The sequence below is a fragment of the Sturnira hondurensis genome, unplaced genomic scaffold (genome assembly GCF_014824575.4).
Source record: "Sturnira hondurensis isolate 20B ecotype Veracruz unplaced genomic scaffold, ASM1482457v3 Scaffold0005563, whole genome shotgun sequence".
Classification (NCBI taxonomy): Eukaryota; Metazoa; Chordata; class Mammalia; order Chiroptera; family Phyllostomidae; genus Sturnira; species Sturnira hondurensis.
In genome coordinates, this window is record NW_028078194.1 from 959,073 (window position 1) to 1,192,139 (window position 233,067).

Genomic DNA, 233,067 nt, shown 5'->3' on the forward strand with positions numbered 1-233,067 from the left:
AATATGGCTGATAAATGTGATAATAAAATTGTTTCATGAAATTAAAAGTGGAAAAATCATATGAATATTTTATATTATATATAATATATATTATATGCCACTGTATGTAATAGTAATTTGGGCATATATATTATAACATTATACATATATATGCCCAAGTTACTGTATATATAATATATATTATAATATTATACATATATATATGCTCAAATTACTATTACATACAGTGGTACCTCCGTACTCGTTAATCCGTTCCCATGAGTAGCAAGCCAGCGATGAGTGATGAAGCATTGTCTCTTGTGGGGTGGCGTCATGGCTCATACAAGTTTTAACAAGTGCATTGAGTGGCAGGCAAGCACCAAGTGCTAAAATATTTTTTCTCATCAAAATGCGACATGTACCAGGTTTGACGAGTTCTGAAGCCGAGTACTGAGGTACCACTGTATTTGACTATCCTATATCCTTAAAGTTTACATGTTTAAGGGGTACATGACCTAATTGCTCACTTGGTTATCTGAAAGAAATTCAGCACTGAACTTGGTTAAATGATTCTGACGTAGAGAGGGATTAAACATTATTAACTTAGCCTATTTATATCACTTTTGAAAAGTGTTTAAACTGTAATGTATTAAAAGATTGAATTTCAGATGAGATATTCATGTAAACATTACAAAATTTTACAAAAATTTTTTTGCATTTTTTCCAGCTCAGAGGCTTGTTGTGTACTTGCAACATGGTTTGCTTACATCTGCCAGCAGCTGGATTTCCAATCTTCCCAACAACAGCCTGGGCTTCATTCTGGCAGATGCTGGTTGTGATGTTTGGATGGGGAACAGCAGGGGAAACACCTGGTCCAGAAAACACTTGTACCTAAAGACAAATTCCAAAGAATTCTGGGCTTTCAGGTACAAATAAAATTAATAAATGTTTCATTTTATTTTATAAATGTATGAAACATTTTTTCCTTTTCAATGAAATTTTTTAAAAAGTCCTTTTTCAACTAAGGGCTTTTAATTGACCTTACAATCAAGAGTGCTTGATTTTAAACTTGTTTCTCATTTTTCAGTGGTGAGCTTTACAGTAGACTACCGATTCCTTCAACTACCCTTTCACCCTGTAACCTACATTTTAGTCTAATCCACTATCCTTGGAACATTCAAATACCCTCTTTGTCAGATTACTTTGGGGCAATTTCATTTCCTGGACGTAGTGCTGTCACAGAAGTCTTTATTTGGTAGATGCATTATACCATGTAACTTCTTGATCATACCCAACAATAGTTGAAAACTTTTTTTACTCATTTACATATTTATTACATTCAAATGTTAATGTAACATTACTATAAATTGCATTTTTCTTTTTCTTTTGTAGTTTTGATGAAATGGCTAAATATGACCTTCCAGCCTCCATTGATTTCATTGTGAAGCAAACCGGACAAAAGGAAATATTTTATATAGGCCACTCACAGGGTACAACTATTGGTACGGCAAGAATGATTGATGCCAGTATTCCTTAGTTACATCTTTAAAATTGGTACATATGCTTTTTAAGGATGTAGATAAGCTTCCAGACCTATAAGTGAAACAAGGCAAAATTGAGACAAGCATTACATAGCAATGCCCTAGGAGCTTATGTCCTGCTTCTATTCCACATAGTCTTCTCTAGCACAAAGAATTGATTGTATAAACAAGGTGGTTTGTTGTTTTGTTTCCAGTTGTATAAAAATTGGACATCCATCTTAGATCAAAGTGAGACCATAACTATCACTTGTTTCACAAACAGGAATTTTATATTTTTTAAAACTATAGCCTAAGGCTTTATGGTTGAGAGACTTGAAAAGGTTGTTTACATTTCAGCATTTAGAACAGATTAAATTTAAGAAATATTGTATACAAAGATGAGAAAAACCTTCCTCTACTTAAACACATCTAGAAGAGAATTCTCATCTCCTGACAACACTCGTGCTTCTATCTAATGAGTAACAACTTACCTTTAAGGAAGCATTTCCTAACATAAGTTCTTACATGAGATTGTAAACCTGCTTATTAAAGTTACTCTTTCTACTTTGGAATGAGATAACTTTATAATAGAAGCTACTATTAAATGAGTCCTTTTGGCTGAAGAGTATCACTTTCTTCAGGAGATTATTTTCCTACGAGAAAAAGTATCTTGAATGACAATCTATTCCCAATTTTCACAGACATTCTCTCTGACATTTATTAATCATGCACGTGACTTTTAGTTCAAATTTTCATCAGCTCTTCAGTTCTGTGGAACTAAGAATCTTAGAAAATTATTAAATTTAAAAAAGTGTGATATGTCATCCAGAGCTTATTGGCTCATAATAAAATATATATTTTTTTGGTTATTTGACTTCTTAGACCCCAGGGAGAAAAAAAAACAATACAAGTAGATACCTGCAGGTAGATTGCTTAAAGTTACTATTGTAACAAATAGAAGTTCTTCCCTAAAGGGAATAATGACTTTAAACTATCAGCACTATATAAAGTATTTAGTATTTTCTGTACTGGAAGGCAAGAGAGTTTTTAAATATAATAACAGTAAACATTAAAACAACTTGACATTTATTGAATTTTTCACCTAAAGTGTAAGATTCATTTACCTGAAAAATTCACTAACCACATTTTTACCATTGTCATTTACACAAGTATTCAATATTTTCTCTGATTTATAAATTATGATATTACAAGACTGATTTATCAATGAACTATCATCATTTATGGTCTGTACATATTTTTAATCCTAATAATAAGCATTATGTTGTGACCAATATGTATCTCTCATGCTGGATTATCAGGAAATATTTAATAAGTAAATAAAAAATTAGTAAATTAATTGTTTCAAACCTACTGAACTTTTATTCACCACAGTGTCTTTTCTTGCATGCTAGTAATTACGTAAGAATAGTTCATTTATATCTTTTTTTTCAGGTTTCATAGCATTTTCCACAATACCAAAGATAGCTGAAAGAATCAAAATATTTTTTGCCCTAGCACCAGTTTTTTCTATTAAATATGCAAAAAGCCCTTTAATTAAAATGGCATACAAGTGGAAGTCAGTGATCAAGGTGTGTTACTTTTTTCTTTTATGTTGTTGTTCACCCCAAAAGACAATGATTCTTACTTTCGAAACAGAAAGTCTTAACTGTGCTTGCAGAGGTACATGCATGAACTGCTTTTTTTGTTGTTTAATTCACACTGGATTCTTGCCTTTGTTTCTAAAAAAGAATAGGATACTTATTGTGGTACTTTAGAGCATCTCAGTGTGAATGAAAATCTAGCAGTCAAATCATATCTCCTCAGTTTTGTCCTTAATTTAAATGCTTTAACCTACTGTAAGATACTGCATTAAGTTATAAACATAGTGAACCCACCAAATCATTTCTTGATACATTATTTTCCTCTTCTAAATATGAGTAAAGTAAATTTATTTTACAGGTATTTTGGGGCAACAAAGACTTCTTACCTCATACTTCATTTAAAAGAATTGTTGGTTCAAAACTATGTCCACTAAAGATTTTTGATAAGATTTGCCATGATATCTTGTTCATGATGTATGGATATGACCTGAAGAACTTAAATATGGTAAGAACAAGTTGTATATATTTAAAACACATTGTTGATTTTTAGAAAGCTGCTCTTAATAGAGTTTATTTTATGCTTTGTGTGTCATTTCATGATTTATCCACATATACTAGTACTTAGGTTCCTTGCTCTTCTGATTCTGTGTTCATGCCAATATTGTGACACTGATTTGATTTGTATATTGGGATTGTTTTGCTTTCATTTTTGTAAAGAACAGAGAGCAGCTGTTGTGATGGGCATCTTCATTAACTTTTGCTATTAAATGTTAGTTTCCTGTGGTTTATTGAATTTAGGTTGCCTTCTTTTTACTTCTTGCCCATTTCTCCTCCTCTTATATCCTGGTTCCAAACATGTTGTCTTCCTTGTTGATCCTTTTGTAATTAGAAGTGGTGCCTGTCCGTTACTTACATACTTCTGGCATTCATCAAAACCCTGGAGTGGGAAACTGGTATTCAAGCTATTACTACCGAGTCCATTTGTATTCATTGTCTGTGGATTCTCTTAAAGATGTAGGTATTCATTCTAAAATTTTTCATTAAATTAAAAATCCAGAGTTGGCAGAAGCAATTATGGCATTTGAATTAGTGGTTTGTTCTTTTACCTGGACCTTTTAAGAACTTTTCAATGAAAACCAATTTTTTTTGTTTTTTTTTCTGTAATTATACTGTGGTTTCTTTGAAAACTTTTTTTTGTGAATTATAAAGGAAGCTTCTACTCTGATTTCTTAGCTTTCAACTTTCTGGGTCCCCCTCCTGGGACAAAAGTCGACAGTACACAGGTTGTAAAAGGGTTGTGTCCTGAGTTATGCAGTGTTGGGAATGTGTAAAGTGGAACAATTTCACACAGACTGTATATGGGAACAGAAAGAGTGATGGTATATTTCTGTTAGATTCAGTCTTCTTGAGCCTGTCAAAATCTATGGGGGAAGATAGCGTCTGACTTGGAATTTCTTTCCTGTAGTCAGCATGAATAACTGACAGAGAATCTAGTGTTTTGTAACAAGGCAGTGAATGGAATCAGGCCAGTGTCACTCAGGAATAGAAAACCAAATAAGAAAACTGAAGCAAGCTGTCACGCAAGGAAGAACAAGTGGCAAAAACTCTCACCAGAGTAACTAGAAAATGTATCACCAAACAATTCAGAATGTTGACTTTATTCAAGTCCCATGATTCCTTGGTGATGGCTTACAAAAATAAATTCTAACACTTATAAAGAGCCCGAGATATCTGAGTACAGTAGTTGTGCTTATGATTTGAGTCCCTTTAGGGAATAGATTTATTCTCACCTGTTGGTTAAAGTTAATGTAGAGACTTTGTAAACATTTCAGATTACTCATGGATACAGATTAATGAACATTTATAAAATCTACTTATAATCTTCTTTTCCCAGGACAATGAATGAGACAAGGTGTTTTTGGTTGAGTAAATCTTCAGCCCATGCCAGGGTAAATAATAGTGACCATGAATGTTAATATATCCAGAATATGCCATCCAAGACAAGAGTTTATTGGAGCTTTTATTGGAGCTTATTCAAGCACAAGAAAAAATTATGATTAGAGGATACAACAAACCCCTGAGAGTAAAGTAGAGAATGATTGTGTTAAAAAGCTTTATGCAGGACATTTTAAATTTAAACTTTACTCTTGCCATTTCCAACTCCCTTGAGTTTAAATGAAAACAAATTTTCTTTTAAGTCCCCAGGAAGCCAAATGGCAAAGCTTTTAGAGAGGTGACATAAGGAAAATACATAGAGAGTTTTACTTCTGGCCATGAGTGAATAGCTGAGTCTAGAATTATCCTCTGAGCATAAATAACTAGATAATTTGGAACAAATTTAGAAGAAAATATAGAACAAAATATCTCAGGTATGCAAGTCTGGGTCAACATTAAAAAATTAATATGTCCATCATATCAGTGGATGTAAAGGGAAAAATCACATTATTATATACATAGAGGTAGAAAAAGCATTTGACAAAATACAACACTCATTCATGATTAAAAAAAAAAGAAAACCTCTCAGTAAACTAGGAATAGAAGGGCGCTGCCTCAACTTGATAAAGAACTACAAAAAAACTACAACTTGCATTATACTTAGTGGTGAAAAACAGTTTTTCTACTAAGAACAGGTACAAGGCAAGGATTTCTCCTCACTACTTCTCTTCAGCATCATACAGGACGTCTTTGCTAGTGTGGTAAGGCAAGCAAAGAAACAAAAAGGTCTGCATGTTGGGAAGGAAGACACAAAACTGTCTTTGTTTTCAGATAATAGGACATCTGTGTAGAATAGCTGGAGAGCGGACTAAAAGCTCCTGGAAACTAATGAACAATTATGGAAAGGGTTGCAGCATATAAGATCAATCCTCAAGAGTCAGGACGCTTTCTCTTCAATTTAGTCGTAATTCCAGATCGGCTGTGGGAGGAGGTCAGCAGCTTCCAGTCACCACTCCACCATCTTAGAGCTCTCCTTTTAAAAATACGATCTTCCTTTCTTTCTTTTTCTCTCCTTTCTTGCTTTCTTTTGCATTAAAAATTGTCATTCATGTTTTCTTTCTGAATTTTAAATTAGATATTGTATTATTTTCAGTGATTTCCCTAGAAATAAAATATGCACAATTTTAAAGTATAAAGTTAATCAATATTTTTATGCTTCCCATAGATAATTGAGTATCTTGGTCCACTTTAGCTCCTATATATCCTCTTTCTGATTTTTGTTGTTTAATTTTAATTTTATCCTATTTTTAAACATCACCACATATTATTATTTATTAGATGTTCTCTTACTCCCAGATATTTACTGCTTTGTTTTTATTCCTTCTTTCTGAGGTTCATCCTTGAGAATTTTTATTAATGAAGGTCTGTTGATGGCTAATTCAGTCATATTTTGCTTATCTAGAAATAATAGATTTCATAGGGAATAGCTAGAAAATGTTATATACTAATTCACTAAATGCTACATTATAATGTTGTTTAAAATAAGCTGAATCTACACTAATTGTTACTTTGGAGGCAATGAATATGAAAGAATAGCTATTATAATTTTAATTCAAAATCAGATACAAATCAAAACTATCAATCAATAGTTTGTTCTAATTCAGAGTATCCAAACATACCACAGATATAACTTCAGTTTTATTTACACAGCATGAAAGTATGTTAATAAAGATTTTCTATTGCTGTTAACTGTTAATATGTTTATCAATAAATGACAGATATAGCAGCCAAGGTCAAATCTGATTTTGTTAAATTTGATCTTTACATTTTACCTCTGGCTTTCAAACGAGCAAACCACATCAGGTATGAAATTTAGCTAAGGTAGAATAGTATGGAAGAAAAGCATAGACTTTGAGGTAGACAGACTTAGGTTCTAAAAGTTTAAGACTTTTGTTATACTCATACCATTTTTACCAACTGCTTATTAACTCCTCCCTTACTCTAATTATTACATCTTTATTTTATCTTCCCAAATAAAATAAATAATCCTAGGGTCAATATTAGGACTTTTATTTCTTATATACCAAACCCAGAGCTACACATTTTTAAATACAGCATTTTAAAAAATATCTTATTCACTGATTGATGTTCCCAAAGACTGTGTAGGCAAACCTAGATTACAGATTGACATGAGGCTGCTATATTTTTTAATTAGCTTCACTTTCATTCTGTAAAACTTTGGGCCCCCAGTTTATCATGAAAAAAGTTTCTTTTAAAATCTCTAACTGCCTTGGGAGACCCTCAGCTGATTTATATTTTCCTCAACTAGCTAAGATCTCAAAATGAAACTTCAAATTCTCTAAAATAACATTAAGGAAAAAGTGGCTGTAGTACTTTGCTCTTCTCCTTGGGTTCTTAGTTACTTTTTTCATTTGTACGGGTAATTTCCTTCTATCTTTTCTGCTCTTTAGTGTTTTCAAAAGGTGTGTTTGTGTGTGTTCCATCACTTTTGATTGTTTTCAGTGTTGGGTAATAGACCACATAACTTAGAAAATAATAGCTTCTACCTTAATGCAGAAATTCTAAAATTAATAAGTATACTTATGTATTTATTTAAATATAGTTTTATATGTATTTATTTTTCTGAAATTGCTTAATTCAATAAATATCAAAGATTACACTTTCTATGGTTGGACTAAGGATAAAAATAATTTTTTCTTCCCTCAGAGTCGTATGGATATTTATATGTCACAAAACCCAGCGGGAACCTCTGTTCAAAATATACTCCATTGGACTCAGGTATAACTTTTAAAGTACATTTCAGTACAAGTTTATTTATATTATCCATGGGTTATCATATCATTCTAGGGTTCATGCCACTGTTGTAAAATGACAAATTTGGAAGGATAGAAATAATTATTCCATATTTGTAAAACATATAGTTTATAATGTATTAATATAATTTATTAGACCCAATAATGCTAAGAAATGATAAGAAAAAATAATTATTTTCAGTTTCACAGCTGAGAAATTGTTAATTCAGAACAGTAGAATAGGAACCATCTAAGTCATGTCCATTCTTTGACTTGAAGATTCAAAGCCATTCCTTTAAGAAACCAAACAAATAAAAGTAAGACTACTTTTCCACAAGGTTATATTTTCTTCTCCATTAAATTGTGAACTCCGTGAGAACCATTAGCAAGTTTTGTTCATTTTTTAATATTTGCAAGGCTAAGAGTTCTTGGAAAAGAGTAGATACTTAAAAATATTTGTTGAATAAATATTGATGAAGAAAAAAATTCAATGTGAATATCATATTAATACCAAGAATCAGGATAATATCACAGAAAGAACACTATTCTCAGGATCACAGTAGCACTCTTTTCTCTGAACCTTACTGTCAATGGTATTGAGTTAATCTCCTTCAATCTTAGGAACTTTGTTTTGTTTTTTTTTTTAGATTTTATTTATTTATCTTTAGAGAAGAAGGGAAGAAGGAGAGAAATATCAATGTATAGCTGCCTCTCATGAGTCCCCTGCTGGGAACTGGCCTGCAACCCAGGCATGTGCTCTGACTGGGAATCGAACTGCAATCATGTGGTTTGCAGGCCCATGCTCAATCCACTGAGCTACACCAGCCAGGGACAATCTTATGAATTTAAAAAGTAGAATTAATAATAATTTTCTGACCTAACAAAAATATTATGAGATTAAATAGGAGGACAATTATGAATGTTCTTTAAATTTAATAAATACTAGGTAAGTTTAAAATGTCATTGAGATGTTGGTTAAGGACTTCCTCATTTAAAAATGTTTAAATCTATTAAGTGATTGTTTAAGAATAAATTATTAAAATTATTATTTTTATTATTTACCCTTAATTTAGTTTATACCTAGTTATAGCTAGACCAGGAAAATCTGAATAGCCTTTGCATTTATTCATTCAATGAAACTATATTTATTGAGTACTTACTATGCATCCTATACTGTCCTATGCTCATGGTATAAATCAGTGAACAAAAATATATTCATGTCTTCCTTAAACTTAAATCCTAGTAGTAGATATACAGATAGTAAACAATAAAAATAACAAATAACCAGATAATTTAACTGTTAGAATGGACTAGAAGCTATGGAAAAATGAGAGGAAACTGGGAGGAAAAGATTAGGCATACTAGGTAGTAGATTGTACTTTTCAATGGGAATGTTATGCCAAGCCATGATGAGATGGTGACATTGGAGAAAAGATTTAAAGAAGATGAGAAAGTTAGCAATGTGAAAATCTGGGTGAGAGCATTCTAGATAAAGGAAATAGCTAATGCCAAGCCCTGAGTCAGGAGCCTTTCTGAAAGGCACGGATAAAAGGTCTGTAAGACTAACGTGAGTGATTTAAGGGAGTGAGTCATAGGAAAAGGCAGAAACGCAATGGGGCAACAGAAAGGAACTTGTGTGCCATTGCAGGGACTTTGGCATTCAGTATGATGTAGGTAACCCCTGCAGGTTTTTGAGCAGGAAGGTGACATGACAGGATAGTGGGGCAAGGGTAAAGGCAGTGATCATTTTTTAAAATTATTTTTATTCTTGAAACCCAAACAGTAATTAATAATGGCTTGCACTGATGTGTTCCTACTAGAGGTGGTGAAAATGGTTAGATTCTGAATATGTGTATATTGTAAACATAGAGCCAACAAAATTTAATGATGGATTATATAAGATGTGAGAAGGAAGAGTCTTGGATATCTCCACAGTTTTTGACCTAAGCAATGAAATTATAAAATTGCCATTAAAGGAGAAAAAGAGGTCTGATGGTAGAGTGGGCTTGGCGGAGAGCTAAGATGTTCACTTCTGGGGTTGTTAAGTGTTAGACATCCAAGTGATGAATTTGAATAATTTGAATAAGCAGTTTCGTATAAGAGTCCATGATTTAGCAGAAATTTATAAAAGAAGAAAAACATTTAGAATATGAATGACATTTAAAACCAAGAAGCTGTATGAAAACACCGGAATGAACACAGAGAAAAGAAGCAAGGATTGACTGCTAACATATGAGAAGATTAAGAGGTCAGAAAGAAAAGTATAACATAGAAAACTAAAAGGAAACAGTGAATAAGAATGAAGATCAAGAAATAACACTATTCTAGAAGGTAATAAAGAACTCAAAGATAAGCGAGTGAACAGTTGTGTCAAATACTGCTCACGCATGAGAAACTATCTCAGAATTGACCAAAGTTTTAAACATATCTAGGTCATAATTAACCTTGGCCACTTTTGTTAGAAACAAAGAGCTACAAAAAATGTTCTCAGGGAAAATCATATGTTCAACAGAGCAAGGAGATACAGAGGCCTATTAGATAAGAGTTTTAGATCTAGACTGATGAAGGAATTCCAGATGACAGGGAGAGTTTTTGTAGTTGGGGACAATTGGAAAGATAAAATGGGTGTGGGGGGCGTGGTGGTATGAAGATTTACAAGGTTTATAGTATCAGAGAAGAGGGGAACCTGAGACTCTACATTTTCTTGTAATGAAAACATAATCAGGGAAGAAAGTGGACATAATAATATTAGGCCATATAAGCTTGGAGCACATAGTGGCAGTGAGAATGTGAGTGTTAAGGGCGAAGCAAACATATTTAGGGAAGTATCATGTTAATCTTAGATCACTTAGTGTTAGACACTCACTTTTGACATCTGTGAATGAAGCTAAGGATTTCTGGCGAAGCCCAATGTTACCCTAAACACACAGGCTCCCCTATAATAAGATAAAAGGTCTTGGAGTGATGTGCATTTAAATGAAGAAGATAGATTCATATTTTGTAGAGTCCCTGACCCCCAACTGCCACCTCGTCCATCCATAACCCTATGCAAAGGAAGGGAGGGACAATGAAGGTCACCTGCACATATACCAACAGACCCAGTAAAAAGAGGCCATATGTACAATGCATTCCTAATTTGTCTCTACTGCCCCTGTGATGAAAAAAAAATGAATATAGTCTTGCTTTTTTATTTTTCTTTCAGCTTTTCAATTCTAGTTACTTGAAAGCTTTTGACTGGGGTAGTCCTGCTCTGAACTTGGTTCATTTTAATCAGGTACATAATTATGTAAGCTAAAAACTATGTCTGTGATCAATTTAGAATATCTTGCTATAGATAAAGGCTCATCCGTAAAGCCCAAGAGTACAATGACACAGTAAGAAGGAGCAGTAGATAAAGATCAGGTTGCTTTGGATTTGTATTGTCACATCCAATCAAAGTGATTTTTCCGTGTTTTCTTTTCTCTGACACATTATTTTATTTTATTTTATTATTATTTTTTTAAAGATTTTATTTATTTATTTTTAGACACAGGAGAAGGAAAGGAGAAAGAGAGACAGATATGTGCCCCGACTGGGAATCGGACCACAATCTTCTGGTTCACAGGCCCGTGCTCAATCCACTGAGCTACGCCAGCCAGGGCAATTTTTCAATTGAAAAAAAAAATATTGTTGTTCAATTACAGTTGTCCCCTTTCTCCTCCTACTTTCCCCTGCCCTACCTGCTCCCACCTCCCATATTCAATCTTCCCCCCAACCATTGCCTATGTCCATTGGGTCCTTTTTACATGTTCCTTGACTTGTCCTTCTCCTTTTTCCTGTTATCCCCCTTGCTCCCTCTCTTCTGGTTACTGTCAGTTTGTTCTTTATTTCCATATCTCTGGTTGTATTTGCTTGCTTGTTTGTTTTGTTGATTAGGTTCCACTTATAGGTGAGATCATATGGTATTTGTCTTTCACCACTTGGCTTATTTCACTTAGCATAATGCTCTCCAGTTTCATCCATGCTCTCACAAATAATAGAGTTCCTTCTTTCTTTCTGATGCATAATATTCCATTGTGTAAATGTAGCAGTTTTTTGATCCACTCAACTTACTGATAGGCATATAGGCTGTTTCCAGCACTTGGCTATTGTAAATAACACTGCTATGCTTTTCCATGTTTTCTACATATTTTAACAAATATCTTACAGAAACCTAGAGAAGTTGACAGGCAATAGAATGATTGATCATCCTGCAAGAGAAAAAAATATTATGTTTGTAATATACATAGCTCTATGTTTGCTTAAATAAGAAATAAAAAGTGTAATATTGATCTTGACCCTAAAACTATTCTATTGAGGAAGCTAAGATAAATGCATATAATAATTAGGAAAATGTAGAAGTTAAAGCAAAGTTGGTAAAAAAATAGTATGAGTATAACAGAAGTCCTGGACTATTAAAACCCAAGTCTATTTGTTTCAAAATTTATGATTTTCCACTCTGTTTTCATTCATTAGCTAAATTCCATGCCAAATGTGGTTTGCTTATGTTAAGTTTGAAGTAACATAAACATCAAATTCAATAACACCAGATTTGACCTAGGCTACCAGTATTTATGATTTATTGTTAAATATACTGACAGTCACAGAAAATTTTGATTAACACACTTTCATGCTGTGTAAGTAAAACTGAATTTACTTCTATGAAATGTTTGGATACTCTGAATTAGAACCAACTATCTAGTTTTTATTTGTATCTGATTTATTTCTAAGTAAAAATTATAATAGCTATTCTTTCATATTCATTGCTTCCATAGTAGTTACTTAATTCAGGTTATTTTAAAACAGTTTTTTAATTTAACATTTAAAGAATCGGTAAATAACACTTTCTAAGTGTTATCCCTCGTGAAAACACTTATATTTACTCATTTATATTTAGACAACTGCTCCACTGTATAATGTGACAAACATGAATGTGTCAACTGCAACTTGGAACGGTGACAGTGACTTACTGGCTGATCCTGAAGATGTTACCCTTTTACTTTCTGAAATCAGAAACCACATTTACCATAAAACTATTTCTTACTACAATCATATAGACTTTTTGTTTGGATTAGATGCATATCATCAAGTTTATCATGAAATCATTGATATTATCCAAGGCAATCTATAAAAACCATGGTGCTTGTTTTGAAGGATCTACATAATTTTTAATAAAAGCCAATTATTTTCTTTACTATGTATGTATTTCCAGTTATTTAAATAAAATATGAAAATTTTCCCTATATTTTTCATTGCCCTTAGGCCTTCCATTTATCAAATTAGTGGCATTTGTTATGTCAGGGAAAATAACAGATAATAACTCAACCCAAAGAAATCTGTTGTGTTTCTAAGTAGAATGGAAATAAGTAAAAAGAAAAACAATAACCTTGAATATTTTTAACTACAAGAGATAGTGTTTTGAGAAGTATGTGTTTTCTTTAAAGAGTTTATTTATTCATTTTTAGAGAGAGTGGAAGGGAGAAGTAAAGAGGTAGAGAAACATCAATGTATGAGAGAAACATCAATGGTTTGCCTCTCAGCCCACAACCCAGGCATGTTCTCTGACTGGGAATCAAACCAGCGACCCTTTGGTTCACAGGCCAGTGCTTAATCCAGTGAGCCACACTAGCCAGAGTAAAGATGTTTTTCTTTTTAAAGAAATATAAGCATTTATGATATTATAAAAATAGATTTAGGACGAATACTTGCTGATATGAAAGCTAATTTTTTTTCTATTCTGAATGAAGAGTAAATCACTTTCTGAGCTAGATGTAGGAGTTTGGGTGGGGAAGAGAGTAAAGAGAGCCTTGATGCCAGTATCATATTGTTGCCCACCACCACATTTTAGGCTCAATTCTAGAGGCAGAGAGATGGTAGGAGCCATAGAGGGGGTGTGCCTCACTCCTTGGGTGTATAGCCTGGGGAGACTGCATCTGCCTGTCCAGCTTAGTGTGTGTTAAAAGTAGTGGTAGGCATATATTTCTATGTAAATAGATCTGAGGTGGCTTCACAAAATATGTCCAGCAGCTTAGTGCATGAACAATGCAAGAGCCTCTTACAGACCCGAAAAGCGCAGACATGTTCAACAGGGTACAGCAGATGGGGAGATATGGGATTCCTTATGGGAGATAAGGAATACTGTCAGTAATTGCAACATATATTAAAGGAGCCACAGGCTGTGGTAAGACAATGGGTATGTCCAGCAGGTACGGAGCACACTGCAGATTTATGCTTCAGGGGAGGCCAAATTCTCTTCCTTCCAACTCTTAATGTATAAGTTCACAGGCCTTTGGTAATCCCTCGGGAGAGCAATATGGAAAAGGGGAATTCTAGAACTGAGTGTGAATTTACCACATAAAGATTGAGATAAGCAATCTATTATTTACTAAGTGGGAAATTTGAATTTTCTACCTCTGACAAAATGGAGGTTGAAAGCCAAATCAAGTTCAGTTCGTTTTGAAGCTGCAAAATTTGTATTTAACACATGGGTGTGAACTGTAAAAGTTGTTATACAAAAACAAATGGCATGTGGATAGATACTGAGAAAAAACACATGTACATATTATTATTAATATAGCCAGAAGAAGGCAAACAATAACTTTAAAGATAATAATTAAGGCTGAAGGTAAGTTTTTTTCTTTTTTTGGTAACCCTAAGGGTTAAAATAGTAGAGCACTGAGAATAGATGTAATTCTAGTGATCTCTTCAAGAATATTGATATAGCATATATTACTTAAAAGTTTTCAAATGATCCTTCAAAAAAGGCTAGTGTATTAGGATACTTATTCAGAAGAATTGTTCTTTAGACAATAAGTTGAAAATAAAACACATGTAACATACAAAGTGTTGTCTAAAACTAATGGAATATTAATACTTTTAATCTGTTTGACCTACTCAGCATTACATGACACAGCCAAAGAAAACTATTTTTTAGGCTTCTGTCATATATCAGATATTGATTTGGGTGGCAGTATCTGTCTATAAATTGTTAGAACACCCACAAGTTTTCTTCCCAAAGTAGTTTTTCATAATTCTATCCCAATATCTGTGTTCAAAACATCCACACCTCAGCTCTCTACTTGCCTCCACTGTGGTAGGGACTCATAAATTTGCTTTACCCAAGGGGTGGTGACAAAAGAGGAGAAACAAGGACAAACCTCAGCAGGATTAGGGCTGGAACCTGTTGAATCTAAGAGTCAGATCAACACCCTTATCTCCAAACCTACAGGATCAATTTGAGACCAACGGGCCAGGATGAGAGCCAGCATCCAAATTGGCTTTTGACCAGAAATTTTAAACCACACCTGTCTTTGTTTCTTCAAAAGAGTCAACAAAGAAAATCTGGTTTCAACAATCTATTTTACTATTGTCTTAAATATTAGAAAGAGTTATTGTCTCTCTCCTAATCTAGTCTGTGTATAAAAGGTCGCCAAGCTTGCCAAGTATGTTGGACTACTGTCATGTAGACCTTTATATTTTACTAATATGCAAGTGGTCTGTCTACCCAAAACTATGGATTTTAAAGTCAACTCAGTTTCACCAACAATTATAGTATTAATAAAATACACATTCCCTTCTAGTAAAGTATGGTTTTACAAAGACCTAATGTTACTTTTAAGTGTAATTATTTGTGAAAATTCTTTTCTTTCTGTGTATTCAGTTAGCCTATTCCCTCACAGTACCAAGTGACTGACAGACGTACCCCAGTTACTCTGTAGACAGGAAGAGGTCTTACTGGATAACCCTAAGCATGTTAGCAATTTATACTGTCAAATTCCTAACCTCACTCACCCTCTGTCTCTACCATCTACAATCAATTGAATATGATCTGGGGACATGAAGCATTTTGGGGCATTTACTATAAAATCATTGGCATGATAAAAAATCTTCCTACTACATGCAAAGCTCTGGGTGTCATTGTCATTGGAATTGTTTTCCTGAACACTATTAATTTATCTTCTATATTAATGTCATAGTTTCCTTGAGTTTTGCTCAAGAATCTAGTGGAAGTAAAGGAGCTACTCACTTTAGAAATGCACAGACTTAAATACACACAAGTTACGTGGACCCCAGGTTATGAACATCTGTCCTGTATAATTGTCTGTGCTAACTATTCAGAGTGATAAGGGCCAATCTAGGCCTCTAGAGGAATTAGAATGACAATGCAATCTCTCCAAAGAGATAAAGAAACTTTGGAATTTTATGAAGACAGTCAAATGGAGTTATTTCATAAACACCAAGAGTTTTCTCATGAATTTGTGAAATAATGCATTTCTCTTTCATGTAGTCCTCTGTTTCTTCATAGCCCTTTTCACAGTGTATGAAAACTTTGGGGGACAAATGTTAAAAGTCCACAGTATGGTTGGTGACCAAGCACCGTGCAAACTTGTCATATGAAGTTTTCATGTTTTATTCATGGTATTTAAACTGAATAATGCTTTGTTCTAATTTCCTACGACACTTAGCATCTCTTGTTACTTTTGGGGCCAGAACAGTTTCCACAAGAGACATAGCAATATCCTGGATTGGAAATTTCAGATACATGAAATGGGAAGAAAGAAAGAAAAGAGTAGAGGGAAAATATACTATAAAAAACTGACAATAAAGCATTAATTTAAATGTAGTTTGATGAAGACTTCAAAACTCAGAATTAATTTTCTGGTAAGAACTTCAAGTACTGTACATAGAAAATGTGAAAAGTGTTTTAAGCAGGACAAAGAAGAATCTTTAAGTCCTCCCCAAATGGAAATTATTGTAGATGTGTTTCCCCAAAATATATGCAATAGGGCAAGACTTTTCCTTAAACATGGAAGACCTCATTCAAAGGAAACAAAGGAACAGATTTAACTTGACTTATTTTGTCCAGTACATGAAAAACAAAATATGTGCATCATTTTCTGGCTTATGAAATGGCAAACAGCTTTCATGATTCAAAACTAGTTTGCTACTATGTCAAGTGCATTTTTGTTTTTACCAAGATAGAACAGAGACATTTTCCATGCTAACAAGCAGCTTTAATGGTCACACTTACTGATCCCACTCCTAGCTCGAAATGTCAGACACTGGTTATTTACTTCAAGCATAAATTAGATGTCCTTTGACATTCTTGCTGATTACTGGAACTTGCAATAAAGACAGAAAATAATCCAGTAGCTGCAAAATTTGCTCAAATAAAAGATATGTCCCCAACTTAAATTCAGAACCACTTGGCTGGTGACATCAGTTCAAGAATTGTGCAAAATTCATGACATTTCTCTTCCCCCCAAATAAAAAATGTAAACACTGAAGAACTGCTGTTCTTTTCTCTGAAAATTTCAGTGTCCTTAGTTGGTCCAAAGGTTGTGGGTTATTGTTAAGCTGAAAATTACAGTGTCCTCACTTTGGGTTTACTTTCCATTAATGGAATCTGACTGCTTTTAAATATCGCTATTAATGTACATCAAGTTGATTGAGTTTTCCAAGCACCTCTCAAGTGATCTGCTTCCATGTTCACATTCACGCTAGGAGAACAGTCAACAAGAGACTTACTCAAATATCTGCCTCCTTCCCTCTCCCTCCCAAATACACCAGACTCTGTCCCACAGAGAACACAAAGCCGTTAACTAAAGAAGAAGGTGAATAATATACTAGTTAACTTTACTAATTTTAAAGATACTGCAATTGTATACACCTCACTGATTATTCAGTGTTTTGCAGCTATTTGGCTTTGCAGCACAGCAATTCATACACTCTACAGTACAAAATTACCAGCAAAGCTGGAGTGATTTATTAATAGAATGATGCATTAATAGAATCATGCTTGATACATCACTAGAGAACAAAAATACGGTGAGGACAACTTTCACTGTACACAGCTTAGAGAACGGAGAGGGGAGGGGGAGTTTGTTGAGCAGCCAGCCATCCCTGTACTGGAGAGGGCCAGGTAGGAAAACGTGAGATGCGGAGCCACTAAATCTGGTCTAGTTTTTAACGGCAAAGCATTTGAAGTTCTGGACTATGCTTGCAATCTGGTCAAAGCAAGCAGATAAAATACCCTCATTTCTCAAACTCCTCTCTCTTGGAACAAATGATAAAAGATTTTTTTCCCCTGTTGCCTCCTACTGCAGATATCAATGTTAATGTGTTCAGAGTATATAGTAGAGCATTTTGATGCCTGTGTAACAAGTTTCCGTTGGTTTGTATTTTGGGAGGAACTAAGAAAAAATGCAAAATTTCCCTATTGCATTATTTGTGTCTCCAATGTTAATAGGCAGAAATAGTAACACTTAGATGAAATGTACAGGACAGGGTTTTTTTTTTTTATTCAAGGGACCTGAAATCAGTTGGGCATGTCCTTTTAAGAAGATCATTTTGTTGTAAATTGTTTAAGATATGGTATTCTTCAGTCCTTAATTCTCCAGGCCTAGATTTATAAATTAACAAATTGAGTCTCACTTTGAAATTGGGGAAATAATGTCCACGTCAGTTTAACTCAAAATCAAAGATGCCTTTCACATCAAAGAAATGATAAAAAAAAAAAGGCCATGTCACATTCTTAACCTAAGCCCAAATAAATTAACAGGAATGCAAACACCACAAAGAATGTACCACCACCAAGATTTTGCCAACAGGGGGGCCTCAGCGACACTGCCCTGTGAAATGACATTCCATCTGCCTGATTCCTCTTCCAGAGCCATTTTTTTTTTTTGCCATGCTGCCTCTTGGAGGAGGTCCTCTTCCACCCTGGTCACACGTCATCCTATTACCCAGTATTCCATGTGAACCACCAGGACCTCAGTTACTGTGCCTAAAATCCCTCTGGTCATCACCACCATCTCTAGTTTCTCACTCTTGTGGCTCTGTTTTTTTTCTCTTCCACATCTAAATGCACTTCCCCTTTAAATATAATTGGTTTTGCAATTAAGAGTCTCTGAACTGGTTCAGAGTCATCAAAAAACACAAAACCAAAATTTGGAAGCTTTGCTGAACACTCTTGGTATTGATGTGAAATTCCATAATGCTTCCCAAATTCATGAAGAATGCTTTCAGTTAATTTTCATCAGTATCATGTGGCAAATTACCAAAAAAGTTGATGACTGACTGGAAAGCAAATTATTCTATGGTGGTTGTATTTATTCCATTCTGTTTCTACACTGCCTAGTCTTGATTCTCTAGGAGGGAAACCAGGCCATTCTCTAGTTCATTGTTCATTCATGTGAGGTGACTGAGACAGAAGTATTAGTTCAACTCTCAGCTTTGGTGGTTCCTGAGGCAGAAAAACAGGTTTGGCTCTAGTAGAAGCAGACTTCTCCAATTCTTATAAGTTCTTCTCCCTCACTGCTGATTTCAGCTCTTCTGTCTTAGTTTCGGAATCTGGGTGAGGTCTAGGTTCATGAGAGGATGCTTCCAAAAGTTCCCTATGCCACTAGTCAGAGGGTGAGCTTCATAGTATCCACCGTTAATATTTTCTTGTACAGGTTCTGGAGATGGTTGCCTTTTTTCTTGTTCTTCTCCTACTTCATCTTCTGATTCTTCATCAAGTTGTGGTTTAGATTCACCAGATACGTCTTCCTTATAACAGAGCATGTAATTGGGAATGTAAAACTTGTTTGGAACATATGCCTCAGGAGCCAGAACCAAGTTTTGCATAAACTTCCTCTCGGGCTGTCCGCCATTAGACAGCAAACTACTCCATCACTCAACATTGCATGAGCATCCACATGACAAATTTTGGCATGACATTCACCGAAGTATAAAGACAACTCTTTGTGTATATCATTTTGGCCATGGACAGCCTCCTGGTGCTTTCTGCCAGCATCTACTCCACCATGAACATAGGAAGAATTCCTGCCATAAAACCTGTGTAAATATTCTGGAGCTTTATTCAGCAGAGTATAATATTGCCTCACAAACTCCTCATCCTATAAGCAGTCAATCGGGCTTCTCCATAAATATTTCTTTGCTGCACAATGTCAAATGCTCCATACAACAGTACAGTGGCTACTCACATGAAGATCAGCAGGAGAATCTCATAAAATTCAATTTGGATTATTTTTTAAAATATATCTTTTATTGATTATTACTATTACAGTTGTCCCAATTTTACCCCTTTGCTCCCTCCACCCAGTACCCCCATTCCCTCCAGCAAGGCCCCCCCATGCTTAGTTTATGTCCATGGGTCATGCATATAAGTTCTTTGGCTTCTCCATTTCCCATACTATTCATAATATGCCCCTGTCTATTTTATACCTACCAATTATGCTTCTTAATCCCTACACCCTTTCCACCATTCCCCCACTTCTCCCTCCCAGCTGATAACCCTCCAAACGATCTCCATATCTATGATTCTGTTCCTGTTCTGGTTGTTTGCTTAGTTTGCTTTTTTAGATTCAGTTGTTGATTTGTCACTCACTGCCTTCTCCTTCAGACACCTGTAGAGTCTTGGAAGCCAGAAAAGCTCATTGTTCCCTCACAACCAGCTACTCCAGGGCACCAGGCACTGTGGTGAGCAATCAGGAACATAGACATCCCCATACATTTTCAAAGGGCAGGGTTGGGTTTTGTGTATTAACTAGACTATTATCTTCAAGGTTAGAGACCCTGGTCAAAGACAATAATAAAGAACCTTTGCTGATTACATGTATTTGCAGGTGGTTGTCTAACTATCTAGTCCGAACATGTTAAGCATTGTATCTATGCAAGAGAACATTTTTTAAGACTTAGGCCTCTTTATTTGAGCCATACTACATAATAACTTGCATTATGCTTTTAGTTCAACAGTTTTATATGTTTAAGCCATCAAGAATCATTTTTAATATTTTCTAAATCATTCTTAATCATCACAACTTCTTTGGCCAATATTTGTGATTGTTAAAAGTTAAAATTGACAATTCACCCTGGCTGGTGTGTCTCAGTGGATTCAGTGCCGCCCTGTGAACCAAAAGGTCACCAGTTCAGTTCCTAGTCAGGGCATATGCCTGGGTTGCCTGGCCAAGTGCCCAGCTACGGGTGTGGGAGGGGCAACTGATAGACATATCTCTCCCACATCAATGTTTCTCTCCCTCTCTTTCTCTTTTTTCCCTTCTCTCTAAAAATAAATAAATAAAATCTGTTAAAAAATTGACAACTCAATAGTATGTCAAATTGAAGGCAGTATTTGATTTTTAGATGTTCATTTTACATCTTGATTATGTGAGGATATTAAAGACATTATATCAGTTTAATCAGTAGATGAGTAATTTGGCCATTGTTGACTTTTTTATATAAGAAGTAATACAAGATTAATGACAATACTAAACTCCCAGAGAAACATAATCATGTTTCTTAGGGGACCATGAACATAATTTCTGCTGAGGGAAATTGATATTTGAATTATTAGGTTCATTCTTTCTTTAACCCACTGTGCCTTTTTAAACATATTTTTTTAATTTATTTTTAGAGAGAGGGGAAGGGAAGGAGAAAGAGTGGGAGAGAAACATCAATGTGTGGTTGCCTCTCGTGTGTCCCCTGCTGGGAACTGATGTGCAACCCAGGCATGTGCCCTGACTGGGAATCAAACCGGTGACCCTTTGCTTTACAGGCCTGTGCTCAATCCACTGAGCTACACCAGCCAGGGTGCATTTTTAAAGACTGAAATATTTGTTGTGTATTGATCTAAAGTGTATCTACTTGAATTAAGGTTTATTCTTCTGAGATTTGATGTATTTTTCTTCTGTTTTTATAACTACATAAAATTCTTGATTACTAGATGACAAATCTGTTTATCAATTTGGCATTTTGGTCATGGATGTTTAATAGGAAAGTGTTGTATCTTTTATTCTCCCTTTTGAGAAACAATAGATCGGTACTCTAGTGTTGTATGAACTGGCTGTATTGATATGTTATGTTGAATAATTTAATTTCACATGAACTGATAGTTATTGAATTAACCTTTAAGAATACTTGTGTTAAACTTCATAGGCAACTAACATATATCTTCAAATTATAAACACCTCAAATAATGTTTGGATCAAATTAAGTAACTCTCTCTGGGGATATCCCAAGTACTTCCTTATAAATGTTGGCCTAAGCTCATCCTAAAAAACATTTATAGTGGAGAAGACATAGTCTTTACAGATAGACTTCCTAGTGTTGAATATGAGCTCACTTGCTTTCTACACACAGGTTGGGGAAGTCCTCTTTCAGCCTTGGCTTGTTCATCTATAAAATGAGGAGTATAATGCTACTTACCTCATAGGGATAGAATGAGAGTTTAATGAGGTGATACTAATTATAACTGCATTTACCCAGGGTTTACTAGATGCCTAATATGCTGTCAAGAACTTTACTTTTATTATCTTAATGAATTCTCATAATAACTTCAGGACATGCACTATTACTGGCCCTGTTTTATAGAAGAGGAAACCATCTTAGAGAAGGTAACTCACTTGCACATGTAACATGTGGAACGCTGCCCAGCACAGTGTGAGCACTCGGGAAATACTAGTTACTGTTATTATCTTAGAACTTGTCATCCTGCCCCTGAACATCTTCGAGCACATGTATGAGACTGGGTTGTTGGAATGTTTGATAACTCAAACTATTGGTCGGATGCCGTCACTTTACAATAACAAATTACTTAGTGGAGTCAATAGATGTTATAAAATTATGCATTCCTGAAATACTGGATTAAAGCCTTCTGGTTTGAACGTTAAAACACTACTCATTGGTCTGTACATATCGGTTTGTCCCTTCCTAAAATATGATTGTGAAGATGTGGTTTAGTTTTTAAAAATCCATTTTTAAGAGATTCTATTATATCTAACCGTTTGCTAAATAAGAGACCAAACTATTAGGCCAGAGGGTCAGATTTAGGTCTTGAGGGTTCTAGTCTGGGTTTACGGTAAGTCAGGCACTATGCTAAGTACTCTACGTGAATTGGGACAAATGGTTTTATGCCTTTGTTGAAATATCACCAGCAATGGAGAACTCATCACTTTTCAAAGAATCTGACTTGAATCCCATGGTCTAGATCCTATAAGTCTTCACTGTATAGAATTAAAATCTTTTCATGCATGACCTCCAAGTATTGCTTCTAGTATGCAATAGCTTCTTAATAAAATACATTGAATTATTTATTTCTGGCACACTAAAAATGAATTGATATAAAACTGTTCTCCACATGGCATTTCCTCAAATATTTGAAGACAAATATCCTTTCTCCTTGAAACTTTTCCCCCAGCTTAATATCTGAATATTTTCAAACTTGTTGTTTATGATTATAACATAAAGGAATTTTTGATGTGCTGGGTGTAATGTCAAGATTCTTTATGTGCTGAGAAACAAGGGTGATCGCCATTAGAGAGCACAATGGTAGAGTGCTGTCAAAGTGGTCATTTGGAAAAAGAAAGCTTGAAAGTTGTAATTGTATTCAAAACGGAAAAGTTGAAAGGATTACCAGTTCAGGTCTACTGACTTTGAGTGTATGTGAAATCCCTAGTTATTTTTTCACAAAAAATGCTAACCAGTTGCTCCAAGGATCACATGTTAAAAAGCAAGGCTAATAAATTTTAGGTCGGAAAACCCCATTTAAGCTGGAACTTACTAGGTTTTTATGAGAGATTAGATCTAGTAAGTAAGCTCATCAGTTAAGCTACTTTCAACGCAAAACATTTTATTTGTTTCATAACAAATACATCTTGTGACTGTCCTCTTGGCCTGTATTGCTTTATAACCACAAAAAAAACCTAACAATTCTGGTGTTTTATTTTTACTTTTTAAATTATACATTGTCATTTTCATAAATGGTGCTATATATACTATACTATATATACTAAATACATTGAATTCTGTGCCTTGCTACTATAATCCCTCTGGGATAACTTTTTATATAAGCACACACAGATCTACCTTACTGTTTTCCTTTAAACAATATGCATGGTATTCTGTGGTATAGTTGCAAAATAATTTATACAGTTATGTTCTGTACTGATAGGCATTGAATTTGTTACATATCTTTCCTATTATAAACAGTGCTGTGATGAACATAGTAATACATATATGTAGGCATATTTGTAATTATATTTGAGGTTAAATTTCTAAATGTGGATTGGAAGGGATATATATTTTAAATTTTCATGTTTTATAAATTTTTGTAAGTATTGCCACATTCCTCTTAAAGATCTTTCAAATATTTATACTTTCATAAACATTTAAGTGTCTGTTTTATAACTTTACCATTACAATAACTTACCAGACTTTATTTAATAGATGAAAGCTGTTGCAACATTGTAGTTTTAATTTATATTATATTGATGAAAAATGAAATTGAGAATTTTTGCAAGTGTTTTTAAGTCTTAAGCTTTTAAGACACTTTTATTTCTATGAAATGTTTTTACATGTACTATACCAATTCAATTGTTGTTGGTATTTTCTTTTTTACTGATTTGTAAAAGCTAATTAAATATTGACTAAATTAAGCTTTTGTATTAAGAGTTGCAGATATTTTTTTGAGTTTGACATACATTTTCTGACTTTTTAAAATAGCTTGCAAAAGACTGACAATTTTGATAAAACAGTTATGTGAAAGACTGATCATTGAAACAATAGCACTCAGTCAACTTGAAATTACCATTAAATTTTCTAAGAACTAGTTGCTATTTCTTACCTGTAAAATATGAGGGGGTTGAATTGAGAAATTGCTATAATCATTTTCAAATCATGATACTGATGTTCCTTTTAATTGCTAAACACTTGTGAAAAAATTTTATTTTATCATCCAATACACTGTCAATTTATATATGTCAAGGTCTATTTAAGAACTTTCAATAGGTCATCTCATAACAAAAAATTTAAGGAACAAACACTTTCCTAATATTATATTCACATTACTCTAGTTACCATAGCATTTTGAGAAGGTAGAAGTTGCTTTTAAATCCATATAATTACCTCAAATCAATAAATATCTTGGAGACTATTAGTATTAAATAAGAATAAATGATATTAAAAATATCATGATAGCTTTGAATACATATTATATTGAGATTGAGTCTGCAAGAGTCAAATGCTCACACAATGCCTCACCCCCCAAGTTTGAACTCTCAGAATATGTTGGCCAAAGCTTTAACATAAGGCATAATAAGAATATGAAGCCCTGGCTGACGTAGATCAGTGGATTGAGCGTAGGCCTCCAAACCAAAGAGTTGCAGTTTGATTCCCAGTCAGGGCACATGCCTGGGTTGCAGGCCAGGTCCCAGCAGGGGACACATGAGAGGCAACCATATATTGATATTTCTCTCCCTCTCTCCTTCCCTTCCCCTCTAAAGATAAACAAATAAAATCTTTAAAAAAAAGAATATGGTATTCTGCTAGAAAATTAGAATACTTTTTAATTAATTAAGTTTCATTCAATATTACTTCAAAACCAAATAGAAAATATTCTTAAGCAAAATGAATAAAAAAGACAGAAAACATACTAAGCTTTAAAGTGCCTGTACTAGTACCCACATGTCCTAGGCTTTGGCGTAAAATAATATAATAAAACTAAGCATTTCCCTACTTAACATGAAGATAAAATTAACAGAAAATAGGAGTACTATGAAAATGTAATAGGTTAACTATGTCAGAAATTATTCTACTTCAGGTAGATGTGGTTATTACTAACAGTGGCAAATTTAATATCCGCACTTGGAACTACACATGATTTCTTTGCAGGATCAAATCCTGCAAGCCCTAAAATGACTATGAATGCTGCAAGTACTGGAGGATTAAAAAACCTATAAAACCAAGAGATTATCCTCATTTAGAATTATAGTAAATTTAAGCTTTTACATGCTCAGTTAAATATGATAATATCTACTTACTAGATGCATTTAGGAAGTGAGCTAAAAAAGTTTTTGTTTTTCCTCATCAGAGTCAGATGATTTCTTACTGGGAATACCCAAGTGAAGAATATGACGGCATGACTGAAGACGGTTATATTCTTGAGATCTACAGAATTCCTTATGGGAAGAAAAATTCAGAGAATAGAGGTATAGCCTTCTTCCCCCTTTCCTTTTTTCCCCCTTCTATTTATCTCTCTCTTTTCCTCCCTTCATTTCTTCCTTTTTCTTTTCCTTCCCCTTTTTCCTGCCTCCCCCCCCCCACCCACCCAAACACTTAATGAATCTTGCTCACTCTGGAAATGCAACACTGATGAAGTAGTATCTTCAGTCTTCTAGGAGATCATCAAGCAAATAAGATATATAAATAAGCAGTAGAGTTTAATAATATATGATCAGAGCAATGCCAGATTTGTGCACTGCTTTTTGGCATTATAGCCTGCTCTTTGGCATTATAGCAATGCCAAAGAGCAGGCTATACAGGTAAAAGTGCAGTAACTAGAAGTTAAGAAAAGCTTGTTCTTTGAGAAAAAAAAAAAAAACTGCCCTGGCTGCTGTAGCTCAGTGAATTGAGTGCGGGCCTTCGAACCACATGATCGAGGTTCAGTTCCTAGTCAGGGCACATGCCTGGGTTGCAGGCCAGTTCCCAGCAGGGGACTCACGAGAGGCAACCATACATTGATATTTCTCTCCTTCTCTCCTTCCCTTCCTCTCTAAGGGTAAATAAATAAAATGTTTTTTTTTAAAAAACTGATCTCAGTCCTAGAGGATCAAGGAGAGGTAGCCTGGGTTTGTGTTACAGCGGGGGGAAAAATCAAAGCATATTTCCTACACAGATACAAATAATTTTTTGCTAATACTATTAAAAATTTATCCTTTTCAGATTGTAGAAATATTGTGAGGAACAAGAAATATAAAAGTAAGCAAGACCACTTAAATTAACATCAAGCTGAATTTCTTTAAAATATATTTTTAACAGTTTGGGGAGGTGTAATTGGCATACAATAAACTCCACGTACTTAAAGTGTACATTTTAATAAGTTCTATCATCTGAGAAACTATTACCATGATGAAAATAAGATATTCAAAAATAGTGAACTCAATGAAGCAAATCATTTAATTCTTGGGTAGGCCCATAAGTGGGGTGTGATGGAGTCTCTGGGGATCTCCAAAGTGGAGCAAACAGTTTTAGCCATATTGATGGAATCTTAGATATGGTACCGGTCTGCCGGCTTTTTGGCTGTGTTGTGGGAGGGGTCAGAAAAGGGAATCGGTCTCTGCCTGCCTTTCTGTCTGGGAGAAAGCTGTCCCCCAGCTCTCGCCTTCATGCCAGATGACTCACTTTCTCCCTGTTCGTCACGGGTGCCTTTTAAGCTGCTCCCTCAGTGCTGGAACTCAGAGGGAGTGAGTCTGGTTAAGTTTGTATGAGGTTTCTTTGAGAAGAACTACATGGAACTCCAGAAGTTTCTTTCACCGACTCAATCTCTGCTTGTTTTTGCAGACAGAAGATACGGGGACTCATTGGCACTGCAACCCTGGGTTGGGGGACCTGGAATGTGGTTGGGACTCCTCGCTCATGAGAGATCCCTCCTGAATTTTTACTATTTACATGTGGATGTTGGACCAGCCCATTCCACATCTGCGCCTCTCCTACCAGTCTGGATGGATGTGATTTCTTTAATTTTGTAACTGTCAGATTTCTATTAAACTTAATTTCTGATGGTTCTGAGTCATGGTGGTTCAATATTTTAGTTGTAATTTTGATGTGGTTGTGTGAGGAGGTGAGCTGTGTTTGCTTATGCCTCCATCCTGACCAGAAGTCTTCCCCACTTTTCTTTTCAAAAGTTCATTTTGGTTGAGTTGTGAAGAATACAATAGAGAGGGACGAACTTTATATTAAATGCAGTGTAACAGTGCATACAATTGATTATTAAGTCAGACATTGCTTTAGGGATCAAATAATCACCAGCTGCAGGTATTGTTTCATTTTGATTAAATTGCAGCTTTAATGTTGTGCTTCAGAAATGATGTCAACTGATTATAAGGAGCACCCCAAAAAGTACCTGGCAGTCACTAATGGGACTTAGGAATAAGCAGCAACCTTTAGAGAATCTAGTTCTCAATTTCTCAAACAGACCCTTAGGTATAAATATGTTTGACTTTCAGAAATTATAACAAGAAATATGTTGTTTATTTTGTCCTTTTTTCTTGCAACTTTGATGAAATGGCTATATATGGCCTTCCTTCCACAGTTGATTTCATGTTAAAGAAAACTGGACAGGAGAAGCTACATTATGTTGGTTATTCCCAGGGCACCACCATTGGTAGGCAAAAGCAGTTGAAGCAGGTAGTTTAGTTGACGTAGACTTCTTTCTAGTGGTTACACAGGCATGTTGGTCATCATGCTAATCATTATCCACTTATTATATAATGTAATATCAACAACAATGCAAGGATATAGGAACAATTATTATTCCTATTGTACAGATGGTGAAAGAAAACAAGGGGTAAATACTTTGCATAAAGTAACACAGTTATTACAAACAGGGTAGCTCAGATGTAGCCCAGGCAGTCTGACTGCCAACCCATGCTCTAAAACACTGTGTGCTCACAGCCTCTGGACTGAATTGATCTCACTCATTCAACCATATTAATGGAGCACCTAGTATGTGTCCTAGTATGAGCACCTAGAATACAGCAATAAATAAAATAGACTAAACTCTTTGTCTTCCTACTATCAGTGTGATAGTAGGGATACACTAGTGGGTGGAGGCAGAGAAAATACTAAAGATTGAAAAATAAAATTCAAAGTCTGTTAGGTAATGGTAATGCTATGGGGAGAAAAATAAATCAGGGAAAGATATTAAGGGACATCAGAAGGGTACACAACAATTTTACACAGGGAATAGCACCAGTCACTCTCTGAGTAAGAATACAAAGGAGGTCAAGGAGTGAGTCATATACATGGCATATCTGGAAGACTGAGGTTCCAGGAAGAGGGATTGGAAAGTGCAAAAGGTCTGCAGCTGAACTACATTTGCATGTTTAAGGAATGGAATTAAGGCCTATTCACTGTGTAGATGAATAGATTGAGAATGAGAAACAGAGAGAAAAATGAGACTGGGAGAGAAGTTTAGGAGGGCAGACTGCTCAGGGATTTTTGGCTTTTGTAAGGATTTCACTTTACATCAAAGGGGAAATTACAGAAGATTTTTGAACAGAGGAGTTACATGATCTGACCTATTGATCCTCTACAGAATCAGGAGTAATGTGATGCTGTTAACAAGATCCCTCTCATTGCTGAAGGGGGACAGGGCTGGAGCAGAGAAACCAGTTAGAGGACTCTTACAGTAATCCATCTAAGAGATAGTAGTGACCTAGATGAGTGGGTACGGCTACTTGGGAGGTTAATAATAAAGATTAGGCTCTTTATTTTAAATATATTTTGGAGGTGGCATCAAAAGGATTTGCTTATGTGTGGGATGTGTGTATAAGAGAAAGAGGAGTCAAGGATGATGGCAAGATATGGGGCCTAAGCACCTGGAGTAATGGGGATGTCATTATCCAAGATGAAGAAAACTATGAGAAGAGATAATGTGACTAAGGAGAGCAAGAGCTCAGTTTTGGACCTGCTGAATGTTAGGTACCTAATGGAGATTCAAGTGGAGGGGTTGAACTGTCAATTATAATAAAAATTTGGAGTGCACCGGAGAGGACTGGACTGAAGATACAAAATGTGAGTCATCAGTACATGAGACAGGATGCAATAACCAAAGGAGAAGTGCAGACAGAAAAGAGAAGGGGTCCAAGGACTAAGCCCTGGGCCACTTTTAGTTTAGATGAGGAGGAAACAGGAAAAGAAACTGGGAAATAATAATGACTGCTATCAGGAAAACCAGGAGTTTCTGGTATTCTGGAAGTCAAGGGGAGAAAGTGTCTTAAGGAAGATAATGTGGCCAACTGTGGTTGATGCTATTGTTAAGCCGTGTGCAACGAAGTCTGAAATCTGACCATTGGATTGGGCAGCCTAAAAGTTATAGGAGACTTTCACAATGGCACCTTTGAAGGAGTGGTTGAGATGGAAGCAAGTTAGTTTGAAAGAGCATGAGAGAAAGTTGTAAAGGAAAGAAGTAGGGTGGAAAGAAGAGCAAAGGAGGCATCATATGGGAGAAGAAGGGCATGTTTTTATGCTGATGCTCACTCTCAGCTGACTACTTTATCTCCTACTATAATTCGGAGCTGTCAGAATGTCCATATATAGGCACATATGCAGGAAACTGGATGAAATTGTTGGTAGGAGCCTGTAAAAGTTCTCTTCTTATTGTTGGTTTCTTCTAAAGTATGCACCTGTAGAATTTTATTTTATTTTTTAAATATTTTATTTGTTTACTTTTAGAGAGAGGAGAAGGGAGGGAGAAAGAAAGGGAAGCATCTATGTGTGGTTACCTCTCTCACACCCCCCACTGGGGACCTGGCCTGCAACCTAGGCATGTGCCCTCACTGGGAATCCAGCCAGTGGCCCTTTGCTTTGCAGTCCGGCACTCAATCCACTGAGCCACACCAGCCAGGGCTCACTTGTAGAACTTTGGAAGAAAAGATCAGTGAAACACAGCTTCCCAATGTCCTTATCATCATTTAATAGGTCATGTTCCCAAGGAGATGAAGATTAATACTCAGGATCCTATTTTAAAAAAACACTTTTAGGTGAAAAGGCAAAAAGGCAGACTCGGCGATGAGAAGCTGGATTGGGATTCCGTAACAAAAAAGTGACTCAGCCCCCTCTGTATGCCATAGCTCTGCTTGAGCCACTGGGCTTTTTAACCCACCTCGTGGACGAGCCATTAAATGTAGGCTGCCCCAGGAAGGAAGCATGACCTTGGGTTCTCATGGAGAAAAAGACAACTTTGGAGAGGACTCAGCCCTATCCTGCCACCTGAATTGACTAGGCGCCTTAGACTTGAAGGGGCATCTGGGCCAAGCGGCTCAGCAGGACTAACACATGGTAAGCAATCAACTCAAAATCCTCTGTGAAAAAGAGGGAAATTTTCTAGATAACTAAGATTTACTCGTTCAATTTCCAAAACTACACAAAAATTAAACTATTCCGGACGGAACTATGCATGCACTTATGACACACTTTCCTGTCTTTTTAAAAAGCACCTATTGAATATCATTTAACATCTTCTCAATAATCTAAGTTTATAAAATTATTGCATTGAGATGTAACACAGAAATTTCCTTAGTTCTTGAAATGAGTAAAACTGCTTGTCCTAAACCAAATAACTTCAATCTACTACTCTTTTGAGTTATTTGAATTTTGAACGTATCTGTTCTTTCTCATTGGTGAGTAATTTGTCATTGTTTTCAACATACTCATGTATAACTGTAAGTAGTTTCCATCTTCAAAGGTATATATTCCCAACTTCTGTGTGGTGGGAAGTTGGTTAAGTATCCTTGTTAGAACTGGGCCTAAAATAAGATTAAGCTTATTTTGAGCAAGCACTGAGAAGTCACCTGTCTCTTATGTGATTCTTACTCTGGGTGACGTGCTGGCTATAATGTGAAGAGTTAGGCAACCAGATAAGAAAATCTCTTAATAAACTCTGTGCTCCTGGAATAAAAACATTTTTTCTTAAAGAGAATCAGGCTGTATATTATATAGGCAAGACTGTTGGGTAAATCTGAAATCTTTTTGTTTGGGGCCATTTTTGAGTCTCCTCTATAGGCCATTATCAAGAGTGAAAAATAATCATCCAGTATAGTTCGACAGTATGGAATTTAACTGAAAAACCGTTTGATTACATCCTAGCCTACTAATATGCCACTGTTTACAAAACCAATTAATTACACAGTGAGCTGACTGTATTTGCTACATGTAGGTACTTGAATTATCTTGGTTACTCATTTGTCAAGCATTTACTTATCTGCAAAGTATCCTGGTAAATACTTTACATGAGTATTCACCTTATATTATTCCCATACAACTAATGAAGCACTCATTATTATCCCCATAATTCAGCTGAGGAAACTGAGTCTGTTAGGGTTTAGGTGACTTGTCCAAGGTCACAAAGCTAATTAATAAACCACAGAGCCAGTATCCTATTCAAATTCCATTTAATTAAATTGCAAACTAATGCTTTGACCTTTCTGCTTATATAGTCTACCCACTTTCAAAGTTATCTTATTTGATAAAATGGATTCAAACACATCAAATCTTATGTATAGTACAAAAACTTTTTTGTTCTAAAGTTGACCTATTTCTAAAGTCAGATAAAAGAGTTTATTATAACCTTTTTAAACTTATAAACTTTTATGTACTTTATTACATACTTTATTAACTTTATATACTTTATACTTTATTATAACTTTTATACATTTTTAAACCTCATGTCTGCATAGAGAATCTATAAAAATAAAACAAATGTTGAAAAATACTAAAATCTGATTACCTGAACAAGCAGAGATAGTCATTTTCTCAGATTTCTTCATATGGCAATCCTATAAAACCCAAAATAATGTCACAGTTGTAACTTTCACAAACATTTCCTCCACTTCTTATTCTGTTTCAGGTTTTATCACCTTTTTTACTAATCCCAAACTGGCTAAGACAATCAAAGCATTTAACGCATTAGCTCCAGTTGGTATAGTGACATACATCAAGGGCCGGTTAAGAGGAATTTCAAAGACTCCTCTATTCTTCCTCAAGGTATGTGATTCTTTTAAACCTGATGAATAATGATGTTTATATCCAGAATGGAAATGTACACATGTACTGTACTATTTCTTGAAAAGTACTATGTTTGAATCCCCACTACAGGCTGTGAGATCCTTGTATATGTCTTTGCTCTTGATGACTTTGCTTGGTTTAGCAATGCCTCCATAGATACTTCATTGACCAAATGCTCCCCACAGCTATTAAGACTGTGATTCTGCTCCTGAAGCAGCAACAGGAAATAAAAACAAAACAAAATAGGCCAAAAGAACTGAAACTAACTGGTCCAGGACAACTAGGAAGAGGAAGAATGAGTTAGGAAGGGGAGGGGAGCAGAAGGGAGTGGAAGGGAGGAAAGAAAGGGAAGCAAAAAGGAGAAGGAGAAAAATAATGGTTGAGTGAAACCTGGAGTTTGAGACCCCTGTTCAAATACTCTTGGCTTTCTAAGCCTTTTTGTAAGAGCTCCTTTCTCTTTAAATGGGGATTCCATAAGGCGGTGGCATAGATTTCAAAACCATAAATATTAAGTAGGCATATATGGCAGGGAATTAATAATATTTATATTTTCCAAAGCTTAATCACCTATTTCTCACACCCACCAAAACCAACACAGTTTCTTTTAACAGAACAGTTTAGCCTTGACCTATACAATGTTATGATGCCATTTCCTTGTATGATTTTGTACTATTCATTTCTTTTCACTCTTAATAATTAACACATGTGTCTAACACCTAAGAAACTTTACTTAGGGTCAAAGATTTGATTCAAAATGTAAGATTTTGTGATGATCCTGGCTACACTGATGCAAAACTTATTTATTTCCTACTGATACTACATTTTCTCATAATCTACCCTCTCAAAATCATTTTTCTTGTAGTTAGTCATCGAATATTCATTTTTCCTTTCTTATATAGTCAAAATCTTTTTAGACCTTTACTAATATTTGCTCTTTTGCTGTTAATAGTGTGATTGAGGGTGGGGGTCATTATGTGGGAGATGGTTTTGTTTCCTGGGTTATTTTGTTTTGTTTTGGCAGTTCCATACAACAGCATACAAGGTGTGGTGGGCAGAGTGACTCTCAGCCAGCCAGCCAGCCAGAGGAAAGAACCCACCAAAGCATGACCCAACAGCAACCAAAACCCAATTACATAAGAGAACCCACATAAATAGCATAAAGGGCATCCAAAGAGCATACAGCTCAGGAGATGAAGGAGACTGTACCACTGAGTCCCACAGGTCTCCTACCACAGAAATCTTCCCCACGAAGACAGGGAGACAAAGCAGATCAATCAAATATGCAGAAATAAACAAGAGTCACCTAAAATGGGGATACAGATGAATAATCCTCAATTGAAAGGAAAGGAAGAATCCCCAGGAAGAGGGATAAATGAAAATGAGGCAAGCAATGTATTAGATATTGAGTTCAAAATAATAGTTGTAAAGATGCTCAAGTTGCTCTGTAAAAACTACAAGGAACTCTATAGAAGCCACAAGGAACTTACTGGGAACTACATCAGTATGAAAAAGGGCATGTAAACTATCAATAAGAGCCAGGAGGAAATTAAGAATACAATATCTAAAATGAAGAATACACTAGAAAGAATTAAAGGCAGGCTAAATGAAGCAGAAGATCAAATCAGAGAGCTGGAGGACAATGTAGAAAAAAATCTCTCAGAGAAACAAAATGAAAAAAGACTCAAAAAGAATGAAGAGGGTTTCATGGAGCTGGAGGACAACATGAAACATAGTAATATTCATATCATAAGGATACCAGAAGGAGAAGAAGAGAAGCAGGGGATAGAAAACCTGTTTGAAAAAGTAATGATGGAAAACTTCCCTAATTTGATGAAAGAAAAAGTCACGCAAATCCAGGAAACACAGTCAATCAAGAGAGACCCAAAGAGGCCCATCATAATTAAAATGTCAAAGTTTAAAGACAAAGAGAGAATCTTAAGGCAGCAAGGGAGAAACAGGAAGTAACATACAAGGGAGCCCCAATAAGGCTAGCATCTGATTTCTTAATGGAAACACTCCAAGCCAGACAGGAATGGCAAGAAATATTACAAGTGATGAAAACCAAGGACCTGCAACCAAGACTAGTCTACCCAGCAAGGCTCACAATTAAAATGGAAGGTGAAATAAGGAGTTTCCCAGGGGGAAAAAAAAACTAGAACAATGCTTCTCCACCAAACTAGTATTGCAAGAGGTGCAAAAGGTACTGCTTCAAGAAGTTGAAGGAAAAGAGAGAGAGAGGATCACAGGTACAAAGGGAAAAATGACAATGAATAACTACCCATCAATGATAACCTTAAATGTAAATGGATTAAATGCTCCAATCAAAAGACATAGGGTAGTTGAATGAATAAAAAAACATAATCCACATATATGTTGTCTGCAAGAAACTTACCTCACGACAAGATTTATACAGACTGAAGGTGAAGGGATGGAAAAAATATTCCAGGCAAAATGACATTAAAAAAAAGCTAGAGTAGAAATACTTCTATTAGACAAAATAGACTTCAAAGCAAAGGCAATAAAAAGAGACAAATAACATCATCACATAATATTCCAGGGAGTAGTCCATCAAGAAGATATAACCCTTGTAAACATATATGCACCCAACATATGAGCACCTAAATAGGAAAATCTTGGAGGACTTCAAGAAAGATACCAACAGTAACACACTCATCATAGGGGATTTTAATACCCTATTGTCAACAATGGATGGAATTTCCAAGCAAAAAATCAACAAGGATATTGTGGCATTGAGCAACGCTCTAGATCAAATGGACTTGATTGGTATATACAGAACTTTTCACTCCAAGGAAGGAAAATATACATTCTTTTCAAATGCATATGGAACATTTTCAAAGATAGACCACATGGTAAGACACAAAACAAGCCTCAACAACTTCAAGAAAATTGAAATCATATCAAGCAATTCTGGGATCACAATGACTTGAAACTAGAAACCAATGAAAAATACTCAAGGGAAAATACTCAAAAACATTCAAATATATGGTGACTGAATGACATGCTATTAAATAATGAATGGGTTAACAATGAGATCAAGGAAGAAATCAATTTCTGTATATCAACAATAAAATATCAGAAACAGAAGCTAGAGAAAATTCCATTTACTATAGCAACAAGAAAAATAAAGTGCCTAGGAATAAACTTAACTGAGGAGGTAAAAGACCTATACTTGGAAAACTACAGAACACTGAAGAAATTACGAAAGGTACAAACAAATGGAAGCATATACCATGTTCATGCACTGGAAGAATCAACATCATTAAAATGTGCATGCTACCCAAAGTTATCTATAGATTCGATGCAACCCTTATTAAAATACCAATGGCATATTTCACAGATCTAGAACAAATATTTCAAAAATTTACATGAAATGAAAAAGGACCCCAAATAGCCTCAGCAATCTTGAGTAGGAAGAATAAAGTAGGAGGGATCACAATACCTGATATCAAACTATACTACACTGTCACTGTAATCAAAACAGTCTGGTACTGGCATAAAAACAGACACATAGACCAATGGAACAGAATAAAGAGCCTAGAAACAAACCCAAGTAGTTAACTGATTAACTACAATCAGTTAATATTCAACAAAGGGGGGCAAAAGCATAAAAGAGAGTAAAAATAGCTTCTTCAATAAGTGGTGTTGGGAGAACTGGACAGGTACATGTGAAAAATGAGACTAGACCACCAACTTACACCATACACCAGAATAAACTCAAAATGGGTAAAAGATTTAAACATAAGTCATGATACCAAAAAAGTCCCAGAGGAAAACATAGGCAGTAAAATTTCAGATATCCCACATAGCAATATTTTTGCTGATATATTTCTTAGGGCAAAAAAATGAAAGAAAAAGTAAAGAAATGGAACTATATCAAATTAAAAAGCTTCGGCATGGCTAAAGAAAATATCAGCAAAATGAGAAGGGAACTGACCAAATGGGAAAACATATTTGCCAGTGATACTTTGGACAAGGGTTTGATCTCCAAAATATATAAAGAACTCACACAACTCCACTCCAAGAAGACAAATAATCCAATTTTAAAAAATGGGCTAAGGACCTGAATACACATTTCTCCATGGATAACATACAAATTGTCCATAAATATAAGAAAGGATGCTCAACATCACTAGCCATCAGAAAGATGCAAATTAAAACAACAATGAGACACCGCCTCACACTGGTCAGAATGGTTATCACTAATATATCAACAAACAAGTGCTGGCAAGGACCTAGAAAAAAGGGAAACCTAGTGCACTGTTGATGGGAATACAGAATGGCACAGCCAGTGTAGAAAACAGTATGGAATTTCCTCAAAAAGCTAAAAATGGAACCTCCTTTTGACCCAATGATTCCACTGCTGGTATTATACCCTAAGAATCCTGAATCACCAATTCAAAAATAACTTCTGCACCTGAATGTTTATATCAGCATTATTTACAATAGCCAAGTGCTGGAAACAGCCTAAGTGCCTATCAGTAAATGAGTGGATAAAAAAATTTTGGTACATTTACACAATGGAATACTATGAGCAGATAGAAAGAAGGAATTCCTACCCTTCATGACAGTGTGGATGGAACTGGAGAGTATTATACTAAGTGAAATAAGCCAGGTGGTGGAAGACAAACACCATACGATCTCACCTACAAGATGAACCTAATGAACAAAACAAATGAACAAGATAGAATCAGAGGCATGGAAACAAGGAACAGACTAACTGTGGCCAGAGGGGACCAGGTGGAAGATAAGGGTGGAAAGAAAGGGAAGGGACTAGTTAAGGAACATGTATGAATGACACATGAACATGGAAAAAAGGGTGGGGATTGACTGTGGGAGTGGGGAGTGGGCTGGGTGGAGAAGAGCAAAGGAGGAAAATTGGGACAACTGTAACAGAAAAACAATAAAATATTTCATTAAAAAATTTTGAAGTAAAAATTTAGTTTAAAATGACCTATTTCAGATTACACACAGGTCCAGAAACTATGCAATTATTACAGAAATATGCTTTGTGGCTATTTCAAAATTGCTGCAAATCTACCAGAGTTTTGTTTTTATAGTTGTAAAATTTAATTGTTCTATTAAATTAAGTTTATCAGTAGCTGAACATGTACATATAGCTTATTCTTTTTTAAGAAGATTTTATTTATTTATTTTTAGACAGAGGTGCAGGGAGAGAGAAAGAGAGGGAGAGAAACATCAATGTGCAGTTGCCTCCCATGCGTCCCCCCCACCCCGCGCTAGGGACCTGGCCTGCAACAACGCCATGTGTCCTGACTGGGAACCGAACCAGTGACCCTTTGGTTCACAGGCTAGCACTCAATCCACTGAGCCACACTAGCCAGGGCATATAGCTTATTCTTATTAGAAAACCACTTATTGTTATCTTAAAAATATATGTTCATATTCACAACTGATCTAAAAAAATGTTATAGAAACTATGCAGTTACGCAAATTTCCCACTAGATGGTAGACTTGAAGATTTGTCTTAATTTTCTCTTTTAATCTAGGGTTTTTACCTACTCTATCAATAGATGGTACTTGTGTTCATCTTACTTAGCATGTTAAGCCCCTCTATTAAAAATTGTGAAGATTTTATATTTAAAAATATAATTAAGTCTTAAAGAAATTCACAAACAAAAAATAGGGAAAACCAACACTGCTAAGTACTTTAATATGGCATCAGAATTCCTACAAAAATACTACAAAATACGTAACATTATAACAATTTTACAAAGAAAGGATGCTTAAGATATACTGTGTGTGCAAAATCTTATGGCAAACATTGGAATCAGGATTTGAATTCAAGTTTGCCTGACCCCCAAATCCAAGTGTGTCCACTATTTCGCACCAACAAATTAAACCCTAACTACCAATAGATCTTTCGCACGATCCCATGCTACATAATGTCTTTACCTTTGGTACCACTCTTACCTCTTTGCTTTGTATAGTGCGTATGTGTGATGTGTTTTTATCACTGTTCCTACATTTGAGAACATTGTCCATTCAAAGAACGCACACTGCTCCTCACATCGTCTCTATTGCGTGGCACAGGCAGACTCGTGGGAGCTCCTATTTAATTATCAAAGCTTATTCTTATGTTTCTCTACAGTTAACATTTTTACTAATTTTTATTTTAAATCTAGTTTAATGACCATTTGTTTTTCTCTATTCGGCTAATCTGTCCATTTCTTTAGTGTGCTAGATTCTCTTACAATCATGGGTAAACAACAATCATATTTAGGATTAGCTTAATTATTACAAAATATATTCTTAAACTTCATACAAAAACTTATAATTCCCTGAGTTTGATTTGCTTAAACAAATCATTAGTAATTTCTATTTAAAACATTTATTTTGATGTTTCAAACAAAAAATTGAGGAGATAGAATAGCCCCCAAATATCTGTCCTAGATAATTGTTAGTTCATGGTGAATTGTTTTACATCTATAGCCCACTACAACCAGCTCAAACTGTTTTAAAGCACATTTCCAGATATCATATCATTTCATCTAGAAATATTTTTTGTATAGCTTTAAACCATAAGAAAATTAAAAAATATGACTATAATATAAATCTCATGCCTAAAAACCAAATGAATAAAAAATTCCTTAATGCTATCAAATATCCAAGAAATGTTTACATTCCCATTATTGCCTTGTAAATAATGTCTAAATCAGGACATAAACACACCCATACATTACATTAGGTTTATAGGTATCTTAAGTATCTGTCTATACCAGTCCTTTCTTCCTGTTTTCTTATTTCTATCTTGCCATGTATTTATAGATGATATTCTCCAATCTTGAGATAATGTAATTCATCTTTGAGAATATTACATATTGATTTTTTGCCAAGTGCAATCGTTCTCTATTGCCATATGATATACCCCATTAATATCCCCATTTCAGCTTTTAATATTTATCTACTTTCTAGTGTGGCCACATTAAACTCAACCTATACAAATAATATAGTACTAATAAAATTTCACTCCTGAGTCCCGTTATCCCATCATCTCCTCCCATACAATATAAATTCTATAAGGCCCAGATCCTCAACATCACATTGTGTTGGGAACCGCCCTGCCTGGTTTCAGAAGCTGTAACCACCCCCATGGCTAAGGCTGAGTGAGCGACCTCCGGACCATAAACCACTAAGGACACAAAGCTTATCTCCCTGGCAGGAGCACCGCTTCTGCTCCTTTTTCCATAGCTGGCCTCCAGTGCTTGGTCAATTAGCCAGTGACTGGTAAGATTCCTCAAGAGGGGAATGACCTAAGACAGGCAGGATCACATGGAGGCCCCAGGGAAGGACTAGGGGGGCTATGGAGTCAGAGGGTGACAGACTCTCGCCCCTCGGCTTTGATGAAGACTGACTCCCCTGAGTCCTTGCGAAGTCTTCAAAAACTCCTAGGCTATCTGCCTCCTCTGCCTGACTTAAGCCTGGAACAATGACAGAGGGCAGTGCAGCCCTGTGCTGAAAAGGGTGAGTTCTCTGGGTGATCAGACCTAAGAAAGAATGCATAAAATCCTGTGAAGCCTGCTTTGCTAAGAATGCTTTTAGTTAAATGATAAAGGTCCAAGCAGGAAGTGAGTTTGTTTTCCAAAGTCTTGTAGAATAGACCTTTAGCTAATAGACCCTGACTCAAAATAGGACCTCACAGTTCTTTGTACGCTATCTACCATTTGATCCTTACTGCCTGACAGGGATTAATAAACTGTACCTGTATTCCTGCAGAAATTAAACCCAAGATATTAAACCCTGTCTAGGCTAGGATCAGGGTGGGTGGCCAAGCCACGCTGAGGCACTCCCTCCTTGAGGGAGTAGCCGTGCGGTCCCTTTTCCTTCACAGGACTCAGGTGACTTTGTCTCATATCTCATTCATGATGCCGTGGGCACTGGGAGCCAGTGCATGCATCAACATTGCAGCTAAATATCTAAGCCTTAGCTTCGTGACTCCGTATCTCTTGATCTAATCTAACATAAGGAGCCCCTCCTGATTTCTGGCTTTTTATTTAACTAACAGAGGGCTTAATTCCTAAGTCAGAGTCAAGTTTATTTCTGAGTTTCTCTTAAAACACTCTTTTTCCATCATGATAAGTCAGGCCTATAGTATTAATGATTAATTAATAATAATTGATAATGATATTAATAATGATAGATTTCTACCTTTATGTCAAAGTGTCAGGGTATTCCTTTGAGAATAACTATTACGCAATGGGGAGATTTTTCCTCCTGGACTTGTTTGGTTACCCTTTCTGTTTCTGTCAAGTTTTGATTTTATTTACATTACCTGCAAATGAGCTAACTTTACTCATTCACAATTAAAAGCTCTTTCTAGAATCTCTGTTATATCCTATGAATAAATAGCATGGTGGAATCAGACAAATCTGTCTGGAGGAGCTCTGATCATCAGACACAGTAAGGTAGTTGTCATTTATTCCATAAGAAAACATGAGCACAAAGTCACTCTTGTGTTTTTCCAAGTTATTAAGGTACACCTCCTCCTTCAAAAGCATCTCTTGGGCCCTTGTTGTGAATGATCCACAGTATTACTCTTCCTGTATTTGAAAGCTGAACTCAATGCATAGCACAATTAGGGAATTTATTTTAGCTGATTACTGGGCAATTAATTTAGATAACTGCACTTTCAATATGAAGTGGTTAAGATAGTGAAAAATAAGAAATAACACAGCCAAACATGAGCTTTTAATAAAAGAATCTTGATTCTTAAAATAGTTTAAAATACTCATTGATCTTCTAATCTTGGTTAGTCTATATAGAAAATATGAGCTTGGGCTGATGTGAAGATTTTTTTTTTCCTTACTGGTTGTTTCTTGCCCTTTTTTTTCTTCATTGCAAGGCAGAACAGTAGAACATAAACCTAGAACTGGGTCTGAATCTAGATTCTGATTCAGTAGTAATGGTGTTCATTTCAGGTAGGTTTTCTATCATTGAAATATTTGAGAATGTTTTGTACTGATTCTTTCTTGCTATGTGTAAAGTCTTTACTCTAAGATCACAGTCCAATTTAATTTATTTTCCCATTTTAGCCCTTTAACATTTCTTTTTTAACTTATGATATTACCTTTATAACACATTTGTATTATATATCACTTTACAATTGTTTTGGTCTATCTGTTCTGTTTTGTAGATCTTGGTACTATACCACAGGTTTTAATTTTTAATAACCTTAAAGTTTATTTTAAATTATAGTTTGGTATGTCTGTTCTTGTTACTCTTAAATATTCTTAAGTAAATCGTCTTGCCCTTTTATTCTTAGTAAAATTTATATTTTCTACAAGTTTTCAAAAATATTCACTGAGATTTACATTAAAATTGCATTAAACCTTTTTAATAATTCAAATAATTTTTCAAGCAGAATCTCCTTATTCTAAATGTTATATGTCTGGACTTTGACCCAAGTTGTCTTTGATATATTTTAGTATAATTGCATAGTTTCCTGTTTAAGTCTCTTTCACTTTTTATTCAAGTCACTTACAGAAATTTTATGATACTGTGGCTAGACTGTATTCTGGTATATAGATAACTATTTATTGCTGGTATATCAGCTAAAGAGTTAGAAAATCACTTGTGGTTTTTTTTCAAAGTATATTCACTTCATCCTCAGGGATTCTGAAACATCTTCTAGAGTAGAGCCCCCCTTCTACATTACTTGCAATTATGTATGTCATTCCTCAAGACTGGGGATGGGAGACAATGGAAAGTGGCCCTGAAGTAAAACAAAACTATTGGGTTTGTTGTGGGGGTTTTCTTATTTGTTTCTTTTTGCATAAATCACTTTTTTATTTTTCTATTACTTCTCTAAGTTTTTCTTTTGCATTGAGCTATTTGTTTTCTAAAATAAAACTGAAATATTTCCTTTAAGGCAAAAAGAAAAGTGCCTCTATTAATCACCCAGCAGTGAATCTAATACGTGCAAAATACTGTCCTGAATGCTTTGGGAATACACAGCCCTGAAGATCTAAACTTTAATTCAGTCAGTCAAGTCCGGGAAAGAAAAGGCACTTGATAGTCAGTTAATTAAGATAAGCTGAAAACAGAGAAACAGCAATAAAAATGTGTATTCATTAACCTTATTCGTGGTCTGTCTTTCTGCATATAAGCATCATATAATGAAAATATAATTGCTGACGTAGAGTGTTGAAGCAGGTATAAACTTAAATTTTGAAAAAACAGTCAGACTTTAGCATTTCTGCACATCTCTACCCTTTTCTGTCTTCACAAATTGTTCCGTCCTGCGGAACAGTCAACTGGGGTCCCGAGTCTACCTGAAACGGATGAATAGGGATGGGAACAAGAGGTGAGAAGAAAGGCAGCAAGACAAAGGATTCTGATCAAGCTGCAAATTTTATTTTAGGCGGGGCTGTTATATAGGGGGCAGGGGAAAAGGGGAGGTGGTCCTGATAGGTTGTCCTGTGCATGCTCACTGCATGCTCTTGGCGACGGTTGGTGGGTGGGCGCATGATCAGCATCTTGATTGGTAGTTAGTACTCGTGATCAAGGGATGCCCACAAGGGTGGGGGCTACCTGGCTCGGCTGCAGTATCCTGTTTGGAGCTGCCTCAGCCAAGCCCTCCTGGTGCTATCTTCTTGAAAAGATTGCATCCGCCGTCTTTAGGCCCCGACAACAAATCAAGTGCATATGGAATCTTATGTTGACCCAGGATGTACAGATAAATCATTGTCCTGAGGTTGAAAGAGGTGGAAAGAGAAGCTTTATTATCTGATCTGCTCCTTGGAGACAGTGTCAATAACCCTCTTCCTAAAAAAAAAAAGAGAGGGTTGTGTTTTCTCATTTTCATAAAGCCAGCAGTGCCAACACTTAATAATAGTTTGTCTCTGAATGCTAATTTCTAAATTGTTCATTAGAAACTTGCAACACATTTTCCTATGAAAAGGATACTTTACATCAGATCTTCTCAGACCTTACCATATATCACAAATCTCCTGGAGACCTTGCTAAAACAGAGACCCAAATCCCAAAATGCTGGTCAGTAAGTCTGGAATGGGGCCCATTGAAAATGCTATTTTTAATAAGATGGTGGTCCTTGGTCCATAGGAACAGTCCAGTTTGAATAATCGCCAATGAATAGAAACACATATACACTTGTACTCTGCCACATGAAGCCTCTCCTCCCCTCCACACAGCCTCAGGCAGCCACCAAGGGAGGAGGTAGAGACCCTGGCAGTGGAGTTGCTGTTAGTCAGACCAAATGAGGTTTTGGCAGTGGGAAAGGATTGAGCAATACAGATTAGGTGGAGGAGGTGTCAGCAGTTGCCCTACTGAAGGACTAGGTAGGAGAGGCAAGGCTTGCCATTTGGCTCCTTTTGGCAACAACTTTCATCATGGTCTATGAGCATACATCCAGCCATCACAGTGACTTCTGGGCAAATGGAGTGAATTCCGTGGAAAGGAAAAGATGAGATTTAAAAACATTAACTTCCCAGAATGGTTCTTTTCAACTCATAGTGATACCACCTTTTCTGACCATAGTTAAATATGTAATCTAGACCCTTACTAAAGAGGAAAAGGGACTTATATTTATTTAACACCTACAAAATATCAAGCACAGTTCTAGGCGTATTGCATGCATCGTCCCATTTACTTTCTGTCCTCATTTTACCAGCAGGAGCCTAGTTAAAAAGAACAAGTGCATAGCTCCCACCTCTGCCTGGATTAGTGGCCTTAAATACAATATTTCACCTCTTCAAGCAATATTTTTAAATCTATACATGGAAGCAATCATTCATACTTTGTAGGATTATGGTGAGGATTAAAATATATAGGTCAAAAACTTATCCCATAGTTGATGTTCAATAAATAGTAGCTACATCATCATAATTACCATTATTGTCCTCATTACCCCAAAATTTTAAGAAACCACCAGAGGAGCTTATTTATGCACTGATTGGTTGAGTCTTATATGTGCCCTGACCAGAGATCGAACCCATAACCTCTGGCATATCAGTATGGTGCTCTAATCAACTGAGATACCCAGCCAGGGCTTTCTTAAGTCTTTTAGATTTCCGACATTTAAAATTTTGTCACCTGCAAATGGAGACAGTTACGTTCTTCTTCTCTAATTCTGATGCCTTTTTTCTTGTCTGATTACTCTGGGTAGTACTTCCAGTACTATGTTGAACAGGGGTGGTGAGAGTGGGCACCCTAGTCTTATTCCTGATGTTAAAGGAAAAGATTTCAAACTTTCTCCATTGAATACTATGTTAGGTGTCCTATAGTTTTCTAGCAGTATCATTTTCTGGCTTTGGTAGTCAGTAATGCTGTCCTCCTATAAAAATATTAATTCTCAAGTTGTTTATACAGGCAGGCAACATCGCCAATTGGTCTATAGAGGAAATATTTTGTGTAGAGAAGGAATTTTATTTTTGTTTCTTTTCATTTTATAGTATGAACAGGCTTGCATCTTTTCTGTATGTGTAGCTTATTGAATAATAAAAAGATAAATATTGATTTAGAAACCTCATTTGAAATGAATTATAAATGATATTTTTGGAACACATAGACTGTGTCTACAGATGACATTTGAACCACTAGACCTATAATGAAATACCAAATATCTACATAGTCGGGTAATCAGGCACTTGGTGCTATATGAATTAAATGTCTTAATGAGAGGCTAAATGTCATAATATTTACCTTTCACCAGCTAGTTCTTTATACACATTATAACTTCTCTGAACATCAGTTTCCAAAGCTGTACAATGGGCTTTATATTAACTTAATTAAGCAGAGTTTTGGAGACAATTAGAGTTAATAGGTTATTAGTCTTAGGACCTTTTTCCTAATACTGTGGCCTCTTAAAGCACCTACAGAATTTTAAAAAGAGACTTTGGGGGCTTGCAAAATCCTAGGTGATTTCACTTCATCATAAGCCAAAACATGTGAGTGTTTTAATCCATATATAAATCTGAATCACTGAGCAAACTCTGATAAAAATCTTGTGGTCCCTGCATTGGGGACTACATAGAAAACTATATTTCAATAATTTCAAAATGTGTTTTTTACATTTTTATATCTCTTACATATACTTATTATAACTGATGATGTCTTACAAATATGATTGACATTGTTTTCTCTTCCTAGGAATCTATATTGTAAAGAAGAAGACATCTTATGAATGGGGATATCTTAGATTCAAAAAATACTGTAAAACCTTCTGGGTTTGTTTTTTCATTTTTTAATTGAATACCCCATCCCAAGGAAATTACATGCCTCAATAAATTGCTACATTCATTAGCAGGGGGAATAAGTTTTGGTGTTTGTCTTGTCCATGGGTATAGCACAGGAGCTCCAAACCCACACCAGAGAACTGCTTAAGTGTTCATGGTATTAAAAAAAAACCCACGCAGTGCACTAGGTGACAAGGACATGCCGTTTATTACTCATGTTACAGGGGAGTGCACTGGCACAGCGGGCCTGTGCGAGAGAGACCACACCTGCTCCAGTCTGAGGCTCGTTGTTAGGGGTCCCGGACAAAGGAGGTGCATGTTCTGCACGTGACTCTAAACTACACTGTCTAAGTGTGTACAAGGGTCAAGAAGCAGTCACAGGACAAGAAGCTACTCCCAAAAAGAGATAAAGAGGGAGTTACAATCCATTCCCAAAACAACGCATTCTTTCTGGCCAGTGGCCATCTGACCAACTCTCAGTCATGGTAGGGGGAAGGGGCATGTGCATTGACCCACAGTGGGCCTTGTTTTCCTCTGACTCATGATCTCCAGTGTACCCCAGGCATTCAAGACACCAGATGCATAGACACACAAGTACACACAGAAGGTCTTCAGTGCACAGCATTGGAAGATTACATTCCTTAAAATCGAGACCTTAAACCTCGTGCTAGCCTAGTTCCTCACCAATAGGCCCATAAGAAGACAAACCTCAGGGGATAGTACACCAACGCAGTACATCAAAACAAAGAAAGTCAGTAGGCAAACATCAAGGCGTTTCACCTCCTTGATGAAACAATGCCAAATTCCTGGTTCAGACCTAAAGACACAGATTTTTATAAAGACTTAAATTTTTAGAACGGTTTTATGTTTACAGCAAAATGGGAAGGAGGTACAAAAAATTCCCAAATACTCCCTGTTCCCAGACATGCATAGGTCCCCCAATTATCAACATCCCCCACCAGAGTGGTACATTTGTCACAATGTATGAACCTTCAGTGACACATCATAATCACCCAAAGTCCATAGTTTATATTAGGGTTCATGCTTGGTGCTGCATGTTCTATAGGTTTGGACAAATGTATAATGACATGCATCCATCACTATAGTATCATACAGAGTATTTTCTTTACTCTATAAATCCTCAGAAGGCATATATTTTACTTTATTTTATTTTATTTTTAAATTTTTATTTATTGATTTTAGAGAGAAGAAGAGAGAAACATTGATTTATTGTTCCACTTATTTATGCATTCATTGCTGGATTCTTGTATGTGCCCTGACCAGAGATCAACTCCCACCTTGGCACAGTGGTACAACACTCTGCCCAACTGAGCTCCATGACTGGAGCTGAGAGCATAAATTCTAAAATGTGTCCAGACTGGGACCCAGCTGCACTTCATCCCAAATGTTCCCTTGAAGACCTCTGTGGCATTAGTCATCAGTATCAGTATCAGTATCAGCCCACAGCTTGAGTCAAACAGGAGTTAGTCTGTTCTTTCCCATGCTCAGTCCTACAACCCTGGAGATCTTAGAAATCCTGATGAAAGAGGAAGAGGCTGTGCTCTGAAAGAACACCTACTCCTTCAGCATGGTAAAGCGAGGAGGAGGAGCAAAGGAGCAAAGGAGGCTTCATCCCTCAAGGGCCCTAAAGCCACTACTAAGTTAGGGAAAGGAAAAACATCTTTGCCCTGCTATTTTGAGATCTTGGGGTTGAAAAATAAGTTTCAAGAAGACCCCAAAGGCACAAATATGAATGTAAAAGTAAAAATGCAAACAGAAAATGGATTTTGTTCAATTAATTAAATCAGAGATAAGATAAATTTTTAAATGAAAGATTGAGCACTGGCTGACATAGCTCAGTGGATTGAGCACAGGCCTGCAAACCAAAGGATTGCAGTTTGATTCCCAGTCAGGGCACATGCCTGGGTTGCAGGTCAGTTCCCAGCAGGGGATGCACAAGAGGCAACCATACATTGAGATTTCTCTCCTTCTCTTCCCCTCTAAAGATAAATAAAAAAAATCTTAAAAAAAATGAAAGTTGACAGGCATAATTGATACAGGGTGCAGCCAAGGGGGGGCCCAGAAAAGATTTGGAATGGTGTCCAGAACGCAAAGTGTACAGGAATATTGGAGGAAATATTAAGATATCCTCACTCCCCCCCCCCCCCCAGGTGTCAGTTGGGGGAAGGGACGAATGGAGCAGGGCCATTGAGAGCTGTTTTGCATAGCAACAGTTTTGCAGCTAACCTCTGGAGTGGTCATTTAACATATCTATAACCTTTAACTGGTTTCATAGATATGTTAAATAGCTGTGGCCAAGTTTTGGGCCAGGGAGAAGTGAGTGGCTACCCAGGCTAGAATGGGGAGCTGCTTCTCGGAGAGAGTGCCTGCGAGAGAGCCATGTGGCTTTAGCAGAGTGAGGACCCCCTCTTGGCCAGATGAGGGGGAGAGCCACGCTATTTAGAAAGATGTAGACCCCTGTAGCCATTAGGAGGGAGAGCCATGCAGTTTCAGCAGAGTGCAGACCCCCTCTTGGCCAGGTGGAAGAGAAAACCACGCAACTTTGCCAGAATGGAGATCCCTGCGGCCAGGTGAAGAAGAAAGACGCGGCTTTGGTAGAAGAGGCCCACGCAGCTTTGGCGTGCGCCCTTTGGCCGAGTGGCCTGGAAAGCAGGAGAGACTTTGACTAGGACTTGGTGCAAAGAACTCTTGCCGGTGAAAGGTGCCGCATGACTTTGGATTACTTGGAGATCCTGCCTGGACAGGCAGGCGACACAGCTCACGTGCCAGCGGCCTGGGAGAAAAACGGACGTGTGCTCTTTTCCTGATTTACGGTACCCGGAGTTGGGACAGTGGGAGAAGGCAGCTGTGTGTGTGTGTGTGTGTAGGTGTATACCCTTAAAGACTTTAATATTTTAAGGAAGGCATTAGGCCTGAATAGTATTAAATAAACATTTTGTTTCCTTTTCACAAATCTCTGGCATTGAGAGATGTGTTTCCAATTGGCGGCGGACAGAAGAGCCCATTAGATATTAGTGTATCGTCCTTGGGAGGGGCCCCTGTTTTCTGTAGCAGTTTTTGGCATCCCTCGGTGGGCCAAGTATTGCCCCCACCTCGGACCCTTTTGTTCGGTAACATAATTACATCACAATTAGCACAATAAACAGAGAAATGGGTACTCTCAGGCTTGTTGACAAGAGTATACAACTTATTTCAGAACAATCTGTCAACATAGAGTAAAATTGAGCAACCATATATCCTATGACCTAAATGTCTTGTTCCTAGAAATATGTCTCAAAGAAATTATCACGTAATTAATGGAAAGTGTAAATGTTGATGTGTATAAGGGCGGGAAATTTGAAGAAATGAAAGTATCTGTCCCTGAGGGATGGGATACTTAAAAAAAATGGCTATTGTGGAATTCGATGGGACAGTAAGAAAAAAACAAACCACCTGTGCACACGTGCTGTGTTCTCCCAAATGGGGCTGACTCGATAGATGTGTGACGCAGGAAGTAGCACAGGGCACCACACTTTGTTGGATACTTTGCTACTGTCATCGTGAAGTTCTTAACAGTTGCTAACAAGGGGCTCTGAATTTTTACTTTGCACTGGCCTGCTCATTGTACGTAGCCAGACTTATTTATAAGGCTAGTGTAGAGTAAGACATGTAGGAAACAGAATGATATTTATCATAGAATACTATATACTTTACAATGATGTGTTACAATTATTTTTTAGGAAGAAAAGGAGGTTGAATGTATGAGGGTGGGGGTCAGGAACAGGAACAAGGTTAAAATAAACAAGATAAAAATAAACAATAGTAGAGAGTCTATGAATGAGTAACTGATTCCCTGTCAAAGTATGCAAAATATAAGGATTTGGATTTTGGAAGGGTGAAAGATGTATTACAAAAAACTTTTGGTAAAATAGTTCAATATCAACCATGCGATACTTGAAAAATCTACCTTTCCATTTCTCTTGCTCAGGAATATCTGATTTTGTAGCATAGGCTAGATTCCAGTTGTTTATATATTGCCAACACATGAACTGCTTTTCTAGTTGGTTTTGTCTCTTTAGAGGTTCAAAATGGTGTGCTAGTATGATGACTACTTTGTAAGTGGAATTGTCTATTACAAATACAAATACAGGTATGTGTGGACGAAAAGGGACCACATAGTAAACCTGATAAGTTCAAGTGTGGCCTGCATGGGTGGCAGCCTTAGTAGTAGTTCAAAGACCTAAAGGATGGCCTGGAATTGTAACTTACTAAAAGCAGTTTATGGCAGATAGTCACATCCTAGCCTAGAATTTCCCCTGACAAAAGTCAGGTTTACCTTAATTAAACCTGTCTATTGTCTTTTTGCATCTATGATAATATACCTTTGCAATGTCAAAGTAATTTCTTTTTCCCTGACCCCTTCTAAGCAGATACCACACCAGAGCACCAGAGTGGAAACCACAAAACCCCTCATTATTGTTGAGTTAATTAATGACCATCAACTCTCCTGTACCCTCCTATGTAAAAGAAGTATGTGTCTATTATTTTACTTTTTATTCAATTCCAGAAGTTTTCCACCTTTGCTTTCTCCTTCCTTCCTCATCTGTCACCAGTGGATTTTATGTAACCCACTTCCATCCTCTCTTTTGATTGTAATGTGTAAATTAGCAGGGTTCAGAGCTGCCGTTCTCTGGAGCATTTTCTCAGTTCCTTGAGATTTTGTTTCCTGACAATGGTCAGTTTGGCTCAAATAAACTCACAAAAATTCTCTACAGGTTTGACTGTTTCTTATGTTGACATTATATAAAATGCTTCTAATAAAGCAAATAAATCTGTATAAAATGTTAATTAAATTGCTGGAACTATTAAAGTATTGCAAAGAAAACTACAGACCCAAAACGGTGTCAGCGGTGCTAAAGCATTTGATATCACAAGTACATTTTACACCTGACCTAACTGCAGCTTCAACTTTCGTCAGAAATGTGATCCTAATCCGTCCAGAGTTTTCTGGTCAAGTACATGGGTCCTCTCTACTCATCCATCCCCTCAAAGGAAAAAGAGACAGTCTTGCATGGACCCTTGCATAAAACCCTTGCTGGTCCCTTTCCCAAAAAAAGATGGCATAAACATAATCTCTTTTGCTAAAGCTCCCTTGCTCCACCTTTTTTCAAATAAAAGCCTTTCATTGTATACAACACCCCTCCCCACCCCAGAGTGCTTTCCTACGTATTACACGGGGTGACTGATGTCTGATTCATGAATCACTTCCATTTCCAGCTACAAATTAAAGCCAAATCCACCTAAAATTTTGAATCAAATTGCCTTAAGTGTAGTTAAGAATTGACACAATGCAAAAATATTGAAGATATGTAAATCAGCCACATGCCTTTAAATCCTGGCCACCTGACTAAGTAATGCAAGTTGTGAAAAAAGTGTATTTGCCGCCATCATCTCCTCTGCTCTGAGGGGATGTCAACATGACATGCCTATACCAACAGTGAAAATTCAGAAATTCATTCAAGAATACTCTCTCTCTCCTTTAGATGACTTTTAAGCATGTAAAATGTTAGTTTTAAAATCATACTAGAAGTTTGGTTGGGTGAATTCAGCCAGATTAGATTTGCAGCCTCATAATTATAATGAAAATAAAAACAAAAATTTGTATAGTTCTAAAATTCCTCACAGCCTATTTAACACCAAACTTCCACTCAATGCAGATGCAGGAGCTACTTGTGTGGTTGGAAAAGACCAGTTACCAAAAGAAAAAAGGCTGGCGGGGGGTTTTCTTTCTTTCTTTCTTTTTTGTTTGATTGTTTGCCTTTAGCTAGTTGGAAATCTCGAATGATAGACACTGTCTCTCTAGGCTTCAGTTTTAAAAAATGGGTACCTTTTTTTTGCATTTTCTGCCAACCTGAATACCCTATTTACATAACAAGGTAGAGGAAATTAGAAAAACCAAATTAATGAGAGCATTAATTGGAAGTGAATAGCATTATAGGTGTTGTGGTTGGACAAGGTGATTAGGCAGTTTACGGAGATGCCTGGGTGACTGAGTCATTGCATCCAACTCTAGGTGAAAATTATTTTCTGAATCGAGACTCCGCATTCCACTCAGGATCTTCCAATTCATTTCACCCTTGAGGCACATGACTGGCTCGGCATAAGCAGGGACTTTAGTTCACTGCAACTGTTTTTTTTATTACTGCCTAAGAACTCACGTAATGAGGTTGCCTAGATGGCATCTGTTGTATTTGAAGCCATAATTAATCTGTTCCAGTTGAGAAATCACTCATTGCAACATGCGTTGGGCTGTTGAGAAAAGAGCATGCTCCATTGACAGCTGCCTCTGGAAGGGCAGGAATCACCTGAAGCTCCCAAGACTTGGAGACAGATCCCCAGAGACTTCAGGTAATAACTATTGATCTATTTGCAGAGCCTGAGTCATGGTATTTCAGTGAGACATGGGAAATATTTGGAGGTTCAAAACTTTACATGTTGGGAGCACTGGGCCGGGGGCGGGCAGGGCTGGGAATATAAGACAGAAAACTGTACTTGAACAAGAATTAAATAAAAAAAAAAGCTTTACATGTTGGTGAGGAGCACTGTGTTTTGATTCTGTCAAGTTAAGCAAGGGATAACAAAAGAATATAATGTGACCACTCCAGATGGAGAAGACATATGGTGGTGTTTCCAGGCATGTTACAACGAGTTTCCCCTTTCGAAAGCTGGGTAGCACTCACAGAGCAGACATTACTGTATCTGAATCTCAGTGAAAGGTGGCATCGCAGGTCTACACCAGGGAAGTGCTAGTGACAGGTACTTTAAGGATTTAAAAGACCTTTCTTTGGGATTGTGCATTTAAGGGCTTGGGAAGTAATATTTGGATAATGTTTTTACAAATGTTTAGCATTTACAGAAAGCCTTTGATTGTCTCATTCCAATGGCTTTGAGCATGTGTATTCTTTCTTATGAGAAGGGTCATCTGCAGGGAAGCGTGGGACCAAATGATTGACGGGAATCACTGCACTAAGTGACATTCCTGCTTATGGGAATTGTGAACACCCTTCTAAGAGCTTGTGAGGAACACGCCATTTTCCTTTTCTGCTTCTTTGTAATGAAAGTCTTACTGGGTGTAGAGTGAAAAGTGATTCATATGAATGTGAGTGGTTTTTAAGTGTAACATGCTCCACTAACTCTCAGAATTGCAAAACTGCATTCAAATCTGGGAGATGAGGATGAGCTAACCTGATGGACTAATATCCCCTGCTCAGAACTTGAAAGGTGAAATAATTGTCCTTTAATTCTATATATTGAAGCCAAGTGGCTGTTGTTTTGTTTTTTATTCTCAAGAAACAAGAAATGAGTTGTTATGAGACTTTGAAAAAAGAAATTGGTTCAAATGTACAATCTTTTTAGCACACGTAATACTTCAGTCTGGAAATATGAGTGTGGAGCTAAATTTTGGGATGGGAATATGGTGTTAAAGGAGTCGTTTTACTCTAATACAACTTGCTTTAATGTTCCTTCACTGGTCCATGCTAGTCTACTTTCATAAAAAATTAACAAAAAATTATTCCCTCTACAGCTTCTCCTTTGTTATCCATTTTATTTTATTTTATAAACTTTGCAGCTACACATTTTCAGAGTTCAGTTGCTTCATCCTTAATATTGTAGAAGAGCCATGAAAATATTGTCCTCTAGTTGTTCGCTGTATTTTTTTCTCTCTTGAGCATTTTACTCCCCATTCATCCTAAAACACTTCTGCTAACTCTGGGCTTGGAGCATAGAGCTACCGGCCTCTCAATCCTATTTAAAGATCTTGTCAAAGGTGCCCAGTCCTTCATTTGACACAAGGAGGTAAATTTAAATCTGAACTGTGTAGGCCTGGGTATTCTATTGGACGATGATTTCCTTTCATTCACTTGGTAATAGTCTCCTCACTCTTCCTGATTCATTTCCTCTTTCACTCTATGGGTGGAGGAATTTGGAGAGCAGCAAACCAATTTAGATTAGATTCTGATTAACTTTGCTAATAGTTGTGTTACTTGGTGAGTCATCATTCTTTGGTAAGAGAAGAAAATATCAGAGCTTTGTGAAGGAGAACATTGAAGTAACAATTAGGCAGAATCTAAATTTTTATAAACATTCCAATCTGTTCTAATTTGAACACATCAAGGAAAGAGAAAAATGTGGCAGGTGTCAAAATGTTTTCATTGACAGAAAACAGCCTCTGGCAGACATAGTCATGTGTATGTATAACTGACAAAAATTCCATAATAACCAAAAAATTCAGGGAACTTCAGAAATAATTGTTCATTACAGGTGGAAATAATAAAACTTGTGGACTTTGTTTCATAAGATTCTTGGGCCCTTTACTCAAAGGTTTTTGAGTTTAAGTTTATACCTTATTATTTCTAAACATCTTAAGTATATTTTTAATTTTTAAAAAAAAATTTATTTAGTTTTAGGGAGAGGGGAAGGGATGGATAAAGACAGGGAGAGAGACATCAATGGTTGCCTCTCATGTGCCCACTACTAGGGACCTGGCCCACAGCCCAAGCATGTGCCCTGACTGGGAATGAAACCAGCAACCCTTTAGCTTGCAGGCCAGCACTTAATCCACTGAGCCACACCAGCCAGGATTTAAAGTATGTTTGTATTATAACAACATAATCCAGGTAGAATCCTGGTGCAGCAGGTCAGGATCTTGCAAAGCAGTCCTTTGCAGCTTCAGAGTCAGCTAGAGCAGGCACCATCACAGCAGCAGCATCTCCTTTTTTATTAGTCCAGGTCACATGGGCTCCCTCCTCACTATAAACTACATAGCTGCTTGCTTACTTCTTCCTTCTCACTGCTCTCTTTCAAAACACTTGGTCAGCTCTCCTTCTCTTTCCGAAGCCATGTAGCAGAGAGAGAGAGAGAGCAGGAGAGTTTCATGGTGATATATCAGCCCTCCCTCATTGCTCTCCTACTCCCTTTCAAGCCACATGGCAAAAAACCCTCACTACAGACCTCCTCCTCCCTCACTACTACTCCCCACATGGCCTAGAGAGCAAATGGCTGCTGCACCTAGTTTAAATCCCAGCCCAGAGCTTCTGGTGTGACCCCATTTCCAACTCCTCCCACAATGGGCTACCTCTGCCTGTTCCCCATATCTTCTGCATTCTTCAGCTGCCATTGTTAGTCCAGGTGTGCGTGGCCTCATGAGGCAGAGTGAACTACCTCCAAGCTCGCATGTTCCTGGCTCCTTCAGGGGTTAAAGTCACGCCCATCTCCCTGATTCCAGGCACAGCAGGCACAGCTTTTTAACATAACTATTAAGTTGCCATAGATACGCAAAATCTCCCAGCCACTGTGCTCTGCTTCTTCCACCCCCCCAAGCCACATTAGTGGGGAAATATCCTCTGTACCACATTACACTCATCCTTGTGGCTGCCCCTGCAGCTGCTCTGCAAAGAGAAAGCACTGTAAACATTGCGCCTTTAAGCTGTGATTATATGTCCTTGGGTTTGGGAAAGGATAAACTTTCTTTCAAACTAACCAATCTTCCAGGGCTTGAGCAGGGCCCTCCCCCTATCCAGGCCCTTTCCTGGATATTCTGGAGTTCCCGCCTTCATCCCATCCAGTCTTTTCCCCAGATTTTCCCAGGCTAGACTCTTCCCCTCCTCCCCTTACTGTCACCATTTTGGCTCCTACTGCACATACATCAGCAGACAGTTTTTCCTCTCACTGGTTCCCCTACCTTCATGGGCGGAAACTAACTGATGTTCCCCTGGGGTGATTGGAAAGCCAGTCTTTCCTCCCTCTTCAGGGGGACGTTAATCCCCTGGTGGGGAAATGTGGCTATACCCTAGTTAATCTGGTTTAATTAGCTGTCTGTCTGGCTCTCTTCTCTTTCATTAATAACTAACTACCTGCTGATGCTAACACTTAGAAATATTTATACTGACATATAAAAATTTTTATCACAATTTTAAATCGTTATAAAGGATGAACTTTAAGGCGCATTATAAAAATTGACAGATTTAATTAAAATTGTTACACATTTAAAAATATATTCAGTAGAATAATGATTTGATACCTAATATTCTTTGGGGAAAAAAAACCTCATTTAATAGATAGAACATTTATATCTTTGGGTTTTTTTCCTTCAATTCATATTCCCATTCCACTTTCCTAGAGGTGTTTTACATGTTTCTATAAATATACATCCTAATGAAATATATTAGTATGCTGAAAAAGCCTTTTATTGGTCAATTGATCCTTCTCTGTAACTAAAAATTGAAAATGCATTGATATTTTCATTGCTTCTATATCTTGTGATCATAGGTTGCATTTTCTTTCATTTTTTGCAAGACAAAGAGTCTTTAAATGATTATCAGTACACCAAGTAATAATATGTAACAAGCTCTTGAATTCTATCATCTAGTAATTTTGATAAAGAGATACTAAAAGCAGTCTATACAATTACACAAGTATTCATTTTTCCAACCTTTAGCCAGAAAAGGCTATTTTAAGGCTGGTTGCTGCTTTGCACAGGTTACAAACAACTATTTACTACTTTTTCATAGAAAAAGCTCCTAACCTTTGAGAAAGTTTTAGGGAAAAAAACCATATATTTAATTTCTTTCTTAAAAAATGTTTATTACTACATTTAAGAAACTAGATTTGCTGTTCTCCAAAAAGTAAAAGGACCTAATATGTAATATACAGAAATAATTTAATAGCTTTTTCACAAGCTTTGCAAAACTTCATAGTCCATGGAGGCACCTAAAATGCCAGCGCATGGAGCAGCTGCTTCTTTCTCCTTCCTCTATCCGTTTATGCTGTAGTTCTCATGGCTTTCTGGCTGGATGTGGCAGAGGAAGGCCAACAGTCAACCCAGCCCTTCATCCCTGTTCTGCTGGCAGTAAGCCTGGAGGATGATCACTTTCTCCTGGGTGTCCTTCTCCACTTCAGTGCTGCAACTGCCTGGAGTCCCAGACAGAGCCACAGCATCCTTGGCCTTGAACTCCTTCTCCTTCTCCAGGCAGTACTGTACAATTTCAGCCTGAACTTCTTCTTTGGCTTGCTTCAGCCTCTGGTTCTTTCATTTGCCAGCCTTGCATACCTTCTCCATGACCCCATTCTCCAGCTTGTAGTAACAAAGGTTGCCCTGCGACTGACTGGTTATGGTGGTGGTGATTCCAAAGCCCTAGGTAGACCCACAGTTTAGCTCTTCCCTTAATTTTTAATGATTCTTTTTTATAATTTATATTACTATGTAATTATCAAAAGATCATAAGTATATTAAAAGTTTAATGGATGATTATTAAGCATTAAAATAAAACTTTATTAACAAATCTCTTAATGACATAAATGGACTTTTCCATTTAACTTATATATCTAGTGATGATTATTATTTCTTGGTAGAAGAGAGATATTCAACATCAGTTCTTTCCCATTTAGTCAACAAATGTAAGTGCTGAAAAACCATGTTTGCATAATTTTATTCAATTCTTCAAGCTCTTTCTGAAGCTCTGTGCTGCAAATCACATAATAATGCATCTCCAAAAATTATTTTTAATGATTTACTTCCTAACAACTTGGTGAATCCTTTTTCAATTTTTTGAAAGCAAAGGATTATAAACTTAACTGATTTGCAAAGGTTACTTGCCCTTGAAAAAGCTGATCACTTCATTAACAATCTCTTTCCCAGTGCCAATGTCAGTGCTGCCAAGTGTTCCTTTGTTAGGGGCCTTCAACTTCTTTACAGCCTGGGGTTATGACCGGTTCAGGAGAGAGGAGAGGCTTTTCCTCCACTGAGTCAGAAAAGGCAAGCCTGCCTGAAGCTAGAAATTCTCGGGTCCTATCAATTTTAGAAAAGAGTATATGTGGGAGTCAAAGCTCTGTACCTAATTTGATTTTTTAAAAACTGTTTATATACCTATATATTCTTTACAAAGCCATTGCATACCCTAGTAGCAAGACTATTGGTACCTACAATTCTTCCCAACAGCTTTTTCCCGATTTAACATGATATTGTAAGTATGTCTCCATGTTATTAAGTAGTCTTCATAAACATTTTAATAGCTTTGTCCAAAGAATGAGTGGAAACAACACAGACAACAGTATGGCAAATGCTGGAAAGAAAGAGGGTTCGAGGGGGAAGAGGGGAAAGTGGGAATGAATGGTGCCAGAAGGAGACTTGACTTGGGTAGTGAACACACAATACAATATGCAGATGGTATGGTATAGAATTGTACACTTGAAACCTGTATAATTTTATTAACCAATGTCGCCCCAATAAATTTAATTAAAAAAGGGAAAAAATAAATTGTAGTTGTTATAGTGGGTGTGAAGAACTATCACATTGTAGTTTTAAATTTCCATTTCTTCATGACTAAATATACAAAATACTTTTTCATATACTTATTAGTGATTTATATATCTTCTCTAAAGTATTTGTTCACAGCTTTTGACCATTGTATTATTGTCTGTTTGACTTCTATTAAACTGTAAAAGATTTATATATAATCTGGATAAAATTTCTTTGTCAGATCCTTGTTTTACGAATATTTTCTCTAAGTTTACAGCTTCGCTTTAAAAATTTTTAATGGTATCTTTTCTGCAGTACAAGTTTTTAATTTTGATGAGTTTTGTTTTGTTATTTTTCTTTTCTTGTGTGTGTATATGTGTGTCCTAAGATATTTGCCTGCTCCAAAGTTAGAAAGACTTTCTGTGTTTTCTTCCAAACTTTTATAGTTTTAGTTTTTATGTTGAGAACAATGGTTTGCTTTTAACTTTAGTGACTCAGGGGCTGAAATTGATTTTTTTAACATGGCTCTAACACCATTTTTGAAAATAGAATTTTTTCCATTCAATTGCCTTAAAAGCTTTGCTCCAAATCAATTGAGCTTTTGTGTATGTGTTTATTTGTGGATTGGTTATTGCATTTCATTGAACTATAGATTTATCTTTGTGACACTACTGTGCACTCATTTTTGATTACTGTAGAGCTTTATCGTAGGTCTTGAAAGCAGGTAGTGTAAGTCATCCACCTTTGTTTCTTTTGCCATTTAGGTCATTTTAAATGAGATTAGATGGGAAGAATTTCTTCCTTTTCTATTTCTGATGTTTTTTCTTAATTTTAATCATCTTTATTTAATGTTAAATAGAATGTTCATTAATAAAACCACTGGGGCCTAGAATTCTTGTCTGTACATGTATGCACACTTATGATATGATTGCTTTTTTTCCTCCCACTCTCTCCTCCTACATTTGTTTTCTTATTTCCTGAGTTCACTTATTTTCTAGTCAATAAAAGACGGGAAAAAAAGAATATGCCATCACTGTAACAACGGGGAAGGTAAGATTACATAATATTGTCCTTGGCTTTCATATATATACATATATATGTATATATACCTATGTATACACACATACCCATATTTGCTGATATGTACATAATTTTCATCCCAATCATCACATCTCCCTTTGGCTGTGAGAATGTCACACATTTTATTTACATTTTAATATGCATATTCATCCTGGCTTTGTGTTGTGTTATTTATTTTGTTGTTAAGTAAACTTCATACACAAGATAGATTCACATATCTAAGCTCTCTCCCATTTCAAATATTATCACCGATGATAATTTCATACTCAAATCTGTTAAGACAAAACTGCTCAACTGTTTTAATCTTCTACTGAGTTACACTGTGCCCAAACTTTCTAACAGCTATTAATACTTTGAGAAAATTTCATTATAGAATAACTTTATGAGGAAACAAGACTCAGTGAAAAGACCATGGAGTAAAATAGATCTTGTTCAAATCCTCATGTCACCCAGTCGGCCCAGTGCTGGGGACTGGCCCTACTCTGGCACTGCCTGGGACTGGGCCTCCAGGCTCTTGACTCTTGCAAGAAGGAAATCAAGAACAAATGAGAATGAGAGAACAAAAGCAAATTTCACTCAGGGGGAGACAAAAAGGTTCCTGGAGACAGGACCAGAGCTTGAGCCTGACACTGGCAGCCGCCACCTGTTGCCCCTCTGGTTGCAAGTCTCACGGGTTCTGTTGTATAAGAAATGCAAGTACGCATTGGGGTAGATGTGGGTGAACTCGTGAATTAGTGGCACTCTGGGTCAGTCATTTCTAGGAATTTTATACGTTTCCAAGTGTGGGTTGTTTCTGAACTTTGTGGCATCAAATTCTGACTCCGCCTTCTGGTTGGGAGGGGGTCTTGTTCCCAACATGATCCATCCTGGGAAGTGTCATGGTGCTGCTCACCCTCAGTCTCCCTTCTGCTTGTGGTGCCAGTTTTCATTACAATAATGGTGTAAGAAATTTTGGAGTTGGTTCTCTGGTTAATTTTTCCTCTGTCTTGGATTGTTCTGGTTTTAGACAGTCCTTACTGTTGACTTCTGTGACCACCGCAGTTGCAAGTGTTTCCTGCCATAAACTATTTCCCTTTCATTATGTGTGGAGGTGGGGGCTCTAGTGAGAGGACCTAGTGGCCTCTTGGCCTGTGATGTCTGGCCCTACCTCTGTATTCCACTTGTCGTGAGTTTTCCTTAACTTCTTTCTATCTTGAGTCATGGACTTGCTATTTTCTACCTGTGAAAAATAATAATCATGATGATTAAACATATTGATGTTCAATGAATGGTATTATCAATCTAAGAATTATAGATGAAATAAGTAAGGTATTTATATAATAAAAATTAGAATTCTTGACAGAGGTTATAAACAAACAAAAATTCTTAATCACTCGTATGTTATTATTTCAGAAGAGATGTTGGTATAAAATACCTGTGATTTATTTACAATTTAATTCAAGGAGTTGTACCATATCTCGCATGAGCAAGGCTAGACACATCAATGATATACAAATTATACATACAGTCAGAGTATAAAATGTGGTTCTTGCTTTTAAGAAACTCATGGACTAGTTTGACAGCCAAGTGATATGCATCTGAAATAATCACTGAATAATTGAAGGTATGTTATACCAACAACTACCATTTATTGAATGCCAAACATTGTTAGACATCTTATAGACATTATTTATCATCTCAAGCTAACCCAACCAGGTAGATGTTATTATACTCATAATACAGGTTAGGAATCTAAATTTCAGGGAGGTTAAATTAACTAGCAAAAGTCACCCAACTAATAATAATAACAGTGATAGCCAACACTTATGAAGTGTCTACAGTGTTTATTTTCAGTGGAGACACAGTGATGGATTTTTGAGCACAGGAGAGGTGGCCGATGGCTAATTTTGCTCTTTATAGTCAGACGTCTAAGAGGTGTATTCTCACGGCTCCCACATTCTCTAAATTAGGACACAGCCAGACTTTTAACTCAAAGTTTGTGTAGAGCACTCATGGACTTATCCTTTGCTTTACCATCGAGCAGACTGAGATTCATCAGAGAGCCATACCTGGAAACTGGCCTTTATGGGTTTTTAGAACTTATTTAGAACTACCTGTGGGGTCATTGTACCTGCCTATTCTGGCTAATTCTCATCTCTATTTTCACAACATAGTTAAGAATTGAGATGTGGATTCATTGAGAATACTGTCCAAACATCAACATAAGCCTTGGATAAATGTCCACCTGATAAGTCTGATAATAACTATCATGGGGCAATGAGAAAAGCAGAATGAAATTCTGTATCATTTATGAAATTCTTTCATTGAGAAATTGCTACCCCTGATTTATTTCATCATCAGTGTATTTGTAGATAGAAAATGTTTTCCTTATGAAAGCTGCCTATTAATCCACATGCATTTGATATAAAATATTTAAACCAATATGAAACAGAAAATGTAGCAATATTCTTTCAAAATTCTCATATATCCCCCTGGCTGCATTTGCTAGGGGGAAAGACAGAAACTAACCACAGAGAAGGGAGAATTTTGATCAATGGAGGAGAGTCTTGACAAGTGGTCCTGTTTCTGGCATTGTCTTTTCACAACCATACTCAGTCCACAGCAGCTCTCACCACAGGCCTGGAGGGCACCTGCCTGCAGGAAACTCTTCAGAGATGAGCTTCTAATTTTTGGCTGCTTGCATCATTTTAGCTTTCCCTTCATGACACAGATTATTTTTGGTATAGTAAATAGGAAAATCAATAAATATCAAAGCAGCATTTCTCAAGTGTGTTTCTTAGAAAATTTGGGTTATAGTATATTTAATTGGTATGATTCAAATGATAAAAATTCTAAGAGCAAATAAGGCTATGAAAAAGATTGTTTTAAACAAAGTTAAACAGTTGTCTTGAGTGCAGGATTGCATTGAGCCTTTTTTAAAAAATATATTTTATTGATTATACCATTACAGTTGTTCTGTTCCCCCCCCTTCATTCCCCTCCACCCGCACACTCCCTCCCCCACCATTCTCCCCACTTTAGTTTATAACCACGTGTCTCAGGTTCTTTAGATTCTATATTTCCCCCACTATTCTTGCCCTCCCCCCTATCTATTTTCTACCTACTGTCTATGCTATTTTCTGTACCTTCTCCCCCCTTCTCCTCCCACTCCCCTGTTGCTAACCCTCCATGCGTTCTTCATTTCTATGGTTCCACTCCTGATCTAGCTGTCCTCTAGGTTTGCTTTTGTTTTAGGTGTGGTTGTTAATAACTGTGAGTTTGCTGTCCTTTCACTGTTAATATTTTTCATCTTCTTTTTCTTATATAAGTCCCTTTAACATTTCATATAATAAGGGCTTGTTGATGATGAACTCCTTGAACTTGACCTTATCTGAGAAGCACTTTATCTGTCCTTCCATTCTAAATGAAAGTTTTGCTGGATAAAGCAATCTTGGCTGTAGGTCTTTGGATTTCATGACTTAGAATACTTCTTTCCAGCCCCTTCTTGCCTGTAAGGTCTCTTTTGAGAAATCCGCTGACAGTCTGATGGGTACTCCTTTGTAGGTGACTGTCCCCTTATCCCTTGCTGCTTCTAGGATTCTCTCCTTCATTTTAGTCTTGGCTAATGTAATTATGATGTGCCTTGGTGTGTTCCTTCTTGGGTCCAACTTCTTTGGGACTCTCTGAGCTTCCTGGATTTCCTGGAAGTCTATTTCCTTTGCCAGACTGGGGAAGTTCTCCTTTATTATTTGTTCAAATAAGTTTTCCACTCGTGGCTGTTTCTTTCCCCCTTCTGGTACCCCTATAATCCGGATGTTGGAACGTTTAAAGATGTCCTGGAGGTTCCTAAGCCTCTCCTCATTTTTTTGAATTCTCATTTCTTCATTCCTTTCTGGTGGGATGTTTTGTTCTTCCTTCTGGTCCATTCCATTGATTTGAGTCCCAGTTTCCTTTCCATCGCTATTGGTTTCCTGGACATCTCCCTTCATTTCAATTAGTTTAGCCTTAATATGTTCCTCTAATTTGTGACTATAATCTACCAGTTCTGTGAGCATCCTGATAAATAGTGTCTTGAATTGTGCTTCTGAGAGGCTGGCAATTTCTCGGTCGCTTAGAGTTATTGGCTCTGGGACTTTGAGTTCTTCTTGCGCCATCTTTCAGGTTGTTCGTGCCTGTTCCATAGCAGGATCAGAGCCCTAAAGTGTTCACTAGAACAGGGCGACTCAGTCGCTGGGTTGTGACGCTGCATGTGGGGGCGGGGTCAGAGAGGAGCAATGGTGTCCTATCTGCCATTTCCTGCCGCGGCCCCCACAGGTGCAGCAGCTGCCACCGTCACCGGGCCCACGCGTTTCGTCCCACTGCACACGAGTGTGCCACCACTGTCAGCCCTCGCCCCCTGGGGCCTGCGTGGTCTGTCTCACTGTGTGCGAATGTGCTACTGCGGTCAGTCTGCCCCACACCCTGACTGGGTCCGGGCCACTTGCGTGCCTAGGTCTGAGGATCTTTCCTGCCCGACCCTGCTCCGCTGCTGGCTCCGCCCCTCTTACCGTCCAGGTTGAACGGTTAGTGGTTGTCGGACTTCCGTATAACTCAATTTTCTGTTTTGTGGCTGTGTCTTTGTTCTCCAAACCTTGGTTGTATTCAAACTTGGTTATGGGAGAAGGCACAGTGTTTCCACCTATGCCTCCATCTTGGCGGAAGTCCCCTGAGTCTTAATATTATACATAAGTTAAGACTCCCTAAGCAAGTCATGTGTGTAACATTTATAAATATTTATATACTTATATTTGTATATAGTCTATGACTCTCCAGCAAGTCACACACACACACACATGCATATATAAAGTCCACTATTTACCTATCTATTCTAACATATTTCCCCATGAGCTCCTTTTGCAAATAACATGGGAGACATGTATAATCTACATAAATTGTATATGGCTTTGTCAGGGCACTTGAAGCTGAAGGTCTCACTTTTGAGAACTGACAGGCCTCTGGGATTTATGTCTGCTTTTTCTAAGCCTAACATCCTTGTATGCATTAGTTTCAACTAGCAGGATGTCAATCGATGTAGGACACATTCATCAGGGAGCCATCACGGAAACAGGTCAAAGAAATTAGAGGACTGTTGGAGTATCGTTAAGGAGAGATGCCTGAGTCAGGCAGACTTACCCAGCAATTATAGTTAACAATGTGAGGCTCAGATAGGGCAGAGCAGATAAACACACCCCTGGAAAGCACAGGTAAACACGGCCCTGGTGAGAAGTGCCTGGAGAAAGACAGTTTGGTTAGGACCTGACACTGCTTAAAAAAATGACCACAGAGACTCCTGTTGACTGGGTGTGTCACTCTGCCCTACCCAGATCCATTACCCAGAAGAATGAGACTAAGGCAGCTGAATGGGCTTCCCGCCACAGCTGCAAAAGATAACCTGTCAGGACTAGCACATTCTTGTGCCATCTCTTGGGACTAGGCCCAAGTAGCACACGGTGCTAACCACCTAGACCTCCTCCCCCGCACAATTACCAGCTCCACAAGTTCTCATATTTGTCTGGTTTAGAAAAGAGCTGAATCTGTTCTGATGCAGAGGCTCCAGGTTCCTTTGCCAGTGACTATAACTCGGAGGCCTCAAATCCTAATCACTCAGGGTTTGGAACATCTAAATTGTAAATGCCCTACAAGAAAAGGCGAATTTTAAAAAATTGCTGTATTACCTACCCCTAAGGTACATTCCTGAAATGAACTGAGGACATAATCAACTGAAAGCTTCCTGTCACAAAAGACTGCTGGTGGGGTGAGATGAAACCAGGTGAGAAAGATATGATAGAAGATACCAAGTCAATTTGAAACAGTCTTTAAGATTATATAATGGACTCATCCACTCTTTCACTCATTTATTTATTTGGCAAACATTTAGAGGGACCTCCATGCTACGTCTCAGAGAGACAGAAATGGGAATGAAATAGTTTCTCTTCTCATGGGATCATGTCAGTCTAGCTGTTTTTCCCACATTAGAATGCTTGTGAATCAAGCCCTGGCTGGTGTAGCTCAGTGGATTGAGCGCGGGCCTGCGAACCAGAGGATCGCGGTTCAATTCCCAGTCAGGGCACATGCCTGGGTTGCAAGCTGGTTCCCTGCAGGCCAACTCCCAGCAGGGGACTCACGAAAGGCAACCATACATTGATGTTTCTCTCCCTCTCCTTCCCCTCTAAAGATAAATAAATAAATAAAATCTTAAAAAACAAAAAGAATGCTTGTGAATCATTTGGCACACTGGTTTAAAATGCAGATCCCTGCCTACAGAGTTTCATTTGGTTAGGCTGGGGTGGATTCTAAGAGTCTTCATTGTTTTTTAAGGTGATTATGATGCCTGTGGTCTGTGGGCTGCAGGTGAGCACATAGCCGCCAGAGGGTAAGAAGAGTTCAGGAACATTCCTTTAGAGCCAGGCAGGCAACCTCATTTCAGACTCAGGCTCCATCACTGTCTATTTGACCTCAGGCAGATGACTTGGCCTCTTTAATACCCAGTAGCATTTGAAATAAAATGAGAATAATATTTTGTATCCCTTGGGATTACTTTGAGAATAAAATGAGTTAATATATGTCTGGCACATTACATGGCACATAATAGATGCTCAATACCTACCTGTAATAGTAATAATTATTGCTATTGATGATGTTATCACTACCATAATGACTCAGCAGATCTAAGCTATACTAATCAATATTAGATAAATATAAATATATTAATACAAAACTGCATAATTTATGTTATTAATCATATTATATTATTAAGAATGTATGTTATTAATCATATTAATATATTAACTAACATAGTTAACAGGTTATGACTGACAAATTCAAGAAAGGAATTGATACAATTTTCTATAACAGAGCAGTGAAGGCATGCATTTTCTGCAGGGTGAGATTTACCATCTCTCTTACATGTTAATTGGATATAAAAATCCTATTCACAATGTAGAATTGTAATAATTTGACTAAGAAAAACACAGAAATAGGGGAGTGGTGTTGGAGCCACAGAGAAGAGGGAGAAGTGACTCACTCCTCTGCTTAATAGCCCCATAATATATGCTCACATACACTTATAGAATATACACTATATATCTATAGTATATATGTATAGTTTATGTATACTATACATAGAATACTCTTGGCATGGACAAATGCATAATCCTATGATAAGAGCATATGCTTTGGAGCTAAACTTACTTTGGCCTAAATTTTGCCATTGTCTCTTCCTAGAAGAAAAGAGCATATCAGCAGAGAGAGAGTTTTCTGACAGGATTTGAAGAGCTTTATTTTGCAACAATAGTAAATGGGAGGTCTCCTGCAAAATGTCCCCCCCTCTGTTATTTTTGCAGTTGCTACTTATTGTTGTTTTAAACTCAAGTAATTTCAAAGCCAAATAGGAAATGTATGTCATCTTTTTAACCCCCCTAATTTGTTTCCAATATTTTCTATTTGAAAAATATTTTTTCTTATAATAAATACTGGACATAGAACATTTAAAAAGAAGGAAAATCATTTTAAAATGAAAAAAACAATCATCCACCCAAGTATTCACCATTTAGATATCACCATAATAAAATTTGGTGCTTAGTCTCTTTTTCTGCCTTTATAATTTGTTTTCTCATGACTTCAAAATATGTGCACATGCCCAGGCGGCTTGGGTCAGTTGGTTGGAGCATCACTCTGTGCACTGAAAGGTCGCCAGTTCAATTCCAGGTCAGGCCACATGCCAAGGTTGCTGATTCGATCCCTCATTGAGGAGTCTATGGGAGGCAACTAACCAATTTTTTTCTCTCTCTTTCTCTCTCCCCCTCCTTTCCTCCCTCTCTTTCTCTATAAAAATCAATGTTCTCAAGTGAGGATATATATACACAATTTATGTACATTGTTTTCCCTTACTATTATATAATAGGAATTTCACATATCGCATATAAAAATAATACTTGTTATCTAAATAATTTCATTCTTCCTCAGCCATAATTTATTTTGTCAATCTCTTATTTTGGTAAATTTCACTATTCTAAGGTATAATAAATAATTTTATACATGTTACCTACATATATTATATTTCTTTTGGATAGACTCCTGAAAATAGAATGATTGAGTGAAAGTACAAATATTTTTAAATTTTTAAGACATGCTAAAAAATTTCTTTCCATTAAGGCTGTGCCAGTGCTCACTCCCATAATCAAGAGAAAAATATTAATTTATCCATAACTAGAGTTATTAAATCTACTTTGATTAATATATTGGCCATTATATTTCTTTTTCTGCAAATTGTACATTTCCTTCTTTTGTCCAATTACCTACTGGACACTTAATTGACACTTTCTTCTTTCTTTCTACTGAAAAGTTGCTATTTAGATTTTTCATGGGATGAGTCTTGAATAATTAAATATATTACTTGTTAAAGCACAACCAGAAGTATGTTTCTCCTCGCTCCCACAGTACCATTATAGAATATTATACCATACTTCACATTTAGACTTCTCTTTAATGACAAAAATATTAATATTTCCTTCCTAGGCAGACCCCAAATGTGGCAGCTTTTAGCAGCAGCATGTTGGATGCTTCTTCTTGGACCTCTATACGGTTATCACAAAAAAGGCAGCACCACAAATCCTGAAGCTAATATGAATATTGTAAGTCATCCATTAAGGAAAAAATTAAGATAAGGATTTATTCAGTCATCATTATTTTAGACATAATTGATGTGCTTGTCTAGTTTTCAACAATTCTAAATTGATGGAATCTGTGCCTCTTCCCCTGTTCCTTAACGTGACTAACTGATCCAAGGGTTGAAAGACCTGATTCAAGTTGACGGAGTTAATACTCCCTCTCCTGGTAGTTGAGCTACCATCTCACGGTGGCTTACTGAAGAAAATGTCCGTGAGTTCATACTACGGAGTATCCTCAAGTTCGTCCTGAAGTTTTGTTTCTAGAGCAGTTTCTGTGATGTGTGAGCTCTGTCAGTGTACTCTTTTAGTTCAGTAAGCTAGAATTGGCTTTGGTTTGCTCTTAACCAAAAGTATCTTAACACACAGGAATCCATACCAGAAATAGGTATGAATGAAATAGAGTGATAGAATGGAACAGTGGTGCAAGAGAAAGAAGGGAGGAGGGAGGGAGGGAGGGAGGGAGGGAGGGAGGGAGGGGAAAGACAAATGACCAATATCCACTGTAGATTTTGTTCTAACGGGATACTCCATACTCCTGTGGACAATGTACACCATTGATGTGCTCACCTGCACCTGTTTAAATTAGAATTTTAAGAATGGAACTGTCAAAGGTTTAAAAGTAGTGTCTTGTTTCTCACTCCAATGCATCCAGAAAATACCCCTAAACTTCTACCACACTGCTGAACTCACAATCTATAAATATATGTCCTCAATCCAAATTCTCCTTTTCCTCCCATATTCACATACATTTTATTCTTTCTGGTCTGAATGCTTTTTGGCTCTAAATTATTCTATAATGATCATAAGAAAAGTAAACATTAGCCCTGGCTAGTGTGGCTTGTTTGTTTGGAGCATCGGCCCATAGACCAAAAGATCACAGGTTCAGTTCCCAGTCAGGGAGTATGCCTAGGTTGCAGGTTTAGTCTGCTCAGGGTGCTACTAGAAGCGGCCAATCAGCTACTCTCACATAGATGTTTCTCTTCCTCTCTCTCCCTTCCTTCCCCTTTCCCTAAAATTAATAAGTGTGTTCTTGGGTGAGGAGAAAAAAAGAATAATAAACATTATGGATCACTTAGATTCTGCCAGTCACTCTTCTAGACTCTTTATGTATGATCCTCACAACAAATCTGTGAAGAGCTACCCTTGTTATCTTTGTCTTAGAGTTGGGGGAAATGAGGCAAAGAAAGTGAAATCACTTTCCAAAAGTTCCATAGCTAGCAGGAGGAAGAGTTGGCGCTCAGTGTCATACTGTGAGTCGCTAGAGTCTGTGTGCATAACCACTGTTCCATAGGGTCCCATAATGTGTACGTACCTCTTGTGTGCCTGGCATGGTCAAATACATAATCTTGCAGTAAGGGCATGCTTTTGAGCTAAAGTGACTGTGACTTTAATGTTATCTTTATCTTTGTCTACTTGTACAATCTCAGACAGATTGTTAATGTTCCGGCAATTCAGTTTTCTCAGCTGCAAAATGGGTATAATTTTATCTTAAAAACTATTTATTAAGATTGATAAAACAAGAGATATAAACCATCTTCTATGCAATAAACAGTAGGTCCCCTCTTTCTTGTGTATCTGTGGTAGGGATATCTTTAGTTTACCCCTCTAGATCCACCCTGTATTCTTTTATACTGTTTTCTCTGTCCAAGAGACATTCTTTTATACTGTTTTTTCTTACAGGTCTTTCTCTGACCTGTAAGAACTAGGTCAACAAGCTCCCTGGACCTTTGGTTTTCAGTTCAGTTCATCCAATGGAAATCATGAGCAGGAGATCAGAAGGAAGGGGGAAAGTGAAATCATATGAGTTATTGCTTTGGCCCACTGCCTGAGATCACCCTAGACAGGCTGTCTCCCTCTGCTAAAGGTCACAGCTCCTCTCAATGTGGTCCTCTCTACCTGACTGTCTGGTTCTGTTCTGGTAATCTCCTTCTTTCATCTCCTTCATGGTAAAAAGTTCAGTGACATCTCACTTGTTATTAGCCACAGGGTACTGCACAATCATCTGTGGTTTCTCTCATTATGACCATATAATTTTTGTAAAAAAATTTTAAGGATAAACTAGGGTGTGTTAATAATACCAGGCCAAGCAAACCAAAATGTACAGTGACCCAACCTTGCCTTACTCACGCCTTTGCTCTATCTATCCCCCTTAAAAGCCCTCCTCAAGCTATCCTGGTCCTGCTTTGTTTTGTCTCAATACACAGAGGAAGGGTAGGTTGGAACTTAAAGTACTATATTGCAATGCAGGTAGAGAAATCAAGAGATAGTACCATGAACATATATATTTTTCTTTCCTCTTTTCAGAGCCAAATTATTTCTTACTGGGGTTATCCTTATGAAAAGTATGATGTTGTGACAGAAGATGGTTATGTCCTTGGAATTTACAGGATTCCTCATGGAAGAGGGTGTCCAGGAACAGGTAGGATTTATTTTGCTATGAAAGGCATAATGTCTAAGGTAGAGATTCCTGTTTATTTAACCTTTTATTTCTCACTTTGTCCTCTTTCCTAAAAAACACAAAAAAAGAAAACTCAGTCTTACTCTAGAGATACCACTTTCCAGCTTAAAACTAGAAACCTAGGAGTCATTTTGATAATTTCTGATTCCTTATCTACTGAAATGATATAGCCAGTCACCAATATTGGTCTTCTAAATTTTTCTCTTATTTGCAAAATTCTTTTAATTTCAAGATCACTCAATTCTGGGCTTACACATCATTATCATCTTTTGCTTTAACTACTACAATAGCTTTCTAACTGGTATTATGTCAGTTGTAATTAGTCCTCCACTCAAGCCAGTGAGATTTCATTTTTAAAGTAAGTCTGACAGTACTAGTTCTATATTTAAACTGAATGAAAGGGCCATTTCTAGCTCCCTACAATGTAGGCTGGTATCTGTAGAGAGGAGAGAGATTGATTTGGCAAGAACTCTACTTCTTTTCTGACTTTTAGCTCCCTTTGTTCTTTGGAGTATTGTATAACAAACACTGTAACATCAGAAAGGTTAATTATTTAAAGAGAAAATCTCAACTTTTAAAAAGAAGGAGGGATGAAATGGTGATGACAATAGAAACATCCATTCCCCCAAATAAATCTAATTTCTTTATAAATACTCACAAGAACTTTGTTTTACAATCTTTGGGGGGGGTTAGATTTATTTAATTATTGTTCAAATACAGTTTTCTGTCTTATATTCCCAGCCCTGCCCACCGCCCCCCAATGCTCCCCACCTCCCTCCCATTTCCACCCACCACCTTAGTTATTGTCCATGTGTCCTTTATACTTATTCTTGTGAAACCTTCCCCTTTTCCCCTGTGATTCTCTCCCCTCTCCCCTCTGGTCCCTGTCAGCCTGTTCTGTATTTCTGTGTCTTTGGTCATATTTTGCTTGCTTGTTTGTTTTGTTGTTTAGGTTCCTGATAAACGTGAGATCATATGGTATTTGTCTTTCACCACCTGGCTTATTTCACTCAGCATAATGCTTTCCAGTTCCATCCATGATGTTGCAAAGGGTAGGAGCTCCTTCCTTCTTTCTGCTGCATAGAATGCCATTGTGTAAATGTACCATAGTTTTTTGATCCATTAATTTACTGCTGGGCACGTAGGTTGCTTCCAACTCTTGGCTATTGTAAATTGTGCTGCTATGAACATTGGGGTGCATAGGTTCTTTTGGATTGGTGTTTCAGGGTTCTTAGGATACAATCCTAGCAGTGGAATTGCTGGGTAAAAAGGCACATTCATTTTTAGTTTTCTTAGAAAATTCCATACTGTTCTCCATGCTGGTTGTACCAGTCTGCAATCCCACCAACAGTGAACTAGGGGACCCTTTTCCCCACAACCTCTCCAACATTTGTTGTTTGTTCCTTTGTTTATGATGGCCATTCTGACCGATGTAAAGTGGTATCTCATTGTGGTTTAAATTTGCATCTCTCTGATAGCCAGCGATATTGAGCATATTTTCATGTGTCTCTGGATCCTCTGTATTATGTCCTCCTTGGAGAAGTGTCTGTTCAAGGCTTTTGCCCATTTTTTAGTTGGGTTTAGCTTGTCTTAGAGTGGAGTCGTGTAAGTTCTTTGTATATTGGAGATTAAACCTTTGTCTGAGGTATCATCGGCAAATATGTTTTCCCAAACAGTTGCTTCTCTTTTTATCTTAATACTGTTTTCTTTAGCCATGCAGAAGCTTTTAATTTTGATGAGATCCCATTTGTTTATTCTTTTCTTTATGTCCCTTGCTCTAGGGGACATATCAGTAAAAATGTTGCTGCGTGAAATATCTGAGATTTTCCTGCCAATGTTCTCCTCTAGGACTTTAATGGTGTCATGGCTTATATTTAAGTCTTTTATCCACCTTGAATTTATTTTTGTGTATGATGTAAGTCAGTGCTCAAGTTTCATCTTTTTGCACATAGCTGTCCAGTTCTCTCAACACCATGTGTTGAAGAGGCTATCTTTACTCCATTTTATGTTACTGCCCCCTTTGTTGAATATTAATTGACTGTAGAGACTTGGGTTTATTTCTGGGCTCTCTGTTCTGTTCCATTGGTCTATGTGCCTGTTTTTTATGCCAGTACCAGGCTGTTCCACAATCTTTTATCTCATGATCTCTGCCAGGAAGCTGGCAAAATGCTTGATATGGAAAGACGTCTCTACAATGAGAAGCTGCCTGAGGGCTCAGATCAGAGAGGGACTATGACTGCCGTTTGTAGAATTAGTGATACCTCCTCCTTCTGTCTTCTGAAAAGCTGGGTAAATTGACAGAGCTCCTTGCTTTCAGATGGCTGAAGGCCCTCTGAGAGTCCAGTCTAGCCTACCCAATCTCAGAAAGCTGGTATAGCACCAAAAGTGACCTGAGGGACAGTCCTGAGGTAACAACAGCGCATTCCAAACCATTTATTAAAAAAAATTCTGGTCACTTCTCTCTCTTCTTAGAGCTTTCAACACCATTTCCCCACTTCCGTTTTTACTCTTTCTTAGTCAGATTGTTCCAATTTTACATTATGAATAGGATTTTTATGCTAAATTAATGATTTTACATGGCATAGCATTTCATGTAAATCTTTGAATTTTGCTTTCTGAAAGAACAAATTAAATTAAGCAGTATGTATGATATCTAGCATAGTGCCTGGTATTCAACAAATGGCATTTTTATGGTTTTTGTTATTATTTGGAGAAAAGGTTAGTTTTATTATTAGCTACTTCTTGAGAAATAAAATGTCATTAATATAAATAATAATAGAGCAAATATTTATTGTCCTGGACACTCTTTTATGTATTTCATTCTACTTCATTCTTATGATCCTACTATGAAATTACATGTCATTATTACCCATTATGCAGGTGAGCTGAAATAACCACAAAAGGGTTAATACGTAGTGGAATAGATTTTGAACCAGGACAGTCTGACTCCGGCATCTACAGAACAACACAATACATCATATATAATTCAAAATTTACAAAAACAAAAACAAGGCATAGAGAAGATAAATGACTTGCCCAAGTAAGTAGTTCAGAAAGGACTTGAATCTAGGTTTGCCTAGTGCCACAGTTCATCTCTTAACATCTCTTCTATACTACAGGAAGTCAGGAAAGAGAATTCTCTTGTGGACACTGGGGAAGTAGACTTGCAATTCTTGTTGCCTATGTTTTGCAGCTCCAAGGCCTGTCGTTTATTTGCAACATGGCTTAATTGCATCTGCCACTAACTGGATTTGCAACCTGCCCAACAACAGCTTGGCTTTCCTTCTGGCAGACACAGGTTATGACGTGTGGATGGGAAACAGCCGGGGCAATACCTGGTCCAGAAAACACTTGAAATTTTCACCCACATCACCAGAATTCTGGGCCTTCAGGTAAAGAGATACATAGTAATGAATAAAATGTGTACTTGGCTCGTATATATGGATGAACACTTCAATTTTTCCCTTTCTGTCCAAATGCATCCAATGAAATCCACAAGGAGGAAACAAACATTTTCTCCTTTACCTAGGCTGTCTTCACTGGCTCTGAAAAATGTCCTTATTATTGCATTGATGTTTGTTTCCAACACCCCACTTGCTGGTGTGTGGGGGTGGGGGGTGAACAGGTGCATGCATGTTCATATACAAAGTGTATGCAAAAAAATCAAAATGCAAAGGTCAGCCTCAGGAAAAGGTTAATTCCAAGACTACCCCTTCGTCCACGTGGACTCCAAAAGAAGCTGAAATGGTACTCTTATGAAAGAGGAAAAAATGAAACTGATTGAGAACTGGGACCAGAAACAGGTTCTCATTGAAAATCCTGAGAACCAAACATTCATGATACGCCAAGGGTGAGCTTAATCCTGTGTGTAGATGACACTCAAATGTTTACTCACTGACTGGTGAAAAAACTCTGTCTTCCATAGGGGGCAGTATTGAAATCTGCCCCAGGCAGTAGGTTTTGGGGGAAATAAGGAGAAAGCCTGACTGCAAGATGATTAAAGAGCAGAGTGTTGCTACCAGCCCTCCCTGGGGCACTGTTGGCTCTAGAAGCCAGGCCTGCTTGGTCCTTGGGACCAACCCCTGCTCTTGCAGAGCCACTTAGAACCATACCTTGAAGGCCATGAGAGCCGTTTGTTCTCTGACCTCATTTCTGCCTTATTCCCGGAAGCCACTTGGCATTTCCTAATTGCACACCTCAGTGCAACTGTGTCACTGAACTATTGCAAATAACACGATGATTCCCTAAATGAGCGTTTTTCCCTGCTACACATACAAATGCACACACAAAAAGAAGCACCCGAAGTGATTGACAAATATTCAGATTCCCAGGTGTCTTCCCTGATTCAGTCTTTCTGGGCCAAAGACTACTAATCTGTTTCCTTTATTGTTTTTTTTAAATACAGGGTCTGGCACAAATAATGCACCTTTTTTTTTTTTTTTTTTACAAAATCACAAGCATGTAATTCTGTAACATAACAATACCACACTCAAGCATATCATGTGAGATTTTAGGTGAAATGTTCATATTAAAACTATAAATTATTAAACCCATATTATTACCCTACCAACCACACTCAAGCAGGCCTTACTTCTGCAAGATCCTGTATATTGCATTTTAGGTAATTGTTCTTTTTAAAGGGAGTTTGGTAAATCTGACATAGAATTAAGTGAAATATATGACTAGTCTTTCAGGAAAAGCAAAGGCTTTTGTAACTCAGATTTATCTAATTCCAATTTCTTAACAATGTGCAATCAAGGTGACTTCCATCCTCAAAAGTCTCGGAAACCCATAATACCATGTATTGTCTCTACTCTTAGTTCTAACAAAAGCTAAGTATCCATGTCTGCAATGAATGTGTTTGAATATTGCAAGCCTAACAATGATATATTTTCCAATATTTTTTCCTTTGGCAGTTTGGATGAGATGGCTGAGTATGACCTTCCAGCCACAATCAATTTTATTGTAGAGAAAACTGGACAGGAGCGACTCTACTATGTGGGCCACTCCCAGGGCACCACCATCGGTGTGTTTGGGGCAGGTGTGACCTGAGAGTGTCAGAGGATCTTCTTCCCTGTTCATGAAAGGGGTCAGGATTTCTTCCCTCTGTGATGTCTCTAGCTTGGGAACTTGAGTTGGAAAGCCGTTTTTCTCTGTCTGATTTCTGAAGATTAAAAAATAGGAGAACCACAACAAGGATTTTCCCCCGTAGGACTTAATCTGGAGGTTGATAAATAAGCCACAAGGAGAGAGAATTATTCATTTTTATACTCTAGAAACATTTTTCAGACACTGGGTTAGATGCTGGGAAGCAGAGGTAACTATGTTAGACACTTTTCCTTGAAAGAGCTCATAGTCTAGTGAAGACACTGGAAAGAAAACAGAGAATTACAAATCCCACTGGTCATATGTTGTGGTCAGCATGCCGTTCACTTCCCAGGGTGTGCTGGGGCAGGCTGGATACAGATGGGATTCTGTGGACAATACCACGAGGCACTCCACTTCCTTCACTTCTCCTCCTGCCACAGACCTCAGCGATGTCAACAGCATTTCTACCAGTCTCTTTTCTGTATCCTAATCCTAATTAAGCTTCTAGTATAAAGCCAGATTTTATATGCCTGTACTATACCAGGCATCTTACATGCATTCTTGCATTGGAAAGTACAAATGTGTAAGACCATTATCATCCATATTTTACAAATGGCCGAATTTAGAAATCTTTTCTAATGGTGATACTGCCAAATAATACCTTAAGCTTTATACATGTATATTTTAACCTTCAAAAGAATCATCCTAGAAGATTCTTTATCCACATTTACAGATTGCAAAAACTGACATTCACATAGTTAACTTGCCCAGGTCTTCACATAGCTAGTGAATGTAAGCCAAAATTAAAGTCCAGTTTTGTCTGATACCAAAGAGGGTGGTTGTTGAGCAAGGAGCTTACCTCCACGTGCCCCACAAGGGCCATGCAAACCCTCTCTGTAGCTCTTGTACCCTCTAAGGACAGGAAGTGCTTTGTTCTGACTTAGCCCGTTCCATTCTTGAGAAATTTAGAAAATCCTTCTCTACAAATTGTGCTTACTCTGAATTATTTTTCATTTCCATTGCTATTTTTATTACCACTATTTTTCTATGTTTTAAAATGATTTGGAATTGTTTTAAGTCTATAAACTAGTGTTTTCTTCCCTTTCAGCTTTCATAGCATTCTCTACAAATCCAGAACTGGCTAAAAGGATTAAAATATTTTTTGCCTTGGCTCCAGTCACTACAGTGCGATATACCCAAAGTCCTATGAGAAAATTAACAACTCTTTCCAGAAAAGCAGTCAAGGTATGTGACTTCCCAAGTTTAATTCTGTAGATGCTAAAGCTAGCTCTGTTCCCAATGGTTTCAGCAAAAGACAATCAAATGACATTTTACAAACCTCTGAGACTATCACAGGTGCTAGAAGTATCCACATATGTTTGCTGATGATGTGTAATTTTACCAGCAGGGTTCGGGGGCTCACTCTGATGCTATACCACCCTACTGTCTTCATCAATGCCTTCTCTCTCTCATGTATGTCACTCTTCAATTACAGATACAGCAAATGCTGATGGATTAATTGGTTTGTTTAATCTAGGAGGTTAAATCTCTCTTCAGAGGCCCCTAGTATCTCAAACACAGTGGTAGTTGAGATCAGGGCATGAAGCCAGATGGCATGGCTAGCTGGGTAAATCTGGTCAAGACCTTAATTGTTCTGTGAACCATTTTCTTTATTGGTTAAAGTGGGGATAATAATAGTCTCTACTCATAGGGCTGCAGTGATGATTAAGTGAGTTCATTGTTCATGTTAAGTCCCTTAGGTCTTGCACATCATAAGCCTTCAACACATGTCAACTATTGTTATCGCTATCATGCATTTTATATAACATACCTTCTCCCATCTCTACAAGTCCAACTTTCCCCAATCACTCACAGTCCACAGACTCCCCGTTTGTCAACTTCTCAAAACCTAGACAATATCATTCACCTCAGGTTTCTCTGCTAGCTGAAAGTCAGCTAAATTCATCATTTACTCAGTCGAGGATAATTGGTGTATGTGGTGTGTTTTCATGTTGCATATTAATATAGGCTTTTCTCGTGGCTGACAAAAGGTAATCATAGTGTTTAATTGAAATCAATGATTTCAGTCAAGGCAAATACTGACATAATTTTTATAGAAGCCAGGGATTTTGGTTGGTAAGAGAAAAGCAAATTAGCTTACATTGAGTCATTCCATACCTATATAACTCAGAAATACCACCAGGAAAACCACCAAACAACATGGAAAATGCTCACATTTTCCTCATAGTATTTGGGCCTCTCACACCATAAAGATTCAGTCTAGCCTAGCCTCGCTGGACTGCTTGCGAACTTATTTCAGCATTCCCACACAGTTAAGAGACATTTTGATATGACAGATTCTTTCTATTTTTCTCAATTTGCATAGCTTGGCTTCAACCTTTCACATGTTTTGACACGCCTATGGTATGGTGCAGGTCAATGCAATTCTGTGGAGAGATACCTAAGAGCTACTATTTCAAAGGCATAACATCGAAAAAACAACATCTATAAAAATGCATTTCAGCCAATGGATATGACTGAGAATTAGGGTGCAGGTTGAGAGTCATGCGAGACTTGACTAAAGGGAGAGTGTGGCACAGTTCATGGAAAGCAGCTATGTCGTGTTAAGTTTAGATTTTGTTCTGTTGGTAATGGGAAGCCAATGAAGAATGTTAAACAGGGGACTGGCTTGATCAAAGTTGTACTTTTAGAAAGATTGCCCTGAAAGAGCTTTGACTGCAATAGAGGAGCTGCCAGATGTGACCCACTAACTTCTAATAGAAAATCCAGCATTGTAGTGATAGAGTAAAAATAAAAATATAGGCAAACAGAGAAAAGTGAAGATGTTTCTAGTTGTTGGAATTACAGAACTTCTTAGATAATGTGGCATTTGAATTTGAGATTAAAGACCAGAGTTCAATGTATTGGGTGGTGTAGGAAGTCTTTCCAAACCAAAAGGGTAACATTACTACTGAAATAGTAAAATTCAAGCCATGGAAAACCACATGTAACTGACTTTATTGGTGCTTTACATTTGTACAAAAGTGTATGAGAAATAACATTGAAAATGTAAGAATAGAGTTGATTCTGACAGGAATTGAGTGCTAAGTTAATGTTTAGAATTTATTCCATAGGTAATGGGTGTCCATGGAAAGTCCTTGCACATGGGGAAGGGCACACACAATGTTCTTTTTAATGGAGATTCTCCTGGTAACCAAATGGAAGTGCATGGGAGTAAAGGACATCATGAGGGACAAAAGATAGAGTGGTTATGGCATTATTGCTACACTGCAGCTGATAGGTGACAATCTGAGCCAGAGTTGTCCAAAAAGAAAAAAAAATTACAGGGTTTGATAATAAAATAAACATGATATAAACTTTGAGAGGGAGGGGCTTCTTTCTCTTCCTTTCTCATATTAGCCAAAAGTTCTCAGACATAATTGGAGAATGGCTTCCTCTTTCAGTGGAGAGCTGAATTGAGAGAACTTTTTCACTATCTCTGATTAGAGAAATATTTTTATTGATACTATCAGTTATTTTCTATAACTCCTTCACTTTGTTTCGATTCAATTCAATTCACATTACATACTGGCTAAAGGAATTGAGTCAGATAGAACAAAGTTCACATTCTAACTCTGCTTTCTGCCCCTTGGGCAAGCAACTTAACCATTTTAACCTAACTTTTACATTTATAAAGTGGATAGAATTTGAAGTTGTGATGTCAGCAAGATGCAAAGTTTGGAGGTCCCAGCCTGTCTACCCAATAGAAACAACAAAAACAATAAAACAAGTGTAAACTGTTGAAAATAGTTTTGGGGAAGTTCTGGACTATAGTGAAGAAATGGCAGAAACCCTTCAGAGCTCAAATGCCAAGAATGGCTTCATGGAAAATAATAGAAAGCATTTCACCTGCATCACCTTACCAGCTAGTATGGAGCAGCTCATCACTCAAAAGGATCCCCTCACAGGGACTTCATCAAGTGGCTGAAAAAAGGGAAGACCTCCATCAAGCCTCATCATTAACCTGGGAATTTGCAGCCTTTGTTACCAAGAATCCCCACAGTCTTCTCCAGTACTGAACCCAGCTGACAGAGATGCTCTGAGTTCCTGATGCTGCATCTCCTCTCCAAGTCCAGAGTTGTCACTGAGGTGAAACCTGTTTCCAGGAGCCCCAGTTGCAGCTTTGCCCACTTTGAAATCAGGACACCACAGTACCTTGCCATCTATTGGACTGGAATTGTTACTGCTCTGCCCTTCTCATGGTTTTGAACCACCATCACTAGGGCCACACCACTGCTTCTTTGTGCTCTGCCCTTGGTACCCAAGTTGGGGTTTCATCCAAGCATCATTAGGATGGAACAAAGTCCCAACACTGCCCCCCTCTCCTAGGGAGCAGATGTGGGACAGCAGCAGCTTGGCCCTAATGATGCCATCCCCAGGGCATACTGCTGCTACACCCTGCCTCTTGAGCCTAAGCCACCACTGTACCCTATCATCCCTGGGCCCATGCTGCTGTTGAGTTTCCCAATTTCTTCCCCCACCTCTGGGCCTGAGTCACTGCAACAAGCACAAGAGACCCAGACCCTAATTCCACAGGAGGCGTGCACATGCCCACACCTGAGTTAATACCACTACTACAGCAAATACACCTATGCCCCAACCCAGCTGCTGTGGTAGTTCTGTGTGTACCTGAACTCTGGTCTCTGGCTTTGCTGCCACTCACTGAGTTTCAGTGAACTAAACCTGGTGCCAGGAAGTATATCCAAAACTATATCTTCTTCCCATGCAAAAAAAAGAATAGGAGAATACCAGCAGTGTTTGCCACTGAGGACCTTACTAATTCTAGTCACCACTGCTACCAAGACCTCCATAATTTTGGCAACTGAGGATTCCTGCAGTCTTTACCACTGTTGAGCTCAGCTGACAAAGCTTAAAAGAATTAATATTAATACTGCTCAAATTCTTCCAACAAATTGAAAAAGAAGAAACACTTCCATATTTATTTATAAGGCCAGCATTACCCTGATACTAATGTCAGACAAAGATGCTACAGGAAAAGAACATGATACAAAATTCTCCAGAAAATATTAGCAAACTGAATTCAACAGTACATTAAAAGAATTAATCACTGTGATCAAGTGAGATAATTGCATTATTCCTGCAATGCAAGGATGTTTCAATATATATAAATCAATAAATGTGAAACATCACTTAATAGAATGAAGGATAAGAATTTATGATCATCTTAATTGATGTGAAAAGGGCATTTGGCAAAGTTAAATCTCCTTTATGATAAAAATTCTAAACAAATTTGGTATAGAAAAAATATACTTCAATATAACAAAGGTTATATATGACAAGCCCATGGCTAACAACAAAGTCAACAGTGAAAAGTTAAAAACTTTTCCTTTAAGACCAGAAACACTCCTATTCAACATAGCACTGGAAATACTAGCCAGGAAAATTAGGCAAGAAAAGGAAATTAAAGGCATCTAAATTGGAAAGAAAAGGGTAAAATTATCTCTGTTTGCAGATGATATAACCTTATAAAAATACCCTGAAGATTCCACCAAAACAAGTTAGAACTAATGAATGAATTCAATAAAGTTGCAGAATATAAAATCAACATTAAAAAAAACCCAGACGCATTTGTCTACCTTAAACAATGCACTACCTGGAAGAGAAGTTAAGAAAGCAATCTTATGTACAGTAGCATCAAAAATCATAAAATATGTAGAAATAAATTTAACCAAGAAAGTGAAAATATTAAAAATATTAGAAATATTATTTCTAATATTTTTCTAATATTAAAATATTAGAAATAATATTTAACCAAGAAAGTGAAAAACATGTACACTGAATATATAAGACATTGATGAAAGAAATTGAAGAAGATAAAATTAAACAAAAAGGTATTGTGTTCATGGATTGAAAGATTAACATTATTGTTTAAATGGCCTTACTACCCAAAGCTATCTATAATTGAGTGGAATCCCTATCAAATGTTCAAAGGCTTTTAACAAAAATAGAAAAAGAAAAGTACCCTAAAATTTGTATTAAACCACAAAGGTTCTGAAAAACAAACCAATCTTGAAAAAGAACTAAAGGTGAGATTCCAGATGGCAGAAGAGTGAGTAGAAGCTACACTAACCTCCTCCCAGGACCAGGCTGGAATTACAACTAAATTGTAGAGAAATCATCCTGAATAACCAGCTGAACAGTAGCTGGAGAGAAACCTGATAACCACAGACAGACAGAAAAACCACATCCCCACAACAAGATTGTCCAGCAGAGGGAGCCATGTGCTGTAGATCACTGACAGCTCCAAAAATGTGAGTAGGGCCAGTCACCAGCAGTGTCTTTGACAAAGGCCTACACCAGACTCTTTGCAGATCTACCTAATAAAAAGAAACAAATACAAAGAAGCAGCCAAAATGGGAAGACAAAGAAACAGACCCCAAATGAAAGAACAAGAGAATTCTTCAGAAGAAGAGCTATATGAAATGGAGGCAAGCAATTTATCACATAGAGAGTTTAGAGTAATGATAATAAGGATACTCAACAGCATAAAAAAGACATAGAAACCATAAAAAATGACAGTTCAAAAATAAAGAACACAGTATCTGAAATAATACTCTAGAAAGAATAAACAGTAGGTTATATGAATCAGTGATTTGTAAGATAGGGCAGGAAAAAAAACACCCAGAGCAGCAAAAAGGAAAGAGTTTTAAAAAATGAGAAAAACTTAAGAAACATTTTGGACAACATGAGTGTAACAACATTCACATAATGGGAGTACCAGAAGGAGAAGAGAGTGAGCAAGGGATCAAGAACCTATTTGAAGAAATAATAACAGAAAACTTGCCTAATATGGTGGAAGAAAAAGACATACAAGTCCAGGAAGCTTAGAGAACCCCAAACAAGTTGGGCCCAAACAGAGACTTATCATAATCAAAATGATAATGCTTAAAGAACAGTAGGTAGTTACCTACAAGGGAGCACCCATGAGTCTGTCATCAGATTTTTCAGCCGAAACATTTTAGGCCAGAGGGGCAGGGCATGAAATATTCAAGGTAATGAAAAGCAAGGATCCACAAGCAAGGCTACTTTACCCAATATAGCTATCATTTAAAATCAAAGGAGAAATAAAAAACTTTTCAGACAAGAAAAAGCTAAAGAGTTTGTTTACACCAAATCAGTACTGCAACAAATGATAAAGGGCTTGCTTTAAGAAGACAAAGAAGAATAGAAAAATAGTCTGACAATAAGTGGCACTAAATAGAAATCTTTCAATAATCACCTTAAATGTAAATGACTTATGCTCCAAACAAAAGACTTAGGGTAACTGAGTGAATAAGAAAACAAGATCAAAAGATACACACTAAAAGTAAAAGGATGGAAAAAGATATTTCATACAAATGGAAAGGAAAAAAAGCTGGGGTACCAAAACTTATAATTGACAAAATAAACTTTAAGAACAAGGCTATAGTAAGAGACACAGAAGGACACTATGTAACAATAAAGGGATATAATAATCCAACAAGAGGATATAACCTTAGTAAACATTCACACACACAGCATAGGAGCACTAAATATGTGAGGCAAATCTTGATAGACTTAAAGGGAAAGATCAACAGAAGTGCAGTCAGAGTTGGAGATTTTAACACCTCATTGACTTCAATAAATAAGTCTTCCAGACAGAAAATCAGTAAGGGGACAGCAACCTTAAATGGCACACTAAGTAATGATAGATAGCAACCTTAAATGTCCCTTAAAAGGGACAGATGGATTTAATAATGTCCTCAGAGCATTTCATCCCAAAGCAGCAGAGTATACATACTTTTCAAGTGCACATGGAACATCTAGGATGGAGCACATGTTAAGACTACACAAGTCTCAATAAACTGAAGAAGATTGAAGTCACATCAAGCATCTTCTATGACCAGAATGCTATGAAACTGGAAATCAATCACAAGAACAGTGAAGAACACACAAACACATGGAAACTAAATAACATGTTATTAAACACTGAATGGGTTATTAAACAATGAGATCAAGGAAGAAATCAAAAGATATCTTTAAACAACTGAAAATGAGGACACAACAATCCAAAATCTGTGGGACATAGGAGAAGCAATCCAGAGGGGAAAATTTATAGCATTACAGGCCTACCTCAAAAAAAAAAAAAACAAGAAAAAGCTCAAATAATCTATCTTTACACTTAAAGGAACTTAAAAAGAATAAGAAACAAAGCCCAAAGTCAGTAGAAGGAAAGAAATAATAAAAATCAGAGCATAAATAAATGAAATAGAGTCTAAAAAATACAACCAATGAATCTAAAAGTTGGTTGTTCAAAAAATAAACAAGATTGACAAACTTTTAATAGACTCATCAAGAAAAAAGACAGATCCAAAATAAAGTCAGAAATGAAAGAGCAGAAATAACTGACACCAAAGAAATACAAAAGATTGTAAGAAAATATTATGAGCAAATACATGCCAAAAAACTGGACAACCTGAATAAATGGATAAATTCCTAGAAACGTACAATCTTCTAAAACTAAATCAGGAAGAATCAGGTCATCTAAATAAATACGTTACACCTGGTGAAATTAAAGCAGTAATCAAAACACTCCCAACATTCAAAAGGCCTGGGCCGAGGGCTTCAGAGGTGAATCTTACCAAAAATTCCAAGAAGAACTAATATCTCTCCACCTCAAATTATTTCATAAAATTCAAGAGGAGGGAAGGCTCTCAAACTCATTTTACAAAACCAGCATTATCCTAATTCCAAAGCCAGATAATAACAGTACAAAGAAAGAAAATTATAGACTAATATCTCTGATTAACATAAATGCTAAAATCCTCAACAAAACATGAACAAACTGAATAGAGCAATGCAACAAAAAGATCATACACCATGACTAAAGGGGATTTATTCCAGGAAAATCAGGTTAGTACAACATTCATAAATCAATAAATGTGATTCACCATGTAAACAAAATGAAGGGTAAAGACCATATAATTATTTCAATACACATAGAAAAAGCATTTGCTAAAATCCAGCACCCATTTATGATAAAAACTCTCAGCTAAGTGGGATTAGAGGAACATACCTAAACATAATAAAGGCCATATATTACAAACCCACTGCCAGCATCATACTCAATAGGCACAAACTATAAGCACCCCCCTTAAAAGTGAGAACGAGACGGGGATGTCTGCTTTCACTTCTCTCATTCGACACAGTACTGGAAGTCTTAGCCACAGCAGACAAGAAGAAGAAATAAAAGGTATCCAAATTAGAAAGGAAGAAGTAAAACTCATCATTTTCACATGACATGATTCTGTGCATAGAGAACCCCAAAGATTCCGTCCAGAAACTGCTAAAACTAATAAATGAATTCAACAAAGAAGCATCATACAAAATTAATATCCAGAAATCAGTTGCATTTTTATATGCCAAAAACAAACAGAAAGAGAAATTAAGAAAACAATCCCATTCACAATTGCTACAAAAATAATAAAATACCTAGGAATAAACCTAAACAAGGATGTAAACGACCCATCATACTCAGAAAATTATGACACTGAAGAAAGAAATAGATGAAGGTACAAATAAATGGAAACACATATGGTGTTCATGGATAGGAAAAATTAACATCATTAAAATATCCATATTACCCAAAGCAATCTACAGATTCAACACAATTCTTATCAAGATTCCAATGTTGTATTTCACAGAACGAGAACAAATATTTTAAAAATGTATGTGGAACCACATAAGGCCCCTCAGAGCAATCGTGAGGAAGAAGAACAAAAGTTGGAGGAATCACACTACCTCATATGAAAGTATCCTATGAGGCCATAGTTCACCAAACCAGCATGGTACTGACATAAAAACAGACACATAGGTCAATGGAACAGAATAGAAACCCCCAAAATAAACCCATACCTTTATAGTCAATTAATACTTGACAGAGAATGCAAACACATACAATAGGCTAAAGATACTTTTCAATAAATGGTGTTGGGAAAATTGAGCAGATAGGTGTAGAAAAAAGGAACCAAACCACCTTCTTACACCACACAAAAGAATAAATTCAAAATGGAATAAAGACTTAAATGTTAGATCCAAACCCATAAAAATTGTAGAAGAAAACATAGGCAGCAAAATCTTAGACATTGCTTGTAGCAATATTTTATCAGATATATCTCCCCAGGAAAGAGAAACAAAAGAAAAAATAAATGGGTACATCAAACTTAAAAAAGTTTTCACAGCAAAGGAAATCATCAGCAAAATAAAAAGACAACCCACAAATTGGAAAACCTTTTTGCCAATACATCTGATAGGGGTTAATATCCAAAATTTATGAAGAACTTAACAAAACTCAACACCAAAAGAAACCAGACAACTCAAATTTAAAAATGAACAAAGGACCTGAATAGACACTTTGTGAAAGAGGGCATACAGACAGCCAATAGCCATATGCAAAGGAGTTCAGTTTCACTAATCATCAGAGAAATGCAAATTAAAACCACAATGAGATATCAGCTCGTATCTGTCAGGATGGCTATCGTCAGTAAATCAACAAAAAAGTGCTGGCCAGTATGTAGAGAAAGGAGAACCCTTTTGCAGTGTTGATGGGACTGCAGATTGGTGCAGCCACTGTGGAAAGTAGTATAGAGATACCTCACAAGTTAAAAATGGATCTGTTTTTCAAGTCAGCTATCCCACTTCTGGGAATATATCTGACAGAACCCAATACACCAATTCAAAAGAACCTATGTACCCCTAGGTTCATTGCAGTGTTATTTACAAATGCAAATATATGGAGGCAGCTCAAATATCCATCAGCAGATTAGTGGATTAAACAACTATGCCACATTTACACAATGGAATACTACTCAGTCGTAGAAAAGAAAATTTTACCCTTTTCAGTGGTAGAGACAGACGTGGGGAACGTTATGCTAAGGGAAATAAGTCGATCAGAGAAAGACAAATACCATGTGATTTCACTCATATTTGGCATCTAGTGAACAAACTGAACTAACAAAGAAAATAGGGATAGACTCATAGATGGAGAGCAGGATAACAGTGGGTGGGGAAGTTAGGGAGCAGAGGGGTGGAGCAAAAAGGTAAATGAACTCATGGACAGCAGTATGGTTATTGCTGGGGGAGTGAGTATAGGTTGGGGTCTAAATGGCAGTGGAAAAAATACAATAAAGGTGAATTAAAAAGAAAAAGAACAAAGGTGGAGTCATCACACTTCTTGATTTCAAACTATATTACAAAAAAACATAGTAATCAAACAGTATCGTACTGGCATAAAAAACAGGCACATGGACCAGCAAAACAACAGAGCCCAGAAATAAACCCCTACTTATGGTCACCTAGTCTTTGACAAGGCACTATGAACACAGTGGGGAAAGGATAGTCTCCTCAATAAATAACATTGGGAGGACTGGGTAGGGCCAGCTAACTGCAAAAGAATGAAACTGGATCCCTATATTATACCACACAGAAAATTAAGTTAAAATGGATTAAAGAGTTGAGTGTAAGACCTGCAACCATAAAACACACAGAAGGAAACTTGAGGAAAAGGTTCTTGGCATTAATCTTACCAATAATTTCTTTTGATAAAATACCCAAAGCATGGGTAATGAAACTAAAACATAGGACTAACAAAAATGCTTCAACTCAGCAAGTGATGTAATCAGTGTGTTAAGAGTGCAACTTACAATACTTGCCAAGTATGTATCTGATACAAGGTTAATATAAAATATACAAAGAACTTATATAACTCAATAGGAAAAAGTGAGTAATTTAATTTAAAAATAGGCAAAATTGATTCCCAGTCAAGGGCACATGCCTGGGTTGCAGGCCAGTTCCTAGCAGGAGACTCATGAGAGGCAACCATACATTGACATTTCTCTCCCTCTCTCCTTCCCTTCCCCTCTAAAGATAAATAAATAAAATCTTTAAAAAATTAAATAAATAAAAATAGGCAAAGGACCACAAGTTTTTTCCAAAGAATATATACAAATGACCAGTAGATATGTGAAAAAGTGCTCAACATTATCAATCATCAGGAAAATGCAAGTTAAAATCACAATGAGACATCACTTCATACCTGACAATAAGGTAGCACTTCGTACCTTCTAGAATGGCTTTTCTCAGAATGCCAAGAAATTATAAATGATGGTGAGAATTGGAGAAAAGGGAACCCTTCATACTATACTATTGATGGAAGTAAACTGCATGGCCCTATGGAAAAAATATGCAGGTTCCTCAATAGATTAAAATACAAAAATTTAAAATAACATCAAAAGGCCAAAAGAAAAGAAGAAAATACTTTCATTTGCAACAACATGGGTGAATCTGGAGGGCTTAATGCTAAATGACATATGCCAAACAAAGAAAGACAAATTCTGTAAGGAATTGCTTATGTATGGAATCTAATTTTAACAAGCCAATTTTGTAGAAGCAAAAATTAAAATGGTAGTTTCTGGAACTGAAAAGGTGGAAAATAGGGAGATGTAGGTCAAAGGGTGCAAGCTTTTATTCATAGAATTTTTAATGTCTTATAGTGTCAATTATTCATTAAAGTTGTAACTTAATAAGTAAATTTAAAAATATAGAATTTGTCAAGTTGTTTGGAATATTCCTTGAGATAATTGTACTGGGCTGTAGTAGGTACTCTATAAATATTATCTAGTATTATTAACTGAATTTATTTTGCAGTCAAAGCCACAGCCCTCCGTGTTTTAGATATCCTTTCCTCCCCTCCTACCCCTTGTTTTGCCCCTGGGCATTTATGCCTTCCTCTTCTTATCTTTCTTTGTTCTAAGTTATAGCTTGCTTTGACCCTTTGCTTTTACATATTATCTATGATACTAAGGACTAATATTGTTGGCATTTCTTAAAAAGAGAACTTGAGTCTCAGAGAGGTTAAACATCCTATTCCAAATCACCCAGCTAATGGGTGGCAGAATCAGAATTTGAACCCAGATCTGATCAGGCCATCCATGGTCAGTGCTCTTTTTCATACGTTGTCATGTTCAGTGCCAACCTGAAGAGGTCAGTCCTGGATCATTATGCAGCCGTACACACCCGTGCCCAGGTCAGTAGGCTGTTGAGGACTGAATGCAGTCCCTGTTCTGCTTGGCAAGCCATGTGCCCTAGCATAGAGTCATGTGCCCAGAAGAAAGAGGAGGGTGCTTTAGTGATTGTCACAAAGACACCAAAAAAGCTAACAGCAGAAGCGTATGTCCATGCTGTTATGAGACAAACATGTCCCCTCCAGAACCAACCTGGAATTACATTGACGAGTCAGCACGTTTACCACTCTGCGAGTGGATGCTATACGGCTGGTTAGTCTGCATTATTATCCTCCCTTTCAGGTTAGGGTAAAGGAGCAATTATTTATCCTTGGGTAAGTAGATGTTAGCTTCACTGAGTCACTCATGCTGCATGGTTACAGAGGTGGAGTCGAGTCAGAGGTAATCATGCTATTTCACCCCGTATTTAGGAAAGTCAACTGTCAGAAAAAAGAACAGGAACTTCTTATGGTACATAACCTCTTCCTTCACATCGTATTTTCATGGTCAATTACTCTCTGAACTGGCTGTCTTCTTTCACATGAACTTTCTGCCAAGTGCGGATGATGAAGATATTGGTAAATGAAAAATTAAAATGTTGACTAAAATGAGTGTAAAATCAGATCCTGCCTTTTCCTTTAATAACTTATTTATGTGGTGATCTATTTAGGTTATCACACTTGAGAACATAGATGTCAACATTCTTTTAAAAGATAAGTACTATTAAATTATCATGAAGATAGTCACATAGGAAGAGTTACAATTTGTTAAATGGATTAAATAAATGATCTGACACATTGTCCAAGGGTCCCAGTGACTGTGACAAAGTGAGTAAGAAGAGGTCAGAATCAATCGGATAATGCCTGCAGGGGTTTGGACTAGGTTAACATGTTGCAACCTCTTCCTGTCTCCTTCCCTTCCTTCCTCTGGCCCTCCCCCTCTCTGGCATGAGGGGTTATATGAAGTCATGGCATGTCATATACTTCACTCATATCCCATGGAATATAAAATATTTTATTAAATATTACCTTGGACTATAAAGGCAACCTTTTTTCAAACTTGGAATTTAATGAATTATAACAGTAGGAATTTACTAGATCTAATTTACCAAAGATAATGTAAGTTATTGCAGTGCATTAGTGCAATAAAAATAAATGCTAGTTTTTTTTTTAAGTTTTATTTATTTATCTTTAGAGGGGAAGGAGAGAGGGAGAGAAACATCAATGTATGGTTGTCTTTTGTGTGTTCCCTGCTGGGAGTTGGCTTGCAGGGAACTGGCCTGCAACCCAGGTATGTGCCCTGGCTGGGAATCGAACCGCGATCCTTTTGTTCGCAGGCCTGTGCTCAGTCCACTGAGCTACACCAGCCAGGGCCTTAAATGCTAGTTTTTTTGTTCTTAGTTGTGATTGCCAATTAAAGAATTCCAGGAGAGGGAAATGATAGTTTTGTAGTGTAAATGGGTGTTTCCAAAAGTTTTAAGAATGAAAAAAATATCTTTTCACCTTTATGTTTAGTTTATTATCCTAAGATTATAAAACTATTTATTATAAAACTATGACAAGATTGGATTTATATGCACAGGGATTAGATATTAATTTATGTTTTAACTTCAAGGATTCTTAAAGTTCAAAAGATACATTCAAGTTACTTGCAATATTGCTAGGAATTCCACGAGTAGAGATTGATGTATTTGGGGTAATCTTTTGCCTCTAGAGAATGTGTATTAAAAGATTCTGGAAGGAATGACTTCTCAAGTCTGTATTAGTCACTAAACATAACAATAATACTGTTTTTGTAATGTTTACTAGGTCTAGGAAATGCGCTAGGTGTCTTTTAAACATGACTTACTATCTTCACAACAGTTCTCCTTAGTGCATATTGATTTTTCCATTTTAAATTTGAGAAAATTTAGGATGCTAGAAATTAAATACTTGTCTAAAGTATAAGAGAAAAAGTCCAAAATTGAACCAAGGTATCTCTGGTTGCAAAGCCTTAACTGTGTTCTACGAGGACGAGTTTCTTAGGGGGCATTATGAAAACACTCCAAGGAAAGGCTCTCAGGGAATGGGGTGAGCTGAGGGAACTGCAACGACAAAATTTAACATAGCTCTTGCTTTCACCGAGTTCTGAGTACTAAGCAGATGTCATCTTCTGTCCAGTCCCTGTCTGAATAACTACTCATTTTCCACTGTTGGCATGCGCCCCATGAAATTTGATGGTGTCTTAAATTGAACTTGCAGGTATTATTTGGTGACAAGATGTTCTCCCCTCATACATTTTTTGAACAATTCATTGCCACCAAGGTGTGTAACCGGAAGCTATTTCATCGTATTTGCAGCAACTTCCTATTTTCTTTTTCTGGATTTGATCCAAAAAACTTAAACATGGTACGTGTAAGTAGTTGGATCTGGGAAAGCAATTGTTTTATTGCACAATGGTTAGGAGATGTTATTCTAAATTTCACAGAAACCATGTTCAAGGTCTGCTTTTTTCTCCTGAAATGTTATAGGATATTCAGTTTCCATACAAAGCTGAGAGTCCGCCTACGTTAGTACGACAACCTGAGAAAGTTTTTTGCTAAAAATTCTTATCAACTCTTGCTTTTGGCCAAAGTTCCACATTGGAAAGCCCCTCACTTTGATTACAGCTGTCGTTTTGAAACTTATCTCGCTGTGCTTGAGCCCTGGCTTAGACCTGGTGAAGCAGAATGTCTGGAAGTGAGCTCGGATGTCTCTATTTTTTAAATTGGTTTTCTACTTTCATGTAGAAGTAGCCCTTTTTTGAGACAATTCTTAATCCAAAGAGATAAAGGGATAGCTCTTCAATGATAGCTATACATTCACTGTTCAAGGGATATGGAGAGGAATAAATGTTGGGTGCTTGTCAAGCCGTTGCCAACATAACTGAGATCCTTTCCTTTTTTAGTTACCACTAGCTGACCCAAACAGTGGGAAGAGGAAAGAAAGGCAGTTACTGTTTATTGCTCAGCTAGAGAGGAGATATGTATGAAACCAGAGACAAAGCTGAAGGTGATTTCCACTCCTGTCCAGATTCTGCACAGAGATTTATATCCCTCTGGAGGTAAAAAGCACTGATTAATATTTTCCTTGCATTCAAGCAAGGTTTAAAGTGTTGTCTTTGCAAAGCATGCCTTAGCTGCTGCTTTTCACATTCCTTTCTCACTTTCTGAATTTATCAGGGAGACTATGCTTGCCTATCATTTAGATGGAAGCATTTCATGTAGGCAAAGCTAAGTAGAAAGACCTTTAAGCAAACTCAATAGAGATCATTTCAAACTCACCCTCTCAGCACAGTTTAAGAGTTTGCTAAAGTAATCCCTTACAAAATGCCACACTTGAACATAAATTGGCAGCTCTCATTGTACATTTATGCAGTAAGATTGCCTTCTTTTTTCTCACTGTTGGGGCCTGGACTATGGCATATTACAATGCCTATCAGAATGTTTAGTAGAGGTAGCGTGGCCGAGAGGTCTAAGGTGCTGGATTTAGAATGTTTAGTAGCGTATAACCAGGGGTAGGTAAGTAGAATGTTTGTAGAACTTTGAAAAAATACACATGTCCAGAACTCAGCCCTGGAGATTTTAATATTGAATCTTGGGTTTGGGTAGCTTTAGTTGTATTTTCTAAAGCTCCAAGATGTTTCTGATGTTTGCTTTGGTGGACAAATCACTCATTTTGTATACTAAAAAACCAGAATGCAGTTGAAAACGTGAAAAACTCAAGGATTTTTTTTAAAATCCAGAATGAATTTAAATGTTAATGGAGATAAAAATATCAGATGGCTTATGTCCTACAAGCTTTCAAAGGACACTATAGAATATTTACCACATTTTAAAGCTGAGAACAAATGGTAACATTCAGATCTGTTCTCAATACCTTACAATGAACAACTTTCTTAGAATGTCCTTTGGGACATAATACAGGATGAAGAAGAAAACCAATGGGGCTTTTATCCCACGACTTTCTGTCCTCTGGGGCCTGTCCAAGATGCAACTAGAAAGAAAAGGTGTATTATTTTCTGCCTCTGACCCATGGGATGCCCTCTGTGGGCTTTATGAAGACACTGCTCAGGACAGAAGCATGGAGCTCAGGGAAGGAAAACTTAAAGATGGCTTCTTTAGTTAATATGTCTTCAGAGAGTATCCTATATGTTTATTGCTAAAAGGAAAACTCAAAAAAAGTATTCAAATTTACCTGTGATGTGATTATATGATTCGCCTCAAAATGAAGCATGATCTCTTTACTGTGCAGAGTCGCTTGGATGTTTATTTGGCACAGAGTCCAGCAGGAACGTCTGTTCAGAATATGCTACACTGGTCCCAGGTACGTGCTTTCTGTTTCTGCTGTGGTGCACACATATCTACGCAAGATCCCCAAGCAGCACCCCAGACAGCTCACCACAGGGCTCTGCAGGCACCCGTCACTGATATTTCTAGAATCAGCATCAACACGTGTTGATTTCCTTTACTCCCTTCTCATCTGCATGCCCTCGGTGTCTGGAGTCTGGGCCTGGTTCCCGGGGATTCTAACTGAATTCTGATCCTTAGATTACTCCAAAGTGCCTTTTCTAGGGAAAGCTTGTATTTCCTCTTCTGGGACATCACCAGCTCTAGCAGAACTTTATGCATCATGATATAGGCCATTCCAGAAAGATCTCACTCTTCATGTGGCCTATGGGCCACTTCAGAGTATGGAGTTTTACTCAGAGCAAATTAAATATTAAGGAGGGATTAATATAGATTAATGTTGCCTCTTTTGACCCTCAGTTTAAGTTTTTTCTTTGTGTCACTGTGTTACTCAATACTTGACAAGCTTTGGGATAAGTCAAGTTCAATTAGTGTAGTTTCCTGAGCCAAGTATATAAGACAGTTTGTGTGTGGAATGGGGGGTGGGGAGGGAGTTCCTCCCCAAATTTTAATGTATCTGAGATCTCTAGAAATTTGCATTTTAAACTATACCCTGACACATTTGTTTCTTGCTTTCAAGTTTAAAATCATGGCCATAGCTTGAAGCACTAGTTGAGGATTTCTGAAATAAGCCTTCAAATTTGTATCAGAAAAAGATGTTCAAGGCATAGCACCACCTAGTGAGGAGACAGACTCACTGATGGGCTGATGGGCATGGCCTTCCGAGCAGTACAACTTTAATTTCATATTTACTGAGCACTTCCTAGGTGTTCTTTTATCATTTCTATACATGACTTCCCCCATTGTCATTTGATTCATTTTCATGACAATCGGGCAATAAAGACATTAATATCCCTATGCTACAAATGCCCTAGCCCTTCCCTCACACATCTCACAACTGACTCCTCTCTTCCAGAGCATTCTTCTCTGACAGAAAGTCCTCTTCAAGATAGAAATAAAGGTGGGGGTACAAAATATTTGGTCATAACTTATATAGGCCGCTAAGGCAAGAATGAGGAAGATGGTAGTATATTAGTAAAAAAGATTTGTTGAGCATTTCTAGGTGTTACATGTTTTTATTGCTCTGTTTACTCTTCACAACCTGTGAGAAGAATGCTATTGCCAACCTTATTTCACAGGTGAGAAAACAGGTTTAAAGAAGACAAATGTCTTGTCCTGGACCACAAGTTCAATATTTCTTTAAGCCTAGATTCAAACCAGGCCTCTCTGATGCAAGAATCCATATTTTTAACTAGTACACTCTATTGCTTCCCATTGTTAAAAGCTTGCAAAATTCCAATAACAGAAGGCTGTTGCCTCTGTCAGTATAAATCTGATGGGATCATTTAAAACTAAAATCAAGTTTAAATCAATGAATGTGGAAAAATACTTGAAATTCAAGTTAAGAAAAAACCCTTAGAGTAGTCTGTGAATAGTTTAATGAAGAGCTTGAGGTAAAGGTAAAAATTATCTGCCTCTTCGAACAGGCATGGGTGGCAATAACAGAAAAAGAAACCCCTAGGTGTATGAATGTTCCTATTCTAATATCTGAAGTTTAAATTTAAAATGTGAAAAGGGGCATGTGTGGTGTCTTGGACATGCAGCCTGTGGCCACCCTACTGATAACATGGTGGGGCCTTGGCCCTACAGTCAGGAGACAGACCCAGCAAGCCACACCTCCCACAGAAGCACCTGGGTGTTCTGGGAATGAACGTCCCTTTTAATAGTAACAAAACTGTTTAAGAACAGGGAGTGTCATCGGAATATCCTAGACCGCCTGATAAGAATAATAAAGTTTAAAGTTACTTAATAATGATGGCAGATATTTTTTAATGTAAGAGATGTATGGACAGCCCTGGCTGGTGTGGCTTAGTGGACTGAGCACCAGACTGTGAACCACAGAGTCTCTGGTCCAATTCCCAGTCAGAGCACATACTTGGGTTGCGGGCCAGGTCCCCAGTAAGGGGTGCAAGAGAGGCACCTACACATGGATGTTTCCCTCTCTCTTTCCCTCCCCCTCTCTCTAAAAATAAATAAGTAAAAATCTTTAAAAAAAGAAATGTATAGGTGGTACCTTTTAAATATGTATAGATATAGATATATAGATGTAGATATAGATACGTTAATTCCTTAAGCCAAGATATTTAAGAATCAGTCAATTCAGCACCTTTTAAACCTTTTCTGTGTGCAGCATTGTAACATTTTAAAGGCATTTCTGTTTGAGGATCTTCATTGGAAAATTAGAAGTGGGGATAAAAGCTTAACAATGTTTCAGAAATTAGTATCATTTGGCTTATTAATCTTTACTGAATTTTAAAAAGTAGGATATAATGTCAACCTTCTCTGTACCTTTCTTGCTTACTGTCTTTAAATGTATGATTTTTATATCATTTTAATGTGTTTATTCTTTTACTATAGGCTGTTAATTCTGGTCGGTTCCAAGCATTTGATTGGGGAAACCCAGATCAGAACATGCAGCACTTTCACCAGGTACGGTAGTAACAGTCATCGGGGCGTACTGTGAACGGGCTAACACGGGCAGGGTGGGCAGAAGGAGGCTTATCAGTCATTATATTGTTTTTCATATGAGAAATTGTAAACCTACTTTTGCACCACCCTGTATGGCATCTACTCATTAAACACTCTGAATGAGACCAAGTGGTTTCATTCAAACTATGCCAGCTATTTTGTATAGATCATCTATTACTTACTGGTTTTTTACCCTGCGCCATACCATTACTTTTGATCTTCACTATGACCTGGCAAGGCTCAGGGAGGTTAAGTTGTCAAAATTATTTAGCCAGTAAAGAATTGAAATATGACCTAGGAGTTTCTGAATCTAAAGTCTATTCTTCTTCTACTCACTGTTTTTCAAGAAAAAAACAAAACAAAACAGAAACTCTCAGCATTTAAAATCATATATTAAAGGGAGAGGTAAAGATACATAACTTTTGTTTCTGGAGCATATGCTCTGACTTCATATTCATCTGTTATAAAATGAGCTAACGCAGTCTTATTAGTTCTTTGGAAAGTTGTTTATTACTACTACACGGGGCCATTAAGGATACAGCAGACAGGAATGTCACCTTTAGGAAGAATGGGTGCTATTTCCCAGAGAATGCTACATCAAGGTGTTTCTTGATGTTATCTATGAAAAGTTTTGGAGCACAAGTTCGATATTAAGGGAAATATGGGGGGGGAGGTAGTAAATAAGGGAATTTAATAGAGATTTTTACTTCTTTCTGATAGACTGAGCTCACATTAAACAAGTAGTCATCAAAGATACATGGGTTTTACAAATCAGGGATGTGGAAGTTTGGAAACTTTTTGAAAAGCAAATTTTCAGCATGACCATAATAACTACAATAGTAAAAATGAATAACTTCAACTGGTATGAAAAATCTGATTTCTCTATAATTACATATGCGTGTGGGTGTGTGTGCCCAAACACACAAACACACTATGTCTATATGCACTATTTACTAATAATTAGCCAATTCCTTGCTTTGGCAAGTATGTAACTGCTTTAGGAAAAACTTTTAGGTGGTGGTCTTGCTCTGTAAGACTCAGATACCTGTGTGGATGAGATTAAGTGACTCGCAGGAATTAGCTTTGTCAGTATGTTTTCAGATTCCATTTTTTAAAATGATGATTCAGGTTGAGCTATGAATATTTTGCTTGTTACTTTGGGGGAAAATAAATCCTAAATAAACTAAGGGTCAACTATGTGCACATTTAAAAAGCAATAAACCTCGTCACAACTATAAGTAGTAACACTATACATTAGACAAGTGTAATTACCAATGTTATCACCAATCTTTTATTACAAAGAAAGTAAAAATTCTTGGCCTAAAGACACTGTGTATCACTTAAACCCTAATCCGAACATTCACTTTTCTTTGTCATTTTTCTAGGCTCTCCATTCACCCTTAGCAGGGTATTAATCATTGCGGTAAAGATATTCTGATTTCAGGGTCTTCTCAGACCCCCTTTGTGTCCTGAAACTTGCTGAAGCTTGCTGATATTTGTTGTTGTCTCTGTTGTGTTGCGTTCTCATGTATTCTTTATCTCTATCTTTGCATTTAAGTAGTTATGCTTTGTTGTTCTACTGAGAAAAGTATAGAGTCAGAAAAAGCACGTCTCTTCTCTCAGCAGTTGCAGTTTCCATTCAGGCCACTGCACCAGGCTTCCCTGAGTCCGTCCTCCCCTCAATGCACTACTGACCAGTGCTAATTTGCACTGACTTCCTTCTTTGCCGTTTACATTGCCTTTGTCTAACATTCTTATTTACCACTTGGTCTTAAGCTCGGGTCCAATGCCTTCCAGTATTATGTGTAGAAGTGATGTGCTTTAAATGTGCAGTAATGCAAAAATTGAAACACCAACCCATCAACTGGAAATAACATCTGGAATGACGGTACCAGTGTGCTCTGCCTGAATGTCACCCTGCAAAGAGAATGTGGGGTGCACAGTTACCAAGTCGAGTCTCCCTCAGGCATATTTCTAGTTCTCTGAGTAAACCTCTCTCTGAATACCCTGGGAGCAAGTGATCCCAACCCCAGGAATCGCCTAGGGTTCCAGCACCGGGAAGATAACCCCCATTACCTCTGGCTATAAAAACCAGTGGGGGTTGGGGTGGCAGAAGAAACTGTCAGATTTTCACTGCTTGGAGGACCCACATGGACTTAGAATGTACACAAACCACAGGGCAGCAGCTAGAGGAGCACCAATCTCATACAGGAAGTGGGTGAAGGGACAGGAAATGAGGCAAGTGCTGGGCATGCCTCTGGAGGCCAGGCAGCGGCGTTGTCCCCTCTCTGGCCAGGGAACGGTGAAGTGGGTTGCCCTGCCCTGGCAATTACCTAAGGCTCTGCCACGTACAGTTTACAGGTGCCTTTGCTGTATAGGCCATGCTACTAAGACAGGAAGTAAGAGCAGCTCTACCTAATACAGAAATAAATACAGAGGGGCTGCCAAATTGAAAAATAAAGAAATATGGCCCAAATGAAAGAACAGAGCAAAACTCTAGGAAAAGAACTAAATGAAATGGAGATAAGTAACCTGTCTAATACAGGTGACTAGATGTATCTGGTTCTTTGGGGTTTGCGTTCTGCAAACCCAAAGAAAAAAGCAGTAATTTTTAATAGTTCAGGCAAAAAGTTCCAAAGAGAACTCAAGCCCAGTTTTAATCATCTCTCATACAACCACTGTGGCCAGGAGAATAAAGAGCTAATTGGCCAGACCTGGTCACCCTGGACCACTCTGGAACTAGAGGAGTGGAATTTGTTGAATCAGCACAGGGAAGGTCTTACCAGAGCCCAGGGACCAGGGAAAACCTGCCAGGAGATGAGCACCCCAGGCAGGATCGCTCTGTAACAGGCTGGCTTTTTAACATTATATCCCCAGTGTCTGTTTTGATGTATTGGTCCCAATGCTCCCTGAAGAGTCTGCTCACATGTCAATAACTCCCCTGAGCCCAGGTTTCTGCATTAGGGGTATGTATAGTTATCCTATCCAATATTTTGTTTGAAAGGACACACTCCCAGTCCAAGTGACACTAGAAAGATAATGCCCACAAAAACAAGGGCCCCTTTTCTCTAGGATCCTTTCCTATTTTCAGAAAAGTGAAAATCAGAAATATAATGGTTGTCTTTTAAAATTCATAATTCATGTTATTGCCCTGAAGTGTTTTATGTAAATTTAACATTTTAATGTCTGTATATCATTGTGTATCCTAATTGCACAGTTTTAATATTTAAAGATTATGTTTAAAAACTGGTAATGTTAGTTCTATAATGTGGGTTTCCATGAAAACTTTTTTTATTTCTCTCTGTCTCTTTTATTGTATTTAGCTTACACCTCCCTTATACAACGTTTCTAAGATGGAAGTTCCAACAGCAGTGTGGAGTGGTGGACAGGACCGTGTGGCTAATTCCAAGGACACTGAAAATTTACTTCCTAAAATCACCAGACTCATTTATTACAAATTTATTCCTCACTACAATCATGTGGATTTTTACCTTGGACAGGATGCGCCCCAGGAAATTTACCAAGACCTAATTAGAATGATGAAGGAATGTTTCTGAAGTTAAATACACTTACCTTTTTTTAAGCAAGCAAGTTTCCATGGTAACGATATGGCATACAGACCCAAAGGTGACCCCTCCAATGACTTGCCTCCTCATGTCGATGCATTTGTGTAGTTTGCACTCCTTGAGTAAGGGAGGGACCTGACACTTGCTTCTAGAATTGGCAAAGGTGATGGGCTGTCACACCCTTGATTAGATTATGTTTCTGGGCTGGCTGTCGCTCCCTGGTTACTTTCCATTGTATAAGAAAACACGTTAGCAGACCGGAACAGGAGATTCTCCTTGCTGGCTTGATGAAGTAAGCAGCTATGTTGAGGAAACCTGCATAGAAAGGATCTATGTGTGGCTTCTAGGATCTGCTGGTGGCCCCAGCCGACAACCTGCAGTCAGGACTCGGTCATACAGCTATAAGGAAATGTATCCTGCCTAAAACTCAAATGAGCTTGGAAGCGCATTCTTTCCCAGGAAACCCTCCAGCTGAGAACGCAGCCCTGCCAACACTTGGACTGCAGCCTGGTGAGACCTGGAGCAGAGGACCCAGCTACGCCATGCCCTGAACACTGACGCACAGAAACAGTGAGATAATAAATATATGTGGTTCTAAACTGCTAAGTCTGTGGTAATTTATTATCAGCAATAGAAAACCACTACTGATACTACTACTACTAAGTTATTATTGTTGTTATTATTATTTTTATCTCTTCGGTTAGAAGCTTAAGAGACCCTGCCCTTATTTCCCCTTGTCGTATTTCCTTTGGCGTGAAGAACCTCCTAGAACATTGCTTGTTTTATAGATCAGCTAGTGACTGATTCTCTCAGGGTGTGTCTGGAAAAAAATCTTTATTTTGACTTCATTTTCTTATCATGATTAGGACATTTACCATGAGATCTACCCTCTCAATGTATTTTTAAGTGTATATACAGGAGTGGTAACTATAGGTACTATGTTGTACAGAAGATCTCTAGAACTTTTTCTTCCTGCATGACTGAAACTTTGTCCCTGTTGAACGACTGTTCCCCTTTTCCTCTGCTCCCAGCCCCAGGTAGCCAACATTCTACTCTTTGCATCTATGAGTTTGACTGTTTTATATACTTTATATACATTAATCATTCAGCATTTGTCCTTTGTAATTGGATTATTTCACTAAGTACCATATTTTGCCATGTATAATGTACACTATTTTTTGCCCAAGTTTTTGAGAGAAAAATGAGGGTGCTCACTATACACAGGTAGTACTAAAATGTGGTTGTACATCATACACAGCAACATACAGTACAGTGTCCTTTAGGTTCATCTGTATTGTTGCCTATGACAGGGTGTGTTTTTAAAAGTTGAATAGCATTCCAGTGTATGCATTGAAATACATACATTGTGGAATACATGAAAAACGTATTCCACATTTCTCTAACCCATTTGTTCCTCAATGAACATTTAGGTTGCTTCTTACCTTGGCTATTGTGAATAATGTTGGAATGAACCAGGGGCACATAATATCTTTTCAAGGTCTTCAATTCTTTTGGATACACAGACATGAGATTGACACATCACAAGGTGGTTTTATTTTTAAGTTTTTAAGAAACTTCCATACTGTTTTCTCCAGCAATGGTACCATCTTGTGTCCTCACCAACAGTGTATAAAATTTCCAATTTTTCCACATCCTCAGCAATACTTGTCTCTTTTTTTTGACAATAGCCATCCAAACAGATGTGAAGTCACATCTTACTGTGATTTTGATTGGCAGTTCCCTGATGGTTAGTGGTGATGGGAAAAAGCTAATGCTGTGGGACTTCTGCTCCAGGAGGGAGGAGGAAGAGGGGAATGTGCACATCCTTAGAAAAAGTTTGGGCGGCTCCAGAATTTCTAGCTGTGCTGACTGGTGAATTCTTATTTTGCCCTAATTTCTGAAAGATTTTTTTCTTACAATTGACTTTTAGATTGACCTCCTTCATATTTTGTTGTTACTCCTTCAGTGCTTTAAAAACTGTTGTTCATTGAATTTTGGAATATGTAGTTTCTGAGAAGTATGTAATACCATATCTCTGTTTCCTTGTAGTTCATGTACCTTTTAAAAAATATTTGTCAATAATTTTTTAGCAATTTGATTTGGGTGAAACTTGTGCTTTTGTGTGTATTTTACTTGGAACTTTACAGGCCTCTTGCATCTATGCATATATAGTTTTTATCCAATTTGGAAAAATTGTGTCCATGGTTTCCTCAAGTATCTTTCGTGCTTTACTTTCCCCGGGTCTCTAATCACATATATGCCAGGCCACTTGCAGTTGACTCACAAGTCGCTGCAGCTGTGTCTTCCCCGAGTGGTTTTCTCTGCGTGCGTTAGCTGACATGCTTTCTCTTCTTATGCTTCACATCCTGTGGTCGTTTCTTCTGCACTGTCTAATCTGCTGTAACTGTACTTGGTGCATTTTTAATTTGGGGTACTGTATTATTTATCTCTAGATATTTCATTTAGGTCTTTTGTGTATCTGCTGTATCTTTCTTCTATCTTACTTTTGTGTTTGTCTTTAAATCCTTTAATATCATAAACATATTTTAATACCTGTTTTAACATACTTTCTGCTTATTTAATTATCTCTGTCGTTTGTGAGTTTGCTCTATATATTGACTTTCTTCTGCTTAAGGGCTATATGTTCCTGCTTCCGTTCCATATTCATAAATTTTCATTGGATGCCAGACTGAAACCAAACGCAGATCCAGCTGTCTGCCACTATGAAAGACCAGGCTTGAGAGGCAGCTGCTGATGTAAAGGGAAGTGGCTTATTTTCAGGTGCGGGCCACCTGGACGATGGGGGATGCATGTCTCACAGCCCATCTCCCTAGGATGATGGGGGACTCTCGTCTCAAAGCCCACCTCTCCTTCTCTCAGTGGCGGCAGAAGTCTTTTTAACAAAGAGACGAAGGGAAGGTGTTGAAAACTCTATGTGCAGACGAGCACAGTCCATTCCAGTAAGGCGAGTGATGGTCTGGTGTGCATCATGCTGGTTTAGTCATTCTGGATTCACATCATCCTGACTTGACATCATCCTGGCTCCACGGTCAAAGGGGAGTAGATCTCCCAGAGCTGGGCTGCCTGAAGGTTGGAGTCTGTCTTTTGAAGTTAGTTCCTAGGATTCTTATATAAACATGCTGTTCAGCTACAAGCTACGTATTAGCCCGAGTAGTACTTACAGAAATAATGTCAAAGAATGTTCGGGTGGGTTATAATTTTCCACCTTTACAGTTTTCCACTGTTACAAGACTTTGAATTTTGCATTGTTGAATGCTGAATTTTATTTTATCCCTTTAAATAGGGTTGGAATTTTGGGGGCAGTCAGTTAATTTACTTGCACCTAAGTTTGATTGTTTTGAAACTTTTCCACCTCCCAAGGGCAGGTCTAGAGCAATCTCCCCTCTCGGGAAATTTAGCCCTAACACTGAGACATGTCCTTTCCAAGGTCTCCCTTGAATTCCCATGTGTTCAGAGAGGTCTCTTCTTGCTGGTTGGTGGGAACTCAGTTCAATCTCTATGTATACTCCAGAAATTGTTTTACTTATAGTTCATTGCAGTTATTTTCCTCTGAGAGTTTTACTTTGTCCACTCTTGTGGAATTTTACCCTTTGCATCAGCAGATTATTATTTAGCCAAAGGCTCCGGGAGATGTATCTTCATATTTCAGGAGCTTTTTCTCTAGACTGCTCATTTTCTGTTACTCGGGCCCATGTATTTTATTGTCCTCATTCTCCCTGATTTCTAGCCTTGTCACCTTCAGTAAACTAGGCCACTGAGCTTCTGTGGGTTCCCCTACCTTTGCTGCAACGCGGAAATTGCTGATAGGCAAAAAGCTAGGGCTTCATAGGGCTCACCTTACCGTTTTCATCCTCTTAGTTATGATCACAGTGCTGCCTGCTCGCCAATGTCCGAAAAATGTTGTTTATTAGGTTGGTTTCAATTTTCTAATTTTGAGGGTTGGATGGTAATTTTAAAACTCGTTATTCTCTCATGACTAGAAGTGAAAATTGAGATCTCTTTAAAAATTATATCATTCTACTAATGGGTAGCTGGTAGAACTTTTTGTCCGCAATGTTTCCCTTAAACTGAATGGAATTATAATTGTCACAACATGTGCATTTCTTAATCAAATTGGATTTTCTCATTTTTATTGCTATATCTTAAAAGTATTTTCTTAATTTATAATTTCTTATCAGGAGGAATCTCAAAGTACATCATCATCACTTTCATCAATTATATCAATTTAATAATTTTAGTTTGATTTTGTACTACATGTCCCATATTCTGAACACTGGCAGCTTCTAGAAGGGAGAAAACTTTCATATGGAACCATTATTTTTCAGTCTAATCATAAGCCCGTGTTGTGCAGGAGGTGGGGGTCTCCTTAGTGGCAGATTGTCTTTGTAGTCCCTGCCAAAGGGTTTTCTGAGCATCTCCTTAAAGTTAAAAGTTATTAATTTAACCTTTTCACCCTGCATTTCTCATATGTTAAAGGCTAGAAGTATGGGATGAAGAAAAATGTGATTCTTGCCCTTATGATTTATGTGTTGAATTTAAAATGTAATAGGAAATTTCAACACAATAATGACAGTAATTAAAATAATGAATATTATTTAGCACTTATTATACACTTATTAACTTAATTAACTTTTATTAAATATATGGCCTAAGTCATTCATCCCTGTCCATGTCTTTCTTCATTATACAGGTACTATGCTTAGCTACAGGGGGCCAGCATAAATAATGCCCCTTTATTATATAACAAAATCTTTTATTACAAAATCATAAGCATGGAATCCTGTAATATGACAATATCACACTCAAGCATACCATATGACATTTTAGGTGAAATTTTCAAGTTGTTGGCCATCTCATGCGAGACATTGCTACCAACCACACTCAAGCCAGCCTTACTTCCGCCAAACCCTGTATTTGCCCAAAGGCCACTGAGACTCAGAAAACACGAACACTAGCTCGGGTCAAATATTTAAGAATTAGAAGCAAATCTGAGTTTTGACCCCAGAGTTTTCTGAATCCAAATCTTAGGCTTTAAATCTTTCTTGTTTTGTCTCCCAATATGGAGTTTAGGTTAGGATAGTCCAGTCAGGAAAGTGCCTACTTGTTACAGGATTCTTGGGGCTCTGTACAATAGGCAAGACCAGAATTTAACACATACTTAACGTAAACAGAGAAACTAAAGCAAAATCTACATCGCTTGAGCTTCAGAGAGGACTGACTAACCCAGCAGCAAGGGCTGGGGATGAAATGGGCAATGCCAGGACCAAACAGGAGTGTGAGTAAGTATGTGAAGCAGGCTACCCAAGTTCTGAGTCAAAACCAGGCTGACAGCTTGGTTGGTATTCATGTGACAAATCTGTTGACAGGAGTGTTGGGATGGCTTTTGCATAGCTTCAACACTTTAAGGTAGCAGGTAAGCATCCTCCTCTTGACCCTTCCCAATGTAATGCTTCTCCATGAAGCCCCGCCCTGCAACCTTGGAGAATGACCTGAGCCTCAAGAGAACAATCCTCCCTTCTATATTTAGTAGAATCAGAAAGCTAATGAACACCATAAACTAACAAAGTAGAAGCAGGCTCCTAAGTATAGGTAAAGGACTAACAGCTGTCCGAGGGGAGGGGAGTTGAGGGGCTGGGTGAAAAAAAACCACCTCAGATTGAGGACACAGACAGCAGATTGGTGATTAGTAGTGGGAAAGGAGTGGGTGGGGGGAAGGTGGAGGAGAACATAGGAGGGATAAGTGGTGATGGAAGGAGACCTGACAATGTATTATAGAATTGTATGCCGGAAACCTATATAATTTTATTAATCAATGTCACCCCAATAAATTCAACTTAAAAATAAATAAATTTGGAAAAGTCACTATTCTCTATAACTTTAGTAAGAAAAGGCTTTTCCTTTATTTTCATAGGTGAGATTCCTTACCCGAGGCTGAACATTTTCCCATTTTTACGTTCTACCGACCCACTCGTTTTAGTGTTGGTTCCAGCTGTCGTGTCCTGCGCACCAGCATGGCATCAGACAGATCCATCGACTCAGTACAACGAAAACCAATTCTCTCTTAACCATTCCTTTTAAGGCTATCTTGGGGGGCTAGCAATATTTACGTGGATCATCCTAGCAAACAGTTGCTCTCATTTCTATGGCACTTCGCGTTCATTTTAAAGTGCTTTCACGGGTATAAATACCTTTCCTTTTATAGACTGAGAGGTAATATGGGGTCACAATGGAAAGAGTGCTTATTTTAGTACTAAATAATGAAAGTTCCAAAGCCAGCTCCACTAAGGATCAGCTGTGTGACCCTAGAATAGTTCCTTATCACTAATTCTAGCAATTTCCTTTTCCACCAAATGGAGGTTTTCTTTCCTGCCTACTGCCAAGCTGTCTTAAAGTTCAAAGATTTTATGAAACACATTCGTATAGCACAGTACTGAAACCTGGGCCTTGAAGTCCAAGTTGTTTAGATTTGGTTCCTAGCTCGATTGTGATATTCATATCCATAAACAAGTTTATCACTCCATATTTTTTTATCTGTAAAATGGAGATAATGTTAGTATTTCTATTATTGGATTGCTGTGAGATAATGAATTAAGAAATTTAATGCCAGTTACATAGAAAGGGGTTAATAAGGATTATTATTTATAAAGCTTTATATAAAGATAAAGGCTCAATATTTTTAGTCATAACCAAAAGCCTACATAGAAGAATAGAATGCCTAATTTACAGAGGAATTAAGTGCAGTATATCAAGACATTAAATAACATATATAAAGTCATACCTATTTTCTTGCCCTCTTTAGACTTGGGTATATTAATACCTACCTTAATAACATTAATAGAAATCATCTCTACCTATTATTTTGAAATGCTCTTGCCAAGCACTATGTTAAATGCTTCTGTGCTTCTTTCTTGTTTAATTTTAATAATACTCCTAAAAATGGACTCCATGTTTTCCCGTTTTACAGACAAGGAGATTGGATATTTGAAAAGTTAATGACTTTCTGAAGGGGTGGAGCCACTTTTTTGAGGGGCGAGGGCAGTGAACCCAAAGCTGTCTCACTACTGAGGCCAACATGCTAATTAACCATGGTGCTATATTACCTCTCACAATGGAATGTTGCCAGCATAAGGGTATTTGTGAATTATTCTCCATTTTTGCACAATCAATAAAATAATTTCTAATGTTTCATCCAGTGCTATACTACCTGCTATGGAGACAGAAGGGGACCAAGTGTTGTGTGCATGTATGGAAATGGGAAATTAATATATATGTATTTTTAAAGATTTTATTCACTTATCTTTAGAGGAGAAGGGAAGGAGAGAGGGAGAGAAACATCAATGTGTGGTTGCCTCTCGTGTGCTCCCTGCTGGGAACTGGCCTGCAACCCAGGCATGTGCCCTGATTAGGAATCGAGCCACAATCTTCTGGTTCGCAGGCCTGCATTCAATCCACCAAGCTACACCAGCCAGGGTGGGAGATTAATATATTTTTATTATTTTAGTTAAATCTATTGGGGTGACATTGGTTAATATCGTTATATAACTCTCAAGTGTATATTCTATGATACATTATCTGTATATATTGCATTGTGTGCCCACTGCCCAAAGTCAAATCTTCTGTCACCATGTATGATTCCCTTTCCCTTTACCACCACCCCCACTCCTCTTCCCTCTGGTAACCACCGTACCATTGTCTGTGTCTAGGAGGTTTTTTGGTTTGTTTTTCTTACTTTTGAGTGCCAAGTATTGCATATTATCTCATTTAATTTCACAATAATTTATGGGTTAGATATCAGTAAACTCATTTTATACATGAAGAAGATAAGTTCCAGAAATAATTAGGCACCCCAGGTCCAATGGCAAGTAACTATCTTGTTGCTCTGATTCCAAGGAATATTCCCGTATGCTGTCAAAGTTGTGATCTAGGCGTGAATATAATAATCATATGTAAATGGAAGGTGAGAGAAGCCTTGGAGTGTCTACAGACAGAAAGAGAGCCAGAGGATGTGGAGTTTATCTGGTTTCCAAATGAACTTGGGTGGAGGGTCAGCTGCCTCGTGGCAGTAGATCTGCCTGTGTCATTCACGGTCACACCAGCAATCGCTCAGGCACAGAGTCAGTGATTCATGAATGGTTGTTAAGTAGCTGAGAGTGTCCTCTGTCCTCCAAGCACTTGACTAGGTCCTGAGGAAATTGGGGTACTTTAAAAACATAATTAATATATATTTGGCTGAGACTCATTTCTCAAGAATTTGTTGGCATAAATAAGGAGCTATAGTTGTGAAGGAGAGAAAACAGAAAGAGATCCGAACCTTGGCAGGGGAAGCCTGTCTGGCAGGAGGCACATGTGGGGACTATGGCATATCAGAGTGTCATAACCTGATACTTGGCCTTGTTAGTGTCCCAGAAATGACCGCACTTAACACATGCTGAGTCACATAACTGAAATGTAACTGAGAAGCCATGAAGCATCAACCCAAAACATATAATTTATATTAAAATCTATAGCTGTCAAAAAAACTACATCAATTTTTATGCCAAACTAATGGATGTTTTCCCTATAATAAAACACATAGGAAGTTCCAGTGAGAAAACGTTGCTTGATATGCAAGGATTACGAGGGAGTTCCCATAAGACTGTCAGCACTTTCTCAAAAGATATCTTTCAGGCTAAAAAGGATTGGCAAGAAATATCCAAGGTCATGAAAAGCAGGGACCTAGAGACAAAATTGCTCCACCTAGCAAAGATGTCATGTAGAATTGAAGGGCAGATAAAGAGCTTTTCACACAAGAAAAAACTGAAGAAGTTTATCATCACCAAACCATTATTATATGAAATGTTAAAGGGACTTATTTAAGAAAAAGAAGAAAATCAAAACTATGAACAATAAAATGGCAATAAATACATATTTATCAACAATTGCATCTAAAAAACAAACTATGGAAACAAGAATAGAGACAGAATCACGGATACAGAGAGCATATTGATGGGTGCCGGGTGGGAGGGGCATTTGGAGGAGTGAATGAAGAGGTGAGGGGATTAAGAAGTACAAATAGGTAGTTACAGAATATCCATGGGATGTAAAGTACAGTGTAGGAAATGGAGTAGCCAAAGAACTTACATGCATAAGCAATGGTGTGGGGATTGCCTTAGCGAGTGGGAGATGCTGGGTAGAGAGGGGCAAAGGGGGAAAAATTGGGACACCTATAATAGCATAATCAATAAAATATAATTTTAAAAAGCCAGAAGAAGTATGTGGTTTAACAGAAACCATTACCACCTACAAAACTATTCAAGTGCACTGAGCCTTTTCCATAAGAAAACAGCAGTCTAAGCACGTTACATTTAAGCTTCACTATAGCTATATAAAATGATACCATTTGTATCCTTTCTTTGTAGATTAGGGAACTAAAATTTAAAAATATTGGGCAACTTGCCTCAAAATATCAATTCTCTAAACTGCAGAATCTTGAATTTAGATACCAAGCTCTTAATATTTATGCTATAATATTGTGTTTATTATGAATTAGCTGGGCACTTATGGAGAGTAATGAGGTAGACATTGTACCTGACCAAATAGAACTTCACAGACTAAAGAAAAAAGCAGATACTATACAGCTGCTCACTCACATAATTAAATCTTTCATTAAACTTGTGTTGAATCCGCTAATATGAAGTGCGTCCTCATCAGGGTGGACAGGGACATCTCTGAGGAAATGAAAGTGTGGCTGAGATCTTTAAATTCTCAGCTATTACAGGCAAGGGAATAGCTCAGATGGCAAGGAGCTGGCTCACTGAGGAGAACTGAAGAAACACAAGGAGACAGGGAGTATTGAACTTAAAGAAATAGGTTGAGCCTGCTTTGTAGGTCTTCCTAAACTCTCACAGAATTGTGACTGTCAAGCCGTTAAAGAGTTTTAATCTCAAGAGTGTTCAAAATAGAATCAGGTCAGATGCGTGATTTAAAGCAATGATAATGTTCGCACAGTGTAGAATGGATTAAATGGATGTAGGGAATCTAGTTCAAAGACTGCTGTGGTCCAGCTAGAGATGAAGGCCTACACTTTATGGTTCCATTTGGAACCATAAAGCTAGCCATAGGCAACTATTTTCTCAGTTCTACATTAAGGACTCTTAAAAACAAGTAATGAATTTTTGCTGATACCCAGGATCTACAAGCAAAACCTCTCAAGAAAGTTGCTATGTTGGTGCTTATTCAATCAATACCATATGATTTCACTCATATGTGGAATCTAATGAACAAACTGAACTAACAAGAAAAACAGAGACAGACTCATAGATGGAGAACAGATGACAGATAATTAGGGAGGGGGAAGTTAGGGAGTCGAAGGATTGAGCAAAAAGGAAACAGGACTCATAGACAACAGTGTGGTGATTGCTGTAAGGGGACTAAATGGTACTAGAAAAAAACAATAAAGATTAAATAAAAAAATAAAAGAAATAGAAAATTTACATCTGGGAAACTATCAAATGTGTAATTGATTTTAAATGCTAGCATAATTTTGGTGACATCTTGGTCAGAAAATGTTAAATTATTAATAAAAATTTTAAAAATAATACTTTGGCCTCTGTTGTTGAAGAAGAGTCAATATGACAAGCTATCTTTCTAGATTTACTGACCTTGAGATCATTGATGGATATTGTACTCCTGATAAGCACCGTGAAATATTTGTGCATGTCTCTTTGGCTAGACAGTAGCACTCAAAGCTCAGCGGAGGACCAGGGGCCAAGCTCTTCAAAGGACACGTTTGATGATTCAGATAGGAGGAAGCTCGGTAGGCAGGTATTCAATTCAGGTAAAATATATGATACAAATTACGTCTCTGGGGTGAGCACTACAGGGAGAAATAAAGAATCTGGTTGAAAGAAAGTTGTAGAGAAAAACAAGCATGAGACTAATAGTATAGCCACTAGCCAGATATGGCTATCAAGCACTGATAATGTGATTAGTTTTAACGCAGATGTGCTGAAAATGTAACAATCCTCACACTAGAAAGACTAAATGCAAAAAAAAAAAAGAAGAAGAATGAAAAGTCAATAATATTGAAGACATTTTAAAATAATAACATTTTGGATTTATTGGTTTAAATTAAATATAATACAAAATGGGTTTTACCTGTGTCTGTATATTTTTTTAAAATGTGCCTATAAAAAATTAAATTATATATATTTTACATTACAGTTTTCTTGGACAGCACTGGTATAGACAATCAAGAATAAGGTTATTATTGCCTAAGAAATCTGGTTATTTATACAAAAACTTGAATAATTCTTTTTCATAAAGTTTTTTAATGTATAGAGATATGAGAGAATATAGTGTGTGGAAGAGCAGATTGTGCCATAGTTCTCACATTTGAGGATAATTATGAGGCTAACTGGCAGAAAAGCTATTGTTGGGTAGTGATTTTTTATTTGTACAATACAATATATGAATAAAGGTCGATTTATTCCAGTTTAATACAAAAACAAAACCAGATTGATTTTTCCTATGGATTTACTTTCTTCTATTAAATTTATCAGATAAAAATGTTAAGAAATGTTTGAAACATATGTGAGAGTAAAAGGATACATTAGAATTTATAGCCAAGCTGGTAGCTTAACATCCTTAGTATTCCTCAGTAATTAAGCAACCTTCTCTCATCTTGCAAAATCATTCATTTGTTCATTTCTTCATTCACTCAACAAATAGTTTTGATGTTCATGGTGTTTAGGAGACAAATAAATCAAGGCACTGCGATGCTAAAAGCCACCTTCCCGTTTTCAGAAGTGCTGGGGAGATTTGAAGGTGATATAACAGTAACTGCACAAAACAGGAAATTAACTCTGAAAAGAAACAGGAGCATGTATCAGAAGAGCCGTTGTTACTTCTTTCTACAGTCCAATCACTATTTACCTTTGCAAATTGTTGAGACAATTTAAAAACTAGACCCAACTTGAATTTCTGGCTGAGTGTTCTGCATGTTGTTGTTTTTTTTAAAAGAATCTTCATTTGAATATACCTCCTACTGGAATTCAGATACAAAATGAGCTCTAGCAAATACCATACATAAATTCTGCACATTAAGTAAGCAGTTAGACAGGTAAACCTGCTTGGTGGAATGGAGGGTATAAATTTCCTCCCATTGGATGGCATGGCTCTTCCTCTTCATATTCACAAAGCTTTGACCTTTGTCACTGATAGTGTCCTGATCCTGGCACTCTGGGTCGTGGATGTCATCAAAGACAACAAGCAGCCCTTCTGGTAGTAACTTCTCTTCAAATGTAAGTGACCTTTCCTTTGAGCATTTGGTTTGAGGTGGGCAAATGTGCAATTAGCTTATTGTGGCCTCCTTTCTAAACCTTCAATATTCCAGTCATTTATGATGGGTAGAATTTTTTATTGTCATTTCTCTCTTCGACCTCTTTGCCAGCGCCGTACTGAATTTGAGGATGGGAGTGGTGTAGTGGAGCAGAAACACAGACGCATTGATGCCAGCACTAAGGAGAACATGCTCCTCTCTGATAGGTAATCTCCAAACCAATATTGTTTCTTATAGATATTATAGACATTGGCAACTTTGCTTTATGGGTAAAAAAATTAAAATTTAAAATGCCTTTCCTGAAGCCAAAATGTGCTAATCAATCATTTCACACACACACACACACACACACACACACACACATGCCCCACTTTACTGAGCCCTACTTGAATTTTAGGATGCATAATGAATTAGATAAATTACCTAGTGAACTAGCAACAAATTCTGTGGTCCTGTTCATACAAAGTCTCAAGGGCATAAAGTTTCAAATTATTTCTTTTTCTAAAATTCTTAATAGTTTTTGTTGTATTGGTTATGCTTATTTTTTTAACTCTGAGTTGCGTTGAAGGGGAAATTATGCCCCCTCTAATAAAGTAATATGCTAATAAAAGGGGAGCCTGTGGCCAGTCTTTGGGGAGAATGAGGCAAACAAAAAGAAATGAAGTATAATAGCACATGTATTTTGAATTAGATCATTGGAAAAAAGTAATAATCATTTTCCCAAATAGATATCAAGTTCAAGGATGTATGTTCAACTACGTATTTTCAGCCATCTCAATGAGCAAATGGGCAGCCATTGTTAAACAATTTGCTGAAGCTGGTCCTTGGGCCCAGGTATCAGAAATACCACAGGCCTTCTGAAAGTCTGCCCCTTAATCTATGTTTTAGCCAATATCCTTTTCCAGCTCTAATGTCATCTAGCTTTATGGGGGGGAAAAGCAGGGAAATTTGAGCTTTTAGAGATTATCAATTCTCATTTTATATTTCACAGAGCCAAGGAAGAAGTTTTGACGTATTTTATTTTAACTCATTTCAATATAATAAGTAATTACTAAATAGCAAGTTTACATAAGAATAATGGTGAAAATACTGTGGAAAAATTAGCCACATTTATTTGATATGGCTTTATATATATACAAACAAAAGCATTAGAAGAATTCTCCAGGTATTTAATAATGCTCAGAGTTGAGGAAAGAGTATAAGGAGGCAATGGGGTAGAAATTCTTCTGAGATTTTTTTTCCCCTCTTAACAGCAAACTGCTTTTTTTCTTTTTAAATGTGTGGAGCAGACATTTGGGCTATATGCCAAGTGAATTATTTTCTCACATCCTGGAAGAAAGAAAATTATTTTTAAGTAAGGTTTTTGGTGGTTTTTTTTAACACTTTGAACTCCTGAACCTCTCTGAACAATCATTTTATTTGTTTTTTCCCCAAATTTTTTTATTTAATTATTTTTCAAGTACAGTCTTCTGAGATTTAAGCCAGTCTACACAGTCTGTAAAAGACTGAGAAGCTTAACTATATTTATGCTATTTCCACAATAAGTCATGGCAACAAATCATCATTAATAATAGTACTCTGCTTCCTAGAACGCTCCAAAGAGTCCACTGAAGTCTTGATAGAAAGAGTTGATTTTAAAGTCGTAATTCATGAGCAGTCCCAGACAAGGCCACCCAGCTCTGATGTGCTGCCCATCATGCCAAAGCGTGGCTGAGACTTTCATCCAAGGCTAGGGACAGAGTGGTATCTGACCTTTCCCATCTATCTGACCTGTTCCAACAAGTGGAGTGCTTCCTTTCACTCCCCCCTGGTTTAAATGGCATAAAATTTCTCACACAAGTTGGAGAGATTTCGGATTTGGACAAACATGGATAATCTTTGTTTTTGAAAGAATTTGAGCATGAATCCAAACTAATAGAACTAAAACTCCTGTATCACACTGAATAGCAATTTAACCTTTCTTCATGTTGGAAGATGAAAGAGATTTAAATACCGCTTGGGCCCCAAAGGCAGGCCAAGTGAAGTAGAAAATTGAGGCACCGTGCCTCCCTTGTCTAGTATGTCAGGTGGTGCTTAGAGCTAAATTGTCTTTACTCTCCTTGGTTCTCCATCTCTACCTTGTTTAGGGCAGCTGCCGAAAGGTCAGTACGTTAGCTCCCCAGTGGTTGCTGCCAAGGTTGGCAGCAGGTTAAATCTCTTTAACACAGGGGTCAGTTTTCTCTCCCACAGGGCTAGTTCCAAACCCTTTCTAGACTCAAGAGCTGGGAGTCAAAGGATGATCCATCTTGTGAATTTAGTTGCATTCACATGCCTACACACCAGGTCAGCAATTTCAACCTTTTTCATCTCATGCCACACATAAACTAATTACTAAAGTTCTGTCAAACACCAAAAAAAAATACATATTTTTGTTGATTGACAAAATAGGTATAATTTTGATTGATTTACCAAAAAATAGTCAGCACCTACCCTTTTTGCTCCAAAGTGATTTTTTTTTAAATCAAGTGCCTGTATTTGCACATAAGAATTTCTGGTACTAAGAATTAACCAATCAGAATGCAGCCTTATTATTCAACATGAACAATAAGAGGCAATTTTATTATACAACCTATATATTCATGGTTCAAGACAGGACAGTCAGACCAGACAGCTAATGTTGGCTGTTGTTATTTTTTATTTGACATTCTAAGGGAAAAGAGGTCAGTGAGTCTGACTAAATAGTCAGGTATTGCATGTTTTAAAAATTCTTGTGGCACACTGGTCGATAAATCTTTGCACTAGATGGTTGACATCATTACCTTCACATGTAGTTGACTCTTAAACAACAAAGGGATTATGGGTGATGACTCCTTACCCCATCAGAATCTGTGCTTGACTCCCCAAAGACTTAACTACTATTAGTATACTGTTAACAATAAACCTTACTGATAACATAGTTGATTAGCACGTGTTTTGCACATTAAGGTATTATATACTATATTACAATAAAGTAAGTTACAGAAAAGAATAATATTAAGGAAATCATACAGAAGAGAAAATACATTTACAATATCTATTGAAAATTTGCACATAAATGGACCCGCGTAGTTCAAACGTGTTGTTCAAGCGCCAACTGTACATTGCCTCACTTGCCTCTCACAGTGATGCCATAGGGTTGAGGAGGTGGCTATTATTATGTCTGATTTTGTGTATTAGGATCCTGAATGCATTCTACTCCCCATTTGACTCACTGGTTTCAAAATGTTGCTAAATTCTCCCAGCAGTGGTAGACACTCAGTGGAAATACAAAAGATTCGGTCAAACTGGTTATTTGGCGTCCTCTAGACCATTGTTTCCCAATCCACAAGTGCATCCTGGCATTCAGTGTGCTGGGAAGACGCCCTGGGCGTGCCTGTCTTATCTGCCTAGCTTCTAACTGTCACTGCATCCGTATCTCATTCTTCAGCCTGATGTCAGATGCCAAAGATCAGAAGTTCCTAACCCACAGGAGTCCTTGGGAGCAGGGGAAGCTCACTTAATAAGGTAAGGACAAGATTTATCACAAACAGAAGGCAGTCAAGCATGGCAATCAGACGTGTGGGCTCTGCCGGGAGGCTGCCTGTGTTCTTGTTGTCTTTCTGTCACCTGTTGGCTCTGTAACCTTGGGCAGATCTTAAATCTCTCTAAGTGTTTGGGTTTTTCCCCATTAATAAAAGGAGGATAATAACAGTGACTACCTCATGGAGCTTTTTTGAGGTTTAAATGACATATGTGAAACATGTAGAACTCTGCCTGGCACAAGCCAAGCAGTAAAAAGATGTCTATTATTTGTTTCAAAAATGTTTTAAGTTACATAACATTTGCAGATATAAAATTGTCTTCAACCAGATAGATGGAAAGTTATTTCATTTCAAAAGTAAATTCTAAGTTTCTAGAAGTCAGTCCTTAATTTGTTAGAACAAAGACTCTCTACTATTACTCTCTTCCTCATTCTTAGATTAAGTAGTGAAAGAGTTTACACTGTACTTAGCACTTTTTATATCACTTACTCCTCTCTCTAACCTGTAATCTTTCCCTGTAACAGGATTTCCCTGTTACATGATAACCGTGTAACATGATTATCTTAACTCGACCGTCAAGGGAGCCAGGAGACAACGCCACTAAAAATAACTTGCCTGAGGTTAGGAATCTCGTTTGTAGCAAGGCCGGACTTCAATCTCAGGCCATTGGAGCTCTCACGTGACGAGCGCTGGACACTGAGATGATGCTGGCCTTTGAAGAGACATGATTTAAGCCATGCCACAAAGTATAGATGGCACATTTATTTAGAAATTACCACTTGGGTGACCGCAAGAGAAATAATCACGTTGCTAGAAACCTATTGTTTGGTTAAAGTTTTGGTTCTTGTTTGTTTTGTGGGATACTGGCTAGACTATAGGCTACGTCCACTTTTAGCTTCCCATTGGTCTGAAACTTAGATGGTCTGGCAACTCACAGGTGAGCAAAGACTTAAAATAACTGAAAAATTGTGATTAAAGTAAGATAAAAAATAATACTTCATACAGACTAAAATTCACTTTATTTTCAGAACTGGACTATATCAAGGTAGTTTTTATGTGAAAAGAATAGTTTAATAATGCTCAGAGTTAGCTTACTGTATTTTTCCCTTCCACACTTTGTCAACTTTCTCAGGATGTTAGTTAAATTTTTTATTAGAGTACTATACTCATTTCATTAATCCACTCTGATCCTTGAAATTAATCTGTGATATTAAATGTTTTATGCCAGGCATTCCCAAGATGTGGCTGTTTTTAACAACAACCTGTTTGGTTTGGGGAACTTTAAATGGCGACAAATTCTTTAATTTGGAAAATGAAGCAAATCCTGAAGTGTGGATGAATATTGTAAGTCATGGAAAATTCTGAAGAACATCAAAGCAGATTAGTGGGTTATGAAATTATTAAAGGATCTGTTATAGCTGAAAATCTCTGATAAGAAAACAGATATAAATGGGTGATTTTTAACATTTCTCCAAAAGTCAAGCTAGGTAGATTGGTTATTTCACCTGAATAAATAATACTTTCTAGTAATACAAAGCAGAACTGTATTTTTATAGATAATTAATATTTCAAGAATATTAAAAATTTATGTTTTAAGCCATCTGGATGATATTTATGACTGCTGCTTATTGGGCTATTCTCTTATTATCTTTAACCAAAAAAAGGATCTCAAAAAAACAATGACTTGAGAGTATAGTTTTATCAACAGAATGGGTCAATGCTAAATATTATCTCCCCCCACAAAAAAAGCCAATAGTAGATGTTTCCTAATATTCTACTTATTTTTTATCAAGACTTTACATAGTAAATTAATTTTACAGTTACCTAGTGTTACAGGTTACAGATAATTCACTCCAATAAGCATATACCACATGATTTGTTCTAGTTTCTATTGATAACATTTAAAGATGTTTAGCTAATGCTGTCTTTGCACTGGGCAGAGTGAAATCATCACCTACAATGGCTACCCCAGTGAGGAGTATGAGGTCGTCACTCAAGATGGGTACATCCTCAGCATCAACAGGATTCCCCATGGGCGAAGACCTACCAGCACCACAGGTACAAAATGTGCCTCTCCTGCTAAGGACTTCACGTGACTAAAATTTAGTGCTGGCTTTTCTTTAATAGCATGACTGATTTATCAAAACTTGTTTGAATTTTACATTAGTCTTTTCTATTTTTAAAATTTTGTATTATTTAAGCTGTTACAGTTGCTCTCATTTTTCTTTCCTTCCCCTCCCTCACCCAGCCCTACCCTCTCCCTACCTCAAACCAATCCCCATATTGTTATCCCAGTCCATGGGTGTGCATAAATGTTCTTCGTTAAATCCCTTCACCATCTCTCATTCCATCCCTACCTTCTAACAGTTGTCAGTTTGTTTAATGTATCTAAGCTTCTGGCACTATCTCGTTTGTTAGTTTATTGTGTTCATCAGATTCCACATATTCAGATCATGTGATATTTGTCTTTCATTGACTGGCTTAATTCACTTAGCATCATTTTCTCCAGGTCCATTCATACTGTTGCAAAATGTAATCATTTCTTCTTTTTTGACTGCTGCATAGTATTCCATTGTATAAATGTACCACACAGCTTTTAATCCACTCATTCAATGATGGACACTTACTCTGTTTCCAAATCTTGGCTATTGTCAATAACACTGCCATAAACATAAGGTACATATATTTTCTTGCATTGGTGTTTCAGTATCTTTGGGGTGTATTCCTAGAAGTGGAGTTGCTGGGTCAAAAAGAATTTCCATTTTTAATTTTTTTAAGGATACTCGATACTGTTTTCCATAGCAGCTGCACCAATCTACCTTCCCACCAGCGGTGCACTAGGGTTCCCTTTTATCCACATCCCCTCCAGCACTTGTTGTCTGTTGATTTATTGGTAGTAGCAATTCTACCACGTGCAAGTTGATGTCTCACTGAGGTGTTAATTTGCATTTTTCTGGTGATTAATTATATTGAGCATTTTTTCATAAGTCTAGAGCCCTCTGTTTTTGCAAGGGAAAGAAAGAGAACTTCAAATGGGGACTTTCAAAGTATGGGAATCTGCGGGCTTGCGAACCAGATGATCGCGGTTCGATTCCCAGTCAGGGCACATGCCTGGGTTGCAGGCCGGTTCCTTGCAGGCTAACTACCAGCACGGGAGGCACAAAAGGCAACCATACATTGATGTTTCTCTCCCTCTCTCCTTCCCCTCTAAAAATAGATAAATAAATAAAGCCTTTAAAAAAAAACAAAGTATGGGAATCTATCTTACATTAGTCTTTAAATGGTTAACAGGGAGTCTCATTCTTTTGTAATTCTCTGAAGACAGACAAGAACCTAAAAGTACAAAGGGCAAGACTGGTCTTGCTGACTGCAACGAGGCTTGCTTGTTAGGGCGTGAATGCAAAGGTAGAGCTCACATTTTGTTGGCTCATTATTAATTTCTTTTTTTTTAATTTAAAAAAAAATTTATTTTATTTATCTTTAGAGGGGAAGGGAAGGAGAGGAGAGAAGTATCAATGTGTGGTTGCCTCTTGTGAGTCCCCTGCTGGGAACTGGCCTGCAACCCAGGCATGTGCCCTGACTGGGAATCGAACCGTGATCCTCTGGTTCACAGGCCCACGCTCAATCCACTGAGCTACACCAGCCAGGGCTCATTATTAATTTCTTATGTGATAAATTGCTGTATTCCAAGAAAGTGAATTTTCTCCCTGTTGGAAAGGGATTTGCTGGATTTTATGAAGTTGACTGTGGCGTGCCCCTAAAGAGTCTCTCTGGCCCCCGCTAGAATCCACAGGCCTCCCTCTTCAGGATAAAACTTCGACTTAAATGGATGATGTTTGAAATGTTTTTCATGGCAGAAAACAGTAACACTTACATATGCTTTGACCTGAGGGAATGATGGTTTGTGGAATGAAAGAACGTGGTACTCATATGGTCTCATTCGAGGGTGAGGAGCCAGCCATCCACAAGCAGAAGAATCGTACTCTCTAAAGGGGGGTGTAGAACTGCAGAGCCTCTGAGGGGTGGGGGGAGAGAGTGAGCAAAGTCTCTGCAGAGCCCTGGTGGCAAGTCGTCTACCATGGTCTCCACGGCACGTCCCCCACGATCTCCATCTCCACGTCCCTCTACGGGCAGCTGTCAGCATGTTGTTTGTCATCGTCTCTGACAGAAAGAATGTTGAATTCAAGAGTTTACAAAAGGGAGGAAGGCGTGATGTTGGTCAGATTGCCTGACAAAACATGAAAGTTAAAGTTGAATTTCAGATGAACAACACACAAGTTTTTGTGTATGTCCCACTTGAAGATATAGCACTTAGACAAAAAAGTCACTCATTGTTTACCTGAAATTTGATTTTAATAGGGCTTCCTAGGTATTTTTTATTATCTTGTTTGTTTTTTGATAAATCTGGCAACACTCTGGCAACTAAACCTCCTTCAGGCATTGGGGAGAGGGGACTATGGGACACAAAAGAAGAAAATTTTTTCAAGGGATGGTTTTGCTCCAGGAGGGAGAGTTTGGGAAGATTTGGAATTAAAAGTCATGTATTAGCTGTATTAGCTGTATTGTTCCAAAAGCTTTATATTTAATTTAAGCCAGTTAAACTTTCCAGCAGCCCCATGAAGTCAATACTATTGATAGTTATTTAACAGATGATGAAACCAGTTATGAAATAGACGAAGTCAAACCAATAACAGGTGACAGAACCAGGCTCCAACCCCAGGCAGCCTGACTCCGGAGCCTGTCCTCCTAACAACTAAATTATAGTGTCTTTCGGGGACGTTTTAGCCTGGTCCTTCTCATCTTTCCAAATGAATACTCTCTCCAGAGTTGGCAGGGGGGTGTTGAGCTGATTCTACTATTACAGTTTTCAAATGCTCTCCAGGGGGTAGAAGCTAGGGGGTGGTTACAAGTTGGGTGAGAAATTAGCGATTGTCCATTTATATGCACCCACACTTCCCCTGTGGAGGAAGGACTGCAAGAGGCATAGGACTTCATAAAATTTGATGACTTTCATGTTTTTGTGAGCCAAACCCAGAACATATGTAAACATGAAAACATGGAGCAGAGCAGCTACAAGCACGTGTTTGAAACGAAACAGAACAGAGCCCGAGTCCTGGCTCTGTACCTTCTGATCTGGGTGATCCTTTGGGAAAGTCACTTAGCTACCTGAGGTCATAGTTTCCACATCTATGAAATGAGGATCCTCAAAGGAGTAGCTACTTTGTAGAGTTATTGTAAGAATTCAGTAAGCTCTTGCATGTCAGTCAGTTGGCATAATACCAGGTACAAAGTATGTGCTCAAGAAATTTATGTGACAGGGCTGGGAATACAAGAAAGAAAACTGTACTTGAACAAGAGTTAAATAAAAAAAATTAAGGAAAAACTAAAAAAAATAAAAAACCAAAACCTTTGTCCTTACATTTTCACAAAAAATTATGTGATCATGAACTCTACATTAATGGACAGGGGAAAGGTGAATATTGTGTTTGGTTTTTAGTTTTTCTGGTGTGGGGTGTGTGTGTGTGTGTTTCTGTCATGTTCCTGAGATGCTTTATTTATAAGTTATTTTCTCATTATCTCTCTATCTAAATATCTCTCCTCTTTCTCTTTCCCCCTCCACTCCAGGACCGCGGCCAGTTGTGTACATGCAACATGCGCTGTTTGCAGACAATGCCGCTTGGCTTGCGAATTATGCCAATGGGAGCCTTGGATTCATTCTAGCAGATGCAGGTTATGATGTCTGGATGGGGAACAGTCGGGGCAACACTTGGTCAAGAAGACACAAAACACTGTCAGTGACTGAAGAGAAATTCTGGGCCTTTAGGTAAACTGTATCTAAGAAAAAGCATTAAGAAAGTTGGAGACAATTCCTTTGAGTATAATAGTGTGAATGATGTTAGAAACAATCTATATTTGAAGTCACAGTTCCTTGTAGTTCTTACTAACATCTCAAAGGATAGAAAGAGCAAGAATTGATTTCCACTGATTCTCTCATAGGCAAATTACATCATTTTAAGAGAATTATTTTAACATCCAATTCTGTCCAATGTTATACATTTAAAGTATGTCACAAAGGACAGCTCAGGAAATTTTTGTGACCAATGTAGGCACTCACTCAATACTTATTGAGTGCCTACTGTGTGCACTGTTCTAGGTCATGAACATTCAAAAGTGAACAAAGTCCCTAACCTCTCAAAGCTTATATTCATTCTGATGCTGCTAATGCAAGCCTTTTTTCTTGGACAGCCAATCAATTTGGCATGATGTGTATCACCACTACTTTTTATTTACAGAAACTGTGGTTGAACTGTAGAGAACACCATTTTCAGAAAAATTCCAATTTGAGGTCTTTAAAACCTTGTTAATGGGCAATGGAAAAGAATCTCTTGCTATGTGACTGTTTCTTTCCGTACAAGTGTTTTCTGTTGTCATTAGTAGGCTTCCCTTCCTGGGCCTAAAGTCCCTATTCATAGGCAAGCCCACTGCTAGAAGAGACTGGGCATTCCTACCATATTGATGAAATCTTCAGGTCCCTGACAGGCTGGGAAGAAAGGAAGTGTAGAGGGTGGATTGTCAGAGTCAGAGCTTTGGGCAGTGCAGCAAGTGTCAGGAAGTATTTTGTGTCACCAGTCCTTGGTGGGGAGCTCGGGTCTCACTCCCTGTTGGGCATCACAATTTTCATGCTTGGGAGTATCAGTCTTGGGATTTGTTCACAGTTGTTTTGACAAGCAGTCCTCTCACCCAGGAGGTACCTGACTCCACTAAATGTTATGTATTAATTGTTCTCCTGTGTTAATGCCAGCTGAACTGGTACTATAAGATTTTGGTGTATGTTGAATATATATTCCTTTACATGGACAGAAATATGAATAACAGCAACATCTAACTGAGTGCCTGTTAGCATCCAGAGCCGTTTCTTTAACACTATCCAAACCTTAGAGCACCCCTGATATATAGCAGGTGTTGTCATGTTCCCATCACAGATAAGAAAACGTAGGCTTAGAGCATTCAAGTAACCAATCTAAAGTTATTCAGCTTGTCAATGCTGGAATCATGATGTACAATCAGTTCTATTTCCAAAGTGGGGTATTAAAATGGTCCTAAGAGTGTTAAGTCCCCAGGGCAGGGGGATTTTGAGGTAGAGGCATGCAAACTAGATAGGGAAAGAAAAGTGAAAGAAACACAATGGAAGGGAGTGAAGAGGAGGAATGATAAAACTGAACCTCAGATAGTGTGCACAAGTCTTGAATCATTCCTGTTGTTAGAAAGTGACCTGCATGAATGCAGTGAACAAAAGCTAACAGCCTACATATAGTTGGATAAGTAAAAACATATACACCAAATAAGTAGACAGTACAGAATTCTGTGTGTAAAATTAAGTGAACAAATGCTCTGATTTTAAACCTACTTGTATTTATAAGCCCGTTTTATTTATTGCAGTTTTGATGAAATGGCCAAATATGACCTCCCAAGAATAATAGACTTCATTGTACATAAAACTGGGCAGGAGAAGTTGTATTTTATTGGACATTCACTTGGCACTACAATAGGTACGTTTATAGAGCCAGTGTTTTACAAGGGTCAGAGTCTTCCAAGAGTTTGCCTTTAAACTGGATCAGAGTTACCGCCATTAATAGTGTCCTTACTGTTCTGTCCTGTGTTTGGCACATAACTCTAGTGCCCTAGGTGACTGCAAACCTGGATTTCAGAGGCTGTATGGGGGGCAAATTTCCTTGTTTCTGAACACAATGTCACATTTGTTATGGTGATGCCATTTCCCAGAATGACATGTACCCAAAATCCAAAGAAGTATCCAGAGAGTAAGTTTCTAGACTCCCTCTGAGCTGGAAAAGTAAAGCCTAATGACATAAAGTAATCCTGGAATAATAGAGTAACACATCAGTCATAGCTTGCTCACACCCCACATGGGATTTATTTATTTTTTTAATATTTTATTTATTTACTTTTAGAGAGGAGAAGGGAAGGAGAAAGAGAAGGAGAGAAACATCAAAGTGTGATTCCCTCTCACACCCCCCTACTGGGGACCTGGCCCCCAACCTAGGCATGTGCCCTGACTGGGAATTGAACCAGTCAGTGATGCTTTGGTTCGCAGGCCCATGCTTAATCCACTGAGCTACACCAGCCAGGGTGATCTTTTTAAATAAATAAAAGGGAGGAGGTTATATTTATATTTGAACAAATTGAAAAGATATGATCGCATTTTTTGAGTTGGAACACAAAAGCTTACTATAATAAATCAGCTGGGATGATCTATTTAGCATGCAATTTAGTATTACAGAATAGCAATTAAATGGAAGAACTATGTAATAGAAAATTTTGAGACCAAGACCCTGCTCTTTTAAAACATAAGTCTTAGTGATTACCTAGATCTTTGGGGGGCGGGGGGGGGATCAATAACCTAACTCCAAATAAAAATGTAAAAGGATCCATACTATTAAAAATGTGAATTTATTAGTGATCTTCCACTGAAGTTTCTAATGTTAAGAAATTTAGTTACATGAAAAATATTTAGGTAGGGGTGAAACTGTGCAAGGGACAATACGCATTCTTGCAGTAGTCTCATTATTACCATTATTATCAACAACAATCATATCTTTATTGTGCTTTATACAAATTGGCAGCTTACAAGCTTGGAACAGGCAGTGAGCACCAGAGAGCACATTCTACAAGGGTATCAAAGAACTAATATGAGATACCCCCACTCAAAAAAATGCCGTTAACAGGGAAATAATTATACTATCATAGCTAACACTTACCAAGAATTCACTAGGTTTAGAGACCTGTGTTGAGGAACTTTCCCATAATACTCTCTAAGTTTCAGAACAATCCTACTATTATTTCTGTCTCATAGAAGAGGAAACCTAAATTCAGAGAAATTAAGTGGATTGTTCAAGGCCTCTCTGCACATAAAAGACAGAAAGAACACAGATTCAAACCAGGTCAGTTTGACTTTCTCCACATGGTGCCTGGGCATTGAATGGAGCAGGAAGGACTGACTTGAGTGGAGTCTAGAAAAGTGGGTGAGATTTAGATAGGCTCGTATCTACTCTGCCAAGAAAGCAGAAAATCTGATCATCAGTGCTCTGCATCGTATTTAGGGCCTAAACATTTTTAGTGACCATTATTTGCACATTGGGCAGAGCAATTCTTGTTTCATGGAGAAGACCTACCCCATCTTTGCAGGGCACTTAGCTATCCTGGCCCCAGCTCACTAAGTGATAAGAAGCCTCCCCAGTGAGGATGACCACCAGAAAATGCACAGAGATCTTCTAGATGGAAGTATTATGCCTGTTTTAGAGTCTTGTATCAATGGCTCAGTATATTGATTAAAAAACTTTTTTTTTTGGCCAATGTAGTTTCAATAAGAATTTCAGGGGGTAAAAAAGAAGCTTCTGCTATGGACACACACACACACACACACACACACACACACACAGAGTGGTAGGGGGCCCAGAAGGCACTTGGAGAATTGAATACACAGAAACTCCACGTAAGTGGAGCTGATCCCCAGCCACATCCTCACAGGGACAGCAATGAGTGCATGCTATTGCTTAAAGATCAGAGCAGATGGAAACACCTGGTTCTTCCTGGGACCATGGTGGAACGTGGGAAATCCCATTCCTTCTTGGAAGCAGGAAGAATTCCGGAAGCTCGCTAAGCATCTCGTGCAGCACTATGAGAAATGAGATCTCATTCCATTGTGAGAAAGAAAAACTGGAATAACTCGACGATGCTGCAGAAAGATCTGAGTCACCTCTCATGAACTGATTCTTTACTTCCGGAAGCTCTGGGACTCATTCTGGTAACTCGGAGTTGGGGTAAAATGGCAATATTGCCAGCACTCAACCCCATGCTTTGGAAGTGAGGTGATCCATAGTTCACTGGGCAGCAGTTGCTTCATTCAGTAGCTTATCCTTCACTCCCTCACTTTCTCCAAGCAAGTGAAATTGTCCAGAATTTTTTTTAAAGGGAACCTGAGAGGAGAGAGGACTGAAGGCAGATTTTCTTTGCAGAATAACTCAGAAGAGTCTCCCAATTCATTCCCAAGATCACTGCAATAGAAGGATGAAAATGGCAAACTCCCATTTTTGTTAGTAGAAGCATTGTGTATGTCTCATTTTTACCAGATGGTCTTGTCTCCCGTTCCCTCAGGGTTCGTAGCCTTTTCCACCATGCCTGAAGTGGCACAAAGAATCAAAATGAATTTTGCCTTGGGTCCTGTGGTCTCATTCAAATATCCCAAGGGCATTTTTACCAGTTTTTTTCTACTTCCAAGTTCCACAATCAAGGTAAGCTCTCCATCTCACCAAAATGTATCCAAGGGTCTCATTTGGGGTCATAGGTCCTTATTATTTTTAAATCTGTTATGAAGTAAAAATAGGAAGTTTAGATGAAACCTGTGGAAAGCAGACTCTGCAGCCAGGTGCTGATCTGTGCCTGTGTGTGTTCATGTCTGTACCACAGTATCTACAGTTCTCACACACAATTGATGGTGCTCGGTCATTAACAGACCTGATATCAGAATGTATTTGATATCAGAATTTCTAGCTGAGCTCAGTGCTGTGTCAGTTTAAAGTCCATTCATAAGTTTTCTTCCATTCTTGTTCCCCTGGGCAGGTCAGTGAATTCACAGCATCTGAATGGAAGACTTTTCTAGTTTCATATGATCACAGATGTCCTTGACTCTGATGTTGGATAAACTTGTATAATATAACCCTTCCCATATGGGAGCTTGCTCTCATTTACTAAAGCTATGACTTTAAAGCCTCAGTGTCTTACAGTTTAATTATCTTTTAAAATACTTATTGGTTGTTTTCCAACAATTGGAAAAGCAGGTTGATTGCTAATTGTGAATTTGGAATTTTATCTATGAAACTTATTTTTCCGTTTGCTTTTGTTTCTCTAAAAAGGTCATTGGCACAATGAACATGGTATTTTTATCAAGATTTTACCTTAAATTTGGGGCAAAGGATAAAATAAATTTTGGCTGAAATGAAGTCAAGGAGACAAATTGCATATCAGTAATTCACAATAAGATGCCGTCCTGGTTTACAGTGAAGCAGTGGAAATGAGGAAAAAATTAATTGTGAGCTAAGACAAAGAAGAATTTCCATAGAGCCTAATGACTAGTTTGATAATAGTTTGATGCACTGTTTATTGTGAGCTCACATAATGTTAACTCCCTTCTGTGCTGCTGATAGTTCTATTTCAAAGGGTGTTGATATCAGTGTTTTCCAAATTTGGACAGAGTTGAGCAGACAAATTTGTTAAATTAAATTAAGAGACAGACACATCTGTCTCTAAACACACCAGTTTTGCATAGATCTTGCTTTGCCTGCAAAGACTGGGTCTGAGGCAAATATTGTGCCTGGCTGATCTGTTTCATATCCCCTGCTGGAAATTTTCCTCCCAATTTAAGTGCCAGTCCCCGACCCCTCCCACCACTCCACGGTATCTGCTGTTTGCTCTAATTCTCCCATCAGAGATTCCTCACCTGAAGTCACTTTCCCAAGCCCTAGAAGTTTTACTATGCTGCCTCCCATGACAATTTTTTTTCTATCTAGTGACCCCCTGTCTTTGGCGCACCACCCTCCACTTTTCAGCATAAGAGCTAGCTAATCCGGGACGCTACTAGAAAACCAGTGTGCAAGTGGGTAATGGGGAAAACCCTGTTTTTCCTGTCTATTCAAGGAGATATTTAACCCTAAGGAGAAACCATCCTGATTTTCTTGCTAATCAATGAGAAATCAGAAATGAGGCTGATTACAGAACACTGTGGCAAGCTACAGGGAAGCTTCGCCATGAAGAAGCAAATTTGGGCTTGAGGGTTCTTATACAATCTCTTTGTAAATCGTGTCTGGTGATCTTCCCTGGGTGCAGATGGATTTATAAGTAGTTACTTTGCTTGCATGAAGTGGTCTCCTTGACTGCAACAGTTAATACAAGTACAAATTGATCCCTAAGAATTCTTATTCCTGGGGTAATGAGAAGGTCAAACATTCTGGAAATGGCTCTAGAAAGGATAACTATTTTTATTTTTACAGAGATTTTTTGGTACCAAAGGTTTCCTTTTAGAATTTAAATCAGAGAAGCCACCTTCTATCAAAATCTGCAAGAATAAAGTACTATGGGTGTTATGTAGTGAATTAATGTCCTTATGGGCTGGATTCAACAAGAAAAATATGAATATGGTATGTATAATGGCCATGGGACTACTGTTTTAAGAAATTACAACTTTCCTTTGACTTATTTTGATGTGTCTATTACACTGCATAAATTAATATGGTATTCTAAGCCCTTTAGGGCAGAGATTTGCTATGAATAGATTAGGAATTTAATGGACCGTGAATGTAAAGACTGGGAAGCCGAATAAACTGGCAGCTTCATCCTTCCATCCCTGGTCAGGTTTAGGAAACTGAGTGTTCTGCAATGGGATTCACATGTCCATAATCAACCATCACCTACGACAGTGAGTTTGATTTTGTAATTAATATAGTGCATTAAAAAAATAAAATTCTAGAAAAGAAGTACATACAAGCATTGAACTTATGTGTGTCCTCCCTTGTTGGATGACTTTGGCCTCAAATAAAACTCAGCACTTGTGCTCGCTTCGGCAGCACATATACTAACATTGGAACGATAGAGAGATCAGCATGGTCCCTGCGCAAGGACGACACGCAAATTCATGAAGCGTTCCATAGTTTTAAGACAGAAAACTGTACTTGAACAATAATTAAATTTTAAAAAATTCTCGGTACTTAAAAAAAAAAACAACTCAACACTTAACCTGGAAATTACGGGACAGAATGCAATGGAGATGGAATCCTTCTTCTGTGAAGAAGCAGCAGTCCCGTTTCACCAACTCTGTTTCCTTTTATTGAGACTTCCAGGAGGAGGAGGAGTTGACATTTGCAGAGGAGTGCAGCTGGATGTTTATCTCTGTCATATTCCAAATGGCAGCAAATAAGACTGTGACAGTGAAGCTGGTCCAAAACATCTCCCTACCAGCGCACTCTACTTCTATTCTTTAAGAAACTAAGTTATGTTATTCTAAAAACCATGAGAAAACATTGTTCAAAGCTTACTCATTCAAAAGTAAAGATTTTTAATAGTTCTCTTGATTGGTTTAATTATATCCTGAGATATAAAATTATGATTACTATTATATCTCTATAATATAATCTCTATAATGTTTATAAAGATTGAAGTACAGTATACACAGAAATGATTATTTATTACCTTTTCTTTTACAGTGTTTTATTTTATTCTCCTAAGACCCTACCAAACTGGGAGCACGGTTTTTAGTATCTTCATTTAATAGACAAAAATACAAAAACTCAGACATGTTAAGTAACTTGCCCAAACTCACAAAGATTATAATGAACAGCGTTAGATTTTGAAATCCGGTTTTCTTGATGCACTGATATGTGATAGAGCCTGTCCACGCACATCCACACGCTGCCATGCCCACTGGCACATAACACCTTTCCTCTCTGAGGTCCATCATTGGTTCTTCTACTTCAAAATAAACAAATTATCTTATATGAAAAATCAGTGCAGGTTTGCTTTCTAACAACTTATTCCCCTGGCTAGCCCATGATTCACTCAAGTTACAGTGTCTGCCATGAATTAAGATTTATGTCAATGATTTGCCTTGCTTTTTTTTTAGTACCCCAGTATTTGTATTAATATTTAGCAGAATTGTTTTCTGTTTCTGAAAAGCATCATTTATTTCTGTGGGTGATTCTTACTGTAACATGTGGTTTGCTTCCCTTCAGAGTCGGATGGATGTCTATATGTCGCACGCTCCCACAGGATCATCGGTACAGAATATCCTGCACATAAAACAGGTAGGGTCTTTGCCATGGGAACCATTCCAGTCCTTCTTTTCATTACATGTGAAAGGACAGTTAGCCGGCCTCCTGTGAGAAGCTTAGAAGCTGGCTTTCATTTTGTCCTTATCACCACCTCCATGGTTTGATGTCCCTGGATTTAAAGAGAGAGGGCAAGGAATGGTTCAAGTCAAGTAGGTAACATAAGTGATCCCCATCTTCAGTTAGAGCTTGTAAAACAGGCCCTGAGCTACAGCAAGAGGTAAACTGAGAGAATCAAGAATCTGAGCCTCTCCCAGAGAGAGAAATATCTGAGATTTGAGTTCCCCCCTATGGGTTTTGGTTTTCCATGAGCTTTTCCTTAAAACCAAGGGAGATCGTTGCTCTCTGTTGACCTTGTTTTTTGTAGTAGTGAAAATGTATTTCCATCTTTCTAGCAACCCAGAAGCCTCCCAGTGTACAGTGTGTTTTTTTAAGATTTGTTGTTATCATTCATGATTTTTATTCTGAATATTATATTTCTAAAAAAACATTTATTTCAGCTTTACCGATCTGATGAATTCAGAGCTTACGACTGGGGAAGTGAAACTGAGAACATGCGTCACTACAATCAGGTGAGTTACTCAGAATGCCCCTGGAAGGGAGGTTTTGAGACAGTGTAGTAAGGAATTATTTGTGAGTGAGAAGAATCCTATCTGGTAATTGGTGGTATCCACACTGATAGAGCTTCTTGAAAACTTTCTAATTTTAATATACACTCATTGTAGAAAATCTAGGAGAAAAGAAGCATACATACATACATAAGGAAATTAAATAATTTATAATCCCTCCTCCCAGAGATAATTAGATGTATCAATATTTTATTGAATTTGTTCCAGTCTTCTCAGTGTCATTTCTTTTATACAACTTTTAATATTTCTTTTTTATTTACAGTTATAGCAAGACATAACCAATGTTACTGAGGTATTTTAACTTAATTTTTAATGGTACATCATAATGAAAATTGTTTTAGAAAAATCTACAAAAATTTGCAGAGTAGATGAATACGCATTTCCTGATACCAATGAGATATTACATGAATGTTAAAAGTATTATCCACCATGAAGAGCTGGGTCTTAAGGCATCGTTTTCCTTTTAACTTTCCACACCAAAGTTTATAGAGTCTTTGAGCTCTCCTGTACTTTTAATAATCCTGTGGCCATCATTCCTTTTCTGAAAGTCAGGGGCTGGGCTTCTCAGTATGAACTTAACACATTAAATTTAATTTTTTCAATATTTACCCAGACTGACATATTTAAGACTACTTATTAGTGTAATCAAAAATAAATTAAGTTCTTTCTGAACATCAGAACAGTCAAGCAGACCAGTTGATTTCTGAGGAATGTATTGAATTGTTAGAGAAATGATTCTGCTAGCTCTTAAGACAACTATGAGAGCCATGCATATTATTATTATTATTATTGTTATGGAACAGTTTAATGAAGGTGTTATTTGAACACAACAAAATTTACTAATTTTGTGTGTCCAATTCAATGAGCTTTGACAAATATATTCATTTGTGTAACTGTAACGCAGTCAAGATATAGAATCTTTCCATTACCCACAGAAATTTTTTCCTTCTACTCAAACCATGTATATTCCCAAATGCATGTATTCACAAATGTTGAGAAAAAAGGCCAGAAAAACAACAACGACAAATGTCAAAGTGATTGTGTTGAGAGAGGGGAAGGAACGAAGGGCGAATGGAATGGACGTGATGGCGTAAAGGGGGTTCTCATTTTGGATTCCACACACGTCCGCTTTCATCCATTATTTTTATTAAACATGTTTTGTATTGCTTACATTTAAAAGAAAATGGAACAGCAGATATCACAAAGGCCGTTAAGATCATTATAAGGAAATTCTGTGGTTTTTCAGCTTTATTGAGGTAAAAATCACGGACACAGTTTGAAGACCGGAGTGTAAATGTGATACACCTGTGATAATGCCCTTGGAATTCATCGTTACCTAGTCCTACCCGACTCCAGGCCGATCCTGTTTTATTTGTTTGTGATTTTAGATCATTTGAAGTCAATTGTTACTACATTCTCATTTCTGCAGTTTGCCCTCTCCTTAAGTTCCCAGCACAATCACTGTGCTCACTCTGTTTTCCAGAAGAAGAGGATTAAGCCAGGCAAATTCCATGAGGCTAGGGATTTCCTTCTCTTTTGTTCACCAATGTTTTCTCACTTAGCAGAGTGCCTGGCACTCACTGGGCCCTTGATACTTATTCGTTGCATGAAGGAAGTTTCTTAACTTCCCTCTTATCCACTTGAAAATGTGTCTGTCTTCTTGATTCTATCCTTCCTTTCTTTCTCAGAGAGTGAAGATTCTCTTATTTTCCAGGTAAGCCTTGTCTTGCGCTCTTGACCTCATCTCTTCTCATCCTTTCTTCACTCTTGCTCCTTTTAATATATTAAATGGACTCTTGTCCCTTATGAAAAACAGAGTTACCATAGTCTCCTTGCAAATCAGTCTCCTTACTTGGACTTCCACAATGCAACGATCTCTGATTTTTTTTTCCTTCCTCTTTTGATTGCTCTGGTTGTGCTCTGCACTGGCTACTCTCTCATCTCCCATGACTCTCCAAATGTCAACACACCCCCAGGTGTCTTTACATCCCTTTCTCTTTCTTCCTTGCAGAGTGTAGCCATCTGCATAGCTTCAATTATCCCTTCTGTGGACCATCCATACTGCTTGCCTAGATTTTTTCTGGACCTACTTCAAGGCATTCCACAAACTGATACCTATACAGTCCTCCTAAAACAGAGCTCTGAGAAACGACCCTGTTTTGTCCCCAAAACTTCTGAAGCATGTCCAAATACCTTAGCGTGGCATTTAGACCTTGACCATCTATGTTCAATCTTATTTCACATGTTTTCTTATCTGAGTACATACAGGGCAGCTTGCCATTCGTCACTGTGGTATGCATGATCTTCCTACCTTCTAGGAAGCCCTCCCACCCTGCTTCCTATCTTTCAAAATCCAACTATCACTCAAGAGTCATTTCAGTGACTTCTTTTTATACAAAATCCCCAACCGGAAATAATTTCTTCTTTGTCTTCACTTCTATTGTATTTGTGGAGTGTTTTGCAGCATTTAACATACCCTACTTTGTACACAAATGTTTATTTGGTTATTTTGCCTTTTTAAATTAAACCCCTTGAAGATAAAGACCGTTGCAGGTTTCCTTCCTATTTTCCTCAGGGCCTGGCTGAACTGTGGTCGTGGCAGATACTGATTTGGCCGCGTCTCTGCTCATTTGGATTTGGTTGTTGCTGCGAGGAGCTTCCTCTCATGGATGTCCTTTCTCTCTCTTCCACAGAGTCGTCCCCCACTGTACGACCTGACGGCCATGACAGTGCCCACTGCGGTTTGGGTCGGTGGAAATGATGTTCTTGTAACCGTTGAGGACGTGGCCAGGGTACTCCCCCAGATCAGGAATCTCCATTACTTCAAGCTGTTGCCAGACTGGAACCACGTTGATTTTATCTGGGGCCTCGATGCTGCTCAACGGGTGTACAGTAAAATCATAGATTTGATGAAGGCGTATTCTTAACTTCAAGACATCTACTTTTAGTTAAAAGTTGCTTCCAAGCCCACGAGGCTCTGGGAAGAATAATAATTATCAGCTGTGTGGTCTACCTCACCATCCTCCACCTCGTTGATGTTGCTGAGTGTTCCCTTATCGTGGAGTCTCCACGGGGAATTATTGCAACGGTGCTGCTCTGTCTCTAAGAAACGTCCACACCCGGAGTCTCAAAGCCTTTCCCCTTCAGTCAGAGTTAGGCCTCCTTTTTCATCCAGGAAGGTCTAGTAAACTTATCTTTGCTAAATGTACACTTGAGAGGGGAATTAAAAGGGGATTTTTCTTTCCTATTTCAAGTATATACAGTGGCTTCATGAAAATGATACTTGCTCCCCATCTGCTTTTGCAAAGGATTGAACCAAGCGTAGGAGTGCTGGCCTAGACAACAAGAACTTGTCAAGGCAGCTGTTCGGGAATATATTCTGGGTGGCTGTGATCCTGTGGCTCACTTGAAGGGTGAGGGCTGCAGTCATTATGGTCATACACATGCGGACCATGAAATAAAACCTGGTCCATGTCAAGCGCATGAAAGAAAACAGCAGAATGAAAAACTAACAGAATTCCAGTATTCCAGGAGCTTGTTTTACTGTTATGAGCTAGAAAAACAATGAGGGACAAAATTGAGAATGTCTAGGATAAACTAAATTACTAATTACTAAACTTATATGCTATAGGTCTCAAAAACAAGGTCAAATGAATAAAGCTTTTGTTAATACTCTACTAGAGCTTATTGACTGTAGGAAGTAGTCTTAATTTATAACATATGAGGAATATCTCTCTTGTTTTGCTCTAAAGATAAACTCAACCGATCAGCCCTTACATCTTCATCATCAAAGCGGAATTCACACGGCTACACTTGTACCTCGGTACTGTTTAAAGCAGTTCCCCGAAAGCCTAGTGTAGACCCAGCAGGGGAGGCACTTGGGATATCCAAACTCCTGCTTCGTTTCAGTCTCCAAATGATGCCAAATACTGATTTCTAGGATTCAGTAGAGTTTCCAGAGTAACACGGAGTTTTAGTGTCAGTTCAGGCTATACATTTATAATATGTGCACTTTTCTGTCAATATATTTCAATAAAAAGTATTTTTTTAGAAACTCTAAGCTTCTCTGCCTTAAATTAATACACTAAGGAGTGTAGAAGAAAACAATGCCCCACTCTTCCTACACACTACTTTTATACTGTAGCTCTGCATGTGGCAGCAAATACATTGCCCATGGCAGATCTGAGTGATAACTTATTTTTGCTAAGAGTTTTACGTGAAATATCTCATTTGAAACTTATAGCTCTATGAGATAGTACAGTGGTAATTTTCATTTTACAAAGGAGAAAACTGAGGAACAGAGAAAAATAAGGCATAAAAGCCAAATGTGCCTTAGACTATACAAATGAAGGAGTTGTGATTTTAACCCAGGAAGTCTGATATCCCTGAATCCACACTTCAGCTAATCCTGGTGTAAATGTTGAGATGCTCCATAAAAGACAGTGGTCATATTTGTATTAACCTAAACCGAAATTACCTAGAAAATTAAGGAGGCAGATAGGAAAATAATTTTTTCAAATTCTAAGCATCAAACTGAGATGAGTGGCTAGAACTGCCGTATAATTCAACAGTCCTACTTCTGAGTGTATATCCAAAGGAAATGAAATCACTGTTTTGAAAAGATATCTGTACTCCCATGTTTATTGAAGCATTATTCACAGTAGTCAAGACACAGGAACAACATATATATACACGCATGCACATGTCTATGACTATGTACATATATTCATTTTATGTATGAATGTATATACATACATATATATTCATATAATTTTCAGCCATGAAAAGAAGGAAACACTGCCATTTGCCACAACAGGGATGGACCTTGAAGACATTATGCTAAGTGAAATAAGTCAGACAGAAAAAGACAAATACTGTATAATTTCACTTATACATGGAATATAAAAATATCAAACTCATAGAAACAGAGTCCGATGGCGTTGCTGGAGAATGAGAGGTGGGGGAAATGGGGAAAAGCTGGTCCAAGACACATTCAGTCATGAGATGAAAACGTGCTGCAGATCGAGCGTACGGCATGGCGACTGCAGTCGGAGCTGCTCCACTGAGCACTTGGAAGCTTCCATGGGCGTAGGGCTCCAGTGTCCTCAAGGGAGCAACAGCGAAGTAGTGATTATGTGAGCGGTTGGATTTGTTAACTAATGTTTTCTTGTGTGTAAACATTTCATAATATGTGAGTGTATCCGGCCACACATTGTACATCTTAAAGCTACACAATGTTATATGTCCATTATGAGCCTATCTCAATAAAGATAGAAAAATAGGTCCATTATGAACACATTCTTTTACCATTGTGTTTGAAATATCTGGAACAGCTCCAGGTAGACAGAAAGTCTAACAATCCCTTCACTAATGCAAAACTTGGCTATAGACTTTATAGTATGAATTTAAGAAAATTTGACAGTGTTTCTCCTTTTTTTCTTCCCCATACCTTTATACAAAGCAAGAAACTCATGCTCACAGCCCCTTAACAGGCCCACTGGGTTACTATAGTTTCCCAAGCTTAAATATCCTATTTGTAATTTTTATAGAAAAATATAATAACATTAGTTTCAATCAACATGAATTCATGTCAAATGTAAATTCTTTGGTGAATTCCTTTCAGAGAGTATAACCAGTTTCTGAGAGCTGAAACCTGACTAGGATGAGGGCTTTCTGAGAGTCATTAATCCAAGGGCGAGGAAGCTATTAGCCCACCCAGCACCTTGCTTGCCTCTGAGCACTTGCCCATTCTCTTCCCATAGGAAACACACCCACGTCTCCCACTACTTCTGAACAGTTTTCCCTGAACCTTAGGAATTAATACTTCCTCTAAATCACTTTTTATTAGAGACTGATGGAAAACTGCAAAAATAGTACATAGCAGTCCCATGTATTCTTCACTGAGTTTCCCTCAAAAGTAGCATCTTACATAATAACTACCGCATACTCTCAAGACTGTGGAATTAACCTTGGTACAATCCATAGAACTTACTCAGACCCATGAGTTTTACCTGCACTCTGTGTGTGTGTGTAGTTCAACTCAGTTTTATTATACGTGTACATTGTATAACCAAGCACCATAATTAAGATATAAAACTGTCATTGCCACAAAAAACCTCCCTTGTGCTGTTGTAGTCAACAACCACACCACCCCATGCAACCACACCACCCCATGTTCTAGACTCTTCTGGAACCTAACCCCTAGCAATCACTAATACAGTCTCCACCTCTGTAATTGTGTAAATGAAATTGTGCAATATGTGGCCTTTTGATCCTGGCTTTTTTTTCCACTTAGTATAATGCCTTGAGATTCAGTCAAATTGTTATATGCACCAAGTTTGTTCCTGTTTAGGGATGAATTGTATTGTGTGGATCCAGCACAATTTGTTTACTCATTTTTCCACGGAAGGACATCTGGTTTGTTTCCAAGGTTTGGCTTTATCTTTTAACTTTTCAGTCCTTAGCCAGGTGACTTGGAAACAGAAAACAATTCGAATTCATTAGTTGTCATTAATTGCTGCTCCCACGCAAAGCTGACTTCGGTGCTAATATCAACTCTAATGTGCATATTGTCCTAAGAAGAAATGTCAGTTTCTCTAAAGTATCCATTAACTTGACTACACAATCTTTCACTCATATCTTAATCTGACATTTAGGGTTTGCAAAACAGAGATGTGGTTTTCATGGCGTGCTACAGTTCTAATGTAATTAAGAAGCAGCGTCAGAGTGAAAACAGATTGCTGGTGCTCTTGCCAGATTATGAAATACTTCTGCCAACCCGTCAAGGTGTGACCGGGCTTCAGTCCCACCAAAATCTCCATCAGTATAACATCTCCCACAGAACCAAATGAAAATATAACAAGAACAACATTGTACAGGCATTTAAAATTTTATGTAAAGTAAGAATAAAAGCAGCCATTTTTTTTCTGTCCTCTCTGCCCTTGTTTGTTATTTTAATTTGCGTGCAAATTACTTTCCTGACCAGACAAGTTAGCTGAGCAAAGTTAATTTATTTGGAATATTATGTGCCGTTTACAAACTTCATCCAAATGAGCACTTTAAAAAATACCTTCCATGCCCTACAATTGCATCTCCTCCCCCAAGAAAAGATCACTGGAAATTCTACTATAGATAATGAATTCCTGCCTCTAGACCCTGTCAAAGCAGGTCATCAACCGAGTAGGGTGGAGAAGCTCTGAATGTCGCAAAGAGTAGCCAACAAAATAGAATGGAGGTGGAGCAAAGGAAAAATTACTAACCACATACTTTACAAGAGTGTCACACGAATATATATAAACTGTATGCTTATATGTTGTAACAAAATAATATTTCCATTACAATAATAAAACAAGTATGTTATAGAAAACTAGAAATATACTGTTAAAAAATTCTCTAATGCTAAATTGCCCTTGTAAGTGAATATTTTTGGCATCAATGTAATATGCATCCATATTTCCAGTTATTTAAGGTTTTGAAGATGAATACAGAAAATTGCATAGTTGCAAACAATAACATTCACCTTAGCTCTTTTAATATCGACAAGACTTAGTTTTTCTAAGTAATCAAAGGCCAGAGACAGACAATATGAAATACAGAAAATATTTCATAAGACATACATCTTTGCCTCCTGGGCTGATTACATAAAATATAAAGAAAAACCTTTTATAATCTTTTATTAAGACCAATCATCTAAGATATTCTATGATGTTATGATTTCAACAGGGAAATTAAACATGACTTTAACAGAGACAAATTCTATGATTGCATTCTATGATTTTTATAAGAATGAAGTTAAACTCTAGTTTTGCGTCAGCACATTATTGAGCAAGTCTGGCAAGTAGCTGGGGTTCAGGAAACCTTCCGAACACTGAGGATGCCATCAGAAAACCTTAAATGTTGGCGGTGCTGAAGCTCCCACCCCAAATGCTTCTTGGGGAAATTCCTCAAAAAGTCCCTGGACTAAAATTTTTCTTCACCCTGAAGAGCTCCTCCCCATTCTTTGATCCTCTCCATTCTTACACTATTCTCTCCATCTTCAAACTGAAAGAATCATCTCCCTCTTAGGACTCAGTAGCAATTTACTGTTCCTTTTCTATGCACCTAGCCCTTTCCTACTTTACATTTACATTGCCTTAATTTGTGGTCCTCTAACAGAGAGAGACCACCTGGGTGCAGGGACTTATGTTACCTACTAGTGAGTCTTCCAGGAGATTTTCATAGAGCCAATCCCCAATAAATGGTATGCCTGAGTCTCTGTTGGTGATTTGCATTCTTCACGAATGAGAAGGTGTATCTTTCTCCCTGTCTTGATGACTCACCTTGTATCCATGTACAGAACCAAACAAGAGGCAGAGAGGAAACTGTGGCAATTCCTCAAGGGAAGCTTCAGGCAGAGCTAAGCACGGAGCAGAGTCATCCCTAAAGAACTTGATTCTTCCCCAACTGTAAGTAGGGTGGTGTTTTCCCAAACTTTAGTCATTCACGTTCCTCAGTCATGTGTGCCATTGTCAGCATGCCACCTAGAATGCGGCTTACTTAAGTCTCAAAATCAATTTGCTTATTTGAATTAAGAAAGAAACCTTCTGAAGCTACTATAAATGGGAGAAAAAGGCATTATTTGCTCCAACTTGAAGATGACCATAAGCAATAAAAAGTAGGCAGTGGATAGTAAAATACACACAGGTCATGACTAGTCAGGGCACTTGAGGGTTTTGTTTTTTGGCATTTAAGTTTAGAACTGTCTTCTTTTTGTTAAACATCTTCTCTTGATTTGAAAGGAAGAGTAGCAAGTGCTAGAAACAAAGATCTAAACCAAAGTTTGACTTTCTCCTTGATGTACTCAGAAGGTTGGAAGAAATTTGATAGCAAGTCTTTGATAGGATGAATAACGCCCCCCCCCAAGTGTTCTAACTCCAGAAACCTGCAAATGTATTCCCTTATATGACAAAAGAGACCTTGTAGATGCGATTAAGTAAAAGAGGTTAAGAAACTTGAGGTGAAGAGTTTATTCTGGGTAACCTGAGTGGGCCCAATGTAATTATAAGGTCCTTGTAAGAGGGAGACAAGATTGTCAAGGTGCAACATGACAATGAAGCAACCTTGGAATGCAGAGTCCAGGAATGCAGGCAGCCCCAAAGTCTGGGAAAAGCAAACAAACAGATTCTCCATGAAGTCTCCAGAAAGAATGTAGCCCTCCCAACGTCATGAGCTTTACATTTCTGATCCTCAGAACTGTACAAGAATAGACTTATTTGATTTTAAGCCACTAACTTTGTAGTAATTGTTTACAGCAGTCATAGGAAATAAATACAGACTAACATACTACAGGATTCAATGACATTTAATACCACGCATGTGTATCAACTAAAACATCTCACAGCCCCCCATGTGTATAGCCCACACTTGGGGAAACACTGCCCAGTAGCCTCTACTAGGTCATGGGGGAAATGCTATCCATCGTCTAAAGCAACTGCAGAAGAATTTAGGCCCAAGGCAGTGGAGCTGGTTGCGAAGAGGACAGCTGATTATAGGGGAGGCTCTGCTTGGTCAGTGCCCTGTTTCCTCCTCTACTCTGACCTCCCTTTATAGTGAGTGTAGCATCCAGCTGAGACTTCACTCCTGAATCAGCCCTGCTTCAGCAACTGGACTCGGTGCTGAGGTAGGTCAGAGCAATGGCTCCTTCTGCTACTGAATTGCACTGCCTATTCTTTACATTACAATAGGCTTGGGAATGTTTCATTAAATTAGAAAAATGGTTTATTTTGTTCTTGTTCAATTACAAAAGTTAAAATCTGTCTTTTAGGGACAATTTAGAAAATAGAGAGAAACTGACAAAGAACATGATAAATAAACAATATCATCACCACTAAGAGAAAATGGTTTATTCGATTAATATTTTGATATATTTCTCTCTGGTCCATTTCTGCTCATGTCCATCATAACTTAAAAATATTCAATAAATATTATTTAGTAGGCACCATTTCTCCATGAAAATACAGAGTCTGGCAGAAGTAAGGCCTGCTTGAGTGTGGTCGGTAGGGTGGTGATATGGGTGTAATAATTTATAGTTTTAATTTGAACATGTCACCTAAAATATCATATGGTGTGCTTGAGTGTGATGTTATTGTGTTACAGAGTTACATGCTTAAGGTTTTGTAATAAAAGATTTGTGCTGGACCTTGTACATTATGAAAGATTTAGCATTACCTGTACTATGTATCTGCAGCATATTGTAATGACTGACTAGTATTCCAGTTTTTCATTCTGGTTCTTACACATATTTTTGCTCACCACTGATGGCTTCTAGAAATAAGTTTCTGAATTTATATTTTTTATGCATATGGCCAAATTTTCCACCAGAGAGTTTACATTTAAAAAAAAAACACTTTTTCAAGGGACTTAGTTGCAAATTGGAGTAAATGAAAAAAGAGAGGAAATAAGTGGTAGCAGTTTTGGGGAAAGAGCAAGACGAATCCTTTGATGTCATGTTTCATGTGATAAGGAAGAGAGTGCTGCCTTCCCCCTGACCTGATAGAGGAAGAAGAGGGCAAAAACAGGTGCTCTGGAAATGGGCTAACTTCTTAAAGGGGAAAAAAAAGTAAGGAAGAATTTTCCGAGGGGTATTTAGACAACGGTATAAGCTCTTTTGGTGTCAGTGTCTTCAGGCTGCAGAAAGATGTAGCAAATGCACGTTCCTCATTATGGCAAAATATGAAAGGTCATTTTTGGTCTTTGCCAATTTTAGAAAAAGTCCCATAGTGTACACTCAACCAACAATAGATTTGGTTGGTTTAATCACATTGTAATTAAAGACAATCACATTGTGAACCTTAAAGAAAATCTCTGGCCCTGGCTGGTGTAGCTCAGCGGATTGAGCTCGGGCCTGCGAACCAAAGGATCGAGGTTCGATTACGAGTCAGGGCACATGCCTGGGTTGCAGGCCAGTTCCCAGTTCCCGGCAGGGGAAGCACAAGAGGCAACCATACATTGATATTTCTCTCCCTCTCTTCTTCCATTCCCCCTCTAAAGATAAGTAAATAAAATCTTAAAAAAAAAGAAAATCTCAGCTTTGGTTGTCTACATGGATTGTTAGATGGAAAACTCCAATAACTCACTTGCTAAGTGTTATCATGGGAAGGCCCACAACAGCCAGAGCAGCTGAGTGCCAGGCCAGGCAGCTTTGCCTAAACCTCATCAGCAAACTGGCAACTACTAACACACACAGCCTGTTGTCAGGATTGCCTGGGCACCTTTCTGTTCTAACTGAAATATGAGGTCGAAAATTTCCAAGTAATCAGCTTTATGGGCATTTTTCTCCTCCACATACCTACAGACTGATGTTAAACTTTATGGTAAAGATGCTGACAGTCAATAGCAGCAACATATTAAGTAGCTTCTAGGTGCTGGGTCTGATGCTGTGCTCCCACACATACATTATACTTGGGCTTCACAACAATGCTGAAAGGAAGGTATTTTTATCATCATCATCATCATCATTATTATTATTTGGGTAAATCAGAAAACAGTCCAAGGGTCCACAGCTAGTGAGAAGCGTGGTTGGGATGTGAGCCCAGGTCTGTCAGATTCCACTATTCTCTGTTGCTCTCGTAGGTGGGACTCCATGCCAGGTGCTGTCAGTGGTTGGAAGCTTCATGGTATTTCCAGGCTCCATAACTAAACCAACACATCCTGGTGCTTGCCCCTTTAATGGCCCTGGGAAAAAATTTATAAGCAAACAAGGATGGCTAGAGTCTTTTAGGATCCTGATTATTCCAGCTTTTATGACTCCCAGCCTTGAAAGAGCAGAAAAAATGTTTTCCTTCCATAGCATTCAGGACAGTGTTTATAAGGTTTCTGAATTTTCTGTTATTGTTTATTTTGATCTGTTTTGTTCGTATTAATTAATTAAGGGGTGTGTATTAATGTGAATAGGCTGCATATTCCCTGTTGGAAACAGGTACCGGGCACACTACCGACAATTAAACACACAACGCAAAGAAGGAAGCCTTGGAGAGAATCTTGGAGATAACATATCAGATAGTGATGCCATATCAGATAATGATAACATATCAGATAGTGGCAGAGCTAGACAGGCGGCCTGCTGCTTTGTCCTGGCCATGGAGAGACTCCCAAGGCAAGAAGGCATAGGGATGAGGAGCAACCTCTGAATACAGAGACACTTGCCATCTAATTCTTTTAGAGAGGGACAGTGACAATTGCTAGGACATCTCCTGAATAATAATGAGGTGATAGAGGGGCCTCTCTCTTGATTCTACTTTCTCTTGACTCTTTTCATTTCACACTGCCCCTGCTTGGCTGAGCCCTCGTCTTGCTGAAGCTGATCTCAAACACTCGGGCAGGTTGTTTTTTTCTTCTGGGTCTGCTTTTTGTTTTTATTGTTACAGCTGACATACTATATTATATTAGCTTAAGGTGTCCAACATAGTGATTAGACATTTATAAAACATACAAAATGATCACCTGGATAAGTATAGTACCCACCTGACACCATACCTAGTTATTAGAGTATTATTGACTGTATTCCCTATGCTATGCATCTCCGTGACTACTCTGTAACCAATTTTTAACTCTTAATCCTCTCTTCTTTTTCACCTATCCCCTAATCTTCTTCCCATCAATTTGTTCTCTGTATGCATGGTTTGTTTCTCTCTTGTGTGTTTATTTTGCTTTTTAGATGCACATATATGTGAAGTCATATGTTATTTTTCTTTCTCTGACTTATTTCACTCAGCACAACACCCCAGGTTCATCCATCCTGTTGCAAGTGGCAAGATTTTATTTTTTATGACTAAGTAATATTCCATTGCATACATGTACCACTTCTTCTTTGTCCACTTGTCTATCAATGGACACTTAGGTTGCTTCCATATCTTGGCTATTACAAATAATGCTGCAATGAACATAGGGGTGTATATGTCTTTTTGAATTAGTATTTTGGATCTCTCAAATAAATATCTCTGGGCCTGTTTTACCTGTAAAATAAACCACAGAACGGCTAGGCTTTCGTCAACCTCAATATGTTATCTTCCTATAAATGCCATCATTCCCAAGATCAGAGCTGAACAACTGTGCGCTCTGCACCCTTCCAGCCAGGGAAATTCCAGCCTCTGCCCATTCATGTCTTTGGTGAACCTTCCCATGGTGTGTGGTGCTTCATGCTGCTCTTTGTCTGACTCAAACCCTAAATTTGAATCCACTTAAACCTGACTCTCCAACAAGTGCTCCAGGGCTGAAATAATACCCAACCATTTCTCTATAATGTCCATCAGAAATTCTCAAAATCTCAAAGGGTAACAAGTAAGTAGAAATTTTCTAATTTTCTAAAGGAACAACTATAATGTCAGAGAACAGATTATAGAAACCATTTTATCTAGTGATTTTAAATGTAAATTTCGAAGACAAAATTTAACTGATACATTGGCAGACTCCTTGATGCTCTTCTGCAGAAACCAAGCTTCCACAAAACACTGTTTGAAAACGACCAGTGTGGGCCCAACTAAATTTGAGAGATTCCAAGGCCTAGAGGGGCAAGTATCCTCCCTACGATCCTACAAGTTGCCACCAAGGGACCCTGGACCTCACTCCTGTTCCAGTGCCTTTGCCACTGCACCTGAACGCCTCATTAACCAAGTTCCTTTTTCATTGGTGGGGTTTCAGGCCTTTCAGGCTTTTTCATAATTAGGGGAAGAAAGATGTTTGGGACCAAAGTTACTGACTCAGGTAGCTCCTAAATTAATGATCTACTTTTCTGGATAAATTAATCCTACATTTGATTATGATCAGGTTTCTTTATCTACCTAAACTTACTTACAAGTCTTAGATCACTCTAAGTTCAACCTGCATACTTCTTCTACTGGTTTATGACCGGTTAAAAAATTCTAAGATGCTTCTTTCTCTAAGGCTATTACTCAGATGTCGTCAGTCTGCAATCATGAGGCCAGATACCCTGCTCCAGTAACCACGAACCAGGGTCAGGCTCTGGAAGGAGCTGAGAGCCAGTACTCAATCCAGGGCTCTTTTGAGACAGCGACTACTTTGATGCTCTGATTTTCCTTCTTTGGTGTAATGTGCTCACAAAAAAATATCCTTCCATTGGGCGCCATCACATTTCCAGTTATGTTTCATGTCCTCCAGATGACAGATTGATGTTTAAAGATGTTACCAGATCCCTGAGGTTTGAAGGGACCTCCAAGTTAGACACTCTGATTTCTGCTGTTCCCTTTATTTCACCAAAATGCACCCCACTAGAGATTATGTCTAGCTAGCTCTCTGATTCTTTTTTTGGATTAATTCTTCCATGACAAATATCTTCCTTCATGATTTGCAAACATATCCTGTCAATTCATTTCAAATTTTCTTTCTTTTTTTGGTGCATCCTTTTGGAAACCATTTTGATGATAAGAATAATGAACCTATTAAAAGATGAAACATTAGGAATGCCAATCTTGAAACCCCTAAAATAACTTCCCCCCCCCAACTGCTAAGTGTACTTAGAAAGTTATTTTGCTGCCCTTGAAGCAATGGTGGAAGTTCAGGCCTTTTGCTGCTGTTCTCATGTCTCTGTTATCTCTTGATTGAGTGACTTGGATGCTACATCTCACTAAACCATGGAAAGTTCTATTTATCAGAGTATTTGCAAAATGCCTCTGTGGGTGGCATTAAGTGATTCGCTGACCTACTTGGCATCATTCAGACCAAATCCATGTGATCTTATTCTCTAGGCTTTGCTGTATTTATTTGTTAAATTTACCCCATTTTTATGATACTTAATTGATGTTTAAGTCCACTTTGAGATGAAAGAAAACTAAACGAACACAAACCATCATTAGCAGTTGTAGAAATGAGTAATCTGCTTGTTTGTTTCATCAACCCCTGTAGTTTCTCCTAATATAGTTTTAAAACCTCAAAGAGGTAGTGGTTGTTATAAATTGGCATTTTATTACATTTTTGGGCACTGGTGGATAAAGGGAAAACTTTAACCCTAAAAAGCCCAATCTTATTTCACTGCCTGGGATCAAATTCCTCTCTGGGGAAGGAGCCAAATTGGAACAATTTGTGTCACAGGGATTAAAGTTTCTCTCCTTGCAAGCAGGATGTCTGTGAGCACCAGACACATCAGCCCCCAAACCCATCTCTTCCTCAGAACTATTTGGTTCACCTGATAAAACAAAATTCCCTGGCCTCAAACCTGGAGAGTTGGCTACAGTTGGTCTAGCATGGGAACTGAAATCAGCATCATCAATCAGATGATTCTCAGTCTGATTTCCTTAAATATAAGAAATAAAGCGCAGGTGGAAAACTTCATCACTACCTGGTCTTAGTAATGCCCGTGCTTTGAAAACAGCACACAATTAGTATACACATTTGTTGACTGGCAGATCAATGTGATCTCCAGATGAGGAGAATAAAATATTGCATCCATGGAGAACAGGGAGCATCTCGTAGAAATGACAAAGAGTAAGGTCCCATTTTTTCTCACCCAGAAAACAGACAGCTACTAAATCATGATGACAAGCTTATATGCAAAACCACTTCTGAAGGATTTATCAACAGTTAACAAAGAGTCAATATTTTTTAAATAGTTATTTTAAACAACATGTTCACATACCTTTTTTAAGTAGCATTCGTTTTTCAGGCATATATTAATATACTGTGATGCCAAGATTTCTCAACCTCAGCTTTGGGGTGTGTAAATTCTCTTTTGAGGAATCTGTACTATGCCTTGTATGTAGGATGTTTAGCAGCATTCCTGGCCTTCACCACTAGATTCCAATAGCACTCCTTTGTGATGACAACCAAAAATGTCTCCAGATATGGCCAAAAGTTTCCTGGAGACAAGCTCACTCCCAGATGAGAAGCATGCTTGAGAAAAATCCTGTAAGTGCCGGGGGCCTCTGGATTTTGGGACACAAGATAAAAAAGGAGGGTGGCATTCACAGCAGTGGAACCAGAAAAGACTATCCAGTGAGTGACAATGGCAAAACTAAATAACTGTTTAGAAAAAATAATCCAGATTCAGTACCTACCCATACTGAAAAATAAATTTTAAATGGTCTGAAATCCTAAATTTTAAAAAAATTAAGAAAAATAGAACATACTTTTATAACTTTTGTGTAAATAAAATCTGTTCAAAAACATCAGAAATTATGAAATTTGAAATATGAAAATTTCAAGACTGAACTCCATACATCTTAATACTTCTTCTTTTATTTTTTATTGTTTTTCAATTACAACATCACTCCCCCATTTCTCCCCCATTACTCTCACCTGCCTTACCCACCCCCACCTCCTACATTCAATCCTTTCCTCCTGTTCTTTGTTCATGGGAATATCTCTCTTCCCCTTTTCCTCTGGTTACTGTCAGTTTGTTCTTTATTTCCACTTCTCTGGCTCTATTTTGGTTGCTTGTTTGTTTTGTTGATTATGTTCCACTTTATAGGTGAGATCATATATTATTTGTCTTTCATTGCTTGGCTTATTTCACTTAGCACAATGCTCTCCAGTTCCATCTATGCTGTCATGAAGGGTAGAAGTTCCTTCTTTCTTTCTGCTTCATAGTATTCCATTGTGTGAATGTCCTATAGTTTTTTGATCTACTCATTTAATGGTGGGCACTTAGGCTGTTTCTAACACTTGGCTATTGTAAATAACACTGCTATGAACATTGGGGTACATAGGTTCTTTTGAATTGGTGTTTCAGGGTTCATAAGGTATAATCCCAACAGTGGAATCACCAGGTCAAAAGGCAGTTCCATTTTTAATTTTCTGAGGAAATTCCATACTGTTTTCCACAGTGGCTGCACCAGTCTGCAATCCCACCAAGAGTGCACTAGGGTTCTCTTTTCTCCACATCCTCACCAGCACTTGTTGTTTTTTTATTTGGTTTTGATGGCCATTTTGACCAGTGTGAAGTGATATCTCATTGTGGTTTTAATTTGCATCTCTCTGATGGCTAGTGATGCTGAACATTCTTTCATATGTCTCTAAGCTCTTTGTATGTTCTCCTTGGAGAAGTATCTGTTCATGTCTTCTGCCCATTTTTTATTGGATTGGTTGTCTTCCTGAAGTGGAGTTGTGTGAGTTCTTTATACATTTTGGAGCTCAAATCCTTGTCTATAAATCCTTGAGAATTTATAGACAAATCCTACCCTTCATGAGGTATCATTGGCAAATATATTTTCCCACATGCTTGGTTCTCTTTTTTCACTTTGCTGATGTTTTGTTTAGCTGTGCAGAAGCCTTTTAATTTGATATAGTCCCTTTTATTTATTTTTTTCCTTTATGTCCCTTGCTCTAGGGGACATATTGGTGAAACTATCGTTGCATGGGATATCTAGAATTTTCCTGCCTGTGTTCTCCTCTAGGACTTTTATGGTGTCATGACTTATATTTAAGTTTTTTAATTCATTTTGACTTTATTTTAGTGAATGGTGTAAGTTGGTGGTCGAGTTTCATTTTTTTGCATGTAGCTGTCCAGATCTCCCCATGCCATTTGTTGAAGAGGATATTTTTACTCCATCTTATGTTTTTGACCCCTTGTTAATTGACTTTATGGTCAATAATTGACCATAAAGACATGGGTTTATTTCTGGGCTCTCTATTCTGCTCCATCAACTTTATGTGTCTATTCCTATGCCAGTACCAGACTATTTTAATTACAGTGGCCTTGTAATATAGTTTGATATCAGATAATGTGATCCCTCCTACTTCATTCTTCTTTCTCAAGATTGCTGAGGCTTTTTGAGGTCTTTTATGGTTCCATATAATCACTTATTTATGAATTCAACAGAAAAAAATCAATGAAACTAAGAATTTATTTTTTTCAAAAGAGAAGACAATTGAAACTTTAGCTGGACTAACAATAAAAGAGATAGGTCAAATAAAATCAGAAATGAAAGAGGAGACATTACAACTGATACTACAGAAATACAAAAGATCATAAGAAACTACTATGGACAATTACAGTTCAACAAATTGGATAACAAAATTGAATTATCTCCCAGTTTCAAGGGTTTTTGTTTTACTATTTTTAAAACTCTAGTTACTACTTTTTAATGTTTGTTTTAACTGTATCAATTTGTGTAGTTTTTACATGATGATAGATAAAGTTTTAGAAATATCCTAAGTTAATGGAATCACACTGTATTTTTTTAAATGAAACCATTGATTTTTAAAAAGATTTTATTTATTTATTTATCTTTAGAGGAGAAGGAGAGAGGGAGAGAAACATCAATGTATGGTTGCTTTTCATGCATCCCCTGCTGGGAACTGGCCTGCAGGGAACCTGCCTGCAACCCAGGCATGTGCCCTGACTGGGAATCAAACCATGATCCTCTGGTTCACAGGCTTGTGCTCAACCCACTGAGCTACACCAGCCAGGGCTCGTACTGTATAATTTTCTAGAATTTCTGTGGTAAGTTTAGGGTATAAATATTGATTTTTTTGGAAGTTAACATCTCCAAATTTTTAAGCCTTCTATAACCCAAGCAACATTGATATTGTCCAATTATTATTTTAAAATCTTGCATAAGCATAAACATAAACACATTGTTATCTTGTTTTGCAGTAATGTTTAAAATACTTCCCAAAACTTATAAATTTTTAATTTAACTAAACTTACTTCAGATGTTAATGACTTTATTCTAAAATAAAACAATTTATTTACTTTTTCTTTAAAGAAAAACCATAAAAAAAGAACCATCACATGTCAATTAATATACCTGGGAAAAATTGATTGGTGTCAAAATGAGAATCATATATGTTCAGGCATGTCTGCCAGAGTGTAGGGCAGATGAACCACAGGACCATTTGCATGAAGACTTGGAGTCTCCTGAGAGGTCACTCGTGCTGAGAGGGGTGTAGGGCACGAGCTTGATCCATGCGAGTGCTTTGGTTGTTTGATCATAGACGATTCTGATAAGAGCAGTGAATTGGACTCGCAGACAAATTTCTTGACACGGCCTTAGCTGTACTCAAGGATTCTGTTTATAAAACCTAAAGAACTGTTTTCATAAACCCAGTTCAACGTCATGGGAGAGCAGCACTAACTGGCAACTCAAGCAGAAAGTAGAAATTCTCTCCCAGTTTCATGGTTTCTATTTTACTTTTTTTTTGAAACCCTTGTGTTACTGGTTGTTCATTTCTTTGTTCTGTCCTGTTTTGTTTATTTGTTTTCATTGTTTCCGTTATTATCATTTTTACACACATTACATTTATGGGTAAGGCTGCATCATATTCTCTGTTCACTTTTTTCTTAGAAAGCTTTTCCTCAACCTCTCTCCTATTTGGCCTGCTGCTTTTATGTAATTTTGATGTATAATTGATGTATAGGCAACACATATTAGTCAAAGCCTGTTTTGTTAGTTTCAAGATGTTGGAGACCAAAGAACATACATGCACACCTCAGCACACCTCATAGACACAGACAGCGAAGAGATGGTTCCATGGTAACAGCAGCATCATCAACAACATCCATTTAAAAGGTCGTGCAGTTTCTCAATAGAAACCCTAAGGAAAATCTGTCAGATATAGATAATTCCACGTTGGAGCTCATGGTGTCACATTTGGACTCTCCATCTCTCTTTACAGTGTCAGTGATGTTTCTCACAGGCTGTGGGTCTCTAAGGTGATAACGTCGTTGTTAAAATTCTGCTGTGGGGAAGAACTGCACTTATTTAACATTTCTTCAAAATGTAGCTCTTTGAGTTGGACTTAGGATGTCACTTTCCTGCTTCCAAAATGACAGCTGTAAGCTTATAAAGTTACCCAAGAATTTGAGAGAGAAATTGAATTCTATTTTCTCAGCATTATGCTCGTACTCAGGGAGGTCAGTTTCCAAAGGGTGAAAAATAAAGATGGGGTGAGAAGTTGTCCTACTACGAAAAACACAGGATTCTTTCTGAATAAATCAGTTTACTGGTATCGATTCATTTTGTAATGTCTATACAATACTCACAAGTATATTAATCCAGTATGGAAGTTGATCTTATCTGAGTATATTGAAGCACATGTGAGTAGATTATATCTCTCAAAATTATAATAATATTATTAAGAATTATTTAACATTTTAAATCCAGGAGAGAACTTTTAAAGAGACAATTCACAGAGATTGACATAATTGCTTTTCATTGTATGTGGCCTCTGCCCTCGAATGAGGAAGACGCTATTGAAAGGTTACATTCTTTCCTTTGTGGTAACGATCCTAAAACAATGAATTAAAATACCTAAATTTTCATTCTGGCCTTGCCACTACCTAACTAGCTAATGTGGGGCAAGTCATTTAACGTGTCTTCACATTTCTAAAACTGAAAGAGCTGAATGAGATTTTCTTTCCACCTGGTTCTATAACATTTAAATATCCTAAAATGTCAACAGTAGGCGTCAAAGGCACTTTCTCCAGGCCCATGCTTCATACCCAACTCCGGAGTGTGCTTGGTGGGTACTAAGACCTGGGACTCTGCGGCGTCAGACAAGTGCTCCCTCTGTTCCCCTAAAGTAGGTCAGCTCACTCCTCCTTAGCGTGCACCAGATCAACAACGGTGGGAATGTTGAAATCTTTCCGGGCAGAAGCTGCAGGTTTACCTCATCCTAGGCGCAGCCAGCCCGGAGTGGGTGAGGTTGAGACTTTGGGCAGATCCTCTCTCACAGACTCACCATTCCTGTTCCGGCTTCGGCTTCTTTACCAACCACATTCCGAAAGTCTACCAGCTAGTGTGGCTGCTGCTAGCTCAGTTCAAAAGAGTTGATGTAAAAGTAAAAAAAAAAAAAAAAAAACTTTAAATAATATTTTTTTCCTAAATGTTAACACATTCTTTACTTAAAATGGCAGATTCCCTTCTCCTGGCCTGCTTCCATATTAGTAGGCTGAGGAGTGGCTGTCATTGCCACACAGTGAAAACAGCTAAGCTGCAACTCATTCTAGTTATTGAAGAGAGTTTAGTTATCCTTCAAATGAATCTCACAGCAATTAACTACAATGCAAAATAAAAATGTGTATACATGTGTACGTAGTTGGACCAGATAGAAATGGCCTAAACATAGAAGACTCATTTTCTTCTCATGAGTGTTCTCACTCATCACTAAAAATAGAAAATGCTCTAAAGCTTTCGACATATTGAATAAAAATATTTAATACCACACTGATCTTCCTGAGCCATCACTGAAGCTTTAGAATGTGGCTGTAGAAACTTGTAATATTTTCTACAGACTCCATACCTTTCTACCTGTCAAAGAAAGATAAAAACTAAGAAGAAGAAAAAAAGATGCTCCCTGTGGTCCTCATTACCTGATGATGAAGAACAGGGGTTTTATGGGTGGTATCACATGCACATAAATTTGGGTTGCAGTTGTGTCAAAGAAAGTTTCACACACCTTCAAGTTCAAGGGTTGGTGACAGCAAGTTGTGTAAGGGAGTGGGAGGAGCCACATGGTATCGGGACATCCTGGAGGATGTTGTGTTCTTTCATTCCTACCAACCAGGCTCATTTCATTTGCTCCAGAATTTGGGGATGGAATTACAGCTGGAAAGTCTATGTTTATAAACCTACAGATCCTTCTGACTTTAGCATCAGTTGTTCTGTTGCCAGGAAAACATAAGTGCAGATGCTGGACCATGTCGAAAATCTTGTCAAGAGAGTGGATTTTTTCTCACAGAACTGAGATGTGGGTCCTGATTCTGGTGGCGCACTTGTTTCAGAGGAATGTGGATTCAGTACGCATGCCGACTAAAGACGTGGACCCAGAAGCGTTCATGAATATTGTAAGTTGGGATTTTTCATCATGTTTTGGGGGAAATGAAGTGCCTTACGTGTTAAAGTTTGCATCTGTGTATTACCTGCATTATGTATTGTATTTGTACACGGCGGTGATTTGTGCTAGCAGAGCAGTCATAGATTGGTGTATTGGACTGGACAGCGCTGAACTGCCAACCTGGGGTGAGGATGGACTGAGGTTTCCTCAAACAAACTCAGGATACTTGGGCTAGTGGCTGAATCCAATGACTCAATCCCTTTGGGCTTCAAACACAATTTACCTTTTTCTTGAATTCATAGATTCATTCTATGAGTAGGGAAATCATTGCAGTATCTTGGGCCAAGCCTAGACCCTCAATTATATTCCTTTTGTCTGTGCTTTTATTTGTTCTCCTACTTTACACCATATTAGAGAGCTGTTTCCCTTCCTCCTTACCATCAGGGCACCCACTTCTGGTAGCATCCTGCACCATGTATTCCTATTATTTTATTTTGAACTGGTCACTGTGTTGACATAAATAAATAAATGAACCCTAATGATTGCTAGAGAGGGCCTCCTGTGAGTAAAATTAATGAATGATGTGACATCTCTTTATGTATCCCAGATAATTTTTTGGCCTACTTTCAAATCATGGTTGTGTTTTAATAATATCTGACATATGGTAATACTTACCCCATAGCAGATATTGTGATGAAAGCTGCAGAAATAATAATGTCACTTAATCCTCACAGCCCTATTCAGTAAATATGATCAACCCCATTTTCCGAATCAAGAAACTGAAATTAAAGTGATTGAGCAACTTAAATTAGGTCACACCCCTGGTAGGTGGTAGAGCTCCAGATTTATAAGCATGCCTGCCCGGACATATAATTACAACCAGTATGCAACAAACCCTCCCTGGTGAGGAGGAAGAGGGAGATGATTGTGTGTAGTGTTCATGATCCACAGATTTGTCATAAAGTTCACTTGCCATAACACAGACATAAGACATTTTTATTTTTTATTTTTTTAAAATATTTTATTTATTTGTCTTTAGAGGGGAAGGGAAGGAGGGAGGAAGAGAAACATCAATGTATGGTTGCTTATCGTGCATCCCCTGCTGGGAACTGGCCCCTGCCGGGAACTGGCGTGCAACCCAGGCATGTGCCCTGACTGGGAATCCAACCGTGCTCATCTGGTTCACAGGCCCGCGCTCAATCCACTGAGCTACACCAGCCAGGGCATAGACATAAGACATTTTTAATAGCAGCTTCTTCCGAATGGATTCTAAAACTCTTGACAGATCATAGAAATATTTGGCATCTACGTGATGCCAAATGTCAGGTTTCTTTCAATCATTCCAAAGACTGCCTGTCTTTTGGAGGTTTGTCCGGATAGTTAGCAAGCAGTTGTAGTTTCTTAGGAGCCACCCTGTGGCCCCGAGAAGGTCCCACGCAGATTCCTCTGGGCTCCTGGGTGACAGGAATCTCTGCAGCTGCAGGCGGAGCCAGCCTCCCTGCACCTGACCCACCATGTAGGCACAGCACTCAGACCCTGTTGGCACTCCGGGAGCCCCCAAACTAGGAGCCCCGATCGTTGAATTGGATTCTGGCATTGAGCAGTTAAGCATGGGCAGGCAAAGTAAAATAGGAGATTCATATGGCTGCTGGTATAAATTGAACGAGCTAGAATAACTAAATGCCAGGTAGCTCAGTTATGTGCATTATCTTTTTGTAAAAAAATTGTGTGGAATATAAATCACTGGTATACCTAGTACACAAACAAATACACTGAAGAATAGAGATGGGTTAAGTAAATTTCCCAAGATCAGGTAGCTGGCTTGTGTTTACTGTTAGAGCCAGGATGAAAACTCAAGCAATGGGACCCTAGGGACTTCCTCTTAAAAACTACGCCCTTTGATCTTCTATATCGTACTACAGTGGACATTTGACACATGGCTTTCTCCTCTTTTCTTCCCTTTAAAGCAGCAGCTGATAGAAATAACTTCCCCCTTCTTTAGATGATTCCAATGGGCAAGAACGGTGAGATACTTTGGAGATCCCTGCAGCGCCATATTTTACAGTTTGTACGTATAACAACTGCACAGAATAGGGGTCCTTAACCACGGATCGTACGTAGGCAAAAAGAAATCTGAAACCCCTCAAATTCACTGAGGAATTCTCGACCTAAAAATGTTAAGAATTACTGCTCTGGAGTCTGCGGTTTTAGAGCTGAAAAGGAACTGGGGAAAGGCAAGGCCCAGGAGTTCTCATAAGGCAAGCGTCCCATTGGCTACATTGGAATCACGTGGTCCCCAGCCCCCAAGCCCCGGAGCTTGAGCGGGGAAGTTCAGCGGCGGTACGATTCTCACGCACACCCAGGTTTGGCGTCAGTACTCTGGCCCTGGGATTTTCAAACATTGCAGCACACCAGAATTTCCTAATGAGCTTGTTAAACACACTGTTGGGCCTCGTTCTCAGAATTACTGATTCAGTAGGTTTGGGGGAAAACCGACAATTTGTATCTCTAACAAGAAAGTGCCTGAGTGATGCTGATGTTTTGGGTCCAAGCTGGATGCTTGGAAAACCGCTGTTCTAATCCGGTCTCCACACTAGAGATAAAGAAAATGAGAACTGCAGAGGCCTGGCTAATTTTTCGGAGGGAGCATGATTAGCTAAAGTAAAGAAAGTAGTTTTCTGTTTATGGCTTCCAGCATCAAGAAATCTACTTTTTTACTTTGGAATAATTGAGAATATAGCCTTACAGAACTGAACTCAAAAGAAATTGTGCCTTTTCTATAGAGTGAAATCATCCGACACCAAGGCTACTCCTGTGAGGAGTATGAAGTTGCAACAGAAGATGGGTATATTCTTTCCGTTAACAGAATTCCTCAAGGCTCCGTGCGACTTAATAAGACAGGTATGGTGTGCCCTGTGTCATCCTTGCATGACAGTCTTCCCCAGTCATGGCTTTCTTGTGATCTGAGTGTGTGAGGGGAGCTGGGGTCACTGGTGTTGATCGGGGCCCATCATTCAGGCCAAAAAATGGCTTTGGTTTCCCCCATGGTCTCTATCACCACTACCCCCATCTCCAATTATCTCAAATAAACATAGTGTTTACTTTTCAAAAGAGACCTTCAAAAAATTATATTTCTTGACCTCTGCTAGCACTTAATAAAAACCCTCTTATATAGATATTCTAGAACGTCCATTAATGTTCTCTTGAACAGACCAACCCCAGCAGACTCTATATTCCCCAACCAAATAGCATGTTAAATATCTAAGATGTTACCCAGATTCTCATTAAGCTCTTTTTAAGAACAGGCACTATATGTACATTTAAAATCTTAGGTGCATGTTTCCATAGTTCATATAATCTCCCCATTTTTGCATGTGGGATTTTTAGCAATTGCTGGCTTTTTTCACTTTCATTACTCATTAAATTGTGCCCATTCTTCATCTCTATTTGTCTTCTACTCTCTTTAATACTCTAGCTCTATGTTTATAGTAACAACCACATTATCTGTCATGAGTCCAGATGACATAGTTTCTTAATAATGTTCTTATATGCCAGGTAACATGCTAAGCACTTCATTTGCATTGGTCTCATGTAACTTTCACAATAATTATAAGAAACTGCGGCTCACAGAGAGGTTATGTAACTCACCCAGAAAGTCTATCCAAGTGTCAGCACTTGCTAGTAGGTTGCAAAACCTGAGCTCAAATCAAGATCTGTCTGACCATCTGATCAGAGCCTATGTTCTTAACTAAGACCAGGAAATGCTGGGCAAATGCTACTGGCCTTCAGTGTAAAGAAGCTCCGGGGTTCTCTTTTATTCTGATTTGCACTTGTGCAGCTTTTGGTAAACCAGCTTTTTAAAAATTACCAGCTGCATAGCTGTACCTTACATATGTCCATCATGCTCCCACCTCGGTGCCTTTGGATTTACAGTTCTTTTGGGTAACTATTTCATCAGATATCTCCAGCTTGTACTGGCCCTTCTTTCAGACAGTTCTTTCCCTGACTACGCTATTCAGTACAGCAACCCCTTGCCACCTATTGAGAGCTAGCACATTATTCTGCTTCATTTGTCTTGTAACACTAAACACCACCTGATATGTAAGTATTTGCTTCTTTGTTTACCTGTCTCCTCCCAACCAGACTATACTCATTGAGAACAGGGATTTTATTTATTTTGTTCAAGGCTGTCCCCTGTGCCTAAAAAAGTGTTAAACATATTGTAGGTGCCAGTAAGTATGTGTGCAATGAATAAACTAATTTTATAGAAATAAATTAATGCCTTGGAGACACATAACTTTTCAGTAGCCCCACAAATCCTTGAGAGTAAGCAGGGCATGGCTGTGCCAAGCAATCAAGTAACTGTTGCAGTTCCTAAGCCCAGGGGAGACCCCTGCACCTTCTGTTCATGGGAATTTGTTTTCTCACTTCCTGTTTATTTACATTGTACACTCATTGCCAAAGGAATATCCTGGTGTTCAAGGTGTCAACCTTTTTGGTCCACTCAGTGCAGAATACTGCCCTCCAGTGGTTGATGTTTTTACTGCAGTTCCCATCGGTAGCTTCAAAGAGGAAATCTCCAGCACAAAAGGAAAGCAAGATTTCTCAACATCTTTTCAAAAAGAAGGCAAATAAAATTCAGAGTGAAAACAACTGAAAGCTGTGTATAAGCTTATGACAAACGATTTTTAAAAATCTTTTTGTCAGATAATCACTGTTTGCTTCAAAAATTTGTATCAAGAGAGAAAATAGGCCGAGCCATCCTAAAAAATGACAGCTTTTTAATGAGTAGCTCTTACACATTCACCTGTTGGCTATAACTTAAATGAAATTCCATGGCTCTAGGGAAACCACAAGCACCGACTACTGCCAGGTAGAGATAAGCTGGCCCTAGCCATGGGAAATGGACCAAGAATTCCAAAGGAGGGTATTGATCCAGCTTGGTTTGACCACAACATACTGAGGTCACCTCCCTGAGAGCTGAGAGGATGAACTCAGTGACCAAAAATAAAGAAAAACCTAAAATAACTCAGTTTCATTCTCCTGGTCAGCACTAACAACCCTGATGTCCTTTTCCCAGAGGAAAAAGTTAGGAAAATGAAATTCATAAAGATCTCCTAGACGCTGGATGAGTCTGTTGAAGAAAGGCCTCTGTCTATCAAGAGATTGCATGTGGAATCAGTTCAATGAGTAATAGTGTTACCATAGGTAGCTAAGTAATTATTAATAAAGAAATGGGGGCCAAGGGAATTAGGCACTGAGTTTAATCAACTGGGGAGCGTGAGCCTGTTTGCTTCACCAGGGAGCTACAACTTCACTCCTCAGGGGATTACAGCCTTGCTCGGCCAAGGGGATTAACGCCCTTCCCTTCCCCATTCCAGTACTGAATCACTGGGAGATGGAGGGGAAGGTGCTTGATCCCAGAAGCCTGTCAGTCTGTCTAGGTGGGGTGGACCCTCTCAAAAGCCTGGGAAAGTTTAGGAAGTCATTGGTTATTTTGAAAAAGCACCTCATCCATCACAAACCCAACCTATTATAATCCCAGGGGGAAAAAGAAGTTCCCTCTCTTGCTTGTGACCCACACACACTCCTTGCACTCACATGTCCTCTCTCCATAGCCGTGTGGCCTTAGCCAGTGAAGCCCAATCTCCACCCACAACAGCAGGGTCTACCATCTTGTAAGAGGTCAGGCAGGTAAATGCTGAATGCACAGCACCCTCAAAATCCTGTGAGGTAGGCAGATGTATCATTGTTTTGTTAGTACACTGAAGCTCAGAGAATAACTGCCTTTGACAATTATAGCACTAATGACAGCAGCTGTGAAGGTTTTCTTTGCTACAGTTTTAACCGGGTACTGTTGGGTGGACATTGCATTTATGACCTGACCTGATTCCTGTGAGTCCTGTCAAGTGCATGATGCTTTTCCTCTTTAAAGATGCAACATTTTATTAATCTTTCAGTATTACTTGCTAATGTCGAAACTAATGTTTGTTTTATTTATCTAACATGTTAGAATGGCTAATGCCCTTAATACTTCTTTATCCCCTGCTGATATTTTTATAAATTTTGTTTTAATATAATTTCAAATTTACGGAAAGTTTCCAAGAATTGTGCAAGAAACTACCACATGCTCTTTATCCTAATTTACCAATTGTGAGTTACCTTTTGCTCCCATTTACTTCCTTTCTCATTGTTTTCTCAAATGTCTTTAGCATGAAGTTACAGACATCATGCCCATTAACCCCTAGATATTTCTTAATGTTGGGAAGGAAAAATCATTTCCTTGCCTACTCATTTTAGGTTCTTCAGCTGGGGACCTGTAACGAAAGACAGATTGACAAGAGAAACACAAGCAGAGTCTGTAAGCATGGGGATCACGCATACATGTGGGAGCATTCAGAGATGAGTACCTCAAAAGGATGATTAGATTTGGGGGGGTCTGTGTACCTAACTTGGTAGAGAAACAGGAGAGGGAGACAGAGCATTTATAAGAAAGCAAATGACTTTCTGGGAACTTAAAGGGCCCCTGGGAAGACAGATGGCAGGTGAGATAGTTCGTGGCTCCGTATGTATGTCGGGCAGCCTGCTGTGGTCCTAATTTCTCCTCCCCTCAGAAGAAAAGGTTAGAGCTGCTGCAGGGGAGGGAATTCACGACAGCCGAGTTCTTTAGGGAAGCTCTGTGTTCAGGCAGACAAGGAATTTCAGGAACTGAAATGCCTGCAGCACAAATTAATTATTCCAAAATGACTTATTTAGAGGGGATAGAGAAACTCTCCTGATCCTCTTCGCCATTTATCAAAATTAGGAAACTAATACTGATTGATTTTAGCATCTAATTCATAGTCCATATTCAAATTTGTTAATTGTGCCAAAATCACTTAAAGCCCCTTTCTACCCCTATCAATAATCTAATCCAGTATCATTCACCATATCTGGTTGTCTCTTTGTTTCCTTTCTAAGCTGGAAACATTCCTCACGTTATCTTTGGTATTTTTGACCTTGGCCAGTTTTGGACAGTTATTCTATACAGTGTTCTTCAATTTGGCTTGCCTACTATTTCCCCATAATGAGACTCTGGGTATGCATTCTGGCAGGAGGGCCACAGAAATGCAGCGGCGTCGGTCCCCGTGCAGTAGACTGTGAAGCACACCGTGAGGTCCTATTTCACTGCTGGCAATGTTAGCTCACATTTTTGTCTTCACCCAGATTTACAGATGCATGATTGACAAATCTGTGTATATTTACAGTGTACTTTGTTATGATTTGATATTTGTATACATTGTGTAACAATTATTTCAGGCTAACATATCCATCACCTCACATCCTTTTGTGTGTGTGTGTGCGTGTGCGTGTGAGAGAGAGAGTGCTTAAGATCTTGGCAAATTTCAAATACACAACACAGTATGGTTAACTGTAGTCACCATGCTGTATGTAGAACTTGTTCGTTTTATAGTGAAGACTTGTATCCTTTGGCCAGCATCTCCTCATTGCCTCCACCCATCGTTCCCTGGTAACCACTCTGCTACTCACTGTGGTTGTGAATTCAACTTCTCTTTTTAATTCCACACATAAGTCGTATCACACCGTGTTTCTCTTTCTCTGTTGGACTTATCTAGCATAGTGCCCTCCGGGTTTGTCTGTGTAGTTGCAAATGGTAGAATTCCCTTCTTTCTTGTGGCTGAGTAATATTTCACTTTATATATAGCACATATCACATCTTCTTATCCATTTGTTATAGGAGAAACGCCCAGAAACTCAGTTCTTCTAGCCAGCACAGTGAAGAACTACAGAGCAGTGAGCCTGCTAGTATGCAAGCAAAGTTTGTGAGTGCTAACCCCTAACAGGAAAGCTAGAGCAAGGGTGGCCAGAGGCCAGGTGGCTGGGAGCCAGGTGGCTAAAAGGAGAGCAAGTCCTTTGTTCTGAGGACTTACATAGTTGGTGATATGGGGGTGAGGGAGTTACATGTTGATCAATGGGTAAAGGTGGTGCCAGTTCTCCCTCTGGGGTGACGTCACTACCCAAACATAGGTGTGTGTGTGTGTGTGTGTGTGTGTGTGTGTTGGGGGTTGGCACTGTTAGCCTGAATCCTTATCTTGCTCCAGACTCTATTTGTTCATTTTGCACACAAGATGAGAAACAGGCAGTTAACCAACGTTTTTTTATGGGCTTTTTCTTTGGGGCACTGTAGACCGCCCCCACTTTTCTCCCTTCCAGGCCTTGGTATGAATATGCCGTCTCAAGGTTTTCCTTTTCCCAGCCAGTGGAGATGATACACACAGAGTGTCAAGGGCTCCTCCCCCCTGCACTACCCTGGTTTTGCTATGTTGTTCAGAAGGCCTGGCAGTCTTATGGAACCCGGGCCAGGACTACTGGCCGAGACGTGTCTCCTCTTGCTTCTGCCCTCCTGTGTTCAGTTCTCGATTAGATTGCAATGGTGAGGGCCCTGCCTTCATTTCCCTTCTGGCTGCTCCTTCTACCACAACACATTCATCCTTTGACAGACGCTTACGTTGTTTTAATATCTTTGCTATTGTAAATAGTGCTACCATGAACGTGAGAGGGTAGATGCCTTTTCAAACCAGCGATGTTGTTTGCCTTTGATTATACTGGAAGTGGGATTGCTGGGATCGTATAGTAGATTTATTTTCTTTCTTTTTTTGGTCCCGAGGAGCCTCCATATTGTTTTCCGTAATGGATGCACTAACTTACTTTCCCACTCACAATGTGCAGAGATTCTCTTTTCTCCACATCCTCACCAACACTGGTTAGCCCTTCTTTTTGACAAAAGCCAGGTGTGAGGTGGCACCTCCTTGTGGCTTTGATTTGCGTTCCCCTCACGAAGAGCCACGTGGGGTACCTTTTCTTGTTCCCCTTGGCCACTTGTGTGGCTTTAGCAAAAATGTTGATTCAGAACCTTTGCCCATTTTTAAATTGGATTTTTTTTCTTGCTGTTGAGTTGTGTGAGTTTTTTATGTATGTTGGATATTAACCCCTTACCAATCCATGGTTTGTGAACATTCGCTTCTGTTTCATAAGTTGCCTTTTCACTCTGTTGTTTCATCTGCCGTGGAGGACCCTTTTAGTTTGATGAAGTGGAAATTGTCTATTTTTGCTTTTGCTGCCTGTGCTTTTTGTGTTATAGCCAGAAAAAAAATTGCCAAGACCAGTGTCAAAGAGCTGTTTCCATATGTTTTATTCCAGGTTTCAGGTCTTATTTTTCAGTCTTTAATTCATTTTCGGTTAATTTTCATGAGTGGTGTACGTTAGGGTATGAGTTCTATTTGACGATATTAGCTTTGACCACTTTGTAAAGATGGTTTCTGCCATGTTTTTCTACCATAAAGTTAGTGTTTTTCCTTTTGTAATTAATCAATTTTGTGAGGAGGTACTTGCAAGATAGTAAATATCCTATATCCCTTCAAACTTTAGCCACTAATTTTAGCATCCGTTGGTGATTTTTGTAATGGCATTATATTATAAATAAGAGCTTTTACTACTCCCTAATTCTGTGTTTATTTTTATTGATATCAATATTGATTCATACATTCTCTATTTAATAGGATGTGATTTATTGCTCTCATTATTCATTTTGGTGCTCAAATTTTCTCATATTTAAATTTTGGGACATCCTTCAAGCTGGCTTGTGGGTCCTTCTGACATGAAGCACCCATAACCATTTAAATCATTACACATATGGCAAAGATATGTATATGTATGTAATTATATTATAATATCAATCATTATAAATAATATGTCATCATATACCATTATATAATATGTTACATAATACATTGTATATATCATAATGTATTTATATTTTGTAATATAGATGTAGATACACAATATATTGTTATGTTAATAATACATATTATAAAATGCATATTATATTTAATATATGCACATATAATGTTTTACACATGTATATATCTATGTGTATATAATTAATATTATAATATCAATAATTATAGACAGTGTTATATAGTTATTTCCATTTTAACATTAATACGCACATATATAACTTTATATAATGTTATATAATAACATAATTACATATTATACATTATAATAATATAGTAATGTATTATTATACATACAAAATGCAAATATATAATAATATAATTTTTGTTCTTATTAACATAGAATAGTTATGCTTAATGTAATAATTACCTAATCATTATATTACACTACCTCCTGAAGCATTTCTAATATCCTCTCAGGTGCTTAGACAAGTCTACTAACAGTAACTACACAAAAACAACAATAAAAGTTGAACTTTGATTCTTTTTCAGTGCCAGGCATTGTGCCATCTGCTCCCTGCACACTATTCTATTTATTTATAACAAAAATTCTATTTTTCTGATAAGGAAGTCAGAAACATAAAGGTTAAGTAACTGGCTAAGATAAGCTCGCAAGAGGCTGAATCTGCGGTTGAATGCAGGTTTGTCCAACTTGAAAGCCTTTGCATGGTAAAGGATACCGAGGAAGGTAGGGGACATTTCCCACAGATGGAATTCTGTTTTTGTAGGCTCCAGGCCCGTGGTGCTGCTGCAGCATGGCCTGCTTGGAGACGCCAGCAACTGGATTTCCAACCTGCCCAACAACAGCCTGGGCTTCATTCTGGCAGACGCCGGGTTTGACGTGTGGATGGGGAACAGCCGGGGCAACACCTGGTCTCGGAAACACAAGACCCTCTCCATAGACCAAGATGAGTTCTGGGCTTTCAGGTATTTGAAAATCTTGAGAGTGGAGAGGGACATGGATGTCTTTGGAAGCAATGGGTAAACAACTATGGCTTCTAGTATTTGGGTAATTTTCTTTGTTTGGATCATCAATATCCCATATGCTATGCTTTGATTGTCTTAATTGACTAGTGATTCTTTGAGGGAAGCAGTAGGGAAAATTTGGTACCCCAAGTAAAAGACTGGGTATGCTGACTGGGCTGAGAATGGTGGCTGGTGTCAGGTGATTAAGACCAGGACGAGAGAAATTTATGTCCATTTTCTTACAGATGGATGTCCTGGGACTAACACTTCTTTGAGTTATGACAAGGACCAGTATCCCCAAGAGGAGATGAGATCAGACATTAAAGACATAAGGAAACTATTAAGCCTTAGGGACTATTAGTTCAACTAACACATCTCTCACCCTCTTACAAAAGGTTTTTAATATTTTTATTCAAATTACCTCTGGACATTCAACCTGCTCTTTATCCAGTTCATCAGAGAAGAGCCTCATAGCATCTTTAATACTTTTCATATAAATGAATCTGCATGACTTTGTGCTGTTCTGCCAACAGAATAGCAGGACACCTCTGCTAGGAGGTGGATTGTGTGCTCAGTGCATATTCACTGAAGATGGTCATTGCTCTATAAAATCTGCAGAAATAGATTTTACAACCTGGGGCTCCCGAGGCACCTGTGCGTCACAGGCTTGACCCAAGTCCATTCCTAGTGTTGTGAGGGGCACAGTAACAAGCATTTGGGGCTGACAGTTCAAGGGTTTGTTTGTGAACCTTGGGGGCTGTTTTTGTTTGTTCCTGATTGTAACTTTTCATATAACTTTGTCTTTTCCTCTTGTAGTTATGATGAGATGGCTAGGTTTGACCTTCCTGCAGTCATAAACTTTATTTTGCAGAAAACGGGCCAGGAAAAGATCTATTATGTCGGCTATTCACAGGGCACCACTATGGGTAGGTTCACAGGAAAGCAGGTTTGTATACTCAGAAGAAATGTGAGCATATGGTGGACAACTATGCCTGGGATCAGTCATCTCACACTTCACTCATCTAACCTTATCCTCTTCAGTGACTCTAAGAGCTACAGGAAACAGACATGGAATGGAGGGAGGCTTCTGGCATGGTAGGTAGAGCAAGGGCTTTGGAATCAGAAAGCGAACTATTCAAATACTGGGCTTTACTGCCTCTTTGATAAATGCCATTGAGCAAATTATTTTACTCCTCTGGCCTCAGTGTCCTCATCTGTAAAATGTGGCTGATAGTTCCCTCTTAGGTGTGTTAGAGGTGATGGACTATTCAATATGATGATTTATATAAGCTCTGCAAAGGCAGGGGTTTTATCTAAAACAGCTGTGAAGGCAGTTCCTGCACTCAGTCTGCACACTGGATGAGTTCGGTGTCTGGCATGTCATAGGCAAATAATAAACACTAAGCAGTGTCACACTATAAACAGAACAGGTGAAGGAATTTACTCGAATCTCTCTTTTTTCCTTCTAATGCCAATGTCTGTGATTGCATGCTCATGTCCTTTTGTTTTTGATGAATTAGTGAGAAATCTTAACTCATGATCCCAGAGAATGCAGATCATCTACTTGGGAAGGTGGGGGTAGAGGCTGGCTATCCTGGCTTTATATCAGACCAGAGTCAACAGGAAAAATGTACTTGACTTAGATTAGAACAAAGGAAGATCAGGAGAGGCACAGTATGTGCCTTGAGGAAAAGGCTCTCTATTTCTGGAGAGGGGTGAGAGGAGCTCTGTACCTTCACCCTGAGCCAAACCCAAAGGTGAAGGACAGGGTAAGGGAGACTAAGGAAACAGGTGCGCACTCACTCCCAGGAACTCAGGGCACAAGTTCAGGTCATTCATTTTTACTTGGTGCTCTCTAGTGCGTGAAAAGACACTGACTTCCACAGTTTCCTTTCTGGATTTTTCTTTTTCTTTTTCTTTTTTAAGATTTTATTTATTTATCTTTAGAGGGGAAGGGAAGGAGAGAGGGATAGGAATATCAATGTATGGTTGCCTTCCGTGAGTCCCCTGCTGGGAACTGGCCTGCAACCCAGACATGCGCCCTGACTGGGAATCAAACCATGATCATCTGGCTCGCAGGCCCACGCTCAATCCACTGAGCTACACCAGCCAGGGCTTGGATTTTTCAATAACATTTACTGATCCTAGTAATGCTATGTCTCACCATGTACTTCATAGAAAGTTAAAGTATTATGCTTGCTCTAACTCTATTTTCCAGAGGTCTTAGAAATTTTTGCTTCATACTCAAATTGTTCAATGTGACATGAAGAAAAAGATGGTAGTGATGAAGCTAAATGTTACTCTGAGAAGAAGGAGGGGGCAAAAAAGCATAAGATTACTCTATTAGTCAACCCTGCAGCTATTAATATGGAGAACTCAAACTTGCTTTACATAAGGAGAAGTACTGATGGGAGACATTTGAGAGGAGTTCTATATCATCAGAATTAAGCTAGAATATAGTTGTATATTTTAAAGTATTTTCAACCCAGTCCTACTGATGGTACAGTTGGGAGAACAAGTGCTAATACCAGGTCACTCTTCTGCCTGCCTTTGCACATGGCCAGCAAACCTAATACAGGAAGAGAAAAGAAGGGAAGGAATCAGTCTTTCTTAATACTTACCTGCTGGGAACTGGACAGAAGTCATGTGATTCCAAGGGGTGTTTTTCCCCCTACCCAGCCTCCCTCCCACAACCTGCAAGCATCAGCTTAGACAGAGAGAGTACGAGCTGTTTTGAAGTAGACATAGAGTGTTTCGAATATAATGGCCATGCCCTGGCTTTTTACAACAGCCTTTTTCTCTCAAAGGCTTCACAGAGAGTATCCCTGCACAGTGGTAATTTGGGGAATTTGGCTCTATTGTATTGCTATAGAAACTGAGGCACAGACTGACTTAATTAGCATCCAATGCCAAGTTTAGGGTGAAAATAAGAGTTGGAATGCAGCTCATTAGACCACTTGTTTACTACGTTACCTTACAGTTTGGGTTCCGGAAAGAAACAGGTGTCAAAGAAAACGGGCAAAATCCTGCTATACCCATTCGGTCATAGAACATGCTTGTTATCAGTAAACAAGGCGATTTCTCATTTTTTTTCACTGTAGAGATTTATAAAAATACCTAAGAAAACTTTGAGAATTAAATGAGGTAAGAACAAGCAACAAAATATCTAGCATATGGTTACCTGTCAATATATAAATATTCTCAAAGTCCATATTATTGGACTCCACACTTTCATTCAGTAATTCAATGAGAACATACTACTGAACATCCAATGAGCCAGAAGTCAGAGGTCACACAGAGGAGTTTTTGCTGCTGTTGCTTCCCCCCCCCACCTCCAGGCACTTACAGTTTCCTGGGAGAGTGAGGACATAATCACAAGTAATTACTGAAATAGCTTGGCAAAAGTAAAATAAGCATTTTATGAGTTCCAAGATATTCGATATCCACGCTGACATATCCCTTCTCTCTTGCAGGCTTTATTGCATTTTCCACCATGCCAGAGCTGGCTCAGAAAGTAAAAATGTATTTTGCCTTGGCGCCCATAGCTACTATTAAACATGCAAAAAGCCCTGGGACCAAATTTTTGTTGCTGCCCGATATGATGATCAAGGTATGTGATGCCTCAGAAAATGTCTTGTCTACGTACAAGAGTCGTCCAGCAGGATAAGGAAAGGTTGACACTTTTCTGTTAGAGACCCTTGTTTTGGGTTGTAATGAGTGACTACTATTTTGTTTCATATCTTGACAGGGATTGTTTGGTAGGAAAGAATTTCTGTACCAGATCCGATTTCTCCGCCAGTTTTATATTTACCTTTGTGGCCAGATGATTCTTGATCAGATTTGTAGCAATATCATTTTACTTCTGGGAGGATTTAACACACAAAACATGAACATGGTAAGTGGGAATCTAGCAAATTCTCAGTTCTTAAAGCAAAGCTATTAGTCTTACTCCTCGAGGGTGAGTTCTTGCCAATGAACACTTAGACAAATGTAATCTTAGTAATTAGATTTTCTCCATATTATACTAATATGCAGGAAATGGTTTAACATGGGATGGGGTCAGGTTAATGTAAAGGCATTGCTAGATATTAACTTCACAGGTTATAGATGGAAGAAATCATGAAAACAGCTTCATACAGTGAATTAGCAGGTGAATAAAAGTGATTAGAATCCAGTAGTCAAAAGAGAGAACAACGATGCATCACCCACCTCTTCTTTCCACTTGGGTCCTTCTGGTTTGTAGTTTTAGCCCTTCCACAGGGTGCCTGGCAGCTTCCATGTGGCTTAGGCATAGCCACCAGTTGGCTGCTGTCGCAGGGTGGCTTCCCAGGAAACACACTCGGAGATGGAGATTAGTGGGCAGAGCGGTTCGGGGTTATGCTCTTGGGCTAACACCTAGAGAAGGGAATGAAACGGGGGCAGGGGGAACTCTGACGCAGTCTTAATGGGAAGCTGGGTTGATCCTACAGGGATTTGTGAAGATGGGATGACCCATCAGAGCTGTCCCGAGTGAGGGTGAGAGAGCTGGGTTTTTATACCCCCACATCAACTAGTTATTGAATGCAGACAATGCCAAGAGTGGCTGACACATTGAGGAAGACAGCCCTCTACACCTGGGACAATCCCCCAGGGAGGCCCCGCTGCTGCCAGTCAGCAGCAGCCCTGGCAGCTGGAAGAACACATCTTTAAGTCCTGCAGATTCTTTTCCTCTTCTTTTAAATAATAAGATGAATAGCTACCATATGATAAGCATTTATTATGTGTCAGGCTAAATTCTTCCCAATAACAACCCTATGAGACAGATATTCTCAATATTCCCACTTTTCAGATAGTATCCTAAGATTTTAGTGGATTAAATAACTCCTAAATCCACCTAAAAATTCGGTGATAGAGCTAGGATTTGAATACAGGCTAATTCTAGAATTTTCACCCTTAATTACTGTAGTAAAGATTCGTTTATAGAAGAGGTCAGATATCTAATGAGAAGGTGTCCTCAGCTGAGAAGTATAGGGGCCCAAGAATACATTTAGTGGTGACTTTGTTTATGTGCACATGTATACTACTGTTTTTAGATCACTGCTGATTAGCTAATGATGTTTCCATTTCTGAGTCTGATACCAGGATTTTTTACCTTAACAAGGTGCCTATTTTGTGAATTTTTCCATGTCCCACAAACCACCCATGCTTTGTTACAGAGCAGAGCAAATGTGTATGTTGCTCATTCTCCTGCTGGAACATCTGTGCAAAATATCCTACACTGGAGCCAGGTAAGACTGCTGGTTTGTAATTTTTCCTAAGTAAGTGTCTTTGTGCAGTTTGTCTGGAACAGTTGAAGAATGTCCTTGGCAGGCCAGGCGTTATTTTACATTTATGCCAAGATGCAATGTGATCGCCCTGGCTGGTGTAGCTCCGTGGATTGGGTGCCAGCCTGCAAATTGAAAGGTCACTGGTTCCATTCTCCATCAGGACATGTGCCTGGGTTGCTGCCTAGGTCCCCAGTTGGGAGGTTGTGAGAAGCAACTGAGCAATGAATCTCTCACACATTACGTTTCTCTCCCTCCCTTCTTCTGTCTCTAAAAATAAATAAACAAAATCTTTTTTTAAAAAAAGATGAACAAATAAACAAAGCCTTTTTTAAAAACCAATGTGATCTAGAACATGGAAACTTTTCAGGAGATGGAAGGAACGGATTGGCACAAGGACATCTTCAGCTGACCTTAAAAGTATGGATTCAGGTGGTCCCAGTGAGACCTTTCTCTGTCTCCAGCCACTTCAAAATGAGGCAGGAGAATATCATTTTTGGCTCCTCCAGCAGCTCAGTCAAATAGCTACAAAATACTAAGGCAAGACCTAGTTACCCAAGGAGGTCTCATGGGAAGGAAAGACTAAACCTGCTACACGGGAGGGAAAGTCTTGCTTACAAGTCACATGAACTAAAGAAGGCAGAGCTGAAGTAAGACGTTCAAACTGATTCAAGGGCAATGTAAATGCTAATTATTTTGTTACAAATGAAGCAGCACTGAACCTAATAATACTACTCATTCTAGATGATACAGTAGTGATCCTGATTGATTGTGGAAATAAAGATGAAAATAAGGACAGAGCTAGAGCATAACTAACCTTAGATTCTCATCTATTAAAAATACCACTGTGTTAAAAAAAAACGAGAGGAATATAACTCAATCAGAGAGTTTTAAGAAGTAGTGATGTTTATAAGTCCTGAATATGGTTTTATCTATCTTTCTAGCAATGTAGAGTCTAGTGAAATTGATCTTGCAAGGTCATTGTTATATTTGTGTGTGAGTGAGAGAGAGAGAGAGAGAGTGTGTGTGTGTGTGTTTGATTTTATGATTGTGAACTGGGTGGAGTGTTGGTCACATTCTCCCAGAGTCACCAGAGGGAGCTTTTCCTTTGTAGCCTGCAGAGCAGAGCAGAATACCCACCTAGGTAGACGTCGATGGGGATGCTCTTGCTGGAGTTGTGTAACATGGTGACCCAGTGCTTTTGCAGTGCATCCATTTTTCTCCCTGAATGGGTCTTATTCTTGCCTTTGTACTTTTCTGAAGATTATCCTAATACTGACAGGAAGCTGCTCAGCCTCGACCTTTGCTCTTTGCTTCCCCCACAACTGCAGACTCCGTAGCACACTTCCATCCCTCCTCCCACTCTTATCCAGCAATACATTTGAATGCCCTGTGAATTGTTGTCTCCTTTTAGGTGGCAAATTCTGGGGAACTCCAGGCATTTGACTGGGGAAGCGAGACCAAAAATCTGGAGAAAGGCAATCAGGTAAGAAAATCAATATTAACCTATTAAATTGCACAACAAAAAGTTATAATGGCAGTTTATGAGATGAGAATAAAATACAAGAAAGTAAGTGGAAAGTAATAGTTCAGGTGTGACTCCATTTGCAAATGGGTAAGTTCACAGCTTAGCAAGAGGCACACTGCTTTTACAATGGAGTAGGAGAGCTTCTTTGAAAGGCTGCTTCCACGAAGGAGGCACTGGGCTTTTCAGGAGCAAGATAAGGTAGGCTGAAGGGAAGAGTGTGCTCTGTGGTGGCTATTACTAGAAGAATCTTTTTTGGACCAAAAAACAAAAATACACCAATGAAGAAAGCAGGGGTGAGGTTGTCTTTATGGTACAATACAAAAAGCATTAATTTGTGGTTGCCAGAGACAGGGTTGAGGGGTTGGAGGTGGGAAATGGGTGAAGGGAGTCAAAAGGTACAAACTCCAGTTATAATATAAATAAGTTATAAGATAATAATGTACAGAATGGTTTCTATAGTTAATAACACTGTATTGTATATTTGAAAGTTCCTGAGGGTAGATGTTAAAAGTTCTTATTACATGCAAAACAAAATTGTAACTATATGTTAACTAATTCACTGTGGTAATCATTTCACATTATAATTTAATCTTATATGTAATTTTAAAAACTTGCTGCATAAAGAAAAAGACCATTAATTGGCCGGTGAGGATTCCTTTATTAGTCTTACCTCTACCTATAAACTTGTGTGATCGTGGGTAGGCTGCTTTGACCCTTAGGCCTAAATCTTTTTTAACTGTAAAAATTATTGGACTAGATTATTCTGGTCTAGAGCTCTAGACCAGAGCTCTCCCTGGTCACATTTATTGTGATTCTGTAATTTGCAAGTAAAAATATTTTTACTATATTTTCCTATCACATTACCTAGAAAACTGTATAGCCAATGCTATAAAGTTAAAAATAAATGTATAGAATCAGAATTGGATATTAAACTACTCTGAGCATAAAATCTTCACTGCAGACTATTGGTGAGCTTGTTGGTGAATGTAAACAAGCATTGACTGTACACATTTAAATCTGGAAGGAGCTGAATAGACACAGGTAAATCTTTGATAGTCTCATAGTGTACTTAACATCTCTTTCTGTGCATCAACGTAGATAGAAAAGACTAGGAAATTAAAGACTGTGTAGTGCCCAGGCATAGCAAACTCTCCATCAAAGGTATCTGCTCCTTTTTTTTAAGATCTGTCTCAGCTGTTTCCTAAAATATTGTGTTGGCCAAAAATCCATTATGTTTTTTCCATAAAATAAAAGACACAGTTTTCATTTTCACCAAAACTTTATTGGTTTGGATATTCTGAGTATGTCGCCTATCTCCTGCTATTGGCTTCTAGTGGGTGGAGGTCAGAGGTGCTGATAAACATATTCTAATGCATAAGACAGCCCCACAGCAAAGAACTATTTGGCCAAAATGTCAATAGTACCAAGAAACTTCACACACCACTTTTGATATGGTCAATCAGTCCCAGCACTTTCTCCACACACTGCACAAATCTTCTGAGTTTCAGTTGCATTTCACCTTCCTTGAAATCATAAAGCATAATATGCCAAAAGAGTTGTGTATTTTCTTTCATTTTCAATATTAAAATGGTTGCACAAAAATTCCCCAATTTTGATGTTTTTCTTAAAATGCATGCTTATATGACAGCTGTCACAATACAATCTCACTAAATTGTTTTGCATGAAGTTAAAGAGAACTAAGTGACTTCCACTCAAGATGGAGGTGTAGGCAAACATGCTTTGCCTCTGCGCACAACTACAGCAAAAAATTACAACTACACTACAAAACAAATATCACCCAGATTCATCATAAAATTGTACAGAAATCCAACAACCAAGAATTTAAAGAAGCCACATTCACCCAGACAAGTAGGAGAGGGAGGATTCAGAGAGGTGTGGAGAGACGCAGAGAGGCAATGGAATGGGCAATTTCACATCCATTTGTGGTAGATAAATATTGGGAGGGATACCTCAAGAGCAAGCAATCCCAGCCCCAGACCAGACCACCCAGGCCAGGGTTCTGGAGCCAGGAAGATAAGTCTCCATAACTTCTGGCAGTAAAAACATGTGGGGCTTAGAATGGCAGAGGAAACTGTGGGATTCTCAACAGACTGCTCTTAACGGGCCTGCAATGGACTTAGGACTCATGTAGACCCACCCTCTCTGGGATTCAGTACCAAGGCAACACCTGGAAGGGCACAAGTGGCATATGGGGAGAAGGGGAAAAATTTAAATGACTGGCAATAGCATGAGTGCTGGAGAAATCTCAAGAGGCCAGGCAGTGGCATTGTCCTCTCTCTGAACCCTCCCCCACACAGCAGTAAAATAGGTTGCCCCACCCTTGCAATTACCTAAGACTCCACCCCATATAACATACATGGCCTATTTTCCACAACAGGCCATGCTAATAAGACAGGGAGTCAAAGCAGCTCTATCTAATACATAGAAACAAACACGGGGAGGCTGCCAAATTGGTGAGACAAAGAAATATGGCCCAAATGCAGGAACAGAACAAAACTCTAGGAAAAGAACTAAATGACATGGAGGTAAGCAACCTATCAGATGCAGAGTGCAAAACACCAGTTATCAGGATGCTTAAAGAACTCACTGAGTATGGCAACAGCATAAAAAAGATCCAGGCAGAAATGAAGATTTCATTAAGTGAAATAAAGGAAAATCTACATGGAACTAAAAAAGAAAGAAAAAGTATTCAATCAGAACAGCAAGAAGAAAAAAGAATTTAAAAAAATGAGAATAGAATAAGAAGCCTCTGGGACATCTCCAAATACACCAACATCTAAATCTTAGAGGTGCCAGAAGGAGAAGAGGAAGGGCAAGAAATTGAAAACTTACATGAAAAAATAACAAAAAAAAAATTCTCTAATTTGGTGAAGGAAATAGACATACAAGTCCAGGAACCAGAGTCCCAAACAAGTTGGACCCAAAAAGGACCACACCAAAACACATCACAATTAAAAAGCCAAAGGTTAAAGATAAGGAGAGAATCTTAAAACCAGCAAGAGAAAAAGAGACAGTGACCTACAAAGGAGTTCCCATATGACTATCAGTTGATTTCTCAAAAGATACTTTGCAGGCAAAAACGGACTGGCAAGAAGTATTCAAAGTGTTCAAAAGCAAGAACCTAGAACCTGGATTACTCTCTCCAGCAAAGCTATCATTTAGAATGGAAGGGCAGATAAAGTGCTTCCCAGACAAGGTAAAACTAAAGGAGTTCATCATCACCAAGCCCTTATTATATGAAATGTTAAAGGGAACTATATAAGAAAAAGATCAAAACTATGAATATTAAATGCTAACAAATGCACAACTATCATCAACTGAATCTAAAAAAACAAACTAAGCAAACAAGAAGAACAGGAACAGAGTCAGAGATACCACATGCTTGACTCCACTAGCTGGGAACCTCCATCTGGTTCCAAGCCACCGCATTAACATAATGAAAGACACCTTTATGGCACTCATTATTTAGTAAAATTCCAAGGGTGCGTTTTGGGGGTGGTCGGGTAGTGACTAAAACAATAGAAATTTATTCTTTGACAGTTCTGGAGGCCAGAAGTCTAAAGTCAAGGTTTAGGCAGAGTTGGTTTCTTTTGGAGCCTCTGAGATTCTGTCCCACGCCTCTCTCCTAGCTTCTGGGGGTTGCTTGTCATCGTCCTTGGTGTTTCTTGCTTTGTAGATGTATCACTCTAATCTCCTACCTCTGCCTACATCTTCACGTGACTTTCTCCTCTGTCTGTCTTCGCCCTTGCCTTTGAAAAACACTTGTCATTTGATTTAGGGCTACTCTAGGCAATGATGATCTCATCTCAAGGTCCTTAATTCAAGGTTTTAGGAGCTCTGTTCCAAAACTGGGGATGAAGACCAATAATATATTTTATATTTCAAATTACACCATAGTCTATAACTCCTAATTTTTAGAAAGTTACAAAGTGAAACAAGGACTGCCTAGATTGAAACCTTGGCTACAGAGTGGATTTTCTGAGTAAGAAATGGGCCTCAGCATTTCTGCGAAAAAGACCTGGGTGCTGATTAACTTCAAGGGCTCGGTCAACCAGTCTGAGTTCATAGCACTGCTTGAATAAGAGGTGTTCTCAAGAGTTAAGAAACCTAGACACCCTTCTTTGGGTGATAGCAGACTAGAGCAGGGATCTAATTCATACTTGCCCTTGATTCAAACTCCCTGAGTCCCAGTACCATTGACTTCCCCATATTTTTGGAGATGGTCAAGCTGGACTTATTCAAGGGTTTTCTGTTATCATAGAAAATCTCTGTAAAGACTGAGAGCAAAGACCTTCTCAGTAGGGTTCATTCTCTTGCCTTTCTCTGTAAAATATTTCTAACTCTGTCTTCATGAAATGCTTGAAAGATTGTCTTTTAAGGGTAATTTATGTGTTAAATATTTATTACTAGGAAAAAAGAATTGGATATGTTAAAGTGCTAGGCAGTTTACATATTTTCTCATGTAACCTAGTCAGTGGTTACAGATGCCCCCATTTCACAGATGAAGAAACTGAGGTTCAGTGAGGTTAAAGAATTTTACCTTCAGGTAAGTGCTCTGCTCTAACAGAAGCTCTAAGTGCACATCTGTTTGGCTCCAATGCCCGTGCATTTTTTCATCAAAACACATGGTATATTTCATCAAAACACATGGTATGTTTATTTGAAATGTAAATTATGAGCTTGGAACTCCAAATGTGATCTACAGTTAACAATATTCTTCTTTTCTAGCCAAGTCCTGTAAGGTACAGAGTTAGAGACATGACGGTCCCCACAGCCATGTGGACTGGAGGTCAGGACTGGCTTTCAAACCCAGATGACGTGAAAACACTGCTCTCTGAAGTGAACAACCTCATCTACCACAAGAACATTCCCGAATGGGCACACGTGGATTTCATCTGGGGCTTGGATGCACCTCATCGTCTGTATAACGAAATCATACATCTGATGAAGCAGGAGGACGCCATCCTTTCCCAGGGAATGTGCAGGGTCAAACTCTGAAGCACCAAATACTGACATGTCTTAGGAAAAACCTTGTGGACGATGGTGCTGGGGTCCAGGAACAAAGGATTTTAAGGATTTCCAGAACTGGGAACCTATCATATCAATACAAGGGAAGTGGAGAGGGGAGGGCAGAGAATATTACATGTTCCTTCAAATCTCTTGCATTTGGTACTAAAACTGACAGTAAATTTTATTTTTAGTTGACTAAACTATTGATTGGCTAAATATGGGTTTCATGTGCTATTTATACAGGGTCCAGCAAAAGTAAGGCCTGCTTGAGTGTGGTTGGTAGGGCACTAATGTAAGTATAAGAATTCATAGTTTTAATTTGAACATTTCACCTAAAATGTCTTGTGGTGTGCTTGAGTGTGATATTGTTATGTTATAGAATTACAGGCTAATGATTTTGTAATAAGAGATTTTATAATAAAAAGGGCATTATTTGTGCCAGACCCTGTATATTCTACCATATCGAAGGGTAGGGTTTATCTGAGAGTTACAAATCAGTTAGACATTCTCTATGTTATTCAGGTAAACGTCCCTAAAACTTGTTATTTATTTTTCTATAAACCATATTTTTAGAACAATAAAGTAAAATGAAAAATTGGGATGAGAGAGTCTTTTTTATTAAATATTTTACTTATTTATTTTTAGAGAAAGAAGAGAGGAGGGAGAAAGAGAAGAAAACAGCAATGTGTGAGAGATACATTGATTGGCTGGTTGCCTCTCGTACACCCCCAACTAGGGTCCTGGCCAGGAACCCAGGCATGTGCCCTGAACAGGAACTGAACCACTGAACTTTCAGGTCACAGGCTGGCACTCAATCCACTGAGCCATACCTTCCAGGGCAGGACAAGAGTCTTTAATCTCTGGACTGTTGTGGACTTTCACAAATATACTAGATATTTTCACCTTATTGCCACAGAGACCACACTACCTCAGAAACTCAAGCTGTTATAGCAAAAAATAACAAACAAATAAATAAATTCATTGTACAGCGTGGATAAAATATTACATTTTAAGCATCTCAAAAGGGCCAGGTTTTACAGCTGAGTCTCAGAGGAGATACTTTTGTGGAATTTTTACAAGTTTTTCAGTAAGTGCATTGCATTGCATAAAGCATGTGTGTGTGTATTTCGGTACCTAGATACTAGTCCAAGCTTGTTTGAGAGTGGCTTGGAGACCTGTTATCTAGAAATGTCTGACCCAGGTTCCTGCCTCCAAAAATTAAAAGCTAGAAAGAAAATTGTGAAATGTCATGAGCAAAATAAAACAGTCATATATTTCATCCTTCGATCTTGACAAACTTACTGTTGGAAAATTCCTCAGCTAATTCTCAAATCTGGTTATTTCTTTCCCTTTTTACACAGTTTCAAAGACGAAAGATATAATTACATGAGTAATAGTACAACTTTGCAAAACTCTGGAACCAATAGCACAATTTTGAAAACCTCTGACTTGAAGGTATACTGGTGTGTGTCGAAGGTATATTTATGTGTGAAGTTACTTTTTTTTATCTCCCAGAGGCACCTGGTCACTCAGTACAATCTGACTGGATCTTATATGATTTATTAAGAGACATTTAAAGGCTTCAGACTCTATATCTATACCCTACTAATCCTATCACAAAATAAGCGCCTTAAGGCCCAACATTCCTGGATTTCATTTTGATTAGAACTTTGTTCTGTTCAGGATGGCAAATCTTTTATTCTTAGATATATTTGTTACCACACATATTGTGGCTTAGTTTATGTCTAAAGATATTTATGATTTGACTTCCAGTCAAGATGGCAGCATAGGTAAACATGGCTCACCTCTCGCATAACCACATCAAAATTACAACTAGAGTATAAAACAACCATAACTGAGAACCATCACAAAACGAGTTGAATGAATGTCTGACAACTATGGAATTAAAGAAACCATATCCAACCAGACTGGTAGGAAGGATGGAAATGCAGAACAGGAAGGTCCCACAACCATGTGTGGTGGATAAAAATTCATGGGGGAGATTCCAGGAGAAATGACTCTGAGCCCCACACTAGGCCCCCTAGCCCAGGGTTCCGGTGCCATGAAGAAAATTCCCCAAAACTTATGCCTGTAAAAGTGAGTGAGGATTTAGTTAATGGAAGAAACTGCAATAGTCCCAACCGATTCCTCTTAACCCGCACATTGACTTACTCAGTCTCACTCCCTCTGAGCTCCAGCACCATAGTAACAGTTTGAAAGGCACCAGTGGCACAAAGGGAAGAGCTGAAGTGTCTGGCAGAAAAGCAAAAGCTGGAGGATAGTTTTCTCCCAGACATAAAGGTGGGCAGAGGCCATTGTCCCTTTTTTGAGCCCTCCTCCAATAGAGCCACAGAGCCAGCAGGCTGGTGCCATATCAGAGACTCCATCAACCTGCTGAATACTGTTTTCCCCCAGTGTTTGCCTAGAGATTCTTAGAGACTCTGTCCCACCCAACGTATGGGTCCACCCACACTGCTTTTCCATATTAATGATTGGTCTTGGCTCATGCTTCACAACTTTCTAAATCTCCTCAAACAATCAAGAACCAACCTCAGTGAGCCCCCAGCCCCCATACCTCTTGCTAAGTGGCCCCAGACACAGCACTAGCAGCAACCAGCCTAGATTCACGGCTTGGCTTAATGTGGGAATCTCTAAGACCAGTACAAGTAGCAGCCATCTCAGATTGCTTTATTTCTCAGGTAGGGTGACTCTGGGCAAAACACAGGTGGGGACTGACCTTGGCCTACACCACCCAGGATCTAGAGCTTGAATACCCAGAGGATAGCTACAAACCATGTTGGAGCACCACCCCCTGCCCCTGCACAGATAGTACTCCAGGGGGTAGAGGTTGGTGATCAGTCGCCACAGCAAGTCCTTGCAGGTGACTAGCCTAGGTAAATTGACCTGCCAGCAGTAATCAAGGCTCAACTACAAGAGAAGGGTGTACTCAGCCCACACGAAGGGTGCACCTCGAGTAACCCAGTTTGGGTGATAGGAGAGGCTGTACCTCTGGACCCCACAGGACACCTACTACATAGACCATGCTACCAAGACAGGGAGTTTTAGTAGCTCTGCCTAATACATAGAAATAAACACAAGGAGGCCGACAAAATGAGGAGACAAAGAAACATGGCCTAAATGAAAGAACAGATCAAAACTCCAGAAAAAGAACTTAACAAAATGGAGATAAGCAATCTATCAGATGCAGAGTTCAAACACTGATTATAAGGATGCTCAAGGAACTTAGTGAAGACCTCAGCAGCATAAAAAAGATCCAGTCAGAAATGAAGGATACAACAATTAAAGAACAATTTACAAGGAAACAACAATAAAGTGGGTGAAGCCAAGAATCAAATCAATGATTTGGAACATAAGGAAGCAAAAAATAACCCATCAGAACAACAAGAAGAAAAAAGAATTTTAAAAATGAGGATACTATAAGCAGCCTCTGAGACAACTTCAAGCTTTCGAACAATTGCATCATTAGGGTGCCAGAAGGAGAAGAGAAAGAGCAAGGAACTGGAAATCTATTTGAAAAAATAATGGTATAAAACTTCCCTAATTTGGTGAAGGAAATAAACATGCAAGTCCAGGAAGCACAGTGGGTCCCAAATAAAATAGATGTAGAGGCCAACTCCAAGACACATCGTAATTAAAATGCTAAAGGTTAACGATAAAAAAGAATCTTAAAAGCATTAAGAGAAAAGTAATTAGTTACCTACAGGGGAATTCTCATAAGACTGTCAGCTGATTTCTCAAAAGAAACCTTGCAGGCTAGAAATATTTCATTGGCAAGAAATATTCAAAGTCATGAAGCATGTATAGCCAAGATTGCTATACCTAGCAAAGATATCATTTAGAATTGAAGGGCAAATAAAGAGCTTCCCGGATAACTAAAGGAGTTCATTACACTAAACCATTATTACATGAAATATTGAAGGGACTTATTTAAGAAAAAAAAGAAGATCAAAACTATGAACAATAAAATGGCTATAAAGGCATATCTATCAACAATTGAATCTAAAAAACAAACTAAGGAAACAAGAAAAGCAGAGACAGAATCATGGATACAGAGAGCATTTTGATGGTTGCCAGATGGGAGGGGGTGTGGAGTAATGGGTGAAGCAGTGAGGAGATTAAGAAATACAAATAGGTAGTTACAGAATATGCTTGGGGATGTAAAGTACAGTGTAGGAAATGGAGTAGCCAAAGAACATATTCATGGCCCGTGGACATAAACAATGATGTGGGGATAGCCTAGGGGAGTGAGGGGTGCTGGGTGGAGGGCACTGAAGAGGGAAAAATGGTACAACTGTAATAGCATAATTAATATAATATAATTTTTGAAATTTTAAAATAAATTCACGATTTAGTTTTTATTTTTTAATTTAATCATTTTAAGAATTTTTAAAAATATTTTATTTGTTTTTTAGAGAGAAGAGAAGGGAGAAAGAGAAGGGAAAGAACATCAACGCATGGTTGCCTCTCATTGGCCCCCTACTGGGGACATGGCCAGCAACCCAGGCATGTGCCCTGGCTGGGAATCGAACCAGTGACCCTTTTGTTTACAATCTGGCACTCAATCCACTGAGCTACACCAGCCACAGCAAATTTAATCATTTTAAAGATATACTTTTTCACTGTTTCATTGGCAAAGGAGTTGGGCAAATATTTTATATTCTCTCTTTCATCTAGAAGTATAACTCAGATACTATCTCATCATAAAACTCTATTTCTTATATAGAATATTTTATCTAAATAAACTACAGTAATATTAACTTATTTTTAGGTTTTCTTTTTTATTATGTTTTTATTGTTGCTCAAGTACAGTTTTCTGCCTCCCCCCAACCCCTCCCCAAAACTACAGTAATATTTAAACTTTTACCAATGAAATAAACAGAATTCACAAGTTCAATAGCTGCCTTGCATTCACAAGAGAATGAGAAATATTTTTAAACAAACATCTTGATAGTTACATAATCTTACTCAAAATCAAGATGGCTTTTTTTTTTTTGTAAACTGACAGCAAATTGTTTAGGAATGTGCTGGTAAAGTGATTCTCCAGGAAAAAAAGAAAAGCCTTGGATTTAGCATTTGCCAATTCCTGTGGTGTAAACCTGCCACCACTGACAAGTGATAAATGTTTTGGTTGCAGTTGTTTTGCCAAAGGAACATTTACATGTGAATCACAAACCCATGAACATAGATACACCATTCTATACAAATGTACATGTTCTTCATCTTACCACTTAAAGGGGCCTGAGAGGAAGAGCGCCTCCTGGGGTGTGACATAGGTAGGACAACCTCTTCTAAGAGCACACAGCAAAGAGAAGAGGTCACTGTCTGAGATAACTTGTCCTCTTCTTCAAGAGAGACTGAATTTGAAGCATCACCTTTTTCACTGAAGTAGAAATTTCAACAGCTTTAGTGTGTCCTCTAGAGCTAGGGCCACGGTGAACTCCATTGAGCAAGGACATGACTACAAATCTCTTCAAAAACATTATCCTTGGCAACCATCATTGGCCCTGTAAAATGGCGGCACCCAGGCTGAGTGGTCCACAGACCAATAGTCCAAGACGCAGACAGAATCTAGTCCTTTAACTTTTTCTGCTTCTCCATCTGAGGCCACGAGCATTATGAGGCTTTTGTTAGCATTAATTCAATCTGGGAAAATTTTAATCTTCGTGCAATATCCAGGGAACTCTCACCATCCTAACCAAAAAAAAAAAATTATTGTTATTTATCTCTAGTAGAATCAAATGCCAATATAAAGAGTCCAGTTATCAGTTTAGGCTAATTGACTCTCACTCAGGTTTGGCAAAGGCTTTAAATGTTATTGTTTTAAAAGTAATAGGATTACTTAGTTATCATATCTTGCTATAGATAATGAGTACTTTTTTGCCCAAAATTTTTAGGAAAAAATAAGGATGTGCATTATACATAGGCAGTACTAATTTAACATCTATATAAACGATTTTAATTCTTTAATTCATGCTTATGCATTAAAAGTATAACTCCAGAAAGCAATAACAATATTCATACATTCAAAAATAAATGCTACAAATGATACAAAAAACAAGTATCTACATATAAATAAATAATAGAATTAAAAATTAAAACAAAAGATTTTTTTCCTGAAAGTTTGGGCCAAAAACATGGGTGTGTATTATACATGGTAAAATACAGTATTTAATGAGGATGATTAATTTTGCTGTTAACATCACACTCAATGGTACTTTTATTCAGCACAGGTCCAAAGCTCAATCAGGCTGCTGGAGATACCACAAACCATGGTCTACAGAGTCTTACCTTGTTTCTTATCATGGGGTCAGCATGAGCTTTAAGGAGCAGAGGGATAAGACTCTGGTTTTTCATTTCGCAGGCGTAATGTAAGGCAGTGCAGCCATACTGAAACACAACGAACCAACGTTACAGCTGAGCCACTGCACTCTGCAGACCACAGCATGTGGCTTCTTTAGCAAGTGCTCCTCACGTTTAGTAGGGTACAACTAAGCAAAACAGTCCCACCCAACACATTTTTCTGTTCTTAAAGCCTTTTCTGTTTCACTATGTATGTTATTAATGTTCTGTCAGTCATTAATATCTTCCTTTCTCATTTTCTCTTCCAAAAGCTGGTGCTGAATTTTCCCAAGGCCTTTTTTTGTAGAATTCTGTATGTCTGGCCAGTCAGCGTTTTGATCTCATTACCATTTTTTCCCTTAGCGTCTCCACATGGGCCGTTCTGCAGATATCATCCTCTATGATTCTTGATCATAGAGGATGAAAATTTTCTACATCGAAAATTTTGCCTTTCAAAGCCAAACAGCCATGGTTTTAACAACTAAAGAAATAGTATCCTTGACTATCAAGATTAACAGAATCAACTTTGGCTCTTTTTTCCTAGAAACTCCTCTAAAATCATAGGGGATAATGCTGTAATTTCATATTTTTTATTAAGCGATGGCATGATGAATGGAAAATCTGGCTCTGAATTTTTCCATGTGAAATAAAGAGCCCAAGAAAGTACAATACACTGCATTACTTAGAGTTGGAAAATGCATCTTAATATACAGGGAGTTTTGAAAGATGTGGTAAGAATCTGTGCCCACGTGCACATCTGTGTATGAGTGTGCACAGGGGTGTAATTCTATGTCTAGAGACTGAGATAGACATAGATAACTAGAAAAATACCCTAGAGAAGTTTTGTTCACAAGCAAAGTTCTGAACCTTTTGAGTTATCTTTTACTTAATTTTTAATGACATCTTAATACATTTCAAAGTTACCTAGTAAAATGATGATTCACAGTAGTAGTCTGTCCAGATTACTCCAAAACTTATATTTGGAGTAAGAAAAAGCACACATTTCATAAACTCACTCTCTTTCTCTCTCCCCCCTCTCCCACACACATATACATTGCAAAGAGAGAGAAAACGAGAACTACATCAGTTTAAACATGTGATACCAAATAGAACCAAAACTAAAATGATGTAAATAATCAATAAAAATGGATTGGGACATTTTCTTCATCACAGGACATAGAATGGTAATATACACACAGATGTATACAACATAAATTAAGGATTTAAAATAGAGTATTGTATTTATTTAATCAAATTTTGACTGGCCTGTTATTTCAGTAAAGAACTAGGCAACCAAAATTTCATTCAATCAAATAAGCAAATAAAACTCCTTAGAAATAAATTTTTGACCCATTTAGGACCATGTAAGGGGTTAGACACATTCAAGGCACAGTTGTAAAAGGTGAGAGCAAAACCTTATGTTTATGAACAGAAACAAGTTAGCTGGGGCTGTTCCCGTTGGTATCACTGCTCTTTCCATCATTTGGATTTTCCCTTGACCCTTGTCCTTATCTTCCCTCAGTTTGCAGATGGGGCCTCTTTGCTGGCTGGGATCTTGGCTGCAGTAGCAGCTGCTAACGATCCCTGAGCCCTTACCATGTGTCAGGCACTCTGCCAGGCATTCAAGTGCTTTACATGAATCAGTCCTGTAAGTTACCAATATCCTCATTTTACAGATGAGCAAAGAGGAAGCTAGAAAAGTTTATAACTTGCCACAACGCACACGGGTAAAAAGTGGCAAGCCTAGGTTTACACGTCGTAGGCATTCTGACTCCAGGTTCTTAACTACCAAGAATGAGTTTGGTTATCTGAGCCTTCTTCGTCTTCTTTAACTTCTCACCCACAGTGCAGCAGGGTTTTTTTTTTTAATATGTTCTATATTTAATAAAGATTGTATTCCCACAAGTTTAGTGGCCATATATAAAAAACCTCAAGATCACATAACTGGCAGTGAAAAGAAAAAAGAAAAAGAAATGCAAAAGTGTCTAGGAAAATAAAACAAGCAACTTTACAGATGACAAGTACACGACCTACAAAAATACCATTTTGAATGTTATTTCAAAATAACTAAAAATACAGACTTACACAGTCTGCAGCATTAATGTCCACACCAGCATCGAGTAGCATTCGGACAAGAGTCTCATTCTGCTTTGTCTTTGACACCTATTACAAACAGCATACAAAAGGTTTATTTACAAACATTTTCTTCATCTTATGTCTAAACTATTCCAATCAATATGTTTGATTTTGACCCCAATACCCCTATGTGCCCAGGATCTTTTTCAAAATCCCCCCACCTCTGCAACCCCTTCTAAGATCAATTAGGGAAAGCTGGGGTTCTCAGAGTGGGGACCTGGACTAGCACCAGAGCCTGGGTACTCAAAAATGCAAATTCTGGGTCCCCACTCCAGACCTACTACATCCTCCTGAGAAGAGGGCCCAGTGACCTGTCTCCCAGGCTCCAAACTCTCCAATGATGTCCCATTGCTCTGAGGGCAAAGCGAATGCTTCAGCCTGGCCGGCAAGGATGCACATGTTCTGGCTTCCACTTATGTAACTGGCCGGCTCAGTCCACACCTGCTGGCTCACCTTGCCCTAGCCACATGGGCCTCTGGTTAGTCTTTCACATCCCAGGCTCCCTAGTGCTGTAGAACAATTGCGCTGAATATTCTATTCCTTTTGTCTAGAAGCCTTCTCCCTCCCCTCTTTACCTTATAAAGTAACCTTAAATGTCTCTGTAATAAAAAATGACATAATAATAAAAATCATTTTTACTATCTCAGCCCAAGCCCCTCTTCCTCCAGGAGGCTTTCCCGAACCCAGCTGGCCAAGCAAAATCCCTCTCTTTGATCGTCATCTCACTCATGACATTGATCACCTCTCTCTGTACCACCGCTTCATGGTGATTTTACACATGTTCCCGCCTTCATTTGATTAATGGCTCATTTTTCACTCCCCTCTAACTCTCAGGAGGAAAAGGACTAACACTTGTTGGGTTCACCACTTATCCCTAACACCCAGCACAGTGCCAGCATGTAGTGGGTCAATAAGTTTGTGTTGACTGACTGAACAAAAGGATGAAACGAACTAGGCTCCTCAGAAATCCACTTTTCCTGCCTAGTGTCCTGAGATTCTGAGCACAGGACAGATTGATCGTACCCCCCGCCCCTTCCCCATCCACAACATCTCTTTGCTTGAGAGAGCACAGCCCTTCCTGCTGAGAAGGGCATGTCCGGAGGTCCTTCTGTTATCCAGGAAGCTCCATCCAGTGGTCTTTCTCTGTGCTTTCCTCTTGTGTCAGCATCCGAACGGACTTTCTCCTCCCTTCCTCTGAAGTAGCACAGTCCTTTCTGTTCTCTTTACCTGTAATTTCTTCTCTCGTCATTCAGTCTTTATATGTTACCAATGAAGCATTTCAGGCCCCATTAATAAACAGGGTACAAGTGCCATCAAAGCCGGGCTACTGATTACAATTAGTAGTTGTGCCCAGGCCTCCAGCTTTTAAACATTGGACTGTCTTAGAAAGCTGGGTTGTACATCAACAAATTCTGAATGAACCTTGCTAATCATAGATGTTTTCTTCATAATCTCCAAAAATGTTTGGAAATGAACAACAGATACCCCCCAGCCCCGCAACTATGAATATTTATATGTTATGCACTAAATACACAACTAATTTTTCAAGAACTTTTCAAGGATATAAGCAGATTCTATGTTTATCAGTGCATTATAGTTTTCTCTCTCCCATAAATCCAAGCATCAAAATCAATGTTATCATATTTAATTGCAGTTCCTCAGATTCTGTAAAAATTTAAATAACAGAGGAGATAATGGCATTTCTGACTCATAGACTTCGTTCTGGAGCTTATGTTAATAGGAGTAACTAACACCCACAGTCTATTAACTACAAAGAAAGGGGAGATTGGTCATTGAACTGGAGTAAATTACACATCCATTGAATCATCTTTCGAAGGCGGAACTGGCCACAGGAGAACCAGATGGAAAACTGAATGAATCACAGCAAAGCCGTCACTTTATATGAAAAACAACAACAAAACTCAAGTTTCATCTTCTCCTTATAATAGAACTGCATTCCCATACCAACTACATCTTTCTCCTCTCAACAACATCACTGCCAAAGACTCAAACACGACTACGTTCATCAGAGGGAAAGGTGGGCTTCGCAAATCCTGTATAAAGATCTTCGGTGTTTGTCAGCTGCTGGCTGCAAATTTCCTGGGCCCTGGTTTTTAACTGACAACCAGGGTGGGTCCTTAATAATCAGAAACTCAGAAAAACATGTACAAAGACAAACTCCTCTTATGAAGAGGAGTGAAAAGAAACAGTACATAGGAGGGGAAATTTTATTTTCAATATTCAGGACTTTTGTGCTTCCTTAAGATTTAAAGCAAGATGAATTGCTTTTCCTAAGCAAACATCACACAGATGATTTTACTATCGATTAATTTATTTGGCCACTTTGCTTCTTGCTTCACTCACAGCATCGCATGTCTGTTGGAAATGTCATTTACAGAATGCAAACCAAGTGCTTAATTTGCTACATCTTTACATCTCGCTGGGCCAGCACACCTTGAGCAGCCACGTCTCGGGCCTCCTGCTCACTGGCCCTTTGCTCTCACCAGGGTACTCACCATGAGGAAATAACCAATAAGCAGAACGGGCATTAAGAGGACAATCAGGAGATAATCAAAGAAGGTAAATTTTTTCTTCACAGCGTAATGCAAGCAGGTTCTCTCTTTCTAAAAATCAAGAAAAGAATTCTCCATGAATAAAATATTTCATTTCAAATTTTCTATTTTCAGACTACCCTATCAAAAATTTACTTTATGCCTTTCCTTTTTATGGTGCACGTGCCACCTGTTTTTTCTGTGAAGTACGTCTGCTGAAAAAAAACCAGGTTGTCACTGATCCGAATATTAAATGGAGCACAGTCTAAAGGAGAGGCTGGGGGAGGGCTGTGAAAAGATAACAGGTGGAATGTGCATTTGACAAATCCTCAAAAGAAGGATTCTCACGCATTTTAGTTTTGGGGAACAAGACAGCGAGATATAAACACGGGACTAAACACGTTACAAAAATCTACAGTTATCCCTTAATCACCAGCAGTTATGGTTATTCACTTTGTGGTTTGTTCATTAAAGAAATTTTAACCACATGGCAATTTTTCTGTTTCTACATGCCTACAGAGAGTGTTAGAAGAATGGAAATAACTCAATTTAATTATTGAAGTACATGAATATTTATCAGGTGATAACTTTCTGGGAATTGTGAGGAATATAAAGCCCTGGGGCCTCAAAACCCACCCGGGGAGACAGACACACGCACAAATATGATGCAGAAAGCCACTGTGACAGGAACAGCAGCCAAATGAACAAGGGAAGAGGGAGGGCCAGAGAGGAGGAGGAGGCTAACTTCCGCTTGGGGGAGGCACCGTTCTTAAATAAGTCTTTCCGTTTTTCTAATAGAAAGATGTAGATGTTCCCTGTAGAAGTTTTGTAAACTAGGCAAGAAGGTAATAGCAGAATGAATTTTAAATCACCCGTTAATCAAACAGGCCAGAGTTAACTGTGAAATTTTAAAACGTAGGCTCATACTGCATCTGCAAAATTATATGGTTTTTTTCAATTAACATTTAGAATATGTGCATTTTCCGTGCCATTGAATGCTTTTAAATTTGTGACTGTAAAGACTGTTTGTCTTTCTATTGATCAGAACTATTGCGATTTATCTAGCTAAACCTTGCCTGTTGGACATTTGAGTTTTTAACTTTTGATTTTTATAAATAAGACTACACAAACATCTTCTTAAAGATTAGTCAACCTTTCTACATTTGTCTTTAACATAAGTTTCTAAAAATATAATTCCAGGCATAAAAAGTTTTAATGGCCCCGGCTGGCATAGCTCAGTGGATTGGGCACGGGCCTGCGAACCAAAGGATCACGGTTCAATTCCCAGTCAGGGCACATGCCTGGGATGCAGGCCAGTTCCCAGCAGGGGACACACGAGAGGCAACCATACATTGATATTTCTCTCCCTCTCTCCTCCCCTTCCCCTCTAAAGATAAATAAATAAATAAATAAATAAATAAAGTTTTAATGTCTTTCATATTGGGCTACTAACTTGCACTCTAGTAAAACAATAATGATTTAAACCTCCTTCCTGATCAACACTTGGCTTTCTTTTTTAAGCCTGGTTAATTTGACAGACCAAGATATATTTATGTATCTATAGCTGTATCTATATCTATCTTTACACTTTTTAAAGATTTTATTTATTTATTTTTGGAAAAAGGGGAAGGCAGGGAGAAAGAGGAGAGAAACATCAGTGCTCGAGAGGTACATCAGTCGATTACCTCTCACACATCTCCTCCAGTTGGGGACCTGGCCCAAGCCAAACACATGCCTGATGCAATCAAACCAATGACCTTCTGACCTACAGGCTGGCACTCAGTCCACTGAGCCACACCAGCTGGGGCATCTTTAGGTTTTAATTTGCCTTCCATAGAATCAGTGTTCTCTATTAAGTCTGTGCACCCCAATCACCAGCACAGCTCTTTGTTTTCAAGGCCTTTATTTAGCATTTCTAAAAATAACTCATAAACATAAATTTAAGAAATGAGAAAGCACTGGTTCAGATCATTGATGTACAAAGATTATACTTGAGAAAAATATAAAAAGATTAAATACTTTAAAAACATTAAAATATTTTTAAAATAGGAAATGCACACCAGTTATTCTGATAAAACGTCTATTAACCTAAAGTATCCACTAAAGTCTTTTCCAAGATATCTGTAACAGGAGAGGATCCCAGGAAGCTGCCTCAGGTTCTCTGCAAAACGGAGATATGAATGCCTCCTCAGCCCTGTCTCCATGTTGGCAAGCATCTCCTTCCCTCAGCTTCCTAACAGTAAGTCTCTTGAGAGAGGATGTGGACCCATCAACATCTGTTTTTGCTACCCCCTCTCACCACCACCCCACACACCTGGTTCTTCAGCTAAGAGAACGTGTCATACTCTAAGTTGTAGATCTGTTAGACTTAGAACAGGCATGACTGGCTTTGAAATCCAACCAAGCAAATAATAATAATAACAAAATAAAATTATGTATATATCTCAAAGATAAGAAAGTTCAGCACTGGTCTATTTTTCTGATAATACAGTATTGCTCTAAATGGGTAGGTCTTTAAGCTAACTTGGAAGGGGCAAGTGGGGCCCTACAGGCTCTTTTTCTTCACCAAATATTCATGAATGAACACAGGGCATTCATAATTATTACAAATAATGACTTGTTGTGTTTACTCGGGGTACTTTAAAGGTTGCCTATACTAGGATGTAGGCGCTGGAAGTTCCAAAAGGGTTCTAAAAGGACCTTCACAGCAATGGACACATATTCTACTCTTCCTGACCGAAGACTCTACATCAGCTACTACTGCATCCTTAATGCCTTTCTACGAGGCTTCAAGTAACCTCTGGTTCATGAGCTTACTTGTCCTTGGCAATTTTTTTACTAGCATCCTTTTATTCTGTAAGTAAACAATGGGACCTTGTAAGGATCAGTACTTTGACATAGAAAGTAAAAACCTAACTAATGAAATAGCACCAGTGGGTCAATATTTTCCCCCAGGAACTCTTTCCCCGTTACTTCTGTAACAGTGATGAGGAGGTGGGGGCGGGGTCAAGGAAAAGCATGGGAAGGAGAAGGCAAAGAAACGAAGCTCTATCCCATCAAAAGAGTGAACTATTCTCTTCCTTTTCAGAAGTACAAGGACATAATTCCCCATAAAATATGCCTGCTTAGTGAACTATGTGTTATTTTGCTTTTTAGCCCAGTAAAATGTCCTCAGTATGTGTCGTCTCTCTAAAAGACAAAATGTTGGTCCCAGGAGCCACAAGCATGAGCTCCCGTTGATGCCAGGAGAAGGGAATCACCACCGTCAATTCCCTTCTCCTCTCCTGTGTCCTGGCCTTACCTGGTTTTTCAGGTTCACATCAGCATTTCTTTTTAAAAGGAAGGAAACGATTCTGAGGTGGCCCCGCCGGCAGGCACAGATCAGGGGGGTGTCTCCATTAAAGCCGTCTTGAACATTGATGTAGTTGCTATCTTCCCTCACCCACCGCCACACCTGGCCAAAGTCATTCTGATAGGCTGCCTGGCAGATGGGCTGAGGAGAAAAAAAGAAAAGCAGATTTTTAAATGGAAGTATAACTAAACCACAAAAAAGAGAATAATTATTATTCAGTAACAAAATTCAAGTGTTTCCTAAGAGTAATATATTGCTCTGTGGATGAGATTTTCGGTCTCAGTTATTCCTAGTGTTAAGTCTGGAACAAACATTGAGTCCCTAAGGAATCTCTTAAGATTTCCTAAATTGCTTGGCACGCAGAAAAGTTTATCACAGAGATGAATGAGTGAATAGATGGATGCAGTCAATCGGATTCGACTCCGTGAAGAAATTGTATGTTGTGTTCATGAGTAGGTAATTCTTGTCAGAAGAGCAAGATTTTACAGACGATACAATAGGCACATCGGCAGAGTTTAGGGCAGTGCTAGGTGATAGAATAAAGATGCATGGCCGTCTCTACTCCAGGAATTTGGCACAGTGGGAAAAGACCTATTTAAGATAAATAACATATAAATAAATTATGTAAATATAAATAAATAAGTAAATATAAATAAATTATGTAAATATAAATAAATAAGTAAATATAAATAAATATAAATTATGTAACATATAAATAAATTATGCACCTAGATGTCTTTTAGAAAGCATTTGCAAAGCATGATGGGAGCTTTGCAAAGTATGATGGGAGTTTAATAGCAAGACTGAAACAGAAGTCATCTTGCCACTTTCCTCCCTCTGCTCTCCTTATGCACTTCTCTCTTTTGTTCAATACATTTAGTTACTTCCACCTGGGCCTCTGCCCGTACTGCTCCCTCTGAACAACACACTGTTTCTCCTCCCTTCACCTGGCTAGCTGCTCATTTATCCTTCATGTCATAACTTGATTTTTATCTTTTCTGTGTCTTTCCTGACCCCAGCACTACTTTGCAGCAACTGGCTTAACTGTAAGTATTTTCTTAATTATTTATAACTGTGTGTTTCAGGCTAGCATGAGTCAGGGGCTGAAGCAGCAGTGAGTGAGGGAAGGCACTGAAGTTCAGGCTATAAACTCTATGTGGTCAGAGGCTATAGGATTCAATCCCCACCTTATCCCCAGCATATAACATGGGGCACATGGGAGGCAAAACAGTAAACATCTTTGGACTGATCTAAATTGTGTAAAAAAAAAGCAATTAGACTAATAGTATGTGCAAGGTGCTCAATTTATGGAGGTTATTAGTATTGCTTATTAAGTCATTCTTTAATTTGTTAACAAGGTCAGACCTGTACACTGTGCCTGCCACAGTTGCTAGGGGAGACAAGTATGAACTACATTACTACTAACCATGTGAAATTTGTTCACTGGTTGGGGATATAAGACACACACACACAGACACACAAGACTAAACAATAAGAAAACAATTTTAAAGGACACAGACTTGGGCACATAAGCGCCTGCAGCAGTGAGACAGACCAGTGAGCAAGTCAAACGGTACATTTGCTAATCAGCTCATGTTCTAACACAGCCAAATATTATAATAAGTGAGCCTTTAAAAGTAAGATACTTTTAAACCCCAAGACCTACTCATGAAAGAAACATCCTAAAGAAAAGTCAGCTCAATAGCAAATGAAGGGGCAAACATCTATACCCCAGAATAAATGAGCGTATTGCAGGGGTTCAAACTTGCAGTAAAAATACAGTTACATAAATCACCCTTCCTGTTACCCCGAAGTCTTCCCTTTACCCGGCCTCGTCCCCACTCGGGCTCAGCAGGGCCCTGGGTTCTGTCTGGCTGAGGTAGAAATGATCAGAGCAGGTGGTTGAAAGACCACGGATCTGGTGTCAGGAAACCGGGCTGAAGTGCATGTGGTTCTGCTACTTACTACCCCCTGGGTGAGCATGGGTGAGTTCGTTCCTGCCGGGAGTCTGTGCCCTTGGTTACCAAATAAAGGAGTGAAGCGGAAGTTCCTTTGGGTTCTCACACTCTGTGACAGTCACACTTCTAGACCTCGAATTTCTTTCCACCCAATACTTTTTCCACATCAACTGCTAGGGTCTAGGGTTGGGGTTAGTGTTATTTAAACACATAATTGCGATGTGATGCCCAGACACTTAGGTTTTAAATAACCAGTACAACAAAACTAAACATAATAAGACAATGTAAAGTCACCAACTCTTACTTTTGTCAATTAAATACAATAGAAGTTATAGCATCATTTTTAAAAAGATTTTATTTATTTATCTTTAGAGGGGAAGGGAAGGAGAGAGGGAAAGAAATATCAATGTATGGTTGCTTCTCAGGTATCCCCTGCTGGGAACTGGCCTGCAACCCAGGCATGTGCCCTGACTGGGAACTGAACCACGATCGTCTGGTTCGCAGGCCCATGCTCAATCCACTGAGCTACACCAGCCAGAGCAACATCATTTCATTTTTAAAAAAAAAGATATTTTAAATAAAAGATAGATACAAATCCAAACCTAGACCATTTTAACAAAATATATAAGAACATCATTACAGGGTGAAAGTAGTTTAATATACTAGATATATCAAGCCATATGGAAAAATTTATTCCATTGTTCTTTTTAAAAAAAATTGCCCTGGCTGGTGTGATTCAGTAGATTTAGTGCTAGCCTGTGAGCCAAAGAGTTGCCAATTCTTCTCAGGCAGGGCACATGCCTGGGTCGTGGACCAGGTCCCCAGTTGGGGACACTTGAGATACACCTGATTGACATACCTCTCACACATTACTGTTTCCCCCCTCTTTCTCCTTCTTTTCCCCTCTCTCTAAAAGTAAACAAAGAACATCTTTTAAAAAAATTTTATTGTAAACCAGCAAAACCTTGCCAATGATCACTAGTAATTACGGACTACCATTTGGAAATTGGCGGTCGAGCATGCAGAACCTGAAAACAGGTGGCTACAGAGTTCATTTTTTCTTCTTAAATTATTTTACAACATTGTAAAAACTAGAATAGTTCATGAATTAATTGGCTTTCCAGCTTCTCTTTAAAAATGAAAAGATTTGGCAATACTGGGTCCTTTCCCCATAGGACGCAAAATAAAGCCCTCTCTGCTCAGGTTCCTCAAAACCTCTACTGGGACTTAACTACACAGGAAACGGTAAAGGTGGATAGTTTTCCTACATAGTCACTTGATGCTTCTGAGTGCTTTCTCAATCCCATTTGGGCGATATTACTTAAAATATTGATCTAATATTATTAGATTAATATTTCCTAGTCTTCTTGTATCCTAGACATAGAGTTTCTGTTTTTGAAAATTAATGTATATACCTGGTTCAGTTAAACATACAAATGATTTGTTGCATGAATTGTAAAAACCGCTGAAAAAAAATGTATGCTGTTATCAACAAGTCTCCACTAGGGGGCAGCTCAGTGTCATGAAAGCCCTGACAAAAGAAGGACAGGAAAGCCAATAGAAAAATGCTAGTTGGCAAGCTAGGAATGAGAAAGGGGTGAGGGGTGGGGGCTGTCCATTTGGACTGAGGGAAGAGGTATAAATTCTGTTAGCCTCTAAAGGTCCTGGAACTCAGAGGAAGTCAATGTGCAGAGGAAACCAGTGAGAACTTGGGGAAGTACCATGATAATTCTATCCCCAAATAACTCTCAGAACCCTTCTGTCCAACCTCACTGACAAAGTACTAGCTCAGATAATTTTAGCTCATAATTTTCACAAAGACCAATGGCTAATTAATGAGCCTAATTGGCCAGACTTACTAGTCTCACTCATTCAGTTCTAACCCACCCTTCAAAAACAGCAGCTTCATATCACTTCCCTTCTGGAAACCTTCAGTGGTGACCAACCAGATTAGGATGCTGTCCCCAAGCTGGCACACATGATTCTTCAAATCTCACAAATCCTGTCTTTCCAACTTCATCTCCCACCACTCCCTAGCAGTACCCTTGACCCAAGTAAATGAAGGTGAGTGTTATTAACAGCTATCTCCCCAGCTAGACCGAAAACTCCATGAGAGCAGGTGTTGTATCTGTACCTGGAGAACAGTGTCTCCCCAGCACCCAGCGTATGCTTGACACAAAGCGGGCATCCAATATATATTTGCTGAGCAAATAAGCGAATGAATAAATTATAATGAGTTTTATTGAGCACTCGTTTATTTCATTTAACCCTCACAACAGCCCAATAGGTTGACCCTGTACTACAACCCTGTAGTATTATTAGAGCCATTTTGTACAGAGGAAACTGAGAGAGACTGCCTTCCTTGCAAAGTCACATAGCTCATAGCTGACAATGCTAGGAAGCCAATCAAAATGAATGATTCCAGAACGCATACTTTCTGGCTCTAATTACTTCAGGTAATTTAAAAATAGCCCTCAAAATGTCTTCTGGCTACAGGACTTTGTGTTAGACACTTTTTGGTTTCATTTGCACAAAAAATTAAGCTACAGCTTACAGTCTTGGAAGGCTAATCAGTCGTCTTCTGCCCTGGCTTATTGGTGTCTCAGCCTTCTTGTTTATAGAACCAGGATTTTTTTTCCAAATTGACCTAGAATTAGCAGTATCTGCCAAGAGGTAAAGATGAGGTGGTCAGAGAGGTTGCAGGAGAAACTAAAAACATAGATGGCCCAGAAGAAAAATGTTTCAAGAAGAGGTACAGAGTCAAGAGAATGAAGCACTGTACCAGGAAAAATTGCTGGATTTGAACATTAGTGACCATTCAGAGATCAATTTTTATAGAGTGTGGGGCAGAAGGCAGAAGACAAGGACCTGAGTGCATGGTCTGTGAAGAGTTAGAGGATGTGACTGGAGAGAAATTTGTGGTAACTTTGGCAGTGAAAGCTAAGGATGAGGTTGCAAGTACACGGAGGGGAGTAGGAGGGTCCAGCCAACATCCTGCACATTTGCAGGCAAAGTCAAGGGGTTATAAGAACAGCCTCTGGAAGCAAATTTCTAAGTTTCAGTCTCAACTCTATCATGTAACTGTCAGTTGGACAAGTTCCTTGAAGTCTCTGTTTCCTTCTCCATTTAATAATCACATCTTCTTTATGGGGCAGTATTAAAGCTGACTGTGTGCATGAAACACTTAGCTCAGATCTGACTCACAATAAACCCTCAGTTGGTGTCAGCTACACTTATAATTATTCAAGCATAAGGAGCCAGTGACGGTGGACGGGAGTGGTTACGCAGGAGTAGATAACTGCTCAGAGAGTGGGGAGGTGATAGGCTAGAGAACAGAAAGGGATGCAACTGCCTTGCCAAGCAGAATAACAATACTGGGTCGAAGGCCAAAGCAAGGGAAGAAAGAGATTTGGGGTGGAGAGAACTTTACAATGGCTGATAGTTTTGCCAGGAAGTCTGAGGTTTCATCTTCATGCTTTAGGTTAATGTATATTTATCATAAATACATAGACATATAACTCAGTAAATAGTAATTATGTTTACATAGATGAATGGGGCTAATGACAGAGGAGAGGAAATTGAGTCAAGACTGGAAGAGGCTCTTTATCACGGTGGGAAATATTTGGGACAGTCATAATGAAAGTGTCTACATGAGATGAATAAAAATATAAAATCGCTTGAAGGTTGTAAAAACACACTCAGAAGTTACAGTGGGCTGAGCCTGCCATATAGGTTTGTTACTTGCTTTAGCCAACCCATTGTCGGGGTAGGGTAGAAAAAATAAGGGAACTAAGAGCAAAGGCTGGAAAATGTATGATAGGCAAGGGGTATAAGAGAAGAGTTCACCATGGAATTGAGACTGGATGGTTAGCATACAAACCAGGTTGAGACTGGTAGATTTGATGAAAAAAAGAGCAAGACAAGCAGGTAGGAACAGAGATGGATTCAAGCAGGGTCAGTACATGTGATCTAGTGGGAACTGTGACCAGTTAAGAAGTTATAATGGGAGGAAGAGGTAACAAAGTCTAAATGCTACAGCCCTGGCTGGCATAGCTCAGTGGATTGAGCGCGGGCCTGCGAACCAGACGATCGCGGTTCGATTCCCAGTCAGGGCACATGCCTGGGTTGCAAACCGGTTCCTTGCAGGCTAACTACCAGCAGGGGATGCACAAAAAGGCAACCATACATTGATGTTTCTCTCCCTCTCTCCTTCCCCTCTAAAAAAATAAATAAATAAATAAATAAAATCTTAAAAAAAAAAATTCTAAATGCTACAGACAGAGTGGCCATGTCAAGAGGCTGATTTGAATAGAGACAGAGGTCAAGAAAGGACGGTGAAGCTTTGCAGATATTGAGGTCACTGAGGATCACCCCAGGGAAGAGAAAGAAAAAGGAAATTGTGCTACAGCATCAAGGAAGGTGGAAGGTGTCCTGGAATACAGTAGACAAATGTGGGATGCTAGAGAAAGGGATGTAGCAAGGACTTCAAGCAAGAAATTGAGCAATGGGCACTGATAAACAGTAAATAAGGAGACTGCAGTACAGATCAGATCACCATGAGATTTAAGTGAAGACACCAAGGAAGATGGACTGGAGGGAAGAAATAACATGTGTTCACCTTGATTTTCCCTGATGGCTACCATCCCTCATACCCCAGTCACTGCCGGGACCTTCCTTCATGTTACATAAAGGTGAAGAGGGTCAAAGACAAACTTCAAAAAATCCTTGTGCCTTTTTTTGCCCCAAAGAAAAAATTTAGTAAGAAATTTTAAAAATCACAGTGGTGAAGAAGTGAGTCAGAAAGAAAAGCTTGGAGCTAATCGTGCATATCAGGCAAGAGATTAATGTCCAAAATTTATAAAGTACTTACCAAACTCAACACCAAAAAACAACAACACACCAACCACAACCCAATTAAAAAGTAGGAACATGTATAAAGGACCCATGGACAAGGACCACAAGAGGGAGAATTGAATGTGGGAAAGACGAGGTGGACATGGAAAGGGAGAGAGAGCAATGGTGGGGAAATGGGGACAACTGTAATTGAGCAACAACAAATTTTTTTTTCAAAAAAGGGCAAAAGACCTGAATAGACATTCTCCAAAGAGGACATACGGAGGGCCAATAGACATATGAAAAGATGTTCAACATCACTAATCATCAGAGAAACGTAAACTAAAACCACAGTGAGATACTATCTCACACCTGTCAGAATGGCCATCATCAATAAATCACTGAACAACCGTGCCAGTGAGGATGTGGGGAAGGGGGACCCTCTGCACTGGGATAGAAATACGGACCTCGGCAGCCACTGCAGAAAGCAGCAGGGAGATAGCTCAAAAAATTACAAATGGATCTGCCTACTGACCCACTTCTGGGAATATATCCAAAAGAACCCAAAACACTAATCCCAAAGAACATAATAAGCATCCCTCCTCTCTGTTCATTGCAGTGTTAATTTACAACCGCCAAAATATGGAAGCAGCCTGTGTCCATCAGTAGATGAGTGGATAAAACAACCACGGGACATTTCCACAATGGAATACTACTCGGCCATAAAAAAGAAGAAAACTTTTACCCTTTGTGACAGTATGGATGGACCTGGAAAACATTATGAAAAGTGAAATAAGCCAGTCAGCCAAATACCACATGATTTCACTCATATATGGAAGCTGATGAACAAACTGAACTAACGAGGAAAATGGGGACAGACTCACAGACAGAGAGTAGATGATGGTTAGGGGGTGGAGGGACTGAGCAAAAAGAGAAAGGATTCATTCACATGGACTACCCTGTGGTGATTGCTGGGGAACACAAGGGAACTAAATGGTAGTGGGAAAAATACAACAAAGAGCGAATTTTTAAAAATCTATCAAGTGTTTATTATTTTTCCCTAAGATTTCTTAATTTTTAGAAGAAAGATATCTTCTTTCCTTTTCTGGGAAGATACCTCATTAGTGCACAAGGCTCTTTGCTAGAATCATTTTGCTTCAAAACCCAACAAATCCTCCTCAGAAAATGTTATGAACATTTTAAATGAGGTTAATGTGTAACGTACCAAGTTCTCGGAGCCTCAGGCACCGTTGCACCTAATCGCTCCTTACACTGAGGATTAGGGAGGACCCGCTACACTTCAGGGGAAATAACACTGAAAAGTGGGGTGGGAAGGAGAACTTTGCAGACATCGATCATGGCAAGCTGCTCAGACACTTCTATAATATTAAAATAATACCAAGTACTTTTCTGTGAGATTTATTATACTTGGAGTAGTGCAAAATGTGATTGTGTTAAATAATATATATGGAATACTTCAGTTATCATCAACATGCCGGATATGTCGTGTACTACCAAGAAACACTGCTCAAAATTCAGGGTCTGGGACAGTGGGACGGGGTGGGGCCAAGTCCTTGGCCCTTCGGCGGGAAGACTAAAGTATACAAAAGTTGTTCCCCTGGCGATGGAGGGAGATCTGCCTTGGGGTGCGGAGCACACATCTGATGACGTGGCACAGAATTTTACACCGGAAACCTATATAATTCTATTAACCAATGACACCCCAATAAGTTCGATTTACAAAGCTGTTTCTAATATTCCAGGTTCCCTGAGTTTCAATTACTTCTTACCTAGTAGGAGTGTAAGAGTTACAGTGTTTTATTACAGCTTTGCTTTCATGCTGGGTGGGGGCTTGTTTCTCTCACCTTCACAGTGGTCCCGAACCCTCACGATGCCCCAGAATCACCCACGGGACTTGGAAATGGCATGAATGCAGCTGCCCTACTCCCACAGATTCTGATTCAATTAGTAAATAGTGGGACGGGAGCCTGCCTTTTAAAAGAGCCTTACTGCTCAGCCGGGGCTGAGAACCACTGAGCTAAAATATTGACCTGGTTCTCACATGACATATTACTTCCTAAACCTCAACCCCTCCCCCAACCTCACCTCCCCAGCCTGGTCACAGGTGGATCAGTGTGTCAATAAACAATAGATTTTTCACCCTTGTTCTGGGTGCTCATCACTATGACTCATCAGTCTGACTTTACAAAGGCTAAAATCTAGTTAGGGACGCTACACAACCTGCTGACAAATGAGCAGCTTGGGGTTCTGCACAGCTCCTGCTACAGGTCGAAGACATCCAGGAGGTTTATTGGACATGAACCATGAACTGGACCTTGAAGGATACACGATGCAGTTTGAAAGAGTGAGAAGCAGGTAGCTCAAAGGTAGGCGTGAGGAGAGAGGTCTGAAAAAGTGAGAGCAGGCCTTGGTCAAAGAGAAACAGGACTTTGGAAACCAGGCAAAAATCACTGGTACCTTACACTCTAGGAAATAAGGAACATTAAGCCTAATTTTAGTAATTGTAACTGCAATTAAAAAAACCTAAAACCTAGTAATGTGGTGGAGAGTGCCTGGGCTGGGAGACAGTCCCTTAAGGCTGAATGCTTGAGGAAGGCCTCTCAGAGGAGGTGAGGTGTGGGCTGATGCATGATTTGGCCTAAATTAAAGCAAAGATATAAAGACCGAAGAACGTGGAATATTCCAGAATAGCTGGCCGGCCATGAGCAAAGACAATAATGACTGACACTAGAGAGAAATGTTAGTTTATCAGTGGGCTCTATTAATTCTGTGTCTGTGTTTTCTATTCTTTCTCCAACAAGGTCTGCTTGAGAGATAATATCTTCACTGCCAGGGAGCTAAAGAAGCCCCATTGCCACACCTCAGACCCCAGAGGCCCTGGGGTCACTATAAGGGAGACCAGGAAAGCCTTTGCCTCCAATGGTGAGGAGACAGGGCAGAGGAGGGGTGGGTTCTAGCTGGCAGCATCTAGCACATCCAAAGCCCTGGTACCTTTCCACTGCCTCAGACCACCAAACAGGTAAATGCCAGGCAAAGAGGTGGGGCGGGGGCATAGGGAGGGGGTTGTGAAGAAAATCTTCTTTGCAGTGTGTATCAATTTCAGTGATGTAACTTCTTCCACTCCCACTTCCTCGATTTCACACTACCAAGGAGAGGTCACTGAATTTGGAGTTGGGCAAAATCAGCTCTCACAACAAACCAGTTCCAGTCAGGGCCAGCCGGCTCCAGCCAGCACGGCATGTAGTCACCTGACGCCAACAGGAACTGACACACAGTCTCGAGACTTCTCTGTACCATCTTCCCTAGCCTTCCGGAGGGGTGAGGAGGTTTATTGGACATGAACCATGAACTGGACCTTGAAGGATACACGATACCTGGGAAAGGGTCCAGGACTTGGACTCTTAGTAAGTAGTGTCTCTAAACACTCAATGGACCAAAACAGGTATTTCTGTACTAACTTTATTTGGGAGAGAAATTAAAAATAACAGTAAAGGACGAATAGCTATAATAGCTACTGAATATGAATTTTTTTACATGACAACTATACAGCGAAGCACTTCACCAACATATCATTTAACCCCACAGCAATCTTGGTGTGGGGATAGTCATGACCCCAACTGGCGGATGAGGAAACTGAAGCTCAGAGCTGTAAATAACTAGTGAGACTCAGAATTGGAATTCATATCAAAGTCTGTCCCACTCAAGAACTAGTGTTTCAACCTACCGTGACTCTCTCACCTTCACACGCCCTTATGTACTAAGTCATCATGAACCCGACCCACAAAGGTTCCAGAAGCTTCTGTAGCCCTTGATTATTTTCTTTAGCTCAGTTTAAGAGAACTTGAGCTCCCAATACTCACCAGGTACTGTGTGAAGCTCTAGGGATACAGAGATGAAAAAAACCAGTAGGCATTCCCATGGGTACTTACCATATTTTGCATCACCCTGCGGTTGAAATCTATCTCGAATTCATCCACCAGCCTAACACAACCACCAATGTCACAGCTTCGTTCCAGGCTCCCGGCTGCCCCTCTTGCAGCTCACCAATTTGTTCTTCCACAGCTACCCCAGCAACATTTTAAACCTTAACTGGGTCATATTATTCCTCTTCCTAAAGCCCTTCCATTGCTCTCCATTGTGTTTAGAATAAAGACAGTATTCCTCATCTTGGCCGATGAGGCCTGCACAATCTGGCCCTGACAGCCTCCCCCACTGACGCTCCTGTCACTCTCACTGCCTCGTGGGCACCAGGACTTTCTGTCCAACCGTGGCCACCCAAGGGTGAGGAGCTCCATGCTAAATTTCCCTTAGTTAGAATGATCAAAGAACGGTGATAACAAAAAGCAAGTCAGTATTTAGTCAGTTCTAATCATCTCTAAATCTGTATGAACACTGCCACCTCTCACTGCCTGCACCTAGATGAACTGCTGTGACCAGAGGGCCCTTCATAAACCACTCAGTTATTCCGATAGGCCCAGCATCTTATTTTCTATCTATGGCTTATAATGTATGCTTATGCAGCATACATTTATTTCTCACAGTTCTGGAGGCTGGAAGTCTACAATCATGGTGCCAACAATTTCTGTGTCTGGTGAGGGCTTTCTGGTTCACAGAGGACTGTCTTTTCAGTGTCTCCTCACATGGCTGAGCCAGTAAGGCGCCCCTCTGGAGGCTGGGGTCTCTTGTTTTAAGGGCACTAATTCTGTTCACAAGGACTGTACCTTTAGGACCTAATCGCCTCCCAAAGTCCTCACCTCCTAATACCATCTTTTATGGGTTAGGGTTCAACATCAAATTTTGCAGGGACACAAACATTCAGATAATAAAAAATGGTTGAACCCATAGATTTTTTAATGTAAAACACTGAAAAGGTACACAAATAAAAGCCTCACTATTACTTTTATCTTCTTACTATAGAACTGTCTTGTTTATTCTTACAGATTCTCTTCATTTAATAAGGGATATTAGAAGCAAATGTGAATATGTAGTTTTATGCACTCTATTCTTAATTATTTCAAATAATAGCATACTCTTGGCATTTTTAATACCTTTTTTAACTTAGCAAAGGGTTTTTTTCATAAAGTGCATGCTAAATGTTGTTTTATAGTTATATCACATTACTATAAAGGTAACCTAATTTGTTTAACAAAAAAATCATCTTTTGATAGGTATTTTGGTATCTTGCGTATTCACTGTTCTAATATATTCTGGAAATCTGTTAGTATTCCTATAAGACAAATGCCCAGAATTAGAATTGGTAGGGTAAAAGGGTAGGGTAATTGGTAGGGTAAAAATTTGTAATCTTGACAGATGCTGCAAATTGCCCTTCCCAGGGTTTGTACCATTTATTCTCTCATCAGCAATGTACACAGGGCCTGTTACCCACACCCACAGAGAACATTCTCAACTTTGTGGCCTCTTGTCCATCCCATAGGTGAAAAATGGTCCTCATGTCTCTGAGAAGTAAGAAATCATTCTCAGGAGCTACTCCAGCAGACCAGTTCTCTTTGGACAAAAGACCCAACTTCTCACGCTTCGGATTCTTCCTACACACATCTCCTCTGCTTGGGACAGTCTTTACCTCAAGAAAGAGCTGGTAAGAATGTAAAGCGGAGGGGGTGGTATTTTCCCAATTACTTTGCATTTTCTGTTTCCACAGCATGGAAAGACATGTTCAGTGCTGAACAAAATCTCAGCCAGCTCTTGTTTTATGAATATTGGAACTATAACTCAGAGAGGTTAAATGACTTCCCCAAAGTCCCATAGACTTCCTGTCACAATCAGAACTAAGTTACAGGCTTTCTTGATTTCTAGTCCAATGGCCTTTCCACTAGTCACAACTCATTCTATCTTCCCTGAGTTCCCCTCTACTATACCAGCTCCTCCAATCAGCCCTGCTCAACCTAAATTGTGCTGTCTGGATACTGTATATTTCAAAACAATCCCTCTGTTCCTTCAACTATGTACCCTTTTTCCATAGCAACATCTGAAAAATAGATCCAGCCCTAAAAAATTAATATTAAGACTATGTGTGTGCATGGGCATGTACATATATGGTGTGTGTTGCATGTATGCACATGCATGCTGTATGTTATATATCCCTCTGTTCTTAGATAGCCTTATGATTAGACCTTCCTAAAGTCTAGAGATATATCGTTATGATGCGATCATCAAGACATTCCTTTTAAAGCCTGTTTCTCCAGCTGACAGAGTCAAGTGTCTATGAGAAGATTCTATAGGTCTGCTAAACAAGAATTCCTAATTTCTTTTTTTAAGATTTTATTTGTTTATTTTTAGACAGAAGGACAGGGATGGAGAAAGACAGGGAGAGAAACATCAATGTGTGGTTGCCTCTTGCACTCCCCTCGCTGGAGAGCCTGGTCTGCAACCCAGGCACGTGCCCTGACTGGGAATCGAACCAGCAACCCTCTGCTTCGCAGTCCAGTGCTCAATCCACTGAGCCATACCAGCCATGGCCCTAATTTCTTTAAGTTGTTATACATCCTCCCTTTTTCCAATTTTTTATAATACTTTGCAGTATAATACCTCTCATCTGCACCATAGGAGTAGAATATACCTCACTGGGACCTGGATTTCATTTACCCCATTTATTTCACTAAGGGAAAGAGCAAGAAGGTGCCCTAGTGGAGAGGAATACCAGAAGAACAGCAGAGGGGTTAAGACCAACTCTTATTTGGAGCATGAAGCCCCTGTTGAGACAGCAAGTGGAGAAAGAACTTAGCTTGTTCATCAGTGACATAAGCAGAATTTCCCTGAATGTACAAACATGGGTCTCATATCCAGGCCCCTGTTCTCTAGCCATTAAGTGCTTTTTATCTGCATAACCCTGGACAAGTTACTTAAACTATCTTTGCTTCATTTTTTTTCATTTGAAAAGTAAGTTGTTGTATGGAATGTGTTAATACGCATATAGTGTTTACAACATGGCCAGGTATATAATACCTTCATTAAGTGTGTGTAAGTAAATGTATAAGCACATTGTAAATAATATTAATATAAATATGTTGGATAAGGGTTTAAGTGAATCAACCGTGTTTAAGAGTCCAGCTTACATAGCTGAGGTTGATTATTCTCAGTTAGGTCCTCCCAGCGAGCTCCAAGCACATCCTCTATTGTAGGTGTCGGGCCCAGCTCTCGAGATGCTCCCTCATTCTCTCCTTCCTTCTTAAAAACATATTGGATACAATGTAAGTGTCCACTGATAAATGAATCGATTAAAAAAGTGTGGAACAGCCCCAGCCAGGTGGCTCAGTTGCTTGGAGCATGGTCGCATACACCAAAAGTCTGTGGGTTCAATTCCCAGTCAGGGCACATATCTAGGATGTGGGCTCAATCTCTGGTTGGAGCGCATATGGAAGGCAATCCATCAATGTTTCTCTCTCTCAGGGATGTCTCTCTCTCTCCCCCCACCCTTCCTCTCTCTCTAAAATCAATAAATACATCATTGGGTGAAGATTTTTTTAAATGTGACACATACAATGGAATAATATTCAGCCATAAAAAGGAAACCGTGCCATTTGTGACAACATAGATGGGCATCCAGGGCATTATGCTAGGTAAAACAAGGCAGACAGGGAAAGATAAATATTGTATGATCTCACCTGTATGTGGAATCAAAAACAAAACAAACAAAAACTGGAGCACATGAATATGGAGAGCATATGAATGTGGTGGTCATCTGAGGTCAAAGGTTCAAATTTCCAGTTATAAAGCGAATGAGTCCTGGGGATATAATGTCCACCATGGCAATTATAGGTAAAAACACTGTATTGAATATTTGAAAGTTTCTGGAGAATGAATCTTGAAAGTTCTTGTCACAAGAAAAAAAATTATAACTATATATGGTGATAGATGTTAACTGTACTTATTGTGGAGATGATTGTACAATATGTACAAATATTGAGTCGTTACATTTTATACCTGAAACTAACATAATATTATACCAATTATACCTCAGTTTTTAAAATATTATCATATATATCACGCATATATAATATGTATATATGATATCATATGTGCATATCATAACTATTAGCAATGCAAGGCTCTGAAGTGTAGTAGAATATTCCCCCCAGAATACACCTCTCAGCATAACAAATACTGTGAGCTAACGGCAACTGAGAAGTTAATACAGGAAAGCTCTTCACCCTTAAAAGAAGGACATAAATATGTGAAGGTTTCCCCTCTTCCCTCTTTAAGGGGAAGGACAAAAGTTACCCTTGTGTGCCCAAAGAAGATACCAAAGGAATCTACATAATAAAATTTATTAACTAGCCTTTATCTTTCATTAGCTCCCCTATATATTTGCCTTCCCGTAATTTGCCACTCCTAGAAACTCAAAGTCCATTTCCTGTATCTTACCACTAAAAATTAATTGTTCTGTTGTTAAGATGCTACATGAGCCCAAGTTCTAACCACCCACTGAGTTACTTATCCCATGGCTGCATGATGCAGGTGTGACTAAACTTGTTTGTTTTTCTCCTGTTAATCTTTCTGTTGTTAGTCTATTTTACAGGCCCCAGCCAGTGCACCTAAGATGAGTGAAGCAAAAAAGGATTCTTTTCCTCCCCTAGGGCTTTACAAGTATAGTGAACCCCTACCAATCTACAGGACTTCCCACATGCCAAGTAGGAAGTTGAACTTTACTAAAAGTTTAAATAAAAATACTTGCTTCAAGGGAATGGGGCAGGACTGGATGTTTCTTGCCCTGTTCTTACGTGGTGGTTCATGTTCTTTACCAAGGAAATCCCAAGTAATTAGTATAGGACAAGTGAGAGACTGGTACATGACAGATGAGTAGATTATGTTTAAAAATTTGAGAGATTACTCCAGAGCTCCTCAACCTTTTTTAAATGATAGATGGATGAGTGTCACAGAGGGCTCCACCCCGGATCTTCTGCATCAGGACACCAGAGGGTGGGCTAAGCTTTCTCTTTCTTTCTTTTCCCACTTACCTGTAACTCCCCGAAGCAACTGGAACAAGTAATCTCAGCTTTCCTCCAAATTAAAAAGAACCCATTCCTCTCCAGCTGTTTCTCTTTCATCCATCACTGTAGTCAGATTATTCTAATTTTGGACATATAACAGCACAGAGTTTTAGTCCAGGTATAAAGAAATTGATGTGCAGGGATATTAATGATTTTCTAGAACTTTGGCAGAACCAGTGTACCTCTAAAATCCATTGCTCTGGCATACCATGAAATCTGGAAACTAAAAACGAGACATGTCTAAACCCATCAGCCACACTGGATAATCTCTGCGGGAGATTCAGTGAAGGCGCCCCTCACGCTAATGGGACATCTCCTGGGTCCAGCACTGCTGGAGTGTAATGAGACAGCAGAATAAACACACACCAACACAGCCATCCCACAAACAGCATCTCCACCAAGCTGTCAGTGCTGGAAGATTCAACACTCACTCTCAAAACAAACCTACTACTCAAACTAGTTCTGCACGTGCCTTTACATACTGTCATTTGTGGCTACTTTTACAAGAAGAAGGAGAGGAGGAGAAGCTGGTATCAAGAAGAATTCTGATGATTGAGGAAATATTTTTGAAAAAAGGTAAACAATTTTCTTTCTGGAAATGACTGCGTCTTCAGGTGTTTCATATTGCTGATACAAAAGTAGTAAACAGTGGGCAGAATTAAATGGAAGAGCCTAGAATCCACTTCCACTTAGAAGGTGTGTGGCTGCATTTTTTCAACATTACCTTTGGGTATTTTTGTTTCAATATTAATTATGAGTTTTGAATAATTACCTATGATCTTCTAGGTAAATTAAAGTTTTGTGTGTGTGTGTTTATTGTATATGTTTTTTAAAATATCATAGTAAATCATCCCTATCAAAATACCAATGGCATATTTCACAGATATAGAACAAACATTTCAAAAATGTATATGGAACTATAAATGACCCCAAGTAGTTGCAGCAATTTTGAGGAAGAACAAAGTAGAAGAGATCACAATACCTAATATCAAACTATATTACAAAGTAATATAGTAATCAACAGTATGGTACTCGCATAAGAACAGACACATGGATCAATGGCACAGAATAGGGAGCCCAGAAATAAACCCACGTCTCTATGGTCAATTAATATTCAACAAAGGGGGCAGAAGTATGAAATGGAGTAAAAAATAGCTTTTTCATCAAATGGTGTTGGGAGATCTGGACAGCTACAGCAAAAAAAAAAAACAATGAAACTCAACCATCAACTTATACCATACAGAAAAATAAACTCAAGATGGATAAAAGACTTAAACATGAGTTATGACACTATAAAAATACTAGAGGAGAACATAGGCAGGAAAATCTCAGATATTACATGCAGGAATATTTTCACTGAAAAGTCCTTTAGCGCAAAGAATATAAAGGAAAGAATAAACAAATGGGACTACATCAAATTAAAAAGCTTCTGTGCCGCTAAAGAAAACATCAGCAAAATGAAAAGAGAACCAACCATGTGGGAAAATATATTTTCCAATGATGCCTCAGGCAAGGGCTTGATCTCCAAAATATATAAAGAACACACACAACTCCACTCCAGGAAGGCAAACAATCCAATTAAAACATGGGCAAAGGACATGAACAGATACTTCTCCAAGGAGGACATACAGAGGGCCCAGAGACATATGAAAGAATGCTCAGCCTCACTAGCTATCAGAGAGATGAGAATTAAAACCACAATGAGATACCTCTTCACAGCGGTCAAAATGGCCAACAAATCAACAAACAACAACTGCTGGTAAGGTTGTGGAGCAAAGGGAACCCCAGGACACTGTTGGTGGGAATGCAGACTGGTGTAGGCAGTGTGGAAAAGTGTATGGAATTTCCTCAAAAAACTAAAAATGGAACTGCCTTTTGACCCAGTAATTCCACTGTTGGGATCATACCCTAAGAATCCTGACACACCGATTCGAAAGAACTTAAGCACCCCAATGTTTATAGCACCACAATTTACAATAGCCCAAGTGCTGAAAAAAGCCTAAGTGCCCATCAGTAAATGACTGGATCAAAAAATTATGGTACATTTACATGGAATACTACACAGCAAAAAGAAAGCAGGAGCTTCTACTTTTTGCGACAGCATGGAATGAACTGGAGAGCATTAAGGTAAGTGAAATAAGCTAGGGGGTGAAAGAAAAATACTGTATAATCTCACCTATAAGTGGAACCTAAACAACAAAACAAACAAGCAACCAAGTAGAGCCAGAGACATGGAAATAAAGAACAAACTGACAGTAACCAGAGGGGAGAGGGATAATGAGGGAAATAAGGGGAAGGGTCTTGAAGGGACATGTATAAAGTACCCACGGACAAAGCCAAAGGGGAGGCAAGATCGAGGATGGGAGGTGGAGCAGGGGAGAGTAGTGGGGGGAAATGGAGACAACTGTACTTGAACAACAACAAAAAATTACAAATAAATAAATATCACAGTAAATCAAAATTGCATTGTCCTTAATATATCTGAAGGTAAAGCATATATTCCATTTCTGGGCATATTTTCATTGTTGATACTTGTAAGTAATTCAACATGTCTTGCCTTGCCTTGCCTTGCCTTGCCTCATCCACTTGCCAAATCAACACACAATAAATAAACAATTGCACTGCTCATGCAAAACCTTTTTTTAAATGTAATTATTCCTGGGGCCTAGACTGCAGCCCATCTATCCAGTAGCTATGCCAGTGTGGTGTGTGGACCCACAGCATAAGCGTCTAGGATCTGATATGCATAATCTTAGGCCCCGTTCAGCCCAACCGAATAACGATCTGCATTTAAATAAGATTTAAACAAGATCTTGGGGTGATGGGTATGCACATTAAAATTTGAACAGCACTAGCCCAGAGCGGTGTCTCTCTCCACTGGTGGTAAACTGATCACCTACATCAGAATCACCAGGATGTTCTTCTAAAAGTAGGTTTCTGGACACTACCACGGACTGAGTGAAACAGACTCTCTGGCATGGAGGCCCTTGAAACTGCATTTTAAACAATAGTTTTCTCACAGACACTTAGGCAAGTTAAACCTTGAGAGTTCTAAAGGAACATTTTAAAGCATTACAAGTGTTATCATTTTCATCCACGTGAGCTTTTCACCAGGCCAAAGTCACCGGGCCGACGTGCCGAGACTTATAAACTAGTCAAACACACACACACACACATGGCATTAAAATAACTGCCAATGGAGAGAAACTGCATTTAGTACTAGAGGAACCACCCGATGAGGTTCTGCTGAGCAGGTCTAATGCAATGCAGACTAACCGGTTAAAGTGGCAGAGAAAACAAACAGTGAATAATAACACCATCACATGGTGATGTAACACCCTCACATCTCCTGTACCTGTTTAATCATTACTCACTTGTACTCTTTTGAGATGTACTTAAAAATCAATTTGATTCTAATAGGTTACTTTCAATGCAGGGCAAAGCATTTTTTTGTAGTTGTCAGACGTGAAAAGAATGAACTCAAAAACATATTGAAAAACCTGTTGGTTTTATTTCTCTTCTATACAGAGAAAGTCTTTGTTAATAATTGCTACAGGTGAATTGCCTTTCAAATACCAAGCTGAAAGGTGTTACTCGGTACATGTGTTTCCATAAAACAACCAGTCTATCTTTAATAAGTTTAGAAAATCCAGTTAGGTGCAATTTTCACTTTTCCTCTGGATGTTTAACATCAGAAAAACATGACTCGAATTCCATTTTTGCAAGGTCCAAATTACCCTGTAAACACGTGGACATTCTGAATGTGTTGTATTCCTCTCTACTTTCATGTAGCTGACATTTTTGAGTTGCCAAACAGTTTGCCTTAAAATATGAAAAATACCAGAAAGAGTAGCACACAGGTCTTTGTTTTGACTTGCTCTCACAGAAAGTTAAACAGAAGGAAAGGAGATATTAACAGGGATAGGAAGTTACTCCATTTGAAAAATGTGAGCAGTTTTTAACACTGTCTTACTTTCAGAAAAATTACATACCTCAGAGTACAGGATTCCCATGCCGGTCCCTCACAGGCTTTCTTCACCTCCACAGCTTCCTGAATCCTCCGAGGTATTTCTAATTAACATCAAAATGCTTCCCGTCAAAGAGGAAGATCCCAGAAGCCCAGACCAGCGGCAAATGCTCTATTTCCACACCTGCTAGTGCTTTTCTAGCAACACAGGCAGCTACACCACCTTGTACGGGGCCCAACCCAATGAGGCAAAGGCATTAGTTACCCAGTGAGTGATGCACCTTGTACGGTGCATCATCTAATGTTACAAACCACCCTGAGAAACCGGTTTCTGAGTCTTACCTGCTCTGCCATTGGTAGCGAGTAGAAAGAAGCAAAGTTGAGAAGGAAAGGAAATTCTTACATTGGCAGGAAGAACGCAGAGTTCAAAATAGGGTAGTGCGTTTAGGACATTTCCCAATTGAACTCTGGTTCTCAGAAGCTATTGAGAAAGGCTGGAAACCAACAAACTTGCCTTTTAGAACCATATGTCTGTCAGAGGGCTTGCTCGACCTTCATAAAAAATATTCTTCAGAATTGTCCTTGTGGATTATTTTCTCTATTTAAGTACGGATAAGTTTATTCTTCCTTAATGTTGTTGATTAATGTATACTACTTAAAATAATAATTTAATAAATTAAGGTCAATTTATAAGCCAGTATACACACATTATTCTGTTTCTATACACAAATTATTTCATATTTTTATAAACATATATTATTTTCTCTAAATGTGTTTATAATCACTTTCAAGGCCTCTTTAAATAAAGTTTGAGCAACTTGAATTGAAAAAACTAAACTCTTTGAAGAATCAATTTATTTACATTCTAGTTAGTTAAATTATAGTAAAAGACTTAAATTACATTTATAGCATTACTATACTTAAGTCTTCTTCTTAGGCACTTCAATTCTGAACCTAACAGGTAATACTCTTCCAGCTAATTAAATGGTCTTAGAAGTTTAATATATTATATTAATATAATGAATATTAAGTTGTCTTAAACATTCTAATTCTGGTTACAAATTTAGCCAAATTATTTTCTAATATTCCATTTAAAAACTATAAGTCTAAAATCAAGTACTCTATTTACACATTTTAAATGGAATCACCAGGCCACTTGTGAAACATGCTAATATGCCAAATCTCTTAAACATTGTAAACATTGTATACTAAATATCAGATATTAAAACATTTTTCTCTCAACTTAACTCAATCATAACAAAATGTTAAAATACCACACACTCCCATGAAAGAAACAGCTCAATCATTCCAAGCATTCTGATGGGATTGTTCCAATCAATTCAGGTTCTTTAGTGACCAAGCTTAGGCATCAGGATTCAAATCCTGAGCCTATTCAGGGAATTCTTCCTAATCCACTGATCACAGGTGAATCATTTTTGTAACTGTTATAAGAAGAATGGCATACTTTACTATAGATTTGGACTTGGCTCCAAGCTGGTAGGAATTTAAGAATTTGGTAATTCTATTGGAGACAGAAAGTCTGCAATACCCTCAAAGATTGCAGCTGACTGACTTCCTCTTTGGCTTGCTTTAATTTTGCATTTCTGTGGTTTCTTAAGACATTTAAGTGTATTTCCCATTGACCTAAACATTGGTATTTCCACTGAAAATCTTTCCTTTGTTAGCAAATCTTTCATAACCTCCCCTTCAGCTTCTTTTGTGACCTGTTTTAACCAACTTGTATGGCAGAAGGCTTCACTCCCAGTACCTCTCTCCTCTGGTTGCTGCTGGCTTCCTTCTCTGAGCTCTTCCCTCTCCAATTGAACTTAGAGGTTTAATTTCCTATGGCGACCACAATCCACCTAATTGGATTCTGCATCTTGACTCTTCCCTGCATCTTAAAGGGTAGCAAGATATGCCATTCTAAAAGATGATTTTTCGGCCTAAAGATTATTTTCAATTGATTGTTTTTGGCAAACTGTAGAAATACAGGAGAGTCTCTGAACAGAGAGTAGCATTTGGGCAGCTGTAAGGAGTATTTAAATTTCTAAAAGAAATCTCCATTTGTAAAGGTTTTTTCTGTCTGTACCAGGGAGAAGGATGACTCTAATTCCCTGGAAACCCTTATCAGCAGAGAAGCCATAGACCCTGCATGATAAATTTTACCGCTGTTTGCTCTGCTTTTCCTGGTAACCTCCCGTAACTGCCCCTCCCCAACATCTTTTCTTTTGTCTTCAGCTCAAATAGTATTTACAGTGGTGGCTTGGCCATTCCAGAGAGTTTTTGCTCAGTTTTCCTGGGTATCTCCCATGTATACACGAGTTATGCATGTTATTCAACTTCTGTTTGCTTTTCCCTTATTAATCTGCCTTTTATTATAGGGGTGGGAAAACTTCAGCCAAGAACCTAGAAGAGTATAGGAAAAACTACTTTTTATCCCCTACAATGTAGTTAGTTATAAATGCACTATCCTCATTATGATTATGAAAAGTGAACTCTTTTGACATGTGGTTGACTCTGAAAATAAACCAATAAAAAAATGGACTCCTTGCCATTGGTAAAAACACTTCCATTTAACTCTAGGCCAGTTAAGTGTTTACCCAGGTATGACTTTTAACCCCAGGTAGGACTGCCAGATTTAGCAAATAAAAACACAGATATTCAGTTAAATGTGAATTTTAGATAAGTTTCTAAAATACTACATGGGCAATCCTTAGAGTAAAAAATTACGCGTCATTTAAATTAAGTCTAAAAAGATTTGACAATGTCTGGAGGCATTTCTGATTGTCACAACCAGAGCAGAGGCATGCGACTTACATCCAGGCATGAAGCAAAACATCCTACAGCTCGCAGACAGCCTCTCACAACAAATAGTTATTCTACCCAGTGCTACAGTAGAGAAACCCTCTCTAGACCAACTAGACAATTAAAGATGAAGGAAGAGAAATTTGAAAAATTTACAGTGTTAGAATGGAATACGTTGTAGAGAAGGGAAGAATTTTTTTTTGTCCCCTCTTCTAGGTTCTTGGCTGGAACTCTGTAACACACATCAACAAGAGAAAAACAAAACTTTGTTAATACGTGCCTCTTATATACACATGGGAGAAGCTCAGGGATGTAAAGCTCAAAGAGGTGTTTCAAATTTAGGGCAAAACTGCAATGACTTACGACCTCACACCTGTTAGAATGGCTATCATCAAGAAGACAAGTGTTAACAAGTGTAGGAGACGTTATAGAAAGAAAAGGAACCTTCATACACTGGTGGTGGGAATGTAAATTGGTATAGCCACTATGGAAAACAGTATGGAGGTTCCCCCCAAAATGAAGAATAGAGTTACCATGTGACCCAGCAATTTCTGTTTTGGGTATCTACCTGAAAAATGTGGAAACATTTACCTATAAAGTTATATACACCCCTATGTTCATTGCAGCATTATTCATGGTGGCCAAGACATGGAAACAACCCAAGTGCCCTTCGGTAGATGGTTGGATAAAGAAGATGTGGTACATGTACGCAATGGAATCCTCAGCCATGAGAAAATATGAAATACTGCTATTTGTGACAACATGGATGGGTCTTGAGAATGTCATGCTAAGCAAAATAAGTCAGCTGGAGACAGTAAGAGCTATGTAATTTTTCACATGTGGATTATAATAAAAGCAACAAATGAGCAAACAAGACAAGTAAATGAAAAACATAGACACTGACAATAGTATGATGGTTATCAGAGAAAAAGGGGGTGTGGAGAGGTAACAAAGGTTAAAGGGGGTCAACTCTATGGTGACAAAAGGAGATTTAACTTTGAGTGGTGAACGTAACATAATGTACAGATGAAGTATTATGGACTTGAATACTTAAAGCCTATATAATTTTATTAACCAATGTTACCCCAGTAAATTTAATATATTTTTTTTAAAAAGTAAGGTTGCCCTGGCCAGAGAACTCAATTGGTTGGAGCATAGTTCTGATACACCAAGTTCCCGGTTCAATCCCCAGTAAGGGCACATAAAAAATCCGTGAATCCGTGAATAGGTGGAACAATTAATTGGTGTTTCTCTCACTCCCCCCCTCTCTCTTCAAAATAAATAAATAGTAAAAGGCTGATGCCTAAAAAAAAAGCAATGTTATATATTATCTTAGGCTAAAGGAAAAGGGGTCTGAGGCTTCTGGGAAGGAAGGGAAGCGGAGGATAGGCAAGTTATTAAAAGGTGACCCAGGAAAGCTTGGTAAAGAAGGATCGTTTAGTGAAGTTTGCTGGGCAGATTTAAATCTGTATGAAAATGTCCTTCATATAGATGTACATTTATTTTACAAAAGGGAAACCTGTGCCTTGTTTTTAGAGGTCTTTCTGTGTCTGCTGGTTCTGAATGGCTTTTACCTCAAAATAATCTGTACGCCAAAGAGGCATGGTTTGTGGTATAACATTTTGATACCCCTCATGGTGAAATACTAACATAATGAGGTCTGATACACAGATAATTTTTAAAATGTTTACTTATCGATTTTCTCTGGAGAGAGGAACCTTCTAGGTTCTTTGGCTGGTCTAATAATTAAATTTATGTAAGACAGATTAACAGAAAAAAAACAAATTTAAATACATGTGTGGACACACCCCATAGAGATATGAAGACTCAAAAAGCAGTGGGTAATTGAAGCTTATATAACATGCTGAGATAAGGAAACGGGTAGGAGTCTGGGGGTACAATGGCCTTCCTGTGAAGGCCATTCACAGGAAGGCAAAAGGAGATGCTCGGAAATTAACACGTAAGTTACACAGATAAGTTTCTTAGGTAAACAAAAAATATATACAAACATGTTTATATATAAATACCTATAGCCCTGGCTGGCGTAGCTCAGTGGATTGAGCGCGGGCCTGTGAACCACACGATCGCGGTTCGATTCCCAGTCAGGGCACACGCCTGGGTTGCAGGCCAGTTCCCAGCAGGGGACTCACGAGAGACAACCACACATTGATATTTCTCTCCTTCTCTCCTTCCCTTCCTCTCTAAAGATAAATAAATAAAATCTTTAAAAAATACCTATATTAAAATATATAAATATATATCCGGTAATAGCTCTCTTCATGGTATAGGCCCCTTTTTATAAAATATAAAAATAAGATATAAATCTTTATATCTTTACTTTTAAAAATATATCTTATTTTTATAAAATAAGTTTCTTAGGTAAAAAAATATATAGGGTGGGTGGCTAGGGCTCCCTCTTTATATATAATATATATATAAAGATATATATTATATATATATCTTTATATATAATTGCTTAGGTAAACTATAGTTTCAACTTACCTAAGTTTCCTTTACATATAGGTATAGGTAAACTTTACCTATAGTTTACCTAAGAAATTATATATAAATATATAAATAATATATATTTATATATGAAATATATATTTGTATGTTATATATATATACATATATATATATATGGTAATAGCTCTTTTCCTGGTGCAGGTCCCTTTTCCAATGTAAACTTTGGCAGTTGAGGGGGAGGGCAAGAGCTTTTCCTGCATCTGCTACGTTTTAGTTGCCTCTAGTTGGAAATAATCCTCAAGCCACAGTGACATACTGGTGCTGGTAAATTCTGCTCCCCTCTACCATCAGGCTGGCCATTGTGTGCAGAGTGATTTTGAACCAGGCAAGAGGGAAAACAGCAACCAGTTAGGAAGCTACTACGTTAGGTCACCTGAGAGGCGTGGTTCCTAAGGCAGGAGAGCAGCGGTGGGGAGAGAAAGAACTCCAGAGGGGTTTAGGAGGCAGGAACAAGGCACTTCACTGAACATGCCTTGTTAGGCTACATTGAAATAAATTCCTAGGCCCAGGATGGAATCTCTCCTGACTGTGGTACCAAGCTGGCAAACTGAATCTCAAATAACTTTCATGTTCCTGTAAATCCTCTGCTGGACCAGAAACCCAGTACACTCAGCCAGCTAGTCCCCAACTGCCAGTAATCTGTACCAGTTCCTGTGTTTTAAATAAAGTCAGATACGCAACCCCAGCCCACCAACTTAAACCAAATCCTCTTTTTATTCCCGGATTGACCTGCTAGCCTTATGAGGAAACCTCCTACCTCCTAACCAATTGGGTGGTATGTGCCATAAGGAATATATGGGCCTGGGGTTCCATTTCTATTGGAGTCAAGGGTGGGGGGCTAGAGCTCCCTCTTTACTGGTGAATTTAAACAAAAGAGTGGGAATTTAAAGGGAGAAAAGGAAAAAACAAAGGGCCCAAATGGTCAGTTATTAAAGTCAACCAGCATCCCTAAAACGTAAGAGCCTCGGTGGGGGAAGCACTCCGTGGGGCAGGCAGACTGGCTCCTTGTGCAGCTGCGTGGCTGTCAGTGTCTTTATTCCAGACGGCCATCTCTGAAGTAAATGCCCCTTTGAAGTGAATGTCTTGCCAACCAAATCTTGTCAGGCACTTGCATTCCCAAAAAGAAGAAGGAAACAACTTTCAGGGCTTACAGTACACACACCCTGTTTCCTTGTTGCCTCTTTTAACTCACTATAAAGTTTGCTCTTGTCCGAATATCCCTTGGGAAGAGGTTACGCCCCCAACCCCTGGATTGCTTTCCCTCAAGTAAAGGACATCGAATCCATTACTAAGCTGTTTTATTTTTTATCATTTGACAGCTATTATCTTTCAGGCCCAAACACACTTCTCTACGTTTTCTTTCGTGCTGCTCACACCAGCACTCTAGAAGCTAAATCCCCACCCCCAACCTCCTGCCTCTTGTTATGTTCTCCCAATAGGAAGTACTCAAGGGAGACCTCAAAGCTAAGAAGGCAGGAAGAAGCCTGCTCATTTCTACATGTTTGCTGATCCTAGCAATAGCTCTTCATTCCAGAAGCAGTGATTGGTCTGTTTTTCCCCACACTCCCAGAACCCGCCTAATTACATCCTTCAGAGGACCGCCACCAGCTGTCTCCTTTCCACAAACCGACTTGACCCAAACCCTCCTCTGAGCTCCTGAAGTAGCAGCAACCAAACAAAGGCCCCTCTTCAGGGCCCGAGTCCAAGAATTTCAGGGTCCTTCCACCAAGTTCCTAAATTTTGATAACCCCAAACTTGCTCTTTGTTCCCCCAGTCCAAGGGGGTGGCGGCTGCTTGAACAGTTGTTACCTTGGTTTTCCCTCTTTGTTCGTTCAGCCCTCCAGTATACACTTAACCAATTCCTTATGTTAAATTCTTTGTTAAAATAACTAGTATGAAAAAAAACTTATATGGTTTTTGTTACTGGGCCCTAACTAAGATAATATTTTGGAGATGTTCAGAGGATAGAAATAGCAGGAATTCTCGATATAATATAAGATAACATGGGAAGGGAAATGGTAGATTAGGAATAACATAAATGTCTCTGGCTTGGGAATTTGGTGGATTTTGATAGCCTTGTCAACCAAAATTAATTTTAGTTTGTAATGAAGAATAAAAGCATTTATTTGAGAGAAAAAAAGCTACAGCCTGGAAGACATGGATTCAAGTAGCAACCTAAATTGTAAATCACCAAGACAAAAGAGAGGCCAACTTTTCTAGAGCGTTTATTTTCCATCTACAATTCCCATTTTAGTCCATTTGATGGTAATCGGGTTTCCAAATTGTACAAATCTGATTGGTCGGCATAGTTGCAAATGAAGATATAATTTGCATAGCTTGAATTGGATGGGGTAGGTCTCAGTCCCCTAGTGGAAAGATGATACCAGGGCTTCACTAGAGTAGTTGACTCAGGTGGTGTCAACAAGCAGGCATAGTGTGAGAAGCTGAGAGCTCAGTCTGAGGTTCATCCCTGTATACAGAGCATGTGAGGAGCTACTGTCCACAAATCTAGACATGTGTTAGACCCCGGGGAGTCCATTTCAGCAGATACATTGGTTTGGGGGGTTCATATCAAATCCATCATTGTTCTTGGGGTACACACCTTGCACCCAAAACACAGGACACTAGAAGAGAAGCAGGATCAGGGGAGGGTTAGGGAGAGAGGATCTGATCCAGTTTATGTGGGTTACATTTGAGGGACAGATCTGTAGCACAAGTAAGTGGCACTCCCCAACAGGAAGTGTGTTACACGGTTCAGACATTTTAGAGTAAGAGTTGTTCCAGAGACAAAGACTTTGAGAGCCATTAGCGTATAGACCAGGGGTCTTTAATGTAAAAAATGAGACAGTGTACTCATAGATACCTTATTAAAGTTTTCTATTTCCTTCTATAACCTGTATAAAGTTCTTGACTGCATAGGGTTACTACTTCTTTAAATAACATAAAGCACTTTTTCTTTTCATTTTGTAGCTTTAATGTTGGCAATTGGCATCTAATCAAATAAATACTTTTGCTCATCAGAATATTTGTGTTTCTGAGTTTAATGCGTTAGAGTCCTGTCATCTCTTTCTGTAACTCTCTTGCATGTGAATTCTTACATCACTGGTTCCCTTAAAATTAAATCCAGAATTCAGAGGCCAGATTGCAACCATAATTACTGTTTTATGCTAATATAGGGTCTTTATTCTCCAGACATAGAAATTCTTGTCAAATTTGAAATCAATTTTGAACTTTACAGTAAATATGAAATTTATGGTAATGGGGGAGGAAATGGGATTAGCCAGCCCTTAGGATTTATAAAGAAAATACATTGGCATTTGAGGGTTCAATTTAAAATAGGTCATTTAAGGCCCTGGCTGGTGTAGCTCAGTGGATTGAGCGCGGGCCTGCGAACCAGAGGATCGCTGTTCGATTCCCAGTCAGGGCACATGCCTGGGTTGCAGGCCAGTTCCACGAGAGGCAACCATACATTGATATTTCTCTCCTTCCCTTCCTCTCTAAAGATAAATAAATTTAAAAAAAAATAAAATAGGTCATTTAATTGTTTAGTGCTTATGCAACAATTAATTCCATGGTGCGTTCTAGTTCTGTGTTGTCCTCCATCCTGTACTCCCAGAATTAGTTATTATCATGCTGCTTTAATGAAAACGCCAAGGTAAATAAATATCACTCTCACAGTCTCATAGTCATTGAAATGCTGTGATTTATGTTTTCTAATTTTTTGAGATACTTTAACGTACGTCTGACAAAGGAGTTTATTGTATTTGTTGACAAATCCTGCTATATTGAATGCAAATTGTATACCAGTGACTATACCAGGAATCTGCTAGATGACTTCCATTGTGAGCCTCTTTCAAATTTGCAATACAGCCAGTTCACAGTTTGAGACAAGCTATGTCTTTAGAGCATGAGTTTACTAGTCTGACCTAGGATGGAGGATGCTATGTACCTTACAACTTGAACTACAATTTTCTTTTACTTTATGTTTTCTTCCTCATGGGGCTTAAATGTTCATTGCATTACACTCCACTCCAAACCTATGAAATACAGTCTCAAGTTTTTATAGGATTTTGTTTTTTTGTATTCTATATCATTTATTTTTAAAGAGAGGGGAAGGGAATGGGACAAGAGAGGTAGAGAAACATCGTTGTGGGGGAATGAAACAGTTGCCTCTCACATTCCCCCAACTGGGGACCAAGCCTGCAACCAGGACCCCAGCCTGCAACCAGGGCATGTGTCCCAACCAGGAGCCTAAGTGGTAACCCTTTTGTTCGCAGGCAGGTGCTCAATCCAGTGAGTCACAAGGCTGTTTGTTCTAGTTAGAAGAAAGGTTTGTTTGTTTTTTAAAAACACTTAGAGAGAAGAGGGGAGGGAGAAAGAGAAGAAGAGAAACATCAATGTGTGGTTACCTCTCACATACCCCTACTGGGGACCTGGCCTACAATGCAGGCATGTGCCCTGACTAGGAATGGAACCAATGACCCTTTGGTTCACAGGCAGGTACTTAATCCAGTAAGCCACACCAGCCAGGGCTGTTTGTTTTTTAATGTGTTGTTCAGTTCACAACTGTCAGCCTTTGGTTGGCCAGATTCTGATACTTCCCTTTTGAAATTTATGTACTTCCCCAGTTCTCGGTGGTGCTCAGGCCTTTTCAGCTAACCAGTTATCATCGCATAAGGCAGGGTCCTGAGGCCACAGTGTCACACACCACTCTATCAAATCGCAGCATCCCTTCTTTTTTCCTCGCAATCTCAAATCCACCAAAACAAGTGAACAGAGCTATTCACTGGCCTGAAATAAAACACTCCATCATGTCGATGTTTTAAAATTGCCTTCAGAGTATTAAGAGTGACTGCACCTAAAGACTTAAAAATCATAAGTCATTACTACATTCCTGGCCAACCATTTTAAAAGACACTCTAACCTAAGAGAAGTTTTCTTCCATGGTCTCAGCTTCTTTTCCCATTCCCCGTTTTATACTCTTCCCTCCTGTAATTATGCCATGAGTCAGCTGTGTGATGCAGTATTTTAAAAGACTAATAAAACTGTGGCATGTAGGGATTCTGCATGACTTTTAGAGTGTCAGAAACATCACATATCTTTATTTTTTAAATTGGACTATAAGTGGTTTGAGCCTATTTTCAAAGGGTTTGAAGAAATCCAATATCGATCAGATTCTCTGGGTTTTCCCTTTTCTTGGGATATCACAGAGCGCCCAAGCTCTGGCCCACAGACCACTGTGCATTTTAGCTGTGGTCGTCATTACCATCATCCCTGAATGCAAATCAGAAGCAACAAATCAGAATCTCTAGGTGGGGCCCTGGGATCCTGCATTTTAATAAGTATTCCAGGTGATTCTGAAGCTGGACAGTGGGGGCCATTTTGGGAAAAGGTGATTTTCAGTCTGCCTGATTCAGAAGCCTGAAGAGCAAGCAGCAGAGTGGCGATGCAGCTTTCCCTCAGGTTTCCAATGCAGTTCTGCACTTATTTCTAAATGCGTGTGATTTGAGGTTCTAAAAATTCTTCATAGAAAGCTAATGAAGCTGTTCAGTGAATGATACTACGTACCTTAATGCCTCTACTCTCTCAATAGCTACAGTCATTTCTCAATGGGCATTTTGGGGCACAGAGTTGCCTGTTCATTTCTATTCCAGGGATAAAGCCTAAAGAAGACTTTATGGTAAATAACTCATGAAGTGAGAATAGGTTCGTGCATGTGTCTGCATTGCTGGTACCAGGATTTTAGACAATGAAATTTCCCAGACATTCTAAACCTTTCCTCTTGGACTATCAGTATTTCATCATTCTTCTTATTTTAACTCATGCAGTCTCTTTTTAAAAAGATTTTTTAATCAATTGATTTTAGAGAGGTGAAGGGAGGGAGAAAGAGAGGGAGAGAAACACCAATATGTGGTTGCCTCTTGCATGCCCCCTCTGGGAACCTGACCTGCAACACAGGCATATGCCCTAACTGGGAACCAAACTGGAGACCCTTTAGTTTGCAGGCCGGTGCTCAGTCCACTGAGCCAGACCAGCTGGGGCTTAACTCCTGCATTCTGAATGAGGATGCTGTCACTTCCACTCCCCAGTCCCCAATTCTCCCACCCACCCCCACCCTACAGGCTTGCACACCAAAGACAAAATTACTTCTTGAAGAGAGAAAAAATCCTTACATTTTTATAACTATAGTGCTGATATAAATACAGATCATACATGGATAAACAGTATATCTGTGGCATAAAAATATTACGGAGAAGGGGCAATTAAAGAGAAATATGTTTACAGTTTCCTCAAGGAGAAAAATAAAAAAAAGTTTCTCACTTTGATTTTCTAGCTTTTTAAATAAACAGCTTTCTAAAAAAAGTCTTATCCATCTACTTTTAGAGAGAGGGAGAAAGACAGAAAGAGAAACATCAATGTGTGGTTGCCTCTCATGTGCTCCCAATCGGGGACTTGGCCTATAACCCAGGCATGTGCCCTGACTGGGAACTGAACCAGTGACCCTTTGGTTCATAGGTTGGCACCCAATCCACGGAGCCACACAAGTCAGGGCTAAATAAACAACTTTTAAGCTCAGAAAATAGAGAAGAAGCAAATTCTCAAGAATCTGTCACACACCCACGGAGCAGTATCAAGTACATTCTTCAGAAGGATCAGTCTTGCATTCTCAATCAACCTTAGGATTGGTCCAGGACAGTTAGCAGTCAGATGTCGGGAAGTCAGGAGCACAGATGCCGGGGGTGCTGATGAAGGCTGCTGCCAGATCAGGTCAGGTGCTGGTGGTCTGGATAATGGATGTCAGGTGGATGTGTATGTGAGACTTTCAGGGAGCAATCAAATGAGAACTTCAGGGGATAATTAGAAGATTACATAGTACATAGTGATACACTTCCATGGTATAAAATAGTCTTCAGTATCATTTTTAGTGACTACCTAGCATTTCCCTCATATTTATGCTAACATCTCTCATTTAACTCTTACCATGTACTGAGCCTTCTGCCAGCTACTTAACACATGTGTACAGTTCAATCCTCATGGTAGTCCCTTGAGATAATAATTAAAGCTAAAGCTAGTGGCTACCATTTATTGACTGCTTCCTATTCCATGGACACATCTCAAGAACCTCATCCACACGACCTCATTTAGTGCTCTTTGCAATGACCCTCTGGGGTTGGTACTGTTATTACCCCTAGTTTTACTTAGAAGGATACTAAGACTCAGAGAGAAAACTAGCTCAAAATCAGCAGTCAGCAATCAGAACATAGCCAAAAACCTTAGCCTGAACTACTGTACACTGTTGTTTCTTCTAAGAGAATGTAGTATATTTGGTCTCTATGTGTTTTAGTCCTTAGAGTCAAGTGGAATTCCTGTTGCCATGACAGTTTTTTGGTTTCCAGACCTCGGCTCATTTAGGCTCCTCAGGCACCACTGGACCAGACCACTGTAACTGCATTGCTAATGGTGAGCTTGGATTTTCTGACCTTTTTAATATTCAACTCGACTAGCTGCTGTCTGGATGCATTACAACATGGGGGTTATTAAGTCTGACCAAATACATGGCACAGAAGATACATACCTAATTCTTAGACTGTTCCACAGTCAGAGACAGTCCTGGCACAAGCCCAGAGGCAAACAGCATCATTTGCAGGTGTTCAGACAATAAGTCTGAATTAGCAAGAAGTTGGTGCCAGTTTTCCTGTGTAATTTCTCAACCTTTCACCTTAGGAATCCTCTTCCCTCCTCAGAGGTGCCCAAACTTTTGATGTCTCCGGGCCACACCGGAAGAAGAAGAGCTGTCTTGGGCCACATGTTAAATATTTTGCGACACATAATGGCAAAAATTTTCATAATGTTTTAAGTAAATTTATGATATTGTGTTGGGCCGCATCCATAGTCATTCTGGGCCGCATGCCGCCTGCGGGCTGTGGGTTGGACACCCCTGCGTAGCTCCTGATCACACAGGGCAGGTAAAAATTACTTGTTGGGTCACCTCTGCTTCCTGGATGACTGAGCACACTCGCAGTGCCCAGCAGTCAGCAGGTCCTAACATACATATGAGGCAATGGGGAAGTTTGCAGACACAGCTGGGATGAGCTCACCTGGCAAGTGCTTCTATGGCACTCTGACTCCTGTGGCCAGTATTTGACCCTGGCTTAGGCTGTGGTATGAAAGTCTGAGCAGTCCTTGCTCTGACTTCCTGTGTGAATTTGAACTCACTTAGGCTTCCCTTGCTTCATCTGTGAGATGAAGGGGCTGGACAAGATTATTCTAAAGGCTTTGAGGTTGAAGTTGTTTAAATTTACCCCCAAATGGTCAAATATTGCTAATATGGCTAGTCAAATATTGCAGAAACAAGAGATGCCGTGGCATCATTGAAATGAACACAAGCTTTGCAATCTAAGAGACAGAGGTTCTATTTCTGGCTTTGTTTCTAGAAGGCTGATGACTTTGGACAGCTTCCCTGAACGCTAGTTTCCTTGTCTAAGAACTGGAAAGATAGTCATCAAAGTTAAGTGTGCTACTGATCTGAAGTACCTAGATTATAAGTGAACATGGGAAATTGTCTGCAAAGACAGCCACCAATTTTTGCCATTCTGGTGCATCGTACTGCTCTTCCCACCAGTATGGGATTAATTTGTGATTTGCTTTGACCAAAAGGATGTGACCGTAGTGGGATCTTGTGTCAGTTCTAGGCCTGAGGCGACTTGTCAGTTTCTTGTTCACCTTCTCTTGGGATCTGGTCATGTTAAGAAGTATAAGCCAGCCTACCAAATGACAAAGGGCCACACAGAGACAGATAAACCCACCCAGTCCATTGGCTTCAGCCACAAGCTGAAGCACCAGACATGTGAGTGACACGATCTTGGATGTTTCATTTCAGGAAATCCCAGTTGAATACAGCCACTTGGGTGAGCCCAGCAAACACAATGTGGGTCAAAGCACCTTCCAAGCAGAGCTTAGCTAACCCTCAGAATTACAAGTGTTTTCATCCACTAAGTAAATGTTGGAGTGGAATCATTGATAATTGATATGAATTTACTCAATACGTTTTGATCTCTAAATCCTTGGACCAGCTCTTGGTTCCTTTACGTTTTCACTAGAAATTTAGGTTTTTCAATCCGGCTGCTTCCCTTGACTAGTTTTCTCTGTCCTCCCATTTCTCTCCATGTAATCACACCACATAACATTGGCATTTGACGGTGGTATAGATACTCATATTTTTTTACAGATACAATTTCTTCTGGAAACAGATGGAGAAGTCAAGATGGCACAATGCATTTACCATGAGCTCTCTTGACTCCAGAAGGAGCTAAACCTGGCTTGATATAGAAGAACCAGATTTGGGTAGAATAACACACTGACTCTGAATATTCCTTCCAGCCTCTGATTCTCTGATTCCTCAGGCCAAGAGCTGGATTATTTATGGGGTATAATCAGTATCTTAAATGTGGGATAAAATATGCTTGTTTGAATGACTGGTGATAATATATTTGCATCAGTCTATGGCACAGGTGGAAAACACAGGGCCCGTGGGCCCTCTACCTTGTTTTATCTGTCCCGGCACCTTGTTTCTACCCGGCAGCAGTGCCGAGCTCCTTGCCCCTAGTTAAGGAGTAGTTACATTTACACAGTCCTAAAATTACATTCGGCTCTTTGAAGGCAACTGCTAGGCTGATGTGGCCCCTGGTGAAAATGAGTTTGACGCTCCTGGTCTACAGCCATACCACCCTGAACACACCCGATCTTGTCTGGTAATACATTTGCATCAAAGCACTGCTGATCAAGATCCAGAGAAATATTTGGACTGCTTTAAAAAAAAAGATTTTATTTATTTATTTTTAGAGAGGAGGAGAGAAACATCAATGTGCGGTTGTCTCTTATGTGCCCCCTAGTGGGGGACCTGGCTGGCAACCCAGGCACATGCTCTGATTGGGAACAAGCCAGTGACCTTTCAGTTCCCGGAACAACACTCAGTCCACTGAGCCACACCAGCCAGGGTGAACAGCTCTTTCGATGAATCTCATCTCCGTCCACTCCATCCATCTCTGATTTCAAGAGCTCTTTTTGCGTCCTACTGTTGGTGGAGGCTCATCAATGACATGCAGTTAGTGTGAGGACTGAATGAGCCATCTCTTTTCAGTTGACAGCCTAAAGGATAAGAGCATGTGCTCTGGACTCGGAATTGGATCTACTTGCTGTAAAACCTTAGACAAGTTATTTCCATTCATTAATTCAGTCCATAAATACATATTGAATACATGTTATGTGCAAGGCACTATTTTAAATGCTCAAAGTACAGCAGGAGTTAAGACTAAGAGTGTCTCTGGTCTCATAACATTTATATACTATGCCTCTATTTTTTCACCTATAAAATGGAGATTTTAATAGTTCATAGTTCAGAGGATTTTCCTGGGGTTAAATAGTACATTACCTATACAAATAACATCACAGTACAAGAACTCAACAAATATTAAGTCTTACAGAAAATACTATTCAACCTAGTCTACTTAGAAATACAGCAAAGGAGCTTCTAATTTTTATCTTGCTTATCTTATTTTATTTGAATATATTTTACAGTAGCCACTTTCATAGGAAAATATTAAACATGAAATTTAATATTTTATATAGTATTTTTAAATATTAAATAGAAAAAGAAATAGTAGCAGAAATTTCCATATTTATCTGTGACTATATTTTATGTCTCAAAGAAGAAGATAATAAACACTTCTATTTTTCAACTGGCATCATCCATATTTTAATAAGTGTGTCAGAAGCTGTAAAAAAAGAGAGAGAGAAATATGCAGAACTGTTCCCTAAGGAAATTTATGGCATGGCCAAGTGGTGAGTTGCATTGCCCAGGATCTTTTAAACCCGGTTTGAACCTCTCCCAGGCTCTTAGTTTATCATTCTGACCCTTGTGGGCCATACTCAGGAATTTTGGAAGTGGTGAAGGAAGAAACTCAGCATGGGAGAAAGCAAGAGCTATCTGACAAAGAAGGCAGTGACTTAGCTGGTGCTGAGACACATGACACTCTCCTATGCATCCCTTCAGCCCACAAACTCAGTTAACTACACAAAGCAGTTTGATGATTCAAAGTGGAAGATTCCATACATCTTCATAGGATCGATGTCTCTCAAAGTTTAACCCCAGGGCAGGGGAGGATATTGCTATGGCCCTTCTGGAAAATTGTTCGGAAGTTATCTACTAAAATTGTACATATGATTATCCTATGACTCTTAAGTATAAACTGAACCAAAGAAATGTTTAATGTTTAATGTTTAATGTTTAACCAGAGAAATGTTTAATATAAAAAAGCATTATTTGTAATAGACAAAAGTTAGACTTAACCTAAATTCCATCAGCTGTGGAATGGATAAATTTGATATATTACTATAACATAATACCCCACAACAAGAAAAATGCACAGGCTACTGTTACCTGAAAAAATATGTATAAATTGTGCAAACATAATGTCGAGCAAAGATGTCAAACACAAAAGGGTATATACTTATGATTCCATTTTTATAAAATTCAAAAGACCAAACTAATATATTGTACTTTATGATGCTAGAATCGAAGTAGTGCTTATTTTTGGAGAGGAGAAGGAGAGAGTAATTAGTAATGAACTTGAGAGTTCCTGGGGTGTTGGCAATGTTCTATTTCTTGACCTGGATTACAATTTCACAGGTATATTCACATTAGGATAATTAATTGAGCTTATGATCTGCACATGTTCCTGTATGTACACTACCCTTGAACACACACACACAACCCACACAACGGGTCAAGGCTTCCCCAGGATGAATGGACTTAAACCTCTAATAAATGTGACTTACTAGGAGCCCCTCCCCCAAGGTTGCTTCTTCACTCCCATCACCTCGCCATCTCAGAGGATCTTCCCATCTTTAGTTTTGCCCTTTTCATTGCTACCCTGGGGGGTGGTCACTGAGTCCTACCTACAATTATTGCAGGCCTTGGACACGCAGCACATGCCTCATCCCAGCCCTGAGTTATCTATGGCCCCAGAGGAAACCGTCTTATTTGAGAAATAATGATTTTTCAAAATCTGGAATTTGGTAATACCTTTTTTCCTGGAAGAATTCTGGTGTGCCCTAACTTGCCCTCCTATCAAAAGGCCATAGGAACACACACACACATACACACACAACGAACCCAAGCCACCCATGTTGTTAGAAGAAAGCTGAGGTGTAATTACAACTTAGAGTGCCATCTGGTGTATTTTTTCACCAAGTGCCTCTAACATCTCTGCTAAGTGCCATGAAATTTAAAGCCTTTCCCTGGGGGATATTAAAACCTCTTTCTCTGGATCCAACCTTGGACAGAGTCCTAAGAATCCCTGTTATATGTCAATTTAAGAGATATAGAATAATTGCTGACGTAGTGGACATTTGTTTATGTTTTTGCCTGAACAAATGTTTGGAGGCTTTCCCACCATAGAAATTGTGGGAAAACAAATACTGGATTTTCCAGACTCCTCTTCACCTCAGACATGGGTACCTGTCTACCAGTTAGGAGCACCTGCCCCCTCAGCTGGAATTAGAAGTTCAGAAGAGAAACAAACGGAGGCTGACAATTCCATTCCAATGACCTGTGTTCAATTTTTATGGACAACAATAGGAACAGTTCTTGCAGCCAAGCACAAAAACCGAGGGTCTGAGATTTTGCCCTACTTGCAAGCCATCCAGTTCACCTCCCACAGGTTCATGGATGCTGGTAGAAGACACTAAACCCTTGGGTCAAAGACAAAGAACTCTATTACTTGTGGCACATCAAGTTGCATGACATCAGCATAGGCACTAGTTCCCCTTGTCCCTAATTCTCATGGGACAATGAAGATGAGCCCCCATAGCTGCCTAAACACATAGTGGTTGTGTTATGGGAGAGAAACTTTTCATGGCCTGTTGGTGGAAGGGTAAGTCAGGGCACACCAAAATTCTTCCAGGGGGGGAAAAAAACCATTGTCAAATTCCAGGGGGGGTGGGTGGTTTCTATCATATTTGTCTGGATCGTTGATAGTGGGCAGTAAACATGTCTGCCTTTTGTTCTAGAAGGAAATACCATCTCTACCTTCCAAGGCTTCTGTTCTGCAAATATTCTTGAAAGACAGCCTGGAACATAGCCAATCAGTGCTTCTGCTTGCAAGACATGTAGAAAGGTAAGATGTTAGTGGAGAACTGTTTCCTAACACAGTGTCCAATGTCCAGCATTGATGGAATCGGAGGCATTAGCCTCAGAGACTCAATGGACCAGCGGTGTCTTTACCAGCCCGGTTCTGCAGTGTTCCTTCCAGCATTGGCCTTGGCTGCAATTTCTCCAAACCTAATTCTTCGGCCTAGTTGGAGTTACTGAGATCTGGCCCATGTTTCCTGTTTGGTTTCTCTTACTTACACTTTTCAGTCCTGACCGACACACTAAAGAAGTGATGACTCTTCCCTGGAAAATATCTGTACATACCCATTCCTTGCTCTTTATTTTGGTTGCTTTGTTTAGTCTCTTAGATGCTGAGTACATCACCTGCCTTCTCACCCACCAAAGCCAGGTGTAAGGTCTCTCCTGGGTTGTCTTAAAGAAAAAGGAATCTGTATCAGAGGTAAAATCCCCAGATAATATAGTTTCTGGAGGTGCTAGATCCCTGGCCTACAAGGTGCAAGAGCCTTGAAGATTTTCTCGTAATCTGAGGTATTAAAAAAAAAACCAGCTTCATAAGGACCATTGATGTGTTCAATCGTTTGTGGATGGCTTATTCCACGTTTCCTAGGGTAGGCTTTCACAGTTCTTGCAAGATAGAATTTTTATTCATTAATTGTTGGATAATGACCTGAATTTTAATGTTTCCTGGTTAGCATACACTTTTATTGCTGAGAACCATTTAAGAAATGTTATGCTTCAAGGATTGCTTCTCAAAGAGTTTATAATTTAATATTGACTTTCTTATCTAAAAATATCAGTCATGGTTTCTGCATTGTCCTGGTAACAAAACAGTTTTCCAAGATGAACTATATATATTGCATTACCTTCTTTCTAAGATCAACTACTTTGATTATATTTGAACTCCATTCTTCAAGTTAATTAAATATGTCATTCTTAGTTTTAAGAATCATGGGCTTCTAGATTGGGAAGGAGACATGGAGGTCATCTTCTGGTTAGTGCTCAATTTCAAAAGGAGGGAATCCCACAAGCTATAAATTCCAATATTCTTTCTTTTGAAAATAGGCCATTTGTTAGATTTCATTTGAAGCAATGGAATAATACTTGCTTAGTTTTTTTAGTTGGAAAATAAGTGACCTGTCTTTTAAAAGTCATCCAGAGAGAATTCACTATAGTGGGGGAAGAAGAAATTTCCTCTACCCTCAAGGTTTTTTTTTTTTTTTGCTAGTCTAATAATCAAATAGACATGAGCAGATGAGCAAGAGAAGATGATCAAATTTAACTATATGTGTATTTGTGGGAACCCCACATACATAAGAGAGTCGGAGACATACATACACGAGAGGTTCAGAGACAGAAAGAAACGGAAGTATATATGACATTCTGAGCTAAGGATGAGGTAAGGTGCCTTAAGGCTTCAGAAGGTAATTGCTGGGAGAGCACATACTTGGTCATTATTAGTTGTCCTGACATATACATAAGTAGAAAGTCATTTCTGGTGATAACCCTTATCGTGGGCCAGACCTCTAATTTCAATTACTCTAGACAGGTAAGGGGGGAGGCAGAAGTTTCTCTTGAGCCTGCATTCGTAGGAACCTTTAGTTCAAAATAATCGGCATACGAGGCGCAGCTTGGGGTGCCTCACTCTGAACCCCCACCCCTTCAATATCTACATGCATTTTTCAAAAACACTTTATTTCTTGCTGTGTGTTTTTCACACACTTTAGATTAAAACATATGTTTCACTTATATCTTTCCACTTTCCACTTAGTTGCATATAATTTTTTTCTTAAAGTACTTCTTTAAGTACTTTAAGAAAAACCGCTTCTAAAGATGTTCTTCCTTCTTCTCAAAATGCTGAGGAATGTTAGCAGTCATATGAAGCCATTTTCAGATATTATGTTGCTTTCAAATTTATTTCTCTTAGATATATATATATAGTCTGTTGTTAAAATAATTTTTTCCCAACAGTAATTTTGAATTGAAGGGCATTCTTAGGTTTGGATGGGATGGTAGGGAGTAGAGTGCATAAGGCTACAATAAAGTGTGAAGTTAGAGTTATGCATCCTGATGGATGTAGGTAGGAATGGGGCTGGTTCTCTCTAGACCAACATGGTCACTAATGTGCCCTGGAACAGTGTGACCCCTGAGAAGAGAAAAGAATATGGGGATTTCTTCTAGGAAATTGAATAGCCATGCAAGATCAAGATGACAGATGTCATTGAAAAGTTCGGTCAAGACAAGCTAAATAATATTATCAATAACAATGGCAATGATATATAATATTGATTGAACGTTTACTATATACCAGGAACCATACCTTAAATGTACTGCCTTAGTTAATCATCACACAAACATTAAGGTAGGTATTTTTATCATTACCGTTAGAGAGGTCTGGAAACTGAGGCATGGAGAGGTGCAGTCAGTTACCTAAGGGTGGAGAGCGTGTAAATGACAGAGCCAGGACCCTCATAGGGTCTACATCAGTGTTAGGGGTTTACATGTCATCCAGTGACAATCTGTTCAGCTGACATAGTTGGAAGTGAAAATTATTTTGTAGGAATATATTTAAAGATGTGGAAAAATGTTTACCACCCAATAAAAAGAAGAGGATGATTAAGAGCATGTTTACTCTAAAACTAATTTGGTAAAATAAATATATAGTGATATATAGAGTGTGTGTTTAAATACACAGACGAATCTAAGAGCAAATATGCCAAGGCACTGGTTCGTTCCATGTATAAGTTCACAGACGACTTTTATTTTCCTTTTTGAGATCTCTATTTTAGATATTCTGGTTTTATAATAATAAGCAAATAGTTGGCTGTTTGCCCAAAAATGGTGGTTGGGAAAATGGTTAAAGAGTGCCGTAGAGTTCTCCTGACAAATAGAACAAATAGGGTAAGTGTAGACCTATGCATATAGAGAGATTTATTATGAGGGTTTGGCTCAGATGAATATGGAGCCTGGGAAGCCCCATGATCTGCCGTCTGCAAGCTGGAGACCCAGGGAAGTGAGGTGTTGTTCTAGCCTAAGCCCATGGGCCAGAAAGCCAGGAATGTCCATGTCTGAGAGAAGGAGATGATAGATTTCCCAATTTCAGCAGAGAGCAAATTCCCCCTTCTTCTACCTGTTCATTCTATGAAACCCTCGACGACTTGGATGATGCCCACTTCCAGTTGAGAGAGTGGTGTCTTTACTGAGTCCACCAGGTCAAACGCCATTCTCTTCCAGAACCGTCCTCACACACATCCAGACACAATATTTCACCAGCTACCCAGGCACCCCTTAGCCCAGTCAACCTGACCCATAAAACTAAGCATCACAAGTGGTACCCTGCAAAACCTGGGGTGAGAGGGCCAGAGTGCTTGTCTCACCATGGGCAAGGTGGTATGCAAGGGGGGTGCGGATGCCAACTGTTTCTAAGCCAAGCCTCAGGGTCTTATCCTAAATTTACCTCAGATTCTTTCATCTAAAGACTTCCTGGAGGGCCTTCACTTTATAAAACCTTCAGAACGGAAGATGGAGGCATAGGTGGAAACACTATGCCTTCTCCCACAACCAAGTTTGAATACAACAAAGGTTTGGAGAAACAAAGACACAAACAAAGGACAGAAAATTGAATTATACGGAAGTCCGACTACATCCAACCGTTCAACAGGGACGGTAAGAGGGGCGGAGCCAGCAGCAAGCAGGGTCGGGCAGGACAGGTCCCCGACCCAGGCGCGCAGGCAGACGGGAACCAGTTGGGGTGCGGGGCAGACCGCGGGCGCATATTCGCGCACAGTGAGACAGACCATGCAGGCCCCAGGGGGCGGGGGCTGATGGTGGTGGCACACTCGCGTGCAGTGGGACGAAACGCGTGGGCCCGGTGACGGCAGCAACTGCGGCACCAGTGAGGGCCGTGGTGGCAGGCGGCGGACAGGACGCCATAGTCCCTCTTTGACCCCGCCCCCACATACAGCGTCACAACCCAGCGACTGAGTCGCCCTGTTCTAGTGAACACTTTAGGTCTCTGATCCTGCTATGGAACAGGCACGAACAACCCGAAAGATGGCACAAGAAGAACTCAAAGTCCCAGAGCCAATAACTCTAAGCGACCAAGAAATTGCCAGCCTCTCAGAAGCACAATTCAAGACACTGTTTATCAGGATGCTCACAGAACTGGTAGATTATAGTCACAAATTAGAGGAACATATGAAGGCTAAACTAATTGAAATGAAGGGAGATGCACAGGAAACCAATAGTGATGGAAAGGAAACTGGGACTCAAATCAATGGAATGGACCAGAAGGAAGAACAAAACATCCAACCAGAAAGGAATGAAGAAATGAGAATTCAAAAAAATGAGGAGAGGCTTAGGAACCTCCAGGACATCTTTAAACGTTCCAACATCCGGATTATAGGGGTACCAGAAGGGGGAAAGAAACAGCCACGAGTGGAAAACTTATTTGAACAAATAATAAAGGAGAACTTCCCCAGTCTGGCAAAGGAAATAGACTTCCAGGAAATCCAGGAAGCTCAGAGAGTCCCAAAGAAGTTGGACCCAAGAAGGAACACACCAAGGCACATCATAATTACATTAGCCAAGACTAAAATGAAGGAGAGAATCCTAGAAGCAGCAAGGGATAAGGGGACAGTCACCTACAAAGGAGTACCCATCAGACTGTCAGCGGATTTCTCAAAAGAGACCTTACAGGCAAGAAGGGGCTGGAAAGAAGTATTCCAAGTCATGAAATCCAAAGACCTACAGCCAAGATTGCTTTATCCAGCAAAACTTTCATTTAGAATGGAAGGACAGATAAAGTGCTTCTCAGATAAGGTCAAGTTCAAGGAGTTCATCATCACCAAGCCCTTATTATATGAAATGCTAAAGGGACTTATATAAGAAAAAGAAGATGAAAAAGATGAACAGTGAAAGGACAGCAAACACACAGTTATTAACAACCACACCTAAAACAAAAGCAAACCAAGAGGACAGCTAGATCAGGAGTGGAACCATAGAAATGAAGAACACATGGAGGGTTAGCAACAGGGGGGTGGGAGGGGGAGAAGGGGGGAGAAGGCACAGAAAATAGCATAGATGGTAGGTAGAAAATAGATAGGGGGAGGGCGAGAATAGTGGGGGAAATATAGAATCTAAAGAACTTGAGACACGTGGTTATAAACTAAGGGGGGAGAATGGTGGGGGAGGGAGGGTACGGGTGGAGGGGAATGAAGGGGGGAATAGAACAACTGTAATGGTATAATCAATAAAATATATTTTTAAAAAAAAAAACCTTCAGAACGATCAGGCCTGCCTCCCCAAACAAAGGCTGGAGCCCAGCACCCTCCACCCCGACCCCACAGCATCAGAGATTATTTCTACTTTTAATGACAATTTTTTTGGCAGTGAGCAGAAAGACCAACACAAAACAAACAAACACAAACAAACAAACCAAAAACAACAACAACAAACAACATATTGGGCATAAACCCAAAGTTTCACCATCGTATGGCCAGATTCTCACTTCAGGTCCTCTCCTCTCCAAATCGCCTTATAAGCAGCGGTCTGGTTTCCCTTTCAAACCAGTGTGTTAGTCAGAGGTGAAATGTATTTATTTATAGCTTCTAAAATTGTTGTTATTATCCAAGTAATTTATGTTCCTCTCATAAAAATTGGAAAAAAAAGATAAATAATGAGATTAGAAAAATTATTGAAAACGAAGAAATGGAAGATCATGCATCAATCTGTCTCTCATCGTCCAAGAGCTACCAGAATTCAGGCCATTGGTTAGGCACTGACAGAATGCTAGGGTAGGTTATGTCTATTGCTGCAGCTTCCTTAGGCCAAGTCAATACAGGTTTTAATAAAAGTAAATCAGATCTTAATGAAACATTTGCTGCCAAATGGATTTTGTCTCCTTAGTCTAGCCTGCATTGCAAATTTCTCCTTTTGGCTCTAACATCAGGGCTCAAAGAGTAGCCGAATGCTTACAAGTGGAACAAATCATTTTCTAGGAAAGTTAGCTCATACATTTGCATGCTAATGGTCTGTGAGTACATAGAGAGACTCTGCTTCCACTGTCCGCCCTCTACAACCCCACTTCCCAATACACACATAATGTTTTATTACTGTGTGGCTAATGGACTCTCCGGATAGCTCAGGAACCTCTCTCCATCTTACTGGCCCCATCCGGCTGACTGGCTAATGGGAAATTCACTTTCCCCACTAAGGGCAATGATGACTATTGAGTGTCTCCAGGGTGTTCATCATCATCACGCTAAGCACTTTAGTAGGCCAACTCAATAAATATTTACCAACTTCCATTGAGGTATTATTATTCCTGTTTTATAGAAGAAGAAACTAAAATTCAGAGATGTTGATTTGCTGGCTCAAAGGTCACACAGCTACAGCTGTCGCCACAGCTACAAAGTGGCAGAACTAAGACTTAAACCCAGGTCTTACGGACTCCAAAGCCTATTCCCTTAATCGTTCTGTAGTAAACAGCCTCACTTTCTGCAGACATGGCTCATGTTCGTAGTTCTAATGATCCAAGTACAGAAGAAAATGCTGGACCAAGATATTGGGCAGGGTCATCCACTCATATCTTAACTCCCTAAGGATCTCACCTTGAGAGCTATGGGATCACAACTGCTGCTTTGATGAGTCAAAATGTCTACTAAATTTTCATATTTGGAAGATAGCTC

The 233,067-nt window shown here is 38.5% G+C and overlaps 4 protein-coding genes, 1 long non-coding RNA gene and 1 other non-coding gene across 7 annotated transcripts; 5 read left to right on the forward strand and 1 right to left on the reverse strand.

The window, feature by feature from the left end:
* The first annotated feature begins 731 nt into the window (after window positions 1-731).
* LOC118987946 (lipase member K) lies at window positions 732-99,462 on the forward strand. Of its 2 annotated transcripts, XM_037047286.1 has the most exons (13): window positions 732-905; window positions 1,372-1,481; window positions 2,952-3,088; window positions 3,459-3,605; window positions 7,763-7,834; window positions 25,736-25,853; window positions 73,378-73,576; window positions 75,101-75,210; window positions 76,381-76,517; window positions 90,613-90,759; window positions 92,644-92,715; window positions 95,217-95,288; window positions 98,651-99,462. In XM_037047286.1, the coding sequence occupies exons 1-13, from the start codon at window positions 826-828 to the stop codon at window positions 98,882-98,884; spliced, it is 1,635 nt and encodes a 544-aa protein (XP_036903181.1). In that variant the 5' UTR covers window positions 732-825; the 3' UTR covers window positions 98,885-99,462. The 2 variants fall into 2 exon arrangements, with proteins under 2 accessions (XP_036903181.1, XP_036903180.1); XM_037047285.1 differs by lacking the exons at window positions 732-905; window positions 1,372-1,481; window positions 2,952-3,088; ... (1 more) ...; window positions 7,763-7,834; window positions 25,736-25,853 and adding exons at window positions 51,898-52,070; window positions 67,575-67,690; window positions 70,031-70,145.
* LOC118987948 (uncharacterized) lies at window positions 32,280-42,165 on the forward strand. Its single transcript, XR_005066688.1, has 3 exons — window positions 32,280-32,409; window positions 40,780-40,874; window positions 42,080-42,165. It is a non-coding gene; the product is annotated as an uncharacterized LOC118987948 (long non-coding RNA).
* An 11,934-nt stretch (window positions 99,463-111,396) lies between the features above and the next one.
* Window positions 111,397-133,299, forward strand: LIPN (lipase family member N). The gene is made up of 11 exons (XM_037047287.1): window positions 111,397-111,439; window positions 114,679-114,755; window positions 116,001-116,116; window positions 116,713-116,830; window positions 120,398-120,596; window positions 122,213-122,322; window positions 124,946-125,082; window positions 126,838-126,984; window positions 128,572-128,643; window positions 129,168-129,239; window positions 131,990-133,299. Exons 3-11 carry the CDS (start codon window positions 116,012-116,014, stop codon window positions 132,221-132,223), a joined length of 1,194 nt encoding a protein of 397 aa, XP_036903182.1. The 5' UTR covers window positions 111,397-111,439; window positions 114,679-114,755; window positions 116,001-116,011; the 3' UTR covers window positions 132,224-133,299.
* LOC118988036 (U6 spliceosomal RNA) lies at window positions 127,395-127,498 on the forward strand. Its single transcript, XR_005066699.1, has one exon. It is a non-coding gene; the product is annotated as a U6 spliceosomal RNA (small nuclear RNA).
* Window positions 133,300-150,802: 17,503 nt separating the features above from the next.
* Window positions 150,803-173,959, forward strand: LIPM (lipase family member M). The gene is made up of 9 exons (XM_037047288.1): window positions 150,803-151,074; window positions 153,848-153,965; window positions 161,590-161,788; window positions 162,644-162,753; window positions 165,301-165,437; window positions 165,576-165,722; window positions 167,023-167,094; window positions 168,545-168,616; window positions 173,408-173,959. The coding sequence occupies exons 1-9, from the start codon at window positions 150,847-150,849 to the stop codon at window positions 173,675-173,677; spliced, it is 1,353 nt and encodes a 450-aa protein (XP_036903183.1). The 5' UTR covers window positions 150,803-150,846; the 3' UTR covers window positions 173,678-173,959.
* A 4,580-nt stretch (window positions 173,960-178,539) lies between these two features.
* On the reverse strand, window positions 178,540-208,225 carry ANKRD22 (ankyrin repeat domain 22). Its single transcript, XM_037047289.1, has 6 exons — window positions 207,902-208,225; window positions 188,039-188,230; window positions 184,702-184,809; window positions 182,135-182,212; window positions 179,999-180,097; window positions 178,540-179,401 (listed from the first exon to the last, which is right to left on the reverse strand). Exons 1-6 carry the CDS (start codon window positions 207,920-207,922, stop codon window positions 179,324-179,326), a joined length of 576 nt encoding a protein of 191 aa, XP_036903184.1. The 5' UTR covers window positions 207,923-208,225; the 3' UTR covers window positions 178,540-179,323.
* Between the last annotated feature and the right edge of the window lie 24,842 nt (window positions 208,226-233,067).

What these genes read in the sequence shown, in the direction of transcription:
- LIPM (XM_037047288.1), top strand. Translation starts at nt 150,847, where the DNA reads ATGTTTATAAACCTACAGATCCTTCTGACTTTAGCATCAGTTGTTCTG. An exon ending in CGTGCGACTTAATAAGACAG is followed by an intron (nt 153,966 to 161,589) that starts GTATGGTGTGCC and finishes CTGTTTTTGTAG; the next exon opens with GCTCCAGGCCCGTGGTGCTG. An exon ending in ATCTGGAGAAAGGCAATCAG is followed by an intron (nt 168,617 to 173,407) that starts GTAAGAAAATCA and finishes CTTCTTTTCTAG; the next exon opens with CCAAGTCCTGTAAGGTACAG.
- LOC118987946 (XM_037047286.1), top strand. Translation starts at nt 826, where the DNA reads ATGGGGAACAGCAGGGGAAACACCTGGTCCAGAAAACACTTGTACCTA. An exon ending in ACCTGAAGAACTTAAATATG is followed by an intron (nt 3,606 to 7,762) that starts GTAAGAACAAGT and finishes TTCTTCCCTCAG; the next exon opens with AGTCGTATGGATATTTATAT. An exon ending in ATATACTCCATTGGACTCAG is followed by an intron (nt 7,835 to 25,735) that starts GTATAACTTTTA and finishes TTTCCTCATCAG; the next exon opens with AGTCAGATGATTTCTTACTG.
- ANKRD22 (XM_037047289.1), bottom strand. Translation starts at nt 207,922, where the DNA reads ATGGGAATCCTGTACTCTGAG. An exon ending in ATGTGAACCTGAAAAACCAG is followed by an intron (nt 184,810 to 188,038) that starts GTAAGGCCAGGA and finishes CTTGATTTTTAG; the next exon opens with AAAGAGAGAACCTGCTTGCA. An exon ending in ACATTAATGCTGCAGACTGT is followed by an intron (nt 180,098 to 182,134) that starts GTAAGTCTGTAT and finishes GTTGTGTTTCAG; the next exon opens with TATGGCTGCACTGCCTTACA.
- LIPN (XM_037047287.1), top strand. Translation starts at nt 116,012, where the DNA reads ATGTGGCTGTTTTTAACAACAACCTGTTTGGTTTGGGGAACTTTAAAT. An exon ending in TTCCAAGTTCCACAATCAAG is followed by an intron (nt 125,083 to 126,837) that starts GTAAGCTCTCCA and finishes TTATTTTTACAG; the next exon opens with AGATTTTTTGGTACCAAAGG. An exon ending in ACATGCGTCACTACAATCAG is followed by an intron (nt 129,240 to 131,989) that starts GTGAGTTACTCA and finishes TCTCTTCCACAG; the next exon opens with AGTCGTCCCCCACTGTACGA.